Genomic DNA, 288,358 nt, shown 5'->3' with positions numbered 1-288,358 from the left:
TAACAGTCATCACTTTGCATATTCCATTGTCTTACTTCCAAGGTATTTAAACAAAAAGCTTTCTTTTTTGTCATTCAGAAAACAGTCAAGCCTTCAACATTTTTACTTTCCTTATGACTAACGCTGATTAGAGCCTGAGCCTTAAAAACACTATTCTAGGGCAACCAGGTAGTACAGTGAGCAGAGCACTGGCCCTGGAGTCAGAAGAACCTGAGTTCAAATCTGGCCTCAGACACTTGACAAACTTACTGGCTGGGTGACCTTGGGCAAGTCACTCAATCCCAATTGCTCTGACTTGCCCCCCTCAAAAAAAGAAACACTATTCTTCAGTCATACATCTAAACATCCTTGTACTTATTGTGAATTTATTCCTTATATGCTAGTGAGTGTACATACTGTCTTCTCCTAGAATGAAGCTTTTCAGTATCAAGGGCTTTTCATCCTTTGTATCAGTGACACATTGCATAGTGTCTTGTGTATATTATTTCTTCATAACTGTATGTTAATTGATTGATTGATAGAAAGCATTTGGAAGTCTCTGAGGATTATCGAGTATTTAACTAAGAAAGAAAATAAAACAATTATCATATGAGATAAGAAAACAACTTTATTTGACAATTTTGAAAGGAACATGAAAAACGTTACATTGAGGTATGGGTGAAAACTCCAGCTCTGTAATTCTGTCAGTGTAGCAAATTTCCTCCATAACTGTAGACAAGCAACTCATCTGTCCTTAATCTTTATAGAGAGCTACATGAAGCACTGAGAATTTAACGAATTTATTTTTTTCCTGGTCATATAACTTGGATGTTTCAGAGGTAGGACTTGAATCCAGATCTTTTCGACTTGAAAGCCAATAATCCCCCTAATAACATACCACTTGATTCTCACAAAAGTATTAGAGACACTTTTAAAATCTATAGAGATGGCAGCATGGAAGAGTGTAGTAGACAGAGAGCTTGTCAGTGTCAGGGATACCTAGATTCAAGACCTTGGGCGCATACTGGTCAACACTTTATCCAAGTCATTTAACTTCTCAGTGCCCAAAATAGCTCTCCAAGACTCAGAGTTGAACAATAGCAGCTGATCTGCACCTGTAGAAGAGTTTTTATGGGGTATTCCATACACAAAGGAAATCAGAAGTCTAGACCTCCTTAAAAGAAATCTATCAACAGAAAGATGGTACAGTTTTAAAAATATATAATGGATAAATTTTAAAAAGTTAAAGAGGATCACTTTATGGTTTAAAAACAGACTTTCATCTTTAATATTTAAACAAAGTTTAAATGCTGAATTTTCTCTTCTCACTAATAAAGCAATATTGAAAAAAAGGTAGAAACTGTTTCATGGTCTTTGACACTGTGTTGCTATTCTGTATGCTTGATGCTCAACAATATGCTTCCTGCTGTTAGGAGGCTCAGAATTGCACTTCTCATCATTGACTTCAACTTTCATTTTGTCTTTTTCTTACTGTGAAATCCGCTTAAGGAGACCACCTAAGGTTCCCAAGAAAAATAGTCTTTGTTGTGGTTTAATACTGTCAAGATATGAGGTGACACCCTGTTTTCCAGAACTATGGCCCAGCAAACAAACTGTGCCATGAGCTTAGCATAACAACAATCCTTTGCACTCATCCTCTAGATGATCTCACCCTCTAGCAAAATCATATACTTTGACCAATGCCAGGTATTCTCTGAACTTGGAGAAGCACTGGACAAGTACCCATGCTTGGGTCATGAAGCCCTCCTATGAATCAAACTTGCCTCATTGTTGCTATTAACCCTCATTGTCAGGGCTACAGCTCACTATGTACGCAATGATATAAGTATTGAGATCTCTCTACACTGCCTCCGGTCCTCCATCACTACTAGGGGTGGTGCTCCAGCAAATGTGTCCTTGCTTGCAGGTCATTTCCCTCACGTTGAAATTAAAATTCTGTTTGATTCCTGATTCTCCTGTCTCTAGCCTGCTCTGTTCAGCTCTGGCCATCCTCAGGTTAGAGGCCAGTTTTGTCTGGTTGACAACGCACATGCATGTGGATTGTGTTTACATGAGAAGAAAGTACCTGTATGCTCAGTAAAAAGCTTAGTCAGCTATCCATGTGCATTTGGTTTGGTTCTGTTTGGTTTTATTTTCCTATGATTGAATTGCAGAGTTTTCATCTGGATATGTGGCAGCCTATACTCACAGCCACAGAAAACAAAGTATTCCATTTATAAGTGTGAAATTATAGACATTTAGAGCTTTTCTAGCCATAGCTGAAAAAAAGGCGAAGACTATAGTAAGACGTTTAGAGGTAACAGTGTCCTGAGCCCCCTGGGCTTAGCTTTGCCTATGTGCCTTTTCCTAGACCACTCATCTGCATGAAAGAATGGAAATTGGAAGACTGGAGTACCCCTAGACCCAGAAATACTTGGCAGTTTAGGGGGAAATAGTAATAAAATAGATAATGACCACAAGTAGGCTACACTTCAGATATTAAAATCAGGAGGTGGAGAGAATGGAACCATGAAATTCCTCTGAGAGAGATTTAAGATCTAGACCAGCAAGTTTAATCCAAAGAAAAGATTAAGTATTGGCTAGCTAGGAGGACTCTAGGTATTAAAGGGATTGGCACTTAAAGCGAAGAACCTCCTCTTGCAATGAGTTGCCTTCTGGCAAGGAATCTATGGAAAAGAAAGGCAAATGATTCAATAACCAGGAAAATACTGAGGTTTTGTTTACCCCTTTTCTCCTCCAGTTACATGGTTTCTGTTGCTTTAATAGCTAAGGCCAGGGAGCTTTTCTAAAGAGCTATCACAAAATCTTGGTCTTTTAAACTGAACAAGCAAGATAGGGCCCACTTTTAATTAGGAAAAGATAGTACTATAGTACTTGTTTCAGAAGAAATCAAAATCTAGAAGGAAAGAGATGGTCCCCTGACATTTGTTCAGTGCCAGCATCCAGAAGGGACCACATATCTACAGGATCAGTATCCAAGGGAGCAATAGCCCTGGACAAGGCTTCTTGTCCAATGAATGAATGGACAAATACTTACTAAATACTTATTCTGTTGCAGACACTTAAGGTAGGGATATGAATACAAAAGTGAGACAGCCTCTTCCCTCAAGGAGCTTATGCTTTAATCAGTGAATACATCACCAATTAGAGGATTAGTAGCCAAGGAAAGGATTTCCTTTCTAGGAAGTCACAGTTGTAGATTGTCAGGCCATGTTCAAAGGAAATAGTAGTATTTGTTTGATTATTGATCTCCAGGGAAAATAAGAGGTAGAATGAGGTCTCCTGTGCATGTCCATGGAATTAAGGCAGATGGCAAGATATGCATGCTGGATAGGACTCAGTACCTTGGTAGACAGTTGGACAGGAGTCAGCATTCATTGTGTTTGTTAGAGGGCTGGGTCAATAAAAATCTTACGGCTTTAAAGGAACTTGCTATTGCTCCTGCTAGCTACAGGGGCTATGAAGGGAGGGGTCATCTTTTTGTTTCTCTAAAATATATACTGCTCAGGAAATCCCCTTAACTCTCTGGAATGTCTGATCACAAAACTTTCACACTTGAAGTTATAGCCAGGCTGATGCTGTTATGTCTGTACTCCAGATAGACAAAAAAAAGATGAAAGGGTGATAAAAGCATTCTGCTGCCAACTTTTATAGGCAAAGGGATTTTTTTAAAGAACAATTTATTTGTTTTTAGTTTTCAACATTCATTTCCACAAGATTTGTAGTTATAAAGCTTCTCCCCATCTCTCCCCTCAACCAAGACAGCATGTATTTTGATCACCCCTTTCCCCAGTTTGCCCTACCTTCAATTACCACCACCCCCAACCTCCTTTATCCCTTTTCCCCTTACTTTCTTGTAGGGCAAGATAGATTTCTATACCTCATTGGCTGTGTATCTTATTTCCCAGTTGCATGCAAAAACAGTTTTTAAACATTTGTTTTTAGAGTTTCAAATTCTCTCTCTTCTTCCCTCCCCACAAGGCAAGCAATTAAATATAGGTTATACATGTATTGTTATGCAAAACACTTCCATAATAGTCATGTTGTGAAAGAATAACTATATTTCCCTCCATCCTGTCCTATCCAACATTTATTCAATTTTCCCCTTTGACCCGGTCCCTTTTCTTTTTTTTTTCTTTTTTCTTTCTTTTTACTTTTACTTTACAACCCTCGGTTCTACATAATTTTGAGTTCCAGATTTTCTTCCCCCCCTTCTCCCTCCCTCCCCAAGATGGCATGGAATCTGATATATCTTCTGTGTATAACTTCATGTTGAACTTATTTACACACTAGTCAAGTTGTGAAGAAGAATTGTGACCAATGGAATAAATCATGAGAAAGAAACAGAACCAAAAAATAACCCCAAAAAAACAAAAAAAAAGAAAAAAAGGGAAAAAAGGTCAGCATAAAGTGTGCCTCAATCTGCATTCATACTTCATAGTTCTTTCTCTGCATGTAGATAGCATTCTCCATCGTGAGTCCTTTGGAGTTGTCTTGCGCATTGTATTGCTGAGAAGAGCAAAGTCTACCAGGGTTAGTCCTCACAGAATCTGTGAGTTGTGTATAATGTTCTCCTGGTTCTGCTCTGCTCATTCAGCATCATATAGTGTAGGGTTTTCCAGGCTGTTATGAAGTCCATATCATCCCCATTTCTTATAGCACAATAGTATTCCATTACCTTCATATACCACAACCTGTTCAGCAATTCCCCAAGTGATGGGTATCCCTTTGATTTCCAATTCTGTGAGGGATTAGAACCTTTACCTGGCCATTATGTCTCCTGGAAGTTCAAGAAGACACGTTTCTTACCTTTGGACTGCAAGCCTCAGGAGTTGATGTGTCATGGCCAGTGGTGTTGCACTGCTGCCTCTCCTTGCTTCCACAGACTGCCATCCTGTGTTGGGAGGCTTGGGGACCTCCGCCAGTTTTGGGTGCCCAGCTTTCTCCCAGCCTGTCTCGCAGGTTGATTTCTGCAGCTGCTTCCACTTTGGTGCTGTCTGGAGCAGCTCCTTATGCCAAGTGCTCTCCCAGCCTACAGATTCGTCCCCTCAGCCTTTCAGACTCTGCTGGCTTGGAAATTTGTCCCACTCAGACTGCTCATGGTTTCTAATTTTCTTGAATCTGCTCAGATTCACTTTTTTATAGAAATCTGACAGAGCTTGTGAGAGAGCTCTGGTAAGACACTGTTTTCAAGCGACCATCTTGGCTCTGCCCTAGACCTCCTCCCTTTTCAAAAGTGTTTGCTTCTGATTAGCCTCTCCCCCAATCTGTCTTCCTTTCTATCATCCCCCCTCTTATCCCCTTCCCCCCCTACTTTCCTGTAGAGTAAGATGCCTAATTGAGTGTGTATGTTATTCCCTCCTTAGCCAAATCCTATGAGAGCAAAGTTCAATCATTCCTTTTCACTTACCCCACTTCCCTTCCATTTTAACAGCTTTTTCTTGCCACTTTTAGGTGAGATAATTTACCCCATTCTATCTCTCCCTTTCTCCCTCTCACAATATATTCCTCTCTCACCTCTTAATTTTATTTTTTCTATATCATCACTGCATATTCAACTCACCCTGTGCCTTCTGTATGTATATATATACACATCTATGTATGTATCGATGTATGTATCTATGTATGTATATGTATATTCCCTTCAACTACCCTAATACTGAGAAAGGTCTCATGAGTTACAAATATCATCTTTCCATGTAGGAATGTAAACAGTTCAACTTTAGTAAGTCCTTTATGATTTCTCTTTCTTGTTTACTTTTTCATGCTTCTCTTGATTCTTGTGCTTGAAAGTCAAATTTTCTATTAGCTCTGGTCTTTTCATCAAGAATGCTTGAAAGTCCTCTATTTTATTGAAAATCTATATCTTGCCTTGGAGCATCATGCTCAGTTTTGCTGGGTAGGTGATTCTTGGTTCTAATCCTAGCTCTTTGACTTCCAGAATATCATATTCCAAGTCCTTCAGTCCCTTAATGTAGAAGCTGCTAGATCTTGTGTTATCCTGATTGTGTTTCCACAATACTTGAATTGTTTCTTTCCAGCTGCTTACAATATTTTCTCCTTGACTCGGGAACTCTGGAATTTGGCTACAATATTCCTAGGAGTTTTCCTTTTGGGACCTTTTTCAAGAGGTGATCAGTGGATTCTTTCTTTTAATTTCTGTTTTACCCTCTGGTTCTAGAATATCGGGGCAGTTTTCTTTGATAATTTCTTGACAGATGATGTCTAGGCTCTTTTCTTGCTCATGGCTTTCCTGTAGTCCAATAATTTTAAAATTATTCCTCCTGGATCTATTTTCCAGGTTAGTGGTTTTCCCAGGGAGATATTTCACATCATCTTCTATTTTTCATTCTTTCAGTTGTTTTATACTTTCTTGATTTCTCATAAAGTCATTAGCTTCCATTTGTTCCATTCTAATTTATAAGGAATTATTTTCTTCAGTGGGCTTTTCAACCTGCTTTTACATTTGACCAATCCTGTTTTTAAGGCATTCTTCTCCTCATTGGCTTTTTTGACCTCTTTTGCCATTTGGGTTAGTCTACTTTTTAAGGTGTTATTTTCTTCCTTACTTTTTTGGGTCTCCTTTAGCAAGCTGTTGACTTCTTTTACATGATTTTCTTGCATCTCTCTCATTTCTTTTCTCATTTTTTCCTCTACTTCTCTTACTTGATTTTCCAAGTCCTTTTTGAACTCTTCCATGGTCTGAGACCAAGTCATATTTTTCTTGTAAGCTTTTAATGTAAGATCTTTGACTGTGTTGTCTTCTTCTGACTGTATGTTTTGATCTTCTTTGACATCAAAGTAAGATTCTATGGTTTAAGTTTTTTATGCTGGCTGCTCATTTTACCAGCCAATTACTTGACTTTTGAGCTCTTTGTCAAAGCATGACTCTGTTTCCAGAGTGAAGAGTGCTATATCCTAGGCTTCAGGGGTTTTGCACTGCTATTTCCTGAGCTACTTCTAGGCATCTGTAAATTTTCAGTTTCTTGGAGCTGGTCTGATCCAAGGGGAGGTGTTTAACTCTTCTATTGGCCTATACTCTGGTCTGTGAGTGACCTTAAGCACACTTTTCTGTCTTGGAATTGCTGTGAGGACTCCCTTTCCATAGCCACCACAAGCTCTGTCACACCAGTCACCACCAACCAGGACTGTGACCCAGATGCAAGCAGGACAAAGCAAGAGAATCTTGCCTCAGAACCAGCAAAGAGATCCCTGCACTCCTGCTCTGATCAGTCACTTGATTACTCCCACCATGTGTGGGCCTGGAGCTCTGCTGCTGCAGCCACCTCCACTAACCAGGGGCCGAAGCTGGACCACACCCTTCTCTCACCCGGGTCCAAGAGAGTTTTCCCACTGACCTGCTAAGTTGTCTTTAGCACTTGTGGGTTGAGTGGTCTGGAAATTGCCACAGCTCAGTGATAGAGTGCCCTGAGGCCTGCTCCACCAGGTCTACTCCAGCCTCATCTGTGCATGCACAGCTCATGATGGGCTGTGCTTTGCTCCCAGTATGGTATGATAGACTCTTCCCAGGGACCATCCAGGCTATCTTGGGCTGGAGACTTGCTTCACTCTGTCATTTCATGGGTTCTGTAGCTCTAGAATTTGTTTAGAGTCATTTTTACAGGTGTTTGGAGGGATTTGGAGGGAGAGCTCAAGCAGGTCCCTGCTTTTGCCCCACCATCTTGGTTCCTCCTTCGGGAATTTTTTTTATAAACATCCATATTTCTCAGAATTTTGGTTATCCAATTATATTGGGAACAAATAAGGTCACTGGAAACCAACCAGTAGTTATCTTTGTTCTCTTAGGAAGATGCCCCTTACTCTTGATTTCTTCCTTGTTACATTTTCTCAGTTCTTTGGAAAGCAGGCAAGTGCTAAGTAGGGCTTTTTTCTTTTTTTACTCTTTGGTTCATTCCTTTTCTAGACAATGTTGAACAGTATTGCCATGGTGAAGAATTTTATTATTTCTGTGCCATTACTAATGGGATATATATATATATATATATATATATATATATACATATATATATATGCCTATTTTCTATGAGTGCAATAAACTGAAAACATTAGTTCAAGAAAAGAAAAATGTTCTTCACTTTTAGTAGTGAGATACATAAAAATATTTGCATAATTTTGGTTTTCTAAGAAATATCTCTCAAAAGACTTTTTTTAAATGTAGCAAAGCTGATAGAGTGGTGAATTTGGCATCAGGAACACTTGGGTTAAAATCCCACCTCCAGCACAGCAGCTGTGTGACCATAGACATATATGGTTGTCTATATATAAAGATAATAATATCAATAGAATACACTTAAGAGGACAGCAATGAGGCTCAAATGAGAATATATGCAAAGGTCTGTGCAAGTTATTATTAATTACCTTTTCATATTCTATGGGGTCTAGTTAGAAATGCTTCTAGGGCAAGTCAGTATTCTACTATCATTAATTTATATTGAATGATCTATAGAATGCTACACAGATACATAAAATGACTGCCTTTAGTAGATGAAGAAAATTATTAGGATTTAAGCTCATCCTCTGTAAGATCACTGAAAGTATCCTTGATACGAATCCAATAGCAGAAAAGATAATAAGGACAATAAGTAGTTTTTTTTTATACTCCTACCTGACTTTTTTATCCCCCTGGCCAGATCTTTGAACTTTGAAAACTGTTTATTCATATACATTGGAAGATGTGAGTATTTGGAATCATCCATTAAAAATGTTCAAGGTTTTTGTTTTGTTTTGTTTTTTAAATCAGCGTTGTGCCTGGTTAATTGTGGGCTACTAGTTACGTTGTGATAATGATCTAGTAGTTCTGGTACAGTTTATTAGCTGAATTCTTTAAGATATTTTAAAATCTGTATTTGTAGTTTTGAGATTTATTGTCTATCACTGCATGAAAGGTATCTTCTCATGTATAATTCTAGCTACCAAATAATGTCTTCCTATATATTGAGTGATATTTTTCTCTTATGAGATTAGATCTCCCTATCTTGCCCAAGCTAGAATTGTAGCAGTTACTCATAGGGCCAGACACACCATTAATCAGTATGAAAGCTTTGATTTGCTCTCTTCTCAACCCAAGCTGGTTTATACTAACTTGGGACAGCCAGTTTCCTAAACCCTAATCTAGGGACTCACCATAATGGTGCTGGACTTCATGTCAACACTTGATTGGCTTTAGCCCTCCTGAAACTCAGAACCCCCAAGCTAAAGCAATCCGCTAACTTCAGACTCTCCCAGTGGCAGGGATGACAGGCCTGTGCCAATATGCCTAGCCAGTGATAAATATTTACAGCCTGCACGGTATTGTGTTATGCTTTTTCCACAGCTTCCTTGAATAATCTATTCTGATCACTAAGCCTGAGTTCCATATGGATAGTCCTGTAGTTTCTGAGGTCAATGCTACTGCCTTGGGCTGACTTTAAAATCTTCTCCATTTTCACAAACAATATCTGTCACATGAATTTGTTTATGGAAATGGAGGATTTTATGATAGTAACACAAGATCATCAAAATTTCTACCAGAAAGTATAGTCATACAGATATTGGCTTTTATTCTGCTCTTAGATCTTGGTCTTACCATAGTTTCCAATCAGAGGGGTAAGCTACATTCAATTATATCCAATATATTCAATGAAGTGTTTCTATTACCTTTACTATTACTCAGTGAAGAGATGTCTGCTTATTCCCAAAGTATTTTTGTTACTAAGTCTCTCTATCATTCCTCTTCCTCCTTTATTTTGTGCTCAATTGCTAATTTTTCTATAACTATATGAGGTGATAGGTTTTTGTTTTTTCTTAATATTGCACAAGATTTCTTTATCATATTACCTGCCAAATTTATGAAGAGTCATTTTATAATTTTGAAAGTATACTTCAAAATGGCATTGCATAGCTTTTTAACTGTGTCCTTGTTAAAAAAGTTTGATTTCTGAATGCCATTAAACTCTCAATGTATTCAGAAACAGCCTTGTCCTTGAAATCTTTATGATTAATGTGTCTTCCCAGAAGGAGACCAAAGTATTTGTAGTTACTACTTTAATCTATTGACTCAATGTGCCCTGTGGATATAAGCTCAAAGCTTTAAGTTTCTACCTTTCTTTGATGTATGTTAAGAATATTTTATTTATCAAATCTGAACGACAGTTTGAGATCATTGGAGAAAAATTCCAGGACATGAAGGAAACTGTTGATTTTGTTTCTAGGTAGAGTGATATACTATCCATATACATCAAAAAGTTTAATAAAAATTTTAGCTTGACATCTTTAATTAAAAGCAATATTTAGTTCTATTTAGAAGAAATGATGATGGATTTATGATAGAAGCATAATGGACTTAAACTTTTACTCTGAAAATATCATGCTTCATATGAATTGTTCTTTACAAAATTGTGTTGAGGGCACATTTTAAGCAGAAAATTGTGCTCCATGAGAATATCGAATATCTTGGCATCTTCTATATACTTAGGTCAATTTTATATCTTTGTAGCAAATGAATAAGCCATTAGTGCAGAACTGACTCCAAAGTTTTGTAATAACCAACAAAAGCAGTATATATGTTATGATGCTTTCTTGCAACCTGTTCAATAATTCTAAATTGATAGAAAATTGCTCTTTACACTCCCTGGTATTTTTAGCTCACTGTTAATGTATTGTTTACTTGTTAGTGTTTATATATTTTATTTGGGGAATGTAATACAAGTTCTGAATATATTCTATAAAATTTTAAAAAACATTAAGTTGGTCTATATTTGGAAAGGCCACTGGTGTTCTCATCTTTTAATAATAGATGTGTTGTCGTCTATTAATAAAGATGCAATCAGTCTTACCTCTGAGAGGGACTGAGTAAAGTTTCTTTTTGGTAACTCATCAACCACTGTGATGCATTTGAGCCAATAATTATGGATATTATCTAACACCACCTTTCAGTTTTTCAGAAAAGATATAGTTTTAGTTATTTTCCTTGATGTAATTATTTGATTACTTATAATATTAATTGTCTTCATTCACTATAGTGTAGTTTTCATGTTTTTAATTCATGTAATTAATTCATGTAATTAATTCAACTTATATTTTCACTGTACCTGACCTCTTATGGTCATACTGATGAAAAAAATATTAATATCCTCCCTCAGGGAATCTGTCTTGTCCTAGATTTCTTTAATTCTTAAGCCTCTATAGTAAAGTGGCTTTTTTTAAAATTGTGGTTGAATGTTTTAATTTTGTTCTGTGTTAACTTCTTATGTCAACTTAACCTTTTAACTTTTGCTTTAAGTTGATCAGTAAGAAGATCTAGGATTTTTATATGCTTTTCTTTTGTGGGTTCTTTTCCACATGCTTCTATTCTGTTGCCTTTTATTTATCAATTTAACATTCAAGTTTTCTAACTCTTGTACCATTTAGGTATTAATGTAATATTCTAATGCCTTCCTGCAGTTCTCTAATAACTCTCTCAAGAAACTTTTGCCATATAAGTGGTTTATAACCTTCCTTATTCCTTGATTATTAAACCTTTTTCTTCTATAGCTCTGTCAACAAATGCTATCCATACCACTGTGTACCTGTGTAGTCATGAAATATTTTTATGCTTTCTGTTAAGTATTGTGAGAATATGTTCATTCATCATAATTATAGTAGATACAAGCTTTTTAAAATAAGCCTGTTTTGATATAATTTGTCTGTTACTTAGATTCAGAGGCTTTTGGAATTATCTTCTAAATGTGTCCATTCCTTTTATCAAAACCATTTGAGAGTTTAGTGCTGTTTTGTCATTTTTTAATTAGGTATAAACTTTGTAATTTACATTAAATGGAGATATTTAGTGATCTAAGTGTCTTGATCTTTTCCCTCTTTGGATTTTAGTAATTCTTTGGTTTTATCTCTTATTTCATCATCTAATAGAGGTTTAGGGATGACTGTTTAATTATTGCTTTGCACTGATTAATGATAGTTGTTTTATGACTTGAAACTGAAAGTGCTGATAACAAAAAGCAACATGAAGCCCTTATCTATAACTGATGATATACTTCCAATTTGGTAATATTATGTGCAGCATTGGTATACAATGAATATATTCATATTGTCAGTCTGTTTCAAAATCCTGATGTTACTGGGGTCTTGTCTGCCTTTAGTGGTCAGCACCATCTGTACTGAAGCATTGTAAGCAGGTGGGATATTGCAATTTCTGATATATTCCAGCATATCTTACCTTCTTACAATAACAAAACATGAAGGAGCACCATTTACTCTACTCTCTTCTATGTCAATCTGATCAACCTGAAGGTTTCAGGTAGGGATAACATACAACCCTCCATCACTCTGTCTATTTATTAGATTCATAGAAGCATTTTCATTACATTTTTCTGGAGTGCTAAGTCTGATGATTAGTATCTCTAGAATCCAAATGGACAAGCATTTCAGGGTTCTAGCTAGGACTTCACAGCTATCATAGTGGTCTGAGGTCATACAATGACACTTCCTTATATCACTATGGCAGACATTCTTTTTTATTTTGACATTTCCCATTTCCCCCCCAAAACCCTCCAGAACTTAAATTATAGACAACAGTTGGGGCTTTAAGGGGATTACTGTTGTTATTTTTATTACCCATCTCTTCAGCATACTTTTCTTTTAAAATATTTTTCCAATTACATGTAAAAACAATTTTAATGTTAATTTAAAATTTTTTTGAGTTCCAAATTCTCTCCTTTTCATCCAGATCTCCCCCCTCATTGAGAAGGCAAGCAATTGGATACAGACCATATGTGTGTAGTCATGTAAAATATATTTACATATTAATCATGTTGTGAAAGAATATGCAGACCAAAATTTAAAAAAAAAACAAGAAAAATAAAGGAAGTTTTAAAAAGTATACTTTGATCTACATTCAGACTCCATCTTTCTCTGGGGATGAATAGCATTTTTAATCATAAGTCCTTCAGGAAATACTTTTGTTTAAGTCTAAAGACTTCAGCTGAATTTTTGCTTAGAAAGCTTTTCAATTTTAAAAAATGGAACTTGTTATTTCTAATTATTAAAATATAAAATTTGTTTATTTCATTGTCAGTGTTAGCATACAAAGGTTTTGTTGCCTAAATGCCTTCTCTCCTCTTGCCCCCTCTTGTCGGCGGCCGGACGGGTGTGCCCCACAATAGCACCCCGTTCTCCCCGACTACCGCCTCACACTCACCCTGCCCACGGGTCTTCGGACGTCTCCGGTTCCTCCCCCCGGGGGACGCGAGAGGAGAATCACCAGGCAGCTACCGGAAGCGACAAGCAGCTTTATTGCAATGGCGTACCAGAAATCTTACAAAAGTCCCACTGACCCTCTCTGGGGTGCTCCTTATATTGGGTGTTTCGGGTTAGCTCCTCCCCAGTGCCTCCCCGAAGGTGGAGCCCTTCCAGTTGGAGCCGCCCCGGTACTGACATACGTCAGCAGGTCCAGACTCCCTGGTGTCTCACTACCCTTTCAGGAGGCCCAGGTCCAAAGCGCCCCTAACAACTCCCCCTTTTTGTTTAATGACATCGGCTTTTACAGCTTCTAAGGAGCGGCGCAAAACCCCAATCATACAAGAAATCAAGCAGGGCAGGAACAAACAGATGAGAAAGGCTAGCATGAGAACAAGTCCTCCAATGGAGGCCCATTGGAGCAACTGGTGGACACTGAGAGTGTCCCACCAGGCCTTAGCGTTGTTATAGTTCTCTTCCCAGTCGCCATTGAATTGTATAGTGGCAGTCTGTATGGCCGCAATGGCCTCATCTAACATGTGCAGTTCAGAGGTGAAAGTAGTGGCAGTGCTAGAAGTCTTTGTAATGGTGCATACTGGGAAACATGGTAGGGAATAGGGGTTACACAGACAGGATGGGCTGCAGGTCACCAACTGGAACATCGGGAGATTTGGGGTAAGGGCCCAATGCGTGGGAGTCACTGCCAGGGGTGGCAAGACGGCAGGAGCAGCTGTGGATGGGGTCGCCAACTGGATCATGGCAAGCAGGCAGCTAAGGGCGTTGTTCAAGGCAGCCCTCTTTCTCTGGACGGTCCTGTTCTTCCCTGGGCGTCGACGGGGGCGCAACCTCACGGACCCGGCGGAGGGGCACCCAGATTTGTTCTCCTGTGGCATCATCTGTGGAGACACAAAGATACCCTCCCCCTCTAACTACAACCCTCCCTGGCCCGTGCCACACTCCTTTCTCATCTTTCCACCAGACCGTGCTGCCTTGAAGGCACGCAGTTGGCGGCGGTGCCTCTTGTGGGCCCGGTTCCTGTTTGTGACACCGGTCCCCAGCATAGTACTTTAATGCAGGCGTAAGGCCATCATCACGAAATTGCAAAAAATTGGCAGTAAAGGCGGCTGTAGCAAGCTGCGCATGGGTCAGCCTCCCCGCTATTCCCCCTTTTTGTTTTATGACAATAGGACTCACATACATAAGGGATTTAATTAAACATCTTTCATTCTCTACGTGAAACTTGTCCCGGTGTAAAGGCTAAATATTAGAATCCTTTCTATCTATTGTACATAAACTTTCAGTTCCTCAGCAAGCCAAGTGCATTGTTTAGGACCCACATAACTCAAACAAGTTCTTTTTCTGGGCTGATGACCTTGCCCGTGCAGAGAGTTTCCAAGGGTCTTGGCAATGTTACAAAATAAGGAGAAGCAACATGGTCTCTAGGAAGGGGTTACATAGAGAACTCTGTGTGCTATCTGTTGCTGTTCCCCTGAGCAAACTTATTCAAGGTCGAGTCTTACCAAAAATTATGCAAAGGAGTGCACAAAACTTTCCTTCATAAAAAATCTCTCTTTCTCAGACAGCTTATAATTTATCCTGATATTATTAATTTCCACCTTCTCCACATAATTAAAAAAAAGGAAAACTAAACTTAACAAGGTAGGGTTAGCAAGGCTGAGAAAGTAACTTAACCAGTTTTACACAATTGTTTTCATTTTGTAGTTTCACCAAAATTCAAATTAAAGATCACTTTGTCTAACCTCATATCTGGTCACTTAAATTTTACAATGTAGGAGAATTTTACTACAATTCAGAAGTACAATAAGAGTACAAACAGAAAAATTTCAGATGACATTAACTGCATTCCCAAATCATTACATACATTAGGCTTACCAAGCATAGAGGCTTTTCTTCTCATAGTTGCAGAGCCTGGCTGTGGACTGAAAGGGGGAAAGGTGCTGGGAAGCTGCAGAGTCCAGCACCTGAATCAAAGGTCTAAGGAATCATTGAGGGGTCCCTGAGAGATCTTTACCTTCTTATAGGGGTTGTCAGGTTTGGAAGGCTAGGAGCAAAAATCGTAAGTTCTGGTGGTGTGGGAGCAAGGACTTGGGGGACAGGGAGGAGAGGTTCCTCTGTTTACCTATTGCCTAGAAGTGTGGGCTTCAGGGGTCCAGGGCTGTAGTCAGCGGGGTACGAGAGGGCAACAAAGTAGCAAAGTCAAGAACAGGGAATAGAGCCTTTGTTGCGACATGTATTTTAATTTCTACAGTTTCTATGTATTATGATTTAATTTATTTGAGGACTTTTAGGGGAAAGGCACATCAGAATAAAAGGGCCTAAATAAGAAAAAGCAGCTAGTACACAGGGCAATTATTTTGAAAAGAAGCCAACTCTCTATTGTATATTTGCAAATCACTTTCTAAACTTTCCAAGTAGCAAACGTAGGAAAATCACAGCGAGCTAGAAATGTTTTCACCCAGGCGGACTGGGTTATATCTATGGAGATAATTCCTATCCGAAGAAGTATTTTTGTTTCTCAGGACTACAGTAACAGTCTTTTGGGTACACTATGTTCAGATTTGCTTTCACGTTTAGCTTTCATTTCTCTGTTTTGGAAGCTTTAAACCACTTGTTTCAAATTCAAACAGGAATGAGGATCACTAAATTGCACATAAGGATCTCTGTAGTTGTATATTGAAAAGTACTTATTAACTCTATAGATTTAATACCGTTATGTCATTAAATATTTTCCAACGTTTTTATCTATACTAGTCTCATGGTGATTCTCATTCACCACACAGGAATTAAAACATCTTTGTATATACTTCTGACATAGAGCTGGAATTCTTAACCCCCCAAGGAGTCTACGGATTGGAGGGGGATACAGAATATCTTTTGTCATATAAACTGATTTTTCTTCACATTCATACGTGCATTATTATTTTGAAAAAGGTTTTATATACTTCACCAGATTATCTATGGTTAACAGAATCTGCTAAATCAAAATCTTAATGGTTCTAATTTTCTCAAGTAAATTTTACTTCTGTGTTCACTCCTTAAAAACTTTTTTGGAAGTGAGAGCTTTGAATTTGCCAGTCTAAGGTGAGTGGGACTCTGGAAAAGATCCAGTGGTACCATGTCCCTTTCTCCTCATACTGGGAGACTCAGAGTGTCTCTTCCTTATGCATTTTCCAAATTTGCCTTAGTGCCAAATGGTATGAGAAATTCTGACTTTATCTTAAGCATCAAATCAGGAGTAACACATTTCTTTAAATTTCAGGGAAAAGGTCCCCGCCTCCTCTCTTATCTCTCCTCACATCCCAAATTGGCCAGATTTGGGATGAAGAGAGAAAGAAAGAGCATTATTTTCAACAACTATAAACCGTTAAACAAGAAGACATTTTCCTCTCTCCTGCTCTCCCCCCCTGCCCTCCCGCTCCTCTGAAGAGACTGGAGTCAGGGAGGGAGAGAAAGAGACAGTGGACATTACAGGGTGTCAGGTTACACACACACAGAAACACAGATACAGCACACAGACACAGAGACAAAAAACACAGAGAGGATTTTTGAATCCTATGCACAAATTGCTTGGCCCTCTGATGTAACGGAGGCCAGGTGCCGTGCTTTATTGGGGTCTTGGAGACCCTGCTTTTAAGATGATCAGAGGCAGATCGCTGGCTGGTCTCTTCCAGTTGTTTAGGAGACAGCTTTCCCTTACTAACTTCTTCAAAACTTTCATATAATGTGAGGAGTTGGGGGAGGGGCTAAAGGAGACTTCATTCTTTCCTCCGGATCATATTCTAAGTTGCCTTTTTCTGGTATCTTGTCCTTGGAGTCTACCGAGTGTGCAAATTCCTCCTCTTGCTCTGTTCCGGGAGCCACATCTGTAATTCGGGGAGTGATTGTACACCCCTGATCTTGGCCATCTTGTATATGATTCTTATGAATGTGGCCTGATCCGTAGCTTAAGTTTCTCAGTTTCCATTTCTCTTTCTTTATACTTTTGTGTCACATTCATTGGCTTTGTGTTCAGCATCTCAATCTCTAAGTTCTGCAACTGTTGGTTTAGTAGCTTATTATCTGAACCAACCTTCTCAAGTTCTTTCTGTAATGTCTGATTCCTCAAAGTTAACTCAGTGATCTTCTTTCCAAATTCACCTGACTTTTGTTCAAATTTGTCTTTAAGTTGTTCATGTTCTTCTGGCCTAACATGTTGAGAAAGCTTAGCTTCATAGTTCTCAAGTTTTCTCTTTAACTGCCTAAGTTCAGCCTGTGATTTTTCATATTCCCTTTCCATCTCTACGAACTTTTTTGCTTTCTCATTCACTTCATTTGATAGTAAGCTCTTCATGTTTTCAAATTTTTCCGTAGGGATGGAGAGGGCCAACTTTGTTGCTAACTCCTTTAATTGGCCTTCCATCTCCAAGGCTTTTCTTCCTCTCTTCTCTCGCTCTATTTCAGACATGCTAAATTCTTTCTGTAGTCGCTTATTTTCTTCTCCTAGTCTCCCTTTATCCCTTTTAAATTCCTCTACTAACTTTTCATTTCTTTTGATTTGGTTCTTTAGCCTTCCTGCTTCAGCAGAAGCTCCCTCATATTTTGCTTTCATTTCTTTCAATTGCTCCCTTAGTTCTTCTGTTAATCTGTTATTTCCTGAAGCTGCTTCATTCGTCAAGTGCTCCTTTAGAGCAAGAAAATGAGTCTGCATTTGCTTTATTTTACCTTCTGAATCATACATTCTCTTTTGCACATCTTTTAAAGCATCCTCCAACTGCTTTATCTGGTCATCAGAATCCTCCTTGACTCTTTCACATTCTAATGCCAAAGCTTTGCATACTGCCACCTTATGGGCCAGTTCATTTTGGAGCTTAATCTTATCTTGCTTAACTGAATCACAAAAGGCTCTCAAGGCATCTAACTCTTTCTTTAAAATCTCATTTTCAGAAATGGCAGTTTGACTGGGTAAGGATAGTTCCAATGGTCTTAGCATGGAACGACAGTTTTTGGCTACATGCCCTAACTTGCCACATGAGAAGCATTTAATGCCGTTAAATGGCGCACGGCAAGTGTTCTTCATATGCCCCTCTTTCCCACAGTTGAAGCAAGTAAGCCTCCTTCCATTCCCGCCCCACTGTGCCATCAACTGAGTTTGTTTTTCCAGGCATGAAGCCATCATGGTCATAGGGTCTCGGTGTGGCAAATCCATCATTTTTTCAATAATTTGATCAAGGGAGGGATTATGTGGCAGCGATGCAAGCGCTGCACGATATTGCGGTAACAGCCCTCCCTTCACCAACTGCACTATCAGAGGTGGTGCTGCGCCCGTCTTGCCAAAGGTGGCATGGACTACTGTTTTCACCCTGCTAATAAAGTCCAGAGGTGATTCATTATTCCTCTGCTTGAGGGAAGTTAAGGAGACCTTGCTCCCAGGAGTGCCTAATTTTTGGAGGGCCTTAATGTGGCAGGTATTCACTGCCCTCCTCACCAGGTCGTCATAATTTAACTGGTGTTGTAAAGACACATAAGGTCCTTGTCCCAAAATCATGTCTAAGGCATCCTGCTCATCTGCAATATTATGCTCTGCAATAAACTTCTGCGCTTCCCTACGGACGTAAGCCTTGAAGGCTACTGCCGTGGCGGGCTCAAAAATCGCCTCTGCAACTTCCTGAAAATCGAATGGGGTCCAGGGGAGCGTAAGGCAGGATGATTCTAAAGCCTTTTGTACATAGGCTGAGCCTGGGCCATATTTCTGGACTGCCTCCTTCAAATCTTTAATAAACTTAAAGGGAACAGGTCGGTGATATCTGTCCTCGTCTATATCGCCTGGATTTTCTATCAGCACCGGTAGTGCCATCGGGGAGTCCCACTCTGCCCAATCTACATCCTCCCCGTCCTTCACAGCCTGGCGTAGGCTGAAGGACAGCAGGCTCTGTGGGGGCCGGGCTGCAGCTGCACCCTTTGTACTGAACGAAAAGCCTTTCCGCGGCCCCAGTGTCATCTCTGCCAGCAGGGTGGTGGCCCCTTCCTCCTTCTCCCTGAACTCATGAGTTCCCTCCCACTTACGCCAGCCTGTCTGTTCCTCTTTTCCCTCTTTGAAGAGGTGCCGAGGCGGTAAAGAAGCACCTCCTTTGCCTAGGGAGTTCTGCTCTTCCTTCCTTTTGGGGGCTGCTAACAACCCCTCCCTCGGAGGGGGACATGGGAAGTCCTCTTTGCCTTGCTGTAAAGCCTCCCAAGGGTAGATGGATTTTGGCTCGGGAGTTTTCTCTTCCTCATCGTCATCATCCGAGCCTGCCAGGGATGCCCCTACTTGGGCCCCCCTTTCGTCCCATATAGGGGGTGGCTGGGGCGATAGGGCAGCCCCAATCGCCGAGTAAATCATAAAGTCCTTGGGGTCTAAGAATGTGGGGTCCGTTTTATGGTAAGAGGCCATTTGCTGGCCCACCAAACCCCATCTCTGCGGATCCACCCCCGTGTGTTCTAACCACGGGCTAACTACCCAAACTTTCTCCACCCACTCTCTACATGCTCTTATATGAATTCTAACGCCTTGCTCCTTACAGACCTTGTAGATCTGGCAGGCGAGTACGCCTTTGTCCTCCGGCTCAACACGGGCTTTACAGACCTTCGGTCCCATCCCAAGGGCTCAACCTGTCTCCTTGGGTTCTGCCTGGTCTTCCGCTCCCCTTATCTATTGGGAGCAGGAGCGGCCTCACTGGTCAAGCCCCACGTTTGGGCGCCAGCTGTCGGCGGCCGGACGGGTGTGCCCCACAATAGCACCCCGTTCTCCCCGACTACCGCCTCACACTCACCCTGCCCACGGGTCTTCGGACGTCTCCGGTTCCTCCCCCCGGGGGACGCGAGAGGAGAATCACCAGGCAGCTACCGGAAGCGACAAGCAGCTTTATTGCAATGGCGTACCAGAAATCTTACAAAAGTCCCACTGACCCTCTCTGGGGTGCTCCTTATATTGGGTGTTTCGGGTTAGCTCCTCCCCAGTGCCTCCCCGAAGGTGGAGCCCTTCCAGTTGGAGCCGCCCCGGTACTGACATACGTCAGCAGGTCCAGACTCCCTGGTGTCTCACTACCCTTTCAGGAGGCCCAGGTCCAAAGCGCCCCTAACACCCTCTAGTTATTTTTGTGACTTCCCAAAGAGTTCTATCAACACCAATTAAAGGAAAACTAATCTCAGACAATCAAGTTCAGGAATTAAGAGTATTAAATAGGTAAGGTTAGGACATAAAATGGTTAAGTGGTTAGAGTAGTGCATAGATTATAGATCTTGGCTGGGGGATTTTTCTTTATAGACAGAGATCATATATTCATCATGAATCTTGCAAAAAGTACAAGACCATGTTATGAGAATTCAGGCCAAACTGGAGGACACAAGGTTTCTCTGTTGGTGCCAATAGTTCTTAGCCAGTTTAAAGCAACACAGGTAAAAATGTGACACAAAATATTTTAACTAGATTTCTTTCTAGAAATCCAAGTTGGACAAGAGACCATTGGCAGACTCACAGTAGAGAATATAGATATGGATTAGGTTCAGGAGTGTGCTGGTAAATGTTTAATAACCATCCTTCCAGGAAAAAATGTGTATATTAGACATTTTTAAGTTTAACCTGCATTATTAACTCTTAAAAATATAATCAATAAAATAATAAATCAAGTCCTAACTTGTGCCATTTCCAATTTTCTAGATGTAAATACTCACAAAAAGATTTTAACAATAGGCTCCCCTGAGTCTGTTTGAAGTGGCTCCAGCAAACCCCTGATTGGTTCCAAGGTTTGAATTCACTGTTAGGAAAGAGGTAGCAAAGAGATTTTGACTTTTGAGATTTAAAACAGAGTAACTGAGTTCCAAGCAAGTATCCAGGTCCACACAATGATTTCTGTTTATTTACTCATGTAATTATCTGTTTATTTGCTTAAAACTTTAAGCATTGTGTTTTTTTTATCACAGTAATTTTTGAATGACTAGCCCTTCCCCTCACACTTAACAAATGTTCTAATCTAACAAAGAAGAAAAAAAACATCCTAAAGTAATATCATCCAAGTGTGACCATGTATTGAAATATTCCAGATCCCTAGATCATTTCCCCATATCTTCATCTTATAATTCTTTTATTTACATTGTTGTAGATATTGTGTATGTTACTTTCCTGGTTCTGTTAACCTTGCTATGATTAATTCATGGAAGTCTTCCAATGTTTCCCTGAGATCCTTACATTTATCCTTTCTTGTTTGAGATTTTTCTTACAGGAGATTTTTTTTTTGCTTTTGTGTTTTGCACCATTTTATAAAAAACATAAAATTGTAAGTATATGGTACTTTTAACCTAAACAAGGATTTCTTAGAATACTAAACAACAGACTTTTTAAAAGTTTATATTATATAGTAAAATCAATAAATTGAAAGTCACAGCATCTGGGGATAGTGAAAAAAATTGTAAGGGAGTTCATAGAACTTCATATTTACATAAACTCTATTTAGTTTTTAAAAGATACCATTGATTCTTGTAGTTTTGTATGCATGTACAATATTTTGATTTGCATTTTATTTATTTGAATACATATTATCCTCTATGCTAGATTAAAACCTACATGATAAGACAAAGAAAATGTCTTACTTATCTCTATAGCTACCTTAGCGGTTAACAGTGGATATCAGCACCAAGGCTAGGGAAAACAACAAAGATGAAATCAACTGTTAAAAACTGAGTCAGCACTATAGTAAAGAACAGTTCCAAGCCACTCAGAGCAGACCGAAGGGGTACAGCCATTACGGGCATAATGGAAATACATTTATTCAGAAGTTTAAAAAGAAATAATGGAGCTAAATGCAGTTAGAAATAGACTGCTCACTTATGAAACCTCATGCAGATTCAGCTGATTTGGAGGCTAACTCAGGTCTAGGCATTGTTCCATGGTTGAGTAACACCATGGCTGCATTGTAAGGATTCCAGGGAAGCTTTCCAAAGATGGGATAGTCACTCCTAGGATACTAATTCTTGAGAAGTGGCCTTGGGAAGCACATGTGTCTGATTTTCCTTAACTCTGGGTATCTGATTATCATAACTATGGTTGATTATGTTTATGTGTTGTATACTGCCTCAAATGGCTTTCCCAATAGTAAGCTTTCTGTTATTAGGCCACTTTATGATGCTAAGTCATGGTTTGAGACACCCTAGGTGCACATTTCTGAGACTCTTCCCCATTAATCTTTAAACATGATTGAGAGCCCCAATGTAACAATGTGATGCTAATTGGAGGCACTAACATGTTCACTGAGTAAATAAAGGAATCTCCATCTCCTATTTCCTATTTCCATGTCATTCTCAAATAAACTGATTTCCATTTTATACATTTTTCCCTTTTGAATATTTCTCTATACAGTAATTTCCTAGTTTTCCTCTTAAGGGATTTGGCTCCTGTTCTTCACACTTCACATTATCATAGCTATGTCCCTTTTTTATCTTCTATTGATTTTCTCTACAAAGGTCTATTATGGTATAGAGGTGACTTGAAGTTCTTAAAAGCCATTCAAATAAGTTCTGGTAGATCTAGAAAGGCTTTGAACAAAGGCCTTTTTCAAACACACAAGCATAATCAGCCATAGCCATGAGATACAAGTCACCCAGAGAGAATGAAAAAACACATGTACTTCCCCTAGTTCCTCACCAAGGATCAGAATCCTAGGAAAGACATTCTCAAATTAAGAAAGATTCCATGGAATCACTACAATGTAGCCACAACATTCCTGAATCATGGAATAATGCCTCAATCTGAGTTGCCCTCCAAAAGCAACTGAATGTGTACTAATTTCATATGACCAGTCTATTGCTATTAGCATTTTGCTCCATTCTTTCTCCTTAAATTTCCCAAATAAATTTTAAAAGATACTCTATATTAATAGAGTAAAGAAGTGTGTGTGTGTGTGTGTGTGTGTGTGTGTGTCATCTGAAGATTAGCCTGGTTAATTATAGAGAGTCATCCCCCAAAGGTTTACCAATAGGTGAAAAAAAACACAGTTATGTTTTACACCCAAAAGAATGATTTACCCTATACATGTTTTTGCAACTTGCTCTGCTGCTAAAACCTCTGGAATGTCAGAGTCCTACAACCATGCCTGGAAAAAAATAATGTTTTCTATACTGGAACTACTGTCCTGGGGTTACTGCTGACATTTAGTGAGATAATCAGAAGAAGAATAAAACACACATGGTCCAGCAAACAAAATGTCCCTAGACCTGAGACCACACTCCATAACTCATATGCCCATCCACACTGGCCATCTTGTTACTCTATGCCTAGATACATTTTACAATTCTTGCTCAGGGAGCAGTAATAAAATCAATAGGATTATGGCTTGGGGATCAATTCAACAAACATTTATTAAGCACCTACCATAGACTAATTGCTAGGGATTCAAAATAAAAAGTGAAACAGTCCCTGAGCTCAAAGGAGCTAATATTCTGCTGAGGGGATACACCATGTACACAAATAAGTAAATACAAAGTAAAATAGTTTGAGAGGGAGACGGTATAAATACCTGGAGGAATGGGGTGGGACAGGAGAACAGGAAAGACTTCTAATAAGAAGTAGCGAAGAGTAGGAATAAAGTGTTGGATTCAAAGGCAGAATAGGTATGTCTGAGCTTTAAAACTGAGTATCCGTCCATCATCATAAGCAATCCAGACTCTTGCAAACTAGGAAACCTGATGCTGTCTCTTTCCGTGTGAGCCTTTATCATCAGGTAGTGGGATCTACCTAGCCCTGTCAGATGAAGCACTCTCAATGTCACCCCCATTTTGAAATCCATGGAACAGTGAAGAGGCTCTTATTCCCTCTTCATCACTTTGATCACACAACTCCCATCTTACTTAAGCTGCGATATCTGTAGCAGTCATTTGTTTTGTCATCCATTTGGCTGCCTGTCATTAATTCATATCACAGACCATCTTATTCTACCTTTTCTGGATCCTTAAAGTTTGATAAGGTTTTATCTTACATGTTTTCTCCTTCCATACCTCTAATCTCTTCTGGTTAATCACTAAATAACAAGTATTAATTAAGCATTTCCCATGTGCCAGGAACTGTGTAAGGTACTGAGAATACATATATAATAAATAAAAGAATCTCTTTCCTCTTGTGTATTCTAAGTCACTTAAAGTGAATTTTATTCTTATTTAACCATCACTTTTGTTCATCAACACCTTGGTTCTCTTTACATAAACTTCTATTTTCTGTTTTCTGATTTTTGTCATTTCTATTCAAATTTCTTTGCTTCTTTTTTCCCATTTGTGCTCTCCATCAATTTCTTCTGCAAATGAGAATGATTATTACATTCTTTAAATAATTTCATTTTACTCTTTCCCTTGAGAGATTTCTTCATCGAATTTGCATATTATATATTCCACATTGCTGTCTGGAATCTTTCAGATGGAACAGACCTTTCTTTCTCTTTATGTTTTAAATTTTTCCTCATCTAACAGGAATTTTTTATCCTCTATGTCACCCAGCTTTTAAGGAATTACTTTTGGGATTTACCATATCACTATCAGGAAAAGTACCTTTCATTTTACAAGATGCAATTTTCTTTTCCTTTTAGCACTGAAATCTTATCAATCCTACTGGTCTACTGTCCTCCTTTCTGTAAGTAGTTTTCTAATAGTTAATATGTTTATCTAAGCAAGTAACCTTTTAGTACTGTATTCATAAAAAACACTTTCTAAATTGGGTTTTCTTGTCTCTTTTCCATTACTTCTAGCACTGTTATATTTCCTAAATTGCAAATAAAATGTCCTTCTTATGTTCCATTTGTATTGAGGAAAGGAGTCCTTTTCTTAAGCAACTCCTTCCTATCATATTTCTTTTCTAATTGTTAGACATTCATAAATTTTATCTTTCTCTTTTACAATTGACGTTTGTGATATACATCTCTCAGCTAAAATCATATAGATATAGATATGTAGATATAACATCTGCACTACATATTGGGATAAGGACTGAATTAGAATTAGATTTTATTTATTTATTTTTTTGGTAGGAGAGCATCAGATAAGGGACTTCCTCTACAAATACAGGTTGATATCTCTGCAACTTACAGCCTTATAGGGTTGCCTAGAGTAGTGAGAGGTTAAGGGACTTGCCCAGGGTCACACAATTAGTATATTTAGAGGTAAGACTGGAACCTAGGTCTTCCAGGTTCAAAGGTTAGCTTTCTACCTTAGCACTATGTAGATCTTTTCTCCTATTTACCAATGTAAGGAATGGATAAATATATGAGTAAGTGGATGCATGAATGAATTAAAAATATTAAAAATTAAAAATATGTGAAAAGCATGGGGCTAAGTTCTGGGAATATGAATAGGACAGTAAGTTAACCCCTGTTTTCAAGGTGTTCACATTCTAACAGAAAGACAACAGGCACAGAAAGTTTCATCTTCAATGTAGATTGAAAGTTCTCATGGCTTTATAGTGCAGAGCTAAAGGAAATGGTAAAACATCATTCTAATGTCATTTCCACTGATAAAGTAATATCATTTTTCATGTTGAACCAATACCATGGACTTATGTAGTAAGAATTATCTTTTGCCAGGTCTTAAGCAACTGTGGTTAGAGCACTTGCAAAGGCAAATGCCAAGCCATATCTCCCATGAGGTTTTCTAGGATGATAGCTGTAAAGCCTGAGTCAGAAGGAGAAACTATGGTCTGGGGGTGCTATTACTCCCAATTTGGAATCTGTCTATCAGTGGCAGTTGGTCAGTGGTTGGCATTTTATTTTGCCCCAAATGTGATCGTTTTGTGTATCAGATTATCTTTCTTTCTAGAGAAAAGTTATAGTTTGGTGTACAAACATTGACATAGTAATAAAGACCTCTTCTCAGTAACTTTTCCCCTAATACTGGCTTTAGGATCTGGGCTGGAAATAGGCTCTCTGCACTAGGGTATGAGCAGAGATGGTAGATAAAGAAATGGAGGTGGTTTGTCTTGCCTGTCACATGCCACATTCTTTCTTTCCCTAAAACTGTCTTGCTACCCCAAGCCTACTCCCTGAATACACATCATTTCCTTATATTAATTCATACTTGTTTTATGCTAAAATTGCATAGTTTATTTTTTAAATCAGAATCCAAGTGATAACTAGTGTTTTATATTTTAATACTATGTACGTACTTTTAAATTGTGTTCTGTTTTTTTATTTTACTTATTCCTTTACAGCATCTTTCTTCTCTTTTATTCCTTTTTTGATTCCTCTTTCTCTCTTCCACATATCTCAGGCTCCATGTTTCTCCCCTTTCTTGTATGTTTTTCCTTTTCTTTAAATCAATCTCTTTCTTTTGCTTTACCTACTATTATAAATATAACCCTTCTTCCCCACATGATGAGCCATCCTTTGTAACAAAAATTTTTAAAAGAAAATTAAATTTCAAGAAAAAGCAATTAAAATATCAATGGAATCTGACAGTATGTGTTATATTCTATACTCAGAGTTCCCCATCTCTTCAAAGAAAATGAAGTTGCACTTTCTGAATTCTTCTTCAGAACCAAGCATGGTCATTTACATATTCAGAGTTCAGCCTAAGAATGTTTTTGTTTTTGTTGTTATTATTTACATTTATATTCTCATAGTAGAAAACATATATACATATGTAACACCAATGTTACTAGCAGCTGCTGTGGAGGTATAAGACCAACAACACCAGCACACAGGAGGGCTGCTAGCACAGATTCTTTGAGCTGCCTTTCTAAGGAAAGCAACTTTAAGGGGTTTACAATTTCACTTTAATTAAATGTACATATATCATTCACTTAGTTCAGGGGAAAAAATCAGCACCCTGAACTTCAGAGAAAACACAAACAGAAATTGCAAGCAGAAATTATAAAAATAGAGTAAATAACACAAATCAGCAGACAGGGCTTCTCTCTGTCCATAGCAATATATACATAGTTACCACAGAGAGAAGCACCTACACCTGGGTTTTCAAAGCCAGGGGGCTCCTTAACAGCTACCCAGAGTGTTGTCTAGCTAAATCACATGAACACTCTTCCAATGAGTGAGCCTCTGAAGCAAATTGCTAACCTCAGAGTATTTATACACTTCTTTAGGGACAGAGGGCATCACACCCATATGACTCAAACTCATGGGACTTAGGCTTTCTTGTGACTGAAGCAAGTCATCAAAGATTTAATCAAAGATTTAATCAAAGACTTTTGATTGAAATAAAGGCAAGACTCAATCAAAAGCACTTGATTGCTTTAGTGCTGAGAAGCATTCCAAAAGAAAGAATAGGAAAAAGTCCCACTTTGCCTGCCATTACAACATATAGAAGATATATATTCTTCAAATTATCCTTCCTTCATATTTGGAAGAATATATACACACATGCATACATAAATATATATCATATATGCATATGTATGTGTGTATAGTTTTCCCTGTTCTGTCTACTTTAGTCTATATAAGTTCATAGAAATCCTCTCGGGCATTACTGAAATCTTAATCATAATTTTTCAGTGAACTAATATTCCAATAAAGAGCCATAATTTGTTTAGATATTACCTCATCAAGGGTATCTATTTTATTTCTACTTTACTAGTACAAAATGTGCTGCTATGAATATGTCATTTTTATAGGACTTTTTGGGGGGGTATTGGTAGAGCTGTGAATCAGATTGACTTCTAGAAAACATTTTAGAGTTGCATTAAGAAAGTAACTAAGGGGGGCAAAGCCAAAATGGTGGTTGGAAAGCAAAGATTTGTGTAAGCTCTCCCCCAGGTCCCTCCAAACATCGGTAAAAAAATGGCTCTAAACAACTTTTAGAGCTGCAGAACCCACAAAACAGCAGAGGGAAGCAGGTCTCCAGCCCAGGACAGCCTGGATGGTTTCTGGGAAGAGTTTATCACACAGTGCTGGGAGTGAAGCACAGCCCATCATGGGCTAGGCCAGGACCAACCAGACCAGGAGTTGGGTGGAGCAGGCCTGAGGGCCATGAATCATTGAGCTGTGGCAGTTACCAGACTTCTCAACCCATGAATACCAAAGACCATGGAGCAGGTTAGTGGGAAAACTGCTAGATCTGGTTAGAGAGCAGTCTGGTCACAGCCCTAGGGGCGGTAGAGTTGGTGAGGCAGTGGTGGTGGCAGCAACAGGAAGCTCCTGAGGCTGCTTCCAGACCTCCAGTGTCAGCTGCTTCCAGAGTCCCTGGCTCACACAGTGAGAAGAATCAAGCAGTGGATCACTGTGGGAGTGCAAGAAGCACTTTGCTGGCACAAAAGCAGGCTCTCTTGCTGTGCCCTGCTTGGATCTGGGTCGTGGTCCTGGTTGGTGGTTCTTGGGGGAGGAAGAATGCTGCTGTGGCAGAGCTTGTGGTGATGGTGGAGGAGAAGTAGCTAACAACAACAGCAGCGCAGCCCTTAAAGCTTGGGACAAAGTACTCTATAATCTACAAGCAGTTATACCCAGACAAAAAACTCAAGGGTCAAGTAGTTGGCTGGGAACATGAACAGGCAGAGAAAATAGACTCAGACTCAGACTCAGACTTTAGAATCTTCTTTTTGGTGACAAAGAAGATCAAAACATACAGCCAGAAGAAGTCAACAAAGTCAAAGAGCCTACATCAAAAGCCTCCAAGAAAAATATGAATTGGGCTCAGCCCATGGAAGAGCTCAGAAAGGAGTTGGAAAAGCAAATAAGAGAAGTAGAGGAAAAATTGGGAAGAGAAATGAGAGAGAGGCAATAAAACCATGAAAAACAAGTCAACGACTTGCTAAAGGAGACCCAAAAAAACACCGAAGAAAGCAAGACCTTAAAAAATAGACTAACTCAAACTTCAAAAGAGCTCCAAAAAGCCAATGAGAAGAAGAATGCCTTGAAAGGCAGAATTAGCCAAGTGGAAAAGGAAACCCAAAAGATCACTGAAGAAAATAACACCTTAAAAATTAGATTGGAGCAAGTGGAAGCTAGTGACTTTATGAGAAATCAAGATATTATGAAACAAAGACAAAAGAATGAAAAAATGGAAGACAATGTGAAATATCTCGTTGGAAAAACCACTGACCTGGAAATAGATCCAAGAGAGATAATTTAAAAATTATTGGACTACCTGAAAGCCATGATCAAAAAAAGAGCCTAGATATCATCTTTCAAGAAATTATCAAGGAGAACTGCCCTGATATTCTAGAGCCACAGGGCAAAATAGAAATTGAAAGAATCCACAGATCGCCTCCTCAAATAGATCCCAAAAATAAAACTCCTAAGAATATTGCTGCCGAATTCCAGAGCTCCCAGATCAAGGAGAAAATACTGCAAGCAGCCAGAAAGAAACAATTTGAGTATTGTGGAAACATAGTCAGGATAACATAAGATCTAGCAGCTTCTACATTAAGGGATTGAAGGGTTTGGAATATGATATTCTAGAGGTCAATGGAGCTAGGATTAAAGCCAAGAATCACTTACCCAGGAAAACTGAGTGTAATGCTTCAAGGCAAAATATGGATTTTCAAGAAAATAGAGGACTTTCAAGCTTTCTCAGTGAAAAGACCAATGCTGAATAGAAAATTTGACTTTCAAATACAAGAATCAAGAGAAGCATGAAAAGGTAAACAAGAAAGAGAAATCGTAAGGGACTTACTAAAGTTGCACTGTTTTGTTTACATTCCTATGTGAAAAGATGATGTGTGTAATTCATGAGACCTTTCTCAGTATTAGTGTAGTCAAAGGGAATATACAAATATATAGTCAGAGGGCATAGGGTGAGTTGAATATAAAGCGATGATATCTAAAAACATAGAATCAAATTAAGGGATGAGAGAGGAATATATTGAGAGAGGGAGAAAGGGAGAGATAGAATGGGGTAAATTATCTCACATAAAAGTGGCAAGAAAAAGCAGTTATTTTGGAAGGGAAGAGGGGGCAGGTGAGGGGGAATGAGTGAATCTTGCTCTCTTTGGATTTGACTTGAGGAAGGAATAACATATACACTCAATTGTGTATCTCACCCCACAGGAAAGTAGGGGGAAGGGGACAAAAAGGGGTGATGATAGAAGGGAGGGCAAATGGGGGAGCAGGTAATCAAACCCAAACACTTTTGAAAAGGGACAGAGTCAAGGGAGAAAACTGAATAAAGGGGGATAGGATAAGATGGAGGGAAAAATAGTTAGTCTTTTACAACATGATTATTGTGGAAGTGTTTTGCATAATGATACCTGTGTGGCCTATGTGGAATTGTTTGCCTTCTTAGGGACAGTGGGTGGGAAGGGAAGAGGGGAGAGAATTTGGAACTCAAAGTTTTAAAAGCAGATGCTCAAAAAAAGTTGTTTTTGTATGCAACTAGGAAATAAGACATATAGGGAATGGGGCATAGAAATCTACCCTGCCCTACAAGAAAGTAAGGGAAAAAAGGGATGGGGGGGAGTGCGGTGACAGAAGGACGGGCTGACTGTGGAACCTGGCAATCAGAATATATGCCATCTTGGAGTGGGTGGAGGGTAGAAATGGGGAGAAAATTTGTAACTCAAAATCTCGTGGAAATCCATGTTGAAAACTAAACTACTAAGTAATAAAATTAGAAAACAAAAACATATTTAAAAAAAAGAAAGTAACTAAAATATCTATACCTTTTGCCGAAGATGGCACTGCTAAGTATATATGTCAGGGAAGACAAGACATTAGAAAAGTTCAGTAGAATCCTTTCTCCCTCCTTTTCTTCTTCCCTCCCTTTCTCCTTTCCTTCTTCCTTTTCTCCCTAGCTTTCTTCCTTCCTCCTTTACTGTTTCCCTTCTTCCCCCTTTCCATATTTCCTTCCTCTTTCTCTTTCTTCCTTCCTCTTTTTCTTTTCTTCCTCCTTTTTTGCTTCCTTCCTTCCTTTCTTCCTTCCTTCTTCCTTTCATTCCTTCCTCCTTTCCTTTCTTCCTTCTTCCCTTCCTCCTTTTCTTCCTTCTTTCTTCCATTCTTTTCTTCCTTTTTTCCTTTCTTATTCAAAATACTTGATTATCACAAAATTTAAATTCATTAATGAGTTTCTTATTGATAATTGTACTTATTTAGCTTTCTTGTATATCTCTTATTTGGGGAGTTTGCAAATTAAGTAATTTGCTCAATTCTGGAGGGTTTTTTTTTGCAAGAATATCTTAAATGCTTTTCTTTGGATGGACAAACATCAGTTTTCATTGACTGAGCTCAAGTTTGCATGATATGTCAGTAAAGGAGCTACAGCTTGAGCTCCTTTACTTTGGGGGATATACGGTGTCAATCTCTACTCCAATTTCTTGAAATAATTTGGGATTACGCTTTTTAATTCATTCATTCATACACTCTTCAAATTATCTTTTCTTCATATTTCAAGTTCTTTTCTAATTCCTCTTTTCCTATTTTTGTTTTTGCTGATGAAATTGTTAAATTTAATGACTGTGCCTTAGCAATAATGCTCTCATAGAATCACAGTACATGAGTTAAAGGCTATCATAGAGACCATCAAGTTCAGTTTCTCATTTTAGAGATGAAGAAACTGTGACCCAGAAAGTGATTTCTCCAAAGTCACACCAGAATTTAGGTCCACTAAACTCCAGGTCAGGCTCACTGACTCCAGAGCTAATTCATTTTCCACTATGTCATAAGACCAATATTATCTCGTTTTGCAGACAAGGTTAATAGACCCAGAGAGACAAAGTGATTTAGTAAAGTTCACACAGCGAATTGATGGTAGACGTTAGAGTAAAGGGCTTCTAATTGACCACAATGTCCATCATTCAATGCTGTCTCCTCTGTTTATGGAGTGTTTCCTATGGAATTACTAGGTGCATCTCATAGTACCCCATCCATAGCACCCCATCTGATAGCCTTTCCTCATACTTTGTCCCCTAAATTGAAACCATTAGCCAAGGGTCAAGGACTCTCTTTTTCCCATCTTCTTCTGACATCACTAAGATATCTTCTCTTACCATCCTCTCTATCCCATCTCACACAAAAAAGCAATCCTTACTAAGGCAAAAACTTCTCTATGTACCTTTGATCCTATTCCATTGTGTCTTCTCTAGCATATTTCCCCCTTTACCATCCTCACTCTCTCTAAACTTCAATTTCTCCCTACCTGCTTCTCAGCTGCCTACAAATATACCCATGTCACCTCCATCCTTTAAAAAAAACCTCAATCAATTCAACTATACTGGCTAACTGTCATCCTACAGCTCTCTTCACTTTCATGTAGAAAGTCCTTAATAATGACATATGCACTCTGCCTTCATTTCTTCTCTTCGTATTCTCTGCTAAATCCTCTTCATTCTGGCTTCTAACTTTATTATTCAGCTGCAACTGCTATTTCCAAAGTTACCAATGATCTAAACTGCAAATTCTAATGGTCTTTTCTAAGTCCTTATCATTGACCTCACTACAGTCTTCAACCCTGTCAATCACCCTCTTCTCCTTGATACTCTCCTTTAGTTTTTTCGTGGCACTGATCTCTTCTGATTCTTCTCTTAAGTCCGACAACTGTTTCTCTGTCTCCTCTGCTGACTCTTCCTCTAGAATATACCCCCTAACCATCTATGTCCCCCAAGGTTTTCCCCTTCAACTTCTTCTTTTCCTCCTCTATAATATCTCACTTGGTGATCTTATTAACTCCTAGAGGCTCAATTATCATGTATATGTAAATGATTCTCATATCTAATTATGTAGTTCTAATCTCTCTCTCAAGCACTAGTCTGTCATTAACAACTATCTGCTGGTCATCTTAAACTGGATGTCCTATAGACAACTTAAACTCAACATGTCTAAAACTGAACTCACTGTCTTTCCCCCAAAACATTCCTCTGTTCCTTACTTTCTTATTAATATGGAGAGCACCACCATCTTCTCAGTAACCAAGACTTGAAACTTTGATGTTATCCTTGACTGCTCCTTTGCACTTACTCCGAATATCCAATGTGTTGCCAAGTCTTGTCTTTTCTACTTTTGCAATGTGCGTGTGTGTGTGTGTGTGTACACACACATATATACACATGTATACATATATACACACATACATATATGTTTATATTTGTACATGATACATATACATCATATACATAATTATATATATATATATATATATATATGTATATATATATATATATATATATATATATATATATATATATATACATGTGTACATACAGATAGAGAGATGTGAATATACCCTTCTCTGCCCTGAAACTGCCTTTACTCTAGCACAGGCCTTCATCACCTCATGCCTGAAATATTCTAATAATAGCTTCCTGAGTGGTCTCCCTACCTCAAATTTCTTCCCACACTAATATTTACTCCATTCAGCTTTCAAAGTGCTTTTCCTAAAACAAATTCTGACTGTATCATATCCAGTGCACTCCAATGGCTATCTATTACCTCCAGTACCAAATATAAAATCTTTTGTTTGGCTTTCAAAGCCCTTCATAACCTGGTCCCTTTTGTACATGTCCAGTCTTCCTATATTTAGCTTCCCTCCCCACGTTCCGTAATCCAGTGACTCTGGCCTTCTTACTGTTCCTTACATAAGACTTCATTTCCTGACCGTGCATTTTTGCTGGTTGTCCCCCATTCCTAGAATGTTCTCCTTCTTCATCTCTACCTCCTGACTTCCTGCAAGTCTCAGTTAAAATTTCATTTTCGGTAAGAAGCCTTTCCTAGTCCCTCATGTCTTGTATTTACATAATTGGTTCTATGTTGTCACACTCAGTAGATTGTGAGCTCTTTGAAAGTAAGGACTGTTTTTAACCTTTCTTTTTATTCCCAGGGCTGAACACTGTTGACTTGATTTGACTTGGCTCTCCTCACTTTAGCCTATCATCCCCTGATCTGCCTAAATAATCTTAAAGTTAAGGTCTAACCATGCCACGCCCCTCTTCAAAAAGCTAGATGGGCTCCCTCTTAGTCCAGGATCAAATATAACACCCTCTTTTTAGGATTTTAAAGCTCTCCTTTACTTAGCCTCTTCCTCCCTCTCTAGTCTTCTTAACACTTTGCTCCCCTCAACACATTTTATGACCCACTGACAGTAGCCTTTTTGTTGTTTTTTGAACGAGGCATTTCATCTCCTGAAAGTGCCTTTTCTCTGACTGGCTCTCAGTCCAGAATACTGTTCCCTTCTCTCCATTTCCTGGCTTCCCTGGATTCCCTCAAGTATTAACTCAAATCCCACTTTATGCAACAGGACTCTCATAGTCTCTACCCTAACCCCCATACAAGTGCTTTGTAACAGCAATGTGGCTAGCAGCTACTGTGGCTGTGTAAGACCAACAACAACCAGCACACAGAAGGGCTGCTAACACAGGTCCTTTGATCTGCTTTTCTAAGGAAAGCAACTTTAAGGGTTTAACAATCTCAGTTTAATCAAACATACATACATCATTCACTTAGTTCAGGGGGAAAAGATCAGCCCCCTGGACTTCAGGGCAAATACAAACAGAAATTACAAACATCAACAGACAGACGCTGATTAAAATCACAATTCATAGTTACCAGAGAAGCATCAATCATCTGTCTAGGTTATCAAAGCCAGGGGTGGGGTGGGGTGGGGGTGTTATTTCAATGGCTTGCCCAGAGTCTTGTCACACACATTCTTTCAATGAGTGTAAACCCAAAATAAAGCGCCAGTCTCAGACCTTGTATACCCATCTCAGGGGCCTGGGGCACTTGATTACCTCAGTGCTCAGAAGCACTCAAAGAACAGTGAAAAGTCCCATTTAGGGTGTGGGAAAATTAGTTAATCCCTAGTACCACTGCATACAAGGTTTCTAATCAATGACTCCCATTTGTCTTAGTGCTGAGAAACATTCCCAAGACAAGAAAGATCCCACTTTAACTGCCCTATTCAAACAAAGGCCAGAATATCATTAAAGGCACTTAAGAGAACAGCAAAAAGCCCTGCCCTGATTACCACTACATGCCTCCTTCTGAGACTGTCTCCATACATACATGCACACATATAATAGTATATTGCATATCTTATATGTAATATTATATACAATACATTGAATATATATGTAGAAAGAAAAAAAGAATAGTTGTTTGCATGTTGTCTCTCCCATTTTAATGTAGGTCCCTTGAGAGCAAAGGACATGTGATTTTATTTGTATTCCTAGCAGCTGGCACAATGTCTGGCACATAGTGAGTATTTATTCAATGCTTGTTGACAGGTTGACTATTAGGCACTAATACTATAGAAAAGCATTTTTTCATCATTTATTTACATAGGCCAGGTTCATTTAATCCTCATAACATTGCAGGAATGCAAGAGAGGGCAGACTCCTCTCCATTTTATAAATGTAAAATGTGACACAGGGGGCTCAGAAATCTTTCTAAGATTGCATAACAGTTTGGATAGTTAATCAGACACATGAAGAATAGGGCATAACCTGCCAGTTCACATCTCATTCTTTTTTTTCTGAGTAGGAAAAGCAAGGCAATTGGGGTTAAGTGACTTACTCAAGGTCACACAGCTAGTAAGTGTCAAGTGTTTGAGGCCGGATTTGAACTCAAGTCTCCTGACGCCAGGGCCAGTGCTCTACTCACTGTGCCACCTAGCTGCCCCTTCATATCTCATTCTTGAAATGAATAGATTTTCCAACTTCAAAATAGACTACTACTGTATATTTTGGGGGGGTACAAGGTGTATTATTTGTACAATACCTGTGTTCCATTCTACTCCAGACTTACATTTAGGAGTTCAGTGAAGGGTAATTTTTGTTTTAAAGTATACTTCAATTGCTTCAAATCCCCATCCCAAAAGGACCCTCTAAAATTGTGTGCACTTTACTAGCACACCAGATAGGGAACAAGTATTTTTAAAAAGAAAACATTTAATCAGGATTAAAATAATTAGAAAAACACATCTCAACACCCTTTCCTGGATGATAGCAAGAGTATCTGCAGTTCCCATCAGAGTAGCCAGAAGAAATTCCACCTTTAAAACTCCTGAGTCTGAAATGTCAAAAAGATTCCCCCAGATCCCCAAAGTATTTGCTGGCTGAGGCAAATTATACAATGATTTGCTTTCTTCTGCTCTTCATCTCCCACTTTCTGCTATCTTTTTTCTTTTCTTTCTCCCTTTGTGAATAGAACTATAATGAAATGGGCACTGCTTTCAATATAAGCATCTTTGAGTTTGAAACCTGCTCTTGCTGCCTCCACAGATCCTCTGGGAAAGACTGGGAAACCCCCTTAAAATACTCATGATCCAGGGTAGAGAAGGTCTTAGGAAATATTATGGCATGACTGGATTTTGGTTGGCAATTTTGCCCATATATCGAATTGATTTTGTCATTTAGCTTCTTCCGGTTTCACCACCTCTCTACAACCCGGATGTTTCTTCTCCTTCCTTCTGGTCCTCTTTTATAGGAAGCTTGCATCATGGTGAGGGCTTCTGTAAGCAATTCCATTCACTTGCGTGTCATGACATCAACCCCCGATGACATGGCCCCTTCAAGAACAAAGGACAAACAACCAAATCTGTGAGTAGTGGTAGGAGCTGCCCCACTGGGGACCCAACTGGAACTGGCCAATTAGGCAACACAGTTTTTCCTTCCTTCCTTCCTTCCTTCCTTCTTTCTCTTCTTCTTTCCTTCCTTTCTTCCCTTCTTTCCCTTCTTTCTTCCTTCCTTTCTTCTTTCCTTCTCTTCTTCCTTCTTTCCTTTCTTTCCTTCCTTCCTTCCCTTACTTCCTTCCTTTCCTTCCTTCCATCCTTCCTTCTTTCCTTCTCTTCTTCCTTCCTTCCTTTTTTCCCTTCCTTCCTTTCCTTCCTTCCTTCTTTCCTTCCTTCCCTTCCTTTCTTCCTTCCATCCTTCCTTCCTTTCCTTAATTCTTTCCTTCTTTCATTTCTTTCTTTTTTTCTTCCTTTCTCCCTTCTTTCCCTTTCTTTACTTCCCTCTGACCATATTGGGTATCATACCCTTATCTGCTGGTACTCTGCCCAAAAGACTATAAATTTTGATTGCTGAAATCTCCTGAGATATCTCGGGATTTATAGGCTACAGTGCTTTTTAAGGACTATACCTTAAACCAAATCACTCTGGTTCTCATTGATTGGCCAGCACTAGGTCCCAGGCCAAGTTCCACTTGGTCATTGTTTGAGCCCTGATTGGCTCAGAGTGAATGTGAATAGCAATTGTTTCTGTTTTGACAAGAAACCCTGAGGGTCTCCCCCACCCCACTATTTTGACTAGGTCAAAGAGGCCATTCTCTGCCTCATTTCTTAACCACTGAGAGGGCATTGCCTCAGTCAAACTGAGACCTATTAAAGACCTTAGCTTAAAAAGACAAAGGTCTCCCACTGCATTCAGGGCCATCTCCAGTCATCCTGATCTCTATCTTGCTGCTGGACCCAGATGGCTCTGGAGAAAAAAAAAGTGAGGCTGGTGACCTTGCACAGCCCTCCCTCACTTAAATCCAATTCACTTGCATGTCATGGCATCATCTCCCTGATGTCATGGTCCTCCTCAAGAATGAAGGATAAACAACAATGATGACTTTCAGGAAGTCTCTCTTTCTTTCCTGATACAAGCAATTCTGTGTGCCCTCTGTGTTGGTCCATCCTAATTTTATAATCATTCAGAACTGAAATGCATAGTCTCCTTTCAAATGGAGAAATGATGAGATATATTTATGCCTATCACAAACACCCTCTGAAGCATATACTTGCCCCCATTCTCTCAAATGGGCTCATCTGGAAGACTGAAATAATGTGATATAATGCTTCACACAATTTTTAATATAATCTATAAATATTATTTTAGCTGTTACTACTACAGATGTGAAGTCTTTGTCTAGTGACCAACAAATAACATAGTACTTGAGAACGGCTTTTTAAAAAAATTGAGCTTAGGGGAAGACAATGAAAAATCAGTAGGTGGGGGGAAGGTTCTGGAGGGGAAAAAGAGAAAAAGAGAGAAATCAAAGGCTCTTAGATAATATAGAAACTTCACATCCCTATAGCATGAATATCTTCTTCAAAAGAATCAGATGGCATTTGACACATCAAACATAAAATAACATCCTAAGAAATGAAACATTGTATTTTTAACAGACAGTGAAGCACTGGCGACCCAAGTGTGAATCATTTACAAATCAGCTTTCATTTGCAGTGAGAAAGTCTTATAAAAGTAAAGATCAAACTCAATATCAAATTAGATGACAAATAAAAAGGAAATAGCATAATTGAGGCAACTAACGGGAATTTTAAAAAAATATATAGTATTTTCCTTGAAACAGAAAAGGACCAAAATGGTAGACTGGCACAATTTTACAGGGAATTTAACTGAGGAACATCAAGTACCACAACAAAGAAAGCAAAAGAGCCTAGAAACTGCTTCAACTAAGAAACATTTGACCTCATTGCCAAGTATAATGATATCTCAATCAAGGGTAACACTATTTAGGATACAAGCTCATACATACATACATACGTACATATATACATACATACACACAGCACTAATAAACCCCTCTGTAATATTGTATATAAGTAATATATAATGTATCAGTTATAATATGAATATAATATGTTACATAAGCAATATAATATATAGTTATATAATATATTTCATATTATATATAACACAATATATAATTAAAAGCAATATAATAATTATATATTATATATAATAAAAGTGATGTTAATATATTAATTATAATATTAACATAATATATAATATAATATTGCAAAGGTGATTATTAGTAGTGCCATCTCTTAAAATACTAAGAAGCAGTAAAGAGAAACACATGTTTATGCAAACCTTGGTCAAGGAATGCACAAACCAAAATTACATGCTGCTAAGGACAACTTTAAGGTAGCTAGGTGGTGCAGAGGATACAGTACCAGGCCTGGAGTCAAGAAAACTCATCTTCCTGAGTTCAAATCAGGCCTCAGACACTTACTAGCTATGTGATCCTGGGTAAGTCACTTAAACCTGTTTGCCTCAGTTTCCTTATCTGTGAAATGAGCTGGAGAAGGAAATGACAAACCACTCCAGCATCCTTGCCAAGAAAACCCCGAAATGGGGTCAATGAGAGTCAGACACAACTGAACAACAACAACACCAAGGATAATTTTAGATGAGACTGAAAGAAAAATGGACTAGTGAAAAATGGAAAAGATCTGCCAATATGGTTCTAGATTATTCTTTTATCCATCAATGACAGAGGAGCCTTATCTTGTATACTCCGTTGTAATTATATCAGTGGCTACCATAGCCCCCACTGCCTTCAGGCCACATAGGTCATATTTTACCTCTCCTCCACCCCACCATTTTCCAGGATACTTAACAATGTGTGGGGGTATCTAGACTCTCTGACATTAGCTCTAACACTTACCAATAGGGTTCTCCCAATTATAATAATTGGGCCCCCTGAACCTCAGTTCTATTTAGCTGTTTTGTGATTGAAATACCTTTACATTAAAGGTAGAGCAAAAATAAAAATACAAAGATACCCTAACCCCTAGAGAGCATAATCCCCCACCACTGCACCACCTCAATCTCTGGAAGGGGAAGGGAATAAGGTTCCTATCTAATAGACTCTCAAATTACCATTCCAAAACTTGCCCTTAAGCTCGTCCCAACCAAAAATTACAGGAAAAAGACAGAATGCCCCCAGATATTATAGTTTTTAAAGATACATCCTATAATGGCTATGAAGCCATTTGAAAAAGCTATTCCCACCCAAATAGCAAGGAAATTCAAAACTTCTTTTCCTAGAAGGAGAGTGCCTCTATGTAAGGTGATCTGGGCATTTCCAACAAAGCCATCATTACATAACAGTCCGCCAATGTGCTCCACAAGTGAGTGGTAATGTCATAATAAAAAAAATACACTGGGAAGATAATTGCACTAGATCAGGTATGTGGAGAGAGGGCCAGCAATGGCACAGGTAACACTATTTTGAAAGCATGTAGAGGTCTAATTTCAATATATTTGAGACAATGAAAAATCAGTAGTATATTTGGAAGATTAAAACATATCAAATCTTTATTTAAAAAGCCCTTTTTGTTACCTCCAAAAGGGACTATCTATGTCAAACTTATGGTAGGAGTCACATGGCATAGGCAGAAGGGGATGGATTGTATCATAGGAGAAAATTTCCAAGTGAATGAAATCACAGATTCATTTGGGTATTTCAGATTAAAGTTCCGGGCTAATCATAAGGAAACTGGAAAAGATAGCGGTGTTGGAGGAAGGAGTTTAGCCCTGCTTTCTCCTCCTACTCCAGCAAAGATCAAGGAAGATCACCAGCCAAGTGGTGATCCTGCAATCTAAGGAGAACACACAGGGGGTCACTTTTCTGGCCAGGGACAGCATAGGAAGAGAGACGAATGGGGAGGAGTTCCAACCGAGAAAGCTCAAGTAAAGCTTTGTAGCATGGAAATTGGACTTAGGGCCCCTTTAGAAGGGCAAAGAGAGGCCAAAGATCAAGGGAGAGAACAAAAGTCTGTTAGCAGCATAGATCCAAACTGGAACTTCCAGCAATGTATCAGGGCAAGCTGTACCTATCTCTACCTTCTAAAGCATAATTCTCCTGTGAGGGGGACAAAAATACATGGTAGAGAAGAAACTTTGAATCAGATTGATCATTGCCTATACCAGGAATCAGCTGGTACTATTATTCCAGGATAGCCCAATTGCTGTTGGAAGTACATAAGGAAGGTTATACCAGGCATGAGTAGTATGATTGTTGCATACATGGTATATTGGTAAAGCAAATGTTGCTAACTCAATGAATGCCTGTATATAGTTCTGTAGAGCAGAAATATCATCTTTAGATATTGTTCCTGTAAAAACATAGACCTGATATATCAGTGAAAAATCCATAATAAGAACCTTTCAATTTAATTTCCCTAAACCACTGAAGTATGCATTCTTGTACATATTCCAGAATCTTTTAAAGAAAACACTGCAGTCTAATTTCACATCCATGGGGGAAGGGAGGAGAAAAAATGCCCCCCACAAAAAAAAGAAAAAATAAGTAAAGTCAAATGACCTAATGAAGTCATAGGCCTAAAAGAAGGTTTTCACTACCCAACAGCAGAAAATATATCTAATAGAGCTTGGTAATGATTTTCCAGTCCATTGACTTAAGTAGAGAAAGGGACCTATTTTCTTTAGACTATTAATGTAATGGATTTCAACAGAAAGTAGTTTCAAGTACTTTATAGTTGCACCTGATTACTTTGTGTACTTTGGCAAATAATAGGATGAAGAAGCTTTGAAGAAAAAATTGATAAGTTTTTTATTAAAAATGAAATAGTATTTCCTTTTAGAAGATTATTTTTTCCTAATTAAGTAATCTGCTATTGGTCTTCTCTATCCTTGAGAAAAATTTAAGTCCATTTTAGTTCATACAAGTTTCTTTATAAAATTAAGACATGAGTAAATGTAAAATTTTAGAACCTAGGCTGCAAATAATTACATATTGCTCCAAATGGAATTCTCAAATTATTTTTAATAGTTGTTTCATCAGTTATGAATTAGGCTTAGCTTTTATTCGGAGACATTTTGTTGCTTTTATCTAAGATGCTTATTTTCACAAGTTTCCCTGCAATTCTCATAGGATATCATGAAATTCATGATAATGAACATTTTCAAAAGTTAAAGCTTAAGGAATCCAAAAGAACATTTATAATGCATTGAACCAAATGCTAAGAGTTTTAGGTCCCATTCTCTACTTATATTAACTAGACTTCATCTTGGCCGCTTTATTGTGGCTATGCCTGTTTCTTTGTTTCTAAAATTGAATAGAACAAAGGATTACATTATGTGAGAGTATATTAAACAAATGAGAAAAGGTTGACTCCTCTAATTTTTTTTTCAGAGAATGGGCAAGTTAGAATTATGCAATTGTAGAATTTCACAGCAAAAAACTTGACCACATAAAACAAGGATTTTTCTCTACAACATCCCCAAAAGATGGTTACTCAACCCCTGTTTGAATACATTCAGGGACAAAGGATTATCTGATTAGATATTTCATTCCATTTTTGCATGACTCTTTGTAAGTTCTTTATGTTGAGCCAAAATATATTTCCCTATAATTTCCACGTATTTACCTTAATTCTAACTTTAAGAGTTACATAAAATGAATCCATTCTCTCTTCCACATAACAGCACTACATATACATAAGATCACATGATCATAGATTTAGAAGGATAAGGGAATTTAAATTTTGTCCAGCAAACAAATCAAACAATATGCATTTATTAATTGCTTATTTTGCAAGATTCTGGGAAGACAAAGACAAAAGTTAAATAGTCTGCCTTCAAGAAGCTTACATTCTATCAGGGAAGACAAAAGGTAATTTGTACTTATTATATCTATGTTTTGTCTTCCCTGGTGGAATGTTAGTTCTTCAAACATAGGGACTATTTCATTTTTATCTTTGTGTCTTCAGTGCCTAGAACAGTGCTGGATATAGTAGGAATTTAATAGATGTTCATTGAGAAAGAAAGACAGACTCAGACTTCCTTGTTTCATTCTGATAAGTATTTTTTAGCATCAGATGTTACTATTATGCTATAGGTTTCAGTGGTAGAAAATAACAGAATAGATTAAAGATGTATACTTTCATTTTTACACTATAATTCTCCTTATCACTAAACATACAAAGAGCTTCAAAGGCAACTCACATATATAAAAGTCATCATAAACATCCTTCTACTTACTACTAAACACATTTTGACTCTAGCATTCTTTGAAATGAGGTGTACGCACCACAAACACGGCTAATGGGAGCTGTGCCACTTGATTTGACAGAAATTCAAGTGCCCACACCCTTACTAGTACATGCCACGCAGAGAGAATTGGAGGTGGATATTTACCAACTTGACAGAATAATTATCGGTGACAAGAGAAAAGATTCAGGTGAATTATTTAATGGCTAATTCAATTCTTTTTGAAGAAAATGTATGTGGGGTATTTTTAGGGAATCTTTTAAAAAATATCATTGTCAAGTAAAAATTAGAGCTTGTCAACGGTAATGAGGATTCAGTCAAAAATGCATTCAAGGTTTTTCAAAGCCTTTATAACTTTGTCAAGGAACCTTATGGGCTATAAGCTAATTAGAAATACGCTTTTTATAAAACCAAAATTCCTCACTAAAAAACAAAGACTTAGTTGTTCAAGAAATAATCAGAAATCAATAAAATGTATTAACTTAAAGTTTTATACATTTTTTGACATGGTCAATGAGGAAATTTGCTACAATAGACTACATATTTGTTATAAAGGTTTTATTTTTCTTTTGTAATAGGGTCTTTGGAGCAAACTCAGATTACCTAAAATGGAGGCACTCCTAAAGGCATCTGCCTGGGCATGTCCAGACATTCTAAGATGAAGGTATTCTTTGTCCTCTACAACATGGATGTAGCCTCCTTTTGATTGTCTGTTTAACTGGAACAACTTATGTCTTTAAAAGATGTGAAAATAAGGCAGTCATTTATACTGGTTTTCACTTTTTCTTGTCCAGACCTTCCTCTGCTTAAGGAAGGTGAAGATCACAGTTTACCCACAGTACTGGCACTATGAACTGAACTGGTAAGAGTGAAAGGGCTTTCTTCCCCTGACCCATCCTTAACCCCACCTCTGAGAAATGAGCCTAGACTATTTGTTTGCTCAGTTCTTCGTGCCTGCAATCATCCCCACCAGACCCAGGAGTTAGAACTATGGTGACCTTGGAGTCAGGATTATAGGCAGTATAGTTTCAGCCAGCCAACCTGGCAGGAAGCCCAGAGAATCCAAGATATGTAGAACTCAAATCCAAGCACGATTTTGGACTTGGAATTGGGACTGTGTCCTCTATAGTAATTGAATTAATCTGTGAACCAAATCCCCTCCCCATTCCCCAGAGACTGTGGTGGTGTAAGAGGGAAGGAATATTATATCTCCTATCTGTTATTGTAAATTTGTATATTTGTTATTATACCTTTGAGTAAATATTTCCTTGTAAAAGCTAATCCAGCTGTTAGTAGCTAAATGAAAATGTGGTGCAGAGGACCCTCTTGCACTTAAAGAAATACCACTGGGAATGTTGGAGATATTTACAGAAAGCCTAGCCACCTAAAAATGCTCTTTACGGGTACTGGAGAACCCTGGGAGAGAAGTAAAATGTAATCTGCCTGACATGGAAGCAGTAAAGGACAAGGTAGTGAGTGTTATGCTCTGGGTTGTTTATTCAATTGAGTATGGTGTCTCGGAGGAGAGGGGAAAATGCTTGTTAGTTGAAAAGAAATAATTTAAAAGAAAGTAAGTGCTGCAATGGATATTTTGAATTATTTGAACAATGATCCTTTTATAAAATGCTTTGAAGAAAGGTCAATTGAGCTTCAAAACATCTATTTATTGCTTCAACTTTGGTATGTGATTGAGTAAAACTCAAAATCTTTCTAAGATGAGACAAATTGTGCCCACTAAAAATGTATTCATTTATTGTCTACTTATCTGTTTCACAACATCTTCCATGTACTATAAAGTCTATTATGTGTTGTCTGCTATCTAGAGAGGCTACATAATATAGTGGATATATAGCTGGGTTTGGAGAAATCTTGGGTTCAAATTCTACCTCAGATACTAACTATGTGACCCAAGAAAGTTACTTAGCCTTCCAGTGTTCTAGGTCATGGGTCAGCAAACTCTAGACTATGGCTGTATTTGGCCTGCTACTTGCTTCTGTGTGATATGGAGCAAAGAATGCTTATTTAGATTTTTAAATGGATAAAGTTTTCTTGGATTTATTGTTTTATTATATCTAAAAACATGAAGAGCATTTTAAGAAACAGGCAGCAGGTTGATATGGCCTCACTGTAGTTCATCAATCCCTGTTCTAGATCATTCTCTAAGAATATTAGTTATAAAGAAGGCAAAGGCTGTACTGATAAGGGAGTTTATTACCCAAGAGTTATTTTTATCAATGAAATCAAAGGCCCAGTCTCAGTCCCTATTCTTATTTTATATGTGTCCTATTTGAGACAGCTGGATGTTATGTGAACAAAAATATTGAAATTAGATTGATCATTTTTCAACCAGGTACAAGTTATAATTTCTTGTTCAGATACCTGAGGAAAAGGTGAGAAAATGGTGAGTAATATAACTTTGTATTCATGTACACCAGTCTCTATTTACTACACCATGGTGCCAACACTCGGACCAGAGACATCAATGGCACCTGAAGACTGTAGTGCTCTGTACAGTAAGGTGAGAGAAAAGGCAGGGAAGAAGATTAGAACGCTCTAATGCTTTGACAGAAAAGCTCTAGTGAGGTTGGAAGTGCATAGTGCTCTATAAAAAATGGATCTGAACTAGAAGGCCTGGAGAGGAGATGGTAGTGAAGACAAAAACATTCTATCCCACAATAATTAAGGGTAGTCTGAAACTTACCAGTCCTTTACTTTCAACCAGACAAGGTAAAGTATAAACTAATGACAGTAGTCCAGTAAATCAACATTAGGACAAGATAGAACCCAATGATGCAAAGATGTGAAAGGAGGCAGAACCTGACCCTAAAGCAAAGTGCCAGATCAAGAATGAGAACTATAGATAGGAGTAAATATATCAGAAGGAGATACTAGCAGGTGGAGCCAAGATGGTAGAGTAAAACCAGGTACTTGCTTGAGCTCTGTTTTAACAACCCATCTAGCAGCTTCTGTGGGGGTATAAGATTCACCCACAGCCAGCACCCAGAAAGCTGCCAACAGCACAGGTTCTTCTGATCTGCTTAATTAAGGAAATCAAGGTGAAGGGGTTGAAGGGCTTACTTTTAATTCAGCATTCAAATATCATTCAGTTAGTTCAGGGGAAAAAACCAGCACCCTGAACTTCAAAACAAAATGCAAACAAATTACAAACATCAACAGACTTTGTCTCATTCAAATCCTAAAATAGTTACCAGAGTTCAACAAAGTTTCAGCATCCAGGTTTACAAGTTGGAGGGCTCCTTAGCTACAGCTGCCTGGAGTCTCCTCATCAACACCATCTCCAGAGCCCCACACAAATGGCTCTGTCCTCCCTTCTTATAGGGCTTCAGACATCATCAAACATCATCTGAATCACCAGAGCTTAGGCTCTGGTGATTGGTTCTTGAGTTGGCCCCTCCCCTTAGGACCCTGGGAGGTTCACATCCACATGGATTGCATTAACACCTAATGAGGTTTGGGCCTGGGGCTTAGCACCTAGTAAGGCTCAGTGAATTACTCAAAGAAAACAAAGGCTATTTTGCTTATCAACACAAATCCCCCAAATCTCTTCTAACACCTGTAAAAAATGACTCTAAACAAATTCTAGAGCTACAGAACCCATGAAATGACAGAGTGAAACAAACCTCCAGCCCAAGATGGCCTGGATGGTCACAAGGAAGGGTCTATCACACCATGTTGGGAGCAGAGTGCAGCCCAGCGTGGGCCACACATACACAGACCAGGGCACTGAATCACTGAGCTGTAGCAGTTTCCACACTTATCAAACAACAAAACCCAAAGACAACTCAGCAGGTCAGTAGGAAAACTCTGTTGGACCTGGGTGAAAGAAGGGCATGGTCCAGCCCCAATCCCCGGTGGCAGAGGTGGCTGCAGCAGTGGTGGCAGCAAAAGCAGCCCCTTATGATTTCTCTTTCTTGTTTACCTTTTCATGTTTCTCTTGATTCTTGTGTTTGAAAGTCAAATTTTCTATTCAGCATTGGTCTTTTCACTGAGAAAGCTTGAAAGTCCTCTATTTTCTTGAAAATCCATATTTTGCCTTGGAGCATGATACTCAGTTTTGCTGGATAGGTGATTCTTGGTTTCAATCCTAGCACCATTGAGCTCCAGAATATCATATTCCAAGCCCTTCAATCCCTTAATGTAGAAGCTGCTAGATCTTGTATTATCCTGATTGTGTTTCCACAATACTCAAATTGTTTCTTTCTGGCTGCTTGCAGTATTTTCTCCTTGATCTGAGAGCTCTGGAATTTGGCAACAATATTCCTAGGAATTTTCTTTTTGAGATCTTTTTCAGGAGATGATTCTTTCAATTTCTATTTTACCCACTTGCTCTAGAATATCAGGGCAGTTCTCCTTGATAATTTCTTGAAAGATGATATCTATACTCTTTCTTTGATCATGGCTTTCAGGTAGTCCAATAATTTTTAAATTCTCTCTCCTGGATCTATTTTCCAGGTCAGTGGTTTTTCCAATGAGATATTTCACATTGTCTTCCATTTTTTCATTTCTTTGGTTCTGTTTTATAATAGCTTGATTTCTCATAAAGTCACTAGCTTCCACTTGCTCCAATCTAATTTTTAAGGTGGTATTTTCTTCAGTGGTCTTTTGCACCTCCTTTTCCATTTGGCTAATTCTGCCTTTCAAGGCATTCTTCTCCTCATTTGCTTTTTGGAGCTCTTTTGCCATTTGAGTTAGTCTTTTTTTAAGGTGTTATTTTCTTCAGTATTTCTTGTGGTCTCCTTTAGCCAGTCATTGGCTTGTTTTTCATGGTTTTCTTGCATCACTCCCATTTTGCTTCCCAATTTTTCCTCTACTTCTCTAACTTGCTTTTCCAAATCCTTTTTGAGCTCTTCAATGCCCTGAGACCAGTTCATGGTTTTTTGGAGGCTTTTGATGTAGGTTCTTTGACTTTGTTGACTTGTTCTGGCTGTATGTTTTGGTCTTCTTTGTCACCAAAGAAAGATTCCAAAGTCTGAGTCTGAGTCTGAGTGCGTTTTCGCTGCCTGGCCATGTTCCCAGCCAACTTACTTGACCCTTGAGTTTTTTGTCTGGGTATGACTGCTTGTGGAGTATAGAGAACTTTGTCCCAACTTTGAGGGGCTGCACTGTTGTTTTCAGAGCTATTTCTACACAGCAAGCTCTACCACACCTGTGCTACTCCTCCCCCAAGAATCGCCAACCCGGACAGCAACTCAGATCTAAGCTGGCTCTGCACTCCTGCTCAGATGCACCACTTAATTCCTCCCACCAGGTGGGCCTGGGGCTGGAAGCAACTGCAGCTGTAGCTCTGTAGGCAGCCTCAGAGCTGCATCACCTCCACTGCCCCCAGGACAGTGCCCGAACCACAAACTCCTTTCACTCTGTCCCCACAGCTTTTCCCACTAACCTTCTCTGTTGTCTTTGGTGTTTGTGGGTTAAGAAGTCTTGTAACTGCCACAGCTCATTGATTCAGGGCACTAGGGCCTGTTCTGCCTGGCTCCTGGTCTGGTTGGTTCAGGCACGCCTCACGCTGGGCTCTGCTCTGCTCTGTTCCCAGCTCTGTGTGACAGACCTGACCCCGCAACCATCCAGGCTGTCCTGGGCTGAAGTCCTGCTTCCTTCAGCTATTTCATGGGTTCTGCAGTTCTAGAATTTGTTCAGAGCCATTTTTATAGGTGTTAGGAGGGACCTGGGTGGGGGGGAGTTCAGGCAATTCCCTGCTTTCCAGGTGCCATCTTGGCTCCGCCCCCTCATGATTTTCTTACATCACTCATTTCTCTTCCCAATTTTTTTCTCTAGTTCTTTTTCTTAATTTTCCAAATCCCTTTTGAGCCATTCCATGGCCTGAGACCAATTCATGTTTTCCTTAGAGGCTTTGGATATAGGTTCTTGACCTTGTTGACTTCTTCTGGCTGTATGTTTTGATCTTCTTTGTCACCAAAATAAGATTCTATAGTCTGAGTCCTTTTTTCTTTTTTTTCTAATTAGATTTTTTTATTTTTAGTTTACAACACTTAGTTCTACATGTTCTTGAGTTTCAAATTTTCTTCCCTGCCCTGCCATCCCTTCTTCCCCCCAAAAATGGCATGCAGTCCAATTTAGATTCTACATAAACCTTCTCATTAATCTTATTTATGCAATAGTCAAGTTCTAAAGAAGAATTATGACCAGTGGAATGAATCATGAGAGACAAGAAACAAAACCAAAAAAGAAGAGAAAAAAGAGAGAGCAAATGGTTTTCCTCAGTCTGCATTCAGTCTCCACAGCTCTTTCTCTGGATCTAGTTATCTTTTTCCATCATGAGTCCTTTGGAGCTATCTTTGAGCCTTGTATTGCTGAGGCAAGCCAAGTCTATCAAAGCTATTCATCACGGAATCAATATGTCTGTGGTTTTGTAAGATGTTCTCCTGGTTATACTTCTCTTACTCAGCATCATATCATGTAGGTCTTTCAAGGTTATTATGAAGTCCATATCTTCTCCATTTCTTATAGTACAATAGTATTCCATTACATTCATATACCACAACTTGTTCAGCCATTCCCCAATTGATGGGAATCCCTTTGATTTCCAATTCTTTGCCACCACAAAAAGAGCTACTATAAATATTTTGGTACATACAAGTCCTTTTCCCACTTGTGTGATCTCTTTGGGATACAACCCTAGAAGTGGTATTGCTGTGTCAAAGGGTATGAACATTTTTATAGCCCTTCGGGCATAGTTCCAAATTGCTCTCCAAAGCAGCTGGATCTGTTCACAACTTCACCAACAATATAACAATGTTCCAATTTTCCCACATCCTCTCCAGCATTTATCATTTTCCTGTTTTGTCATGTTAGCCAATCTGACAGGAGAGATGTGGTACCTAAGAATTGTTTGGATTTGCATTTCTCTAATCAATAGTGATTTAGAGCATTTTTTAAGATGCCTATAGATATCTTCAATTTCTTCCTCTGAAAACTGCCTCTTCATATCCTTTGACCATTTTTCAACTGGAGAATGGCTTTTATTGCTTTTATTCCTACAAATTTGGCTTAGTTCCCTATATATTTTAGAGATGAAGCCTTTATCAGAGACATTGCTTGTAAAGATTTTCTTCCAATTTTCTGCTTCCCTCCTAATCTTTGTTGCATTGGCTTTGTTTATGTAAAAACTTTTCAATTTAACATAATCAAATTATCCATTTTGCATTTTTTAATGCTGTCTATGTCTTGTTGGGTCATGAATTCTTCCCTTCCTCATAGATCTGATGGGTAAACTATTCCCTGCTCTCCCAAATTGCTTATAGTATCAGCCTTTATTCCTAAACCATGAACCCATTTTGACTTTATGTTGGTATATGGTGTAAGATATTAGTCTATGTCTAGTTTCTCCCAATTTTCCCCAGCAGTTTTTGTGGAATAGTGCATTCTTAGCCCAGAAGCTGGATTCTTTGGGTTTATCAAAGAGTAGTAGGCTCTTTGACTCTGTTGACTCCTTCTGGCTGCTGTGTGTTTTGATCTTCTCTGTCACCAAAAAAAGATTCTATTGTCTGTGTCTGAATCTGAGTCCTTTTTCACTGCTTGGTCGTGTTCCCAGCCAACTACTTGACCCTTGAGCTTTTTGTCAGGGTATGACTGCTTATAGAGTAGAGTACTTTGTTCCAAGCTTTAGAGGCCTTGCTCTGCTGTTTTCATAACTACTTCTACACAGTAAGCTCTGCCACCCCAGCACTTCTCCATGCCCCAAGAATTGCCAACCAGGATCGTGACCCAGATCCAAGCAGGGCAAAGTAAGAGAACCTTGCCTCTATGCCAGCAAAGAGCTCCCTGCACTCTCACTCTGACCTATTGCTTGATTCCTCCTACCATGTGGGCCAGGGACTCTTGAAGCAGCTGCAACTGGAGCTCTGGACACAGTTCAGGAGCTTCCTGCTGCTGCTGCTGCACCACCTCCACTGCCTCCAGGGCTGGGGCCAGACTGTGCACTTCTCACACAGATCCAGAAGTTTTCCCACTGACCTGCTCCATGGTCTTTGGCATTTGTGGGTTGAGAAGACTGGTAACTGCCACAGCTCAGTGATTCAAGGCCCTAGGGCCTCCTCCACCCAACTCCCAGTCTGGTTGGTCCTGGGGCAGCCCACGCTCCCAACACAGTGTGATAGACCCTTCCCAGTGACCATCCAGGCTGTCTCGGGCTGAAGACTTGTTTCCCTCTGTTATTTCATGGGTTCTGCAGCTCTAGAATTTGTTCAGAGCCATTTTTACAGGTGTTTGGAGGGATTTGGGGGAGAGCTTAAGCAAGTCCCTGTTTTCCAGCACCATCTTGGCTCCACCCCCCTCCCCCAAATAAAATCTAGATGCCATATATCAGGAAATTATTGATGAAAACCTTCTAGATCTTTTAGAACCAGATAGAAAATTAGTATAAAGAATATACCTATAACTCCCTGAAAGAAACCCCAAATAAAAATGCCTATAAATGTCATCATTAAATCCAGAGCTTCCATGTCAAAGAAAACATATTGCAAGCAGTCAGAAAGACTTCAAGTACCAAACAACAATAGGATTGCACAAGGCTTGGCACAGGTGCAATGAAGGGGGGGAAATGTTGGAATGTTACATTTTAAAAGGCAAAAGATAAAGATTTATAAATAAGAATAATTTACCTCAAAAGACAGTGTAATTCTACTGGGGAAAGAGAGGGGAGAGAGAGAAACATAAGTCTTTAATAGAACAGAAGAGTTTCAGGGAATCCTGATGGGAAGACCAAAGCTGAGAAGAAACTTTGAAATTCAAACACAGTAGTCAAGAGAAACACTAAAAGATAAATATTGGATGGGACTAAATGATAATAACACATTCACATTCTAATAGGCAGAGAGGAGACAAGAATCTTTACGTCTTCAAAAAATACAAACGATGTTAAATAAGATGAGGCAGAAGTGTTTTTGTTCTATTTTTATAGTCCTAAGAGAGGAAATAAGGAGGAGCAGGGAAATGGATACACTAGGAAGAAATAAGGAAGGAGTTTTCTATTTTTCATAATTGGAGAGAGAAGAAAATATAGACATGGAGGGAGGAGAGTGCAGAGTAGGTATTAAATGAACCTTACTTTTACCTAAACAAAAAATACCTAAACAGACATGTACAGAGTTTGGGAGAGAACTGCATCAAACTCAACAGTCAGCAACAGAAGGGATTTTAAGAAACACAGTAATGGTAGGGAAGAAATAATCACATGAGCTTAAAATGGTGAATTTTAATTGCAAGACTGAAAGGAAAGAAAGTGTAACAATCAGTGTAAATATATAATTAACAATCACAACTGTAAACATCAACAGGATGAACTCACCTTAAAACAGATGATAGCAGAGCAGATTAGAAATCAAAATCTCTTGTTTGTTTACAAGAATGTTGCTTATAAGAAATATACTTGAAACATAAAGATTCACACAGAGGGTTCAAGTGAGAGGCTAGAGCAAAACTTTTTAGGCTTCAATTAAACAAAAAAAAACAGAGGTAATGATGATGTCTGACATAAAAACATGAAATAAATAGGGAATAGACATTACACTTAATAACACATAAGCAGAAATAATATGGCTACTTAATATATATGAATTGAATGGTATTATATTTAAATAATTAAAGAGAGAGATAGCAAAACTATAAGCTGAGTACTTTAATATTCCCATTCTAGATCTAGACACAGCTAACAAAAAGGGTAAAAAACAAATTAAAAGACCTAAATTCAACTTTAGAAACCTCAGATATGTTAGATCTGACAATTACTAAATACTTGTAAAAAATATATAGATATTTCATGTCTATAAAAGATACCTCTCAAAATTCATCTTGTTCTGAGACATAGAAACCTCAAAAAATGCAGAAAAGTGGAAATAGTAATCACATTCTTCATCAATCAAGTAGAATAAGAATGATCAACATTAAAGGGAAATTGAAGATAGACTTCAAACTTAACTGGAGAATAAATAATTTAATACTAAAGAATTGATGAATCAAAAAATCATCATAAAATAATATGTAACTTATTTCACTAAAGAAAATTACAATAATGAGAAATAATACCAAAACGTTTGGATTTAGACAAAACAATGCATACAGGAAAAATGACATCTCTAAGCTGTCATATGAAAAGAGTGAAAGAAGAGAATGATCAATTAGATATACATACAATTAAATACTAGAAAAAGAACAAACACCCCCCAAAAAATTGTAATGTTCAAAAAAGAGATTAGCAAAATTAAAAGCAAAAGAAATCTTTACATTGATAAATGAAAGTGGTATTTTATTTTAAAAATACTAATAAAATTAACTATTAGCTAATTTTATTTAAAAGACATACAGGACAGTAGATGAAAATTAATTTGCCAATGTTCAAAAAAGGACAATTTATAACACATGAAAATAATATTAGAAACTATTTTTTTCTAAATTACATGCCAAAACTGACAAATGAAATGGTTGACTATTTTGAAAAACATAAAATATCCAGATTAATAGAATAATTAGAGAATAAGCAATAAATGAATTCTCTAAGAATAAAACCCAAACCCAGATAGATTTGCAGGTGAATCCTATCAAACATTTAAAAAGCATTAATTCCGGTATCACATAAACTTTCAACAAGAAAAGTAGAAAAAAGTATCTTAATAAATTCCTTTTTAAATGCAAATATTTTGTAACTAAATCAGGGTAGGAATGAGACAACATAGAATAAAAAAATATAGAACAAGTTTCTTAATAAATATTGACACAAAATATTAAGTAAAATGTTAGCAAAGAGACTCTAGAAACAGATTAAAAAGATTTTACTTTCTTACCAGAGAAAATTTCTACCAGTAAAGTTTGTAGAATAAGAGGAAAACTTTAAATGTAATAGGTTGTGCTAATAACAAAGTACTAAAATCAAATGCCTACATAAATAGATTCAGAAAAGACCCTCAACAAAATATAATATACTTTTGTTTAAAAAATAAAATAACAAAAGCAGGAAAATAAATGGAATCTTTCATTAACATGTTAAATATTATCTGCCTAAAATCAAGAACCAACATTATCCTGTAATGAAACGGCAAGAGAGGCCTTTCTAATAAGACCAGGGGTTATGTATCACTACTATTATAGTTCAAGGAAATACCCTCCCCACCAAAAAAAAGAAAGAAAGAAAGAATTTTAAAATCGCAATTTGTAAGAAATTGCAAAATTCTGTAATTGCCAAAAATGTCTCCCAGAAACAAAAGCCCATCATTTGTGTTTTATCCTTCTTTAGTTAGTTTATGGAGTATGTAAACAACAGTGACTCAAAATGAGAAAGCATGGATGGATGGGTTGGGGTTTTTACCACTGGAGGGAGGAAGGGAGATTCACATCTCTGAGATCTCAGATCATCATCCATTTTTTACAGTATTGTTGTTATTCCCCTGGACAATCTGCAAGTCTGGAAGCAGATAGAATAATGCTTGAACCCAAGGTTCTGAACAGGTTGTCTACCATAGTTTCTCTCAAGAACCATGGAATAGGAGATAAAATGCTAAGCTTGTAGGGAGGAAGACCTGATTTTTAATCATGCCTCTCACATACTAGCAGTTTGACTATAGACAAATCACACTGCTTTTCTGAGCCCATTTCCTCTTCTATAAAATAAAAGTGATAATATTTGTAGTAGCCACCTCAAGGAGTAATTGTGAGGTTCCAATGAGGTAGAGCAAAACATTTTGTTAATTTTTGAACACTGCGTGAATTTTAATTATTATGCTCCAGAAATAGGCCTTCAGCATACCAGATAGGACAAACTATCTATGTAACTTCTGGGATTTGACACTTCTTCTCTATGAAATTTAATTTCTTCATAGAAAGATGATTTAGTTTTCCTCTGCTCTCCCTCTTTTAAATAAGCTTAATGGTTTATTTTTTTAGTTCTTTTTTAAAATAACATTTCATGATTATTTGATATACATGTAGCCAAGGCATGGGCTTGGGCCTACCTGCAGTTACTGTTGCTTATGAACATAGCACAGATGATATCCCATCATGGCCAACACTCCTCTTCTTTTTCTCTAAGTTGGCTTCTAAATCCCAACTTGCCCTTACCCAAGCACATCTGGTTATTTTTTCCAAAGCTTTTTTTTCTTTTTGTGGGGGGACAGTATTCTATATTGCTACAACTCAAACTTTCTCTCTGATTCCTAGAGGTAATCATGGTATGGTTGGGATATAGCCTTACTATTCATCACTCTAGCACCCGTGCTTCCCATTTAGATAAAATCAATCAGTCTGATAACAATTAAACATAAAACATGTACTTAGTCATAGGACAAAAACAAGGCCAATCATAATATTTTCCCATTAGATCAGAATAGGAAAATCTTAACAGACTGCCCAAAAATTTCAGTCGCATTGTCTCACAAATGCACACAGTGTCATGGGAAGGAGTAGAGACACACCTGCAGAAATCTAGCAGGGAGGCACATAAATAGGAAAATCCATATGCTCAAAACATCTCCTAATTCTAGACTATAGATATCCTTGATTCCATCAGGAAAATCAGCACCACACAAAGCTATTTCTCTATTAATAACTCTCTTTCGGTCCTCACTGTTCTTTTGCTAGGCAAACTAGCTCCTCTTCTCTCAATCCAATGAAACTGGCAAGTTCTCACAGCCACTATTTACAGGGCCCTGAGAAAGTATTAGACTATTGTGGTGACAAGTAGTTTCCTAAAGTTGGAGAACTGCCAAGCTATTCAGATTTGCAAATAGGAGAGATTCTGCTTTGTCCAACTAGAAATAAGCCTCTTCTCAGAGCAAAGCACAGCTCCCAGCAAAACAGATGCAAAGCCTCTCTTTCTTCCTCTATTTCTCAATTTCAGACCAGAAAGGGCAGTAGAGAGAAACACATCACCCCTGAGAGGTTTCCCTTTTCTCAGGCTATAGATGGCATCTGAAAGCAATAAGCCCCAATAGCTGTTCACACTACAGGATTCAGTTCTTTTCCAATGGGCTTCCAGCAGCTGTTCCAGCCTTTCTCCAGCCAGTCACAAAGCAATGACTCTCTTCTAATCAGTAAGTTCCCAGAAAAGCAATTGAGGAGTCAGAGTCATATGTCTCAGCAGGAAGCCCTCTAAGTCTTCTGTTTCTGGCTTTTTTTTTATTCTTCCTCTAGTTAGCTTACTCCCCTGCTTTTTCTTCTATTTCTTCTTATAGATTCTTCCCCTGCTGTCTCCTTGTACATCTTTTAATACCTCAAATTAAAGTCTTCAGGTGACCAGTGAGTCATTTTTACCTTATGAGGTAAAATTCAAGAAATCTACCTTTCTATTAGGTATGAACCAAACAATACTTAAAGCAGTTACTTAATTTATAATTTGTCACTTATAAACTTTAAAATTCCAAAAGATACATATACAAATAACAATAATGATAGCTAATATTTATATAAATTCTAAGGTTTACAAAGCACATTGTCCCATTTAATCCTCACAACAACCCTGTAAAGTACATGCTATTGTTACCCCAACCCCATTTTACACATGAGGAAACTGAGAGAGAGGTTAGGTGACTTACCCATGGTCATGCAGCTGGTAAGGATCTGACTCAAGATTCAAACCCAGAGGCAGCAAGGCAGCAGTACAATAGATAGAGTGAAAAGGTTAGAGTGCCAGGTGCCAAGTGAGGAAGACCTGAGTTCAAATACATCGTGAAACTCTATCTGCATGACCTTAAGCAAGACACTTACCTTTGTTAGCTTCAGTTTACTCAACTGTAGCTAATTTTATATTTTGTTTTGTGCTTCAGCACTGAGATTTTCTCTACCTCAGGATGGATATGAGATAAGCATCTAGAACCAGGGAATTTGGGGCCTTGAGGCCACATGTGGCCTTTTAGGTCCTCAAGTGTGGCCCTTTGACTGACTCCAAACTTCACAGAACAAATCCCCTTAATAAAAGGATTTGTTCTGTAAAACTTGGACTCAGTCAAAAGGCCATGCCCATAATCTATTGCTAGGCTATAGAATAGAGATATCTTTTTTCCTCTTTCTAAGGTATGTCTAGGCAAAGGACTGAGGTGTTAGAGAGAGAATAAGAGATGAAATTAGCTCTGAGGTTCCCACTGTTTTGCAGACATAACTGACTAGCCCCTGGAGCCAATCACTGGGTCACCTCAAGTTATTTGGAAATTTCCAAAGCACAAGTTTGTATAAAACCATTATAACTTTGGAACCAAAGGAATGTTGGGGTATGAAAACAATGAAACTGAGATGAAGTCCTCGTTTTTTGAGTTACTATGTGAAGCAAATAGTGCAATTTCCAAGACCTTGATTTTCTCATCTACAAAATGAAGATGTCTTAGATGAGTTCTGAGGACACTTCATTTCTCAAACTATGAAACTTTCCATCCAACTTTCCTCTCCACCAAGGGATATGGCCTCTTAAATGCCAACTGCTCATATCAAATTTTTTTTTCTATTTGTGCCCTCCCATTTGTTGCTCTTTAACTCTCATTTTCCATTCTAAAGTTACACCTCTGTAAGTCATTTTGCCTCCATTCACACGGTAGGCATTTCAATATTGTTGATGGACTGAATTAAAGGTCACTTATATACTTGTTAATGTGACTATAACTTTAAAAAATGTACATATTTGACCTACAATGACTACTCTCCTGAAGACAGCTTCTGTCTTAGTAATATAGTTCTAATATCCTGCAAACTCTGATGGGTTCTCATTAAGCCTGTTCATTTCATGGATAAACTGCTCAATCTACTACACAGTCTAAGACCACATTCTCCTGTATCAGATTTTGTTCTTGGTACTGGAACTCTTCTTATTATCCATCAATCAACACACCCTTGACCTTTTTACCGGTTTCTTGATAAACTTGTCACTCAACTCCCACAGACCTCTATTGGCAGGAATCCAGCTTTATTTTAATAGCCAGGAGGGAGAGGGAATAAAAGTCCCATTTTAATAAGAAGAATATATTTTTAAGATTTTTTTTTAAAAAACAAGTCTTTGCTTGTAGCATTGCTGAGCCTTAGCCTACCAGTTTCCTCTTAGTGGAAATAGTATAAAACAGTCTTTTCTGATAGGCAAAAAATGATATAGCTTAACAAGGAGATAAAAGCATTTATTGAAAGCACTAGTTTGGCATCCATATGTCAAATATTCTCTACTTTAGATTAGACTTAATAACTTCCCCCAAACTCAGTCTTTTATGGAAATCAAATCAATCATCTTTTGATTCTTTTTCATTGATAAATCTATCATTAGACCATCAATGCTTGGCTCTACCATTAAGCTGTACTATAGCACTTCTATGAATAAAATCAATCACTGCAAGCTTCCACTAGTAGCATCACTCCCTAAAAGTAAAAGTAAGTATATCGCTTGTGATCCTTTTATTTTACATTGAATAAAAGTGTCTAAATCTATGCTATATAGGAAAATGAGGGTTGGTATCAATTTTCAGTCTAGAAAAAACAGGTTGACAGAAATTAAAGGGTTATTTCTTTGCCCACAGTACAGTGAATCATAGACCTAGACATGGAAGGATCCTCAGAAGTTATCCAGTCCAACCCTTTCATTTAGTAGAAGATGAAACTGGCACAGAGAGATTGACTTACCCACAATCCAACAATCAGTAGATAGAAGATCATTATCTATAGTCAAGCTCTATGTTCTCGGTGTGATACATTTTCCCCTGCAACACACTCCCTGTATGATGAGTTCCTAGTCAGATCCACCACAGTTTGTCCCAGAGTGCCAATCAAAAACAGTATAACTTTGGGAACAAAGCTACAACCAAAGAGAGATAACTGCCCCACCCCCAAGGACACCAGAATTTAGAGGATAAAAACATAACTTATACTCCTTTAGCAGCTTGAAACAACTTGTCTTAGAATTTAGGAAGAATAACTAGTTAAAACAGGAAGTTGCCAGATATTTCCTCTCATAGTGGTGAAGCCTGCTCTTTCCCTTTCCTCAGCATCCAGAAATCTCTGCCCACATAGGCTAGTGCCCCAGGATCTCTTCATTGAAGTCAACTAAATTTGTTTTTAAAAAGTTAATTCAAGGGTGAGTTTCAAGATGTTTTCCCCAGGCATACTATGAGAGATTAAGAAGTTTTCCCCAAGTGCCAAAAATGCTCTGCTCTGCTTGAGACTCCCACACAATGATACAGAGTCACTATAGGAAATCTCTAGAACTGGCCTGGTTCTTGGTCTATCAGATTCCCAGAGGAATGGGTTTTGATTTACTTACAGGGTTTAGCTTATATTCAATAAAACTTTATCTGGACACATTGTAGCCTACTCAGTCACAGACAGAATAGTGGAACTGTTCTAAGGCATTTTTCTAGACTTTTTAATTGGGTGGTTTTAGAAACTGTTAAGGACTTGTAGGCAGATAAAGGAAGCATCTGTGGTCTCTGTACATCTAAAGAAATTAACAAAAAAAAAATACCCTCATCTAGATGTACTATTTTCATGTACAGCATTAGTGTTTTAATAGGATAACCTTGTATCCCCTCCCTAAAATAGTGTTTATTGCTATAGACTGTCACAGATAGACAGACATGAAATAAGAGATATTATAAGTATGGATGTAGATTATAGAAATAAATATAGATAATGTAGATACATGGATATATTTAAATCATAAAATTCAGAATTTTGAAAAGGTAATTTTAACAGTAATTATCAGTAAAATAAAGGTAGAAGATGTGGACCTGTAATTTCATTGATCTATGAATTTCCCAGTGAAGACTCTTTGTCTCTCTGTCTCACTTTCAGTCTTTTTCTGATCCTCTCTCTGCTTCTATTCTATCATAAATGTCCAGTTCTCTGCTACCATTTAAAAATCTCCTGCTTTGAAGAGCATAGCCAAAATGTAGGAGTAAAGGCAGAGACTCACCTGGGCTTCCCAAAATTCCCCTCCAAACAACTTTAAAATAATGTCTCAAGTCAAGTGCTGGAGCAGCAAAACCAATGAAAGGTCAGAGCAAAACAATTTTCAGGTCCAATATTACTTAGGAAGTCAGCAGAAAAGATCCGTCTCCCTGGGGTGGTGGTCAGGCCTGAAGCACAACAATGTGCAGGTAAGTCTGCAGAAGGCCTAGGAAGCAGCTGCAACTACAGGAGCTCTCAGCCCAAAGACAGTGAGGAGGTCAGACAGCTGGTCAGAAGATTACAGGGGACCCTTTGCTGGCACTGAGTGTGTACCCATACATAGTTCCACATCATAGTCCCAGGGTGAAGTGGAGCACTAGAATTCTAGCCCTTGTACCTCAGGGGAGCAGTGACTCTGGTCATGGTTTCAGGGCAACAAAATCACTCACAGGGAAGCAGGGACATTAGTCTCAGGTCAAAGGCAGAAAGGGACACTAATGCTTGCAACCCCAAGATGGGAGGAGTCCAAATCACAATGCTAGGGTCATAAGAAGCAAAAGCAGTTGCAGCTGCAGGGCAGCAGGGGCAGGTGTCATAGTCCCAGGGCAGAGAAGAGTGTTTACTGTCTCTCACCAATCAGAGTACAGGACAGGGGAGCACACCGCTCCCCAGATCACAGAACCTTGGAAGAACCAAAAACTTTACAGATCCCCAAAGTAGCTCTGAAAACAGCAGCAAGAAAAACCTGAAGCCTGGGACAGTGTCCCTTCCACCCTGGGAGCAGAACCCAACTTTAAGATAAAGTTAAAAGTAAGAAATAGGCTGGAAAATTAGCAAAAAAAAAAAGAACCTGACGATAGAAAATGACTATGGTGATAGGGAAAACCAAGACACAAACTAAGAAGAAAAATAACAAAGTTAAATCAGCTAACTGCAAATGTTTTTTTTCAATTAAATAAGCATTTATTACATGACAATTATAAGTAAAGCACTGTTATATATGTATGTTTATATCGAAATAAAGCATATGTATGAATATACTGGAAAGTCCTCCCTTGTGCTTTTCTTGATATGGGTTGTTGCTCAGTCTTTTTTTAAAATTTATTTTAGTTTTCAACATTCATTTCCACAAGAGTTAGGTTCACTCATTCTCTTTCACCTACCCCCTCTTCTCTTCCATTATAACAGCTTTATCTTGCCACTTTTATGTGAGATAATTTACCCCACTTGATCTTTCCCTTCCTCCTTCTCCCAATATATTCCTCTCTCACCCCTTATCTTATTTTTTTAGATATCATCCCTTCATATTCAACTAACTCTCTCTCTCTCTCTCTCTCTCTCCCTCTCTCTCCCTCTCTCTCTCTCTTTCCATATATATATATATATATATATATATATGAATATTCCCTTTAACTACTCTAATACTGAGAAAGGTCTCATGAGTTACAAATAGCACCTTTCCATGTAAGAATGTAAAAGTTCAACTTCAGTAAGTCCCTTATGATTTCTCTTTCCTGTTTACCTTTTCATGCTTCTCTTGATTCTTGTATTTGAAAGGCAAGTTTTCTATTCAGCTCTGGTCTTTTCATCAAGAATGTTTGAAAGTCTTCTATTTCATTGAAAATCCTTTTTTTGCCCTGAAGAATTATACTCATTTTTTCTGGATAAGTGATTCTTGATTTTAATCCCAGCTCCCTTGACCTGTGGACTATCATATTCCAAGACCTTTGATCCCTTAAGGTAGAAACTGCTAGATCTTGTGTTATCCTGGTTGTGTTTCCACAATACACAAATTGTCCTTTCTATTTGCTTGCAATATTTTCTCCTTGACCTGGGAACTCTGTAATTTGGCCACAATATTCCTAGGAGTTTTCCCTTTGGGATCTTTTTCAAGAGGTGATCAGTGGATTCTTTCAAATTCTAGTTTATCCTCTGGTTCTAGACTATCAGGGCAGTTTTCCTTGATAATTTCTTGACAGATGATGTCTAGGCTCTTTTTCTGATCATGGCTTTCAGGTAGTCTAATAATTCTTAAAGTATCACTCCTGGATCTATTTTCCAGGTCAATAGTTTTTCCGATGAGACATTTCACATTGTCTTCCATTTTTTTCAATCTTTTGGTCCTGTTTTATAATTTCTTGATTTCTCATAAAGTCACTAGCTTCAACTTGCTCCATTCTGATTTTTAAGGTGGTATTTTCTTCAGTGATCTTTTGGACCTTCTTTTCCATTTGGCTAATTCTGTTTTTTAAGGCATTCTTCTCTTCATTGGTCTTTTGCCATTTGGGTTAGTCTATTTTTAAGGTGTCATTTTCTTCAGTATTTTTTTAGTCTCCTTTAGCAAGCTGTTGACTCATTTTTCATGATTTTCTTGCATCACTCTCATTTCTCTTCCCAATTTTTCCTCTACTTCTCTTATTTGATTTTCCAAATCCTTTTTGAGTTCTTCCATTTCCTGAGACCAATTCATATTTTTCTTGGAGGCTTTTGATGTAGGATCTTTGACTTTGTTGACTTCTTCTGGCTGTATGTTTTGATCTTCTTTGTCACCAAAGTAAGATTCTATGGGCTGAGTCCTTTTTATGCTGTCTGCTCATTTTCCCAGCCAATTACTTGACTTTTGAGCTCTTTCTTAGGGTATGACTGCTTCCAGAGTGGAAAGTGCTCTGTCCCAAGCTTCAGGAGTTTTGTGCTACCGTTTTCAGATCTACTTCTAGGGTGAATCAAGGTAAATTTTCAGTTCTTCTGAGGTGCTATGATTCAATGAGAGGTGTTTACTCCTCTCCCGGCCTGTGCTCTGGTCTGTGAGTGATCTCAAGCACTCCTTTTTGCATGTACTTACAAGGAAGACTCCCTCTCCACAGCCACCACATACTCTGCCTTGTCAGACCCCCTCCTCCCCCAATGACTGCCAACCAGGATTGGGACTCAGATCCAAGCAGGGCAAAGCAAGAGAATCCTGCCTTAGTGCCAGCAAAGAGATCCCTGCACTCCTGCTCTGATCAGCTGTTTGCTTCCTCCCAACATCTGTGGGCCTGGACCTCCAGAAGCATCTGCCGCCACTGCTGCTGCTGCTGCTGCCTCTGCAGCTCCAGCCACTTCCACTCCTTGAAGCTGGGGCCAGACCACACCCTTCTCTCACCCAGGTCCAACAGTTTTCCCATTGACCTACTATTTTGTCTTTGGAGTTTGTGAGTTGAGAAGTCTTGAATCCTCCACAGCTCAGTGATTCAAGGCCCTGAGGTCAGCTCTACCTGGTCTGCTCTGGTCTGGTCTGTCTTGGTGCGGCCCACACTGGGCTATGTTCTGCTCCCAGCACAGTGTGATAGACCCTTCCCAGTGGCCATCCAGATTGTCTTGGGCTGGAGACTTGTTTCACTCTGTCATTTCATGGGTTCTGTAGCTCTACAATTTGTTTAGAGCCATTTTTACAGGTGTTTGGAGGGATTTGGGGGAGAGTTCAATCAAGTCCCTGTTTTCCCTCTGACATCTTGGCTCTGCCCCTAACTGCAAAATTTCTAAGAAAAATATGAATTGGTCACAAACCCAAAAAGAGTACCTAAAAGACCTCAGAAATAACTTTAAAAATCAAATAAGACAGAGGAAGGAAAAATTGGGGAAGGAAATGAGAATGATGCAAGAAAGTTATAAAAAGAGAGTCAACAGCTCATTAAAGGTGACATAAAATGCTGAAGAAAATAATACCTAAAAAAAACAGAGTTGGCCACATGCTAAAAGAGGCACAAAAATCCACTAAAAAGAAGAATTCTTTAAAAAGCAGAATTAGCCAAATGGAAAAGAAGAAACAAAAGTTCATTAAAAATAATTCTTTAAAAATTAGAATTGGGCAAATGGAGGCTAATGACTTTATGAGATATAAAGAAACATAAAACAAAATCTAAGGAATGAAAAATAAAAGAAAATTTGAAATATTTAATTGAAAAAACAACTGACCTGGAAAATAGTTCCAAGAGAGAAAATTTAAGAATTATTTTTCTTCTCGATGGCTCATAGAACTTACACAAAAATTGACTGTGTGTTAAGGCATAAAACCTGACAAACAAATGCAGAAAAGCAGAAATATTAAATGCATCCTTTTCATATCATAGGGCAATTTAAAAATACGTTCAATAAAGGGCTATGGAAAGATAAGATCAGATCTATGGTTTAGAAAAATCACATTGACAGCTGAATGAAAGATGGAATGGAGTAGGGAGAAACTTGATACACAGATATTGTTTAGAAGGCAATTGTGATAACATTGTCAAGAAGTGATGGGTCCTTCCACATCCAGAGAAAGAACTATGGAATCTGAATACAGAGAAAAGCAGACTATTTTCCTTTTTGTTCTGTTTTGTTTTTCTTTTTCATGGTTTCTCCCATTCATTATAATTCTTCTATACAACATGATTAATGTGAAAATACGCTTAATAGGAATGTATATGTAGAGCCTTTATCAGATTTCAGGCTATCTTGTGGAGGAAGGGAGTAGGGAGGGGGAGAAAATTTAAAACTTATGGAAGTGAATGTTGAAAATTAAAAATAAATAAATTAGCTAATAAAAAAAGTGATGGGGCCTGAACTAGGGTAGTAGCTCTGTGAGTGGAGGGAAGAGGTTATGTAAAAAATGTATATAGAAGAGGTAGAAATGACAGGATTCTCAAAGTTGTTTGGATATAGTAACCGAGAATGAAATGCTGAGGAGGACATTGAGGTTGTGAGCATGACAGCCTGGAAGCATGGTGGTATCCTCAACAGTGTTAAGAAGTTCAAAAGAGTGGTAAGGTTTGATTTCTAAGACAATGTATTTCTACTTGCATGTTGTTATCTCTCACAATAGAATGTAAGCTTCTTGTGGCAAGAAATGTTTCATTGCTATTTCTACATCATAGTCTTACACAATTTCTCATACAGAATAGATACTTTTCTGCTCACTGATTAAGACAATTGTCTTCTAGTTACTCATTACTTTTTTTCTTAGGGCTTTTTCTGACACACTGCCAACTGTCTTGCTTCAAATCATTGTTACAAATGCCTGTTCGGCTGAATGTGGTAAATGCTCTTTGGGTGTGGTTATTCTGAGAATTTTGGCTTGAAGCCCCTTGGCTTCCTACTTATTCTTTTGGATCACAATTTGGATAATACTCTTTTTGCCATAAATGGGTTCATTCCCCTTGGGGCCCAACTAACTGGCTTCTAATCACTGTCATCTTTTACTTCTATCTCTCCTCTAGTAAATTAGAGTAACACATAGTAAGCAAGCCTCAGTTTCCTCAACTGTAAAATGGGGATAATAAAAGCACCTACTTCACAGTGTTGTTATAAGGATCAAAGGAGATAGTATTAGAAATTGTACAATGCTTGGCACATAGTAAGCACTTAATAAATGATTATTCACTTCTTCCTTCTAAATAAATATGCATTTGATTTGAAAATTGAAAATAATACAAAATATTAAATTACATTAGAACTACATTAAAATATTTTATAGGAAGTTAAATCTTGAGTATCCATTATGGCCATACACGTATGTTATCAGGAAAACAGGGTTTTTTTTAGCTACATTAAAAACATTACAAAAGTTCTTTCTATATCTATGCTTAGGATCCCTGTCAAAGGAAAATAAATTTAAGTACAACCTCACCTACTTGCCTTGTCAGAAAGTGATGGTAAAATCTTCATGAACACAGAAATTCTTTTTCCTCATAAAGTCTGTGCTTGGAACTGAATAAAATACTTCAATAATTAAATATGAAATGTGAGGCCAGATTTCTCTGAAATGCATAGCAGAAAGCTCAAGGAACTTGTAGCATGTTCCCTGAATTCCATCTCTACCTCTTAGTAGCTTTATGACCTGGGACAAATGACTTAATTTCTTTGATCCTCTGTTTCTTCATCTAAAAATGGGAATATTATTCTGGAACTACTCATTCATGAGATTAGCATGAGAATCAAATAGGATCAGTTATCAAGAGTCCATTGTAACAATTAAATGTGGCATAATTATACATTGCTACTATTAGCATTGGTCAGATAGGTGAGTTGTTTGTTTGTTTTTTTAACCTTATAGGATGGTAGTTACCAATGTCAAAGTATTGGCCAATGAGCTGTAAATCATTTTCCGTGTTGATGTGGACATCTAGGTAACACAGAGTATATAATGCTAGACTTGGAGTAAAGAAGACCTGAGTTTGAATCCTGCCTCCAACCTTTACTAACTAGGTGAATCTGAGCAAGTCATTTAATCTTGCTTAGGTTTAGTTTGCCCAACTGTAAAACAGGGACAAAAAGAGGCTTGTTGTGAAGATCAAATGAGAAAATATATGTAAAGATTTTTGCAAACTTTAAAGTGCTATGTAAGTGTTAGTTATCACTATTAGCTATTATCAGCACAAATAGACAGTGATTAGACAACGATATACAGGTCTGCATGTAGATAGGATATGCCCAACTTTTGCAATTTCTGTTCCATTGCAGTATTAATTCATCTAAATTGGCAACTAGTAGACAAAGAAATGTAAAAATAAGTCACCGAAGGCCAAATGTGTTCATTATTTAGGGGGGAAAAGTTCTTTTTCATACCGGAAAGGAAAAGAGCTGATATGATAAAAACAGGTTGAAGGTCTTCTTATGTCAGCAAGAAAAGGAGCCAAACTAATTAAAAGTAATGCCTTGAGCCAATTAGTTTGTAAGTGTATTTGTAAGATATATCAATTTACTTTTAAGTGCTTCAAAACTGGGTAATCATCATTTACTAATTGATTGGTATTAACATTATAAAAAAATTAGGCTAGTTAAATGTCTCATCACATCCATAGAAACCACCAAATAGTTTCAATTAGCAGTCTAGAAATATGCACAAACTCAGTTTTTTAATTCAAATGTATTATCACTCAGCTTAAGACTTCAAAGAGAGACAAATAAGTAATACTTGTGCTCAAACAATTTCAACAGTCGATAAGGAATATAGTCTTCTTGTTATTTAATATAGATATTTTCTTCTCTGTAATAAATTTGTTTACACAAAATTAGTGTAAATGATTTTTTAAAATCAAATAGGATGAAATGATGTAAAATTCTTTATTCAAAAGAATTCTACAGTAAATACTTTTGTAAAGGAGATAATTATTGGCTGGGCATGGTGGCACATGGAAGGCTAAGGCTGGTAGATCGCTTGAGCTCAGGAATTCTGAATTGCAGTAGGCTAAAGCTGATCAGGTGTCCGTACTGTCTGGCACCAAAATAGTGAGCCTCTGTGAGCAGCAGTCCACCAGCCTGCCTAAAGCCAGGTCAGAAATGCAACATCCTGTGGCATCAGAAATAGGATTGGCCAGTGCATGGCAGCTGCACTTACAGCCTGGGTGAGATAAGGGCTGAGATAAGGAGCAAGAGAGACAGACACAGAGAGACAGAAACAAAGAAAGAGACTGAGACAGATGTAGAGAGACAGAGAGGCAGAGAGAGACAGAGAAACACAAAGATAGAGACAGACAGAAATGGAGATAGAGACAGAGAAAGAGAGAAATCATTACCATAATTTAACTGCTTTGTGTTTTGAATTTTCCTGTCATTTGCTTAAATTAAGGTACACCTGAAAAGTCAGTCAGTTTCACCATTCTCTTTTTTTTTTCTTTTTGCAGGTGGGAAGGCAGGGCAATTAGGGTAAGTGATTTGCCCAAGGTCACACAACTAGTAAGCGTGTCAAGTATCTGAGGCCTGATTTGAACTCAGGTCCTCCTGAGTTGAGGGCCAGTGCTCTACTCACTGCGTCACCTAGCTGCCCCAGTTTCACCATTCTCATGTAGCTTCAGTATTAACTTTTAAAGAGTTTGGATTACAAATGATGCAACTTTTTAAATGGGAGAAGTAGACATAGGCCTTCTTCACTGCTTTCTTAACATTTCAAATACATCAAAAGGGAAACTGTATGATTTAGTGATTAGAGCAATAATAGCTCTGGAGTCCTTGGTTTGCAATTTTATTTCTCACTTGGCCAATGGCTTACATGACCTTCACCAGTCTCTGTACCAGAGTTTCCTCATTTCTCAAATGAAGATTATAGTGTAATAGCCCGCTCCCTCATAGGGATGCTGCCAGAACTATTGGGGAAATCTCTTTAAAGCCCATGCTAGATGAAAAATATTATTGTTATTAAATATGTGATGAATTGTTCGCAATCATATTAGGCCACATTGTAAGTGTCAGTAGTATTTGAAAACAAAGACTCTCTGGGGTCAAAGCCAGTGGAATCTATGCAGAGGAGATTGAATTACCCACTAAATTGAAAATATCATTGAGAAAACCCAGCAGTATTCCTGATGGAGACAGAGAAGCTATTACATCTCAGCAGAATGTATTGTGTGCCTGGTGAAGTTGGAAAGGAATAGGATATTACAACATTGCTTGAGGCCATGGAGGCCAGCCGTTTTGTACTACAGATAGCCATTCGTAAGGTTTTTGACCAGGTTACTTTGCACAGAAGAATGAAAAGTTTTTAAGGAAATCTTCTGAAGAAATATTTTATACAAAAAAAACCTTTCCTACATGAAGAAATGAAGTCATACAGGTGAATTCTTTTCCCAAATATTCATACAGAGTTTCTATTTTGGCAGTCTTGCCTTATCAGTAAGTATAAACTTTTAAATATGTAAATGCTAGCACACTTAAACCTCATTTAGAGCCATTAATTTGTGATATGTGATAATTCAGTGGAGGGCTAAAATTTATCCTTGAGATAAGGATACATTAAACAAATACCTGCTTTCTTTGGCATGGGTAATTTTCTCTGCGAAGGCAGATCACAACTTCTCCATACTTTGGAAATGGTCTTCATGCTGGATGTGGTGGTGCATTCCTGTAATCTCTGCTACTGGTGTTGGTAAATTGATTACTTGAATTTTGGAGTCCTGAGCTGCTAAAGGACTAAAGACAATGAGATTTACACATGAAGTCCAGTATCAATATGGTAAGCCTATGGAAGAGGGGGAATACCAGGTTACCTAAAAAGGAGTTAATCAGTTTAGGTTAGAAACAAGGGTAGAGCAAAGCTCCTGTAACAATCATTAGTTGTGTTGGGCCAGTGAATGGCTATTGCATCTCTAGCTTTAGTGAGGTAGGGAGATCCAGTATCAAAAAGAAAAAAGAAAGAAGAAAAGAGAAGGGAAGGCAAGGCAGTGATCTTCATCAGTGGTGGCAGCCAAAAATATTATCAGCTATGGGCTTCAGGTAATAAGACCTTCCCACACTTAGCAAGGATATTACATCTTAATAAGAAATACAAGGATTAGTGCTCTGAACTAGAAATCAAGAAATCTGAGCCAGAAAAAAGGTATCTGAACATCAGCCAAGCTTTAACTGGTAATATTCTACCAAAACATGGTGATATAACTGCTTAATGTTAAGATACTCCTAAGTTTCTTGGCAGACTATTTAACTAAACCAGATCAGAGCCCAGTGTACAAGAATTTTAATATAAGAGAAGACAAAGTACTACAAGTCTCTATAAAAACATCAATCAATATGAGGTTCTCACTTCTGTGCCAGTGACAGGAGTCATAAGGGAGGAAAAAGAAACAGTTGTAAGTAATAAAAAATATAAACTTCGTGTCAAAGGGCCCAGCGATGTTTGGAGACTTTTAAACCATCTCTTGTTTCATTATTCCCCATGATATCAACAATCCCGCCTACAAGAGGAGTCAAACAGGAAACCAAGTTTGCAGTGCAGTAAGGACTACACCTGAGCCCAAAGAGGATCAGGAGAGCCCCTCACCCCCTTTTACGGGGTTCTCCCACTTCAGAGACTTATGCTTTCCCCATGACTCACAATGCCACTCACCCACTCTGGGCATGGCCCAAGTAAAAGACTAAGGTTCCCACATGTGCAAAAATATTTATAGAAGCAATTTTTGTGGTGGCCAAGATTTGGGGATTGAGGGGATGCCCATCATTTGGGGAATAACTGAACAAGTCATGGTTTATGAATCTAATGGAACACTATTATTCCACAAGAAATAATGAGCAGGGGCAGTTAGATGGCGCAGTGAGTAGAGCACCGGTCCTGGAGTAAGGACAACCTGAATTCAAATCCAGCCTCAGATACTTGACACACTAGCTGTGTGACCTTGGGCAAGTCACTTAACCCCAATTGCCCTGCCTTGGCCCCCCCCCCCCAAAAAAAGAAAAAACGAGCAGGAAGACTTCAGAAAAACCTGGAAAGACTTAGATGAACTGATGCTGAGTGAAGTGAGCAGAACCAGGAGAACATTTTACACAGTAACGACAACATTGTGTGATGGCTAACTTTGATAGACTTATCTCTGCTTAGCAATGCAAGGATCTAAGACAACTTCAAATGATGGAAAATGCTATCCATATCCAGAAAAAGAACTATGGAGTCTAAATGCAGATTGAAGCATATTATTTTCTCTCTTTTTGTTTTTTTGGTTTCTTCTTTCGCGTGGTTTCTCCCATTGGTTCTAATTCTTCTTTACAACATAACCAACGTGAAAATATGTTAATATGAATGTATATGTAGAACTCATATCAGATTGCATGTCATCTTGTGGTGGGGAAGGGGAGAGGGGGGGAGAAAATTTAGAACTCAAAATCTTATGGAAGTGAATGTTGAAAACATAAAAAATAAATAATTTTTTTAAAGAAGAAGACTAATGTTCCATTGTACTATGATATCTCTTTTCCCATTGCTCAATAAGAGATCTGCCTCTGATATCTTGTCATGTTTTTTGGCCACACGTCTATTCCAGCATAATAGTTCTCTCTATTGTTGCTGTCTTTGGTTCAGCTTCATTGATTCCTTCTATTCAGCTCTCAGTTTATCTGAAGATGCTTCAGTACTCTACTCATCGGTGTCTGTGCTAGCAATCTTGTATCTGTGTTAAGAACTGGAGGGTTTAGGCTGGATAAGAGAAGAATTAGATGAGATGTGATAGTTGTCTTCAAGTATCTGAAGAGCTATAATGTGATGAGGCAGCTGGGAGGTGTAGTAGATAGTGCATTGGACATGGAGATAAGGAGACCTGAGTTTAATTCTGGCCTCATGCACTTAGCACACGGGCAAGTCACTTAAGCACTGTCTGCCTCAGTTTCTCCATCTGTGAAATGTGAATAATAATTGTACCACCACCCAGGGTAGCTGTGAGGAAGAAACGAATTAATATTGATCACACACTTTGCAAACTTTAAAGTGCTATATAAGTGCTGCTGGCTGTTGTTGTTTGACATGAGAAAACAAAACCAACAACAATGGGTGGGAGTGCAAAGAGGCAAATTTAGGTTTGATTGGAGGGGAAAATTCCTAATAATATAGCTGTCCAAAAGTGGAAAGGGCTGTTTTGAGAAGTGGTGGTGTTCAGAGGAGGTCTTCAATCAGAGGATGAACAACCACTTATCAAGTGTGTTGTAATGGGCATTCTCTGCTTGCACTAGATGACCACTGAGATCTCTTCCAACTAAATTTTATGATTTTATGATTTTTCTCCAGTCTTGCACAATCAATCAATAAAAATTTATTAAGTGCCTACTAGGTGCCAGGCTATATACACATATATGCATATGTATGTATATATGCATGTGTATATACATATGTGTGTATATCCTTCTCCTCTTTCTTTTATCCATTCAGGGCATGTTTCACTGTCTTTTCAAAGCTGTATTCTGCCATTGCTCCTCCCTAGGAACTGGTAATAACTCTTTCATCTGAACAAAACATGGAGGGAATATTTGGAATCCTAGCTGACAGTGCTGCAAGTCTTTCACAGCCCTTCCTGTTCCTTTCTGCTATGTCCCATAGTACTGTTTTTCTGAGGGAAGATGGGCTAGTCTATGAACATTGACCCAGAGGTACAGTGATAAAAGTACTGTTCCTGCCATGTTATAGTAATATTAACTGATACTTATTTAGTGCTTTAAATACATAAAATATTAATTTTATTATTTATTTGAAAATGTCACATTTAGTTCTTATAACAACATAATGAGGTATGCTACAGGTATTATTATCCCATATTTTGCATGAGGGAACTAATAGGGTGGGTGGGAAGGGAAGAGGGGAGACAATTTGGAACTCAAAGTTTTAAAATCAGATGCTCAAAAACAAAAAAAGTTTTTGTATGCAACTAAAAAATAAGATACACAGGCAATGGGGAGTAGAAATTTATCTTGCCCTACAAGAAAGGATGGGAAAAGGGGATGAGAGGGCAGGGGGGTGATAGAGGGGAGGGCTGACTGGGGAACAGGGCAACCAGAATATAAGTCATCTTGGAGTGGGGGGGAGGGTAGAAATGGGGAGAAAATTTGTAATTCAAACTGTTGTGAAAATCAATGCTGAAAACCAAATATGTTAAATAAATAAATTTGAATTAAAAAAAAAAGTTAATGATTTGTCTATAGTCACAAAGCTAGTGTCTGTAGCAAAATACAAACACTGCACATATTTTCAGAATTTTTTACGTATTGATCAGTTATGCTGGTTTTCCTTCTTTTTTTCCCTTGCTTTGTTTTTAAAAAGAGATTCTTTGTTATATGGTGTAATGGTAATCAGGGAAGGACTTTTTCCTCTGTTCTTCTCTTTTGAGATGCTCAGGCCATGAAGTGCCTTTAATGAGTCTCACCTTTGTTTGAATAGGGCAAGTAAAGTAGACCCCTTTTTGTTTTGGAGTGTTTCTCAGCACTAAGGTAATTGGGAGTCATTGATTGGAAACAATATATATATAATGTGGTACTAGTGATTGAAGAACTTTTCCACGCCCTAAATGGTAAGCCCCCCAACCCTCAGGGTCCTGAACAGTGTATGTGTACTAGAAAGTTAGTGTTTGACTTTTAGGGGTACACTCATTGAAAGAGTGTTGGTGACAAGACCCTGGGCAAGCCATTGAAGCGTTTCCCCAGCTTTGAAAAACCCAGATGTTGGTGCTTTTCTGGTAGCTATTGTGATTTCATCAGATGGAAATCTGTTGATCTGTTTATAATGTATGCTTGTAATTTCTGTTTGCATTTGCTCTGAAGTTCAGGGTGCTGGGTTCTCCCCCCTGAACTAAGTGAATGATATATGTATGTTTAATTAAAGTAAGATTGTTAACCCCTTAACGTTGCTTTCCTTAAGAAAGCAGATCGAAGAACCTATGCTAGTAGTCTTCTTGTATGTTTTTGTTGGTCTTTCACCCCGCCACAACAGCTTCTAGCAACATTGTCGTTACATATGGGATGGCTTTCTGGGAGGGAAGGGGAAGGATATTTAGGGAAATTATGGTAATGTTAAAAAATGAAAGACATCAGTAAGAACATTAAAATAAAGTAAAATACATAATCAAAAACCCAATCATCAAAATAGAGTTCTATTTTTTTTTAAGTTCACAGACACCAGGTTAAAAATTGTCATTAATCCAAGCCCTACTCTCATCAGCAGTTACCACTCAAACCAATGTCTTTCTGCTGCCTTCAGAGGAACTCAGACTATTAGAACTCCTAGGTCTCTTATTCTCTGAGAAATACGAGTACAAGACATATGTTCTTTGCTCCAGTTCCTGAAATTCTGACTCCAAAAGAATGGATGAAGACATCAAGCAATTGAGGGAGAAATTCCAGAAACTATGAGGGCAGGACTGCTTGTGAATATGCTCCAGCTACAATCCTGGGGCTTAGAGCCCAGTATATCTGTTAAGGAGTTCGCTTTGCTGACAGTTGTATATAAAGTTGTCTTGGTCCTGCACACTTTATTCTGCATTAGTTCATGTAGGTTTTCATTGCTTCTTTGTATTTCAGCTCTCTCATTTTTTTTATCACATAGCAACATTCCATTACATTCATATAATGCAATTTGTTTAGCCATTCCCCAAACAATGGGCACTTACTTCGTTTCCAATTCTTAGCGATAACAAAATGTATACCAAAAATATTTTGGTGAATATGAGGACTTTCTTATCAGTGGCTCCTTAGAAATATAAATCTAGCAATGAAATCTCTGGGTCAATATGTATGGACATTTTAGTCACTTTATTTGCACAATTCCAAATAGCTTTCCAAAATGGTTGCACTGAGTCTCATCTTCACCTACAATGCATTAGGGTCCTTATATTCCCTCAGACCTTCTATTGTTGACTATTGCCACCTTAGCCACCTTTGCCAATTTTCAGAGAATGAGTAGAAACCACAGGGTTTTTTAAAATTTGCATTTCTCTTATTATTTATGATTGAGAGATTCTTTTAAATGGTTGTTTATAGTTTGCACTTCTTTAAGAACTGGTTTTTTTATCAGTCAATCACTTATCTATTGGAGAATGGTTTATGGTTACACACACACACATCCTCACTCTCTAACTCACATAGATTTTTTTCCCCCATTCCAGGGCAACCTCCCCTATGCATTAATTTTGTTTAGACACAGACTTTTCAGTTTCATGTAATCAAAGTTATCTATTTTATCTTCTGCCTCTATCTCTGGTTAAGAATATAGCTCCTACTTAAACCCTGATTATTTAAAACTATATGATCTTATAATATTAAGGTTACATATGCCATTTAGAATGCATTGTGGAATATGGTGTAAGGTATTGGTCTAAGCCTAATTGCTGCCAGACTACCTTTCAGCTTTCCCAGAACTATTTTATCAAAAAGGAAGTTTTGGAACCAAGATGACAGAGTAGAGGAAGCAGCCAAATTCTCCCAACACCCCTTCCAAGCAACTTTAAAATAAGGCCTTGAATAAAATTCTAGAGTGGCATAACCAACAAAAAGTTAAGGTGAGGCATTTTTTCAAGTCCCAGATAACTTAGGAAGTAGGCAAGAGAGAGAGGTCTGTGACACTGGGGTGTGGGCTGGCCTGGAGTCTACATGGTGACAACACCAATAGTGGGCCTGGCAGGCAGCAACAAGAGCAGCAGCAGCTTCAGAAGTTCTCAAGCCAGAAATGGTAAGGGGATCTGACAACTGGTCAGAAAGAGACTGCAGGGGAGTCCTGTGCTAGCACTAGGTCAAGAACAGAGCACTCTATACCCACTTCTAGGTCACAGTTTCAGGGCAGAAAGAAGCATGTGCTGTTTCAAGGAAACAGGCAGGGGCCCTGAGGAACAGAATCTCTAAAACTATTCAAACTTTTTCATCCAGCAATACCAACATGAGGTCTGTGTCCCAATATTTATAGCAGCTCTTTTTGTAGTGGAAAAGAACTGGAAAATGAGGGGATGCCCATTAACTAGAGAATGACTAAGTAAGTTATGGTATAAAAATGTTATGGAATACTATTGTGCTATAAGAAATGATGAGCAGGATGGTTGCAAAAAAAGCCCAGGAAGATTTATATGAACTGACACAAAGAAAAGCGAGCAGAACCAGAAGAACATTATACACTGCAATAACACTATAGTAAACTGTGAAAGACTTAGCTACTCTGATTAAGATAATGATCCAAGATGATTCCAAAGGACCCATGATTAAAAATGCTATCCATCTCCAGAGAGAGAACTAATGAGTTTTCTCTGAGAACTGAGTGAAGATTGAAACATACTTTTTTCACTTTATGTTTCTTGTTTTTCATTGTTGTCCCTTTTTTTGCAACATGGCTATTAAGGATATATTTTTTACATGACCTCACATGTATAATGGATATCACATTATTTGCCTTCTCAATGGGTAGGGAGGAATAGGAAGGAGGAAGGGAATCTGGAACTCAATTTTTTTAAAGTGGATATTAAAAATAAATTTTTATTAAAAATTATTTCAAAAAAGAGAAGTTCTTTCCCAAATAATTAAGTTTTCTGGTTTATCAAGTTCCATTGTTTCCGATTCTCCCTTTTCTAGTCTGTTCCACTGATTTACCATTTGATTTTTTAATCAATACCAGATGGTTTTGATGATTGCTGCTTTATGCTATATTTTAAGCCTAAAAGTGCTATTTTCCCTTCATTCCTACCTCTTTTTTGTTATTTCCCTTGATATTCTAGATCTTTTATTGTCCAAGTGAATTTCATAATTATTTTTATCAAGTTCCATAAAGTATCCCTTTAATAATTTGATTGGTATATCATTAAAAGTAGAAAATAATTTTGGTACTATTATCATTTTTGTTATATTGGAATGATCCAACCATGAGCACTGAATATTTCTCCAGCTACTGAAGTAGTTCTTTATTTCTTGGTGGAGCACTATGTAATTAAATTATTACAAAAACTTTTTGTACTTTGTTAGATTGAGCCCTAGATGTTATACACATTTTGCAATTATTTGGAATAAGATTTCCCTTTCTACTATTGCCTCATTTTGAAAATTAATATTTTGAACTGCTGTTCTAAGGGTTTATTTTGAAGCTTGCAACTTTGCTGAAGCTACTGATTATCTAAATTAGCATTTTTGCTGATTCCCCAGTGTTTTCTTAGTAGACCATATCATCATCATCATTTCGTTGTTATTGATAGCGTTTCCAGAGATATATCAAGCAATAATGGAAAAGTAGGCATCCTTACTTACTCCTGTTTTCATGCAAAAGGTTCTAGTGAATAACCCACTGCATATTTTGCTTGCTCTCAGTTTTAGAAAGACACTTTTTTATGAAAGGTCCTTCTATTTTTTTTTTACTTTATTGAAATTTTTGCATAAATGAATAAATTTTGTGCTTTGTCAAAATGTTTTTTTTGCATCTGTTGAAATCATCATGTGGTTGGACAGTTTTTGTTTTTATATGCATATGTTGATTATTTTCCTAATGGAAAGCTGCTTGAATTCTGGTATAAATCCAATTTAGTCACGGTAAATAATTTCTTTGATGAATCACTTCAATCTGTATTTTAGGATTTTATTTAAAATATTTGAATTCATATTCATTGATGATCCTGATTGATAGTTTCACCTCTTGTACTTTATTGTTTTATGTTATAGGTACTAGGATTATGTTTGTCTCCTAAAAAGAATTTCATAGGGTACTTTCTAAATTTTTGAGAATGATTTTTATTGTATTGATACTAATATTTGTTTAAGTTTTGTAGAATTCTCCTATGATTCTATAAGGACAAGGAGTTTTTTCCCACCTTTGGTAGTTCTTTGATAGTTACTAATTTTTTTCTACTCGATCGTCTGTTAGTTTGAGTATTTAATATTTTTGAAGATATTGCTCTGCTTCTTTTTTGTTCTAAGTTTTCTAGTCATATAACTGTGCATGGTATGTTCTGAAATTTTATTTCTGGTTTTGTTGTGGTTTCACCTTGCTCAGATGAGCTACTTCATTTGAATTTTTGCCCTCTTCATTTTAATCATATTTGCTAAAGTTTTATTGATTTTATTAATCTTTCTTTTAAAAATCAGCTTTTACTTTATCATTTCTGTAATTTTGGTTTCTAATTTATCTATTCTAACTTTAAATATTTCTTCTTTTGTGCTAATTTTATGTTTGTTTATTTGTTGGCTTTCTAATTTTTAAAATGTATAGTCAGTTCATCAATCTTCCCTTTTTCTATTTTGTTCATGTATGTTTGAAGGTATATAATTTTTCCCCTGAGGATTGCTTTAGGTATATCCCCAAAATTTTAGTATATTGTTTCATCATCATCATATTCTTCCACATAATTATCAATTGTATCTATAATGTGCCCTTTGACCTTGTTATTGCTCAGTATTTCATTGTTATATTTCCATTTGTATCTGTGTCATTCATTTATAATCCCTGAACTGATTACTATTTTCATTGTATTATAGTCTGTAAAGGATGTGTTTATCCTTAGTCATTTTTTTGGGCAATGTCCTAGTACATGGTTGATTTTTGGAAAAGTTCCATAAGATTCTGAGAAATATTTTTTACCCAAACCCATTTAGAAAATACCATGAGTCTTTTACTCTAGGTTGTTGGGTTTTTTTTTTGGTTTTGTTTTTCCAATTCATTCAATTATGTATTTTGTCTTTTGTTTATCTTTGAATCAGGATTATCCAAAATGGAGAAGGGTACATTGAACCCTCTTTCCACTACTGTGTTATTTTCTATGTCTTCTGGTAGTTCAGTTAATTTTCCCTTGATAAATTTAGGTGCAAAGACATTTGGTACATGTAAGTTTAATTTTGATATTGGTTTGTTGTCTCAGGTTCCTGTCAGCATAATATAGTTTTTCTTGTTTATCACTTTTTATGTTGTAAATATTTGTTTTTGCTTTGTCTGATGGCATGATAGTGACTGCTTTTTCAAAACAAAATCACTTAATACATTGTAAAAAAAAGTGTTTCTAGTCCCTCATTTTGTTTGTTTATTTTTTTTGGTATTACTTTTTTTTTCAATGTGTTTCTCTTGTGGATTTTTATTTTCTTATCCAATCTGTCACTCTTTCTACATTTTATTGGATTGTGCTTAATCTAGTAGTAGGAATTTTGCTATGTCCCTTATTAGGCAAGTCATTATTAACTTTTGCCTTCCTACTGGTTATTTTTCCCCATTTGCTATGCAATCTCTTCCCTGAATCCATGCCTGCTGCTTCTCTGGGTGTCAACTATCCTCAAGGTTTTTATTCTCCTTATCCTCCAGGCACAGGCTGAGAGGTCTCTCAAATCACCATATCACTACATATTATATCTGTTATAAGGTCTCTATACTTTTTAATAGACTATATCTCTTCTCCATGGGAGTGTTTATTATTGATATCCCCATCTACTACTGAAACAGTAGTTACTGCCCTCCCTCATTAAAATCTCTTCCTTTGTCCACTTGACCAATTTCTTGGAGGCTCTCCTCTTTCTGATTGACTACAGGAGTTATTTTTTACTTCATTGTTAGCCTTTGACTTGATTAGAGTACATCTCATATTTCCCTCTATCTATTCTATATTCCCTTCTTCCCCTTTTGTCTCACCAAAAAAAATCATTAATTTACTTGTAAGCAGAGTGTTTTGAGGATTTATCCTTGATGTTTCAGGCCCATTTCTCTACACTTACTTCTTTTGCCTTCTGCTTTCATCCTGGTCTTTTTGTGTATTTTTAGAAAGAAATTTCTTCAGGGTCTCTCTTTTGTTATTTTGTTTGCCCTTGGTGGCCGTATTTGTTTGCCTTTCTTTTATTTCTGCTGTCTAAGATGTTCGCAAAACAAATCAGTTGTTGGAGTCTGGCTTTCTTTCTAAAAATATTTTGAACTACTCTTTACTGAATGTCTATCTTTTTTCATTAATGGTTAGGTTCAGGTTTACAGGATATATTACCTTGAATTGCATATCAATCTCTTTTACTCTTCTTAATACATTATTCCTTTCCTTTCTACAGTTTCTTGTATCTATAGAATAGTCTTATGTTATTTGAATTTCCTCTCGTTATGTTTAAAGGTCTTTTTCCAAGTTGCTTGCAGAATTTGTTGTCCTTAGGATCGTTAAATTTAACTATTATGTGTCCTTGAATTTGCAGGACAAGTTTTTTGTTAGTTTTTCTAGAGTGGATTTGTGGATTCATTCAAAGAATATTCTGTTTTCTATATTCAGAAGGTCTGACCAGTTTTCTTGTATAATTTCTGGCATTATGTTATCTCTCCATATCCTGTCTTCAAGATCAATGTGTTTTGTTTATAAGGAGATAGTGTTTTAACATCATTGCTTTTCTTTTCTTCCAAATTGTTCTTCACTTGTGTATAAACCAGTTATTGCCTCTTTGGATCCTTTAATGAGACTTAGCACCATGAATTGAAATTTTTCCTATTCTGCCAATTATTTTGTCTGTAGAGGCCATAAATTTTGCTTTTACTGATTTTTATTTCTTTTTTAAACACTTGGGAACATCCTGCTCTGGTTGATGATCTCATGGCATCCAGATTCCTCTACCTCATGAGGTGTTGATTCATTTTCCTCTTCCTTTCAATATTTATTCATAGATGTCTCAGCAATTTTTGGCTGATCTGGATGTCTTATTCCTTTCTATGAGTAATATCTTACTTGTTTGTTTATCTGCTTTCACTCAAGGTGTTTGAGTTTTATTCCACCTGAGATCTTTGGTAATTTTAATGTTTTTCTTTTATTCCTCATTTTCTGACTCCTTCTCCTTTGATGGTGGTTTCTCTGGGATCTGGACCTTGAAACTATCTCAGCTTCCTCCCACGCTAGGAAATTCACAATCCATTGTTCCAGTCTCTGCCCCAAATCTCTCCTGGTGGCATGATAGGGAGCAGGAAATAGAACTGGTCTGGCTGCATGCTGGTCTTTTTCCCTCAGGCTTAGTGCAGTGCCCCCACAGCCACACAAAACCTGTCCTGCCCCACTTCCCTCTGCTCCTCAGCTGTCTTGCTGAATTCTGCTGTAGTATAGTGCCACCACATTGCTATCTCAGCCAGGGAAAGGTTCTTCTTTTTGGTTTTCTGAGGCAATGGAAGGAGAGAAAATACAGAGTTGAGTTCTGTGGCAAGTACTTGGGCAAGCTTTTGCATCCTTACCCATGTGACAGGTAGTATGGGAGACAAGTGCGAAATGCATTAGGAGTTAGAGTTTAGCCTTCTTTACTGTTAGTTCATTAGACTTTCATCTTGTTTGGATTCTTGGTACCCTAAACCACAGAGACAGATAGAATTGCTGTATCTCTTCCACATATTTGGAGAAGTTTGAGAGACTGTGAGGAGAGCAAAAAATGTCTATCCCTTTATCTTGTCGGCCATATGATGTAGAAATGTCTATGTATTTTATTACATGCATTTGTTAACATTATTCTGATAAGGAGTCCCTAGTTCTGTAAATGCTTTGTTAGGATATATTACATTGTTGCCATAAGTGCTATATAGAGAAAAGAGAACTAGAATTTTACTTAACTGTTACCTCGGACAGGTCACTTAATGATTTTGAACCTAAGCTTCTCATATGTACAAATTACAGATGAGAGACTCTGTGGTATGTATAGTGGATAAATATTTGATATCATAGATTTAGAGCTAAAAGGGATCTTACAGATTATCTAATTCAACCCCCTTCATTTTACAGGTTAGAAAACTGAGATCAGGCTTCACCAGATTGCCAAAAGTGTACTTGATATGAAAAAGGTTAAGATCCCTTTAACTAGGCTTTTATCTAAAAGCATACCTTGGAGGTGCCCATGTATCTTTCTACTACTACAAAAAAATTAGTAGTAGTCATAAAACTCACATTTATATAATACTTTAAATATTGGTCAACTGTTTCCATTACAATAAGGCTATAAGGTAAGAATTATTAATATTATTGCTTCCATTTTACAGATGAGGAAACTGAGGACCCAAGAAGTGTAATGTATTACCTCAAGTCACCAGGTAGTAAGAATTAGCTGCAGAACTAAAATTTGGGACTCAGGTCCAAAGTGCTTTTACATTGATATTATTCAAGAAAAGACATGTTAGGGAAAAGATAGTAGCTATTTAGTCACATTGTATTTAGCCTATTCATAATAGAGAAGTATTCAGAGTTTGGGAAAGTATTTTCATTAACAACACATACTACATTAATGGAATAACCAGCAATCTCACCTGTTTTAACATATGAAAAGTTCTTGGGGAAAATAAAATGTTACAACCCAAGGGTAATAGAATATACTATCAAAAGAAGCAGCTCAATCACTTATTCAGTTCCCAAATGCTCTGCTAAAACTTCCTCTTGCATTGACCAGATAAAAACTAGTGATTTCTATGGCACTCTACATCTAAGATTCTCACTCAGTTTATTTTTTTTTTTTTAGTTTTTCACTGAGTCAGAATAAAATACTTTATCTATGTCAGTCATATTTTCTATTCCTGTACATTCTTCTCACTCCCTGCTTTTTCATTTTCACCACCTTCATTTTTCTCATTTACAATTTAATGCATACTATATTAGTTCATCTTGCTTATAGTTTTCTCTGCCACTGAAATTATTTTCCAAGCAATCACCAAACAAATAATCACCACTATTGATATGAGAGACTTTATGACCCCTTGGGATGTGTTGATACTTGAAACCCAAGGTAGCTAGGCAGTTTTCCATTAATATTCACAGAGCAAGAGAAGTGATTTGGGGAATGACATTTCATCTAAGCAATATTCCGTAACAGCAGGGAGGATTTTGATTGCTGACTTTCAACTTGGTTCTGTAAATGCTTTGTCAGGATATATTACATTGTTGCCATAAGTGCTGTATAGAGAAAAGAGCACTAGAATCTCACTTAACTGTTACCTCGGACAGGTCACTTAATGATTTTGAACCTAAGCTTCTCATACGTACAAATTACAGATGAGAGACTCTGTGGTATGTATAGTGGATAAATATTTGATATCATAGATTTAGAGCTAAAAAGGATCTTACAGATTATATAATTCACCCCCCTTCATTTTACTGGTAGGAAAACTGAGATCAGAGACATTAAGTAATTGCTAAAAGTTACATAGGTAGTAAGAGGTAGAGGTTGCATTTGAAACTCTGTCCTTTGGCTCACATTCTATTGTTGTTGGCACTGTGCCACACTGTCCCTCCCTTGGGGGGAAGAGAGAGAGAGAGAGAGAGAGAGAGAGAGAGAGAGAGAGAGAGAGAGAGAGAGAAAGAGAAAGAGGAGAGAGGGAGACAGAGAGAGGGAGAGACAGACAGACAGAGACAGAGAGAGAGAGACAGAGATTGTCTCAGAATTCAAACTTCACATACTGACCTTTTCACTTGCCTTCTTTATGTCTTCACTGTTACTAATCTAAAAATGTTCTTTCACCTCAATAAATAGAATGTTAGAACTTAAAGGTACTTTATTGATCCTCTAGTCCATCAGGTTCATTTTACACTGGAGAAAACTGAGTCCCAGAGAAGTGAAGTTAAAACTTTGGTTTGAACTGAAGCTAAAATTCAAGTTAAAACAGTGAGTTAGGTACAGAAACAGCTATATATCTCAACTCTCAGGCCAACGTTCTTTCAATAAGACTGTTTCAATAACCTGTTTGTTGAATGGACAAATGAATGGTTCCTTTTTAAAGCTGGAAATGCAAATTACAGTATAATAACGCAAAATGGAAATGCTGGGAGAAGATTGCACCAGATAAGAAAGATGTTTCTTAATTATGGGGAAGTTATGTATTCTCTACTCAAAAGACTGGTTTTGAGCAGGAGGACTTCCAGGAGCCAAGATGGCAGAGTAAGCAGTAAAACACTGTAAGTTTGCTGTATTCACCTCCAAACAACCATAAAATAGCACACACACCCCTCCTCCCAAAACAGCAGAACCAGAAAAAAGATGGGGTGAAATAATCTTTTAGTCCAAGAAATTAGGAGGAATCACAAAAAAAGTCTTTCTCACTTGAGTAAAAGGGGAGCACAGCCCAGGACAAGAAGCATCACAGCAAACCAGCAGCAAGCCCCATCTCAGCAAGCCAGCAGGAGATCCTGAGCCCCAGTGCAGTGGAGCAGGCAAATGCCAATACCAGCATCTCCCTCCCCCACATGCCTCAGCATAGCCAAGAGAATGGGCAAACTCCAGCTCCAAGAACTGCCAAGAGTTTCAGCAAATCCCTAAGCAAACAGGCAACCTCCAGCAGCCAGATAGCCATATGCTTCAGTGTACCCCAGGAAAATGCAGAAATACCACAAGCCTTAGCACACACTAGACACCAGCAGTAGGACCCTGGCTCAGCACAAGGTAAGCTGCCAGACCCCTATGACCTTGAGCAGCACCACCCATCCCACTCCCTCAGTGCAACACCGGATATCAGGGTCCCCCGTGGGCCTCAGAACAACATCAGTGCATCACCAGGTAAATAGCCAGGGCCTGCAACCACTAGCACAAGACACTCGAGACAATGCCCCTTCCAGCAGAGCTCAAATTTAAAAGAAAGGAAAAAAGCCAAAAAAGATGAGCAAAAAAAGAGAGAACAACAAAAAAAGAACCTGACCATAGAAAGTTGTCACGGTGACAAGGAAGATTGACAGACTCAGAAGAGGACAACAATGTCAAAACACCTCTGGGCAAAACCCCAAAGAAAATGGGAAATGGTCTCAAGCCTAGAAAGAACTCACAGAAAAATTCAAGAAGGAGTTTAAAATCACATAAGAGAGGGTAGAAGGAAAATTGGGAATAGAAATGTGAGTGATGCAAGAGACCTGAAAAAAAACTCAACAACTTGGAAAAAGAAAACAACTGCTTAAAGCATAGAATTGTCCAAATAGAAAAGGAGATACAAAAATCCACTGAAGAAAACAAGTACTTAAAGGTACAATTGGCAAATAGAAAAGGAAGTACAAAAGCTAACTGAGGAAAATAACTCTTTATAAGTTAGAATTGGGCAAGTGGAAGCTAATGACTCTATGAGACATCAAGAATCAATCCAATTCCAAAGAATGAAAAAAAGAAGAAAATGTAAAATATCTTATGGTGAAAACAACTGGCCTGGAAAATAGCTTCAGGAGAGACAAAGTTAGAATCATTGGACTACCTGAAAGCCATAATCAAAAGGAGGACCTGGACAGCGTCTTTCAAGAAATTATCAAGGAAAACTGCCCTGATATCCTGGGACCAGAGGGCCTGTTTTAGGCATTGAAATAAATCCACTGATCACCTCAAGAAAGAGATCCTAAAATAAAAACTCCAAGGAACAGGACTATCAGGTAAAGGAAAAAATACTGCAGGTGGGCAGAAAGAAACAATTCAAACATTGGGGAGCCACAATCAGAATCACACGGGACTTAGCAGCTATAGCATTAAAGGACCGAGGTCACAGAATATGATATTCCAGGAAGCAAAGGAGTTAGGACCACAGCCAAGAATCACCTAACTGGTGAAATTAAGCATAATATTTCAAGAGAAGAAAGGCTATTCAATGAAATAAGATTTCATGCCTTCATAAAGAGAAGAGCAGAACTGAACAAAAAATTGGATCTCCAAGATCAAGACCCAAGAGAAGCCTAAAAAGACAAAAAGCAAAAAGAAAACATAAGGAATTCAATGGAGCTGAACTGTTTACATCCATGTATTGGAAGATGATACTTGTAATTCTTAAAAATTGTACCACTAAAAGTAAAGCTACAAGGAATATACATAGACAGAGGGTAAGGGTATAAGAGGGAATGACATAAAGAGGGACAGAGGGAATGACATAAAAAATAAGCAAAGAATGAGAAAGAGGAGTACACTAGGTACAGAAAGAAGGAAGATGGAGAATACTGTAAATTATTTCACATGAAGAGGTGCAAAGGACCCATTACAGCGGAGGGGAAGATGGGAGAGTGAGCAATGGGCATCACTTAAACTTGCTTTCATTGTTATTGGCTTCAAAAGGTAATAATATAAAAAACCCGTTGAATATAGAAATCTGTCTTACCAGACAGGGAAGTAGGAGGGGAGGAGATTAAGTAAGGGATTTGGGGGAAAGAACTGATAGAAGACAATGCAGATCAGGGGAGGTGATACACAGAAGCAAAACACTGGTAATGAGGGAAAGGGTGAAAGGAGAGAGGACAAACAAGAAGAAAAATAGGATGGAGGGAATTATACAGTTAGTAATCATAACTTTGAATGTGAATGGGATGAACTCTCCCATAAAATGGAAGCAGATAGTAGAGTGGATCAAACCCAAAATCTTACAATGTTTTGTTTTTGTTTTTGTTTTTTTTGTTTGTTTTTTTTTGTTTTTGTTTTTTTACCAGAAACACTCTTGAAGCAGAGAGATACACACAAAGTAAAGGTAAGGGACTGGAGAAGAATCTATTCTACTTAACCTGAATTTAAAAAAAAATCAGGGGTAGCAATCCTGGTCTTTGACAAAGGAAAAGCAACAATAGACTTAATTAAAAGAGAAAGAAAGGAAACTGCATCTTGCTAAAAAAAAAAAAAGTACCATAGGCAATCAATACCAAACACATATGTACCAAGTGTTATAATATCTAAATTCCTAAAGGAGAAGTCAAGTGAATTACAGGTTCAAGACCTAACAACCACCAAAATGTTGTACACAGTATCAGCAACATTGTGTGATGATGAACTATGAAGGACTCAGCCTTTCTCAGCAACAAAATGATCGGAGACAAATATAAAGGATTCACAAAGAAAAATGTTATCCACATCCAGATAAAGAACTGATGGAATCTGAATACAGATCAAAACATACTTTTTGATTTATTTTATTTTTTTTCATTTTTTTCCTTTAATCTGTTTCTTCTTTCACAACTGTGACTACTATGAAAATATGTTCTCCATGATGGTACATGTATAACCTATATCAAATTGTCCACCATTTTAGGAAGAGAGGAGGGGAGGTAGAGAGGGAGAAAAATTTGGAACTCAATATCTTGTAAAAATAAATGCTGAAAATTGCCTTGACATGTAAATGGGAAAAAATAAAATACTATTTAAAAGACTTATTTTATATAATAAAGCAGCAATAGTTGTTAGTCCAATTACTAATTGTACTAATTCAAATTCAACAAATATTTACCGAGCAGCTACTACATAAAAGGTACTTTACTGGAAAAAAAGACACCCACCAAATTACTCATCCTAGAAAAGGACATGTCTATAACCTATTTCTCCTAAGTTTGTGAACTCAATAAGTGGAACTGATACTCTAGACTCAGCTCTAGAGTAACAACAACGGTAACTAATTAGCGAAGTGAAAGCAGGAGAAATCTTGGGAGGAAAAGATTCCAACACCTGGAAATTTGTACTAGCCAAAGAGAGAGATGCTGATAATGGCCAAATGTGTATCCTAGGGTTTAGAGGAACAGATTTCAAAAAGCTCAAAGAAATAATAGGTATGACCCCATGGCTAACAAAAAGAGGTAAAAGCAAAGAGAATTCAAGAAATGATGGTCATCAAAAAATAGAATTCTGAAAATACAAACACAAATTCTTCCTGAGGAAAAAAATTAAAACATTTTTATGTGCCAATAAGTTTTGTGGCTCAATATTGCTGTTTTTATTCCTTTGAGGTTTTTTGTTTTGATTTTTTTTTCTTTGTTCCAACAGTTATAGCCCACAACAACTACTAGAATGGGATTTTACCCAACTTGGTTTTGTAGCCCTCCAGTAAATTATGACTCTGATACCTCATTATGGTGTGAAGGTGATGTTACGTAAGACTATGTTAGGAAGGCTAGTTTAACATAAAGAAAACTATTAACATAATTGATTATATCAGTAATAAAAGTAACAAAAATCATATGATTATATCAGTTGGTACATAAAAACCTTTTTTACAGCAGAAATTTATTATAATCCATTTGTAATGTTTTTCAGAAAAATGTACAGAATACTTAACAATCAGGCAGCAGAATACTTAAAAGTGCTTTGTAAGAAGATTCTACTCTTTGCAAGAGATTTTTCTCCACTCTAAACACTTTTATAACTGGAAATTTTACACTAACATGACAATATTCATCTCAGGTTAATTATCTCCTCTTTCACACCTATGATAGCCCCATCCCCTCTGCAGGGAGTTCAACAGAAATCAGTAGAAAAAAACCCTCTGCAATGGCCTAACAAAAGCCAACAGTATTTCACAGGAGATAGATAAAAAGTTCCTAGTCGGGGTGTCCACCATGTGGACAAACAAAGTCACTTGCTGCTGGCAGGGTGGGCGTACCCACCTAGCTTCGGAGGGTGGCTGCTCGGGACTGCATGGCTTCAAGATCATCCTCCTCCTCTTCCTTCTCTACCTCGGCGGCAGCTGTCGTCCCCAAAGGTTCAGACTCTGGAAGAGCATCTGTAACTTTGCTGGGTGCTTTGCCTAAAGCCCCGGCCGTGATCGCAAAGAAAATTTTGTCAGTCTCCATTTCTGCGGCTTCCTCCGTTTCTTCCCGATCGTCCATGCTTTCAAAAGTATCTTCTAACATGTCTTCTCTGATCCCTGCCTTCATCATCTCTTTGGAAAGGTCCCTCATGGTCGCCTGGATCTTTGGGATCTTCACCAGGCTTTGCATGGCTCTCATCATTTCCGTACTCTTCTGCAAGGAGCCAGCCACTCGAAGGACAGCCAGTTGGTTCTTCATGCCCATGAGGACAGAATTCATGCCTTGGAAGCATACAGCTTGCTCACAGCCTTGCTAGATCTGATCATCTCCTTGGCTAGAATGACACAGACATCCTTCTGGTCCTTCTTGGCAGCATCCTTCACCGATCGCTTCACTTTTTCTTCTTCTCTCTGGATACTTCTTATTCGCTTGTCAACTATTCTCATTTCTTTTCTGATTTTCAACGACCATTCATTGACCAGCTCCTCGGGAGTCTTCTCTTGCGTCTTCCCGAAGAGCCCCATTTGCGAACTCTACTCTCTCGGCCCCTTCTGCCTTCTTGTCACCGGGCGCCGCAGCCGCCTGGGCGGGGCCCCCCGGTATAGGCCGAGGAGCCGGATCCAGAAGAAGCATAAAAACCTTTTGATAAAGTAGAACCCTCATTTCTATTAAAAACGCTTGAAAGTATAAATATAAATGGATTTTTCCTTTAAATTGATAAAAAAAAGCATTTACATAAAACTATCATCAAGCGTTATTTGTAAAGGCACAAACTTGCAAATGCCACAAAGCCATAAAGGCTTTGAGTAGATGATGTATCTGCCATCACGATCCACTCTAGCTAAGTGCACATAAGCTCATAAACAAAAATTTGTTAATCCCTTGTTAATTTCTTTTAGAGGGAAGGGGAGAGACACTGTGGAAATTCATGAAACATATAAACATGATCCTCAGAGCCTGATCCATGATTGACACCTTGGATTAAAGAGAATGAATAGATAAATGAAAGCTACAGTATCATAAGTAAAAGACATGGCCAAAAAAACATACAAGATTTCCTCAAATGAATAAAAAATAGATTAATAAAACTAAGCAAAGAATGGCATTGCTAAAGATAATCAAAATACCAAACCAAATGTGAACTTGATTTATTACTCATAGATGTTAAACAAATGAGAATTTTTAAATGCTTTTTAAAAACTAAACAAACATAAATTAAAAGGACCAATATTTGGAAAACAGTAGAAAAACTAAAAAAAAACAGTCCAAAACAGGCAAATTACAATGTAAAATAGATTTATGTCTAGAAATATTGACTCAAAAAAATCATTGAATCATCCAAGCTATTACAAATCACACAAGTGAAAGGCTGAAAAGACTTGTGGTACAGTGGTCAGGATTACTGATATTTCTGTAATTTAGAAAAAGCTAAAGAATCTGAATACATGGAAATAAATGTTTCATGGAAATAAAATTTTCCAGAATTGTTATAAACTAAAAAATACAAATAGAGAAAATTCACATTACACTACTGAAGAAAAACCCAAGATTTGGATACCTAGTCAATAATAAATTTCAATAATACTGTGTTAAGTGTTAGTACAAACTTCTGGAGTAATACAAAAATCATCTATGATTGAACAAAAATTAATAATGAATAGCATAATTGAGTTTTCAAGGACAAGAGAGAATCACAGGAACTAAAATACAACAGTTATAAAATTCAGAGACATGGTCCACAAGGTAAGAATTGTCTACCCAGGAAAACCCAGAATGAGGACAGGAAAAAAATCTTTAAGCAAAAAGAGTCTGAAAAGTTTGCATAAAGATGTATCCATTTCTAAAAAGTATTCAAATGCCAAATGTCTCCTAGACAAAAAAAATAGTTAAACATTTAAAACAATCAAGTTAAACCATTTTCAAACAAAATGTGAGAATTTTCAGGGTATTATATAATCTAAATAACTAATGGTTTCAAAAGGCTTTTCCAATGAAACAGAAGGGAATAAAAAGAAAAGAGAAATAAGAGAAGATGGAGGCAGTGAGGTAGGAATCAGAGTTATCCCAAAATGAAGTCTGAATAAAAGTAACATATTGGTTATTAATACAAAACAGAGGAAGTTTGTTCTGATTAATTATAGAAATAAAAATAAGAATCCATATGAACCTTTCCAATAGGATGACTGAAAGACAAAGCTAATGAATGTGACACTAAATGCAAATGACGTAAAATCCTCAATAAAATAAAAATGGTCATAAAACAGATTAAAATCAGAATCAAACAATATGTTCCTTGCAGAAAACACATTTTAAAATAGAAAAACTTGATTCAAAATGAAAGAGTAATCTACAATTTACCATGTTACTGACTAAACAGAAAAGCAGGAGAAATAGTTATGATACCAAGTAAAACTGAATTTCAAATAGAACATAAAAAATACAGAAAAGGGCACATTATAGTAAAAGCATTTAAACAAAATCAGAGTGTGTCAATTATATACGTACATACATACACACATATATATGTATGCATGTATATATATATCCACACGTACATGCACATACATACATACAGATGCACATACATATATATGCACACAAATACATACACATGCACACAAATACATACACATGCACACACTTATAAGAACCTAGTGATGTTGCAGTAATTTATAGAGGAAAAGGTTTAGACTTTTAATGAAAAAATAGAATTAAATAGTGGGAGAGTTTAATACTCCACATTTAATATCTGATATAGGCAAAAAAAATAAATTTTAAAAAATTATAGAGCTAAACACACTAGACATAATGGACATCTGGAAAGGACATAGTGGAAGAAGCAAAGAATATGTTAGACTGCGTGATTCATCAGAATGGTACAATAGTCAAAAAAGCTAATGTGATCTTTGGCTGCATTAAGAGAGGCGTGTTATTCAAGGAAACAGAGAAGGAGAAAAGGGAAAGGAAAAAAGGAGGGAAGGAAGGAAGGAAGGCATGGAGGGAGGGAGGGAGAGAAGGAAGGCATGGAGGAAGGAAGGAAGGAAGGAAGGAAGGAAGGAAGGAAGGAAGGAAGGCTAAGATAAAGGAAGCATAAAGTTAAAGGAACATGGTATTAAAACATTTGCTTTGCTTTTTTAAAAATTTATTTGGTATCTTTTCAATGCTAAGGATTTTATGTAATATTATACCTTTTATTTTGTTATTTTTGTTATTTGCTTTTATTGAGCCATTATGTTTATAATAAAAATATCATATTAAAAATGATCCTTTCTGAACCAAATGAAACCAGACTCTACTTACATAGTGAAAGTAGCAGCCTTTCAGAAAGAGACAAAGTATGCTGGGAATCACACAATCATCAAGTATTAATTTAAATGTTGGTACTTAGGGGGAAATCTCTATCTAATTACTAATGCTTTGACACATTCCTGGAGGAACTCTGAAGCCTAGTCCTATTAACATTCTGGTTATAAATCAAATGAAAATACATAAAGAAATTGCAGCTAAGTGTAAAGACATATCACAGATTCTCCTCACAAAGGTGAATAAAGAAACTGGCAGAGTTGGTTTTATTACTTACCCAAGGGTGAGAGAAAAATCATTTCCTTTAAGTACTTGCTCATTTCACCTTGCAGAGCTCATGATGAATGCTAGCAGACAAGATTATAGCTTACATCTCAACTCCGATGCAGAGTATTAATAAGACTAAGTTCAATGGAGAACTTGATAAATATGATCTTCCAAACTATGTCAAAATCCAGTTTAATGCTCAGCATATTTTAACTCTAAAGTAGATATAGGAGATGACAAGGTTCTACTACTTAAAGACAATTCAAGACTGTTCAACCTAGATACCACAGAGACTCTTCAAGAAGAAAGGTGCTAGATATAAGACATGCCCAACACCATCATACACATATGCACACACAAATGAAAGTATCTATAAATAAGCAAAAAGGAACAACCTGGTTACAGATTTCGAGATCAGTATCAAGTGTGCAAGCAGAACATCAGCTGGTAAGAACAAGGGTAAAAGTGAACACCAGGAGAGGAAAATGTATACAAATGAAAAGGCACCGAATTAGATTGCCACAGATCTGACCTGACCAGTTTAAACAAGCTGTCAACACTGAAAAATGAAAATAGATCAAAGGAGGGACATTGACTATTACTCTTTTTGTTGACTGAAACTGTAATTTCATGAGAATAGGGAACTCCCAGTGAGGAAACTGTCCATTAATGCACATTAGTGCCTGTTGCAACTTACAGTCTTAGTGAGTTGACTGGAACACTGAAAATCTGAATTAATTTCCCCAAGATCACACCAGAAGTGTGTGTCACAGGTCTTCTCAATTCAAGGGCTCTCTATCCATTACACCAGTAGTTCTCAAACTTAGTTGTCTCAAAACCTTTTTACACTTTTAAAAATTATTGAAGACTCCTCAAACAGCTTTTGCTTATGAGGGTTATATCTAGATATTTAATATATTAGAAATTAAAATATGTTAGTAGTATTATGAAAACATTTTTGTCCTGCTGGACCCCCTCAAACGATTATACCACACTTTGACAATTGCTGCGTTATACAAAAGGATGTCTTAAGGCTTAGAGAAGTTTAATCAGTGCAAAGCAGGGACAACAATGAGGTCTTTTTTTCCCCAAAGAAAGTCTTATAGGCAACAAACATTTAATCTCCTTGCTAAGTGGAAAGATGTGGAGGCCAAGAAGGCTGTTGGTTGAGGTTACAAATTTGTTAAAGTAAGATAGCCTCACAAAAGAACAAAATGCAGTTGAGGAGAAACAAGCCTATAGGAAATTCAATGTGCATCACTGCAGCTAAGCTATATTATATCAAAATCACTTGTAGGTGAAACCAGAAGGAATGCAGCAAATGCAGAGAAAATGGAATAGAATTTACTAGAATTATCTATGCTCATCAGTAATTACAATGGACTTGCCATATTTGGATTCTACCATTTATATATATAGCCGAGACACTATGGTGAGTAAAGAATTTTTACTGCTATTTAAGGCAAAGCCAGAAAAAGCTGCCAGAGCTAACCAAGAACAAATAGAAGAAATGCTACAACTTTAAAGATATTCAGGGATAAAGATATTAAAGGCATTTCTAATATAATAATATTCTGAAAGAATAGGAAAGATCAGGAATGGTTTGGTTGTTTTTTTTTTTCTCATGCTTAATAGTATTATATTTTTCCAATTGCATATAAAGATAGCTTCAACATTCACTTTGATAAGATTTTGGGTTCAAATTTTTCCTCCCTTCTTACCCTCCCCCTCCTCAAGATGGCATGCAATCTGATATGGGCTATACATGTATAATCATATTTTTTCCAATGGGTTATTTGTTTTCATTTAACTGTTTTTCTTTGAGTTTTTAAAAATTAATTTTTTTAGTTTACCAACACTCAGTTCCACAAGTTTTTGAGCTCCACATTTTCTCCATCTCCCCTCCACCCCCCAAGATGGCATGTAATCTGATATAGGTTCTACATATACCTTCACATTAAACTTATTTTCCCAATAATCAAGTTGTAAAGAAGAATTATTACCAATAAAATGAACCATCACATGTACAATTATATTAAACATATTTCCACATTGGTCATCTTGTGAAAGAAAAATCAGAACAAAAAGGGAAAATCATGATAAAGGAAAAAAAGAGAAAGTAGTATGCCTCGATCTGCATTCAAACTCCACACTTCTTTCTCTGCATGTGGATAGCATTTTCCATCATCAGTCTTTTGGAATTATCTTAGGTCATTGCATTGCTGAGAAGAGCTAAGTCTATCAAAGCTGGTCATCGCACAATATGGCTGTTACTGTGTACAATGGTCTCCTGGTCTTGCTCATTTCACTCAGCATCAGTTCATGTAAGTCTTTCCAAGTTTTTCTGAAATCTGCCTGCTCATCATTTCTTACAGAACAATAGTATTCCATTATATTCATGTACCACAACTTGTTCAGCCATTCCCCAATTGATGGACATCCCCTCAATTTCGAATTCTTGACCAGCATAAAAAGAGCTCCTATAAATATTTTTGTACATGTGGGTCCTTTTCCTTTTTTATGATCTTTTTGGGATAGAGACCTAGTAGTGATATTGCTGGATCAAAGGGCATGCACATTTTTATAGCTCTTTGGGCATAGTTCCAAACTGAATGGTTGGATCAGTTCACAACTCCACCAACAATGCATTAGTATTCCAATTTTCCCACATCTTCTCTAACATTTATCATTTTCCTGTTTTGTTGTATTAACCAATTGGATAGTTGTTATATGGTTTTTCATAGTTGTTTAAATGTGCATTTTCCTAATTAATAGTGATTTAGAGCATTTTTTTCATATGACTAGAGAAATCTTTAATTTCTTCATCTTAAAACTGCCTATTCATATCCTTTGACTATTTATCAATTGGTGAATGACTTGTATTTTTGTAAATTTGACTCAGTCCTCTACATATTTTAGAAATAAGTCTTGGTTTTTTAAAGCAGCCAAGAAGGCATTAATGACTAGCACCTCATAGATTACATTTTAATTTCTATAAACTCTTTATGAGAATCAGACATTGAGTTCATACTCAATGAAAGTTATAATATAAAAATCAGGTTATTGCACCTGATTTTCTCTAGCAAACTAAATCTTTAGGAAATGAAAATATATATACATATGTGTGTATAACACCTTATAAACGGTAAAGCACCGTATGAATATTGGACATTATTTTATAGGCATAAATTAAGAGGCATAAAGGTGAAAGGGGGAAGATTAAACATTTATATAACAACTCTGTGCCAGGCACTGTGCTAAGCACTTTTTACAAATATTGTCTCATTCACCCCTCAAAACAACCCTTCAAAGTAGGTGCTATTATTATCCCCATTTTACAGTCGAGGATACAGAGGCAAATGGAAATTAATACCAGAGTCACACAGCATACACACACACACACACACACACACACACACACACACATATGTTTGGGGTTTTTTTGGAGGAAGGAAGGCAGGGCAATTGGGGTTAAGTGACTTGCCCAAGGTCACACAGCTAGTAAGTGTGCCAAGTGTCTGAGGCTGGATTGGAACTCAGGTCCTCCTGATGGAGCTACAGGGCCGGTGCTCTACTCACTGTACCACCTAGGTGCCCCCCATACACGTATATGTATAATGTATATGTTTATACACACATTTGTATGTATATATACATAACACACATATATACACACGTAGATGCTTATGTTGCTTATGTGTATGTATGAATGCGTGTGTGTGTATTTGTCGGTCAGTTCTGTCTGACTCCTTGTGACCCCACTTGGGAATTTTTTTGTCAAAGATCCTGGAATCATTTTCTATTTCCTTTTCCAAGTCATTTTACAGATGAGGAAATTGAGGCAAACAGGGTCACACCGCTAGTAAGTGTTTGAGGCTAGATTTGAACTCAGAAAGATGAGCCTTCCTGACTCTCCAAGCCCAGCACTGCACCAACTAGCTACAGAGAGATAGATGTGTGAGTGCACATATACACACACACATACACATATATACACACATGCATACACATATATACGCAGATATACATATACAGTAATATACAGAAATAGCAGAATATATGCATATACATGTGTATATATATATATATGTCCTGTTACTTTTTCTTTAATTTTTTAACATAATAGGAGAAAAAATACAGCCTTGAAATCTCTCATCAGAAAAAGTGTCTTACAAAATATTCATTAGAATTGTAAAGACAAATAAAGGCGTATTGTTCATTATCCCTTTCATCTAATAGTCATTGAATATTGACATCAAGCAAGGTGTTAAACATCTTTTTTGACTGTCTCTAGACTACTATATCAGGGAGAATGTAATTATAATTTATATAGATTTTAGCAAATCATTTGGTAAAACTTCATGTGCTCTTTCTATTGACAAGATGAAGAGAGATAGATTAGATCATAGGACAATTAAATGGATTTAGAATTGATTGAGCGACTGAACCCAAAGAAGAGTCATTAATACTTTGATGTCAACTTGAAATCTTCATTGGAGTGCCCTAGGGATTAGTGCTTCATTCTTTTCTATTTCACATTTTCTGATGTTTTAAATAAAGGGATAGATGACATATTTATCAAATTTACAAGATGACACACTAGATGAGAACATCAAGATCCACCCTACCCCCAAATATTAACAGTCTTGAACACTAGGCAATATCTAATGAGATGAAATTCAGCAAAGATAAAATATAAAGTATTATGCTTGGATTAACAGAATCAACCTCACAGGTGATATACTGGGCATTCACAGTTAGATAGCAGTTTATTGAAAAAAGACTTGGAGGTTTGAATCAACTACAATTGGCTCAATATGAGCCAACAATGTAAGGAAAGGTGATTCAAGGGGAAAAAAGGGTAATTCGATCTTGGGCTAGATTAAGAGGAGTATAAATGACAGAAAAAAAATCTATCAAAGCTATCCAGAAGTAGAATGGACTGTCTTGAGATGGTAGATTCCCCTTCATTGCAGATCTTCAAACAAAGGCTGAGTAACCACTTGTCAAGGTTATTGTAGAAAGGATTCTTTTGGGGATATGCATTGGACGAGTCTGAAATTCTGTAGATTAAAATTATTTTATTCTGATTCTGTGATCGCGTGATTCTGAAACTCAATAGTTGAAGGAATCTTAGAGGCTATCTAGTCCAACTCATTAACGAACAGACTTTACCTCGCAAGATCCTTGACAAGCAGTTTAACCAGACACCTCCAGTGGTGGGGAACTCCCTACCTTTGAAGCAAATTGTCCACTTTCTAATAACTTTGTCAGAAATTTTCCTTAATGTCAAGGGAAGAAGAAAAAAACTGACTGTAATGTCTACCTATTGCTATTAGTTCTGTCCTGTGGGGCCAAGAACAATCTAATCCATTCTCTACCTAATAGGCCCTCAAAAACTTGTAATCTATACAATAAACTCTCATCACCCAGAGGACACAGGTGTGCTTTGGACTGGGAGATTGTATCACTCTCTTAGGTTGTAGATCTCACCTCTGAAATTTGGAACAACTTTTATATATAGTACTAGCAGTGTGATGAAGGTGATTCTTCACTTACTGGAATGTAGCTCACTATAATTATAGAAAACTATTAAAAGGAGAAAAACAAAAGAGAAATCCTTGATATAATAGCATTTATTACAAAGATGTATGTAAATCTTCATAGTCACTAACAAGACTCATTTATAAGCTTTTTACTTGAAAATCTTGCCTTGATCTGCAGATAACTGAAGGTGTATAAAAGAAGTAAGCACTGGAGGCAGTGATGTTCATCTTTATTTCTCTCTTACTCTGTCTGTCTTCTGATCTCCCATAGCACACTATGTGTTCGTTACTCAGGTTGGTAAACATCTATAGTTCTCTAATCCTTAAAGACATCCCTGGGGGCAAGATGGAAGCAAAAAATCCTCATTAGTCTCTTTCTTTTCTTCTTGCTGTCTTTGTTCTCTCACTACCAGTGGCTTTTTCCTCCCCCTGTATACCAGTGCACTCATATCCCTGTGGACAGACCTCAAATCCGGTTGTGGCAAAATGAATAGATAGGAATATTCCAGTGCTCACTGTATCCTTGAAGACAGTGGTCAATTCTATTTTGTCTTTTTTTTCCTCCAGGATAAATACTATCAATTTCTTCAACAGATGGTCATGGTTTAAAATCCTCTTACTATTCACATCCTATTCTTCTGCATATGTTCAAGTTTGACGATATATGTCCTGTGATGCAGTACCAAGAAATGGATACAATTCTCAAGATATGTTCTGAACAAGGCAGAGAAGACCTTTCTCAGTTTTAGGGTAGTTGAAGGGAATACATACACAGACACACACACACACACACACACACACACACACACACACACACCTATGCAGAGGGCACAGGATGAGTTGAATGTGAAGGGATAATATCTAAAAAAAATTAAGGGGTGAGAGAGGAATATATTGGGAGAAGGAGAAAGAGATAGCATGAGGTAAATTATCTCATATAAAAGTGGCAAGAAAAAGCTGTTATAACGGAAGGGAAGTGGGGGTAGGTGAAAGTGAATGAGTGAAGCTTGCTCTCATCAGATTTGGCTTAAGGAGGGAATAACATACACACTCAATTGGGTTTCTTACCCTGTAGGAAAGTAGGGGTGAAGGGGATAAGAGGAGGGGATGATAGAAGAGAGGGCAGATTGGTGGAGGAGGTAGTCAAAAGCAAACACTTTTGAAAAGGAACAGGGTCAAAGGAGAAAATTGAATAAAAGGGAACAGGATAGGGTGGAGGTAACTATAGTTAGTCTTTCACAACATGACTATTATGGAAGTGTTTTGCATAACCATACATGTATAACTTATATTGAATTGCTTGCCTTCTCAAGGAGGGCAGGTGGGCAGGGAAGAAGGGAGAGAATGTGGAACTCAAAGTTCTAAAAGTAAATGTTTAAAAAATATTTTTACATGCAACTGGTAAATAAGATATACAGGCAATGGGGTATAGAAATCTATCTTGCCCTACAAAAAAGTAAGGAGAAAAGGGATGGTGGGGGGGGAGGAGTGGGGTGATAGATGAGAGGGCATACTGGAGAAAGGGGCAATCAGAATACATGACATCTTGGGGGTGGGGCAAGGATAGAGATGGGGAGAAAATTTGTAATTCAAAAATCTTGTGGAAATGAATGTTGAAAACTAAAAATAAATTTAAAAAAAAAGAAAAGAACATTTTAAAAAGGAAGGAAGAATAGTAACTCTCTTATTCTTTACACTGTATAACCACCTTTAGGAGGTAGAATACATATGATGACCCAGAAAAGCAGAGGAGTAATATGGATGTCCAATATTGCGTATACCAACAGTTAAAGTTGAGGGGTTGGTTACTTTTGCCAAAGCATTTCTTTTTTCCCTCTTTTTTATTATTTGTTAAAATAAATGTGTGTGCGCGTGTGTGTGTGTGTGTGTGTGTGTGTGTGTGTGCGCGTGCGTGCATGTATAAGGTGGGGAGAGGAGTGGACATATTTGAAAATGAAGGTGAAATAAAAATAAAATGTATCAACAAAATCTAAAAATTTAGTTTATTACTTGATGCAAAGAAAGTCTTCAGAAATATAGCACTTGTTTTATTAACAATAATAATAGTAATAGCTAACATTTATATAGAGTTTACTATGCGCTGGGCACTGTGCTAAATGCTTTATACAATTATTATCTCATTTGATCCTCACAACAACCCTGGGAGGTAGGTGCTATTATTATCCCCATATGGGGAAACTGAGGTCAAGTAAATTGCCCCAGAGTTACAAATCAAAGAAGTGTCTGAGGCCAGACTTGAACCTCAGATCCTCCTAATTCCAGGTACAGCCCTACATACACTGGTCCATCTAATTACAAAACATTAAGTATTAAAGAGAAGAGAGGGAAATTAAAGAAAAGACATCATCAAAAAAGGTACTAAATTGTTACTATTGCAGGTGGCATGATGGTTCACTTAGGAAACCCCAGAAAATCAAGGAAGAAATTAATTGAGAAGATAAATAGCTTTTTTTTTTAAGTCGAGCATATTTATTTGCTAGCTCCTGGGCTTGTTTAATCTTGATTCTGTAATTCTACCTCAGTTTAGGGAGGACTGAAGTTTAGAAGAATAATAGAGAGATAATAGGAGAAGGCCCAAATCATATCACATTGGAGTGAAGAGGTAAAATGATAGTATATTAAAATTCCTGGGCTTTAAATCTGGACCCTTAGGTTGTGGTCCTGGCTCTGTCACTTGCATGCCATATGACTTTCAGTGCGTGACTTAATTTCTCTGAGCCTCTGCTATATTCCCCTATAAAATAAGAAATATCACACCACTCCTATCTCCTTCTCAGGACTGCTTTGAGGCTCCAGTGTGTGACCTTAGTCTTTAAAATCCTCTCCTGCCATCAGGTGTTCGAGAAATGTGTATGATTATTATTGTAAGTAAGCAAGTTTCTGGCATGGGTCTAAAGTCCCTAGACTATCACTACTTTAACTTTCACTTTTTAAAATTATTAACTTTTAAATTATTCAGCATGTATTTTTTTCTCTCACCACACCTCACTGAAAAAAGAAAAAAAAATGTAACAAATAAGAAAATCAAGCAAAACAAATTCCCACATTGGTCATTGCCAAAAATGTGTCTCATTCTGCATATTTTAGTCCCTCACCTCTCTGTCAGAAAATAGGTAGCATTCTTCATCATTCGTCCTCTGGAATTATGATCATTCGTTGTGTTGATCAGAGTTCTTAAATCTTTCAAATTATTGATTTTTGTAATGTTGATGCTATAGCATAAATCATCATCCCGATTTTGTTCACTTTATTCTACATCAGTCCATATAAGTCCTCCCTGAAGCCTCTGAAACTTCCCCCTTCATTTCTTATAGTACAATAGTATTCCATTACATTTATACACATAATTTATTCAGCTATTCCTCAGTTTATGGACATTCTCTTAATTTCTAGGGTTTTCTGCCATCACAAAGAGAGCTCTATAAATATTTTTGTACAGATAGGGCTTTTCCCCCTTTATTAATCTCCTTGGGATACAAGCCCAGTAGTAGTATTTTCTGGGTCAAAGAGTGCACAGCTTTGTGACTTTTGGGATATAGTTGCAAAATGCTTTCCAGAATGGCTATATCAATTCACAGCTCTACAAAGAGTGCATATGTGTATGTGTGTTTGGTTTTTTTTTCCCTACAGTCCTTTCAACATTTATCAATTTGCCCTTTTTTGCCAAGTAACTTTGCCAATCTGATGCGGCCAAAGATGAATGTCAGTGTTGTTTTAGTTTGTATTTCCTAATTATTAGTGATTTGAAACATTTTTTCATGTGGCTATAGATATCTTCAATTTCTTTCCTTGAGAATTGCTTGTTTATAACTTCTGACCATTTATCACTTGGGAAATATCTCTTCTTATGAATTCTGATCAATTTTTAGATAGTTTTAATTATGTGGTATTATTTAAACTAAATTCACAAAAATCATCAGCATACTATATGCTAACAAAAACCATGAAAAATAATCAAAAGAAAAATGTCATTCCAAAAACCAAAAAAAAATGCATCATATATACAAGTTAACTAATTTTTTTAGCACCTCAGGAATTGTAAAAGTACAATTGCAAAACACTTTAAAAAATATAAAGGTAAAACAATTCAAGAAATATTCAATTGTTCAAGTTTTGGTCTGTGCCAATATAATAACAATGCCACTATTTAAATTATTTTACATTTTTAGTGCTATACTAATCAAACTAATAGTTACATTAAAGTTATACAGATAGTAACAAGTTTCACTTAGAAGAACAAAATGTCTAAAGAAATAATATCAAAATAGGAATGGGGGTTATACCCTTTCTAGATGTCAAATTATAAAACAGTAATACAAAAATACCAGGATATAGATGACCGGAAAGGCAAAATAATTAATTTCAATTCTATAAAATTAAAGATATGGCAAAAAATAATAAATGCAACTAGAATAAAAAGAGATAGTGAAAAGATGGAGGAAATCTTTGCAACAACTATTAACAGAAATTTCATATAAAAATGCATAATAAATTGACCCTATTATATAAGACCAACAATTTTTCCTTCTAAGGGAAGGGATTGAAGGATATGATGCGTTTTCAAAAGATTTGTGGAAAGAAACATGCAAAAAGATACTTTAAATCACAATTCATAAGAGAATCTTAAAATAATATGGAAGTTTCAATAAACTGGAAAAGATGAAAATCATTAGAGTTGGTGTGGCTGTGGGAAGATAGGCATACACTATTGACAGAGTTGTGAATTGATCTAACCATTCTGGAAGATTTTGAAATTATGCAAGAGCAATCATTAAGCTGTTTATAAACTTTGCCCCAAAGATTTCACTACTGGGCATATCCCAATGAGGTCAAATACTATGGTATATTAATATAATTTAATATTATAAACTATGAAATGGCAAATATGAAGATTTCAGGGAATTTAGGAAGACATGTGAAATGATTTACTGAAGTAAGCTGAACCAGAAGATAAAGACAATTACTACATTTAATTAAACAAATGAAAATAACAATAACAATATCTTGAATAATTATAATGACCAATTTTAGTCCCAGACAAAAAAATTAAAACATACTATCTTCTTACCTCTGTTCATTATTGTATGTCCTTAAGCCAGCCATTTGACTTCTATAGACCTCAATTTCTTCATCTGTAAATTTATAAAAGAGAAGTAAATGATTGCTAATATCCCTTCAAACTCTTAAGTTTATGATCCTGTGTTCTTTTGATTTTCTTGGCTGAGAGGTGGTTCAAAATGTAAACTAAGTCAGGCCCAGTCACCATATTCATTTGTTTTACTTAACTTTTTCTTTGTTATAGGGTGAGGGAAGGGAATATTTTCTTTTTGTTTGTTTGTTTGTTTGTTTAATTTATTTTTTTTAGTTTACAATACTCAGTTCCAGTTTTGAATTCCAAATTTTCTCCCCCTCCTTCTCCTCCTTCCTCCTTCCCCTCCCCCCCATGGTATGGAATCTGATATAGATTCTACATATATCTTCACATTAAACTGTTTTTTCACAATAGTCAAGTTGTAAAGAAGAATTATAACCAATGAAATAAACCATGAGAAAGAAGAAACAAAACCGAGAGAGAAAGAGAGAGAGAGAGAGAGAGAGAGAGAGAGAGAGAGAGAGAGAGAGAGAGCGAGCAAATAGTTTGCTTCAGTCTGCATTCAGACTTCTTTCTTGGATGTGAATCACTTTTTCCATCATGAGTCTTTTGGCGCTGTCTAAGAACCTTGTATTGCTGAGAAGAGCTAAGTCTATCAAATTCAGTCATCACAGATACCATGTGTCGTGTATAATGTTCTCTTGGTTCTGCTCCATTCACTCAGCATCATATCATATAGGTCTTTCCAGGTTATTATGAAGTCTTTCTGCTCCTCATTCCTTATAGCACAATAGTATTCCATTACCTTCATATACCATAACTTGTTTAGCCATTACCCAGTTGATAGGCATCCCCTTGATTTCCAATTCTTTGCTACCACAAAAAGAGTTGCTATAAATATTTTTGTATGTACAGGTCCATTTCCCACTTGTCTGATCTCTTTCGGACACAGCCCTAGAAGTGGTATTGCAGGGTCAAAAGGTATGCACATTTTTATAGCCCTTTGGGCATAGTTCCAAATTGCTCTCCAGAATAGCTGGATCAGTTCACAACTCCACCAACAATGTAACAGTGTTCCTATTTTCCCACATCCTGTCCAGCATTTATCATTTTCCTCTTTTGTCATGTTAGCCAATCTGACAGGAGAGATGTGGTACCTGAGAGTTGTTTTGATTTGTATTTCTCTAATCAGTAGTGATTTAGAACATTTTTTCATATGACTAGATATCTTTAATTTCTTCCACTGAAAACTGCCTGTTCATATCCTTTGACCATTTACCAATTGGGGAATGATTTGTATTTTTTTATAAATTTGACTCAGTTCCCTGTATATTTTAGAGATGAGGCCTTTATCAGAGACACTGGTTGTAAAAATTCTTTCCCAATTTTCTGCTTCCCTCTTAATCTTGGTTATATTGGCTTTGTTTGTACAAAAACTTCTCAATTTGATGTGATCAAAATCATCCATTTTGCATTTCCCAGTGCTCTCTATCTCTTGTTTGGTTGTAAATTCTTCCCTTCTCCATAAATCTGACAGGTAAACTATTCCTTGCTCTCCCAAATTGCTTATGGTATCAGCCTTTATTCCTAAATTGTGAACCCATTTTGACTTTATTTTGGTGTGAGATATTGGTCTATGCCCAGTTTCTGCCATACTGTTTTCCAGTTTTCCCAGAAGTTTTGTGAAATACTGAGTTCTTATCCCAGAAGCTGACTCCCTGGATTTATCAAAGAGTAGATTACTATAGTCATTAACTACTGCATCTTGGGTACTTAACCTATTCCATATCTACCTCTCTATCTCTTAGCCAGTACCAAGTAGTTTTGATGATAGCTGCTTTATAGTACAGTTTAATGTCTGGTATGGCTAAGCCACCTTCCCTAGCATTTTTTTTCATTAATTCCCTTGATATTCTGGACCTTTTGTTTTGCCAGATAAATTTTGTCATTAGTTTATCTAGGTCCATAAAACATTTTTTGGTAGTTTGATGGGTATGGCGCAAAATAAGTAAATTAATTTAGGTAGGATTGCCATTTTTATTATATTAGCTCACCTTAACCATGAGCAACTGATGTTTTTCCATTTATTTAGATCTGGTTTTATTTGGGTGAAAAGTTGTAACAACAATGTTGCTACCAGCTGCTATAGGGGTGTATGACCAACAAGACCAGCAACAAGAGCTGCCAGCACAGGTTCTTTGATTTGATTTTCTAAGGAAAGCTACTTTAAGGGGTTAACAATCTCATTTTAATTAAACACACATATATCATTCACTTAGTTCAGGGGGAAAAGATCAGCTCCCTGAACTTCAGGGCAAATACAAACTGAAATTGCAAACAGAGACAATATAAACAGAGCAAATAACACAATTCAACAGACAGGCTTTGTCTGATCAAGATATCACATACATAGTGACCAAAAAGAGAAGCATCAACATTTGGGTTTTCTTAACAATGGCTACCCAGAGTCTCCACATCAACACTCTTCCAGTGAGTGAGAGTCCCAAACAAAACACTAACCTCTGAGTGTAAATACCCTTCTTAGGGCCCTGAAAGCTTCACACTTAATCAGCAAAAGGGTATAGGCCTGAGGTTTTGCACCTAGTAAGACTTAGTCAAAGGCACTTGATTACTTTAGCATTCTAAAAGAGAAAACAGTAAAAAAAAAAAGTCCCACCATAATTACCAATGCAAAAGTATTTTGTAATTGTGTTCATATGGTATAGGTCCTGGGTTTGTCTTGGCAGGTAGACTCCCAAATATTTCATAGTGTCTACAGTAATTTTCCATAGAATTTCTCTATCTCTTGCTGTTAGTTTTTTTTTTTAGTAATATATAGGAATGCTGAGGATTTGTGTGGGTTTATTTTATATCCTGCAACTTTGCTGAAGTTATTATTTGAAGTAGTTTTTCACTTGATTGTGTAGGATTCTCTAAGGATATCCTCATATCATCTGCAAAGAATGATAGTTTAGTTTCTTCTTTGCCTATTCTAATTCCTTTAATTTCTTTTTCTTCTCTTATTGCTAAAGCTAACATTTCTGGTACCAAATTGAATGATAGAAGTGATAATGGACATCCCTGTTTCACTCCTGGTCTTACTGGAAATGCATCTAGCTTATCCTCATTACATATCGTGCTTGCAGATGGTTTTAGGTAGATGCTACTTATCATTTTAAGGAAGACACCATTTATTCCTATGCTTTCTAGTGTTTTTAATGGGAATGGGTGTTGTGTTTTGTCAAAAGCTTTTTCTGCATCTACTGAGATAATCATATGGTTTCTGCTAGTTTTGTTGTTGATATAATCAATTATGCTGATAGTTTGCCTAATATTGAACCAGCCTTGCATTCCTGAAATAAATCCTACCTGGTTATAGTGTATTATTCTCGTGATAAGTTGCTATAATCTTTTTGCTAATATTTTATTTAAAATTTTTGCATATATATATTCTTTAGGGAAATTGGCCTATAATTTTCTTTCTCTGTTTTGACTCTTTCTGGTTCAGGTATTAGTACCATATTTGTGTCATAAAAAGAATTTGGTAGACTCCTTTTCCTATTTTCCCAAATAATCTACAAAGTATTGGAATTAATTGTTCTTTAAATGTTTGATAGAATTTGCTTGTAAATCCATCTGTCTATGGAGATTTTTTTCCCTAGGGAGTTCATTGATGGCTTGTTCAATTTCTTTTTCTGAGATGGAGTTATTTAAGTATTTCACTTCCTCTTCTGATAATTGGAAGGAAATGTTTTTGATGCTGGTCTGTGACTGGAATATATCTAAATATGATTGGGATATAAGAACAGAAGGCATAAATAAAATGTATTTAATATAATTGAACTTAAGGAACATAAATACCAATTATTTAATTATGAAAAATACAGCAGACTTGTAACAGCTCAAGTAGTAAGACGAATATGGTAATATTTTTACCTTTGATTTTTTGAATGACAAGAAGTTGCAGATTACTTAGAAGTGTGTTCTCTCTGATCACTATGACAGTAATGTGGTGTTTTACATTAGGCACTTGACAAAAATACCTCTGCACAATCAGATTTTTGAGAATCAAACAACAGGTGGTTCTGATGTTTCAATTTTAAATTTCCACAACCTTCTTTGATTTGACTTCTGATTTAAGAAATGACTTTCTTAAAGTAATTTCAGAAAATACCTTATTGCACACAAGGTGTTTATTGAAGTTAAACTTCAAGAATTAGGTTATGACTTGCAATGCATCTTTTTTAGCTTAATACTGGTTGGCAGATTTCTGAATTTCATTAAAAGCCTAGCTTATGTTTCTTTTAAGTTACAGCTGAATCCTAAATAAAAATTGTTTTTACTGATAGATAATATTTACTTTAAGGCAAAATTGTGTGGTATGGGTAAAAAAAGTGCTATATTTAGAATCAGAAGATTTGTAGGAATTCTGACTTTGCCACCTATGTGTCACATTGATCTAGTAATTTCACCTATTTCTACTTCAGTTTTCACATCTGCAAAATAACTATAATAATACTTGCTTTTCCTAACTCAAAGGGTCATTGGGAGAAGAGCATTTTGTAAACCTTAAAATAATAGTATAAATGTTAGATATTTTAATTTTTTTCAAAATACTACAGTCAGAGAGAAAATTGGATTAGAACACGAATTCTTAACCAGGGTGGGGCATCCATGGATTTATTTTAAAAAACATTTTCATAGCTTTATTTCAATATATTTTCCCCTTATAATGCTATGTTTTTTATTTTATGCAATGAAAAATATTCTGAGATTACTAGACTACCATAAGGGTTCATGGCACAACAAAGGGTAAGAATTGGACTAGAGGATTTCTAAACTTTTTTGGAGTTGAAGATATTTTATTTTGCTTCAAAGACTTCAATGGTTAAAATTCATCAACTAGTGGTCAACTTTCTGGTGATGTCTGTTCTCACATAGTAAGGGTGCTCCTCAGAGTGCAGATACACAGCACAGTCCATTGCTAGAGTAGTATTTGAAGTTTTTCCACCTACACAGTATCTACCAGAGCTTTTTCTCTGCTTGTATAGTCTTTCATGAGCAAGTATCACCTCCATGCCTTGAAAAGCCATTAGAGAAGAGTTTTAGTAGAGGATCACTTGTCTCTAATAAAGAAGTAATCTATCATTGATTAGTATAAAGTATCTAGTTATATTTGAGTAGCTGTCACTGTATAGAAATGAATCAAGTACAATGTCATGAAATACATGGGCGTAATATCTAAACACAGTCATATAATTCAGAAATATGGTCCCTTTATGTTGATTTTTTCCCACATGGAATTCTGTATTTAAATATGAGATTTGGTATAATAGCAATGGGCTGAAATCACTGAGAAGACCAATTAGGTTAGCTCTAAATTGTTGGAAATATTTGTATACAAACTTATAAAATCATTGTTTTGCTCCATTACTCTATAGTTCATATACAATTAATCTAATTACTATGATTTATTCACTGTCTATAATATACCAGCCAATATTCTAGGCTCTAGAGACACAGTGGCAAAAGCAAAAACCAAATATGAAACCAAATAAAACAAAACAACAAAGGGAAAAAACTGCACAAAAAGAATAAATTACCAGATGAGAGAGTAAAAGCCATTCAGATTCTTGTAAAGATGACCCATGTTATGGCCAAGTCATTTGACATAATTCACATACTATACCTTCCAAGTATAGAAATAAGGAAAGAGCCTGACTTTGAAGAAAATGTACCTTTATCAAATTTTCCTCAAAAAGAAGTTGTCAGCAAATATTAGTGCTATAGCACAAGTGGTTCAAGTTCCATATGGTAGAGGTTGATCCTTAAGTTAATGAATTGCTGAATTCTTCTGTGGCTGAAATTAATAGTAACTCTCAGTGGAAAACACTGCAGTAATACAATAAAAGGCTTCCAGAGGCATAGGTTCCAGTGATGCTGTCTACACATTTGAGAGGTTGCTGGTTCCCTGAGAGATGTATGCAAAAGTATTCATTTAGTGATGGTTGTGATTATCAGATCATAATTGCATATTAATTGTCTTTAATCAGGGTTGGCTTAACTCTTGAACTAGATCTATGCTAAACTAATAGCTCCCTTCAGCAAACTTTAATTTAGTACTTATCATTTATTAGAAAGCATGAAAAATGACAAAATAGCATCAGTAGATTGCATTAAGTAAATGTGGATTTTGGGAGGTATTTAATTCAAGGGAACTTGGAGGGAAGTTAATTACTAGTGTTCCTTCTTCAGTTACATATGGCTTGGTCTTAAGACTTTTTCAGTGAGCAGAAATTTATATCAGTCTTTACAGCTGCCTTATACCTGTCACTCAAATGTCTGTCTCCATCTAGGAGTTAGCTGTCACCCAGTTCAGTTTTGCTTTGGATATTTCTCTATTACCTGGGGTTTTAAGAGCAAGCTAAGGTTTATAGACTAACTAAAAATGCAAATGGTGAGTGAATACTCACCATAGATAATTTCTAGAAAAATTGTCAATTAAGAGGCCTATTCACTGAATGGGCATTACCTCACTCAAAGTGAGAAACTGAAAAGGTCTTAGCCTAAAAGGGCCAGGGTCTCCCATTGCATCCTGGGCCATCTCCAGTCATCCTGATGAATATCATGTCACTAGACTCAGATGGCTCTGGAGGAGAAAGTGAGTCTGGTGACCTTGCACAGCCCTCCCTCACTCAACTCAAAGTCAACTGCAAGTCATGTCATCATTTTCCTATGTCATGGTCCTCTTCGAAAACAAAGGACAAACATAATATCTTTCCACTCAAGCTTTGTAAAAACAAAAGCCCCTCAATTCCTTTCCTCTTGATGTTCTTCCATATCATTATTCAACAATAGCTCAGCCTTATTTTGTTTTCTCTACTCCTATTCTTTTTTTTATTACTTTTCTTTTTTTTAGATTCTTTTTTTATTTAATTTATTTAATATATTTAGTTTTCAGCATTGATTTTCACAAGAGTTTGAATTACAAATTTTCTCCCCATTTCTACCCTTCCACCCACTCCAAGATGGAGTATATTCTGATTGCGCCATTCCCTAGTCAGCCCTCCCATCTGACACCCCACTCCCCTCTCATCCCCCTTTCCCTTCTTCTCTTGTAGTGCAAGATAAATTTCTACACCCCATTGCCTCTGTATCTTATTTCCTAGGTGCATGCAAAAACTTTTTTTTGTTGTTTTTGAATGTCTGTTTTTAAAACTTTGAGTTCCAAATTCTCTCCCCTCTTCCCTCCCCACCCACCCTCCCTAAGAAGGCAAGCAATTCAACATAGGCCACATGCACTATCATTATGTAAAACCCTTCCACAATACTCATGTTGTGAAAGATTAACTATGTTTTGCTCATTCCTTCCTAACCTATCCCCTTTTATTGAATTTTCTCCCTTGACCCTGTCCCTTTTCGAAAGTGTTTGCTTTTGATTACTTCCTCCCCGTCTGCCCTCCCTTCTATCATCCCCCCTTTTTTATCTTCTTCCTCCTTCTTTTCTGTGGGGCAAGATACCCAATTGAGTATGTATGGTATTCCCTCCTCAGGTCAAATCCGATGAGAGCAAGATTTACTCATTCCTCCTCACCTGCCCCCTCTTCCCTTCCTAGAGAATTGCTTTTTCTTTCCTCTTTTATGCGAGATAATTTACCCCAATCTATCTCTCCCTTTCTCCCTTTCTCAATATATTCCTCTCTTATCCCTTAATTTGATTTTATTTTTTTAGATATCAGCCCTTCATATTCAACTCACCCTGTGCCCTCTATGTGTGTGTATATATATATATATATATATATATATATACATATATATCTATGTATATATGTACATATATCGATACATAAATATACACATCTACATATATACATACATAGACATACACATATGTATATATATATATGCATACACATATACATATGCATATTCCTTTCTGCTACTATGATACTGAGGTCTCATGAATTATACACATCATCTTTCCATGTAGGAACGTAAACAAAACAGTTCAACTTTAGTAAGTCCCTTATGATTTCTCTTTCTTGTTTACCTTTTCATGCTTCTCTTGATTCTTGTGTTTGAAAGTCAAATTTTCTACCCAGCTCTGGTCTTTTCACTGAGAAAGCTTGAAAGTCCTCTATTTTATTGAAAATCCATATTTTGCCTTGGAGCATGATACTCAGTTTTGCTGGGTAGGTGATTCTTGGTTTTAATCCTAGCTCCATTGACCTCTGGAATATCATATTCCAAGCCCTTCGGTCCCTTGGTGTGGAAGCTGCTAGATCCTGTGTTATCCTGATTGTTTTTCCACAATACTCAAATTGTTTCTTTCTGGCTGCTTGCAGTATTTTCTCCTTGACCTGGGAGCTCTGGAATTTGGCAACAATATTCCTAGGAGTTTTCTTTTTGGGATCTTTTTGAGGAGGCGATCTGTGGATTCTTTCAATTTCTATTTTACCCTCTAGCTCTAGAATATCGGGGCAGTTCTCCTTGATAATTTCTTGAAAGATGATATCTAGGCTCTTTTTCTGATCATGGCTTTCAGATAGTCCAATAATTTTTAAATTATCTCTGCTGGATCTATTCTCCAGGTCAGTGGTTTTTCCGATGAGATATTTCACATCGTCTTCTACTTTTTCATTCATTGGTTCTGTTTCATAATATCTTGGTTTCTCATCAAGTCACTAGCTTCCACTTCCTCCAATCTAATTTTTAAGGTAGTATTTTCTTCAGTGGTCCATTGGACCTCCTTTTCCATTTGGCTAATTCTGCCTTTCAGGGCATTCTTCTCCTCATTGGCTTTTTGGAGCTCTTTTGCCATTTGAGTTAGTCTATTTTTTAAAGTGTTGTTTTCTTCAATATTTTTTTCAGTGTTTTTTGGGTCTCCTTTAGCCAGTCATTGACTTGTTTTTCATGGTTTTCTTGCATCATTCTCATTTCTCTTCCCAGTTTTTCCTCTACTTCTCTAACTTGCTTTTCCAACTCCTTTTTGAGCTCTTCCATGGCCTGAGACCAGTTCATGTTTTTCTTGGAGGCTTTTGGTGTAGGCTCTTGCACTTTGTTGACTTCTTTAGGCTGTATGTTTTGGTCTTCTTTGTCACCAAAGAAAGATTCCAAAGTCTGAGACTGAATCTGAGCACGTTTTTGCTGCCTGGCCATGTTCCCAGCCAACTTACTTTGACCCTTGAGTTTTTCATCAGGGTATGATTGCTTGTAGAGCAAAGAGTACTTTGTTCCAAGCTTGAGGGGATGCGCCGTTGATTTCTGAGTTATTTCTATACAGCTAGCTCTGCCACACCATCATTCCTCCTTTCTCAAGAACCACCAACTTGGACCTGACACAAATCTTAAGTAGGCTGTGCACTCCTGCTCTGATCCACCACTTAATTCCTCCCACCAGGTGGGCCTGGGGCCGGAAGTGACTGCAGCTATAGTTCTGTAGCTGCACCTCCCCCACTGCCCCTGGGGCGGTAGAACCTCGAACTCTGTCCCCCGAAGCTTTTCCCACAAACCTTCTCTGTTGTGTTTGGTGTTTGTCTGTTTCAAAGTCTAGTAACTGCTACAGCTCACTGATTAAGGGTGCTAGGGCCTGTTCCGCCCAGCTCCTGGTCTGGTTGGTCCTGCCGCTGCCCAGGCTGAGCTCTGCTCCCCTCCACACCGTGCACATAGACCTCATCCAGCGATCATCCAGGCTGTCTTGGGCTGGATCCCTGCTTGCCTCTGCTATTTTGTGGGTTCTGCCATTCTAGAATTTGTTCAGAGCCATTTTTTTATAGGTTTTTAGAGGGACCTGGCGGGGAGCTCACGCAAGTCCCTGCTTTCAAGCCGCCATCTTGGCTCTGGCCTCTACTCTTATTCTTGGGATGTTGAAATCACTGGCAAATGCCACAAAGTTATATTTACTGAGTCCATTACAAACATATATGATTTAATGTCTCCTAGAATCTTATGGCCTCTTAGCAAATGCTGGCCTTATTCCTTTTTCACTATCTCTTACATCTGCCACACATTTCAATCCCTACTATCTACCTTTCTCCCTCACAGCAGATAACCTTGATTATTTTATGGAAAAGATTAAGGTCCCACTCTCCAATTCACATTTTTTTCTTAACTTCCACTTTTACCCTTGATACAATTTCCTCATGCCTAATGCCAGGACTTTACTCCATAAATTACTCTTGCTTCTTCAATTTTTCCCTTTTTCCTATCTCTTTTTCCTCAACTTAGAAAGTTCTCTGTTCTCTTCTCTCCTAAAAAATCCCCTGACTCTAATAAACTCAATTTTCTTTCCCCTTTCATTGAAACAATTTTCAAAGCTAGTCTAGAACTCTTGGTTAGACTACTTTTGTATGCCTGGAAATCTTACATTAATAGTTTACATTATCTCACCCAGACTGACACCAATGTCTTCGAGATCACCATGAAGTTCTAATAGATAAAACAAATTCCTTTTTCTTGGCCTAACAATTAGTCCATTTTGTTTTTACTTAAAAGTTTATTCTCCCTTGGCTTTTGCCATATTCTATTATCCTGATCCTCCCCCTAGCTAGAATCATGGGTTCATAGAACCAGCAGGTTGGAAGATTCCTTAGAGATCATTAAGCCAAATTCTTTAATTTTAAAGGCTAGAAAATTTGATGACCCACTGAGAACACCAGACTTTATGAAGAAATAACTTTCCTATGATCACACAGCAAGCCAATCGTAGTTTAGCCACAAACCCTCAAGCTTCAGTGCTACAAAAGATCATAGATCAAGAGCCATAAGGACTCTCAAAGGTCACCTAATATGGCTTCTTCATTTTACAAAAGGGAAGACTGAAGCCTAGGGAGGTTCAAGTATTGTCCAAAGACTCATAGATTGTCAGCATAGGCCAAATTTCAATTCAGATCCTCTGATTCCAGAGTCAGTGCTCCTACAATCCTACTATAATTCTTCCTTACAATTAGGTCATAGTAATTAGAGCTGGAATGTATTTTCAAGTGTCATCATTTCAAGAAAAGGAAAAAGACTCTCAGAGAAACTGACTTTTTCAATGTCATGTGGACAATAGATAGAACAGACAAGATTTAAATCCAAGTTCTTGGACTATAAATCCAGAACCTTTCTACTCTACCACTGCTGGAAACTGCATATTTCTATTTCACTAGCATCTCAAACTCAAGGTGTATCAACCTGAACTTATTATCTGCCACCTCCTTGATAATCAAAGCTTGTTCTATAATAGAGTAGTTCAACATCTAGGCATTAGGTAGGTAAACTTACAGAGAAAGGGCAAGGAATTAAGGGAGGTCCAAGAAGCAAGAGATAGAAGTCCAAAATAGGTAAAGAAGTCCATTATCATGAGAGGTTAAGCAATACAGATGTGTTGGCTGGTAAGTGGAACAGAATGTTGGGGATTCTGGCTGTAGGTGATGAGAAGAAAGTCTAGGCAGGCAGGCAACTATCATTAAGTGAGTTAGCTCTAGAAGTGGCGAGAAAGGATTCAGTTTTGGGACTGACACTCAAGGGCATGAGTTTGTCAATCAATAAACATTTATTAAGAACCTACTATGTGCTAAGCACTATGTTGAGTGCTGGGGATACAAAGAAGGACAAAAGACAGTCTGTATTTTCAAGGAGCTCACAGTCTAATGATAGGCAATACTCAAAAATCCATGTGAAAACAAGATATATACAAGATAAGTGGGAAATAAGCAATAAAGGGAAGGCACTAGCATCAAGGGAAAATGGGAAAGGCTTCCTGTAGAAGATTTTAGCTGGGAACTGAAGGAAACCATGAAAGTCAGGAGGTAGAGATAAGAGGAGAGAGCATTCCAGGAATGGAGGACAGCCAGTGAAAATGCCTAGTCAGGAGATGGAATATGTTGTTCAAGGAATAGCATGGAGGCCAGTGTCACTGGATTGCAGAGTATATAAAATTTACTGAGAACAACAACATAAACAGTAACAGAAGAAATCACAGATCCATCAAAGTACTAATATATTATATCCTTAGTTGAAATCCAGCTTCATTTTTTTCTTCTTGACCTTTTTAATGGCATCAATAATAGTAATGTTCACTTAAAGGAAATGACAGTAAAATTTTTCATTTTATGTGTAATGGTTTGGTTTCATTTGTTATTCTTGTTTTTACTTGATCCAAAGTAAACAGTTCATAAAGATCAATATAGCAGGTCAAAGATAAAAATTCATATATTGGGCAACTGATTCCATTCTTTTTTTTTTAAATTAATGTCCAAACTCATTTGAAAGTTATCTATAGTAAGATACTAAATTAGAGGAATTCTGAGGGAAGGTGGTCCCTATCCCCATTCCTTTTGGTTCTTATCCTTAAGCCAACTATTGCCACCCCTGCCCTACCCCAAGCCCAACATTGGTGACCAGCTATAATCTCAGGGGAGATTGACTGATAAACCTGATAATTTGATGAGCCGGGATTTCATACCACTTGTCTTCTCAGGTATCCAAGCATCCCCTACTCCTAACCAGTTCCTGTTCTGCTCTGTCATCACGCTGAACCTCTAATTTTAAGATTTCATAATTACAACTTTGGTTGTCTAGGAACATATCTTCCACATATACTATTGTTGTAATGGTTGACCAAGAATGTCCCCTAAAATCAAGTTCTCATAGGATTGATTTACGTTAGGTGAGGTATCCTCACAGAAGAAATGTTTTGTATGTACCTAGTACAGACCATCTCAAAACTCATTAGCATTAATTCCAGTTTATAGGTTAACTGTGGACATTCTTGTAGATCATTTGTTGAAAACCAATGCTAATTAAATCCCTTCTAGTTCTGAAGTGTTATGGTTCTGTTATCTTCACAATACCTGAAGGATCTATGATTTCTTCAGCATAATGATATCTAGGAATAAGAATTCCCCTGGTATGAGACTTCTCCCTCAATCAACACAGATAATCTCTGAATGAAACAAAGAAAAAGCATTTATTAAATGCTTACTATGTGACAATCACTTCCTAAGCCCTAGGATACTAGAAAAAGCTAAACTCCAAAAGAGCTTATACTCTAATAGGGGAAGATAATATATAAAAGCAGTTTCAGCAGCAGGGCAGATGGAAAAAACACAGAAATCCTAATTGTTTAAGAGGGCAACTATTGGCAAGACCCAGGCATGCTTAGGTTACATCAAGTAGGTCAGATGTGACAGTAAGTTGGGTATGCAAGACACAAGAGAAAGAGTAGACGTTATGGCATAGACAGCTGGAGGCAGTGGCATGGCAGATGGTAAGGCCTGCTGGTCCTCCATTTCAGCTGAAGAAATAAGAATTTGTGTCTTCTATCTCATCCAAGCCATGTGAGTAGTCAAGCAGACAGGGGAAGGGAGAAAAGAGAGTGAAGGGGGTGGGAGTACCCTGTGGTTTCAGACCTTCTTGCTTTGCTATGTAGCTCTCTCGGTTGGGGTCCACATAGGGAGATATGAAAGAGTGCTGGATTTAGTTAGAGGACCAGAGTCCAAATTCCAGCTCTGCTAATTGCTACCCTGGTGACCTTGGCAATTCACTTGTCTGCAAAGTTGACTTGACATTCACTATGCCAGTCTCGTATAAACTAGATGAGCCATTACTCCTACAAAGCCTTCGTTAAACACACTACAATAATTTGTTCAAATAGAAATCTCTAAATAATATAGTTATTAGAAGGTATTTATGAAATGCCATTGAAATTCAATTCCCATTTCCTTAAAATATCTTATTATAAAATTAGTTTTGGCTAGATTGCCTTTGGAAAGTAGTACAGTTCTTTTAATCATCCCAAGCTTCTACCTGAAATAATAGCCTATATTTCTTTAACACCAATATTCTTCTGGTATTGCTCTATGTCTGCAAATCAAGAAATAACTCAATCTCCAAATAAATGAAATTAAGATTTTCATTCCTATTTCCCCTTAATGCTAGTGCCTTCCCTTTATTGCTTATCTACTGAAAGAAGCAAAGATAGTGTAAGTAGGTTCCAATACACTGAAATGAAAAATTACACGGAAGTAGCAGGATAAAAAATGTAATTAAAATGTGTAAGAAAAAAATGAGCCAATTTCATAGGAAGAGTAAGATTAACTGATGGACATCCTTCATGATCCTCTGGTCCTCCCACAACATCCCCTGATACATAGGGTAGCACCTGGTGGTAGATTTATGGGAGAGCCACATTAGAGTTGTACATATTATATTAGAGCTGTGTAGGATGGGCAGGCATGTTTGGATTGCAGTCCTGTACTGTTGCATACCTACATCAGTGAGATGTGATCTATGGAGGCAATACAATAGAGAGCAATTCATTAGGAGTCAGAAAAAAAAACAACCTAGTTTTAAGTTCTACTTCCTACATTTGTTAGCTGTGTGGACTTGGGCAAGTCAGTTACCATCTTGGTCTTCTCATTTATAAAATGGTGATAAAAAGGGCCTACCTCATCGGCTTGTGTCAAATGAGATAATGTATATAGAAGTACTTGGTGAAGCTTGGAACTCTTCATTAATGCTAACTATATATGGTAAAGCAAGTATATTGGAGTACATAGTACATGTAACTTATCTTAATAAAGAGAATAAATATTAATATTTTTATTTATAATTATTTTTGTTGATGATTCCTTTTAAAAGATGCCTTAAGCAATATAATACATTTTCAAGTGATTAAACATCTTCATGAAATTGATGAAATTGATGCATTTGCCAATATTGGAAGGTAGCTATTATTATAAGGAAAATTCCTTATATAGTATACATATGCAGGTAAAAGAGAAACAAAAACTCCCCCCCCCATTTTGAATCAGGTTTATTTCAACCACCAAAACTTAAAAATAATCATGTTAATGCATAAGTAATTACACAGGATAAAAAAAATCTCGATAATGTTTTCTTATAAATGAATTTCAGGTTATTTTGTTTATTGGGTTATTTTAGGGGAAAAAAATACTGTGCACTTGGCTGCGAAACAGAGAAACCTCACAGCAAAAAGTCCTTTTGTTCCATCTCTGGGAATCAGCCACCCTTGTTCGAGGTTATCACTCCAGTCCCTATGACATCATATTTTAAATTGAAATGGAAAAGAGCAGATCACATATTTACATCACTTGTATCCTTCTAGAGAACCCAAAATGTAGAGATGAAGCTGATTTTATATTCATTAGGCAAGTCCCTCAATGTCCCTGCAAAATAAGGAGCATAAAGGCAATAAAGGGAGACCTGAAGCAGGAGGTGGAGAAGTAAACACTGTAGTGCTACAGGACCAAACACATAGCAGATAGGTTCTAGGCCCAGAGGAGCTGAGTCTCAGCTGTGGCTGATCTGGATCCTAAGAGTTTAGGTTTTGTTACAAGTTTCCTCTCTCTGTCTCTCTGTCTCTGTCTCTCTCTCTCTCTGTCTCTGTCTCTCTCTCTCTCTCTCTCTCTCTCTCTCTCTCTCTCTCTCGGCACTCTTATGTTTAATTAACAGAACATAAGTAGCCTGCCCTCTGAAACAGTAATCATCTTGTTTCTATACCATGGGTAGTGATAAAACTAGTTGCTACAATACTAACAAAGCCGAATTGTACAGCTTCAAAAGAAAGAGAGAACACGAATAATAGAGCCTTTAACTTTTTCAGTCATAAAGATAAGATATAGAACACACAAATATTCTAAATTACAACAGTGGCAAAAAACAAGGTTTTCATACTGTATTGAAAGAAAGTCACTAAAGTACTAACAAAGCTGAATGATACAATGAATTTCAAAAGATAAATAGAATATAGTTAACAGCTTTTTTTTACTTTCTTTTACCTTTGTACAGGCAAAACATACATATATATTCTACAAACCACAACGATGTGTTTAGAAACACTAAAGAAGTTAAACTGGGGTCCCACAGTCTTATGGACTGTATACAGGAACCAATAGGTGGAAAACTCCATCCCTTAGATATTGCTCAGGGCAGTCACGCCAGGGAGGTCTTTGCCTTCCAGAAGCTCTAGACTGGCACCGCCTCCAGTGCTCACATGGCTGACCTTATCTTCAGTGTTCCATTTGGCACAGCAAGTGGCAGTATCCCCACCACCTATGATTGTGATGCAGCCCTTAGTGGTAGCCTCAACCACGTTGTTCATTAACTCTTTTGTTCCCTTCGCAAAGGTTTCCCACTCAAACACTCCAACAGGACCATTCCACACAATTAGCTTGGCCCGGGCCACAACTTCAGCAAATTTCTTGCTGCTTTGGGGACCACAGTCCAAACCCATCCATCCAGCAGGTATGCCAGACTCCACCGTGGCTTCGCCTGCATTGGCATGCTCGTCAAATTTTTCTGCAGTGACAAAGTCAACTGGTAGGGTTATCTTCACACCCTTCTTCTCGGCCTTTGTCATCAGGTCTTTAACAATCTTGGCCCCTTCTTCATCAAATAAAGAATTGCCAATCTCCATGTTGGAGACAACCTTAAGGAAGGTGAAAGCCATCCCCCCAGCGATGATCATCTCACAGACTTTGTCTAGCATGTTGTTAATCAGCTGGATCTTGTCTGCAACTTTAGCTCCACCCAAGATGGCCAGGAAAGGTCGCACTGGGTTCTCCAGGGCTTTAGCAAAGTACTCTAGCTCCTTCTTCATGAGGAAACCACAAGCTTTCTGGGGCAGGTTCACTCCCACCATGGAGCTGTGGGCCCGGTGAGCAGTACCAAAAGCATCATTGACATAGACATCCCCCAGCTTGGAAAGGGAAGCCCGGAAAGCCTCTACTTTGGCTGGATCGGCGGTGATCTTTGCCCCGGATGCATCTTTGCCTTTTCCTTCTTCTTCCACATGGAAGCGGAGATTCTCCAGCAGGAAGATGGAACCAGCAGGCGGGTCAGCACAGGCTTTCTCCACATCGGGTCCCACACAGTCCTTGAGGAACTCAACATTTTTGCCAAGTAAGGATTTGAGCTCAGCAGCCACAGGCTCCAAAGAGAATTTGTCTGGCATGGGAATGCCATCTGGTCGGCCTAGGTGGCTCAAGAGCACAATCGACTTGCAGCCGTGATCCAGGCAGTATTGGATGCTAGGGATGGCAGCCTTGATCCTCTGGTTGTTGGTGATCTGGTTGTTCTTCATGGGCACATTGAAGTCCACCCTCATGACAACCCGCTTTCCCTTCACATCTATCTTGTCCAGGGTGAGCTTTTGGGAAAGGGACATCTTCTCGGGGGCGCTGGGGGCAGGAAGGCCGGCGGGGCTGCTTCTGCTGGTCCTGCTGCAACCTACTTCCAGGGAAAAATAAAACATGGTCAACAGCCTTTGCGACTTTCTATTAACTTTGTTTCTAAGGTCAAGATACGCATATATATTCTATGAGTTGCAACAATTTGTTTAGAAACGCGAAAGGAGTTGTTAAAATGGGGTCCTGCGCTCTTAAGACTCGGGCTCTTCCGCAGATCTTCCTCGGGAGGCCAGTGGCTGGGAGGGAAACCGGGGAGGCACGGACCGACTCTTACCGGAGCCAACCCAACCGTAACCCGGCGGCCGTTTCTAGCACCCAGTCGGGGCTCGCGCAGGGTCAAGCCGGGCAGGCATGGCTCTAACATCGTCAGTCTCGCGGAGGGAACTCGCATCTTTAGTACAGCTCTACCTTTATTCCCCTTCATTGCCCCTCCACACAAACACACAAACTCACCCTTGCAACCACTCCGTCAGCCGCCCTCACAGCTGCATGCTCTTTGCACCGACGCTGACCCAGCAAAGCGCGTTCCCGCGGACGCCCACGAGGAGGCGGGGCCAGGGTTGGAGGTGGGGCCAGGGCCCGGTCGTGCGCGTGCCCTGGAAAGCAGTGGGGGAGGGGCCGCGGCTTAGTTCCGCGCGTAGGGTTTCGCGTTGCGGCTACTGCCTCCCGCGCTCCGTAGTTCTCTCTGTCTGGCGTAGGCGATTTCTCTACCTCCAGAACCGGTGAGTAGTGGAGCCTTGAGGCGCCGAAGGTTGGGGCGCAGTGACCTCCGGTGCTCCACAGTCCGTACGCTATCCCGAGCGCCTTGCCCAGTCTCTTAAGTGCTCCCGAGCTCCTAGGCCCCCCACCGCGGCCCCCGTTAAGGCGGCCGGGGGAGCCTGGGCCGAACCCCGCAAAGCCCGCGCCCTCCTGCCGGCTCGGACGTCTTCCCTGCTCTCTGCAACTGTCATCCTTCCCTCCTTCTCTCATCCTTCCTATCCTTTGCTCCGTTCCTTCCTACTTCTTTCCTTCATTACCTCTTTTGTTTCTTTCATCTTTCTAGCCTTTCCTCCCTTTTATTCTTTCCTCTTCTCCCTTCTCTTCTTCCTTGTCACTTTCATTTTCTCCCTTTCCTCTAATTCTTCCCTCATTTCTTCACTTTCTAATCCTTCCCCCCCTCCTCCCTTGATTCCCTTCCTTTAATTCTTTTCTCTCCCCTTCTTTATTCCCTTCCTTCTTTCCTCTCTTTTGTTTTTCCTTCCTTCTTGTTTTCCCTCCCTTCATTCCAGTTTGAAAAACGTTAGTGATAGACAACTAAATATCTCCTTCTACCTTTGGAATTAAGAGAGCTTTTCCTTATCTTAAACGGAAACCTTCCTCCGTTTCTCCCCTCCCTTTCTCTTTGCTCTCTCTTAGCTCCCTCCCTCCCCTCCTCTTATCTCTGACAACCTTTCACCTCCCTGAGGTACACCTCTCCTCTTCCTCCTCCTTTCCGAAACTCAGTTTTCAGTTGTTACTGCCTTCCCCTCCTCCCCCTTCCTCATAATGGACCATTGTTCGTAGTATTGAGAACTGTCTCTGTATTATCGCAGTTATTTATCATTTGTGCTAATTGGGGATTTGAGATGGCATCCCAGTAGTGTTCAGTTTTGAAATCGTTAGGTGACCAACTCTGGGGATCTTGTTCCTAGTTGAGAATTCCCCAGTGAAGAGAGGATAAGGTTATGACCCACAGCCTGGTCCTTGTGCTAGCATGATCGTGTTTTCCTCCCTCAAAATTCGTAGCAACAAATCTCCCATCCTAGATATGTATTTCTCTCGAAATAGTATGTTGGTGGTTTGAGGAATCCAAGGGGTGACCGTTTTCCTGTCACCCCTTGAAAGAGACTTGAAGGTCCCTCAATTATCACTGTTTGCTAAGAGTACTAAATTGCAGTTGTGCAGGACAAACCACTAATTTATCAAGTAGCAAGAATGTGCAAGGTGTTGTGGATGGACCATGGTTAAGGTCCTTGTTCTCTAGGAGCTTATAGCTAATGGCACGATAGTCATCTACACAAATATAATATCTTTTGGAATGAGAAAAATGCATAGGAAGGAACAAACCAGAAGCTTGAGAAGAGAGAAAATCAAGTGCAAATCACAGCCATTTACATTTAGAAACAAGGGAGTTAATAAAGGGGCGTTAAAAATATGAAACAAACTCCATTAAGTGATGACTTAACCAGTTTGTTCAGGTTTTAATCAAAAAAGATGATAATGATTTAGATGAGTGATTTTAGATAATGAACTTAATATTTAACCTAGTATTAGAACTTGAAAATTAGGCAAGATTTAGAACTTGGAAAGGAAAGAGTGATAGGTTTAGAGTCAGAGAACCTTGGTTCTAGTCCCAGTCAAGGCACTTTACACATAGCTTGATTTTTGGCAAGTCGTTCCTGGGCTTCAGTTTTCTATTTGTAAAATATAAGGTTGAGAAAAGTTCTGAAGCCCCTTCCTACTCTAAATTTGTGGTCCTAAGAGCTAATTCAAATCTTTTAACATGGGGGGAATAGGAGGCTTCTTCAAATATCTGAAGCCAGAGAGTCATTTGGAAAAGCGATTGGATACGTCCTTTTGGCCCCATAGTACTAGGAGTAATCACTAAAAGTTATGTAGAGATAGATTACAATTCAAAATGAGGAAAAATTCTCTAAGTTCCAAAAGTAGAGAGAGACTGCTTCTGGAGATATTTAGTGATTTTTTTTTTCAAAATGGCTAGGTGACCACTTGTTGATTATGAAGAGCAGAGTCCTGTTCAGGAATAGGTTGGACTAGATTATGTCTGAGGTACCTTCCAACTCTGAGAGTGTTGGTCTATAACTTGGCCAGGGTTCTAGTTTCTGTTTTATAAATAAATTGAAAACCAGCTGGGATAAGATATTAAATATGTTGTATGCAAAACCTGGCATCCAGGTTTATTTTAGTATTGAAAAAAAAAACCCCAACCCTCATTTTTAAAAATTGTGGTTCTCTTGTGTAAAAATTCAAAACGTAAGAACATAATGGGGGTGATTAAGATTTAAATACTCAGTGTTTGAAACAAGACTAGAAAATATCAGCTTTACTATCATAACATGGATGATAGGGATTTTCCTATTACATAAAAATAAGACAGTTACGTTGATGTTGACCTTATTTAAGTTCATATTGTGTTGCCAGGCTATAAGGGGAAGGATCATCCAATGCCTTTAGTTTTTGGCTAAACAACAGTCTCTGTGTAATAATTTTTCACAAAATTCTAATGTAAGCATGACTATATGTTCTGTGTCATTAAGACCTCAGTAGTGTGTTATAGAAAGTCAGGCTTTCCTAAGGACTGTGATCACTGTCCTGGACTTAAGTAGGGGAAACATCCATTTCTCAAATGAAAATAAACTTTAAAGCTTTATTCTCCACAAGCCCTCCACCAGTGCCAGTTGTCATCAGTTAGGCAATGGTTGGTTACCTTGCTCTCATCCCTTCCAGTGTTTGTCAGAGTAATAAAATGCATGCCGCTGAATGAAAAAATAAAAGTTTGAAACCATTGCGTAAAAAAGTTCTCTTTAAACATCTAATTCTGTTTGGAAGCATTTATTTTGTCTCAAAAATGAATTTAAATTACTTTTGTTACAGCTTTTTAAAACTAGTCTTTCAGTTCCTGTAGTTATATATTTTCTAGGATCTAAAATGACAGTAGTACAAAAAAACCAAAACTTAATAATATTGTGTATTTTAGAAATAATTATTCTCCTCAGTTTGTTTAAGTTGCAAAATTTATCAAAGCTTCAAACTTAGTAATATCTGTTGAAAAAATTTTGGATTTGCTATGGGCAAGAAGAATGAGGTTTTAGAAAAGACCATTGGATTTAACAGGTAAGAGATCATTACTAACTTTGGCAATAGCAGTTTTAGTGGACTGAAGGTCAAAATCCAGATTGTAAGGAATTAAGAGAGCGAGAGATGATGAAGTGGTGGTGCCCACTTGTAGATGTTTGGCTACAAAGGTGAGGAGAGTAGTTGTCAGGTGAGATCAAATGATCAAATGAGGATTTTTTTAGGATAGGAGGAGACATGAGCATGTTTGTAGTCAGTAGGAAATAAACCAGTAGAGAGGGAAATATTGAAAGTAAGTGAAAGAGTGAGGATGACAGAAGAGGTAGTCTGTTGGAGGAGATAGTATCAAATAGCATCCTTGAATAAGTAGAGGGTGTTATAGCCTTGGTAAGGAGTAAGGCCACTTTATAATGTGAAGCAGAATTGAAGGAGGGAAAAATAGCAGAAGGCACCAGAGTGATGGGAGATGAAGAAGAGAGAAGAAGGAGTTGATAATGAGAATGGGCTTAATTTTTTTTTTTCTGTAAAATATGAAGCATGATTCTCAGCTGAGAAAATGGAGGGAGGTGGAGCCATGGGAGGTTTGAGGAAGGATGAAAAGATTTGCAAGAGCCTTTATGGAGAATGGGATGTGAGTTGATATGGGAGCTATAGCAGGATTATCTAGCAGCAGTGAGAATCCATTTGAGGTTATATATTTTTAATGGACCCAGTGGAAAGGTGGTAGGATTTTCTCCACCTTTCCTCAGTAGCGCATATATATATAGGAGTGGATGGTGAAAGTGATTCAAGGCTGGGGCTTGGCCAGGCTGAATCCAAGGTGATTAGGGATTCAACAGGGGAGGCTGATGCAGATTTGAGGCAAGATGGGGACAAGAGGACTGGCTAGTACAGGGAAGAAGACCTTGGAGAGAATTGAGGGGTCAAGAGATTGGAGGTCACAGTGTAGATGAAGAGTAGGGAAGGCAGAAGGAGATGTGAAAAACTAATAGATTATGGTTAGATTAGGGGATTTCAGAATTCTTAAACATGAAGGTGGTACATTTGTGGGTGATGGCAAGAGCAAGGCTTTGACCTCTGTGTGTGGCTAAGGTGGAGTGAAGGAGTAGTTCATGGGAGCTAAATAGGGTGAAGAACTGAGTGGTTAGGGTATTTGAGGGAGAATCAATATGTACATGAGGGCAGGAGTTGGAGAGGAGAGAAAATTTGTAAGTCAGGTACATTGAAGAAGGAAGGCAAGTCATCTGGAGTCTGTAGACAACAGCTACTTGGATTTTGATTGGTTGGTAGATATGAATAGCATGGACCTCAAAGGAAGAGAGGTTACTGAGTGGTGAAGGAAGGGGGGAGAATAAGGAATTGGCAATGAGGAGCAAGGAGTACTCCAACTCCTGAACTGAGGAGAGGAAGTGAAGGTGCTTCCAGCACTGGAAAGTGGGGCCAGGGAGGCTGTGTCATCATGGGGAAGCCAAATTTCAATAAGAACTAGTGGATGGAAGGAGTGGGTGAGGAAAAGATTTAAAATAAAGGAAAGTTTGTTACCTACAGGTGTTTTTCAGTTTCCTTTTTGTAAAATGGGATTCTCTGTACAGGTTGTACCCCACATCATTTTCTTTTCTCTCATCTATTGAAATTCTGTCTATCCAGCTTAAGTGCCAAATCTTTAGTGAAACTTCTCTTTATCCCTTTGGACACTTGCACTCTTTCAGCATATTTTTGTACCTGTGTTATATACTTATTGCATTCTAACTTAAATTCTATATTTATTTGAATATACCTTATCTTCCTTACTAATTTTTAAGTTCCTTTTAGCTCCCTCAGAACCTAGGCCTTGGCCTTCTCTGGAGTTGTGTGCGCAAGATGTGTTTGTCAGCTGAATGTCGTTGAATTAATTATATTATAAAACCAGTTAAAGTTTCTAGGGGGAAAAATGAAGTATGAAAACAAAATACTGGTGTACCAACCTTAATGTTTGGCTTAGCAGAGGTGGGGAACCTGTGGCCTTCTAGGTCCTTGGATGCGGCCTTTTGACTGAGTCCAAGTTTTACAGAACAAATCCTTTTATTAAGGGGATTTGTTTTGTGAAGTTTGAATTCAGTCAAAGGGCCACACTTGGGGACCTAGAGGGCCACATCTTGTCCTTGAGGCCACACTTGGGGACCTAGAGGGCCACATCCTGTCCTTGAGGCCACAGGTTCCCCACCTTAGGGTGGGGCTTAGGCTCTTAATGATTTGAGCCTAACTGAATGAATTATAGGATCAGAATTTTAGAGTGACTCTATTGTTAATGATAAAAAAAAAAAATTAGAGTTTCCTAGTTCAGTCCCCTTATCTTATAGGTGAAAAATTGAATCCCTGAGAGGACCCAGGACTCTATTCTATATCTCTTATCCTCAGTTATAGATATGCCATTTTACCAAAGTTTTTTGTGCAACAGTTTTGTTTTATTAGATGCTAACCATTATTGTATAAGAATAGCTTATAAAAAAGTGCCTCTTTTTTTAAAAGGCTGTGTTTGAAATTAGCTATTTACAGCTTATTATATTAAAATGTATATGAATGCTTGTTTTCCTCCTCATTAGTATCTTGAAAAACCTAAATAGATTTCCATTTCTAGCTAATGTGTTTTCTAACCAATGGTTAATTGAGAGTTACCACATATAAGAATTATTTATATTAAAGTAATAACCGGATTCCAAAGACATTTCAGGCTATTGTAGCATCCCAGTGTCATCATTATGAAGAAAGCGTTTTGGTACAAGATTCTTAAAATGCAGTTGTATGTGGTCTTATTCAGCTTCATATCCCCCAACTCCCCTTCCCCTTGCCTAGTACAGTACCTTGGATATAGTAGGTGTTTAATAAATGTTTGACAAATTGAATTATTTTTAAAAAATATTTCAAATACTTGAGCCTTCTGCTTGTTTGTATTCATGTAGCCATCTTCATGGGCTCTGTTTAATTCTCTTTTCTCTAAATAATGTTTTTACTTTTACATAGTATTCCATTATAACCAAGATCATACTGATATGAATATTCTGTTCAACAACTAAGATTGTACCCTATATATGTGTGCCCATCTTTGTGATTCCTCTACGTGCTGGCCTGTAATTCCAGGGGGTGGGGGGGTTTATCTAGAAAGCTGAAAGCCTTCCTCAAATTCTCTTGGTATAATGAGATGCTAATGGAGCATATGGGCTGACTCTTGTTTTTAGAATTTTATAGAATCATAGAGCTGTGAGTGACCTAACAGATACTTTGGTTCAAACTTTTTCTACAGATGAGAAAATCCAGTTTCAGAGAAATTAAGTGACTTGACCAAGGTCACAAAGGTAGTAAATGGTAGAGCTAGGTTTGAACCCTGGCCATCTGACTCTCAAATCCTCTTCTCTTTCCACTGTACAATTTGTTCAACCCATCTAATTTTTTTTTTATCATACATTTCGTTAATTCTCTCCTTTAAAAAAATTTCTCCTGTATAATTGCTTTTTTTGTAGAGTACTCATATTTATGAATTTCTCCATTTCCTGTTGATTTATATTCACCTTTAGTTCTTCTGAGACAGTGTTTTATGACTGTATTAAAAACCTAAAAATAATTATTTGTACTGAAAATTGTAAACCAATGATAATTTTTTTTTAAATACCATCTTTAGCTTCTCTTATGATTTCTTTTAAGGTATTTTTTCCCACCCTACTTGTAAACGATCACTGAAGTTATAAGTATTAGGATACCAATTCTGTTGAGAATTTTAGAAACTGTACCCCATTCCTTTGGTTGTGCTTTTTGGGAGAAGTTTAGACAAAAATAATATTTAATACATAGTCTATTCACTTTAAAATTATCGACCTCATCCTTTGTGTAAGGCATTTTTTTGTTGCTATGTGGGATACAGAGATCAATTTGGCATGGCCTATGCTAGTAAGCGGTTTATAACTTATGCTAGATGGTAATGTGCAAGAACTTCCTAGTGTTAGAGAGGCAATATGGTGGCATAATAAATTCCTGTATTTGAATTTTGGAGAGACCTGAATTAGAACATCGACTCTGACACTACCTGGTTCTCTGACCTTGAGCAAGTCATCATTTCTCTGAAACTCTGTTTCTTCTAGTGGGGGAGTACTTGCAAAGTATATAGGGCAGGAAAGGTTTGGCATGGAAATGCTTTGTAAACTTGAAAGTGACGTATAAAATGATCTATTATTTTAAGGAAGATAACAAAGAATAGATAAAGGAGCACTGTATATACACAGTTGTGGAAATAACCTTGGACTTGGAATTCCTTGGGCTCCAAACAGCCTGGCTGTGTGATATGAGACAAGTTGTTTTCCTTTTCTGTAAAATGAGCATAATAATCATCGTATTACTTGCCTTGCAGGGTTTCTGTGTAGAAAACCTTTGGAAAACCATAAGATACTTTATAAATCAGCTATCATTTTCATTCCTTCATTAAAGTTCTCTTCACAGTTCTCCACAGTGCAGAGGTCACCCTGAATTCCCAAAGGTCATACTAAGGAAATGTGAATTTTGATAGGTCCTACCAAGCTAGAAAAAATATAAAAAGGGTGTAAGCACCAGAAGGTTCACCACCAAATGTTGAAGGGTTTTTGGCCGTAGACTCACTGGAGGAAAAAACCTAAGGTGATGAAATATTTTGAAGTTTTAGAATAATTCTTATTAATAGTAATAGCATGTAGTAGATAACCAGTCTTTCCCATTTTTAGAAATGAAAATTAAAATGTACAAGTTTTTTTTAACATTAATTTGCACATTTTTGCCCTACTTTTTTATGGTCCTGATTTTAAAATGATGTCACCAAAATATTTACAGTAGCAATTTTTCTAGTAGAAAGTAAGTAGGAAACAAAATAAATGGCCATCTATTGTTTGAGTGATGGCTAAACAAACTGTAGACTTGACTATAATGGGATATTACTGTGTTTTAAGAAATGATCAACAAGAAGAATACAGAAAGTGTCCAAAAATTTGGTGGACTGATGCAAAATGAATTATTTAAGCAGAGCCAGGAAAACAGTATATGGTCTCTTAGAGGCATCGAACTCAGGCTTAGGAAAACCAGGTTTAAATGTGATTGGGAAATCTTTAACAAAATAAAATAGAAATACAATACAGCATAGATAATGTTAATTTGTCCTTTTCTGAGTCAATATGGCTCATAGGGGTCTGGTTCTGTTGTGATTACAATAGTGAAAATAGAAAGAACAACAGCTAATTGAAGATGAATGTTGTTAAGGTAAAAAAAAAAAATAGTTTGGTCCCAAAGAAGAAATCTGATTAGAGACTCTCTCCTTCCCTTTACCACCTTTGCAGAGGTTGGGATCCACTAGTGTGTAACATTGCATCTCATGTTAGATTTTTTTCAATGTCTTATTTGGTTGATTTTTCTTAAAACTTTGTTATAAGCAATGGCCTTTGGGGAGGGGGCGGGGAGGAATATGGGGAAATCTAAATTATGTAAAAATCAAATCCACAAAAGTTGGTATTTATTTCTCTTTAAAGAGTCAAATGAACCGGGGTTAGGTTTAGTTTTAACAAGTTTAGCCTAGGTTCAGGGGTGGAGAACCTGTGACCTCAAGGCTACTTAAGCAGGTTCCCCACCTTGCCTAGCTTAAGCAGCTGTTTGACAGGTAATCTGTCTTAGGACTTCCCAGTCATGGAAAAGGGTTGGATAGGAATAAATGAAAGGCAATCTTGATAGCCTTTCTATCTTGCCTCCTATCTTGATAATCTTATGCCTTTGTATATTATTTTTGTTTTATTTCCGTAGTAAAGTTTTTTTTAATCCTGACCACATCTCATTTGAATTTAAGAAAGGAAAGGGTTTGTTGAAACCCAGGTGTTCCAGAGGTTCAGAAAGTCAAACCTACTCCTGAGACTTAACAGCAGCGAAAGAGCAAGAACCAAAGTATAACTCTGAGATGGGGATTTGGGTGTTTAGCAGCAGAAACTTCTCCCAGCCTCTGAGGGACATGCTTATTATATAACATAACAGCTTATATAACATGATACATGTGAAGGGCTTTCTTTGTTGTCTCAGTTTGCTGACTTATATTTAGGTGTCTGAAATGGAAAGATTTGAGTGATTCTATCTTTGAATTTCCAAAGCTAGTTATTAGGGACTCAGAGATATATGACCTATTTATGACTCATGGTTGTTGCTTTTTGTCCTTCATTCTTGAAGAGGACCATGACTTCCGGAAGGTGGCTGCAATGACATACAGGTGAATTGGATTTAAGTGAGAGAGGGCTGTGCAAAGTCACCATCCTCACTTGCTCTTCCGAAGCCATCCGGGTCCAGGGGCATGATATATATCAGGAAGACTGGTGATGGCCCCATCATTCCTGGTATTGGAAAGATAACTACAAAAAAAAAGGTTTGAGCTTGTAATGTTTTCATTATCTGGGCCTAGCTTCTTGGATAGTTCAGAGCTGGGGTTTTTGCAGAGCCATCTCAGACTTTAGTTCCTCTCTCTCAGGAACTGCTGTTAGTTTCAGATTATAGGATTTATTTCTTTATAAAGGTCATGCACTACAGAGACTGATAGTAGCAGCTAGCTGAAGGGCTTCAGTGAACAGTTGTATAGTTCAGTTCTAATGGTCCTCCGGGGGCCATACTGACACACAGTTGGTCCCTTCAAATGTGTGCTTTATCCACTTTGCTAAGATTTCATTTATTTATTCATTCATTCGTTTATTTGTTGCATTAACATTAGCAAAATTAGTCCATAGTTCTCTTTCCCTTTTTTGTCTTCTCTTGTCTTGAATAATAGAACCACATTTGTCCCTTAAAAGGAGTTTATTAGAATGCCTACTATAAATTATTGAGAATTTTAGTAATATAGGTTTTAATTGCTCTTAAACATTTGATAAAATTCACTTTTAAATCTGTTTGGGACAGGGTTTTTTTACTTTGGTAGCTCTGTTTGTGGCTTGCTCAATTTCTGTTTCTGAGACTGTTTCATTTATTTTCTAGATTAGGATGTTTTATAAACCATCTATTTCCTATTAATTCTGTTTTGTGGGCCTTTAATTGTATTTAGTACTCTGATTTTTAAAAGCTAAATAAAAACATGCATTCACTGTTTTCTTTGAATTTACCTTGTTCTCTTTTTAAAATTTTGGTAATTTGTTTTACTTGCTTTTTTAATCAAGCTAGCTTATGGCTTATCAGATTTGTTAGTCTTTAAAACAATTTTGTTTCCTAGTTCTCTAGTTTTCATTTTGCATTTTTTCTAATTCTAAAGATGTCTATTGTGTTTTTAATTTTCCATTTGAACAATTTATTTTTCTGTTTCATTAATATGTAACAGCTAGCATTTGTATACCACCTCTTTTAGATTTACAAAATACTTTACGTATATTAACTTATTTAATCCCCACAACACTGTGAGGTAAGGTGCTGTTATTATCCCCATTTTACAGATGAGAAAATTCATCTGCTCAGTCATACAGCTAGTAAGTATCCGAGGTAGGATTTGAACTTAGGTTTTCTAGACACTAATTTCAGTACTATATGCACCAAGTCTCCTAGCTGACTCACTAAACGTTTTCAGAGAGAGAAAATTTTCTCCAGCATGCTACTTTAGCTGCGTCCCATAAATTTTGGTATACTTGTTGTTGTCATAATCTTTTACACTATATAGCTATTTATTGTTTCTGATTTGTTCAGTAATCCACTTATTCAGGAAGTCATCAAATAATCTCCACTCTTTAAAAAAAAAAAACAAGCAAAGGCATTTATTGAAATGGTGCAAGAAGCAGCAATTATTAGGTGTACTCTTCCATAAAGACATACTTTATTGGGAAAATGGACATAATATAGTATATAGGGAACATAGGTAGAAGAGCATACAATATAGGGAGTGCTCGTGGTCAGGGTAAATAGTGGCATAGATTCTCATGTGTCTGATACAGGGATTTTAAGGTTTTCTGAAGATGTTATCATACTGTTCCTATAAGCCCTGCTCCCCACTATACTGGCATCATAACTACTGACTGATATCACTCAAGTGTGTGTATGTTGTTGGACTGAACCCTGCTTTCCCACATAGTCTGCCAGACTGTCTTACACTTCTGACTCATATGAAATGCTTGGCATTCTCTAGGGAAAGAGTAGGCCTTGCCATTTTCTTTTAGCTAAAAGGCTTTCCTACTCTGCCCCTCACAGCTCTTCTTTTAAAATTAAGGTTGTTTTATGGGGGATCATGGATGAGGGAACCCCCTTGTAACAAATAAGCACATTCACACAAAATAAAGTCCTATGTTACCCATTTTCAAAAATATATGTCTCATTCTCTACCTTGAATCTATCACTTTTCCATCAGGAGGTAGGTAGCTGCTTTATATTGATTTTGGAGAATGGTGGCTGGTCTCTGCATTGATCAGAGTTAAGTCTTTTAAAGTTTTTTGGTTTTGCAGTTTGTTATTATTTAAATTTTTTTCCTGGTTCCGGTAATTTCATTCTGCAAAAGTTCATAGAGAGAGATGGAAGATAAACAAGGAATGGAGATGATAGAGGGGGTAATTTGCGAGAAAAGATGGGATAGAATGGATTCACTTGTACAGGCAGAGAGGAGTTTGCCTTACCAAGAAAAAGGACCAGTTCATTATGTGGGACCATGCTGATGGAGACAAAAGACTCAGAAAGCATCTAGGGAAAATGTATTGAGGAGGGAGGAGAGAAGAGGAAGCTATTAGCAAATAGTCTCAATTTTTTTAAATGAAATATGAAGCAGACTTCTCAGTTGAGATTGTGGGGAGTAAAGGAATTATGATAAGTTTGAGGAGAGATGAAAAAAGCCACTTTGGTGAAGGAGATAGTGAGTTAATTAGGGAGGTATAAAAGGATTACCTTGCTGCAGTGAGGGCCCAGGTGAGATTATGCAACATAAATGTTTAGTAAAACCAGTCAGGAGTTTTGTAATTTTTCTATAGCTTTATTTAGCATAAATGAAGTCAGTAGATGGTGCGTATTAATTGGGGGCTAACTAAGGCTTTGCAGGGTAAGATCAGCATTAGGATTAAAGGGACTAGAGATTCAAGAGAAGAGGACCATGTATAGTTGAACTGGCTAACTAAGGAATAAAGGAGGAGAATGTAGCCAATGGTTTGATGATGGCCTGGGAAAGAACTACGGGGTCAAGGCAAAGGGAGAAGTGTAATGACAACAGATTAGTTCATAAAAATGGAAGTGGAACATGTGTTAGTGATGGTGAGGTTATGAGTATAACTGTATTTGTGTATAGTTGAGGTGGGGAGGAGTAGGTTGTGGGAAAAGTACAGTTTGAGGAACTTGAAGGAAGGGTGTTTGAGGGAGTATCATTATATATATGTTGAAGTCCCCTAATATAAGGGCAGGAGTTGGAGAGAGAGATAGACTGTAAAATACTTCCAGAACTAGTTGAAGAAAGAAGGGGGAGTGTCCTCGAGGTCCATAGACAATAGTTACCAGAATTTTGATTGAGTGGTCATGTGGGTTGAGTGAACTTCAGAAGAAGTCACTGAGTGATTAACATAGAGAGAGAGAGCTTGGAAATGGTAATGGGGAGCAAGTAGTATTCCAACTTCCCATCTCTTACTGTGGGTTAGGGGAGTCAATGAAAGTACAGTCATTACTGGGAAGGGTGGTTGGCTAGTATGTGTCCTCAGGAGGGAGCCAGAAAAATCAAAGTTTTTTATCTACTAATATGTGTGTATATATATATATATATATTTCAGAGATCTCAGTGGAAGAGGTGGGATTATTTTAGAGTACATTATTGGAGAAATTGGATTGAAGGAAATTGGAATAAGAGAGTTGGCTGTGGGAATAGAGAATGAAGTTTAAATAATGACAGAGCTAGGTTAAGTATCATTGGCATGGGAAGGAAAGGATGGAGTGGGTAAGGGAGGAAGGAATTTATTTAATACCTACTATGTACTAGACACCATGCTAAATGCCTTACAAAGATTATCTTATTTGATCCTCACAATAACCCTGGGAGGTAGGTACTAACTAAAGGTTACTAGCATCATTAGAGGGTCTGCCTCAGGGTGGTAGGCAGCTCAGTTAACAGGGACATGTGGGGGGAACTTCTTTTTTTGTTCTTCTGTCCCCACAGGCCAGGCTAGGAGATAGGTGGAGGGAGTAAGAAGGAAGTTGTCTCTGTCATATGCAGGCAGGAAGGATTCCCTGTGAGTGAGCATGTACAGACTAAATTACACTGCCATCTAGCATGCCTCAACATACACCATTTCACATGCCATCCAGCTATTTTTCTTCTCTCTTGTAAGGTCACGGGGGAATAAGATCATCCCCGCCCATAAATAGGCCTCATATGGAGCCCATGAAGGGAAACTTGCTTGCTTGTAGGAATGCTTACATGCCTTTTTGTTAATTTCTAATTTGGCACTGAGCCTAAAGAGTATATATTCTGAGAGGTGAGATTTTGCTTTGGGGGCTTGCTTATGAGAAAGACCTGATTCCCTGGTCAAGACTGAGTGGCCATATGTCCAGAGCTCCTGACTCCTCAGAGGTAAAGCCTCCCTCATTTCGGTGGTGGATGTAAAGCTTTCACTCAGGGTATAGAGCCGTGTCTGTTGGTCATTGTTTCTCTTTTCTGTACTTTTTCTGTTTAATTGAAAAAGATTATTGACCCCTGAAACAGCTATCTTTCCTTAGTAAAGCAGATAAAAGAACCTGCACTAGCAACAATCCTGGGTATGCCGGTGTGGTTGCCATTACATCTCTCTCTCTCTTCCCTCTCTTTCCCTCAGGCAGCTTCCCATTAGTTTGTTTTTGTTGTTTTTATTTTTACCTCTTGCTCAGGGCTTTGTAATCAAATCAATGCTATTCTTGGAAAGGATGTATCAATTAATTATCCTATGGACCAATTCACTGTTGCTTGTGATTTCTTAAATCATTCTCTTTTCTGGTCACTACTCCCATTTATGGGTGTTCTCTCTCATTACATTTTAGGCTGCTTCATGGTTGGAACTGTCTCACTTCTGTATTTGTGTCTGCAACAGGTCATACAGATGGTGGCACATTTTAAGTGCCTACTGAATGGTTTTTTACATTCATTTACTGAATTTACTTATTCATTGATTGTTTTCCATGTATTCTTTTATTGAAATGTGAACCAGAGCCAAGCCACCATGATTCCTAGATACCATTACATTCTTATAGTATCCCAGTGCCATGGCTGTCATCCACCCTAATTCTTCTCAATTTGTGTAAATATCTTTTTTTTCTTATTCCATAGTATCCATTGAGCGTATGCTCTGTGCATGTGCCCTTCTAAGGGCTTAGGATACAGATGCAAAAATTAAATCACTCCTATTCTCAAGGAGCTTATATTCTGCTGGGAATATGAAACATTTATTAGGGATATTGAGAGCTGTTGATGAAACGAAGTTCCCGGGCCCAGATGAGCTACATGTTTGGATACTAACAGAAATAGCAGGAATTTTGATAGTGGATTACTGAATCGCTGTTAAGTTCTATTTGATCATTGAGAAGAGAGATACCACAGGACAGGAGAAGGGCAAAAGTTCCAATTTTTTTTTTTTAAAGAGAGACAATAGAATATACAAACATGTAGGCTAGTGAGCTTATCTTCAATTTCTGGTGAAATTTTAAGTATGTATTTAGGGTGTATTGTTTAAAAAAATCTTGAAAATAGAACAGTGATCACAGCTACTGTGGCTTCTTCAGGAACAACTAATGTTAAACTAACCTTGTTTTTTTTTTTTTAAAGCATTGGTAAATTGGTAAATTGTAGAATGCTGCCGGTATCATTTACCTAGATAGCAAAGGATTTATTTGATTAAGATGTCATACTCTAGTGGAAAAGAAATGGGCTAGATCATAGTAAAATTAGATGGATCCAGAGTTGATTGAATGGTCAAACTTGAAAATAATTATTAATGTTTCAATATTAGTTTGGAAAGAAGTTTCAAATAGAGTGCCTCAGGTATCTGTGCTCAGACTTGTACCATATGACATTTTTCTCAGTGATTTGGATAAAGACCTAAATGACATGCTTATCAAATTTACATATGGCAGAAAGCCAAGAAGGCTAGCTAATCATTTATTGGGTGGCAGAGTCAGGATACAGAAAGATTTTTAACAGGTTAAAACATTGAGCTGACTCTAACAAGATGAAGTTTAATGAGTATGAATGTAAAGTGTCAACATGGGGAATACATGAAAGATTGAAAAAGATGCTGGAATTTTAGTGGACTATGTCATAAAATATAATATAGCAGTCAGAAAGGCCAATATCTTCTTAGATACAGTGTTCAAATTTTGGAAGGATATAATATGAAAAGATTTGATAGAACCTTTTATATTCTTCATATTGAAAAGATATAAAAATGTGGTCTAGATGATATTAAAATAGGATAAATTTGCGGCTAATTGAATGGCTGTACTCAAAGAATCGTCATTGCCAACTTGGAAAGTGTCTAGTGGAACGTCACAGGGAACTATACCGGGTTGGACATTTTTTTCAGTGGCTTAGATAATAACATATACTGCATCCTTAGCAAATCTACAGATGTTATGAAGCTGTTGGGTACTTGTCTTACAGGATGACAATCAGGATGCAAAAAAGATTTTAAACCCAATTTAGATGAAATTAATAGGGATTAACATGAAGTCATACTTGGGTTTAAAGTGTTGACTTCATGAGAAGATGGAAGAGGAATAGATAGCAGCTTAATGGGGAAAGAAAGGAATTTTTTTGTAGACTGAAAAATTTGTTAGTCACTAGGATGAGAGAGCAACCAAAAACAGCTAATAGAATTTGGGCTGCATTAAGAGTCATGGTTTCGAACCAGGAGAACATTGTACCCAACCACAGATATATTGATTCTGTGATGACTAACCATGGTAGACTTGGCTCTTCTCAGCAATACAAGGCTCAAAGACAGCTCCAAAGGACTCATGATGGAAAGAGATACCTACCTAGAGAAAGAACTATGGAGTCTGAATGCAGATTGAGGCAAACTACTTGCTCTCCTTGTTTTTAAAATTTTTTTTCTTCTCTCTTTTTTTTTTTTTTTGGTTTGTTTCTTCTTTCTCATAATTCATTCCATTGGTCATAATTCTTTACAATTTGACTATCATGTAAATAAGTTTAATGTAAAGGTACATGTAGAATATATGTCGGATTCCATGCCATCTTGGGGAGGGGTGAGGGGAGGGAGGGGAAGAAAATCTGGAATTCAAAAACATACGGAAGTGAGTGTTGTAAACTAAAAATAAAAAATCTTAATTAAAAAAAAATTGGGAAAAAAAAGAGTCGTGGTTTCTAGAAACCAGAAGGTGATAGTTCCCTTTATTATGTTTTTACTGTATTTGTAGTGCTGTGTTTAGTTTGGTAATCACACTTTAGGAAGGACGCTGATAAGCTAAGCTAGAGAATGTCTAGAGAAGGGCAACTAAAATGGTGAAGGACTTTGAATTTCATGCCATATGAGGATTGGTTGAAACCCCTGGGTTTGTTTTGCACTCAAGATAGAAGACTAGGTTGGGTCCAGGATTGGAGGAGGAGGGGAACAAAAGATAGTTCTCAAGTATTGGAAAGGCTCCCCCCACTTAGAAGCCTCTTAAACCTGTTCTGTTTGGCCGCAGAAGGTAGGACTACTATGATGGGTAAAGAGTTAAACCTAGCCTTAATATAAAGAAAAACCTTAACAATTAAAGAGTATTTGAAAGTGGAATGGTCAGCCTCTGTTTGTAAAACAAAGCATTGCTCACTTTTTGGGTTTGTTGTAAGGGGGAATTCTTTTTTGGGAATACATTGCACTAAATAGTCAATGTGGTCCCTTCCAACTCTGAAATTCTCTGTTTTCATTAGGCTGGCATGGCAAGAGGAATACTTTCTAGGCATAGCAGACAATGCAAATAAAATTTTACTGGACAACATCAGGGAACTGTTTAAAATAATCCAGTCTGGCAGGATTGTAAAAGGGAGAGTATTATAAGATAAGGCAATTATTGAATTTTGAAACTGGTAGTGAAGACTCCTAAATGACGATTTAAGGAATTTGAGTTTTCTTTCACGTTGAATGAAAGTTTTTTTGTTTCATTTAAGCAGGGAGGTAAGGTGATCAGCCTGAGCAATAAGAAAATTCTCTACCATATACCAAAATAAAGTCAAAATGGGTTCACAATATAAAGGCTGATACTATAAGCAATCTGGGAGAACAAGGTTACCTGTCAGATTTATTGAGAAGGGAAGAATTTATGACCAAACAAGAGATTGAGAGAGCTATGAAATGCAGAATGGATAATTTTGACTGTGTTAAATTGAAAAGGTTTTGTACAAACAAAGCCAATATAACCAAGATTAGGAGGGAAGCAGGAAATTGGGAAACAATTTTTACAACCAGTGTCTCTGATAAAGGCCTCATCTCTAAAATATGCAGGGAACTGAGTCAAATTTATAGGAATACAAGTCATTCCCCAGTTGGTAAATGGTCAAATGATATGAACAGGTAGTTTTTAGAGGAAGAAATTAAAGATATCTATAGGCATGTGAAAAAATGCTCCAAATCACTATTGTTTAGAGAAATGCAAATCAAAACAACTCTTAGGTGCCACATCTCTCTTCTCAGATTGGCTAACATGACAAATCAGGAAAATGATAAATTCTGGAGAAGATGTGGAAAAATAGGAACACTGTTACAGTGTTGTTGGAGTTGTGAACTAATCCAGCCATTCTGGAGAGCAATTTGGAACTATGCCCAAAGGGCTATAAAAGTGTGCATACCCTTTCACCCACCAATACCACCTCTAGGGCTGTATCCCAAAGAGATCAGACAAGTGGGAAATGGACCTGTATGTACAAAAATATTTATAGAAGCTCTTTTTGTGGTGGCAAAGAATTGGAAATCAAGGGGATGCCCATCAATTGGGGAATGGCTAAACAAGTTATGGTATATGAATGTAATGGAATACTATTGTGCTATAAGAAATGAGGAGCAGACCAACTTCATAATAACCTGGAAAGACTTAAGTGTTCTGAGCTGAGTGAGGGGAGCAGAACCAGGGGAACATTATACACAATTACAGACACACAGTGTCTATGATGACTAACTTTGATAGACTTGGCTCTTCTCAGAAAACAAGGTTCAAAGACAGCTCCAGAAGACTCATGAGGGAAAAGCTATCCACATGCAGAGAAAGAATTCTGGAGTTTGAATGCAGAATGAAGCAAAATATTTGCTCTCTTCTTTTTTTTCTTCTTTTTTGGTTTTGTTTCTTCTTTCTCATGATTCCTTCCATTGTTCATAATTCTTCTTTACAACTTGACTATTCTGTAAATAAGTTTAATGTGAAGGTGTATGTAGAACCTATATCGGATTGCATGCTGTCTTGGGGGGTAGGTGGGAGGAGAGGTAGGGGGAGAAAATTTGGAACTTAAAAACTTGTGGAACTGAGTGTTGTAATCTAAAAATAAAAAACAAATTAAAAAAAAGAACTGATGGACTCTGGGAAAAAAAATAAAATTCTCTGGCAATTGTACATAAAATAAATTTTAAAAAGGGAGAGATTGAAAACAGACCATTTGGACGAGAACTGTAGTAATCATGATAGAAATTATAGCCAGGAGAGTTGGACAAAATTTTTAGGACTTAAAATGGGCATGTCTTGGACAATGATTGGATGAATATAGGTAGTAAAGAAATAGAACTAATCAAATTTTGAAGCGTGGAAGAATGTTGGCATCATTAACAGAAATAGGGAAGATGCAAGTAGCAGATATTAGGGGAAAGATAATGCTTTTGTTTTTAAAATATTAAGTTATAGATACCAGTGTAATATACTGCTGGTAATGTATAGCAGGCAGTTAGAGATGGTAGCCTGTAGCTCATTGGAGAAGATGGGGTTAGATTTGGGACACATACATATTGGAAATCATAAATATGTGCATACCCTATAAATGTGAAAGAAGAGCATGATGGGAAAACAGAGAGGAAAGGAAAGAGAACTAAGGACAGAGCTTGTCTGAATAATGCCTACACTTAAGGGAGAGAAGGCAGAAACTGAGCCCACAAAGGGTGTAGGGAAGGAATAGTGAGGGAGAAAGGAGGTGTGGCATTTAAAAAGTTCAAGAGCCATAGTTTCTGGGTAATTTAGTCATTTTGTTAATTAACCACCATGTTTATTAATAAAAGGATGGTCATTTGTCAGTTTCTCTTAGACCAAAGACCCCTCATGGTGGTTGGCTCATAGTTTATATACTCCTGAAAGAGCCGATGTTCTTGAGGCTGGCAATCAGCTCTGATTGGTTAATAATTAATGAGAAAGTGAATATTACAGGGAGAGGGTGGATTCTATTACAATGAGGGTCTTAGGGTACATGATTTGGATTACCTAAATCTTGGTCAAAGAGACTTATCAATTTCCACATCACCCATCTGACAAAAGGGAGAATTAACTCTTTCCATATCTGCCTGAGCAAACACAGTGAGCAGGAATGCACCCAATAGCCTAAACTTAGAATTTCTTTTACTGTCTTTGATTAGCTCTCAGCCATCCTGGCTGGGTAAGTCTTTTAGAAAGGTTTCCCACACTGGTTGGCTTCTGGATGAGGAAGCAGAAAAAGGGAAGACCCTTGGTCCTAGTATAATAATTAGGGTTTTTTTTGGGAGGGGGTTATTTTTATTTTTTCCCCAATTTATTATTTATTTTCAGTTTTCAACATTCACTTCCATAAGTTTTACATTTTCTCCCACTCCCTTTCCCCTCCCTCCCCAAGATCACATGCGATCTGATATGGGCTCTACACACACATTCCTATTGAACACATTTTCACGAAAGAATTATAACGAATGGGAGAAACCTTGAGAAACGAAACAACAGAGAAAATAGTCTGCTTGCCTCTGCATTCAGACTCCATAGTTCTTTCTCTAGATGTGGATGGCATTTTCCATCATGAGTCCTTTGGAAAAGTTTTAGGTCCTTGCATTGCTGAGAAGGGCTAAGTCTATCAAAATCAGTCTTCACACACTGTGGCTGTTCCTGTGTACAGTGGTCTCCTGGTTCTGCTCACTTCACTCAACATCAGTTCATATAAGTCTTTCCAGGTTTTTGTGAAGTCTGCCTGTTCACCATTTCTTATAGCACAATAATACTCTATTACATTCATGTACCACAACTTGTTCAGCCATTCCCCAATTGATGGGCATCCCCTCGATTTCCAGTTCTTGGCCACCACAAAAAGAGCTGCTATAAATATTTTTGTACATGTGGGTCTTTTTCCCATTTTTATGATCTCTTTTGGATACAGCCCTAGAAGTAATATTGCTGGGTCAAAGGGTATGCACATTTTTATAGCCCTTTGGGCATAGTTCCAAATTGCTCTCCAGAATGGTTGGATCAGCTTACAGCTCCACCAGCAATGAATTAGTGTTCCAACTTTCCCACATCTTCTCCAACATTTATCGTTTTCCTGTTTTGTCATGTTAGCCAATCTGATGGGTGTGATGTGGTAGCTCAGAGTTGTTTTGATTTGCATCAATAATTAGTTATGAATACCAGATAGAAAAATCAATTCTCACAGAGGAGAATGAGTGTTGTATTTTAGAAGTCAAGGGAGGGGAAATTGTCTAGAAGAAAGTAGTGATCTTTAGTGTTAGTAGAGGATGATCCTGGCAAGTCAGAAAGTATGAAGGGCAGTAAATATTTGATAATGGTGATCATTTGAGAGGTTGTCACATTAGAATGAGAGGTGTGGGGATTTTTCCTGCCAAACAAGAAAAAAGTCACATTATTTGATTTTATATGCATCTTGAATATGGTCCCACATCAATAAGGACACTGAAATGTCAACTGCAAGTAGACAGTAAACCATGTCAGCTGCACTTACTACAGGCTTTTCATGTAATATCAGTTGAAAGCTCATGAGAATGGTTATAACATTGCTTTAGTTAGTTTAAAAAATTAAAAGACCACTTTCTATACATTTATAACTATTGTACTAAAAAAAAACCTTCTTTAGAAGTAAAAACATTCATTATCCACTGACTTCACTGTGATATACTAAATGCAAGAGATAAGTAAGAGTGAACATTAGAGATGGGAAAACTTGTGGTAGTGTGTCATGTCCTTTATCTAAATAAAAGATGGTCTGGATTGGGCAAAATTAATATTTTTCTATCTGCATATCTTATGGCATAATTGAGGGAGAGTTTTGAATGAAACTAATTCATATTAATAAATGAATAAGCATAATAAATATCATGAATAATATTTATGATACTAAATACTCTTAAATTGGCTGCTGCAAGTAAGATCCTATCTCAGTTTCTGGGTAAAGTGCCTACCTTCTGTGGGTAGGTAAATAAATATAATAAGCAACTTCTTCACTTCCATGGCAATTTTTATAGCTTGCACCTCTCTTTTATAGCTTGCCTCTCTTTCAATGTGGAATTAACATTTATAGGCCCTGGTTAGGCATATAAAAATAAATTAGAAAAATTATCCTAAGGATATAGTGATCATAGTTCTAGCTTTATTGGAAAAGTTTTGGACTTCTTTGAACATTTCTTTTTTTAGTTCAAAGAGGAAGTAAAGAGACCAGATGTTCCCATTTAATCCTTGCAGTAAAGCTTGAGGAGATAGAAATTCAACTGGTATCCTCTTATTCTAGATTTTGGAAAACAACCTGTGGTATACATGGGTGAGTAAGAAATATATTTACAGAGAAGTACCTCTGTTCTAAAACTCATTAAAAGTTTTGAGAGAAGTTAGTTAGGTGCCGATAAGGATTCTCTTTCTAGAGCCATGCTGGGAAAATGAAACCAGCAGGAATTTAGAATACATTGCTGTAGTGGTTATGAAGGCTTTTCAAGCTACTTCTTGAAGACAGTGAATTTAGAAAGGAAAGGCTGGTTTGAGAAGTAAACAGCTGGTTGAGAAAATATCTGAGAAAAGGATTTTGATTTCTGGGCCATGGATTTTTATATAGGGTTTTTATGGACTCTTCACTAGGGATGGATTGTGTCTAATGAAGACTGGAAAAAAAAATCACTTAGAGAATCACAGATCCGATCAAGAAGGCTTTTGATTGAGATAAGGGGAAAAAAAAACTGCAAATAAATTTGCCAAATCAGATTTCACAACATTATTAGAAACAATATCACAGGAACCAGTATTTGGGAATAGGAGCAACAATAAAATGGCTTCCATAAACAAAGGTGCAAAGTTTGAGTAATAAGATGCACAAAAGATTAACACAAGAAGATAAATTCTAACTCACAAGCATCACTAGGGCTTTAGTTGAATTTTTTTTTATAATTAGAACATGGCTAAAAAGAGTATATAAGGACCAGATTTGATAAAATGAGTGAGTGAGTAACGTTGCTTGTTAAGAAGTAGTATAGTATACTCATGTAGAAATTCATGACCAGGTGTGGGGGTGGTGAGCATGCTGGGGAAAGATTGATGAGGATTGACAGACAGAAGAAAATTGAAGTAATTATTATTTTAGTAGCATACTACTGATCACTGGGCCAGAAAGAGGAAATAGTTGATAAGTTCAGCAAACAAAGGGCAAGTAAATGGAGTAGTTTAGCTACCATGTACTGGATTCCTTTCTGTACTTTAAAGTAGAGCAGCTACTTAAATTCTCAGATTGTCTTGATGGTGATTTTATTTTCTTAAAGGCAGAGGAAATAAGAATATTCTACTGTTTTGAACCTAGTACTGACCAATAAGGAGGAACTCATGGCTGAAGTATTATGAGACCATGGAATGAAATGTAAACATTTCATTTTAACTTGATGGTTAAAGAGAAGAAAGTTGGTCATAGTCTGAAACATAATTTAAGTTTAGATTTTAGAAATTTTAGAATTTGTGAGAGCATATTCATCAGACATTTGTCTAAATCATCATAATTGTCATCATTGTCATCATCATCATCATCATCCTCATTGTAATATACATTATCACCTTTAGGGGTTACTGAGTTTTTTCCTCACAACAGCTTTGTGAAGTAAAGAATACAGGCATTATTCAGATTTTTATGGGGAAGTAAATTACTTAATTCTGAAGGGGATACAAAGAAGAAGAAGAAGATGGAATCCTGGCCCTCAAAACCTTTCAGTCTAATAAAAGGTATGACACAGAGGCAGGTAAATATTTAAATACAGTTACTTCATAAAAATGAACATATAAAATGCTGCATCAGATGAAGAAGCACTAGCTTCCCCTCATGTCTGCGTTCATGTCCTTGACTTATGCTTGGAGCCTTCAGTACTCTGTGTCACTTGTATTCTCTGACACACCAAGCTGTTACTGAAAAAGAGTAGATGATATCCCATGACATGATGATGATGGTGTTGGTGATATATAGGAGCTGATCTAAGAGAGATGGTGAACCTCAAAAATGGAATTCTGATGACAAATGCAAATTCCTGTGATGAAGAAAAGAAAGTGCTACATAAAGAGACCCATTTGTACTCCTGGTGATCTCAATAACACATCTTATGTTTTTAAACGATGTATAGAAAAAATGGGGAAAAAAATTAAAGGTAATTGAACATGAATACAAAATATGGTCAAAATCTCATAAGAATATTGTCTGGAGTGCTAAAGCTCAGAATATTAGGCTGGTGATGAAACCCTAGGACAATAAAAATGACTCCTAAATCCATGTTGGAAGTAAGAGAAGGGGTAGGACTATGATTTGCGGTGAATAAGTTGAGGATAGTAGGTGACAGAACAATGAACTGTTTAACTCCAAATTTAATTATTTATTTTTTCTATAATGGGGAATGACCTTTAGAATAGAACAAAAATAGTTACCAGGATGTTAGAAATGATGATAAGCGAAACAAATATAAGAGAACCCCTTAGCTGCCCTTAGTCAGCTTTAGCTGCCCTCATATGATATGGACAGCCTATATTCATGATGCTGAAAGAACAGGGTGAGTAATTTCTGAGCCATTCTCAATGATTTTTGAAAAATCATGGACCATAAGAGAGGTGTTGCTGCCGGATTTGAGATGCACAAATGTTCCAGTTCAAAACAAAAATACACCACCACCACCAGAGAGTAGAACCAGCAAATCAAAGCATGGCTTTGATTCCTGGAAAAATACTAAAATGTATGGATGGTGTGGGATCATTTAGGACAGGAAGTAAAAATTTTTAAGAGCCAGCATAACAGAATAATTGGGCTGTTAAATCATAGAACTCTAGAATAATTGGGCTGTTAAATCATAGAACTCTGGTAAACATAGTATTTGGTAAAATCCTATATTTATACAAATATAGCCTGTGTTTGTACATAATATGAAAAGAAATGGACTAATGATAATAGGTGCATTTAGATCTGGTTGAGTGGCTGTATCAGTAAGACAAGATTCATGACCTCGAGGATGACCATGAACATGCCTGTATGGCTTGGAATCGCGAAGTATGAAAAACTCTCTGTAGAAGGCAGTGGGTATAACATTTATTTAGATATCGGAGTATCAAATCCCAAGACTGATGACTCTAATTCAATATAGCAGTAATTATATTCCAGAACCAGTAAGCCAACCTCAATATAGCTACAAGGAAATTATAATACAGTGTTATAGCAAGGAACCAAGTCATCCTATAAGCTTCCTCCCTGTTAGGGCCTTCCCGTAAACAATCACTCACAAATCCTAACTTTTTGCTTGCCTTCATCCTCTCTTGCAGTTCTGAAAGCCCTTGCCTCCTGGATTCTCTGGATTCTCAGTTCTCCAAATCTCTTGATGCTGTAGATTCTCAGCTCTTTGATCTCCACAACTCTCTTTGTCTGCACTCTCCACTCTGCAGTCTCTTTTGACACTGGCTCTCTCTCAGTGTCTGCTCTCTCAATATCTGCTCTTCAGTGCCCTCTTGATGTCTGCTGCCTCAATGTCTTCTTGATGTCTGCTTCTCAATTCTGCTTCTCTCACACTCTGGGCTCCCCTTATATACATTCTAGCCAGCATCTGATTGGCTGAATTCATGCATATCTGATTGGCTAGAGCTCAGTGCACATACAATTGGCTCTGGTCTTAACAGGGCTCCTTAGGGCCCTGAGGGCTTCACACTTTCACACCTAATTAGCAAAAGGGTATGGGCTTAGGGCCTTACACATAGTAAGTAAAGGGGGTAAATAAAGGCCTTATTGAATGGGCTGGGAAGATCTTTAATCCCATTAACACCACAGTGGCCAAACCCAAAGATTATTCAATGTCAGCTTGGAGGAATAGGGTTTCTAGTGAAATACCTGTCTTCTGGGAATCACTGAGACTGGCTTCCTCCTTATGACACCAGTTCTTTCAACACTTTCTTCAGTACCAGTTACATTTTCTCTCATACTCCTCAACTTACTGGTTATGGTGAGGGAATGGGAATGCTCTTTGCTCCTCATTGCCATTTTCAAACTCTCCTTCTACTGTAGAGGGGGAGAAGAAACCCAGGGATGCAGGAATCCCAAACCAAAGTTCCCAGGGTGAGGCTGCCTGGAATGAATTCAGAGACCCAAGCATTCAAGTTAAGGAGGCAAAGATTTATTACGCTTTTTCAGCGGGCAAGAGTTCTTAGGGAACCTGCAACCCTAGAGGGGTGCAGGGGGAATTTTTATAAAGGGTTAAAAGGCAAAACATGTCAGTTTGGTGTTTGGGGGTGGGATTAGGGAATGGGTTAGGGCATGTTCAAGGAGTGGTTAGTTCTTAAAGGAACATGCACATTTAAGATCTGCTGCGCAGGCATATTATCTAGAGTTCTCTAGGAAATAGCCCACAGTGGGGTCACTGGGGGTGTGGTTTTTACTGTGAAACATCACTAAGTTCACTCTCTGTAGGGGCTAGAGGGGAATCTTTATATAGTTTCTTATCTAGGGTCTTGTTAGCCAAAATACTACATCTAGGATACATGTTAGAAAGGTCAGTAAATAGTAAATATGGTTATGACTCAACATACTAAAGAAGCAGAGATAAGCTGGGGCACGCTGCCCTTTAGCTAGAGAGAGACAGCCTGGGACAGAATATGTTTTGAGAACTAGATGTGTTTATGACAACTGGATGTGTTTTGGAATTGGAGTTCAGGCACAGGCACCCAAGCAGAGGTTCTTAGAATTTAGGGTCCAAGCACAAGCACCTCATCACTGCTACTACCACTAAATGGCTTCTTGTTTGGACTTCATGCCATCTAAATTAATGACCCAATGGAGATGTTAGTGTCTCTTCTCTATCATCTTCCAGGACATTATCCTTTCTTCCTCAGTCATTTCGGTGTCTGGCTTATAGTTTAATGTCTTCTCTTTATTTAGGAGACTTCAACATACATGTTAATGATCCTTAAAATATCCTAAATTGCTGGTTCTTTAATCTACTTTCTTCCCATAAGCTACTCCTTCAATTCAGCTCAGCTACACACATACATATGTGTTGGAATTCCTTGTTCACACACTATCTCATCATAATCTTTTATGATTGTATTGTTCCCTATTCCATAAACTCTCTTACCATGTTCTTTATCCCCACCATGACCTCCATTCCTTTTATTCCTAAGTTCTTTACCAGGCCATCACACCTATACTAGTTGCATATACTTCCCTTCCCTACCTTGACTCCCGGATGAAGCAACTCACTTTTACCCACTGATCTTCTTACGCTGTGAAATGGAGCTAGAGGATATGCTCATTGAACCCACTACAAATTTTTTTGATATTTCAACCGGGCCTTCAGTGCATCAAGGAAAACAGTCTTTTCCTCCTGAATCAGTTCACTATCAGAGAGTACGTAACAGCTTTTTCAAAACTCCTTATCTCTCTTCAATCAAGATGTCAGGGTGTTGTTGTTTTTTTTTTTTTCCCTAAAGCATTTTTTATTTGACTTTGACACCTTGCCCACTCAAAGACTTCTGGTGGCTTCTGGGATCAAATACAAATTCTTCTATTTGACATTTAAAGCTCTTTATAATTTGCTCCCTTCTTACTTTTCTAGTCTTCCACATACTGTTTAACCCACAAACCTTTCTACTTATTCCAGTGATCCCATTCTATTCCATCTTTTCCAGTTTATTACCCCTCTATCATCCCTACTCTCTTATTTTCAATCTTTCCCTGTCTACTGGATACTTCTCTACTGTCCATACACATACTCATGTCTCCCTATCCCCAAAAAACCCTCACTTGTTCCTTCCATCTCCACTAGCTATCATCCCATCTCTCCTCTCTTTTGTGGTTAAACTCCTTGAGAGGGTATAATATCAATTAAGTTGGGACTTCCTTACTGTTTTAAAATGATTAATTAAGTGTCTTTGATTGAGTCTTAACTAGGTGCTAAGCCCCAGGCCCAAACCCCTGTTAAGGTGCTAAGCCTATGTGGGTGTGAATTGGTGGGGCCAATGAAGGGAGGTACTGACACCAGAGCCAATCATAGGAGCCTAAGTTCTGGTTGCTCAGATGACGTTTGATGACATCTGAAATCGTATGAAAAGGGAGAACAGAGCTATTTGCTTAAGGCTTTCACTCCTGGAGGCTGGGGACTCTGGGCAGCCACTGTAAGGGCCTTCTGGCTGAACTCAGATGTTGATGGTTTTCTTGGTAACTATGAATTGTACTTGGTCTGTTGATGTTTGTAATTTGTAATTTGTATTTGCTCTGAGGTTCAGGGTACTGACTTTTTCCCCTGAACTAAGTGAATGGTGTTTATATGCTGGATTAAAGTAAGATTGTTAACCCCTTAATGTTGCTTTCCTTAGTAAAGCAGATCAAAAGAACCTGGGCTTGCAGTGTTCTGTGAACTGGTTGTTGTTGGTTTTACACCCCCACAGCAGCTGCTAGCTGGATTGTTGAAACAGAGGGCCATCTACAATCTCCTTCCTTCCTGCTCACCCTTTTAACTCTCAACACTTTGGCCTTTCACTTCATCATTCAACCCAAGCTACTCTCTCCAAAGTTACCAGTGATCTTTTTATTGCCAAATTTAATTACCTTTTCTCAATATTCATGTTTCCTGACCTTTCTGCAGCCTTTGACTTTGTCAGTCAACCCCTTCTGCTTTGATACTCTCTTCTCTCTATGGTTTTTGGTTCCCCTCCTACTTATCTGATTGCTCTTTCTCAGCCTCCCTTGCTGCCTCTTCCTCCAGGTCCTATCTTCTAATTGCCCCACAGGGCTCTATTCTGGGTCATCATCTCTTCTCCCTCTATACTCTTTGATTTGCTGGTCTCATCAGCCCTTGTGGATTAAAATATCCTCTCCAAGATGATGACTTCCAAATATACTTACCCAGCCCTGATCTCTCTTATGACCTCCAGTCTCCCATTTCCAACTGTCTGTTAGAAATCTTGAACTGAATGTCCCATAGATATTCAACTCATGTCCAAAAGTAAGCTCTTCTTTGCCGCTAAATCCTCCCCCCTTTTTAACTTTCGTATTGCTGTTGAGGGTACCACCATCTTCCCAGTCACCCAGGCTTGCTACGTCGCTCTCACCTCCTATATCCAATGTGTACATAACATCTCTCACAGACACCCTCTTCTCTCTTCTGATACTTCACTGCCCTACTAGAGGACCTCATTACCTCATGCCTTGACTATTGCAATAGCCTACTGTTTGCTCACCCTCTCCACTCTGGTCTGTCTTTCATTCAGCTGTCAAACTGAGCTTCCTAAAGTGAATGTTAACCCTGTTCTTCTCCCTGCCCTTCTCCCCTCTTTCCCTCTCCCTTGGCCCAACAAACTCCAATGGCTCCTTAGCATCTCCAGAACAAATATGAAATTGTGTTGGTCATTCGCAGCCCTTCATAACCTTCCTCCCCCCACCATACATACACACCTTTTCAATATTCTTACACTGCCTCACATATCCTGGGATGAAGTGACACTGTCCTTCTTGCTTATACCAGAAACTGCATCTTCCAGCGCAAGGCATTTTTACTAACTGTGTGCCAGGACTTTGCTCTCACCTCATCTCTGTCCCCAGGCTTCCCTGGTTTCTTTCAGATCCCAATAAAAATCCCACAGGAAGCTTTTCCTCATCCCCCTTAATTCTAATGCCTTCCATCTGTTGATTATCTCAAATTATCTTATATAGAATTCATTTATAGATAGTTCTTTGCATTAGACTGAACTCCTTGACAGTAGGTCCTGCCCTGCTTTTCTTTGTATACCCAGAATTTAGTATATTGCCTGGCACATACCAGGTGCTTAATGACTCAGTGGATAGAGTGCTGGGCCTGGAGTCAGCAAGTTGTTTTTGTTCGGTGGTTTTCAGTCATGTCCAACTATTCATAAACCCATTTTTTTTTTGGGCAAAGATACTGGAGCAGTTTGCCATTTACTTCTCCAGCTTATTTTTACAAATGAGGAAACTGAGGCAAACAGAGTTAAGCGACTTGCCCTGGGTCACACAGCTAGTAAATGTCTGAGGCCAGATTTAAATTCAGGAGGTTGAGTCTTCTGGCCTCTAGGCCTGGTGCTTTATCTGCCGTGCCACCTAGCTGCCCTGGAGTCAGGAAGACCTAAGTTTAAACCCTAATGGGATCAGGGGCCATAGAGAGAATTTAGTAAGATAGTGGGCTTGGGAAAGGTTTTGCTATGTTTTCATCAACTTAAAAGCAGAAAGGGAAGGGAAGGAAAAAATGAATATACAATGGAAAATGGAAGAGAGGGGGCTTACTATTTCATATAATCAGAGTATATAAATAGAAGCTATACAAACAAGGAGGAAATATTTGTGGAAAGTGGGCTCTGACCTCAAAACACACACACACACATACACACACACACACAATTTGGTGTAATATACTTATTCTATAGTAACCTGGGAGAAGAAGGAGGAGAAGAAGGAATAAGAAAGAATATAGATTGAGGGGAGAATTGGTCATAAGGAGAACAAACTCCACCTTCAGAGAATGAATGATGAAGTTTAAAAGAAATGGTAAGAACTTGTAATTGAGTTCATGGTAAGGCGAAGAGAAGAGAAAACAGGGATGTGGAAGCAGATTGTTTCAAATGGATCACTCGTATTGATAGATTCCACTCTCATCATTCTTTTCTTCTTTGTAAAGGGACAAAGAGAGGAAATAATATGAGAAAAAGATTGAGGGAAATACAGAATTAACAGTTAAGAACTGCTTGTAATTGACATGAACTTGCCCATAAAATGGATCAGGATAGATTTGACTGAGATAAACTTGGAAACTGCATTATCATTAAAGGTATGCCAGGAAGTGAATTAATATCATTACTTCATATATAAGCATCAAAGAGCATAGTATCTAACGATTTAAAACAAAAGATAAATTACAGAAATAAATAATAAAACCATAATAGCTGGGGCTCTCATTATACCTCTTTAAGATGTAGACAGATTTAATTAAAAAATAAAGAACCTGAATAAAATTTTAGAAAAGTTAGATATGATAGATCTATAGTGACTACTAAATAGGAATAGAAAGGACTATACCTAATTTTAAGCATTTAATGGTACATTTACAAAAAATATTAGTTTGTATTAAGGCATACAAAACCCACAAATTGAGAAAAGCATATTAAATATATCCTTTATTGACTAATGCAGTAAGCATTATGATCAATAAAGGGCCATTGAAAAAAGGGTTACAAATTAATTGGGTTCTGTATAACCTAAAGAATAGGTGGGTCAAAAATATCATAGAAACAGATAATTTGATCAAAGAAAATGCAACAGTAAGACAACATTTCAAAATTGTTTGCGATCCAACTGTCAGTCATCCTTCATTTTTGAAGAGAACCAGTGACATCCTAGGTGATGTCTTGACTCTCACGTGAATTGGATTTAAGTGAGGTAGAGTTGAACAAAGTTGTCAGCGTTACTCTCTCAGCCATCAAAGTGCAGTGGCAAGAGAAGATCAATTTCAGTAGAATAATAAGGTCAGAAGCAGGATCTTAAGGGGTTCAGAAGAGAGTGAAAGGAGAGAAAGTGGAGGATGCCTATTGTAGACAATCTTTTCAAGGAGTTTAGCCATGAAGGGCAGAAGAGATGAAGAAAAATAGTGGATATGGAAGGATCAGATGAAACTTTTTTGAGGATGGGAGATGTGTGGGCATGTTTATAAGCAGTAGGGAAAGAGCAAGTAGACAAGGAGAGATTGAAAATAAGAATTAAGAGTGGGGGGGCAATCTCTTGGAAAAGGGGATGGAATGAAACCCCTTGAGCAAGTAGTAAGGCTGCCTCATCATTTGAAATGGATGAAGGTGGCAGAAAGCATGAGTGAAATGAGATGAGGAAGGTGAGAGAAGAGGGAGCTCAGAATTAAAAAAAACTCAATTTTTCTGTAAAATATGAGGCATATAAAATATGAGAGGGTGAGGAGAGAGGGAACAATGGGTCGTTTGAGGAGGGATTGCAAAGGTTTCAAAGAACTGTTACGAAAAGCGGAATAGTGAATTGATAAGGCAGGTATAGAAGGATTGCTTATCAGCAATGAGGGCCTAATTGAGGTTGTATAACAAATTTTTAGTACACCAGTCAGAATGGTCATGTGATTTTTTTCCTTCTTCATTCAGTAGTATATGTATAGGAACAAAAGTGGCAAATGGTGGGAGTGATCCAAGGTTGAGGCTTGGCAGGGCATAAATCGTAAAATATTAAGGGAACTGGGATTCAAGGGAAGAGGACAATATAGAGTTTGATTGTTTCACCAAGAGTTCCAGATGGGGAAAAGAGGAAAGAATGGCCAGTGTAGCGTAGATGGCCTGGGAGAGAATTGAGGGGTCAAGGAATTGGATCCAGATCATGGTATGGATAAAAAGTAGGAGGGACAAGTGAAAAGTCAAATAGTTTATGGTGGGATAAGATAATTTCAAATAACATTTATAGCTAGGAAAAGGTCACAGGATGAGACAATATAGTTTGGGGTTAGCATTGTACCGAAATCAACATTCTAACAGAAAATAGTCATTTCATCTCCTAAAACTACTCAATTTTTCCTTTGACTGTCCTCCCAGGTAATCACAGGTGACCTGAAACAATCATAAAGACCTTTGCCCTCTGATCGATACCATAAAACCTTCAGAATGAAGAACTATAGTACTACCATTAGATGAGTCACAACCTTTCTTTTGGAAATGGAAAATGCAATGATTTTAACTATGCCAGAGAAATTTTCTTGTAAAGACTGATGATGAAGTATGCTCCCAACTTCTTAGCTGAAGGATGTTCTACAAATGAAGAATGAGACATTTATTTCATGAAGTAGCCATTGTTTTCTTGACTAAATTATTTGTTGTATATAGAAAGCATCTGGGGTGGCAGAGTATAGAGATGGGGCAATATAGAAATGCAAACTAGGTGGCACAGTGGGTAGCACCTTGGACCTGGAGTCGGGAAGACCTGAGTTCAGATCTGGCCTCAGACTTACTCGCTGTGTGATCCTGAGCAGATCACGTAGTCTCTGCCTCAGTTTCTTCATAAAATAAGAATAATAATAGCGCCTATTCCCCAAGCCTGTTGTGAGGATCAAATCAAACAATATTGTAAAGTGCTTAGCACAGTGCCTGGCACATAGCAAGTGCTTGATGACTGTTTGTGCCCTTCCCACCACCCCCCTCCTTACATGTTGCCTCCCCAAATAGAATGAAAACTCCTTGATAATAGTGATTTTCATTTTTTTCCAACTGAATCTCTGATTTTGTTAGCATAGGGAACTCCTGATGAAGAAATCTTCTTTTCCTATGAATATTTGTACCTTTCCTGAAACTGAAAAGTCTTAGAGGTTAAGTGACTTATAGCTAGTCTGTGGCTGTGTTAGATAAGACTTGAATCTGACTTCAGGGAGAAGAGAAGAAGGGAAGGGAAAGGAAGGTGATCTTTTGAAATAGATGTTGTTATAATTATGCCCATTTTACAGTTGAAAAAAGTTGAGTCAAACAGCTTAATTGATGGGGGTACACAGGAGCTAGTTAAACTCAGGTCTTCCGGACTGAGTCAAGAACTGCCACGAACTCAAGTTCATTGCAAAGCATTGGAAAGTTAACTTTCTATCTTCTCTGCCATGATGTCTCACATTGAATGTCATAGCAAGTAAAAATTTATCCAGCTGCCTTTCAAGGTTCTCCATACTTCCACCTTTCCTCCTAAGTTATCCAACCCTAGTTCCTCTTCTGTAATGTTGTTCTTCCATTTCTGTTAGCATTTTCTCCTCCGTACCTCATGAACATTATTCCACTTATGCCTTTGTTTATGTTACTTTCTGCTTCCTACCTGGGATGCCCTCTTTAATCTCTAATGCCTGCCCATCCTTCAAGGATCATCTCAACTTCAACTACACTATCCTTGGTTCATCTCTTCCTTCTCTCTACTTCTATATAAATTATAGCATCCTTTATTTTGTGATGTTTTTAATTATCAAATTATTTTGTGTGTATATAAATCTTATAAGCTCTTAGTTTCCTCATCTGTAAAATGAACTGGAGAAGGAAATGGCAAACCACTCAAGTACCTTTGCCAAGAAAACCCCAAATGGGGTCATGGAGAGTTGGACACGACTGAGACAACTGAAGAACAACAAGCTCTTAGAGGAAAGGGGCCATGTCTTGCGTGGTTTTTAGTATCCCTCTCACAGCACTTGTATAGTTTTGGGCACCTAGTATATACTCAATAAATGATTGATAAACTAAATACCATAAATGTTAATACTTTTAATACTTAGTATTTCTGGACAAAGAGGAGACTATGGACATTAAGGAAACATTTAATACTAATGCTGTGTGTTATGTTTTTTAGAAGCCTCTGGATGATAAACAAGCACAGGAGGTAGTAGAAAATACTGATTGATTCTGAGAAGATAAGTAGTGCTTCAGCTGTCCGACTTCAGAGGCAAGTACGTTCATTTCTCAAGTGATTATTGGCATGTGCCTTATTGTTGATGAATTATTAACATTTTACCTGCACAGAATAGGGTAACCTTTCAGTTGTATTTATAATTTTTTCATTTATATAATAATTATATCGGTGATAACAGTAAGGGGACCCCAAACATGGTCATGCATTTTAGAGAGTTTGAAAATATGCCTGTATAGGGAGGAAGGGAAGGGAAGAAGTATTTCTGCTATGTGCCAGACACTGTGGTAAACATTTTTAAAATGTTATCTCATTTGATCTTCATAACAGTCCTGTGAAGTAGGTTCTATTATTATCCCCATTTTACAGTTGAGGAAACTGAGGCAAGCAGGTTAAGTGACTTATCCAAGTGACTTGATCAAGGTCACAGAGCTAGTGTTTACAGACAGATTTGAACTCAAGTTCTCCTGACTCTAGGTCCAGCACTCTATCTACTGTTCTACCTAACTGCCTCATATATACAGAGTCCTTCAAAAGTCTTTGTGAAGTTTTAAGGAATTAAAGCATAAAGTCCTAAAAATGCTACAATCTATAAACACAGACATTGGAAAGAAAAAGGAAAGATGAGGGTATAGGCCAAGGGAAAAACTATCTGTAATCTGGAACAGCTGAGGAACCAATAGCTGAAGATGGGGCCCTCCTTCTAGCTGCATAGAAGGAGGAGCAGACCAAGACCTAGGCAAGCTCCTTCTGTAATACCTCTTGGAGACTGAGTTTCCCTGCCTTTTTCCTTTTTTCTCCCTGTTCCTTTTCTAGACTTATAATTAGTCATTTAAGAGAAAACTATCCCTAACTTCCTCTCAGGAGGATTTCTATCTCCCTTAACCATAACCCTGCCCTTTTCCAACCCTGCCCACCCCTTCTAATAGTTTTAAGCTAATAAAGCTTAAAGCTCCACTAAGACTTTTGGAATACTCTGCATAGTAAGATCCTTAAAATTTAGGCAAGAGAATTAAATAAACTTTATTAACAGTAGTAATAAACCTTTTCTACTAGTAGTAGTAGTAATAAAACTTTTCTCTAAACCACTGAACTACTACAGTGATATAATGAACTCAACTTACCTACAAACTACATATCTAATTACTCTTAGGATGAACTTAAGAAAATTAGACTGAGAGTAAGATAGGGATAGAAAATCTGGGAGAGAATGTAAGTTAATCATAAAATGAAGAATAATGCCTTCCAAGTGCTTCAAAATTTTTCATTCTCTATAGTTATGGGCTTCTTATGGATTTACTATGATATCATTGTCCCATCTGTCTTTCTGGTTGTGGTGGTGGTGGTGGTGGTGATGGTGATTGTTGTCCTTTAAATTTTTATTGCTCTTTTTGTAGTAATGTATTTCTTTTAGGATACCTCCCACCCTGAAATGCCTCTTCAAAAAAAAATATAATCAAGTAAAATGAATGTCTAAAAATGCATGCATTGTTTTGTACCATCATTATTTATTACTTATCGGCTGAAAAGCGAGAGGCATCTTTTATCATCTAGTCTTTCAAGGTCACAATTAGTCACTGCATCACCAGAGTTTGAAATTTTACTAGGTTAACTTTAACATTTTTTAAAAATTTTTTTTAATTTTATTATTTATTTAATATTTTAGTTTTCAACATTGATTTCCACAAGATTTTGAGTTACAAATTTTCTCCCCATTTCTACCCTCCCCCCCACTCCAAGATGGCATATATTCTGATTGCCCTGTTCCGAGTCAGCCCTCCTTTCTGTCACCCCACTCCCCCCACCATCCCCTTTCCCCTTACTTTCTTGTAGGGCAGGATAGATTTCTCTGCCCCATTCCCTATATAGCTTATTTCTCAGTTGGATGCAGAAACAACTTTTTCTTTTGAGCATCTGATTTTAAAACTTCGAGTTCCAAATTCTCTTTCCTCTTCCCTTCCCACTCACCCTCCCTAAGAGGCAAGCAATTCAACATAGACCACACATGTATCATTATGTAAAATACTTCCACAATTCTCATGTTATGAAAGACTAACTATATTTCCATCCATTCTGTCCTGTCCCTTTTATACAATTTTCTCCCTTTGCCCTGTCCCTTTCCAAAAGTGTTTCCTTTTGATTACTTCCTCCCCCTATCTGCCCTCCCTTCTGTCATTCCCCCCTTTTTATCACAATTGAGTGTGTATGTTATTCCCTCCTCAAGTCAAATCCGATGAGAGCAAGATTCACTAATTCCCCCCACCTGCTCCCTCTTCCCTTCCAACAGAACTTCTTTTTCTTGCCACTTTTATGTGAGATAGTTTACCCCATTCTCTCTCTCCTTTTCTCCCTCTCTCAATATATTCCTCTCTCATCCCTTTATTTGATTTTATTTTTTTAGATATCATCCTTTCATACTCAGCTTCCCCTGTACCGTCTCTGTGTGTGTATATACATATACATATACATATATATATATATATATATATATATATATACACACACATATATAAGTGTGTGTGTGTGTATATATATATATATATATTCCCTTCACCTACCCTAATACTGAGGTCTCATGAATTATACACATCATCTTTCCATGTAGGAATGTAAACAAAACAGTTCAACTTTAGTAAGTCCCTTATGAGTTCTCTTTCTTGTTTACCTTTTCATGCTTCTCTTGATTCTTGTGTTTGAAAGTCAGATTTTCTGTTCAGTTCTGGCCTTTTCACTGAGAAAGATTCAAAGTCCTCTATTTTATGGAAAATCCATATTTTGCCTTGGAGTATTATACTCAGTTTTGCTGGGTAGGTGATTCTTGGTTTTAATCCCAGCTCCTTTGACCTCCAGAATATCATATTCCAAGCCCTTCAATCCCTTAACGTAGAGGCTGTTAGATCTTGTGTTATCCCGATTGTGTTTCCACAATACTCAAAATGTTTCTTTCTGGATCCTTGCAGTATTTTCTCCTTGACCTGGGAACTCTGGACTTTGGTGACAATATTCCTAGGAGTTTTCTTTTTGGAGTCTTTTTCAGGAGGTGATTCTTTCAATTTCTATTTTACCCTCTGGTTCTAGAATATCAGGGCAGTTGTCCTTGATAATTCCTTGAAAGATGATGTCTAGGTTCTTTTTTTGATCGTGGCTTTCAGGTAGTCCAATAATTTTTAAATTCTCTCTCCTGGATCTATTTTCCAGGTCAGTGGTTTTTCCAATGAGATATTTCACATTGTCTTCCATTTTTTCAATCCTTTTGTTCTGTTTTATAACATCTTGTTTTCTCATAAAGTCACTAGCTTCCACTTGATCCAATCTAATTTTTAAGGTAGTATTTTCTTCAGTGGTCTTTTGGACCTCCTTTTCCATTTGGCTAACTCTGCCTTTTAAGGCATTCTTCTCCTCTTTGGCTTTTTGGAGCTCTTTTGCCATTTGAGTTAGTCTATTTTTTAAGGTGTTACTTTCTTCAGTGTTTTTTTCAATCTTCTTTAGCAAGTTGTTGACTTGTTTTTCATGGTTTTCTTGCATCTCTCTCATTTCTCTTCCCAATTTTTTCTCTATTTCTCTTACTTGCTTTTCCAAATCCTTTTTGAGCTCTTCCATGGCCTGAGACCAATTCATATTTTTCTTGGAGGCTTTTGATGTAGGCTCTTTGACTTTGTTGACTTCTTCTAGCTGTTTTGATCTTTTTTTGTCACGAAAAAAGATTCTAGAGTCTGAGTCTGCATCCTTTTTCTCTGTCTGGACATGTTCCCAGCCAACTACTTTACCCTTGAGCTTTTTGTCAGGGTATGACTGCTGGTAGAGTAGAGAGTGCTTTGTCCCAAGCTTTAGGGTCTGCGCTGCTGTTTTCAGAGCTACTCCTACTACCCTGTCACCACAAGCTCTGCCACCACAGTGCTCCTGCTCCCCCCAGAACCACCAACCAGGATTGCGACCCATATCCAAGCAGGGCAAAGCAAGCCTGCACTCCCAGTTTCGTCTGCCGCTTGATCCCTCTCTCTGTGTAAGCCGGGGAGTCCAGAACCAGTTGACGTTGGGGCTCTGGAAGCAGCCACAGGAGCTTCCTGCTACTGCTGCTGCCACCACCACTGCACCACCTCCACCATCCCCAGGGCTGGGGCCGGACTGCTTTCTAACCCAATCTAGCAGTTTTCCCACTAACCTGCTCTGTGGTCTTTTGCGTTTGTGGGTTGAGAAGTCTGGTAACTGCCATAAGTCAATGATTCATGGCCCTGAGGGCTGCTCTGCCTGACTCCTGGTCTGGTCTGTCCGGTGCAGCCAACACTGCGCTGTGCTCCATTCCCAGCACCATGTGATAGATCCTTCCCAGCGATCATCCGGGCCGTACTGGGCTGGAGACCTGCTTCTCTCTGCTGTTACGTGGGTTCCACAGCTCTGGAATTTGTTCAGAGCCATTTTTTTTACAGGTGTTTGTAGGGATTTGGGGGAGAGCTTAAGCAAGTCCCTGCTTTCCAGCTGCCATCTTGGCTCCGCTCCCACCCAACTTTAATAGTATTATTGTCATCATTTAGTTGTTCTGTTTGTTCTGCTTATGTGTCCCAGTATCATTTCATAGCATTCTTCCCAAATTTATCTGAATTCTTCGTATTTATATTTCTTATGGTAAAGTAATAGTCCACTACATTCATATATTGCAGTTTGTTCTATCATTCTCTAATCAGTGAGTCCCCATTTGTATTTTCCTGTCCTTTGCTACTAAAACTGTTCTACTGTAAATATTTTTTACATCAGAATATTCCTAGGAGTCCTTTTTTGTTTTTGGTAGCTAAGAAGTAGAAGCAAACTTGGTACTTATCAATTAGGGAAAAGCTAAACAAATTTGGTACTCTTGCATAAAGGACTTCCTGTGATAGAAAAAACAAATTGGAAAAGCGTAGGAAGAAGACATATGTTGAAGCAGAATGGAGTGGGTAGAACCAGGAAAATAAGATACAAGGGCTACAGTGTTAAAAAAAATAATGGAACTCACCTCTGTGTAATTGCAAGAATCAAGCTTAGTCCTGAAGAAGAGATAACAAAATGTACCTCCCTTCCTTCTTTGCAGAGGTGTGATATAATGAACTGCAGAGCATCGTATACACGGTCAGACACAGTTGACATGTAGATTAGTTTTGCAGAATTTCTTTTGTTCTTTCAATAACATGAAAAGTACATCAGAGAAGTACATCCCTTTTACTTTGTGTGGTCTGAGGGGAAAGGTTGTTTTAATTAACTGGAGAATCATAGAAGGCTTCCTAACGGAAGTGCTACTTGTATAGGTCCCTAAAAGAACTTAGCAGAAATAATTATCACCAGGAAATACTTGGGCTTGAATTCTGATTTTGAGCCTTCCCAGCCATGTGATCATAGGAAATAACCTCTTTGAATCTGTTTCTACTTCTTGGTATGGTACCTACCTCATAGGAATATTGCGAACTTCAGATAAGGTGATATCCTTTTCAAACCACCTGTCACTGTATAAATTGTAGCATTCTCTTTGAGTGGGGAGTGCCACCCTTCCCCTTAGCCTTGCCCCACTTCCCATCACCCTACCTTTTCCTATCAGTTGCACAAAGGGAGGAGCAGACCCAGGCCTGTCCAAGTGCCTTCTGTAACACCCCTTGGAAACTATGAGCATCACTGTACATCTGCTACCCATTCTTACTTCTGTGCATTCTCCCCTTTCTCCCCCTATTCTAGTACTAAACCCATTATTAGCTATTTAAGAGAAAACTATCCCTAGCCTCTTCATCACTATCTCAGCTTCATCTCACCTGTGTCCTCCTTTAACTCTAGCCACCCATTCCACTGTACTCTCTGTAATTCTCGTTCCATGGTAACCACTTCTTCTTCCTTCATCTTAGACCTCTTTCTCTCTTACTCCTCTCATCTATTAGCCCTTCCTGACAAATGGCTACCTTCTGATGACACCACATCCTCAACTGTCTTCTCCAGCTCTGGATATGCCTTGTCTCACAGTCCTCAATACTGCTCCTACAAGAATAATGAGGATACTCTTTGCTCCCTCTTATGAATTCCAGGCTCTTTCATTACCTATTTTACTCAACAGCCTTCTCTCTTTCATGTCCACTCAATCAAAATTTTCCACCCACTCCATATTATGTGTTAATGATTCCCCAAACTTTTTTATGGAATTCAGCATCTGGCTTACCATCTTCTCCTTTCCTATTCTTGTCCTTATACTGAGGGACTTGAATATCCATATAGATTCTTCCTTAAATTTCTTACCCTCCCAATTATTCAGACTCCTTAAATCCCTTGACCTACTCCTTCAAACTACTATAGCCACAGGTAGGGATGGTTACACAAAGATTTCACCATTACCAATAAGTGTTCCACTTCATTTAGAAAATCTAACTTTCTCCTATCTAACCATAAACATTTATCATTCTACCTTTCTCTATGCCTCACCTTTCCTAATTCTTCACCTTCACTGAGACCTTGAATCTCTCCACCATGCAGTGCTTTCTGAGGCCCTAACTTCACTTTTCTCAACCTATTCAGCCAGTTCAACTCTTCACTGTCTTCTGTCATCAAATCTTTTGCCTCTGTCCTATGGCTACTCATCTCTTCTCAAAACTGAACTCTGAATTGTTCCTACCATGCACCACAAAAAGAAGGTAGAAGAAACCTCATTACTGTACTGACTTGTAACTTCAAAAATCGTGTTGCCCAACTTGCCTAAGTGATTCCGTATCTCACTCCCCATAGAAACTATTCCAAAACGTTGTTTCCCTCCTCAAACTTTTCCTGCTTTCCTTTCTGCCTCTGTCTCTGTTGATTGCCTTGCCTCTTACTGTACTGAGGCCCTTCCATCTGAGATCTCTCTTTCCTTTCTCTTTATCTCCAGACCCCTTAATCTCAGCTCTCTCTCCTTTTTCCCCCAATCTCAGACAAAGAAGTGAAGGCCAGGTGGTGCTTAATAAATGTTGGCTCATCGACTGCTTATTAAATTTAACAACAAGACTTCAATTGGGAACCAAACAGGGAACATCATCAACATCCAGGGAAAAATAGGGCATGTGTAGGGAACTGTGAGTAGTGCAGATTTCCTAGATCAGGGAGTCAGTCCATGGAAAATACGATACAAGAATTCTAAGTAAAAGAGTTTAAACTTGTAAGCAAAATTGAAGAGTTTTGAGCAGAATGAGCCATGTGACCAGCTATATAGCTAAGGAGTATATGTCTTAACACATTATTAGGAATAGACGAGAGAGAATGAAGATATGAAGACCTCTTAAGAAGCTATTGTAATTAAAATAATAAATTTTTAAAAAAGAAGCTATTGTAATTGTTCAGGCAGGTAATAATGAGACCTTATATTGAGGTGGTGTCAGTATAAAGGTAGAACCAGCAGGACTTATTATTTAACTTAACATGGGAGATGAGAGAAGAGGAAGGAGTTATAGATAACACCAAAATTCCAAACATGGGAACCTGGGTGAATGGTGGTTCTACTAACATAAATAGTGAGCTTATAACAAGGATATATTTTTCTTGAAAAAATAATAAGCTTTCTTTTGGACATATTACTTTTGAGGTACTTAGAGAATTGATAGAACAGTAGTAGCAAGTAAGATTGCTAAGCAACAGCAAAAGAAAGGGTAAGGATAGCAACTTAATAGGCTGAAAAAAGGCTGAAGAGAAAATGAACATTTAGAGAAGTGGGAAGAAAATCAAGAGAGTATAGTGTTGCAGAATTGAAAGGAGGCAGGAAAGATGGTGGTGATTAATATATGCTTGCAAAAGATCAAGAGGGTAAGGACTGGGGGAAAAAATTTATTTGGCTATAAGGAAGTATAACTAGTGGTCTTGGTAAGAGTGATGGGTTGGAAACCAATCACAAGGACAGAAATTGGGGAAAAAAGTCATAGCATTGGATATGTATAGCTTTTTCCAGAGAAGAGAAAGATGGAATAGTACTTAGATTGTATAGACCAGTCAGTTAAAGCCTTTTTTTTTTTAACTGAGAAAATGCTACATAGTTGCTGGCAACTGGGAAGAGTTAAGTGGATAGAGTCTGAATGTTCTTTTAGAAGAGTGAGGTTTAACAAGGTCATGGAGGTGGTGGAATAAGATGTAATAAGTTTTTCTTTGAGATTACTAGGAGAGAGGGAAGGAAGGAGAGAGAGAGAAGAGAGAGATAATGCTGAGAAATTTTGTGGAAAATTTATTAATTGAAGAATCTATACTCTCCATTAGTTCATCTATTTAAATTTTCCAAGCAAAGAAGGCTTAAAGGCATCTGATCAAATGATTAACTTTTTTCTTAGTTTAGAACATATATACTAAGATAGTAAGTCCTAGAGAGCCAGTGAATAAATATACAGTTTGTAAACCTCTACAGTAAAAACGAAGTTACAATTTCCAAAATGGCTTGCTATCAGCTAACTTTTTTTCTCCCTTGAATTAACACTTGAAACTTTAAAAGCTTCATGCTGAAAAATTATTTGTAAAAACTTTAAAATTGTGAACTTTTAATTATTACCCATTTCTTAGGAATGCTTTTCATTAAGACTTCAAAACTTGATAGTAAGAAGTCAGGAACTAATTCTTTCACCTTTTTTTGCTTTTTATTAAAGGCTATTTTTTCCCTTGGTCATATTCATTTATAGAGTGTGAAGACTCCTCTTCTTTTAGAAGAAAGATACAGAGTAATCCCTTTTGATGTGGGTTTTGAATACAAACTTAATTAACCTATAGGTAGTTTCTGTAAATTAATTATTAGATCTTCCTGTTAAAAGTAATACTTGGAAAATTTTAGCAGACATAGATAATAGGATTTCTCCTATCTTAGTAGTAGTTTATATTTAAAAAGTTAGATAGACTTGACTTTATCCTTACTAAATTTAATTAGCATTTAAATGAAACTGACAACTCCAGACTACTTTTACAATTCATGTTAAAGTACAAGTCTCAGACTTTCATCAAAATTGGTAATTAAAATTAGTATTTACACATTTTTTCCTGAATTTCTTAGTGCTGTGAATATTAAAGAATATATTTTAAATATATATTTTTAAAATATATATATTAAATTTTATGTAAAGAATATATTTTAAAATTTGGATTATATATTATATCTATGTTATATATGTAGTATTGTTAATACTATTTGCTAATTTTTTTTTAATAAATTGCAGCTGGACATTTGTCACTTTGGATTTTAAAATAATGTCATCATGGCAAGATTTCGAAGAAGAACATGCATCATTTTGTCACTTTTTATTTTGTTTATTTGCTCCCTGATGATGGCTTTGAAAACTCTGAGACCTGATAGAGCTGTTTTTGGGGATCCATTTGGACTTGACCTTCTACCAGAACTTCGCCAACACAAAGTCCACTTGGAAACTAAACCTGATATGCCAAATGGTGCCGGGGATGATAGTATAACAAACAACAAGAATATAAAGAGTGTTGCTGCCAATAGCCTAAAAATTCCTGTGTTGCCTGAGATAAACATGGAAGAGCTTCCATCTCCTAATTATAATTTTCATGTATTTTACTATAGTTGGTATGGAAATCCACAATTTGATGGTAAATATTTACATTGGAACCACGCCATCTTACCACACTGGGATCCCAAAGTTGCTAAAAATTATCCAGAGGGCAACCACATTCCTCCAGATGACATTGGGTCCAACTTTTATCCTGAGTTGGGAACTTACAGCTCCAGAGACCCTTACATCATAGAGACTCATATGAGGCAAATGCGTTCAGCTTCAATTGGTAATGACTTTTTTGTTATTTTGATTTGGTTGCGTCAGTACATTGATAATTAGACCTTAGATCTTGGTAATCATATTCTAGTTTATAAGGCATCTTTGTGCCTAAAGGCAGCTATGGGATAGTAGAAAGATTTCTAGACCTAGATATAGGGAACCTGGGTTTTAATCACAGTTTTGACATTAACATTGGGCAAATCATTTTACGTTTCTTAAGTTTCTCATGGTATGGTGGAAAAAAACACTAGATTTGGAATTATAGGAAGGAACCAGGTCAAAATCCAATGCTTTCTGCTGTTTCACCTTAGGCAGATCACTTTATCTACCTGGCTCTGAGTCTTTTTATTTGTAATATTAAGAGGTTAGACTAGATCATTTCTAGTCTAGTCTAAATTACCTCTCAACCCTAAATTCCTGATCCTGTGATATGTAGGGATAATACTTCCCTTCCCCATCTCTCAGGGCTTTTGTGATTAAAGCCCTGTATAAAGCCTTTAAAGTGTGAGTTGCTGTTGTTTGTTGTAACTATAACCCAAATTGATTTTCTCAAAACCCAGGGAAAATCACCTTTAGCAGTGCTGTTAATTATATATCTAGCTCTTCTGTTTCTTTTCCATTTTTTTTCTTCTACTCTTTTCATTTTGGCTATTTCAAAAATTATTTAATAGTACCTAGAAAAGGTAGTAGTAATAAATTTCAGATTAGCTAATGCTTCTCCTTTTCACTTGATCTAGTAAAAGGTTTTGTATAGAAAGTTGACAGTGACCAGAAAAAAAAGTTTTACAATGTGAATTTAAATTGTTCCAATTCAGGTTGTTTCAAGTATTCCTTTTGAATGCATTAGATGTTTTTCAAAGGAATTCTATTGAAAACCTTTTTTGCAAAGTAAAAAATTATTCTTTCATTTGTCTGCTATGGAAATCTCAATTTTTACTTTTCTAATATGAAATCTATAAAACTTAGGGATTTGCTTAAGTGGAGGGAAAAAAAAAACTTGGGATTCTTAGAGAATCTGGGGGTTCCAAAGTAAAGGTAGGAATTAATTATGAGAATCATTAAACACGTTCCAAGCATACCCAGCCTACTTAAGTGTTGACCTATCTATCCCAAAATTCTTGTTGTAATATTGTAATATTACCAGTTAGATATTTTGAGATTATAAACATCTGTTAAAAACACTTCTTAAAAGGAGCATTATGAACTCAATATGGGATCCTCGGGATAAAGTTAGGGAGGCCCTGAGAACTTTATACACTCTTTGTGATTTTTTTTTATTAACATTTATTTTTTTTTTTAATTTATTTATTTATTTATTTTTTAAATGCAATTTATTTATTTAACATATTTGGTTTTCAGCATTGATTTTCACAACAGTTTGAATTACAAATTTTCTCCCCATTTCTACCCTCCCCCCACTCCAAGATGGCATATATTCTGCTTGTCCTGTTCCCCAGTCAGCCCTCCCCTCTATCACCCCCCTCCCCTCTCATCCCCTTTTCCCTTCCTTTCTTGTAGGGCAAGATAAATTTCTACGCCCCATTGCCTGTGTATCTTATTTTTTAGTTGCATGCAAAAACTTTTTTTTTTTGTTTTTGAACATCTGTTTTTAAAACTTTTAGTTCCAAATTCTCTCCCTTCTCCCTTCCCACCCACCCTCCCTAAGAAGTCCAGCACTTCAACCTAGGCCACACATGTATCATTATGTATAACCCTTCCACAATACTCATGTTGTGAAAGACTAACTACATTTTGCTCCTTCCCAACCCATCCTGCTTTATTGAATTTTCTCCCTTGACCCTGTCCCCTTTCCAAAATGTTTGTTTTGATTACCTCCACCCCCATCTGCCCTCCCCTCCATCATCCCCCCCCTTTTATTTTTTTTTTATCTTCCTCCCTCTTCTTTCCTGTGGGGTAAGATACCCAACTGAGTAAGTATGGTATTCCCTCCTCAGGCCAAGTCTGATGAGAGCAAGGTTCACTCATTCCCCCCTCACCTGCCCTCTCCCCTCCTCCCACAGCACTGCTTCCTCTTGCCACCTTTATGTGAGATAATCCACCCCATTCTATCTCTCCCTATCTCCCTCTCTCAGTATGTTGCTCTCTCATCCCTTAATTTCATTTTATTTCTTTTAGATATCTTCCCTTCATCTTCAACTCACCCTGTGTCTGCTCTCTCTCTTTTACATATATATATGTGTGTATATGTATATATATATATATATATACATATATATATATATACACACACACACATATATATACATACGTACACATGCATACATATACACATAGATACATACATACATACACATTCACTTATATATATACATAAACATATATATATGCATATTCCCTTCAACTACCCTAATACTGAGGTCTCATGAATCATACACATCATCTTTCCATGTAGGAATGTAAAAAAAACAGTTCAACTTTAGTAAGTCCCTTGCAATTTCCGTTTCTTGATTACCTTTTCATGCTTCTCTTGATTCTTGTGTTTGAAAGTCAGATTTTCTATTCAGTTCTGGTCTTTTCACTGAGAAAGCTTGAAAGTCCTCTATTTTATTGAAAATCCATAGTTTGCCTTGGAGCATGATACTCAGTTTTGCTGGGTAGGTGATTCTAGGTTTTAATCCTAGCTCCATTGACCTCCGGAATATCGCATTCCAAGCCCATCGATCTCTTAATGTAGAAGCTGCCAGATCTTGGGTTATTCTGATTGGGTTTCCACAAAAACTCAAATTGTTTCTTTCTGGCTGCTTGCAGTATTTTCTCCTTGATCTGGGAGCTCTGGAATTTGGCGACAATATTCCTAGGAGATTTCTTTTTGGGATCTATTTGAGGAGGCGATCGATGGATTCTTTCAATTTCTATTTTGCCCTGTGGCTCTAGAATATCAGGGCAGTTCTCCTTGATAAGTTCTTGAAAGATGGTATCTAGGCTCTTTTTTTGATCATGGCTTTCAGGTAGTCCAATAATTTTTAAATTATCTCTCCTGGATCTATTTTCCAGGTCAGTGGTTTTTCCAAGGAGATATTTCACATTGTCTTCCATTTTTTCATTCCTTTGGTTCTGTTTTATAATATCCTGATTTCTCATAAAGTCACTAGCTTCCACTTGCTCCAATCTAATTTTTAAAGTAGTATTTTCTTCAGTGGTCTTTTGGACCTCCTTTTCCATTTGGCTAATTCTGCCTTTCAAGGCATTCTCTCCTCATTGGCTTTTTGGAGCTCTTTTGCCATTTGAGTTAGTCTGTTTTTTAAGGTGTTGTTTTCTTCAGTGTATTTTTCAGTATTTTTTTGGGTCTCCTTTAGCAAGTCATTGACTCGTTTTTCATGGTTTTCTCGCATCCTTCTCATTTCTCTTCCTAATTTTTCCTCTACTTCTCTAACTTGCTTTTCCTACTCCTTTTTGAGCTCTTCCATGGCCTGGGACCAGTTCATGTTTTTCTTGGAGGTTTCTGTTGTAGGCTCTTCGACTTTATTAATTTCTTCTGTCTGTATGTTTTGGTCTTCTTTGTCAGCAAAGAAAGAATGCAAAGTCTGAGACTGAATCTGGGTGCGTTTTCGCTGCCTGGCCATATTCCCAGCCAACTAACTTGACCCTTGAGTTTTTCAGTGGGGTACGACTGCTTGTAGATTACAGAGTTCTATGTTCCACGTTTGGGGAGGAGGTGCCGGCTCCGCCACACCAGCACTGCTCCTTCCCCAAGAACCCCCAACCGAGACTGGGCTTAGATCTTCAGCAGGCTGTGCACCCCTGTTCTGATCTGCCACTTAATTCCTCCCACCAGGTGGGCCTGGAGCAGGAAGTAACAACAGCTGTAGCTGCCCCACCTCCGCTGCCCGCAGGGCTGGAAGCCGAACCGCAAACTCCTTCCCCTCCCGCAGCTTTTCCCACTAACCTCCTCCGCAGTCTTTGGTGTTTGTGGGTTGAGAAGTCTCGTAACTGCCGCAGCTCACTGAATCAGGGCACTAGGGCATGCTCTGCCCGGTTGCTGGTCTTGTTAGTCCACGCTGCTCAGGCTGGGCTCTGCTCCACTCCGTTCCCAGCTCCCAGCTCCTTGTGGGATAGACCTCACCCAGAGACCATCCAGGCTGTCCTGGGCTGGAGCCCTGCTTCCCTCTGCTGTTTTGTGGTTTCTGCCGTTCTAGAATTGGTTCAGAGCCATTTTTTATAAGTTTTTGGAGGGTCTCGGTATGGAGCTCACACTATTCCCTGCTTACCAGCCGCCATCTTGGCTCACTCTTTGTGATTTACTGTCTTGGGGGAGCATGAGTAGCAATGGTAGAATCCTCACGAAATGGTATTGGGACAGCAGGACAGCTGGGATGATCAATTGAGTTTTTATTTTGGGTTTTTTTTTGTTGTTGGGGGGGGCGCAGCAGGTGGTGGTGAAAAAATAAACTTGAGTTCTCAGCAGTGTGAATTACGGTTTTTAACAGGCTTGCCAAGATTTGTGATTTCTCCTACTTTTGTTCACCATTACCACTATGCCTCATGCCTTGGCTTGACCATTTCAATACCCGGGACATAGTACTAACTCCATCTCATATCTACAAGCAACAGCAGCCCCAGGAGGTGAAAGCATTAGATCTAGGTGACTCCTGTTTTGTCCCTTTTGAGAGGATCTCATGCTGTTAGAATATTTTGAATACCCTAATGCATGTGGCTTAATATTAGAACTTGCATCTGTCTATTCACATTTTACTATCATATAATTATTACTGTCAAAAATACAGAATCTCAGGATAAGATTTCTCCTCACTATGATAATCTGGAGCCTGAACTTTGAGCCCTGGATTAGAATATAAGCAGTAAAAGTCTTTTAAATTGTCATAACCTGACATGAAAATAGCAATGTTATGTAGAAACAGAAACACATCTCGTAGGCCCTCAGTATACGGATATTATGGTCTAATAACGTAATTCCATCTAGATCTTGTTATTAGACTAAACTTTGGGGAAGTAATGGCTAGGTTGCTCTGTTTGTCATAAAGGTTTTTAGCATTTTACCTCTCAAGCTTTTATTTATTCATCATTCTAAAATGAAAAAAAAGGAACTTTTACCCTTTATTTTCTGGGCTTTTATATCATTCCTTGTTGCTTCTAACCAAGTAGGTAGGAACAAGAGAGAAAATTTTTCCATTTCAAACCTTTAGGTACCAACAGCTGATAGGAGGGGAGATAGGTCAACAGGAACTTAGATATACCTAAACCTGATGGTTTTCAGAGGTAGTAGATTTAATATAGTGTAGCCTCCTAGCCCTAGAAGAGTTATGCTAATGTCTACAAGACACAACATACTTTTTTTTTTAATTTGGCGCTCTTCTTTTCTTAAACTGGCTGTTTTCAATGACTACTGTGTTATAATTTTCCTAATATATAAATTTAATTCCTTTTAACTTTTTTTTAATTTCCCCACTTCCTTAATATCTTAAGGAAGTTCTTAAGTGATGATGTTTAAATAGCCCTCTACTGAGGGCTATTTAAATTGGTCATCTTCTGTCTCCTGCAAGAACATATTAATTTATATCAGGTTTCTTTTTCTTTTGGAGGGGAGGGGAAGAAGAAGAGGTGATTGTTTTAGAATAATTTATAGAGGAGAACATTTTATAAAAATAAACCAACCTTTTTATAAGATGTGTTTTTTTCTAACATTTTTATCCCTAAAAAGCACAGGGTTTCTTAGCGTGAGATTTGGCAACTTACAGTTTTTAATATTTGGATAACTAATTCAATATAATTGGTATCCTTTGTAATCCTATGTACATTATATTATGCATTTTCAAACATGTCTTGAGATGGGGGCCATAGACCTTGCCATACTGCCAAAGGGATCCATGACAACAACAACAAAAAATATTGAAAACTCCTAGGCTAGACACTCATTCTGAAAAGAAGATAGTCTTTAACAAAAAAATCCCTGTAGAGTTAAGGCCAGAGGGTAATGAATGAAGGACTTTGTTTTGTATGTGTTGACATTGCAAAGAACCAAAAATTGGATCAGATGTGGAAAGATTGCTGAGTCTCAGTCTGTGGACAAATTAATTAAAACATAAAAAAAAATCGCTCTTTCCTAGAATGTAAGTGATATAATTTTGAAGTATTGTACATGCTATGTTATGAAACAGTTAATCTTACCAATTTTAGATAACACAAGTACTTTAGGAAAAAAAATTATTTTCCATGTTACAAAGAATAGCACTTACAGAGAACTCTTCATTATAGGACACTTTGGCTCTGGTTCTTTGTGGCTGTGATCACGAAGTTGAATTGAGAAAATGCTTAGTCTTAACTTGATTTTTATACGCGCTAAACTATGCTTTTTTCTAGGAGGATTATTTTCTGGTTTCGTTTTTTGATGAGGAAAGTTTGGGCCAGTCTGTTGCTTTTAGATAAATTTTTATTGACTGATAGGGGGTGTTTTTTGTTGTTATTGTTGTTTTTCCAAAGCATATGAGCATAACTTACTCAAATACTTTGTCTGCAGTGCAGTTATTTTTGTCTTAACTATTTCCTAATCCGTCTTGATTTATCACCAATATAACTCTTATGCTGATTAGGATATGATTTGATTGATACATCTTATTCTCATTTATTTGCTTTGATGTGATATGCTGATATGCTTTTTTTTTTGTAAATCATTTAGATATACTGTCAAAATGTAAACATACCTCGCCTAATATTAATTGGTTCCATGAAAAAGAAACATTACAGATGGTTCGTTAGTTTGTGAGTTATGAGTGAGAGATTCCTGACAGATCAAATTTGAGACTCTAAAAGCTTAAATTAGGTCTTTATGGATACCTTAGATTATAAAATCTTTGTAATGGTAATGTTGGTCTCCCCCTATCCTAGAGGCCCAAGGATTTTTACCAGCTTGTCTGCTGCTGCTGCTTTCCATGGTTATATTTATTTTAATGGAGACCCTGCTTCTTATTCACATGATTATGGGCAGCAATAGCAATGGCAGTGGAATGTAACTAATAGAGTTGAATGTAGAGAAGGTTCAGGGGTGGGGCTGGCTACTCGGGGACACACATAGTATAGTATTTTAATGATTAACTGCCAAATTGATCCATGTTGGCCACCTGGATATTGAACCTTTAAGCTTGACCCTAGACCCTTGACCCTTCTTACTTAGCCTCCTGTCTTTTGATCCGGGCATTGACCCTATTTTCAGTCCAAGTACCACTCCTTTTAGCTCTATGACTCATCTTTTTTAAATGCCCTGATTTTTTTTTTGGCCAGATATTTCTAGTCCCTCTCTACTGCTGCTACACCCCCTTACATCATTCTGAACCATGAAACCTGCCTTACTATAGCAGCACAGGAAAATGGAGTGATGTGCGGTCACTAAGATCCCAGCGGTTGTTGTCATTCAGTCGTGTCCAGTTCTTTGTGATCCTGTGGAATATAGCATGCCAGGCCCTGCTGTCCTCTCAGAGTCTGGCCAGGTTCATGTTCATTGTTTCCGTGAAATTATCTATCTATCTCATCTTCTGCCGCTCCTTTATCCATTTGCCTTCAGTCTTTCCCAACTGTCTTTTCCAGTGAGTCCCATCTTCTCATTATGTGGCCAAAAGTATTTAAGCTTCAGCTTCAGTATGGATCTTCTAAATGAATACTCTGAATTAATTTAAGTATTGATTGATCTGACCTCCTTGCACTCCAAGGGACTCTCAAAGCACCACAATTTAAAAGCATTAATTCTGCAGCACTCAGCTTTTCTTATAGTCCAACTCTCACAGCCATACATTGCTACTGGAAAAGCCAAAACGTTGATTATACAGACCTTTGTCAGTAAGGTGATGTCTCTGCTTTTTAGTATGCTGTCTAGATTTGCTATAGCTTTCATTTAATTTTTATTTCATTTCAGGGAGCATCTTTTAATTTCATAGCTGCAGTTGCCATCTACAGCAATCTTTAAGCCCAAGAATATAAAATTTGACACTGCTTCCATTACTTCTCCATCTTTTTGCCAGAAAGTGATAGGACCAGTTGCCAAGATCTTTTTTATTTTTTATGTTAAGCTTCAGGCCAGATTTTAGACTCTCCTCTTTCACCCTTATCAAGAGGCTTCTTAATTCCTCTTTGCTTTCAGCCATCACAGTGGTATTGTCAGCATTAGCTGTTGACATTTTTCCTAGCAACCTTAATTCCAACTTTTGATTCATTTCACATGATGTACTCTGTACCTAAGTTAAATAAACAAGGTGACGATATACAGCTTTGCTGTATTCCTTTTCCAATCTTAAAACAATAAGTTTTTCCTTATTCAGTTCTAACTGTTGCTTCTTGGTGCAAATATAAGTCCCTCAGGAGACTTGTAAGATGATCTGGTACTCCCATCTATGAGGACTTGCCACGTTTTGTTGTGATTCACACAGTCAAAGGCTTTAGTGTAGTGATAAAGCAGAAGCAGATGCTTTTTCTGGAAGTCCCTTGCTTTCTCCATAATCTAGTAAATGTTGGCAATTTGATCTCTAGTTCCTCTGCCTCTGAAAACCAGCCTTGTCTTCTGGTAATTCTTGTTATTCCTGAAGCCTAGCTTACAGAATCTTAAGCATAGTCTTGCTGGCGTGTGAAGTGAGCACAGTTGTTCATTAATTTGAATATTCCTTGTATTGCCATTCTTTAGGATTGGGAAGTAAACTAATCTTTTCCAACCCAATGGCCACTGTTGTATTTTCCAAATTTGCTGCCATATTGAGTGCAGCACTTTAACAGCATTATCTTTTAGGGTTTCAGCTCACCTGAAGTTGTCACCACCACTAGCCTTATTGTTAGTAAATGCTTCCTAAGGACCACTTGACATCATTCTCTAGGATGTCTGGCTCTAGATCCAGATGGTCAGATGGTACCTGATTGCAATAGACGTGGGGGTTGAACCAGTTTTGACTCTAGTTTTTAAAGTGCAGTTTTCTTGGATAGAAATATACTTCATTTGATCCTTACATTGAATGGTAATATGAATGAATCATTCTGTACTATCACAGAGTTCCTATCAGCATAAATATAACAAAGGTTAGCTTGATATTTTGCTTTCAAACTTGGGAAATCTGTGTTTTAGCTAAATTTCACAATGTTGTGTATTTCTAGCCAAAGTGTGGTAGGTGAAATATAAGCATAAATGTTACATTGAACTAGTTTAAAATAAATCATTTAAAATTACAGTGGTTTTAGATAAAATAATTTTCTTACCAAAATAGTAGTTCTTTCCTAGAGTATTCTATCACTTACTATGACCTTGAATAAGCCCTTTAACCTCTCTGGGTCTCAGTTACCTCATCTTTAAAATGGAGATAATATTTTACCTAATTGACTGTAGGGGGCTAAAATAATCTCTGGAGCTTCTTTCCAGTCCCAGTGTCTTTGAATTTTTTCCTTGTCATAGAATCATAGACTTGGAAAGGGTTTTCGAGGCCATTGATTCCAACTTCCTTTTTTTACACATTAGGAAACTGAGGCTTAGTTGAAAGGGCTTGCTCATGGTCATACAGATAGTGTTAGAGGTGGAATTATAACCCCACTTTTGCTAGCTTCAAGTTTAATGTGCTATCCGTTCCGTTGTTTTGTAGCCCTGCTATTAGACAGTAATGGCTGTTTTGAAACCCTTTAATTCCCAGATAAAGAGGGTTAGACACATATGTTGCATCATCTTTTGTACTGTTGTGTTATTATTCTGGTGTTATCAGTAAGGTGCTATTTTTTATTTAATCAGAAAAACCTCAGTATTTCTACTTTACAATTTAAAAAATTCTTTTAACTTTTCCTCTTCATTTCTTGTGTTCATCATAGTTACCACTTTGAAAAACTGCAACTAGAAATCAGCATTGGATTACTTGCTAAAATCATCATATCCCGTCTTTCAAAAGGTCAGAATTCTAATTTCTGGACCTAGTGACTTTGAAAACCATGAAATGAAGTGGTAGAAATGGAAAATATAATTAGATGAACTACATTTTCAAGATTAAATGTCACTTATTAAATGTCACCTAATTCGATGCTGTCCTTAAAGTTCTCTTGTGGAATAATTGCATTTGTAATAAGCTTATATTTATTTATGTATTCGTTGGGTGAGATATACCTCTGCCTCTCAGGTAAGTTTAAAACCCTCTCCACATTATTGCCTGTGCTATCAGAGCTCGTAGTCTTTCTGTTCTAAATTTCTTGAAGTACATGACCTTGAACAAGCCCTTTAACCTCTCTGGGTCTCAGTTACCTCATTTTTAAAATGGAGATAATATTTTACCTAATTGACTGTAGGGGGCTAAAATAATCTCAGGAGCTTCTTTCCAGCCCCTCTTTGAATTTTTTCCTTGTCATAGAGTCATAGACTTGGAAGGGGTTTTCAAGGTCATTGATTCCAAATTCCTTTTTTTACAATGCAATGGAGCATTAAATAGGGCTTCTCAAGGAGTTGGCAGTGAAGAGCCCCATGCCTTTTTATCCATCCTTTGGATGCTGATACTCCTTTCAGCATCAAGAGAATGCATTTAAAGATATCCCTTCTAGGAGCTTTCCTCCAAACTTTTATGTGCTAGGAGTTCACAGGACTTAGCTATCCAGTGTTTCAGATTTAATTTCTGAGAGAAATGTTAACTCGATAAATAAGGGGAATTTTTGCTGTTTATGGCTAAATGTCTCCATGCTGCTTTGCTTACAACTTTTCAGATAAAGGAGATAAAATCCACTATCTCCCAGTCCACTGCATTTAGTCAATCAGTTGCTCAATCAATAAGTATTTATTAAGTGCCTCCTATGTGCCTGACACTCTGGGAATGCAAGGAAAGCAACATTTTTCCTCCCCTTGAGCTTATACCTAATGGGAGATATATTTGTATATATTGGTACTAGCGAGTGTGTAGATCAAGTTCATGTTGGGGGTGGCATTTGAGCTGAGCTTTGAAGGAAGTAATGTATTTCAAGAGATGTGGTAGGAAGTACATTCCAGGCATGATGGGCCATAGCAGTACAACAACACAGAAATGGAAGGAAAAAAAAAAGAGTACTGTTTATGAGAAATAGTAAAAAGACTAAACTGACCGGATTATAGAGTACATAAAGTACTCAGTGAGACTGAAGAACCGTTTCTAAATCCTGGTTTTTTCCAACATTCACATCTCTAGAATCTCCTTCCTCCCTACTCATACAGCTGCCACCATGATTCAGGCCTTTATAACCTCTCCCCTAGATTATTGCAACAGCCCCTTAATTGGACTCCCTGAGGGTTCTGTCCACTCCAGCTCATCCTATATGCTGCTACAACATTAATTTTCCTTAAGCACAGATCTGACTATGTAATTTTCCTACTCACTCAGCTGTACTGGTTCCCTGTTGCCTCTAGGATAAAATACGTGCTCTTCATTTTACACTCCTTTTTTAAAGGTCTACATAACTTGTTCCCAGCTTATTTTTTCAGTCTTGTTGGGCATTGCTCAGTTACCCTTGCTCTCCAACATCTAGACAAACTGGCCTTTTTTCTCCCTTCACTGATACTCTATTTCCTATCTCTGTACTTCAGACACAGGCTGTTCTATATTCCTAGAATGTCTTCCTTCCTTACCTCTGCCTCATAGAATGAGTCTCTCTCTTCATTTTGAGGTGCAAGCTGGTACTATCATCTGCATCAGACCTTTCCTGCTATTGCCCTCCCTCTCCAACTACTTTATATTTAATAATTTTATATTTATACTGTCTGTGTGTATGTATAATGTATACTTGCTGTCTACCTTCATTAGAATGTAAACTTATGAAGAGGGATTATTTCATTCTTTGTACTTAAGTCTCCAGTGCCTAGCATGATCCCTGGCACATGCAGGTACTTAATAAATACTTCTTGATTGTGACTAGGGTGTGAAGGGTTTTAAATGCCATACGGAGGGGTTTCTTTTGCATTCAGTAGAAATATTTTTCCCCTGAAAAGTTGGTTGAGAAATACTTTTTTTTGGTTAATTTTCTCCATTTATTCATGCAACAGATACTTATTGAGTAACTATCTGTAAGAGCAATGTGTGGAAGGCGATAAAAAGATAAATAACATATGGTCTTTAAGTAGATTACAATCTAATGAAAGATATAAACTTATAGGAAACTACAGTTCTAGGCAGAATGTGGGAATTACTTGTAGAAGTATAGAATCTCCGAGTTGAAAGAGATACCAGTGGTCTGTAGTCCAAGCTATGTCTGAGCAGTGATCTCTATGTAAAACCTAGAAGTTGTCATCTTTCTCTCACTTACAGGCTTCCAGTGCTGAGAAACTCACAGTCTCCCAATACATCCCATTCCAGTCCTGGAGAGCTCTTGTAGATATGAAGATTTTCTTAATATCCCCCAAATCTTTCTCTACGCAATGTATGCATTGTTGTGAAGCAAATATAACATGTTCTGTTTTTCTTCCATATGACAACCCTTCAAGTACTTGACAACAGTGATCATGCTACCCCCTGTCATATTCTTCAAGATAAATATCTCTAGTCCCTTCAACTAATATTCCACTGATAATGGATTCAGATTTTCCATTTCAGAAGTGGTTTTACCCAGATAGAGTACAGTGGGACTGACATCACCTGGGCCCTCTTTTCTGGAAAGATAGTCTTTATCTTGGACTGTAACATTGCTCACAATGGCTTTCTTCTCATCAGACTTCCAACACCTTTCTCTCTACCATGCCTTACAGTAGATGACCTCATTTGCTTTTACTGAGAAAACTGAGGCCACATCTCAAAAGGTTCTTCATTTTTTGTACTCTATCTTAAAACTTCTCCACATTTTTAGCCATATCATGCTTCCTTTGTGACTCTTCCCTTTACTATGTTTGACCCTTATTACTTGAGCCTTTGTCCCATAGAGTCTTTTCTGTAAGCTTATCCAATCATTCATATTCTTTCTCTCACAAACTGCTGGTTTCTTTACCTCTGCCTACATATATTATACTCAGGGCTTCTCTAGCATTAAAAAAGGATAACACCAATTTTCATTTGTCCCTGATAACCTCTCAATGTATATCTCTTCTGCTTTTACTGCTAAACTCATTTACACTTACTGCCCCAACTTCCTCACTATACACTCATTTCTCATTTCTCTGTCCTTGGGAATCTAGTCTTCTTATCTTGGGTCTTAATTCCCTGTTAACCATCTTTTATTACATGCATTATTATCTGGGTATTATCTTCTTGACAGAGAAAATCTTTCATTTGTACTGTTGTGTACACTTGTTCTCTCTTTCATTAAATTGCAAATTCTTTGAAAATAGGGCCAGTGTCATCTATTTTTATATCCTCTGTACTTGACAGCTTAGCATAGTGCTTTGTATGGAGTAGATTCTCACTGTTTGTTAAATTGAATTACAGCTACAGAGTTGAATAATTGTATTTTCTCTCTGTCCTTGATTAACATTATCTCCTTCAGTTCCAAGTAGTTATTTTCTGCCTGTGATCTTTCTCTTGAACCTAATATAGCTCAAAAAAGACTTTTTTCATTCTTATCATTCTTTTGTATTCATGTTATACCTTCTCTTGCTTACTTCTTTTTGGTATACATTTTTTAATAATTAATTTGTTTACTTTTAGTTTTCAACATTCACTTCCATAAGATTTTGAATTTTGAATTTTCTCCCCCCGCCCTTCTCCCCTTCCCTCCCCAAGACAGCATGCAGTCTGATATAGGCTCGACTTACACATTCATATTAAACATAGTTTCACATTAGTCATGACGTAAAGAAGAATTAGAACTAATGGGAGGAATCATGAGAAAGAAGTTGCTACACATTTTTTAAAAATCTGAGTTGGCTGATGGGTTCTCTCCATCTACGTCATTTTCTTTATGTAGCTCGCCTTTTTTCCTTGTCATAATCTTCTCCATTCACATCATCAGGATATCATTCTAGAAGGGATCTCATTCCCCTTGAGCTGTTATTCCCCAAGGGCCATTTGAGGGCCTATCCTTTGAACGCTGACATCTGCTTTCTCAAAATATAAGGTGTCTATACTACTATTCCTGCTTCTCCCCATTTTATCCATTATAAACTCTTAAGAAAGTGAGATTTTTTTCTTCCCAAGGTTTTTGTCATTTCTGTTTTGGCAGCCAGTTCCTCATTGGTCAGAATTGGGTCTAAATTAGCAGTTTCTCTGGTCACTTATTCCACCTTTTGAAGCATAAAAGTATATAGATTTACTTTGATGTTTTGATCTAGTATGTGAGTTAGGTATGTATATTCAGGTACTGCACAAGATTATTATCTTGGAGAGGCAGATCCTGCTTATTCTAAATCTGTGGGTCTCTTACTATCTTTGTTGATAATCATATCAAGCCTAATTATCATTCATACTCAAACATTTTACTTTGGAGTAATAAAAGAGGACTGTCATATTCTTTGTCTCATCTTTACTATTACTCATTAAGAGAACCATAGAAGTATAAGGATGTTATATCAATATATGTGTATATATATATCACTACTGTTATTTTATTGGTAATAAACATTTATTGAACATTAGCTAAACATTGTGTAGAATATAAAGGTAGATACAGCCCTTACTCAGTGAACCAGCAAGTCATAAAAATGTAAGAATGTGAATGATTTCATGGATGTCAGATGCTTAGTATATGATTTCATTAGCCTTGCATAAGCCATTAGCTATAATTCTACTACTGTTAATGACAAATTTCCCCAGGCTTGAACAAGATGAGGACAGTAATGAGTCTACAGCATATGGGGGTGGGTGCATAAAGACCATAACATTAATAAGAAAATAAATTAGTCAGAGAGGTAGAGAAAGAGACTATAACGCCTAGAGAAGGAGATGGACTAGTAAGGGGAGGGAACAATTGGAGAAAAAAGAAAATAACCAAAGATATTATTTTCAAAGGGAATCAATGACTTTGGCAGCTAAGATAGTATTTCTGAGTGTCTGATTGGTAGCTTCGGTTGAACCTCAGAGATTCTTTTCCTTGGTGGGGTCATCACAAGTCCAAGGTCTAGTCTTCAGCTTTGCAAATTCAGAAAATATTTACCCATGTGAGCAGACTCTGAGAAACTAATTCATGTCAATCAAACTCACAGGAGGCTGATTTATAAATTAAAATGTCATTAATTTGTATTATATCCATTTGTGTATGTTTTTGTTCCCCTACTGCTGCTACCAATAGTAATTCACATTTGTATGGTGCTTGGAGGTTTATAAAGTGCTTTCATCATACAACAACCCTGTGAGGTGGTAGTGTGATACAGGACTGGAAAGGTAGTTGGATTGTGTAGTAAATAGAGCACTCAGCCTGAAGTCAGGAAGACCTGAGTTCAAATGTGATCTCTGACATGTACTATCTTTGTGACCCTGGGTAAATCACTTAACCTCTGTTTACCTCAGTTTCCTCATCTGTAAAGTATGGATTTTAATAGCACCTACCTTGCAGAGTTGTGAAGATTGGATGAGATAATTATAAAGCACTTATCACTGTGCCTGGCACAAAGTAAGTGCTATATAGGTATTATTTTGGGGGGGGGATGTTTATTTATTTTAGTTTATTTAATATCTTAGTTTTCAGCATTCATTTTCACAAGAGTTTGAATTACAAATTTTCTCCCCATTTCTACCCTCCTCCCCACTCCAAGATGGCATATATTCTGTTTGCCCTGTTCCCCAGTCAGCCCTCCCTTCTTTCACCCCACTCCCCTCCCATCCCCTTTTCCCTTCCTTTCTTGTAGGACAAGATAAATTTCTACGCCCCATTGCCTGTGTATCTTATTTTCTAGTTGCATGCAAAAACTTTTTTTTTTTGTTTTTGAACAACTGTTTTTAAAACTTTGAGTTCCAAATTCTCTCCCCTCTTCCCTTCCCACCCACCCTCCCTAAGAAGTCAAGCAATTCAACATAGGCCACATGTGTATCATTTTGTATAACCCTTCCACAATACTCATGTTGTGAAAAACTAACTATATTTTACTCCTTCCTAACCTATCCCCCTTTATTGAATTTTCTCCCTTGACCCTGTCCCTTTTCAAAAATGTTTGCTTTTGATTACTTCCTCCCCCTGTCTGGCCTCCCTTCTATCGTCACCCCTTTTTTACCTCCTTCCTCCTTCTTTCCTGTGGGGTAAGATACCCAGTTGAGTGTGTATGTTATTCCCTCCTCAGGTCAAATCCAATGAGAGCAAGATTTACTCATTCCCCCTCATCTGCCCCCTCTTCCCTTCCTACAGAAGTGCTTTTTCTTGCCACTTTTATGTGAGATAATTTACCCCATTCTATCTCTCCCTTTCTCTCTCTCTCAATATATTCCTTTCTCATGCCTTAATTTGATTTTTTTTAGATATCTTTCCTTCATATTCAACTCACCCTGTGCCTTCTCTCTCTCTATATATATATACACACACACATATATGTACATACACATATGTGTATGTATGTGTATATATATGTATATTTATATATGTACATACACATATATATGTGTATGTATGTGTATATATGTGTATATGCATATTTGTGTGTGTGTGTGTGTGTGTGTATGTATTTTCCCTTTGGCCACCCTAATACTGAGGTGTCATGAATTATATACATTATTATTCCATGTAGGAATGTAAACAAAACAGTTCAACTTTAGTAAGTCCCTTATGATTTATCTTTCTTGTTTACCTTTTCAGGCTTCTCTTGATTCTTATGTTTGAAAGTCAAATTTTCTACTCACCTCTGGTCTTTTCACTGAGAAAGCTTCAAAGTCCTCTATTTTATTGAAAATCCATATTTTGCCTTGGAGCATGATACTCAGTTTGGCTGGGTAGGTGATTCTTGGTTTTAATCCTAGCTCCTTTGACCTCCGGAATATCATATTCCAAGCCCTTCGGTCCCTTAATGTAGAAGCTGCTAGATCTTGTGTTATCCTGATTGTGTTTCCACAATACTCAAATTGTTTCTTTCTGGCTGCTTGCAGTATTTTCTTCTTAATCTGGGAGCTCTGGAATTTGACAACAATATTCCTAGGAGTTTTCTTTTTGGGATCTTTTTCAGGAGGTGATTCTTTCAATTTCTATTTTACCCTCTGGCTGTAGAATATCAGGGCAATTGTCCTTGATAATTTTTTGAAAGATGATATCTAGGCTCCTTTTTTGATCATGGCTTTCAGGTAGTCCAATAATTTTTAAATTATCTCTCTTGAATTTATTTTTCAGGTCAGTGATTTTTCCAATGAGATATTTCACATTGTTTTCCACTTTTTCATTCCTTTGGTTCTGTTTTATAATATCTTGTTTTCTCATAAAGTCACTAACTTCCACTTGCTCCAATTGAATTTTGAAGGTAGTATTTTCTTCAGTGGTCTTTTGGACCTCCTTTTCCATTTAGCTAATTCTGCCTTTCAAGGCATTCTTCTCCTCATTGGCTTTTTGGAGCTCTTTTGCCATTTGACTTAGTCTATTTTTTAAGGTGTTATTTTCTTCAGTATTTTGAGGGGGTCTCATTTAGCAAGTCATTGACTTGTTTTTCATGATTTACTTGCATCACTCTCATTTCTCCTCCCAGTTTTTCCTCTACTTCTCTAACTTGCTTTTCCAAATCCTTTCTGAGGTCTTCCATGACCTGAGACCAGTTCCTGTTTTTCTTGGAGGCTTTTGATGTAGGTTCTTTGACTTTGTTGACTTCTTCTTGCTATATGTTTTGGTCTTCTTTGTCACCAAAGAAAGATTCCAAAGTCTGAGTCTGAACCTGAGTCCATTTTTGCTGCCTGGCCATGTTCCCAGCCCAACTACTTGACCCTTGAGTTTTTTGTCAGGGTATGACTGCTTGTAGAGTAGCAAGTACTTTGTCCCAAGCTTGATGGGCTGCGCCGTTGTTTTCAGAACTATTTCTACACAGCAAGCTCTGCCACCCCAGCAGTCCTCCTCCCCCAAGAACCACCAGCCCGGACCATGACTCAGATCTTCAGCAGGCTCTGTACTCCTGCTCTTATCTGCCACTTAATTCCTCCCACCAGGTGGGCCTGGGGCTAGAAACAACTGCAGCTGTAGCTGTTTCACCTCCGCTGCCCCCAGGGTGGTGGCTGAACCGGGAGCTCCTTCTACTTTGTCCCCACAGTTTTTCCCACTAGCCTTCTATGTTGTCTTTGGTGTTTGCGGATTGAGAAGTCTGGTAACTGCCACAGCTCACTGATTCAGGGCGCCAGGGCCTGTTCCGCCTGCTCCTGGTCTGTTTGGTCCGGGCACAGCCCACACTGGGCTCTGCTCCACTCCGTTCCCAGCTCAGTGCAATAGACCTTACCCAGGGACCATCTAGGCTGGCCTGGGCTAGAACCCTTCTTTCTGCTATTTTTTGGGTTCTGCAGTTCTAGAATTTGTTCAGAGCCATTTTTATAGGTTTTTGGAGGGTCCTGAGGGAGAGCTTTAGGCAAGTCCCTGCTTTCCAGTCACCATCTTGGCTCTGCCCCCCTCGTTAGTTTTTTTTTTAATTAGGAAGCTGACCCAGAGAAGTTCTGTGATTTGCTGAAGGCTATATAATAACTATGTTTCTAAGCTAAGACTTAAGCTTGAATCTTCTCATTCCAGAATCTGTGTTCTTTCTCTTTAACAACCTGCTTCTACTACAATATCAGAGTAGAAGCATTATTTCCACATGCCTTTTCTCTTTCTCTTCATTATCTTCGCCATCTCCAAGGCCCAGCTCATCCCTCCTCTGTGAACGTCTTCTCAACTCACAATGATAGACCCTTTCTCTCCATTCACATCCCTTATTTTCTGTACTTGACAGCCATAATACTACATTGTGAAATTTCTTGTACAATTTCTGTATCAAAGAAAGTATGGTATAGAAGAAATTCAAAACCATTTGAAATAATCATCAGTTGAAGGAACAAGATACTTAACCTGGAACAGATGTGTCTTGAGGGGATGGTTGGGTGGAGTTAAGAGCATGGTAGCTATATTCAGCTCAGTGACTCGATGAACTATATCAGAATAGAATACTGAGGGGGGAATTTTTGAAATTAATTTTTAATATTGACTTTAATAGTTTGATGCAGGGCTTCAGATATTTTAATAGCAGCTTGGTTTGTGGTACTGCAGAGCTTATGCCTTCATTTATTTGAGGAGGTGCCATATTGGAAAGGAATTACTTATTTTACTTTGTGGCAGAAGGTGGAACTGGAGACAATGGATAAATATTCCAAAAAGGTATTTGTTTTGAGGAAATACTTCCTAACTATTAGAAGTAACTACAAATGGAATTCATATGAGGTAAGGAATTTACTCACTGTCTTTGGAGGTCTTCAAGCTGAGGCTGTGACCATTTTTTGAAGATAGGGAGTGGGGCAGTCACTACTAGACTAGATAAACTCTTAGATTACTGTTTATTCCATTATTCTGTGATCTTTCTAGTAAAGTGAATGTATGGACAGAGACAGAGTCAGAGAGAAGTGAATATTATTGATTCATTCTTTTTGGCCATCTTTATTTTATTCTTGAACTATTAACTATTGCCCTTTTTGCATTTATCATTAACCTTACATTTTCAAAGATTATAATTTTTTTTCTATTCTTTCTATTAAGATTTGCATCTCCCAAGTGGAATTGGGGAGATCATTGAGTCCTTTAATGTTGGGGAACTCCCTAGTCTCATTAACAACACACTTAAAAACTCTAAATTTGTGGATTATTAGAACTTGAAAGGGCTTTTGATATTATCTATTACAGTGTTTTCGTTTTGCAGATAATAAAATTAAGGTCCTAAAAATTAAAATTCAAGGACATAGATTTAGTTCTTTGCAAAGATCAGATTGATTGATCAATCAACATTTTTAAAGTGCCTACTATATACCAGGTCCTCTGCAAAGCCTTGACTCAATCCTAGCTTTCCTCTCTCACATTATCTCCAGAAGTGATCTTCTTTAGATGGCAAATTTCATTCATTTTTTGTTATTGTTGCAGTTTATTCTCTTGATTCAGTTTTATGGGGTAACATTTATTGATTTTCCTAAATTTGGAGAGGAGGGTTGGGCCCTATCTGAATCCTGCAGACCCCTTGAATTACTGTTCCTTTATGAATTCTCATTGATAACTCATTTCAAAGATGTGAGTTCATCTATTACTCTGATGACATATTTTATGACAAATTGCTTCCCAGGAATATTCTCAAGGCAAGTTTATAGTAGAAGCCATTTTTACTGCTACCTCAACACTTAAGCGACTTACGATTTTTGTCAGTGTGTGTTTTTCTTCTATAATACATATTCCAACAACTTCTGTCTCATAGCAGATTCCGTTAGACACATCTATCCCATTGCATTTAACCAAGTGATAAGCTTCTCCAAACTGAGCTGATCCTTAGCTAACAACTAGAGCAGGTTTGTATGCAAAGCCTTTCTGGCTTGATAAGACCTACTAGAGTTTGTGCTCAGTTATCTTAGCCTTTGAGAAACTAGGGTTAGCCACCTCCTTGGCTCAATGAACTATACTGAGGGAGTAAATTTTGAAATTAATTTTTAATATTTACTTTAATAGTTTGATGGAAGGGTTAAAATATTATAATAGCAGCTAGGTTTGTGGTACTGAAGAGTTTAGGTGGCCTTATAGTTGCAACAACAGTGTTACTTGCAGCTGCTGTGGGGGCGTAAGACCAATAACACCAGCACACAGGAGGGCTGCTAGCACAGGATCTGTGATCTGCTTTTCTAGAGGAAAGCAACTTAAAGGGGTCAACAATCTGACTTTAATCAAATATATATACATACATATATGTATATATAAGTATATACATACATATACATACATACACATACATATATACATACACACATATGTGTGTGTATGTGTGTGTATGTATGTATATATATATATATATGTATGTATAATCATTCACTTAGTTCAGGAGAAAAGTCAGCACCTTGAACTTAAGAGAAAATACAAACAGAAATTACAAGCGGAAATTATATAAACAGAGCAAATACAAATAGCAAAGACCAACCCGACAGGGCTTCCAACTGTCTAATAGCAATACATCCATAATTACCAGAGAGAAAAGCACCAACATCTGGGTTTTTTAAAACCTGGGGGCTCCTTAACAGCTACTCAGAGTCTCATCTGGCTACATCACAGGAACATTCTTCCCATGAGTAAGCCCCAAAGTAAAATGCTAAACGCAGAGTATATATACACTTCTTCAGGGTCAGAGGTCATTGTGACCCAGACTCATGTGACTTAGGCTTCCATGTCACATGGGCCTATCAATGGATGGGAAAGATCTTCCCATTGAGCAAAAATACATTAACAATACAATAGTCCATGAAACATACTCCCCATTGATAATATAAAAAAATTAGATAATAGAACTTTTGAAATTGAAGTTTAGATAGAATTATTATCCAAAGTTTATTACTTTGTTATCATTTTTGCTTTATTTGAGAAGATAAAAATGCTAGAGATAAAATGCAAATATTACTATCATTTTTTTTCTCTGAGAAAAGTATTAGGTTTATAAGACCTGTGAAGTGAGAATTAATGAGATTTTATTCATGTTAATAAAATCCTAGTTTATGAGTGGCCAGCCCTCAGGTGACTGAGTATGTGTACCACATAGGGATTCACTCGATTCTAGGAGAGAAAGTAAGGTAATATTTGGGAGAGAAATAGCTTTCAGAAAAATGCCCTCCCCAAAATCCTAACCTAGAATCCTTTTTCTAGGACAGACTTTTTACTCTTTTTTTTTTTAATTTATTTATTTAACATATTTAGTTTTCAGCATTGATTTTCACAAGAGTTTGAATTACAAATTTTCTCCCCATTTCTACCCTCGCCCCCACTCCAAGATGGTGTATATTCTGGTTGCCCTGTTCCCCAGTCAGCCCTCCCCTCTGTCACCCCAGTCCCCTCCCATCCCCTTTTCCCTTCCTTTCTTGTAGGGCAAGATAAATTTCTACGCCCCATTGCCTGTGTATCTTATTTTCTAGTTGCATGCAAAAATTTTTTTTGTTTGTTTTTGAACATCTGTTTTTAAAACTTTGAGTTCCAAATTCTCTCCCCTCTTCCCTTCCCACCCACCCTCCCTAAGAAGTCAAGCAATTCAACATAGGCCACATGTGTATCATTATGTATAACCCTTCCACAATACTCATGTTGTGAAAGACTAACTACATTTTGCTCCTTCCCAACCCATCCCCCTTTATTGAATTTTCTCCCTTGACCCTATCCCCTTTCGAAAGTGTTTGTTATTGATTACCTCCACCCCCATCTGCCCTCCCCTCCATCATCCCCCCCCTTTTTTTTATCTTCTTCCCTCTTCTTTCCTGTGGAGTAAGATACCCAGTTGAGTATGTATGGTATTCCCTGCTCAGACCAAATTTGATGAGAGCAAGATTCACTCATTCCTTCCTCACCTGCCCTCTCCCCTCCTCCCACAGAACTGCTTCCTCTTGCCACCTTTATGTGAGATAATCCACCCTATTCTATCTCTCCCTATCTACCGCTCTAAATATATTCCTCTCTCATCCCTTAATTTGATTTCATTTCTTTTAGATATCTTCCCTTCATCTTCAACTCACCCTGTGTCCTCTCTCTCTCTCTCTCTCTCTCTCTCTCTCTCTATATATATATATATATATATATATATATATATATATATAATCTGTATATATGGACTCTGATCACTGAAATGATGAGTGAAAACTTCATCAAATAAATGAAGAAACATGGTACCTATCCTACCTTACAGAGAGGTGATGCAGAATAAAATCTGTATTTCTGGACATGGCTAGTGTGGGGTTTTGTTCTGCATTGACTATACATATTTTTTTGCAACAGTTCTTGTTTTCTCAGCCCCCCATGGGGGGGAATGTAAAGAATAAGGTGGGAAGAAAAAAGAGAGAGGACACAATAGATGGTCAATCATAGACTAGTAGGCCTATTTTGAAAATTATGTATTTTTTTAAATGGATTCTTTTCTTGAAAGACCAATAAAAGCTTTTCTTAATCATTGAAAAATTATATATATATATATATATATATATATATATATATATATGTGTGTGTATATATACCTATGCATATACATACATACAGAGCCATATATAGTGTATATGTATGTGCATGAGTGACTATGATATAAAGCTTCCTATACAAAGGCACATCTTTTTAACATTAATATTCTTCCAGTGAAGCTGTTCCTGCCATCAAGTTATGTAATACTGCAACATACTAAGAATCTGAGTTGTAAGTTATGGAAGGGTAAATGGAGATATATATATATATATATATATATATATATATATATATATATATATATATATATATATATATATAATATATAAATAGATATAGATATAGATATATATATACACACACACACATACATATATAAATACATGCACATTCACTTATATATATATATGAACATATATATATATACGTATTTATGTATGTATGTGTGTATATTCCTTTCAACTACTATGACTGAGGTCTCATGAATCATACACATCATCTTTCTAGGTAGGAATGTAAACAAAACAGTTCAGCTTTAGTAAGTCCCTTATGATTTCTCTTTCTTATTTACCTGTTCATGCTTCTCTTGATTCTTGTGTTTGAAAGTCAAATTTTCTATTCAGCTCTGGTCTTTTCACTGAGAAAGCTTGAAAGTCCTCTATTTTATTGAAAATCCATATTTTGCCTTGGAGCATGATACTCAGTTTTGCTGGGTAGGTGATTCTAGGTTTTAATCCTAGCTCCATTGACCTCCAGAATGTCATATTCCAAGCCCTTCGATCTCTTGATGTAGAAGCTGCCAGGTCTTGGGTTATTCTGATTGTGTTTCCACAATACTCAAATTGTTTCTTTCTGGCTGCTTGCAGTATTTTCTCCTTGATCTGGGAGCTCTGGAATTTGGTGACAATATTCTTTTTGGGATCTATTTGAGGAGGCGATCGGTGGATTCTTTTAATTTCTATTTTACCCTCTAGCTCTAGAATATCAGGGCAGTTCTCCTTGATAATTTCTTGAAAGATGATATCTAGGCTCTTTTTTTGATCATGGCTTTCAGGTAGTCCAATGATTTTTAAATTCTCTCGCCTGGATCTATTTTTCAGGTCAGTGGTTTTTCCAATGAGATATTTCACATTGTCTTCCATTTTTTCATTCCTTTGGTTCTGTTTTATGATATCTTGATTTCTCATAAAGTCACTAGCTTCTACTTGCTCCAATCTAATTTTTAAGGTAGTATTTTCTTCAGTGGTCCGTTGGACCTCCTTTTGCATTTGGCTAATTCTGCCTTTCAAGGCATTCTTCTCCTCATTGGCTTTTTGGAGCTCTTTTGCCATTTGAGTTAGTCTATTTTTAAGGTGTTGTTTTCTTCAGTGTATTTTTCAGTGTTTTTTGGGTCTCCTTTGGCAAGTCATTGGCTTGTTTTTCATGGTTTTCTCACATCCTTCTCATTTCTCTTCCCAATTTTTCCTCTACTTCTCTAACTTGCTTTTACAAATCCTTTTAGAGCTCTTCCCTGGCCTGGGACCAGTTCATGTTTTTCTTGGAGGCTTTTGGTGTAGGCTCTTGCACTTTGTTGACTTTTTTAGGCTGTATGTTTTGGTCTTCTTTGTCACCAAAGAAAGAATGCAAAGTCTGAGACTGAATCTGGGCGTGTTTTCACTGCCTGGTGATATTCCCAGCCAACTAACTTGACCCTTGAGTTTTTCAGCAGGGTATGACTGCTTGTAGACTAACGAGTTCTATGTTCCACGTTTGGGGGGGGAGGTGCCAGCTCTGCCACACCAGCATTCCTCCTTCCCCAAGAACCCCCAACCTGGACTAGGCTTAGATCTTCCACAGATGTGCACTCCTGCTCTGATCAGCCAGTTAATTCCTCGAACTAGGTGGGCTTGGTGTGGGAAGCAACAGCAGCTGTAGCTGCCCCGGGGGCAGTGGCCCAACCTCAAACTCCTTCCACTCCCTCACCTTTTCCCACTAACCTTCTCTGCTGTCTTTGGTGTTTGTGGGTTGAGAAGTCTGGTGACTGCCGCAGCTCACTGATTCAGGGCGCTAGGGCCCGCTCCGCCCAGCTCCTGGTCTGGTTGGTCCGAGCCGCTCACGCTGGGCTCTGCTCTGCTCCGCTCCCAGCTCCCAGCTCCGTGTGGGATAGACCTCACCCAGAGACCATCCAGGCTGTCCTGGGCTGGAGCCCTGCTTCCCTCTGCTGTTTTGTGGATTCTGCAGTTCTAGAATTGGTTCAGAGCCATTTTTTATAGGTTTTTGGAGGGACTTGGCTGGGAGCTCACGCTAGTCCCTGCTTTCCAGCCGCCATCCCAGACTTTCTACTCTTAACAAAATCAACACGTAAAGAAATTGAGAATGAGTGGCAAGAAAGGGCATGGAACTTCAGATGTTGAGCTGGGAGTAAGAGATCTGAGTTTAGTTCAGCTCAGCCATTTAATCCCAGAGTAACCTTGGGCAAGTCAACCTCTCTGGGCCTAAATTAACTCATCTGTATGATAAAGGAGTGGGACTACATAACCTCTAAGGGTCCTTTTCAACTTAAAATCTATAGACCTGTAATGTTTTCTCACCCATAAAATGGAAGTAAAAATACTTCTCCCTATATTTTATATTATAGAGTTGTTATGAGCTTCATATGTGAACATATTCTATGAAGCACTTTATAAATTTTAATGTGCTACATACATGTTAGATATTATTACTCATTGATAACTCTTCAACTCTTGCCAGTTACCAAATTCTTGCCTTGGGGAAGGAAAATACATATTTTTATTTATATATTTAAATTTTAATGCCAAAAAAGGACTAATTGGTTTAGTGGAAATCACAGGAAGGCAGATTAAGAGATCATAGATACCATCTAACTCATCTGAGAAATGATATTGGAACACAAAATGATTTTTATGAGGTCACATAAGTGTCAAAGATAGAACTGCACCTCAGGTCTGTTTATTCAACCTGAGCCTGAATGACCATTTATCAGCATGTTGTAGAGAAAGTTTCTGCTTTGAATTGGTCTTGGAACAGGATTGTCTCTGAGATCACTTACAAGTCTGGTTCTGTGACTCCATTGCTGGACATTTTATATCTCCTTTATAGGTCATATACTCACATATACTCTGAAGTTGAACTTTTGCTCCTTTGTACCTTTTACATATACTAGACTCTAAGCAGAACATTGCTCAAAGTAGTGGTTTATTACATTTTCAAGCATTTTTTTTTACCTAAAAAAGGGGGAAAATATAGTAAGGGGAGCAGTCTTTAGATAGTGATCACAAATTATAGTATTAACTTTTTTATCCCCAGTGTGCTTTTTATTTCTTTTTTTTTAATTCCAAACTCAACATCAAATAAAGTAAACATTTCCATATATGTCATAACAAAAGGAGGGGATTATATATGAAGCTGTGGTCTTTATTATGTAGAGCCTGCTTTTCTGTTTAAGTATGTAGTAAATTCAACAGTTAAATTCCAATGCGTCCTACTTATCTTTGGTTCCTCCTGGCCTTATTTCTCTTTGTTTCTCTCTCTCTCTCTCTCTCTCTCTCCCTCTCTCTCTCCTTCTCTCTCTCTCTCCTTCTCTCTCTCTCTCTCTCTCTCTCTCTCTCTCTCTCTCTGCCTCTCCCTCAACCTCTCCCTCTCCCTCTCCCTCTCTCTGTCTCTCCCTTTTGAGGAAGGAAGGGATCCTATTCCTGTTCCTCTCCACTCCTTACCACTTATGAATTATCAAGAATTAATGCTATTCCCTCAAGTTATATTATTTGGGGGTCTTTCTTCCTTTTCACTGCCAAGGAAGAATATACTAATTCAGTCATATTCTCCCCATTTCCATTTCCTTTCTCCTCACTCATTTCTTAGTCCCTTGCACAATGAAACCATGGAAATGGAGTTTTCTTCCTGTCTCTCACATCACCTAGCATGGTTAATTGCACTCAGTAAATATTTGACTGATTTGTTGGTTAAGAGGTAGTAAAAACATAGTCAACATTGCTTCTCATTAGTGAAGTATAACCTTGTTGGGAAGACAGGTAAAATGACCTTTAGGGCGAAAATTGATTCCTAAGTGTGATAGCCTATAGCACTATAGGGTATTGTTATATATCACCCGTCTCTAATTATGTTAAACTTAGAGAAGCTAGAGATATATTACCTTAACCCCAAGACTTCATCTCTGTTTTTCCCGTAGAAATTTTATGCCAGGGAATTTTTCTAACTTTTAGGACCTAAGAAAATTTTACAGCACTTGAGTACAATAGCAAATCAGTAAATTTCACTAGAATTGTAAAGTAGCCAAGGGAGCTAATTAACAAGTGAATACAATTAAAATAGATTGCATAAGGTCTAGAAAAAGCCCTTTCTCAGTCTCAGACCAAATAAAAGTTTTATAAGAATGTAGACAGTATATTCCCAGATTTCATTGGAATTTGTTCATTTTTAGCAAAAAGTGTTGAATCTTTGAAAAACATTAAATATGCTATTATAAAAAAGGAACAGATGAAATGTTTATTTTTTTCCCATTATTGATAAATGCGAGCATGTCCAAAGGAGAACAATGAGGGAAGGGAAGGGACTTGTCAACTATGCTATATCAGGATTTGTTAAAGGGTCTATCCTAATTTTTAAGGAAGTCTGTTGCTTGGATAAGGTTTTCTATCTTTTGTGCTAAGCTGTTAATGCTCTCCAAATCTCTCCTCCATTGTTCTCATTTCCTTTCCACTTCTTTCCTCAAGCACTTTCATTTCATTTATATTACTTTTTTAAAAAGAAATATGTGTATAGTCTTTAATGTCCCCATTCTGAAAATCTCTTAAGTCTTTCAGCTCTAACATCTCCAACAGGTGGTTCAGTTCAATATTTTCTTTTTTGTTTATCTATCTTATTTGTCCTGATTTGAAATTATAAGGTTGCTATGTCTTTCCCAATTCAGTTTTTTCCTTTGTGAATTTACATGTATGACATTAGATAGATTAGATAGATAGATTTAGAATTGATACTGGCCATCTATCTCTCTGAGAGCATTCTTTAACCTACTCCTTCTATGTTAACTACTTATTAATAATGTTGTAACCCATTCATTTTTACACAGGCATCTCTCCATTTACCCTTCCATAACTTACAACTCAGATTCTTAGTATGTTGCAGTATTACATAACTTGATGGCAGGAACAGCTTCACTGGAAGAATATTAATGTTAAAAAGATGTGCCTTTGTATAGGAAGCTTTATATCATAGTCACTCATGCACATACATATACACTATATATGGCTCTGTATGTATGTATATGCATAGGTATATATACACATATATATATATATATATATATAATTTTTCAATGATTAAGAAAAGCTTTTATTGGTCTTTCAAGAAAAGAATCCATTTAAAAAAATACATAATTTTCAAAATAGGCCTACTAGTCTATGATTGACCATCTATTGTGTCCTCTCTCTTTTTTCTTCCCACCTTATTCTTTACATTCCCCCCCATGGGGGGCTGAGAAAACAAGAACTGTTGCAAAAAAATATGTATAGTCAATGCAGAACAAAACCCCACACTAGCCATGTCCAGAAATACAGATTTTATTCTGCATCACCTCTCTGTAAGGTAGGATAGGTACCATGTTTCTTCATTTATTTGATGTAGTTTTCACTCATCATTTCAGTGATCAGAGTCCTTAAATCTTTTTAAAAATAATTTTTGATTGATACAATTTTTATTATGAAGCTAATAGAATCAACAAACACTAATGGTTTAATATACAAGTAAAAACAGAAGATATATACATATGAAACTGCCACAATACTGTATAGCATGTCTTTGTCCCATTCTGAACTTCTGTGTATATTTAAATGTTTCATTGATGTTAATTTCTTTCATTTCTTCTCTTTTTGGAGACCATTTTATCACTATCTACCAATCTCCATCTCTACTATAAGCCCTCACTATTTTTTCTTTTATTAATTTGCCCCTCTTACCATCTCCCTCCTGCAACTAAAGAGGGAAGAGGAGTGAAAAATAAAAACCTCAATATCTATACTCATAGATTGGCAAAAAAAAAATTCCTGCATTGCCCACGTCCAGAAATGTATGTTTCTGCATTTTTTCTTCATCATCTCTCTGATTGGGACAGTGGTGTGTTTCAACATCATTCTTTTATACTCACTTATCGTTGCATTGACCAGAGTTCTAAAGCCTTTCAGTATTTTTTATAATGTTATTTTATGAAATGATCTCCTAGTTCTGCTTATTTTCATATGTATCAGTTCATTGGTCTTTCCATTCTTCTCTGAAATTATTCATGTCATCATTCCTTATGGCACAATAATATCCCATTAGATTCTTGTATAGCAATTTGTTTAGCCATTCTCCAGTTAATGTGCACTCCCTTTGTTACTAAATTTTTGACTACGACAAAAAGCTATTATGTGTTTGAACAAATAGATAGATCCTTTTCCTCTTTCTCTGATTTCTTTGGAATATGAATCAATAGGAAGATGCTGTAGTGGGTCAAAGACTAACATTATTTGGAGTACTGTTTAGTAACTTTTGAGGCACAGTTTCAAATTGATTTCCAGAATAACAACCAATTTACAGCTCCACCAGCAGTACACTAGTGTGCCTGATTTAGTACAACTACTCCAACATTTGTCCTTCGTCCTTCTCCTCTTGTCATCTTAGTATGATTTATGTGAGATGGAATCTCAGAGTTGCTTTAATTTTCATTTCTGTAATTATTAGTGATTTAGAACATCTTTCATAGGTTTGTAGATAGCTTGTAATTTTTTTTCTTTTGAAATCTACCTGTTCATATCCTTTGACATTCTTGTCTTTCAAAGTTCCATTTCTTTACAAATGTTATTACTGTATAAATTTTTCTCCAGGTTCTGCTTATTTTACCCTTCATAAGTTCACACAGATCTTCCCAAGTTTCTTTGAAACTGTCCCTTTCATCACTTCTTACCACATAATTAACTATTATCTTCTCTAAACATAATACTTTACTGGGTTCTCATAAAAAAAGTCTAGAAAGCTGTTTCTTCCTTAATTGAAGAATGTACCTTATTCTACTATCATTGGGCTGTATCAAAAAGCAATGTTTAGAAACTTTAAACTATTTCAAATGGAAGATTCCAACTCTTAGTTCTCAATCTCAGTTTCTTAACATGTTATCACAGTTAACTTGTATACTATGATATCTTAGCAACACCAGTAAACCTTGACAACATTGCTGCCAGAATAGATTCCCATTTTCCTTGATTGCCTTGACATTTGGAAAGAATAGTTTATTCAGAGTATGCAGCTAGGAAGAAACTTGATAAGATCAACTGTAGGTGGAGAAAGTAATTTATTCTTGTCAATTTTTCTTGAAGGATTTTTGTTTCCTTGTTTCTCCTTGTGTATTGTCCCAAGAAAGCCAAGCTACAATAAAATAATTTTATTTAAAATAATCATAATATTTAGAGTAATTAAATCAATACCAATTACAAGTTTTTGTAATCATGGACTTTGGGGTACCAAATAAAACTAATCATTTATCAGTTTTTTACAAAAGTGCATTTATTGACAAATTTCCAATCTTAAGTCTTTAACTAAATGAAGATAAGTTTATATTTCTAAATAGCTTTTCAGTATCAAAGGAACTTTTCCACTAGGCATATTTCTAGATACCCCTTAGGTTCCAGAGTAAATTTATAACACCTAAGCCATTGTTTTACATTCGTGCCTCTTCCTCTCAAAATATAATGGAAAGTGATTTTTTTGTCCTTTCAAAATTAAGCCTCAAAACTCAAAAAGAAAAATAAAGATGCTTTCCTGAAATTAATGCTAAATTAAAAAACATAAATTGGCATTAAAACAGAAAAATGTTTAATACCTTTAAATTATAGGAGGTCTGAATTCGGGGCATTGGGAACATCATGGCAACAGAAAGCACAACATAGTAGCAAAAATAATTTTGAAGCAACAGAAAAAACTGTATGTAGTTGAGTTTGTGCTCCTGTCAGCAAGGGCAGACCCCAGTAACATCGCTGTGGAGGAGCTGACTGTATGATGGACTCCCAGCATTATGTGTTTGATCTGAGGAGAAACCTCACTTAGCTAGCGCAGAGTAGTATTTGTTATATGAATGACATTAAGTTCCTTAGGAACCAACTCAGTAATGGGATCTTACACAATTAATGTCACCTAGTGGATTTGGATGTTATATAGAAAATATTATATAATTGTGAAATTATATAATAAATATTATGTAGCGAAAATTAGAGGACAGCATGTTCTGTTGGCTATCTTCAGGAAGAGGTCACTGACTTGTGAAACCAAGATCTTTTGTTCATTCTGTTTTTACTTAAATTCTTTAGAGAATTCCCTCTCTAATCAAAACTTATTTTTTTTTTAACTTCTCTGCAGCCTTAACCATGGTGATAACCATCTTCTGGATTCTTTCCATGTCTTTTTTAAAAGTGTTTGTGTACCTAAAGTACATTCACTAAATGCTGTTAATAAGACAGTGAAACATCATCATATGAAAATATTTCTTTTTATAAGTAAATTATTGCAAACAACTTTAAATAGTATCAGTTAATTCAACCTGCATTTATAACTAATTAAACTTTAATAAAAGATCTTTAATATGTAAATCCATACAACATCTTCTATCAGTGGCTGTTTTCCTTTTATACAGTCATATTCTATGTGATGACTGATCTAGTACTGCTTTCAAAACAGCATTTCCTCTTGAATGTTGATTATTAAACTATTAAAAGAAATGGCTCCTTTCAATTTATGTAATACCTACTGTCATCGCTTTCTCTTTCTAATTTTTTTTCCCCTTTGTCTCTTAGGTGTGATAGCCCTATCATGGTACCCACGTGGTTCAGCTGATAATAATGGGGACTCTACAGATGAGTTGGTGCCTGCTATTTTGGATAATGCTCATAAATATAATCTGAAGGTATTTTCACCAAGATTTAGATAAGTAATTATTTTGAATAAGCAAGGGAATAATTGTAGTCCAGGAAGTAGATAAATTATGTAGTCATTTTAATTAGGATCTTGATTTATATAGCAAAATGTGACTATATCTTTTTGGTGCAAATGAATTCTGTTCATAGGGAAATATAAATTTTAATTCTCTTGGGTTTTTTTAAACATGTATTTAAGATTATTAATATTTTTCAAATAATTTTTACATGTATTTATGTCCTTAACATTTTAGTTCAAAGTGGATGAAAATGAATGAATAATGAAAATTTGGCTTTGTTATGGGGATTGAAGGGCAGCTAGGTAGCACAGTGGCTAGAGTGCCAGGCCTGAAGTCAGGAAAAGTCATCTTCCTGAGTTCAAATCTGGCCTCAGATACTTACTAGCAGTGTGACCCTGGACAAGTCACTTCACCCTGCTTGTCTTAGTTCTTCATCTGTAAAGTGAGCTGGAGAAGGAGATGACAAACGACTCCAGTATCTTTGCCAAGAAAAGCTCAAATGTGGTCACAAAGAGTTGGAACAGGACTGAAACTACTGAATTTATGGGGATCAGAATGCTCTTATCTTTCTCTTTGAACTGTAAAAAAAATTTTATGTAAGTTCCTTAAGATTTTTTGACACTTCTTTAATGTCAAAAGAAAATTAACTCCCATAAAAATAGGAAAATTATATTTCCAGTTAGCATCATTTTTTACTGAAATGATATAGACATACCTAACTTGATGAGTTATACCCATTAATAGTGTTTGTAAGCCTAGAAGTAGCTGTAGAACAGAGATTATTGGCTTACAGTGAGTGTGTGTGTGTAGATATAGAGATATAGATATAAATAGATATATACATATATGTCTATATATACACATACATATAAGCACACACTCATATACACATGTGTATATATGTGTGAATGTATATATGAATATATAGTGCATGTATATATACAAATATATAGCTACCTGTCATTAGTTATTTTTCTTTGTAATCTTATGTATTTTATATTATGCATTTAAAACATTCTGAGAAGTCCATGGGATTCCCGAAAGGAAATGACACAAAGGAGAATGACACAAAAAAGCTGAAGAACTCTTGCCCCTAGGACAAAGAATTCTGTGCCAGGTATTGACTATGTTAGTCCTGCAGCCAGGTGAAAAAAAATCTGGATCCACTAAAATTATTATTTCTGCCTATAAATGCTCCTTAACCATGTCTACAAATATGGATTCGTACATAGTACGACCTTTTTCTCTAATAGCAAGAATATAAATGGATGTTTGGGACCAGATATGCTTGAAGTTTACTCCAAAACCCATTTTTTAAAAATTTAACTTACAAGATACATATAAAATATGTTAGTTCTGATTTGACATGTGGTATGGAAAAATGACATCTGGATTTTTAAATATTTTCTCTTTTCTTTTTTGTAAAATGCCATTAGTGAGTTAAAATCGCAACGTATTTTAATCATACTAGTCCTATTGTATAATTTTGAGAAAGTTTATTAAATAGTAATTAGCATAAATGGACCAGTTTTGTGCTTGCATTACATTATTATATGATATTTACGTAAACCCTACAACCTTGCTATAATATCTGTCGCTATATCTGTCCCTATTTATGTGCATCTGCCTTGTCTGCAGCCTTTATGCCTATATGGCTACCTGGGAAGGCTGGTGGAACTCTCCTTGTTGCTGATCCTTCCCAAACACTTAAACATCACTTCTCCTTTCTTTCTGAGGCTAATTTACAATTGCAGTGCTGGGAATGGTAAAGCAGAAGGAGGAAAGGATGGTAATATTCTTAGACACTTCTCTCCTGGTACATTTGGCAGCTTTCTGGGGCCCTCTTCCATTTATTTAGCCCATTCCCACCTGAAGGCCCTATATGTACTTCATTATGAGCTACTTACCCACTTTCTCAATTTGAATGCCTCTGATAGCTTAAGTATAATTTTTCTTAGAAATGTAAATGGATTTTACTTTACTTTTGTGCACAAATTCATATTCAATAAATAACAAGCACTTTCCATATGAAAGATCAAATATATAAACATAGATATGACACAAGTCTTGCTCTCATTGAATTTACAGTTGAGTTGGAAGGGGAGAATAGATACTTAATTATGGTACATAGGAAAATGAGAAGTGCAAAAAAGAGACTTGGACAAAGTGTTATGAGAACTTTGAAGAGGGAGAAAGCACATTTGTGATGAAAGGATGCTTCATGGAGGAAGGTAATGTCATGAATTTGACCTTGAAAGAAAGGGCTTTCTGCTGGAGATGGAGGGAAGGTTAAGGAAGGAAAAGACAAATCAAAGAGAAGGAACTTCTGTCAAAGGTAGTGATCAAGTCAGCATCCCAATCTAGTACTATGGCAGAGGGCAAGGCATGACCTTGCACAGTATTCACAGACTGAAATGATGATTGTGTTTGATGTGGTGTTGCTTCTCATTTTTTCAGGGAATGACCTTGTGAGAGTAAGAGATTCCAGCTTAGCTATCCCAAATAGGATTTTGGAACATTAGATAAGGATACAGAAGAGTAGGACCCTAGATTTATTCATCCCATCCAAGATCATAATCTATGCCTTAGGGCCTACACACCAATATCTCTAAATGGGACAGAGGCAAAAATCTGCTATTATCCAGCCTTCACAGCTGCCCTATTCCAGAATTGACCGCAGTGCCCCGCCCCCCCCCCCAAATTGGGAGAAATGAAGGAAGAATTTCAGCAAGTAATAAAGAATGAAATTTGTTTTCTTGGAGGGACATGAAAAAGTTAAAAATAGAAGGTTAAAAAGTTACTTAAATTAGGGCAGCTAGATGGCATAGTAGAGCACCTGCCCTGAAGTCAGGAGGACCTGAGTTCAAATCCAGCCTCAGACACTTGACACACTTGCTAGCTGTGTGACCTTGGACAAGTCACTTAACCCCAATTGCCTTGCCTTCTCTCTCCTCCAAAAAAAATGAAAAAAAAAGTTAAAGCATGCCATGAAAACTAGAATGGAACAAACGTCACTATAAAATTAGTACAAGACATATATAGAACAAAATCAAGTGCTTGGAGAATTTTGAAAATACATGAGATATGTAATGTTGAAAATAATAGAACTAAAATACAGAATCAGAAGAGATTATTTATGAAAAATTGATAAAACAGGAAGCTTCTGCCATATTTTAAGAAATAATAACATTCATATAGACCCTGTTATTTGCAAGGCACTGTGCTGAGTGCTTTACAAATATTGCCTCGTTTGATCCTAACAACAACCCTAGGAAGTAGGTGCTATTATTTCCATTCCATAGTTGAAGAAACTGAGGCAAACAGGTTTAATGACTTGTCCAAGGCCACAAAAAAATACTTTACAGAAGTAGTAAAACCAATCACTCAGTCAGCAAGAATTTATTAAGCACCTATTATATGTCAGGCACTATACTATGTGTTGTGGTTGCAAATCATAAATAAGATCATTCGTATCCTCAAGAACTTAGATTCTCAAGGTGAGAACAGCATGTACACATTAAAGTACATACAAAATGAACATATGTAAAGTAAATATGTGTGTGTATGTGTATAAAAATGCATGTGTGTAAGAACCAGTTGGGAATGCTAGTAAGTAGAAAAAGCATGAGAAAAAGAGGTATAATGTGAAGCTTGTTAGTGATAGAAAAGATTTCAGAGGACACTGTAAGGGGCAGAGAAAGCTGGATTGGAACATAGTTAGAGGGATACAGCTGAGGTGGATGGGGAAGAGAAATGAGATTTGGTGGCAGGGGAGGAGGCGTAGACAGTGTGTAGCCATAGTGAATGCAGTACCTTTGGACTAAGCCTCAACCCGAAGAATCCTGTAGATGGCAGAAGGTAAGTCAGTTCATTTTTACGTGTTAGGATAAGGTGCTGTTAAGTCATAAAGGTTAGACATTAGTACCCGTCAGTCATTAACAAATGTTTATTAAGTGCCTGCTATGTGCCAGGCAGTGTACTAAGTACTAAGGAGACAAAGACCAAAAGAGTCTCCACCTTCAAGGAGGACTTTATTCTAATGGTGGAGACAAAATGTAAATAATTTGGTACATACAAGATATATACAGAGTAAAAAGAAAATAATTTGAGAGAAGGGACTAATAGCAGGTAAAGAGGTGGGGGCGGGGGGATGCGGAAGGAATAGAAAAGTCTCCTGTAGAAGATGAGATTTGAGCTGAGGATTAAAGGTAAAGCATTCCAAGCATGTAATACATCTACTATAAAGGTACAGAGACAGAAGATTGAGTACTGTATGTGAGGAATGGCAAGTAGTAAATTGCATTTAGAATACATTGAGCAGAACAAAATGTTAATAAAAAAGGTCTTGAAAAACTTTAAACCCCAACCAAAGGAGGTTTTATTTAATCAAGAACGTAATAGGAAGCCACCAGAGCTTATTGCTTAGGGGGATAATGTGGTCATATCTATACTTTAGAAAAATCTCCCTGGCAGCCAAGTGAAAGATGGATTAGAGTAAGGTTTTGAGGCAAGAACAGCAATTATAAGGCTATTGCAGGAGATTAGGTGAGAGGTGATGAGGGTCTGACCTAGAATTATGACTGTCTATAAAGAAAGAGATAGAGGATTTGACTACAGATTGGATGTGTGGGGTAAATGAGAGTGAGGAGTCAAGCATAAAACCTAGGTTCAAATTTTGGGTGACTGAGAGGACGCCCATGCCCTTAACAGCTCCAACAAGGTGATAGTTTTGGGGAAAAGATAATGAGGTTAGTTTTGGACATTTGGAATTTGATATCCAATTCAAGATGTCCAAGAGTCTGTTGATGATTGGGCTGAATGTATAAATTTGGGAATCATCTTCAGATAATTGAACCCATGGATGCTGATGAGACCATGAAATGAGATGGTATAGTGTAAAAAGAGAAGAGAGCTAAGAAGAGAGCTTTTAGGGGACCTCCATGGTTAGTGGATGTTTCACAAAAGATGAGCCAGCAAAGGATACAAAGGAGTGGGAGAAAAGAGATAAGAGGAGAATCAGGAGAGAACGGTATCAATATTGTGAACATCCAGAGGGGAGAGTATCGATAAGGAGTCAGTGATCCGCAATGGCAAATGATCCAGAGAAGGGTAAGGATTGAGAAAAGACCATTCGATTTGATCTTGAGGTCTGAGGCTCCATAAAATTTTTACAGTATAGTAGTACAGCTAGCAACTTCAGTGAAGATTTCATATTTGAATGGGATACTTTAGTCCCTAGCTGAACCTTGAAGAACTGATATATTAGCTACACGCTGGGCTGTCGGGCAAAATATACATCAGAAGGATAAAGTGATAATAAACAGAATTCCCAGGTTACCCTTTGTAAGAATTCAAAATGTAATACCCCAAGAAACTTGATTCCAAAATTCCAGACCTTCCACAACAGATTCCAAAGTATTGGAAGCAGCCGGTAAGAAAAAGAGCCTGAAGTACCTAGTCATTATGAAACAGGATTATGCAGCACATAAAAGAAAGGAAAGAAAAGATTGTAATACCAAAGGCTAAAGAAAAAGAACTATAACCTAAAATAATTTAATCAGCAAAAAATAAGCTCAATCCAAGAGAGAGGTAAAGGAACTTTTATTCAAATCATTTACTCCCATGTATTCCTCTTGGGAAAACACAGCTGAGGAGAATCTTAAAAACAGAAACACAGGATGTAAGGAAAATCTAGGAAAGCAAATATGTTTGAGCAACTTTAAAGGACTAAATGATAATCAAGTGCTTAAATCTCTTAAGTCAGAAGAGAATATCATCCCTTCTAAGCTCTTCCATCTTCAAGGAAGCAATAGCAGAACAAAGAAAGAAAAATCTTGGGTTTGTGTGTGTTTTTAAAACAGAAGATAGGAGGGTGTGGAAGAAAATACTGGGAAAGAGGAATGAAGAAGAATACTCAGGAACTTACTGTTTTTGAGAAGAGTGGTACAATAAAAAAGTTATAGTTAAGGAGGGGGAGTAGAGGAAGCAGACATTTCATGAACATGAAAGATTGCAAAAGAAAAAAAGCAAAATAAATAGTTTAGAAATATAATAAACAGCAGAGTGGATGTAGGATGAGAGGGGTTTAAGAGAAATCATAAAAGTGAACAAACAGTCACAAGGGAAAAGAAAAACAGTTCCCAAGGCAGTACTAATTATAAAAATCAGTTAAAAGGAGGGAGAGGAAAATAATCATGATCTATTCTTGGTCTGTGTGAAGAAGGGAAGATTTTAGAATTGAGATCAGACAGTTTAATTTGGCATTGAATTATTAGAATAAATCACTGGTTGAGTTGCTAGTGTTGAGTTCATTCCCTTTCTCTGTCCCAGTTCTTTTTCCTTCTAGAGAATAGAGTGGAGGTGCCGGGAAACAAAGAGAATAAATAATATGATAGGATTTGATGGAAAGAAAAATAAACCTAACAGTGTATTTACCCATAAAATTGAGGAATATAGCAGGATGAATAAGAAAGTAAAACCCTATAGTGTGTTACAGAGATTAACATAATAATTTGAAGTTTGAACAGAATCTAATATGTCTTAGCAGAATCCGAAACAGCATGAATGACAATCATAAATTCAAGACAAAAGAACAGAAAAAATAGGCATTGACAAATGAGATAGACAAGGAAACTAGAATATACTAAAAGGTATCATAGATAATATATATGCACCAAATAATATAGCATCTATGTAGTGAAAAGAAAAAGCTAATTAAGTTACCATGGGAAGTAAAGAGTAGAATAATGGTTGTTTAGAACTTCAGTGTGTCCACTTCAGACCTGAACAAATCTAACAAAGATATATAGGAAAGAAGTTAAAAGACTTGAGTAGACCTTTAGAAAATGAGATAATAATTTTAAATCTACAAAGCTATAAACTTAAATGAAAAGGATAATTACAGAATTACAAAACATCCAGCTTAAGATTAGGAGTGTGGGGCAGAACCAAGGTGATGGCGGGAGAGCAGGAACTTGCCTAAAGCTCTCCGTCAGGACCCTCCAAACACCTATAAAAATGGCTCTGAACAAATTCTAGAACTGCAGAACCCATGAAATAGCAGAAAGAAGAAGGGCTTCAGCCCAAGACAGCCTACATGGTCCCTGGGTAAGGTCTATCTCATGGAGCTGGGAGTGGAGGGAGCAGAGCCCAGCATGAACCGCGCCCAGACTAGCCAGACAGGGAGCCAGGTGGAACAGGCCCTAGCACCCTGAATCAGTGAGCTGTGGCAGTCACCAGACTTCTCAACTCACAAACAACAAAGACAATATAGAAGGTTAGTGGGAAAAGCTGCAGGGACAGAGTGAAAGGAGTTCACCGTTGGGCCACCGCCCCAGGGGCAGTGGAGGTAGTGAAGCTCTGAGGACAGAACTACAGCTGCAGTTGCTTCCAGCCCCAGGCCCACCTGGTGGGAGGAATTAAGTGGCGGATCAGAGCAGGAGTGCAGAGCCTGCTGAAGATCTGAGTCATGGTCCGGGTTGGTGGTTCATGGGGGAGGAGGAGTGCTGGTGTGGCAGAACTTGCTGTGTAGAAATAGCTCCGAAAACAACAGCGCAGTCCCTCAAGCTTGGGACAAAGTACTCTCTACAAGCAGTCATACCTCAACGAAAAACTCAAGAGAGTCAAGTAGTTGTCTGGGAACATAGCCAGGCAGCAAAAATGGACTCAGATTCAGACTCAGACTTTGGAATCTTTCTTTGGTGACATAGAAGACCAAAACATACAGCCAGAAGAAGTCAACAAAGTCAAAGAGCCTACATCAAAAGCCCCCAAGAAAAACATGAACTGATCTCAGCCCATGGAAGAGCTCAAAAAGGATTTGGAAAAGCAAGTTAGAGAAGTAGAGGAAAAATTGGGAAGAAAAATGAGAGTGATGCAAGAAAACAATGAAAAACAAGTCAATGACTTGCTAAAGGAGACCCAAAAAAATACTGAAGTAAACAACACCTTAAAAAATAGACTAACTCAAATGACAAAAAGAGCTCCCAAAAGCCAATGAAGAGAAGAATGCCTTGAAAGGCAGATTTAGCCAAATGGAAAAGGAGTTCCAAAAGACCTCAGAAGAAAGTACTACCTTCAAAATTCGATTAGAGCAAATGGAAGCAAATTAGAGAAATCAAGATATTATAAAACAGAACCAAAGTAATGAAAAAGTAGTAAACAATGTGAAATATCTCATTGGAAAAACCACTGACCTGAAAAATAAATTCAAGAGAGATAATTTTAAAATTGTTGGACTACCTGAAAGCCATGATCAAAAAAGGAGCCTAGCTATCATCTTTCAAGAAATTATCAAGGAGAACTGCCCTGATGTTCTAGAGCCAGAGGGTAAAATAGAAATTGAAAGAATCACCTCTGAAAAAGATCCCACAAAGAAAACTCCTAGGAATATTGTCGCCAAATTCCAGAGCTCCCAGATCAAGTTGAAAATACTGCAAGCAGCCAGAAAGAAACAATTTGAGTATTGTGGAAACACAATCAGGATAACACAAGATCTAGCAGCTTCTACATTAAGGTATTGAAGGGCTTGGGATATGATATTCCAGAGGTCAGTGGAGCTAGGATTAAAACCAAGAATCACCTACCCAACAAAACTGAGTATAATGCTCCAAGGCAAAATATGGCTTTTCAATAAAATAGAGGACTTTCAAACTTTCTCAGTGAAAAGACCAGAGCTGAATAGAAAATTTGACTTTCAAACACAAGAATCAAGAGAAGCATAAAAGGTAAACAAGAAAGAGAAATCACAAGGGACTTACTAAAGTTGAACTGTTTTGTTTACATTCCTACATGGAATGATGATGTGTATTAGGGTAGCTGAAGGGAATATACATACATACATATATATATATATATATATATATATATACACACACACACACACACACACACACATATACACACACACATACATACATATATACATACATACATACAGGTATATATATGTATATCTATAGACATAGATATATGTATATAGACAGAGGGCTCAGGGTGAGTTTAATATGAAGGTATGATATCCACAAAAATAAAATCAAATTAAGGGATGAGAGAGGAATATATTGAGAGAGGGAGAAAGGGAGAGATAGAATGGGGTAAATTATCTCACGTAAAGGTGGCAAGAAAAAGAAGTTCTGTTGGGAGGGAAGAGGGGGCAGGTGAGGGGGAATGAGTAAATCTTGCTCTCATCGGATTTGACCTGAGGAGGGAATAACATACACACTCCATTGGGTATCTTACCCCACAAGAAAGAAGGAGGAAGGAAATAAAAAGGAGGGACGATAGAAAGGAGGGCAGATAGGGGGAGGAGGTAATCAAAAGCAAACACTTTTGAAGAAGGACAGGGTCAAGGGAGAAAACTGAATAAAGGGGGATATGATAGGAAGGAGCAAAATATATTTAGTCTTTCACAATATGAGTATTGGGGAACGGTTTTGCATAATGATACATGTGTGGCCTATGTTGAATTTCTTGCCTTCTTAGGGATGGTGGGTAGGGAGGGAAGAGGAGAGAGAATTTGGAACTCAAAGTTTTTTTTTTTTAAATTAATTTAAATTTATTTATTTGACATATTTAGTTTGCAGCATTGATTTTCACAATAGTTTGAATTACAAATTTTCTCCCCATTTTTACCCCCCCCACTCCAAGATGGCGTATATTCTGGTTGCCCTGTTCCCCAGTCAGCCCTCCCCTCTATCACCCCCCTCCCCTCTCATCCCCTTTTCCCTTCCTTTCTTGTAGGGCAAGATAAATTTCTACGCCCCATTGCTTGTGTATCTTATTTTTTAATTGCATGCAAAAAACTTTTTTTTGTTGTTTTTGAACATCTGATTTTAAACCTTTGAGTTCCAAATTCTCACCCCTCTTCCCTTCCCACCCACCCTCCCTAAGAAGTCGAGCAATTCAACCTAGGCCACATGTGTATCATTATGTATAACCCTTCCACAATACTCATGTTGTGAAAGACTAACTACATTTTGCTCCTTCCCAACCCATCCCGCTTTATTGAATTTTCTCCCTTGACCCTGGCCCCTTTCCAAAATGTTTGTTTTTGATTACCTCCACCCCCATCTGCCCTCCCCTCCATCATCCCCCCCCCCTTTTTTTTTTTTTTTTATCTTCCTCCCTCTTCTTTCCTGTGGGGTAAGATAGACAACTGAGTATGTATGGTATTCCCTCCTCAGGCCAAATCTGATGAGCGCAAGGTTCACTCATTCCCCCCTCACCTGCCCTCTCCCCTCCTCCCACAGAACTGCTTCCTCTTGCCACCTTTATGTGAGATAATCCACCCCATTCTATCTCTCCCTATCTCCCTCTCTCAGTATGATGCTCTCTCATCCCTTAATTTCATTTTATTTCTTTTAGATATCTTCCCTTCATCTTCAACTCACCCTGTGTCACACATATATATACACATAGATATATACATACATACACATTCACTTATGTATATACATAAACATATATATATATATATATATGCATATTCCCTTCAGCTACCCTAATACTGAAGTCTCATGAATCATACATGTCCTCTTTCCATGTAGGAATGTAAACAAAACAGTTCAACTTTAGTAAGTCCCTTGCAATTTCTGTTTCTTGACTACCTTTTCATGCTTCTCTTGATTCTTATGTTTGAAAGTCAAATTTTCTATTCAGTTCTGGTCTTTTCACTGAGAAAGCTTGAAAGTCCTCTATTTTATTGAAAATCCGTATTTTGCCTTGGAGCATGATACTCAGTTTTGCTGGGTAGGTGATTCTAGGTTTTAATCCTAGCTCCATTGACCTCCGGAATATCGCATTCCAAGCCCTTCGATCTTTTAATGTAGAAGCTGCCAGGTCCTGGGTTATTCTGATTGGGTTTCCACAATACTCAAATTGTTTCTTTCTGGCTGCTTGCAGTATTTTCTCCTTGATCTGAGAGCTCTGGAATTTGGCGACAATATTCCTAGGAGATTTCTTTTTCGGATCTATTTGAGGAGGTGATCGATGGATTCTTTCAATTTCTATTTTGCCCCGTGGCTCCAGAATATCAGGGCAGTTCTCCTTGATAATTTCTTGAAAGATGATATCTAGGCTCTTTTTTTGATCATGGCTTTCAGGTAGTCCAATAATTTTTAAATTATCTCTCCTGGATCTATTTTCCAGGTCAGTGGTTTTTCCAAGGAGATATTTCACATTGTCTTCCATTTTTTCATTCCTTTGGTTCTGTTTTATAATATCCTGATTTCTCATAAAGTCACTAGCTTCCACTTGCTCCAATCTAATTTTTAAAGTAGTATTTTCTTCAGTGGTCCTTTGGACCTCCTTTTCCATTTGGCTAATTCTGCCTTTCAAGGCATTCTTCTCCTCATTGGCTTTTTGGAGCTCTTTTGCCATTTGAGTTAATCTATTTTTTAAGGTGTTGTTTTCTTCAGTGTATTTTTCAGTATTTTTTTGGGTCTCCTTTAGCAAGTCATTGACTTGTTTTTCATGGTTTTCTTGCATCCTTCTCATTTCTCTTCCCAATTTTTCCTCTACTTCTCTAACTTGCTTTTCCAAATCCTTTTTGAGCTCTTCCATGGCCTGGGACCAGTTCATGTTTTTCTTGGAGGTTTCTGTTGTAGGCTCTTTGACTTTATTAATTTCTTCTGTCTGTATGTTTTGGTCTTCTTTGTCAGCAAAGAAAGAATGCAGAGTCTGAGACTGAATCTTGGTGCGTTTTCGCTGCCTGGCCATAATCCCAGCCAACTAACTTGACCTTTGAGTTTTTCAGTGGGGTATGACTGCTTGTAGACTACAGAGTTCTATGTTCCACGTTTGGGGGGGAGGTGCCAGCTCTGCCGCACCAGCACTGCTCCTTCCCCAAGGACCCCCAACCCGAACTGGGCTCAGATCTTCGGCAGGCTGTGCACCCCTGCTCTGATCTGCCACTTAAATCCTCCCACCAGGTGGGCCTGGAGCCGGAAGCAGCAGCAGCCGTAGCTGCCCCACCTCCGCTGCCCCCCGGGGCTGGAAGCCGAACCGCGAACTCCTTCCACTCCTGCAGCTTTTCCCACTAACCTTCTCAGCAGTCTTTGGTGTTTGTGGGTTGAGAAGTCTCGTACCTGCTGCAGCTCACTGAATCAGGGCGCTAGGGCATGCTCTGCCCAGTTGCTGGTCTTGTTGGTCCACGCCACTCAGGCTGGGCTCTGCTCCACTCCGTTCCCAGCTCCCAGCTCCGTGCGGGATAGAACTCACCCAGAGACCATCCAGGCTGTCCTGGGCTGGAGCCCTGCTTCCCTCTGCTGTTCTGTGGGTTCTGCCGTTCTAGAATTGGTTCAGAGCCATTTTTTATAGGTTTTTGGAGGGGCTCAGCAGGGAGCTCAGGCTGGTCCCTGCTTTCCAGCCGCCATCTTGGAACTCAAAGTTTTAAAAGCAGATGTTCAAAAAAAAAAGTTTTTGCATGCAACTAGGAAATAAGATATACAGACAATGGGGCATAAAAATCTATCTTGTCCTACAGGAAAGGAAGGGAAAAGTGGGTTGGGGGGGAGTGAGGTGACAGAAGGGAGGGCTGACTGGGGAATAGGGCAATCAGAATATATGCCATCTTTGCCATCTTGGAGTTGGGGAAGGGTGGAAATGGGGAGAAAATTTGTAATTCAAACTCATGTGAAAATGCTGAAAACTAAAAATATTAAATAAATAATGATTTTAAAAAAATAGGAGTGGATGAAATGAATGGTAAGGTTGAGGGTTATCAGGAGAGATGAGCCATTTTATACCTCTGTTTCTATATAATGTCTGAGTGGAGGAGAAAAAAAAGAAAACGGAAGGGAGCATCATTGGAAACCTATTTTTTTTAAATTGTACACAGACACACACATAGAGACACAGACACACACACACCCTTAAAAGAAGAGTACATGATGCTACATTTAGTTTTACAGGTAGTCAGGAATGAAGTCAAGAAACATTTATTAAGTACCTACTATGTGGTAGGCATTGGCCTAAGCACTAGGGATTCAAAGAAGCAAAAAACAGTTCCTGCTTTCCAGGAGCTGATAGTCTAATGGGGAGATGACTTGCAAACTAAATGCAGGATAAATTGGAATCAACAGAGGGAAGGTACTAGAAGTAATTTTAGGAATTGGAGATGACATTGTGTTTGAAAACCTAGATGACAGTATTAGGAAAGATATAAAGGGGGTGGGGGGGAGGTTTTTGGGTTTAGTTTTGGACATGTTGATTTTAAGATGTCCTTGTTAGAAGCCACAGTTGCTAAGAGAGGGAAGGGAAACAAATTAGTCAATCCTCATCACTGAATTACCGGCCTTATGGAACTGAGAAGAATGATTTGGTGAGTCAGTAAGCATTTATTAAATACATACTGTCTTCTAGGCATCATACTAAGCTCTGGGGATGCAAAAGGCAAAAAATAGTCCCTGCTCCGAAGTGTTCCTGGATCATTGAATTTTCACATTTATTTTTCCTCCATTCTATTTTTCAGGGTGTCTAATACTTGGGTAATTGTGTTCTGAGATTTTTCATTTCTTGCTTCAATTCTTCTTTATTTTTATCCATCTGTTCTTGGTATCCTTGTGACCAGTACTTTCTTGTTTCTGGGTTCTACAGGTAATTATCATAGATTAGTTTTCTTCTGGCATTTTATCTCAAAAGTTCCCCATAGCATTTCTTTCTTGTATTAAAATTTTTCTTCTGTTTGCCTTTGTCTTCAGTCCCCACATTAGGGATATCTAGTGAAGGCTACCCTCCTTGTTTATTCTTTTTAATTCTTCCTACCTCTGCAATTATTGGAATCATTGTCACCCCAGTTCTGCAATGCAGAACTGGGCTGGGAATGGAGAACTCAAAGCAGCCAGACTTAACTCTCAGTCCTAGGCCTGGTGGAGTATGGTAGCCAACAAGCCTGGCTTTTTATCTCTAGCCTCTTCAGCAGTCCTATTCTTAGATACCAATGAAATTTTGGTTCAGAGTAGAAGGTTTGAGTTTGGGTTCTTAGTGTTTGTGCTATGCACCCTCCATAAGCCCTAGGTAGGGTGGGCCTCTGCCTCCTTGCAGAAGTTCTGTGCTTCTCAAGCCCAGTCTCCTTCAGCTGTTTTATAAAGGATTGCCCAGCCCATTTTCCACCTCTTCCCATAATCCTAGATTAGATTATAGAAGTGAGTTTCACTGCCCGCTCTCACAATCCAAGCTGGTCTGGAGAAGTCCAGGTTGTACGTTACCTATCACCCATGACCCTAGATTCACAGCTTGTAAGATGGTGCTTTGTTGTGCATTTTCTTTTTTCATTCTCTTTTTTCCCATCAGAATTACCTTTTCTCACATCTCTTCTCTTTTTGGAGAATATCCAGTACTTTTGGCGCTTTTCCCCATTATTCCAGGAGTAGCTTCACAGGGAGCTAGACTGGGCCAGAAACTTTCACATTGCTATCTTTGCCAGAAGTCCCATAGAAACACGTGAGGTGGTTAGTTTCTATAGTATCATATACTACTATACCTAACCCACTTATTTAGAAAATATTTTTTGTGGATCTTCCTGAGACTCTTAACAAGAAAAGTCAACATTTTTCCTTGGAGGAATTCTATGACAAGATCTAAACAACTGACTTAGAAGTAAGCCTTTTATAAATACAGTGAAATACTGCATAAGGTAAGTAGAAAAGGACCTAAATAATAAAGTACAGAATTTTGTAGACCTCTACATAAAGTGATTTTTACATAATGCGAATCTGATTGGCCATTAGATATGGGGAAGGGAGGGGGTTAAGAAGGGTATCTATCTCCCCCTTTCTCCAAGCAAGGACAGATGGGAGCGGGACTGGACAGGTGGGAGGAACTGGGTGAAAGTCTGCTGTCTCTGAGCCAGAGGTCTCAAGTCAAGCACCTGATCTGGCTGCTTTTGTGGTCTCTCTGCTCCTCAGTTGTTTTGTTTTCACTTGGAGGGCTTTTCTGATGGGTTTGAGGCCCATTGGGCACCCTCAACCTGGTGTAGCCCATCTGCCAAAATGTTTTTACCTGGGTATGGATGCTGTACCTGCTACAGCTTCTTGGAGCCACAGGAGGGAATTGGATGAAATGTTGACACCAAAGGTAGATAAGCAGACATGGAGAGGGTTCAGCAAGCCATCACACCAGAAATGCTAGTTCTCCCTGCACACCTGTAACCAGAATGGCCTTTGTTTTCTTTGAGTGACTCAATTTATCTCAGTGAGCTTTACTAGGTCCTAAGCCCCAGGCCCAAACCCCATTAGGTGTTAATGTAATCCATGTGGATGTGAACCTCTCAGGGTCCTAAGGGGAGAGGCCAACTCAAGAACCAATCACCAGAGCCTGAGCTCTGGTGATTCAGATGGTGTTTGATGTCTGAAGCCCTATAAGAAGGGAGGACAGAGCCATTTGTGCGGGGCTGTGGAGATGGTGTTGATGAGGAGACTCTGGGCAGCTGTAGTTAAGGAGCCCTCCAGCTTGTAAACCCGGATGTTGAAACTTTGTTGAGCTCTGGTAACTATCTGTTGGGACTTGAATCAGACAAAGTCTGTTGATGTCTGTAATTTGTTTGCATTTTGTTTTGAAGTTCAGGGTGCTGGTTCCCCCCCCCCAACTAACTGAATGATATTTGAATTAAAAGTAAGCTTGTCAACCCCTTCACCTTGCTTTCCTTAATTAAGCAGATTGAAAGAACCTGTGCTGTTGGCAGCTTTCTGGGTGCTGGCTGTGGGTGAATCTTATACCCCCACAGAAGCTGCTAGCCAGGTTGTTGAAACAACACCCCATACACCCCTAAGGTCAACAAATAGCAGAGCTGGTAGGTCCTCCAAATTTAGCATTTATTCTCTACTATAACTCCTGCTAGGTTGGGACAAGAGAAACCTATATGTGGTAGATGCTTAACATGTCTTAGAATTGCTCTGTACTTCAAAACTGAAGATCCTATGGGTTCAGCTGACATTCTCGAAAGTCAAGCAGGTCTGTAGACAGAGGGTTGTTGGTCTTTCAGTTCAGTGTAGAATTTCATTTAAAATGAGGGCTTATCTAAGTCAAAGAAGCATTTTGCTTACTTACAATTACTTCTTGTTCAAATGCTTAAAGACTTGGAACTTGGAGTTTCAGCTTTACATGTCAACAAATAACAAATAACAATTAGGATCCCCAACCAGTACGACCTCAATTTCAGAAGAGGAAAAGCCAAACAAAATTTTTCTCAGACATTAGGCATCTTAACAACTCTAAGTCACAGAATAGGCATTTAGTTTTTAGTCTCTAAATAGCAATTTTGATCTATCTAAGTGAGAAGAATTTAAGATTCCATTGTTATCAACGAGTCAACATGTAGAACTTTTCAATTTATAACATGTAGCTTTTGTAGTACAAAAACTGCAGCGTAGAAACACTAAACCCAGACATGAAGAGAGTTTTAGGTATGTATACTTCATTTAACTGGCCTCCTCAAAGAATGAATTATTTTGTGTAAGTAAATTTTCTAAATAGTTTCTACATAACCTTGTTAAGTACCAGCATTATGACGAGAATCTTAGATTGAAAAAGCTGCCTGCACTTGTTGCCTCTCTTGTAGCATGATGACTTTACTAGCTGATGCTGTGTAGGGAGGAAGCTGGAGGACGGAGCCCTGAGTCTGGAGTCGGACAGACCCAAGTTCACATCCTGCCTCAAATGCTTACTGGCTGTTTGATTCTGGGCAAGTTATTTAACCTCTATCTGCCTCTGTTTCCTCAGTTGTAAAATTGGGGGTATCAGCACCTACTCCACAGCGTTGTTGTGAGGATCAAAGGTGGAAATGTTTGTAAAGTGCTCAGCGCAGTGCCTGGCACTTAGTAGACACTTAATACATGCGTATTCCTCCGCTTCCCCATCCCCACAGACCCTGCCAGTGATCTCTTTATTACTGAGTCCAGTGGCTTGTCCTGAATCCTAATCCTGCTTTTCCTCTCTGTAGTCTTGGGTGCTGTTGACTGCCCCATCCTTATGAATATTTTCTCCTTGAATTTTCCTGGCATTTTTCTCTCATGATGCTCTTGCTACAGTTTGACCTGTTTGCAGTCTCTTTTGCATGATCATCACACATGGCTATACACCGTCTGTTTTGGAACAGAGCCCTTCTCTGTGTGCCTGTCTCTCCTTCCCTCCTGCCTTTCCCTCTCTCCCCCATTCTCCCCTCCTTCTTTCCCTCTCCTTCCTTATTCCCTCCCCTGCTCCCTTAGTTGTTTCCACATACTGTGCACACACAAAGTCAAGGTACTTTGTAATGGTTCAGGGACCTCCTCTTGCCCAAGTGCACAAACTCTTTTTCTATGCTGGAGTGCTCCAAGTAGGGTATGCTCCTGGCCAGACCCTGACCACATAGACCTTTCTGTATCTCTCCTAGGCTGAAAAATGACTCACGGTATTCTTGGGTTTCACTGTTAAGATTCATCTGGTCAAATTTTAAAAATCTGTTTGGAAGTTTTTTGTTTCTTTTGGGTTTTTTGGTGGGAGCAAGAGGAGAAGGGGTGACTCACTATAATTCTTGCTATTCTGCCATGTTGGTTTTATGGATACCAATAAAAGCATGATAGATAGTTCCTACCCTCAAGGAGCTTACAGTTAAATGGGAAGAGAAAATGGGAACTGGAAAGCCATGTGAAGCCAGGCAGTGGTATACAAAAGGTGGCATGGCTAGAGATGTCCAGAAAGTTCTGTGAAGCCTTAGAATGCAGTAAAAGAAGACCAAAACTGACCTTTGAAAGACAGGGAGGTTCAAGGGGCAGAGTCCAAGTATTTGGTGGGGAAGGAGTGGAGGTGATGGCATAGCTGGAGATTGTGGAAAACACAATAGTACGACTATTATTCCCATTTCCCAGATGAATATTGATAAATCATGAAAGCCTGGATTAGATAGACCAGATAATCTAAAGGAACTAAGTAGGTTTGATCCTACTGTTCTGATTCAGAAGCCAAAGTCATTTTATACTATACCACAAGGCAAGACAAGGCAAAACAACAGGCATTTATTAAGTGCTTATTGTGTGCCGAGAACTATGCTGAACGCTTGGGATATAAACTGCTGTTTGTCCTTTGTTTTCAAAGAGGACCAGTAACATCACTGGTGATGTTTTGACTTGTGTGTGAATTGTATGGCCTGGGATGCAGTGGATGACCTTACTGGCTTTGATACCTGACCAAGCTCTAAGCACTCCACAGCACCTGTTTCAGCCACCTTTGTGGCTGTTGGAACAAATTGTTCTCATCTGTCTATTCCACTGAGAAAAGTCTTCACATGCTTGGGGTAGACATCCCCCTATCTCACTGATAGGTTAGAGGCCTTTTGATTACGCTCAACCCTGGTTTAGTCCATCTGCCAAGACCAGGCCATGGCCACTATACGTGTTACAGCTTCTTAGAGCCACAGGTGGGAGTTGGACGAATCAGGTAGACACCAAAAGTGGATGAGCAGGCACAAGAAGGGCTCGGCAAGCCCTTACACCAGAGATGCTAATGCTTCTGAACACCCATTACACTCCTGGGATGCTAATACAGACAAAAAGATAGCTCCCTCAAGGAGTTTACAATTCAGTGGGAGAAGACAACCAACAAAAGGGACCTGGAAAGAGGAGAAAGGGGAATAGGGGAAGTACCGAAGGATATATGGTGTTGAAGTCTGAAAAGTCAGAAGCATAGCCAACAAGGGAATGAAAGTTGGTGGGCCAGTGCCCCTCCACAAAATGGAGGCCCCAAGAGGCACTCACCAATGGGAAAGGAGGACCAGCATAGGTGAAGGGTGTTCCAGGGTGAGATAGCAAATGATATATGGTGTTGAAGTCCAGAAAGTCAGAACTACTTTTGTAGGGGAATGCTGTTACATTTTCTGTTATTATCTCTGTGTATGTGATAGCAGAAACAATCAAAAGGTATTATAAAAGATGTGCTTATTTCTTTCTCTATATTATACATAGTAAATATGGGCCTTAGATAACAGTGAATTAATATAATGCAGAAATATAACCACAATTTGGGAAAATCAATAGAGAAGTTATAATATAGTATTTCTAGAACAATTCTGTTTTCAAAATTTGTTTTTCGTTCTCAGAATCATGAAAGTGTTAAGGCTGCAAAAGCCCATAGAGATCAGTTAGTTCTGTACCCTCACTGTGGAGCCTGAGCCCCAGGAGAGTTAAAGGAATATGCCAGAAGTCACAGAGTGAGTCAGCAGAGCTAGAATTAGAGTCCGTGTCTCTTGATTTCCAAGTTCATTGCTGTTTCCACTACCTGATTTATTAATCTACAATTTCTTAAGGTATTTGGAATCTTATCAGAGATCTGTAGGTCTCTAAAGAAAGATTCTCCTGTTCTGTATGCCACAGTTAAAACTCCACTATCTCACAGGAACCTGTGAAGTAGGTAGAGCTGATTTTATCAATGCCATGTTACTGATGAGGAAATAGAATCTCTGATTTAGTGACTTAAGTCACTAAAGTGATCTAGTTTGGCAGTACCAGAACCTGGGGGCTAGAACACTGGGTACCTAATGCCAAATCTGCTATTCTTCCCACTGTATCTAGCCCCTTCTTACCTTTCCAGTTTTCTTACACCTTCAGTGATGCTAGACTTTTTGCTCTTAAACACAGTACTTCATGTCCTGATTCCATGCATTTTCAGTGGCTGTCTCCCATGCCTGGAATTCTCTCCTTCTTTATCTCTGCCTGCTAGTTTCCCTGGTTTCCTTCAAGTTTCCGATGAAATTCCACGTTTAGGAAGCCTTTCCTAATTCCCCCTTAATGCTAATGCCTTTCTTCTGTTGATTAGCTCCAACTCTGTATGTCTGGCTTATACACAATTGTTTGCCTATTGTCTCCTTAGTTGGATTGTGATCTTCTTGAGAGTCAGGACCATTTAATCGTTCTTTGTTTTCTCAGTGCGTACATGTTGTCTGACACATGATAGTCACTTAATAAATGGTTGTTGACGTACTATCCATGCTACCTTTCTGCTTGTTCTTCTCATGGTTTTCTCCAAAACATGGAGAATTTTGAGGCCCTATATATTAAAAACCAAGCCGTTTCAACAGTTTGACTCTTGCTGGCCTCTTCAGGGATATTGTAAGAGACTCCTTCTTTAGGTTGAGTTTGGACTAGATTACTTCTGAGTTCCCTTGCAAATTATAGATTCTCTGAAATAAAGCACAATGTAAATGAAATCGATTTTGCTTTTGGGGCTATAATGAACATCATCATATGTAGAAAATATTGAATTAATTCTAATGGAAAAATTCAAGGTTTTTAGCTGTGCCCTTGTCAAATATAATCTGTCTTTCTATTAAAGTTAAAAAATGTATCAACTGGGGGAGTTAACAATTCTAGCTAGAACTGCCTGACCTTGGTTCATGATGGACAGAAAAGAATTCTTTCCTTTATAATTTAACTGTGTTTCATTTATAAACTGTAGCATAATATTATTTTCATGAAATGCTGTTTAACTTTAAAATTGCTTCTGTGAAAACTAGTAGCACTGACTAATGTAAAATACTGTTTACTTTAATTGGGCAATTGAAAACAAAAGAGTTTTACAATAGAGTGATCCAAAGTTTATGAGAGACATTTTTTCACAGAGCCAGAGGCCTAAAATTCAGAACAGTGAAACACAGTATATTAGGTTGTCTTAAGTGTTTTTATTGCTAGTGATGTGTCCATAAAATATTAAATGAAAGTGAACATCTTTACATTCTGTCTTAAAAATCTGTTTTCATGACTTGATTTCTCTTCAGAGAAATATCACATAAAGCGTTTACTCTGCATTGTTAGACAGAAATGGAATCAGTTTTTATTAGCAGGTAAATGGATGAGCTTTGTTTAGTCAAATGATCTAGAATCCTCTGTATGGAGCAATTCTGTTATTTTCAGTTTCTTTTTCCTACTGTATTATTTACAACAGCCTCAGGACACTGAAAACTACCCTGCACATTTTTCCCCTAAGACAATTTAGACATTTAAGATGCATGTGATATCAGTGACTGTGGTACTAGGAGGATACCTCTACAATACTGGTATACCTCCCCTTACACAATTGATAGTCTAGCCATGGGATTTTAGCATAAGTCGGAGGCGTGCATACTATTTACATTGGTCCTGTTTCTTGTTTTCAGCATAGCTAACAAGCTTTCTGTTGAAGCGTTCTCTGGTTGAAACATTTTCAAAGTTGAGCAAATTTCCCCCATAAAGATCCAGGTTTTATATATCAGCATAACATATAAAGCAAGTTAGACTACTGCTAATTTAATGCTGTAATTAATTTATGCAGTTAATGCTGTATTTGACACTCATGTTCAATACCATTCATTGAAAGCTATGACTAAAAAAACCAGTTAATTTATACCTGATATGAAATAGACTTTGAGTTATTCAGGACTTTACCCCCTGTAATATTCTAATTATTTCTTTTTTCAGGTCACTTTCCACATTGAACCATATAAGAATCGAGATGATCACAGTATGCACAAAAGTATCAAGTACATTATAGACAAGTGAGTTTCTTTAGTGACTATTACTATTTGCTCTTTTTATAACAATCTTATATTTACTTAATATTATTTGAAGTTGTTTCATGGTTCTGTAACAAAATTATTTGCTATTTAATTGACTCCCATTATAATTTGTGAACTATCTCACAGATCACAAAGTGAAATAAGTACAAGGAATAAGGTAGCTTAGGTGTTACAGTGGATAGAGGGCTGGGCCTGAAGTCAAATCTGGTCTCACATGCAAGCAGTGTGACCCTGGGCAAGTCACTTAACCCTATTTGTCTCAATCTGTAAAATGAACTGGAGAAGGAAGTGGAAAACCACTCCAGTATCTGTCAAGAAAACCCCAAATGGGTTTACAAAGAGTTAAACTTGCAAGAAAGCCACAACTATCTTTATCATTTAATTTTTTTAGTAGGCTCTTTAGACTTCTTTTAGATAAACATGTTTAACTGTTTTTGTCTTCAGACTATTGTACTATTAACAATTCTACCTTTTTAAAAAATGCATCACAATGTGGTATGTTGAGTGCTATGGTACCAATTGAAGGATTTATGATGCACTCATTTAAAATCACTCCACATAGGGGGGAAAGGAGATGTTTCTTTCTCCTCAAAGGATAGGAGGATATAAACAGATATATCATGCTCATCAGCCCTAGTAGAGTATTTAACAATATTACCAATTTTAGTTTGCTTGTTTGCTTAAGGACTGTTTATGTATATAGTTTGCTGTTTATTGATATATCTGAGATCTAATTTTCACTCTGTGAAAAATTCAAAATACAGTGATATAGCAGCTTTTGGCTGAAAGATATGACCATTGTCTTTAAAATGCCCTGATGCTCTTCGAGTTGATAGGAAAAAAAAATACTTTTCTCTCATTAGTTATTTCTGACTATTTACATTAGTATTGTATATGTTTGTTTTATAGATATGGAAGCCATCCAGCTTTTTACAGGCATAAGACCAGCACTGGCAGAGTCCTTCCCATGTTCTATGTGTATGATTCTTATTTCACAAAGCCAGAAACCTGGGCCAATCTTTTAACTGCCTCAGGGCCCCTGAGTATTCGTAACACTCCCTATGACGGATTGTTCATTGCTCTTCTTGTAGAAGAAAGACACAAACAGGAAATCCAGAGAAGTGGTTTTGATGGAATTTACACATACTTTGCCACAAATGGCTTTTCTTTTGGCTCATCACATCACAACTGGGCAGGCTTAAAAGCCTTTTGTGACAGCAACAGCTTACTGTTTATCCCAAGTGTGGGGCCAGGATACATAGATACCAACGTCCGACCCTGGAACAACCGCAACACTCGGAACCGAGTCAATGGGAAGTACTTTGAAACTGCTTTCAGTGCTGCTCTTCAGGTGCGACCTGATGCTATTTCCATCACCTCCTTTAATGAGTGGCACGAAGGGACTCAGATTGAAAAAGCAGTTCCCAAGAGAACTGAACACATGGTATACCTTGATTACCAGCCTCACAAGCCAGGTATTTATCTGGAACTCACTCGTAAGTGGTCTGAAAAATACAATAAGGAAAAGGAACAGTGGCTTGCGTGAAGTGAATCCAATGGCCATTTTAATATACTTAGCCCAAAGTGTACTCATAATCAAAACAGTCCAATGTATCACAGTATGCACAATATTTTGTCAGGTGTACAGAAGAAATCTTTAAGTCAATATGCATTTCTCTTTATTAGAAAGAATATACATTATATCTTTATTAGAAAGAATATAGACTTTTGTATATTGTCATTGTCAACCTCTTGCAAGTTGTATTTTGAAAGTATTTGAAAAGGAAGCTGTGCAAATTTTTATATTCTGTAAATTAGATTTAACTAACCTCTCTTAAGATAATTTGTGAAACACTCGTGTACAGTATTAGCATAGTTTATATCATTTAGGGCTAGAATTGAAATTCAGCTTTTATGACAGTTTAATTTTTATTTTGTAGCCTGTGGTGCAGAAAGTAATTAGCATCTAATTAGAGGCTACTTGCTTCCTGGACACAGAAACCTGTTTGGGTTTGTCTGTGGTAGAAATCACTGTGGTAGAAAAGCAAGGTACTATAAAAGAATTGCTAATGTATGTGTTTCCTTCTTCAGTTTTGAAATCCATTTCCCTCCAGTGACTCAGTTAGCTAACTTCATGCCTTCTTAAGAATTGAGGCTATTGGTTACTGGAACCAGAAACAGCAAAATAATTCTCCATAACACACAGCATACACACAATCTGTGCCTTAAGTTAGCATTACTAAGGCATTGTTAAAGGGGAAGGGCCCTTTCTGCATAGCTTGATGTATATTGTTACTTTGCTATTTTCTAAGTACTTACGCTGTGCTGTATGCTATGCAAGTCATAAAAGCCATCTCTCTGTCAGAAATGGTTTTGTTTGGGTTCTTTAAGATCCTAAAATTTAGAGTTAAAATAATTAGTAAAATACCACACAAGTTCATGTCTGTCATATATACATTTGTGTATATATGTGCATGCATATGTATATGTTTTTAAAGCTATTCAAATAGTACAAAAATTCATTTTTCCTAGACTATTTGTGGTATCTGTCATGTTTTATTATTTCTGTTCTTTAGGCTTGTTAAAGAAGTGATTATCATTGATTTGAATTCAGCAATGAGATTTTAAGTGAGTCCAAATGTAAGACTTCTTTTTTTTTCACGTATCTAGTTCATGTAAAACGAGTACAGCCTATAGTTAGTGTTTATGTATATATTATTTTATTTTCAATTCTAATTTTAAAGGCACAGTCCATTTTAGGAAATGATCTATATACAGATTGATGTGATACTATATAAAATTATTTAAATGTACATAGGGAAAATTGAGTGAAGAATTTGGGTTAATTTTGCTTTTACCCAAATTTGTTTTTATTATGGTGAGAACAAGAATAGTGTTAATTCTTTCAATATGTAGAAATATATCTATAATTTAGTACTTGGCACTTTCATAGGACCTTTAATCTGAGAATTAAAACACTTAAATATGGAGATCAATGGTCCTTAACAGTAGATGTTTGCCATTTAAGAATAACCTATTTTCAGATATTAGTCACTCATAGTATTGAAATTCATCTACCAACTTACCACCAAAACCAGGATGTTGAAATGGAACCTTAAGTAGTACAATAAATTATATAGTTGTAACCCAGTCAGCAAAATGTACCGAATCCGCTGTTGGAACAATAGAGTTAAAGTTAAGTATAGAATCTCATGTAGGGGTGAAGAGTTGGGAATAAAATAAAACAGTAAACGTTAGGTCATCCAGAGTATCAATATTTGTCTTTGAAAAGGAGTCAGAAATAGACGTTCAGATATACAGGCAAACACATAAGGACCCTCAGTGTAGCTTGTCCTTGATTTATCTGGGCATGTATAGCGAGCGGTAATGACAGGGAGGCTATCACAGATAACTGAAAAATCACCAACAGTGCAGCCTAGCTTAATCACTTTTCTATGTTCCTTTGATATGTAGGGATGAATCTAGTGCCTTCACCATAACGGAAAGAAAAGACTTTTGTATAAATTACGAGACCGTAGTAATTATAGCAATAATAATGATGATAACTGATACTATTCCAGCGCTTTACAGTTTGCAGAGTGCTTTACATACCTTATTCATTTTCTCCTCACAAAGACCTATGAAGTCAGTAATACAAATGTTATTATCCCCATTTTATAGCTTAAAAACAGAGATTCAGAGAAATTTAGTGGCTTGGTCTTACATTTTCTCACTCCAAATCTAACAATCTTTTCATTTACCACTGTGCCTCCCAATTAAGCAGAACATTCAATTAAATGAAATCACTTTTTCCATCTTTACGAGAAAGAAATGACTCCAGCCTCCCCCAACATACCCCCTCACAAAAGCTACCCCAAATTCAAATTATGTATTAATTTTTAAAAGTTACTTGCAGGTTATTAATACAGGTTTAATTTATCCTATAATCTTTCTACAACTACAAGACCATGTACTAAATTTTTGCATTCAGAATGAAAGTTCCTAGAAAATGACGTAAAAGTCAAAAATACAAATGTTGACCCATTGAACCTATGGCAAATAGGGGGTTAGGTTCCCACAACCACCAAAAACTGTAATATTTCACTAGAGATAGCCGAAAATATACTTTTCTGCATACAGTTATGTTAAAACATTAATTCTTATAATATGCATTTTTCCTAACACAGTAACCATGAAATAACCCATAAAATGAAATACACAAAATAAAATTGGTAACGTGCAAAACTTTTTTCTCACTAGTAATTTCCCTAGAATTCTGTGACCTTTTGCACCATCTCAATTAAAAAAAAATGATTTCAGACAATATTCACTTCTCATAACAATATAACATCTACAGTACTATAAATACTGCACTGCGTTTGCTACACAATTCTTAAAACTAAAACATTTTTTAATCTGAACCTTACCTTTTATTATGTCAGATGGTAGTGTGAGGGTATTGTATGGTATACTTTCCTTCTTTTTGTGGATATAATGAATCGTTGATTCATTAACACCAAACTTGCAGTCAAAATTCAGGGAAAAAGTTTACGTAACACCTTTATTTTTTCACTAAGAAAACTACAGGTTCAGGCTTTCTAACCCATTGGACTTGCTCTATGCTTTGGGGGCAAAATTGCAACACAAAACTTGAATTTTAAAGGCAAGGAATGAAAATAAGCAGCAAATTCACATGGAGCTCTTTTCAACAGTAGCATGAACAGGACCAGTGAAGCTCCTAATAGGATACCAGCAACTCCACAAACTTGAATGCATTGTGCCTCTCATTTTTTTCTCTACTACACATTAGCTGTGAATGTGTGTGGTTGCCAATGCAAAAATGAAATTAAGGTTACTAATAAAATCATGCAAATGTTTGAAGTCTTGAAGGTTAAACCCACAAATGTCGAGGATTGACTGTATAACCTTGAGGCAGGGCAGGTTTCTCAGTCAACAAAGGTTTCAGAGTATTTGCTTTATTTTGCTTACTAAGGCAGAGTTAGGGAATTAATTTTTTTTAAGTTTTTAATATTCAGGGTTGAAACAAAAAGGGGTTTCAAAAGAAGCCAGTTAAATAGAACATCCCATTCCACCCAGCCCTTCCACTAAGAGATTTTATCATAAACTATTATCATATTGAAATAATTATGTATTAAATAAACCTATTTATTTAATCTTTTCTTTTAAAAAAAAAGCTATTTCAATGATATTTTAAAAATTCAGTGCAGCCAATATGGCACACTTAAAAATTAGGAAACAGAGTATAGGCTCAAGAGCGTCAGTGACTATGTCCCACTTAATTTTTCTGATCTCTGCTTATCTACAAAAAGAAGAAATTCAACTATATGATCTAGTTTCAAATCTAAAATTCTGTGTTTTTAATCCTACTATTTGTTTGCCCTTTCTAGAAAAAGAAATATTTGCTATTGCCTGTGTGTATAATACGAATATATATTTCATATTTGGAAGAACCCTTAATGCTTTCATATTGCAGCTTCTACTCTGCAATACTTTGTGTCATTTCAGTTAGGTATCTAAATTATTGTAGTAGCTAGCATAGGGGTTTTCACACTTTTTAAAATGATGGAACATTTATGTTTACTCCAATATTTCCATAGACATATAATTTCATCATTGTTGGTGTGTCCCATTCCCATATAAATCACAACCCCATGCTAAGACTCAGAAGTTAAATGGTCTAAAAGAGATGAGATGATTGAAATCCCATTACCCTATAGCCAACCTAGTGATACCTTCTATACTAGAAGTTTGGAAAGACCCCCCACATTTTGTGCTTCACTGGTAAAACATCATACCATGACAAGACATGGGAGTGAATAGGGCTTTATATTCACATAAAAAGAAATTATAAACCTTGAGAGGTAGTTTTTGGATTTCTTTGGAGGGGGGAAGGCAGGGCAGTTGGGATTAAGTGACTTGCCCAAGGTCACACAGCCAGTAAGTGTGTCAAGTATCTGAGGCCAAATTTGAACTCAGGTCCTCCTGACTTCAGGGCAGGTGCTCTACTCACTGTGCCACCTAGCTGCCCCGAGAGGTAGTTTTAATGGCAAAAATAGTGCAAAATTTATGATAAATAACACTCAATAATCCACAGAAGGATCATTCAAAAATAATAAATATATATTCATAAAGTAGGATTGAAGGCAAAGGTTGTAGGGATTGTACATTTTCTCTCTTTTTATGCCCCTTATTTGGGTCACAGTAACACAAATGTAATAAGTTATTTTGATTATATGCAGTAACAAGTATCCTTTTTACTTTCTGATGTAGTTCTTGGTTGTACCTGTAAACAAGGGTACTACTGTTATTTAAAGCTGAGGAAGTAACTGGGAGATAGAAGCCTTAAAGTGAGGAGAAGGGCAGAAGAGGGGAGTACCAGTAATTTCTCAACCAAAAAAAAAACAACATAGTTTCACTTTGCACAATAGAGTCCCATGCTAACTTGTGCCAAGCACTGAGTAAAGCAGGGTTTTTCAAATTCTTTCGCCACAGATGCTTTGTTTCAGTGGGATAAATCCTGGTTTTTTTTGTTTGTTTTTAACACAGTTTGAAAAAGGATGAGCTACAGCCATGTCCTGGCTGTATGAGAGCTATGCTAACGTGAAGAGTCATAGAATTTCAGTTGTGAAAGGGACCTTGGACACCACCTAGTTCATTCCTCTCATTTTATAGATGATGAAACATTTTCTTCTTCAAGGTCATATAGGTAATTAATAGCAAAGCCTATACTAGACCCAAGTTTTCCTAATTCTCAATTCAGTGCTTTTTCCACAATGCTACTTCAATCTTTTAAATTCTTATTGAGAATCCATACTATTTATTTTAACTAACATATCTTCATCCATGATGTTCTTCAAAGTATCTCTGAAGCACGTTTCATTTTTACTGGAGTATAGTCTTCAAAGCATATAACACTTTAGATTAAGGCTACCTCTATCTCTTTTCTTAGTCTTCTTTAAGATTTTTAGTGATAAGCTAGTAAGAAATGAAAAAGAATATTTTCTGGTAAGCCATTTACCTGAAATAATTCTAAATACATATTTTTGTTTGTTTTCTACAAATAATTAGAACTGTTCAGAAAATAAGCCAAAGCAATATTTTATTTTGAAATCACAAATTATTTCTTCTGATGAGGGTTTGGGCTCAAAAGCAGGAATAGGTAAATACCAAAATATATTAATCGAAAAAGTGGTTGGAGAGTAATTTTTCTAGAGGTGACCAGAATTTTAGGTCTCTCCTTAAAAAGAAATTAAGTTGACATAGGGGTTTCTCTGAGAAAATAGTACCTTTTCACGGAAAAGATTCCCTTTCATTAAATAACAAAACAAAACAAAAATTCATTTTTAAACAACACATTAAAATAAAATAGTGCTGTAGAGTTTCATAACCTTGAAAGTCTGCCAGATTATTTTTAATATAAGCTTGTTTGTAGTTTGAGAATTTGCCATTTGCCTAAAGATAATTAGGCCCCACAAAATCATTACTGATCACAGTCCTATTGTGACCCAGTTATCACCATGTTGATGACTTGGTGTGGCCAAATACCCTTAAGAGAATCAAGTAAACAAGTATTTCATTGTTTTGTTCCCCCTCCAAAAAAAATTCTTAAATCTTAAGATGATGAATATAGAGCTATATACTTATATGTGTACACACACACACACACACACACAAACATATATAACCCCTCATTTTATAAATGGGGTAACTGAGGCCAGGAGAGAATAAATGATTTACCCAAGGTCACACAGCAGGTAATAAGTGACAGAAATATGAATCAAATCCAGATCCTATATCTAGTGCTTTTTCTATTGTACTGCATACTGCCTGTCAAATCAACAGATTAACCCTCACGTACAGTTGAAGGGATAAATCTAGCTATTACTTTATTCCTTCAATCAGCAAATATTTTTCCAGCTCTAACTGTGTGAGAGGCCCTGTGCTAGATGCTGTGTGAGGCACATAGAATAAATCGTAACTGTAATACCAAGTAGAATATAAGAGAATTACAAAGTGCTGTGGGAGCTGAAGAGAAAGAGATAAGTTCCATTTGCAAAATATAGTATGGTCACATCTGTTCATCTTTGGTTGGATTATTAAAATAGCTACTACCGATATTGATCATTGCTAAAATAACCATTGGAACTCTGACAGATAATAACTGTTTTACAAAATGCTCTGAGCTTTAATGAAAGCTATTCTTCAAGGGAACTAATGATTGGACTCTGAATTAGTTCCAGTTTAATAGTTTATATTTCCCTTGAAGTCAGTATGTACTTCCTTCTTTGAGTTTTTAGAGAATATTTTCTCCCAAGCCATGTTTCTTTGATTCTTATAAAATTAAGTTTATAAACTATTTCTCAGGTATTCTCTGCAGCATGCTTTTCAAACAACGTGGTTTTAAGATTCCTTGTAGGATACATGAATAGGATAATGAAATTTACTTCATTTATTTAAATTCATTAGATTAGCTTTTAATACAAAATAGTAGAGTAACATAATAATTAGTCTAGCACATGGGCTATGATAGCACCTGTAGTAACTGTTTGTGTTTTTAACACGTGGGGTTTTCTACTGTAGATCATTTGCTGGTATACCAGACAATGTTTACTAGTCCCTTTAAGATAACTTTGGAATCTACTGTAACCACTTATATCTTAGAGCCTTTAAAATAGAGCTTTAAAAAAGATTTGATGCGTATGTGTAATATGAATTTCAACGTATGAATTAACTAGTTTATTATATTTTTTTAATCTTATTAACAATGCAGGGCATAAGTAGTGTACTTATGAGATATGGGATGCTATTTTAATACATAAGTTTCTTTTTGATGGGTGATTAATGGCTAACAAGTAATAGCAGGTACCTTTTAATATACTCTCCTTACCTAAAGATGCAAATATTGACAGGCATAACAAGTTTCACTGTGCACAATTATTTTATCATATTGTTTAGAAAAAAAACTTTTTTTTAACTTCTGTTGATAAGCTTTATCAGTCCATTAGACCTGAAGTTTTTTCAGGATTTCACATTCCACAGCAAGCTGACTTATAATAAACCATCTTAAATGTCAGGCAGATCCTTTACCATGCATTTTCTCAACAAGTCGGGTCAATTCTACTAAGCATACATGCTGGTGGTCCTCATTCCTTTAGAACCCATAAAACACATTCCTGCACGGGTGATTCTACTTCCAAAATTTCAATTCAGATTAAAGGGCAACCCCATGTTAGAAGAATAATGTATCAATTTAAACCAGCACATTTCTATCATTGTCCCCAGTAGTTATAATACTAAATTGAAAAATTTACCTTCTTTCAAACCTAAGATCTTGTAATTATTAACAACTCTGAATTATTAAAAATGTGATCAAAAGAAAATAAGGTAATACACACCTTATTGTATATTATTGTTGTACATCAGTGATCTTCCCTAAATGTTATGGAGTTTAAAATTAAGCTATTGTTCTTGCAATTTTAGGTGTGACTTTGCCTTAATTGCTTTGGTGAGTTATCCTTCCATAAGGACAAAGGAACCTTATAGTACTGTTGATTGTTTTATACTGTAGCTGGCAAGGAAGAATGCTTGCTAGAGCACAAGTTTTTATTTAGTCTCATTTTTCAATAGTGTTACCTGAAACTAGAGCATTGATGACTAATATACATTTTAAGGGCTAACAAATCAGGTAGTCTTTGCAGCCAAAGCTTACTGAAATCAAATAAAATTCGTGTATTTTCAGCTCGTATGATCCAACTTTATTTTTTAAAGTACGTTAGATACTTAATTCTTGTCTGAGTGAACTGGAAGTCAGGGCCCATGGAGAAATGGTCATACTGAAATATTTATATCATTACACTGCATAAAATGTACCATTGTCAAAAAAGGGGATAGGTATCCACTTAGCATTTTGATATATAATGTTTGTTACTACATGTGTTAATTTTTTCTTTCTTTAAGGAAGAGTAGGCTAGAATACTGTTGCGTTAAGTCAAAGGCCACTTCATAACTTCCAGAAGATAGAAAACATGAAAAAAATGTAATCTTCAAAATTAGTAGGAATCATAGATTTAGAACTAGAAAGCACCTCAGAATTCATCTGGGAATGAGGATGATGAAGAAACTGAGGTAAATAGAAGCACCAGAATTGAACCCAAGTTCCCCTGACTCCATTTATAGTACTCTTTACATTAAACTGCCTATAAAATTCAGAAAGCAACAGTTTAAATCAATCCCAATACATGACCATGTAACATTTCAGAGTTAAATTTCTGGGCATAATCAGACCATACGTTATGATGTTGAGTGAACTGTCATGTCTAATAAAATTTTCATATTTTTAAGGCAATCAGTACAAAAAGAGAGAGTCTAAAATTTAGATGGAATAAGATTATCATTAATGCAATTACATTCCAGAAAGCATGTATCTTTGAGTTTCACTCTACCATTAAAATAAGTGACACTGATAATGTGGAATATTCCTATGTTTATTTATTATAAGGTAATTTTATATTATGCATGTCTCAGAAAATGAAAAAAGAAAAAAGAAACACAAACCCTGGGGTTTGAAACTGCAAGATTAAGAATATTTTCCAATATATTTTATTTGTTATGTAATTACTGAGCAAATGAAATTCTGTTCTTTATTTATGCCTGCCCTTGCTAAATAAAAGAGATCTCTTCATTAAATTCTTGCTTGTGGCTTGGGTTTTATGAAATCAGATTTCTCTGAAAACATTCACTTGAAATTTCCTTTTTCCCCAGGGAAATTGTACTGTAAAGAATGACAAGGAAAATATTTCATTTCCTTTAGGGTTTCAAACCGAGGGAAGCATAGTTTTTTGTCATCTTGAGATATAATAAGTAGCAGTATAGTATATTTTCTTTGATATGATTGGAATTGTCAGTTGACTATGAGAGAATAATTAATCTAGGTGACTTAATCACTATTTTAGAAATCGTTTATTTATTCATCATCTTGATGTGTGTTGTACATTCTGTAAAATACAAGCAAAAGAAGGGATCATTTAGAAGGAAAAAACAATCCTGGGTGCCGAATTCTGACAGCAGCAAGTAAGAACATGAGGCACTTAGGCCCTCTTAGTGCCAGGCAAGGATGGTAACTCTGCATAGGTGCTGGCTCTGGGATGAAGCATCTGGGCATCCCGCTCCTATATGGGTAATACTGAGCTGTCTCAGATCAGCTGCCTTCCACTTGTCTGAAATTTAAAGTCAAGACTTGGCCCTTCATTCCAGGCACGCCTGTATGCCAGAAGACTTGGCCTGGTAAAAAATGTTAAAACAATAAAGCAAAAATTTTAATAATGTTCATTTAAAAATGAATTTCTTTTTTGGTCATAAATTAAGCTTACTTCACTTCAGTACTTTTAAATATATCCACCATTTTATGTCAGTCTGAGAATGTGATTTCATGTTAAAATGCAAAATGTAGGTTGAGGGTAATTGAACTAACAGCAGAAGAGAGTACTTCCTTTATGAAGCTAGAAAATAAAGAGGCATCCTTTGGTCAAACAGGATTAATCGTGCTGCTATTCCATAAATGCTTTCTCATTAAACAGAACAAGACTCAGGCACACAGTAGAGCAGCAAAACACTAAAAAAAAGAGACATTGTAATATTAGACTTCAAGTCTCAAGTCAATAGTAAATACCATTATTATCTAAAATTGTATTTATAAAGTTTGCTTTGAAAATTATACCTTCGAGTTGTTTGGGCTTTTTTTGTTCTTAGAAAGGGAACATTGAACTGAAAACTTGCTGTATATGAACAAGAAATAGCTGGACTCACAACCTGCTGTATTGTACACATCCTAGTGTTATATGTTTATAATCAATATTCTAATTTTATCACAAAGTGTAATATGTGTTTACATGAATCATTCTTCTGCCTCCTTTTCTCCTAAGGTTTTTCAGTCTAAAACAAAAAATTGGAAATGATTTAACATCTGGGTTCAGTTCTGCTGCCACCAGGAAGAACCTTCATTAATCTTTCATATTTTTACCCACGTTATTATTATTAAGGAATTAGAATGCCATCTTACATTTGTGTAGTTCTTTATAATTTCCAAGATTATTTCATATATATTACCTTATTTTAGTCTCATAACAAAGTTGAGCATGGCCAGTTTTATCTTATTTTATAAAACAAAACTGGGGCTCAGGAGACCTTCTAATCACAGAAGTACTAAATGACAGAGCCAATGCTTGAACTTAGCTCTCCTAACTCCTAGGTCCCCTTCTCACCACATTCTGCAGCCTCTCCTGTTACAAAGAAACCAACGACAAAGTTAATTGAAACCTAGATCAAATGTTCCTTCTCTCTTCCTTTTTCCAGGCAAATCTCTAAGAACTGTCCTTTGTGGACCAAAAGAAAAAAAAACTTTAAGCAATGAATTAAAATGGAGATTTAGCATACATTATCATTAGGCAATGTTTTTGTGAGAGCATATAATAGAAGTTTAGCTAAGTGATTGAATGGTCCAGGCAACTTGCCAAGTGATGCCAAATAAATTACAAGGAAATACCCACAGTAATGAAGCAAAAGGTCCTACCTTTTTTGGTAGGTAGATAAATAGATGATATATGTACACACACACACACACATATATATATACACACACACGTATATATATACATATATACACATATGTGTGTATATATATATATGCTATATATGATACTATCCATCTCTGTCCATATACACACACACACACACACACACACAGATAAATATATCCCCTTTTTTTCCAGCACTAGTTGCACTTTCACTAATACCTTGCCCCTCAACTTACTAGTCGTTGTGGTGGAGTTGAATACTCCTTATTTTGCCACTTTCAGATTCTTTCTGCCATTATCAGTCAATAATTTCTCCTTTTTTTGAAGGTCATTCAATACATATTTATCTCCTAATCAATATTCTGGTAGCTTTTATCTACAGACTTCCAGGACATTCTCCTTCCTTTTTCACTGAGTTCAGCCTCTGGTTCACAGTCTTTCCTCCCCAGTTCCTGCCCTTAAACTAAGGACTTTAATATACTGTATTTCCCCATGTGTAAGATGCACCTTAGTTTTGGGGCCCAAAATTTGAAGAAATAAATATTACATAAAGTTATTGAACTCTAGTTTTATTCATGTACTCATAGACTTCAGGCATCTTTTGGGCAAGTCTGGTGCATGTACGCATACTTAGTCCATTCCGTTTCATGAACCTGAAGCACCAATTGTGACCTCCTTTGAAATCAGTAACTTCTTTTTCATCAGCAATTCTTCTTCCAATTGCCCTTTGCTCTTCAATCCATATCTTCAATTCCCTCTCTAAATGAGGCCATTTTGCTGACTTGCCTCTCATGGCCTTCTTCTGCCTTGGCGTTTTCAGTAGGGTTTCTTCTTCCTGTAGCCAGTCTTGGATTGTTTTCTCAGTTGGAGGAAGACCAAACTTAGGTTCGGCAGCACAATTTCCATTCACTTTTGCAAAATGGATCACTTTTAACTTGAATTCAGCACTGTACAGAAATCTTTTCTGAGCCATTTCTGGGCAGAACGTAGCAAAACGTAACCTAATATACTGGTAACATGCGAAACAATGAGCACAAAGACAAGTGCGAAAAAGCAGGAAATGCAAGTAAAAAAAAATCTATAACCACTGTATGAGACGCACCCAGTTTTCAGACCCCAGATTTTTCGGAAAAGGGTGTGTCTTATACATGGGGAAATATGGTACATGATACTCTCTCAAACACCTAACTTCCCCAATTCCTCAATTTACTCATTCCTCAGGAACTACTCCTCCACTTCATATCAGCTACACACAGAGGCCATACCCTTGATCTTGCCATTCCTCACAAATACACCACCACTTCCATGTTCATGAACTCCAAAATTCCTGTATCTGATCACAGTCTATCATCATTCCTATTCTCCCTTTATCTTGCAGCTCTGCACACTGTTCTTTGTCCTCACTATGATCCCCGATCTTGATGCCTCAGTTCTTTCTCAAGCCCTCACCCCTATGCTGACTACACTCTCATCCTCGGTGCATCGAATCAAGTCTATCCTGTCTTCTGAGTTCCTTGCTCCTTATTCCAATTACCTATCTTGTCCTGCCAAGCCCCAGCCTCAGATTATTCACACCATCTGCTGCCTTCATTGCTATTCATGGGCTGCCAAATAACACTGGAGAAAATCATAAAACCCTGCTGACTGGGTCCACTACAAAACTATGTTGTGCAATGTTAATTGTGCCCTCACTGTGGCAAGTCAATCATTTTTAGATTTCCATAGTTGATTCACTATACCACTCACCACAGTGGCTTTCCTCAAACCTTTTCATCCCTCTTCAAACCTCCTATGTCTCCTTTTTCCCTCCCCCTCTCAGATGAGAATATTGCCGGATACTTTACTGAAAGGAAAAAAAAAAAACCAGACCAATTGCCAAGAGTTCTCTCTTCTCCCCTCATATCACTCAGGTGCTTTCATCCACTATCTCCACCCCATCTCACAAGAAAAAAATGCCCTGTTTTCCAAAGCAAACATACATGCACAAGTGATCCCACCACCAACAACAAAAATAACTGATGTACCATTATGTGTTTTTTTTTTTTCTAAAAACCTCCAAGGAAATAGGGATGAAAGCAAAACTTAAATGGAAGTTGAGGTAGAGGAACAGGCCTGAGATACCATAGACTCTAAAATTCACAACAGTCCACCTTGTAGGTAAATCTTTTTTTTGTCATTTTTTTTGTGGGACTAAGGAATAGGAAGACACATAAAAGGGGAAAGGAGGAGAAAGGAGATAGAGAAGAATGTGTGATCTACCCTAATCAATGACAAACAAAGGGGAAAATAACTCGGTAATCCCTCAGCAAGAAGAAAGGCTACAAAAGAATGGAAGAGATGGCAAAGGAAATGCTTCAAACTGGAAAAAGGGGAACAATCAATACTCATTGGTGGGAGGGGGTCTCACTGAAGAACATTCCAATTGGGGTGGGAGGGAGTGGGGGGAGGATACTGTGTAATGTGAGATGGAGACCTCACAATGAGTCTGGTTCACACATTTGGTCCTCAGGAATACTAATTCTTATGAGAGTATTGTACCTCCACCAACACCATTCTGCCTCAGGAGAAGGCAAGTCAGAGGTCCTCTGGCAACTGGCATCCAGAAGGGTGAGAGGGCATGGGGCCAGTAAAGTGATTTAATGACAAATGGAACAGAAAACTATTGTGGAAAAGGACACAAGATAGAATTATGTATAGACAAGGACACATGGATTTTTTTTTTTTTTTTTACCAAGTGACAGTACTACCAAGGGATAGTCCGCACTATGTGCTACATACAGTAATTGATGCTTTAAAGAGTGAAAAACAAGAAAAAAGGAGGGAAGTAGCGAAATTTAGAAGGCAACAAGATAGAAATTGTTTAGAAGAGGAAACTCCAAATTGTTATTTTTGAAGCCTTAATTCCATGAAGAACACAAAGAAACTGAAAATTACATAAGTGTAAAGACTATAAATGAAAGAAAATATTTAAACAGAAAGGGAAGAGAATGACAAGAATAAGGCAAATATACATATTTAGGGAAAAAATGAAAAAAAAAGCTAACAAGTAGAAAAGGGAAAGGATTGGGGAACTTCATTAATAGAGATAAGGGAGGGGGAGATTGGATAATTAAATAAAAGGAAGAAAGAAACGCTTTAAGTTATGTATAACTCCAAGCTAGGCCCAGAGGAGACAAAGGTGGGGGCAGATGGTTGACAGCTAGGGGGAAAAGAAGCTATAAGAATAGAATTTCCTTTAGGTAGATTATAATTATAGCGACAGAGAAAAGGAACAACAACAAAAAAAATGTTTGAAGAAAAATATAATACAATAAGCACACCAGAAGGAAAATATAAACCTTACTCATAAATTTAAATGTGAATAGATTAGACAATCCAATAAAATGAAAGGGAATGACAGATTGGATAAGAAAATATCCCACAATCTGTTACTAACAAGCAACACCAAAACCATGCCAGTAATACAAACAATAAAAAAATACATTTACAACAATAGATACCAAAAGAACTTAACAACCCCCACATTCATTTCTCTTAAAAACTCCAAAAATCATGGATATAACATATTAATATAGAGATAGATATACATCTGTATGTATAAATAATCTAAATCCATAAGCAAACATATAATGGAAAAAAGAGGCATGTCCAGTAAGATCAGTGGTAAAGTTCACCACTATCATAGCAACTTAATAACTATAACAAGACCAAAAAAAAGAGCAAAAAGAAGGAAATCACCAAAATAAGCATTGGCAAAGAGAAAAGAATCACTTTTTGCAAATAGATGATAGTGTACTTAGAGAATCAACACAAAATTAATTGAAATAATTCAAAAAGTTGCCAAATATAAGATAAATCCCCATAAATTCCACAGTGTTCCTATATATAACCAACAAAATTGAAAAGTGAAGAGCCAGAAAGAGAAATTTCTTTCAAGATAACTGCAGAAGTGTGAGAGGGTATCTACAATGTTTAACCTAGGGACTATATGAATCTAATTATAAAAGTGGTAAGAAAAAGCAGTTCTGTTGGAAGGGAAGAGGGGGGCAGGTGAGGGGGAATGAGTGAATCTTGCTCTCATTGGATTTGACCTGAGGAGGGAATAACATACATACTCAATCAGGTATCTTACCCCACAGGAAAGCAAGGGGAAGGGGATAAAAAGGGGGGATGAAAGAAGGGAGGGCAGGTAGGGGGAGGAGATAATCAAAAGCAAACACTTTTGAAAAGGGACAGGGTCAAGGGAGAAAATTGAATAAAGGGGGACGGGATAGGGTGGAAGGAAATATATTTAGCCTTTCACAACATGAGCATTGTGGAAGTGTTTTGCATAATGATACATGATTGATCTATGTTGAATTGCTTGCCTTCCTAGAGAGGATGGGTGGAAAGGGAAGAGGGGAGAGAATTTGGAACTTAAAGTTTTAAAAGCAGATGCTTAAAAAATTTTAAAAAAAATTTGCATGCAGCTGGGAAACGATATATAGGGAATGGGGCATAGAAATCTATCCTGCCATACAAGAAAGTAAGGGGAAAGTGGATGGGTGGGAGTGGGGTGAAAGAGGGGAGGGATGACTGGGGAACTAGGCAATCAGAATACATGCCATCTTGGAATAGGGGAAGGCTAAAAATGGGGAGAAAATTTGTAACTCAAAATCTTGTGGAAATCAATGTTGAAAACTAAAATAGTAAATAAAATATATACAGAAAAAAATAAAATAAAATACTTTACAGAAAAAAAAACATGTCTAAGTAATTGGAATAACATTAGCTGTCCATAGGTAGGTCAAGCCAACATAATAGAAATGGTGATGCTCCCTAAATTAGTTATTCAATGCTATATCAAGCTGCCAAAAGAAATTTTTATAAAGCTTGAAAAAATAAAAAATTCACACAAAGTAACAAAAGTTCAAGGATAGGGGTAATAATTAAAAAAAAAAGTCGGAAGGCTACAAGTCTATCACAGTCTATCAGTGCCATATCTCAAAGTGTATTACAAAACCAGTAATTATTAAAACTACTTAGAACTAGTTTAAAGGGGGGAGGGGAGATATTGATCAGTAGAACACATTAGGTACAGAAGACAGAAAAGCAAACTAATGCAGTAAAATAGTGTTTGATAAATTCAAAGACCTCAGTTATTGGGGAAAGGACCTGTTATTTGCCTATCCCCTAAAAAACAAAAAAACAAAAACAAAATCTTGGGACAACTAGATGGCAGTCTGAGAGAAATTAGTTTTAGACCAAAAAATTCACATTATATACTAAGATGACCAAATCATACACAAATTAAAAGAGCAAGGAAGAAATCCCCTTTTTGATCTATGGATGGGGAAGCATTTACAACTAAACAAGTGGTAGAATCAATTATCAATTTTGACTTGAATCAATAATCATGTGAAAAAATGCTCTCAAGCACTAATAATGAGAGAAATGCAAATTAAAACAACTTTGATGTTCTACTTGGTACTTATCAGACTGGCAAAGATCACACAATGGACCATGACAAATATGGAGGACATGTAAGAAAACACATATAGCATTGAACTGTTGGTGAAGTTGTTAGGTTGGTCCAGCCATTCTGAAAAGGAGTTTGGAGCCCTGCCTAGAAATTCATGAAACTAAGCATGCCCTTCGACCCAGCTATGCCTAAACATCATCTATATCTTCAAAAAATCCAAGAAAGAAGAAAAAGGATTGAGAGACTCCACTATTAAACACATGTTGCATTGAAGGTATTGATAAAAAAAAAGGTCCTCTTATATATACTAGGATATTGTAGAGCTGCATTTTTGTGGTAACAAAGAACTAGAAAAAAAGGAGATGTCTATCAATCAGAGGATGGCTTAACCAATTATGGTACATGAACGAAATAGAATATTACTGTGCTTTAAGAAAAAACAATATGAATACAGAAGAATATGGACTTACATGAACTAATAGAGAGTGAAGTAAGCAGAATCGATAGAATGATATACACAGTGACTTAAAGTAAGTGGAAAGAATTACAATGACAAAGCAATCAAAAGTGAATGTTGCAAAAGAATAAGCATGGCCTTAATGAAGAAAGATGAGATCCCTCCCCCTGAAACAGTTGCAGAGGTGGGAGGTCCATGTAAAACTGCATAGATCTTAATTATTTTCATGTATGGATTAGTTTTGCTGATTGCTTTTTTCTTCTTCCTCTTTTTCTTTTTAATTTTGGTGTATTGGATTTCTCTCTGGGAAGGGTAAGGAAAGGAGGAAAAATACATGGGCACATTTAAGTGATGTGAAAACAAATTATATCAATAGGAACGTGTTAAAATATTTTACCCTAAATAATAGGTGTGTCACAAAATAAATCATAGAAGCAATAATTATTTGAAAAACTGATAATGCTAAAAACCATACATAAAAATTTCTGGGATTCAGCTAAAGTCAACCTCAAGGATATATTCCTTAAGAACATATAAACACACCAAAAAATAGACAAGGAAAGGATTAATAAGTGAAGTATTCATTCAGGTATCTGCTCTCATTTCAATTAATTTTAGTCATTCAATACTATATCACCTGGGCAGCTAGATAGCACAGTGGACAGAGTGCTGGGACTGGAGTCAGGAAGACTCATCTTTCTGGGTTCAAATCTGGCCTCAGACACTTATTAGCTATGTGACTCCGGGCAAGTCACTTAACCTTGTTTATCTCAGTTTTCTCATCTGTAAAATGGATTGCAGAAAGAAATGGCAAACCACTCCAGTATCTTTGCCAAGCAAGCCGCAAACGGGATTGTGAAGAGTTAGACAAGGCTGAAAAGTGACTGAACAGCAAAAATTATATCACCCAAATTCAATTACGCAATAAGCCGCTCTCTCTTCTTTCAAGAGGCAAGAGACTATAACATCACAGAGGGACATGAAACATTGCATTTACTAACAGGCTTTTTGATTGTTAGCTTATTTTGATAAGCTGGTGTTAACTTTTTATTATACTGTGATAGAAGTGTATTAAGAGGGCAGAGTTTATAATCTCAAAGAGGATCATATATATGTCTGAAAGGTTCGGAACCGCTGGATATAAGAAATTCTCAAGATAAGAGGCAGAAGAATCAAAGCATATATTTCGGCTCCACAGTAACCAACCCATGAACCAGCATCCCCATTTTGACATATTGATCAAAAGCTTCCAGGCCCAATAAGTACGCCGCACAAGAGTAACCAGGAGGCTACAGAGAAGCATGATGGTGTAAAGCAAAATCATGCTTCCCCCTCTATGGTAAAAAGATTACCCACTGGCCTCAAGTCCTTGTTCAGCTTCCCCTCCGTAGATCAGCTCTGCTACTGGCAGCTCCTGCTTCAGCTTTGGCTGTGGCTGTAGCTGTAGCAGCCTCTGGCTCCAACGGAAGCTGTTTTTAACCATCTGGCTTCTGCGGGGGTGTAAGGTACGCCGGGGAAAGCACAGGTTCTTTCGATTTGCTTAAGCAAGGTGAAGGAGTTGACCAGGAAAGCACAGGTTCTTTCGATCAGCTTAAGCAAGGGAAGCAAGGTGAAGGGGCCGACAAGCTTACTCCAATCTAACATACAAACAGCATTCAGTTCAGGGGAAAAAGTCAAACTAGTCAAGGGCACTTGTTGACTAAGTGCTAAGGAGCCCATTTTTGGTTACCAACACAAGAAGTGATAATTCACTTGATAAGGGAGGATAAAGTTATGTTTTTAGAAATAAAGGCAATACAAAGCAAAAATATTGTTGGGTTTTTTGTGTTTGTTTTGTTTTTGATTTTTTTTTTTTTACAAAGAAGTAAGGTTAGGGGCAGCTAGGTGGCACAGTGAGTAGAGCACGGGCCCTGGAGTCAGGAAGACCTGAGTTCAAATCTGGTCTTAGACACTTGACACATGTACTAGCTGTGTGATCTTGAGCAAGTCACTTAACCCTAATTGCCCCACCCCCCTCCAAAAAAAAACCAAAGAAGTAAGGTTAAATAAAGCTGGAGAATATTGAAAGACCAACAGCTTAAGAGCCAAGAGACTTGAATTATAGTCCTGACCATTAACCAGCCACATGGCCATAGGTGAATTATTTTACCAATCCAGGCCTCAGTTTCCTCATCTGTAAAATGAGAATCTTGAGCTAGATCATGTCTTTTCACCTTTTTGTGTGTCATGGACAACTCTGGTAGTCTGGTGAAGTCTATGAATGTTTTTCAATGTACAAGATAAAATACACAGGATTTCAAAGAAAACTATTTTTTTGTTTGAAATAAAGTAATTATATATGTATATATACAATATAATTATATATTTATATGTATTTATATTTATGTGTATATTTAACATATATTCACATTTATATGTATATTTCACACATATACATGTGTATATTACCATTTGAACAAAGGTTCACTTAGAAGCAGGCAGAGGTGGAACCAATTCAAAGAATCGGAGAACAATCTATATCCGTGTATATAAAAAAAAAAAAATTCACAGACCCCTGGACAAGATGATCCCTAAAGTCTCTTCCAGCTATACCAATCCATTATTCTGTTTGGTGACATAATGACAGTATAAATTTTCACTGTAAGCTTTCTTGAGTTAGGAGGCACATGATATTTCGAGGTTAGATCAAAATTTACAGCTTCTAAGAGTACTCAAATTCACTCATTCCCCTGAGCAGCAAAGGTTACCTCTACAATGTAGGACTGTCAAATTCCTTCACTGCAACATCCTGAGAGGAAGGCCACTGCTTGGAGAAAGGTGCATTAACATTTCCAGCCCACCAGGGTACCCTTTGTTAAATGATTAATGCAGCATGTTAGTGACCTGAAAGATTCAATGATGTTTCCAAAAAAGCTTGCTTTACTCACTTCCAAAAGTTTATACACTGGGGGAAAAGTACTTTATCTTAAAAAATCAAACAGCTTTGCAAACTTACTTGAAGAGTGTTCAGCTTATAATTCCCTTACTGTTAGTGGGAAGAAAATTGGACTTGGAGTCAGAATATGTGGACTTAAAAGCTGATTGTGCCACTTACTAGTCAGGGGACTTGAATTTAATCATTTGATCTCTTTGAATCTCAGCTTCCCCAGCTATTAAATGGGAATATGCACGCTTCGGTCATAGTTGACAAGGACCTTAGAGATCGTCTAATCTAACCCCTTTATTTTATAGATAAGGGAACTAAGGTCTAAAGAGATTAAATTATTTCCAAAGTCACACAGCTTATAAGTAAAAGAACTAGGATTCAAGTCCATGCCTACTCGAATGAATTAATGAAAAAAATTATTAAGCTATGTGCCAAATTTGGGGGATATGAATTGAAAAGTAAGGTTGTCCCTACTCTTTAAGAGCTCATGGAGGCAACACGTATTGTTCCAAATCTGTTGCTTTTGTCACTATTCAAGCAATTAATCAAAAAACCTTTTATTAAGTACCTATTATGTACCACACTCTAGGCTAGATGCTAGGGATATGGAAACAAAAGTGAAGTAGCCCCTTCCCTCACTAAGCTCATATTCCATTTTGCCTGCTTTTCATACTACCTAGGGAAAAGAATGATTGGGAGACTCAAAACCTTTATACAAAGTGCTTTGCAAACATCAAAGTATTGCATAAATGCATAAATGAAGTGGCCCCTTCCCTCACTAAGCTCATATCCCATTATGCCTGCTTTTCATACTACCTAGGGAAAAGAATGATTGGGAGACTCAAAACCTTTATACAAAGTGCTTTGCAAACATCAAAGTATCGCATAAATGCATTATTTTTTTTTAGATCTTTCTCAAACTCCATCAGTGGCCTTCTTTCACTCCCTCTCTTTTTTTGTTTCCCCATTCTCCCAGATTCCATGGCCATCTCCATCATCCTTTCTGAATGATGGTTAGAGAAGTGTCCCATGGAGTAGTAACTTCACAGTCCCTGGATGTTCAAGTGATGTTACAGAGATTGTCAAGGATGTTACAGAAGAAATCGCCATTCAGCTACTGGCAGGACTGTATAATTTTTAAGGTTCCTTCTGACTCTAGAATGTTATAAAACAACATTAACAAAGTTCAGGTTTTATTTTATAAGATTAAGAACAAAAGCTCATTGTTTGTTTTAACACAGCAAATGCTAGATTCAGGGAAGTTTCAGTACATAAACTTTTTTACAGAATAATAAGAGTTTAGTTGCTGATTTCAATAAAATTAAAGCAGCTTCTCAGTTATTTGCATAATCCCTAGGCTTTTTCTACAAAGTATTTTATTAAATTTAGCACAGCTATTAAAAAAGAACAAAGAAGTAAATACTGACATTTTAAAATCATTTCTAAGAATTAATGAGTCACATGTTAAATATCAACCTTATTTCACCAGTATTCAATGTGCCTTGTGGATCAATATATCTTAAGATGAACGTAATTGGAATCGGTACTGGTTTACCTCAACAACACCTTCTATCTATTCTCTTCTCTCCTCTCACAAAACCACCACCACAGTTTAGGCCCTCATTACCTCTTTCCTGGGTAATCCAACTGGTCCCTGTGCCTCAAGTATACTGCCACTCCAACCCACCCTCCACGCAGCTACCAAAGTGATATTCCTAAGGTATCGATCTGATCACATCACTCCCCTGTTCAATAAAATAGAGTGGCTCCTTATTGTGTACTGTACTCTGTGTTACTTGTGGCTCACCATTGTGTAATGTTGAACCAACCACTGCTACTGTGAGAAAAGAAGCCATAGAGTCGACCTGGGGGGGCAGTTCAGGTTAACTTTGTTCCTCCCCACCCCCACTCCCCTGTACGTTTATTTTGGGACTCAGCTGTAAGCACTTTGGGCAAGAAGAATATACACAGGTTGAGGACTTTGGCGGAAGAATTCCTGAGACCCCAGAGAACTTTCTTGCCGGTTACTTTTTCATTTCATTGCTAGTAGCTTTTACCAACTTTTGCTATCCTAAAGGTTAATTTTAAACATCTTGTAGGTAGTTACTTATTACTTGAGTGTTGTTGGATGCCATTATTAAAGGGATCATTTATTTGAATCCTTGGACTTTTAGTGATCCATGGCAGCAAATGTAAAACCACAACCTAGGAATACTATGGTGAAATTGCCTTTCTTTGGGTAAAAAAAAAAAACAAAGAGAATGAAAGAGTAGTGGTGCCCTGGTCCTCAATTTGAAGAGGGCAGTGGCATTTTATCCAGGAGAAAGTAGTTTGGATAGCACCGGCAATAGCAGGATAATGGGGGAAGCAGCTCCACCAGCAGACAGTCACATTGCTAAAGACACCCTTACTGTAGGCAGCATCTCATCTTATCTTAGCAGTGAGACCATGGAAGGGTCAGTAGCACCCCACTATATAGGGCTTAGCCATATGGCTGGATAGAAGTATAGGTGACACCCAGCTCTGGGCAGACCTAAAAGTAGCCGAGGAGCATTTGGGCCTACGGACTAAAAGTTACCCTGGGTAAGCCATAACCAGTTGTGTACAGAGCCTACCTATTTGGGTTGACCGGGAAGAGGGGGGTAGGTACTGTTTTATGCCCCTCGTAGGTGAGATTGTGCTGTGAAGTTGGTGATTATGACCTTGGCTGTCAAAGAAACAACATGGAGCTCAGAGTCTTGCTGAGTTTCTTGATGTAGCTTCTTGTCAGTACAGCTTAAATGTTACTGGAAGCCAAAAGTAATAAGGTTGAGTCTTGTGGGCCAGACTACTGGTGGAATTGGGGAGCTCCCAATACTGGGAGCAAAAAAAAAAACCCAAAAACAAAAAACTGGAGGAAAGCCTTGCCCCCAGGTGATTGATTTGGGATACAGCAATAGACCCTTTGGGCAAGAATATATGAAAAGGCTAGTTTGAGGATTTTTATGGAGGAGTTCTGAACAAGGACTTTACCAAATGTTTTTGGCAGTTTTTAATTTATCTGAGGGTGATTTTTATCTTCTTACATTTTCCCAAGCTATTTTTTTAAATCACCTAGTGGATTTCCTATTATTTTTACCCTGGGGTTATCAGATGTTTTTATTAAAAATATTGTTTACTCAAACCCTCCAGATCTGAGTGGTCAATTTTGCTCGAAGTTGTAGGACCTTGACCAAGATAAAGGAAACACCTAAGTTCTGTTGTTAAACAAACCTAGATTCCTTATTGCTTATTAAGTGTGGGATCTGCCTTCCTGGAGTCAGTTTTCTTATCCAAACCACAGGCTGATGTTTTGGAGAATGTATCCCTGGGAAAGAATAAGGACTGCCTGTCACTGCTTAGGCTTGCTGCAAAAATGAATCACTACAGCAGTTTGGTATTTGCTGCCAGCTGTCAGACGCTGTTTGTGGTGCTGAACTGCCAGGGTGCAGAAAGCATGCTGTCCAGGGACTGAAAGCAGACATGTTTCAGATAAGCAAACAATCCCCTCATTAACACATCTGTGCCCCATAGGGTTAAACCTTAGCTTCAACCTTTCAGCGCTAGCATGCACAGCTACAGATATAAAGAAATAGCATGGAGCTCAGAGCCTTACTTGCTTGTCTTATTGTAACTCCCTGTCAGTACAGCTTGAATATCTCTCTCAGAGAGCTTTAGCCAAGCTTCCTGGAAATCCCTACCATTGAATTTAGAAACTAGGCCCCTCCTTTCTTGTGTATCCTATGTCTCTTGCACCCAATTCAATTCTATTCAACTTATGTTTATTAAGTACTGACTATATGTGTGGCAAGTAGGTGATACATTGGATAGAGTGCCAGGCCTGGAGTCAGAAAGACTCATCTTCATGAGTTCAAATCTGTCCTCAGACATTTACTACCTGTGTGACCCTGTGACAAGTCACAGAACCCTGTTTGCTTCAGTTTCCTCCTCTGTAAAAATGATCTGGAAAAAGAAATGGCAAATCACTCCAGTATCTTTGTGAAAAAAATTCAAATGGGGTCACAAAAAGTCATACACAATTGAAAAATGACTGAACAAAGTTTACTACAGTATCTTTTTCAACAAAACCCCAAATGAGGTTACAGAGAATCTGAAATGACTAGACAACGCAATCACAACAATATACGTATTGCGCTGTGCAAGGTGCTGGGGATAGAAAGACTGAAAAGAAACAGTCTGCATCCTCAGGAAGCTTAAATTCTCTTGTTTCCATTATAATGGATTTCCCTTTAGAGATCTACTTTACTGTGTTATTTTGAATTTAGCTGGGAAAATCAAATGTGGCTCTTGAACCTCTCTCCTTACTGAAACAAAAGCCAGTGACCATTTCCTGGTGAAATATGGCCTTTATAGTCACATGGTCTTTGTGGATTCATGAGTCATTTTCATAGTCTGGAAACCCTACCTATACTCACCACTAGAGGCATCTCAAATTTGCCAAAGAAAGACATGTTTGATTCTGTGAAGGATTATGGTGGCTTTTCCTGAGGTTTATAAAAATATTCCCAACAGCTGGTCCTTCTCCATTTAGATGCCAAGGTTCTTGCTGAGGAAAAATAAGTGGTTAGATAATTTCACAAGATTCTCTACCCTATCGAAAGTGCTGCCAGTCAGCTTGGTTATCCTCCAGACTGGAAGCGTTACAAAAGGCTTTTTATGCAAAATATTTTTCTTGGTGGCAGTGCCCTTCGAATTTCCTCAGTATGTATAAATTTGTTCATAAATGTTCTTGAGAAATACTTCATAAATCTCCCTTTTTTCCAACTCTGTTGCTACCCTCCTCATAATGAAATGGATGCCTTTGCTGGAGGTTTGGAATGAAATACGTTGGCTTTCTTAGGCTGTGGTATTAGGAGTGCATGTTGTTAATATATTTCCTCGGTATTTCCATGTTTTTTTCTAGTTAAGCTGTGGTACTTTCAGTACAATGAACTCTCATCTAGGGGTGATGTGATTTGTGAATATTCAATTCAATATGATTTTATTAAGTACCTCACATGTGCCGGGCACTATAATGGGTATTAGGGCTACAAAGACATAAGCAAAATAGTCACTATCCTTCAGAAGTTTGCATTCTATTGGGGCATAGAAAATCTAAGGATAAATGGGTATTTTCCACTGAGATAGGGTGAATAAGCCAAAGACAGTATCTGTTTTCTGCCGCATTTATGACTGGTCTCTATTAAGGTAAACAAACTAATAAATATTTGAAAATAGGAATACACTATTCCCAGTTCACAGAATCATAAATCAGGGATTAGGAAAGGACCTCAGCAGCCATCTAATCCAACTAATACTCCAAAGGAATCCCAGCTATAACACACATGACAAATGGTCATCCAGTCTCTTCTTGGTGACCTACAATGAGAGAGATCCTCCCCTCTCTTTCTATTTATTCATTCATTCATTTGTTTATTTATTTATTTAATATTTTTACTTTTCAGCATTGATTTTCACAAGAGTTTGAATTACAAATTATCTCCCCATTTCTACCCTACCCCCCACTCCAAGACAGCATATATTTTGATTGCCTCATTCCCCAGTCAGCCCTCCCTTCTGTCACCCCACTCCCCGCCCATCCCCTTTTCCCTTACTTTCTTGTAGGGCAAGATAGATTTCTACACCCCATTGCCTGTGTATCTTATTTCCTAGCTGCATGCAAAAACTTTTTTTGAACATCTGCTTTTAAAACTTTGAGTTCCAAATTCTCTCCCCTCTTCCCTCCCCACCCACCCTCCCTAAAAAGGCAAGCAATTCAACATATGCCACACGTGTGTCATTATGTAAAACCCTTCCACAATACTCATGTTGTAAAAGATTAACTATATTTTGCTCCTTCCTATCCTATGCCCCTTTATTCAATTTTCTCCCTTGACCTGTCCCTTTTCAAAAGTGTTTGCTTTTGATTTCCTCCTCCCCCATCTGCCTTCCCTTCTATCATCCCCCCTTTTTATCTTCTTCCTCCTTCTTTCCTGTGGGGTAAGATACCCATTCCCTCCTCAGATCAAATCCGATGAAAGAAAGATTCACTCATTCCCCCTCACCTGCCCCCTCTTCCCTTCCTACAGAACTGCTTTTTCTTGCCACTTTTATGCAAGATAATTTACCCTATTCTATCTCTCCCTTTCTCCCTCTCTCAATATATTCCTCTCTCATCCCTTAATTTGATTTTTTTAGATAGCATCCCTTCATATTCAACTCACCCTGTGCCCTCTGTCTATATATATACATACATATATGCATCCATATATATATACATATATATGTATATATATGTATATATATACATATATATATATGTGTGTATATATATATACATATGTATATTCCCTTCAGGTACCCTAATACTGAGGTCTTATGAATTATACACATCATCTTTCCATGTAGGAATGTAAACAAGACAATTCAACTTTAGTAAGTCCCTTATGATTTCTCTTTCTTGTTTACCTTTTCATGCTTCTCTTGATTCTTGTGTTTGAAAGTCAAATTTTCTATTCAGCTCTGGTCTTTTCACTGAGAAAGCTTGAAAGTCCTCTATTTTATTGAAAATTCATATTTTGCCTTGGAGCATGATACTCAGTTTTGCTGGGTAGGTGATTCTTGGTTTTAATCCTAGCTCCATTGACCTCCAGAATATTGATCCTCCCCTCTCTCAAAGAGACCATTGCACAACTGAACAAGCTCCAAATGTCAGAAAGCTTTTCTTGATGTCAAGCCTAAATTTTCCTCTTTGCAATGTCCACCTATCACTCATGGTTCTGTTCTCTGGGACCAAATAGAACAAATCTAATTCTTCTTCCATGTGACAGCTCTTCAAATGCTTGATTCATGAATCCTCTCTGAATCTTTTCATCTTCAGATTAAACATGTCCGGTTTCTTCAACTAACTGTCATATGGTATGGACTCAAGGACCTTCACCATACTGGTCTCCTTCCAATGAATGCCTTTCATCTTATTAAATTATGACACCTAGAACTGAACATAATACTCCATAAGAAGTCTGATCAGTGACAAGTGCAGAGGGAACATCACCTATTTACTCCTAGAAATTATGCCTCTCCCAATGATACTCAAGTTGGTATTTTTTTGGCTTCCATATCACATTGTTCATAATAAATGTGCAGCACACCAAAATCCCTTGCTCCTTTTTCAGAAAAAAAAACCCTGTCTAATTATGCTTCCCTCATCCTGTATTCGTGAAGTTGCTTATTTTGCATTTAATTTTAAGACTTTTTATTTATCCCTTTTGAATTTATTCTTGTTAAATTCAACCCAAAGCTCCAATTTATTAAGACCTTTTTGGATTCTGATACCATCTTCCAGAGTATTAGACATTCTTTACAGTTTAGTGCCATCTTCAAATTAGATGAGTATGTCATCTGTGTCTTTACTCAAATCATTGATATAAATGTTAATTATCACAAGACCAATAATAGGTCTCTGAGATTGCTCCACTGGAGAAGTATTGCCACAATGGCATTGAACCATTGGACAACTGCTATTTTTATTCTGCCCACTCAGTCAATTTCAAATCCATCTAAATATACTATTGTGTAATCCATGCCTGTCTATCTTCTCTGTAGGGGGGTGAGGATGTTCAGGGAGGACTAGCACCTCTGGAGTGAGGGCTTGCTCATCAATCTTTGATGAGCACCTTTCACCCAACTTTCACTTGTGACTCCAAGAAACTGTAGCAGGCACAGTGGCCACAAACCTTCTCAGCAGACAGGCTAAACAAGGTTGAGGGTAACCAACAGAAACCCATCAGTGAGTTAAGGAGGACATCTACCCCAAGCATGTGAAGACTTCCTCTGGTGGAATGGACAGATGATAACAATGTGTTCCAATGGCCATGAAGGCAGCTGAAGCAGGTTCTATGGAACACTTAGAGCGTGGTCAGACATCAAAGATGTCAAGGTCATCCACTGCATCCTGGACCATCGCCAGTAGTCTTGACTTTTGTCCTGCAACACTGGACTCTGAAAACTCTGGAAGGGAGAGTGAGTCTGATGATTTTGTGCAACTCTGCCTCACATAAATCCAACTCGCACAAGTCATCACTCTCATGGTATCATTGGTCCTCTTTGAAAATGAAAAATGAACAACAATCTTCTCTGTAAGATTCATGAGATATTTTATCAAATGTTTTATTAAAATATAAGTACAATCTATCTGTCACATTCCCCTAACCTATCAATTTAGTATCTGACAAAAAAGGAAATAAGGTTAGTCTGGTATGGCCTGTTCTTGATAAAGTTGTGCTAGCTCCTTGTAATCACTGTTTATTTTTTAGATGCATACTATCCATTCCTTTAATGATCTGTTCTTAAATTTTTCCAAGAATTGAAGTCAAATTTATTGTTTGCTGACTCTGTTCTCTTCCCTTTTACAAAAGAAATTATGCCATTTGCCATTTTCCAATCTTGTGGTACCTCTCCCATCATCCATTATTTTTCAATAAATATGCTGATGATCAGTAATCACATCCTCAAGTTCTTTCAGAATCCTAGGAAAGAGCCAATCTGTTTCAGGGGCAGTGACTTCATCAAGAGCCACCAAGTGTTCCCTTTTTCTCCCCTTACTTACCTTGAGCATCAATTCCCTGTTATTTATGGATTTTCTCATTAGCAATGCTAAAGTTATTTTCCTTGGCAGAGGGGAAAAAAGCAAAATAAGGATTAAACATTTATGCTCAACCTTTATTTTTGTTATATTACCAATTATTTTGCTATACTAACAATTACTATATGGCTTTTGCTAATTATCAATTATTATCCACATCAAATAGAAGTACCATCCCTCCTTTGACCTTCCTTTTTCTCCAATTATATTTAAAGATAATGATGGTGTTGCCTCCCCTCATCAGCCTCAATTCATTCTAGTTTTAGTACTACTGCCATAATTTTGCAAGAATGTGCCACATTCTTATTCATCTTTATCGCCTACCCCTTTTTAAATCTTCTGCATGTTTCCTTTTGAAAACGTGGGTTGATTTGTGAGTTCCCTGTGTATATGTAAAGGTCTCCCCAGGTTCCCCTCATTTTCCTTCTTCTTTGGGGTTGTTTCCATTTGTGTCTTTAGAAGTTTATTCTTAAATCTCACCTATCACTTTTGGGCTGACTTCCTTGGTAGAATTTTAGTCTAGTGGATCCAACTTGTTCTTCATCTTCATTGCCATCCTCAAGGGTACACATCAGACCATCTCAGGATTTCCTCCCCTTTTCTGGAACACTTCCTCACAAACTTTGGGATGTACCAGTCACTTTCCCACCTCTAAGCTAGTGACAGTCAGATCCAAAGTAGAATTTCCCCTTTTTGGTTCCTCTACATATTTGAAGATTTAACCATAAAGGAAGGTCAAATAGATCTTTACTACTCTGCTTTAGACAGAGACTCCTCTATCAATACTGTATCATGCTTCTTTATCAGACTTGTAATGTTTTTCCTAATCTTTTCATGTATTTCCTCTTTTTCTCTAGATGGTCTGTAGTATGCTCCAGTGATGAAATATTTTTTTTCCTCCTTCTGTTGACCGTTATCCAAAAGCTCTCTTCCATGCTTTACTCTTCTGGTTCCTGGATTTCCTCAGAAGAATATACTTTATTAATTCATAATGCTGTCCCAACTCTTGCTCCTTTTTACCTAGTCTATTTTAGAAACAACTTATGCCCATCAAGAATCATATTCCACGTGTCACTCCACCAAGTCTCAGTGACAACTATGAGGTCAAATTTGCCTCCTTGCTTTAAGATTTCTAATTCCTCTTGCTTGGTACATAGATTTGAGTTATTGAGATATAGATAATTGAGCTCAGAGATTTTACTGCTGGCTCTTTTCTTGGCTTTTGTCTCTCATGAACCTGTGGTTATCTTAACTTCTGTCTCCTGTGAACTTATATAAATGTATAGAAGTCTCGACTGCTATTTCTTAACCTAAAGCGGAGCCCTATTTTAGTTGTTATGAACACTGGTGGTGCTGAACATAGTAGAGAGCTTCCATAATCTCAGCTATTGGGCTGAGTATGGCTTGCAAATTTCTTGAGTTTAGAAGTACTGAGTTTCACTATACTGACTGAGTAACTACGCTAAGTTCAATATTAATATGGAACAAAGGTCCACTAGGTTTTGCCTAAAGAAGGATAAATCAACTTAGGTCAGACATGGAGTGAGTCAAAATTCTTATGCTGATTAGCAATGAGATTGGGCATGTGAGTAGTCATTCACTTCCTGTCTGATGAGATAGACTCGATTAAAAAAAACCAGAAACAAATGAAACACTTCTTGCATGCCTGCGTAGAGCGTCCTTATACTATTGTTGCTCGTGTTAACCCATAGTACACATTTGTCATCTAAGAATGAACATTATACCAGCTTCTAACACCAATTTTCTTTACCAAACTGTTCATAACTTGTGTATAATTTGAATATTGAATATCTCTTTGGGCTGACCTTCCATCAAAACTCCTTCCAACTCGTTGACTTTAAAATAGAGGTAAATCATTATAATCAAAAGATATTTCACTTTCAACATACTTGTCCCTCTGAATAAATTAAGAGGTATTTCATACCTTTAAAGAAGCAAGAATTGCTTGAAGTTGTAGAAGCAGATTCTTACCAGATCTGCAATGGACACTCACCCTGTGTCTTTGGTTTCTCCCAATGACCCTTCTAGGGGAAAATGCATTAACATTGGTTGCCTGGTATCCTCCCTTTCTCTTCTCTCTTTAAATAGTGTGATGGTGTGTACTCTGAATTTGAGATTAAAATCCAGCCAGAAAACTTCTTAAAACCTCAGGTTGTTACCATGGAAACCCAGCATGGCATCCCAAATGTCAGATTTCTCAAACATCCTTTTGCAGATCATGGAGCCTTCATTCACTGAAGTCTGACAGTCTCCCTCTCTTAGTGTTTCTCTGTCTGTGTTGTCTATCTGTTTCTCTCTCTTCATTTCTCTTGCCTTCCCTCCCTCCCCCAGCTTAGAGAATTAAAACATGGAATGTAGAGCAAATGAGACAGTGAAACACTATGCCTGAATTATGCATTAAAATCATATTTTTACCACTGAGACAAAAAATCATCAGCCAAGCTAAACATTCTCTATTTACAGGGACTAAGTTCGGATTTAACTTAAAAGAACAAAAATAATGGTTGTGCTTCATCATCACAAATGGAGAAAGTATAAGAACTTATTTTGTTGCCATAGATATCCCTAATTCAGTTATCTTTGCCTTATCTACACCCTGCATTGGCCCTCAGCCACCACACAAAGCTGGACATCTATGTAGCAGCTCTCTTTACATTAGACCTTCACGGGACTTTCAGGTTGGGACAAGTCGGTGCACAGAGGAGTGGGAAATAGGCAGTGAAAGGCCACTTTGGGGCACCATGATCATCCAACCCACATACCAACAACAATTGATCAAGAGTAGGACCAAACCAACCCCATCTACTGAAGCCAGGATAATGTGAACAAAAGCAAAGTGGAGAACTAAAGGCAGACCAAAAGAGATCTTGTAATAAAAGGTACCATTTCACTACAAAGTTTATTTTTAAGAGTTTCACAGCATGACAGCAAATATGGATATTTAATGAAATAGAGGACTTCCAAGCATTCTTCATGAAAAGACCAGAGCTGAATAGGAAATTTGACATTCAAACACAAGACTCAAAAGAAACATAAAAAGGTAAAATGAAAAAGCAGTCATAAGGGACTCAGTAAAGTTAAATTGTTTATATTCCTGTATACAAAGATGATGCATGTAAGTCTTAAGAACTTCATCATTTTTAGGGAATGAGTGAGTCAATTATGTTGGAATGATCTCTAAAAATGAAAAAAGAAAGGAACGAGAAATAGAGGTGCACTGAGAGAAGAAGGAAGGGAGAGGCAGAATAGCAAAAGTTTTCTAGCATAAAAGAAGCATTCAAGGAAGACTTCAGTAGAGGGAGAAATGGGGGTAGTGGTGGCAGGCAATGCTTTAACCTCACTCTCATCTTAATTGGTTCAAATACACACACACACAAACACACACACACACACACACACACACTCAGGTAGGTATAGAAATCTATCTTACCCAAAAGGGAAATAGGAGGGGAAGGGGATAAGAGAAGGGAGAGGGTGATAGAAATGAGGATGGATTGAGGGAGGCAGTGCTCAGAAGCAAATCAGAGTTTGGAGGACAGGATAAAAAGAGAGAGAGAAAAGGAAACAGAAAAAATGAGATGGAGGGAAATTCACAGTTAGTAATCATTTGTAAATGTGAATGGGATGAGCTCATCCATAAGACAGAAGCAGATAGTAGAATAGATTAGAAACCAGAATCTAACAATTTGTTGTTTACAAGAGACGCACTTGAAAAAGACACACACAGAGAGTTAAAATAGGGGGCTGGAGCAGAATCTAATTGCTTCAGCTAAAGTAAAAAAAAGTCAGGGAGAGCAATCATGATCTCAGACAAAGCAAAAGCAAAAATAGACTTAATTAAAAGTGATAAGCAGGGAAACTACATTTTACTAAAATGTACCATAGACAATGAAGTAATATAAAAAAATGTACAGCAAGTTTCTCTAAGAAAGGCCTCATTTCTCAAATATACAGAGAACTGAGTCAAATTTATAAAAATAAGAACCTTTTCCCAATTGATAAATGGTCAAAAGATATGAACAGACAATTTTTAGAAGAGGACATCAAAGTTATCTGTAGTCATATGAAAAAAATGCTATAAATCACAACTGATTAGAGAAGTGCAAATTAAAACAACTTTGAGGTACCACATCACACCTATAAGAAATGACAAATGCTGGAGGGGATGCAATAGAATAGGTACACTAATGCACTACTAATGAACATAATCGTGTACCCTAATGTACACTAATTGGCATAGTAAACCAATCCAACCATTCTGGAGAACAATTTGGAACTATGCCTAAAGAGCTATAAAACTGAGCATACCATTTGATTGAGCAACACCACTACCAGAACTGTACCCCAAAAAAGATAAAAGCAAAAGGACCTAAATGTACAAAGATGTTTATAGCAGCTTTTTGAGATGACAAAAGATTGGAAATTGAGGGGATGCTTATCAATTGGAGAGCAGCTGAACAAGTTGTAGCATATGATTGTGATGAAGCACTGTTATGCTATAAGAAATGACCGGGGAGTGGTTTCAGAAAAAAAAAAAAAACATGGCAAGACCTAAAGGAACTGAAGCAAAGTGAAATGAGTACTGGCAAATCATTACATGCAGTAGTAGCAATGTGGTTATGCTGATCAACTGTGAAAGATTTGGCTACTCTAGTCAATACAATGATCCAAGACAATTCCAAAAGACTCAAGATGAAAAAAAATGCTTCCAGAAAGAGATATGAGGAACTCTGACTACAAATTGAAGTGTACTTTTCTCACTTTCTTTAGTTTTCATGATTTTTTGCAATATGGGTAATATGGGAATATGTTTTGCATGATTTCATGTGTATAATTGATATCCTATTGCTTGCCTTCTCAGTTGATTGTGAAAGGTTAAGAGGAAGGGGGAGAATTTGGAACTCAAAAATTTGAAAAGAAAAGAATGTTTTAAATAAATAAATTTTAAATGAATTAATAAAAACTATGGTAATGAAATCACTGATCTAGACCAGAAAAACAAATGGAAAAATCAAATAGTGAGATGAGCACTAGTAATTGATCCAACCAGATTTACAACAAGGTGGTGAGTTTTGTATGGATGAGAGTGCTGCCAGGGGCCAGGTTTGACGGGGTAACATACATCTAATAATTATGCCATTGATACGTTTCGTTCTTGTGATGTTATATTTGTGCCACTGTTTCCCAGAACTCTGAGAATTTTACAGAGACGTTGTAGAATCTGTACCCAGGAGTATATATATATATATATATATACATATATATATATATATATATATATATATATATATATATACATATATATATATATACATACATGTTTCTAGTGATATTGCCCACTATTCTGGAGCAGATCTGCTGCACTGGGGGGAAGACTGTGATGTAAAATGTAGGGTCAAGTTTGCCCAAGCCAGATCCCCTTCTTCTTAGTCCAGCGATCTTTCCATATCATTCTGACTTTCTTACTTAGATCGTGATCCAGGCTTCCTCAAGTGCAATGAAATCCTCACAAAAGTGGTACCGAAGGCTGGGCAAAGGGTGAAATTGCTTCAGGATTCTGAAATCTAAGGGGCATCCTTTCTCTGTGCAGCGATTTCTCTTCCCACTCCTCATAGTCTGAGATGGAAGTCTGGAGAACAACCATCCCTAAAGAATTCCCCTAGGAATTGGATAGGACCACCTTCCCCCTGCACTGTGGAAATGTATTCTAAGCCACTGTTCTTGTCTCCATCAGTTTATAACTTTACTCTAGTTATAACTTTGGGTCCACTGCCTCAAAAGGCATTGATCTCACCAGAAAAATACAAGTCTCTTTGGAAAGCAGGTTTGTATTTTTTAAATCACATATGACTTACTGTTGAATGTTGTTTCAATAAGCTATACTCATTTCCTATACGATGGATGTATCCAACCAAGCAAATTTATCAGACCTTTCTATATAAACCTCTGATTAGACTGAGGTTTCCCAGAAGCTGCAGTGACTTCATCATATATCTTTTTTATTTGTTTTTACTAAGCATGCAGATTTTTAGCTCTGAACCTCAGCTTGATTTTTACATAATAATTGTCTATTTGCATATGCTTTACATGTTAATTATAATGCTGCTATTCTCTCTACTATAATTAAAGTTAGCACTTCATGATAAAGCCTTATTTTCTGAATTTCATACCATGACAGTAAATATTCCCTAAGGCTAAAAGTTACCTACCAAGTTATTAGCTTTTTTTTAATATTAAAAAATGGGGGGGGCGGGGTAGTGATAGATTAGTCTGGGGACCTGTCAGAAGATGGCAATTTTTTTGTTTCTGATTTCCCAGTTGAAATCTGCCCTAGTTTGAGAATGACTGAAAATCATCATTTAAAGCTGGTGTGCATGCGTCCTCAAGTGCATTTGTCCTGGACAGCCAACATTATATGTTTTTTTTTGTTTCTCTTTTGGAGGGGGGAAGGCAGGGCAATTGGGGTTAAGCGACTTGCCCAAGGTCACACAGCTAGTAAGTGCGTCAAGTGTCTGAGGCCAGATTTGAACTCAGGTCCTCTTGACTCCAGGACCAGTGCTCTACTCACTGCACCACCTAGCTGCCCCGAGCCAACGTTAGATGACAGGACCCTGCACCAGTTGTCAGGAGACCTTGACTTGAGCCTTAGTGCTAATATTTCTCATCTGTGTTAACTTTCACAAGCTGTAGGACCTCTTAGCTTTATTTTCTTCCTCTGTAAAGTAGCCATCAGAAAAGCTAGGTGGCACAATGGCTGGGCCTGAAGTCAGGAAGACTCATTTTCCTGAGTTCAAATCTGGTCTCAGACACTATCTGTGTGGAGAGGTATCAGAAGTTTGCAAACAGTCGGGCTTATTGGCTGCTAGTAAGCCAAAGATTATGAAAACAGAAAATAAGCTTCATCACACAGAGGTCAGGAGCATTTCCAATGAGGGCAGCGAGGTAGTGCAGTAGAGAGAGCACTGAGCTTACAATCAGGAAGACACATCTTTTTGAGTTCAAACTCTGCCTCAGACACTCACTAGCTGTGTGAACCTGGGCAAATCACTTAACCCTGTTTGCCTCAGTTCCTCATTTATAAAATGATCTGGAAAAGGAAATGGCAAAACACTCCATTACCTTTGCAAAAGAAACACCAAATGGGGTGATGACGAGTTGTAGCATAATATTTTCCACTGTGTACTCCACTCACAGTCGTGGGGTGAAAAGCACTTTGTAAAACCCTATTGATTTTTTTTCTATTAGCTCCCCTCTTTCCACATGTATAGGATTAGACTACAGGTTTTCCAGCTGGAAGGAACCTTAATCTAACTCCTTCATTTTAAATATGTGGAAATTGAGGTCTAGAAATGTAAAAGGACTTGCTGAAAATAACACCAGTAAGTAAATGGCAGAGCTTGTATTGGAAGTCAGGTGTTCTGACTCCAAGAGCAGTGTGCTCTCCACTATAGCAAACTGTTTCTGTGTTGAGAGATGAAACTTTCTGAATCGTTATTTCCGATCTCACTAAGAAGGAGAGACCTTGTGGCTGGTGACCAAGGACCAACTTTATTTGCAAAACCAGACTTTCAAACAAATCTGGGGTGTTTTGCATGATTCTGGGTTTGCAGAGGGGAGAGGGGAGGAGGGCATGGCTTCTACATGGCATTAAAGAATGATTTCACAATGCTCTGGGCACATGTGATGGGAAGAATGGATGCCAGAGCTTCTTAGGAGAAAGAGACACATGTAGATTGGATTGACACACTCTTCAGGAGAGGCAACTCCAGGGAAGGAAAAAAAGACTCTGGAAGCAAGCAGAAACGTAGGGGGGAGCCAGCTTCTCAACATGCTCCTGATATTTAGTTTGCCTCCTAGAATCTTTGGAGAGAGAATTTTCCTTTGAGTAAGATTGGGTCCTATCTCTTGGCTAAGCTGAGATCTTATTTGATTCCAATTTAAACATTATACCTATTTGCATATTTTCTTGTATATTCTAATATTTTTCTGACTTCTGTGGATAAGTAGATTTATTTGCTAACCATTGCTTGTAATAGTGTTTTGCGTAACTAGTGTTTACTGTTGAGTGTAAGCAAAGCACTAGCAAACCAGGAAGCTTTTGTGCTAAAATAGATTTGTACTCCTAGACCAGATATATTTAAAGGGTATATATTTGTAGTATGAGAGTTATCTTGGAGTCAGGTGAGAGAAGACACATGTGCCTAGCTACTGATTCTCCTCACACTTCTCTTTGTCTTCTCTAGGCAGAAATCACTGTCTCCTTTGCAGAGGGGTTGGCCAGATTCCAGAGATATCTATGTATACCATTAACAAGCCTCACTAAGACAACCAGTGTGGACATATATAACTTACACCAGTATACATATATCTTGCGAATGGTCTACAAGTGAAATTAAACTCCAATATATTACCCACTATCAGGCCCCATATATTGTCCATTGTTACAAGCATTATTTCTTTCCTATCTCTAATTTACACCCAAGTAAAAAAAAATTGTGATAACTTAATGTGATTACTTCTAGGACAATCATTTACCAAAATCATTGTTTGACTCTAAAAAGATATTTTCTTCCAGGCAAAAAAGGTGATACATAGCTTGTGTGGTAGAATAGGTTTCAACTGACCTGCACACAAAGATCCCAAAGATGGATCTCATCTGACTCCTATTTGCTCACACAGCTACCATTTTAGTTCAGGACCTCATCACCTCTCATCTAGATTGTTGTAACAGCCTCACAATTGGTCTCCCTGTCTCTTCTCACTCCATCCCACCCTATACACTGTTGCCAAAGTAAGTTTCCTTAATCAGAGACCTAACCATATGACTTTCCTCTCCATAAACCTCCAGTGACTTCTTCTTGTGTCTAGAATCAAATATAACTCCCTATATTGAGCTCTGAAAGTTTTATACAACTTGACCTCAACCTGTCTTTCTAGCCTCATTGGAAATTACTCCCCATATTCTGTAACCGAGCTAAATTGGTCTTTGCTATATTTCTCATGCATATGTTGTATCTTCTGTCTTTATGTCTTGGCACTCAACTATCCTACATACCTAGAATTCAGTCTCTTCTCACTTCCTCCTTAGGGTCCCTCTTTTTAAAAGATGCAACTTCAGCAACATCTTCCACATGAAGCCTTTTCTGATCCTCCTCTACCACCTACTCCCAACCCTCCCAAATTAGAGTCAGTTTTGCTGTAACATTTGTTTTGAATATGTGAATTTGTTCCAATGTGATTGATATGTTAGGAAAGAATTTGAGCATAATGCAATTTTATGTTTTGTCTACAACAAAGAGCCAGAGAACATATCAAACTGTACTGTTTCACAATAATTCACATAGTGTAACCCTTCCAATGCCCACTTCAGCAAGCAAACTTCAAGACTTTTTCAATTTAAAGTGACACATTTATTGTAGTATAAGCATATAATAATTATATAACATAATATTAATTGTATTAATAATTACATAATAATTGTATTACATTTGTGTAATTATAATTTATATTACTATTTTATATATAATTGTAATATAATTGCATAATATATAATGATAATATATATAATTGTATAATAATATATAATTATATTATAATTATATCTACTTATAATATAATTGTATATTAATACATAATTATATTATAATTGTATAATAATAACATACTTGTATTAATATGATATTGTTTGTATTATTTGCATAATATTATTATACAGTTGTAATGTAGTAATTATATTTTATATCATATTATTTTGATGCTGTATGAACTGTGGGCTGAGAAGGATGGATCTGCCTCTTGCTTAACCCAACCTTCCACCATAATTGAGACCCTGGCCCAGAGCTGAGGCCCATTGAGTCCCCCTTCTCACCTAAAGTAACTTGACTACCAATCTGGGTCCTATGGGAACCTGGGCATAGGCCAAACCTATGGATACCACCACTATTTATTGCATTAAATTTGTATTTATTAACTATTTAACATGTATAAAACTGGGCTACCATTTTCATTAGGTTACTTTTTTATGTGTCACTAATGAAGTTTTTGGGAGCTATGACCCCTGCTCCTTTTCCTTCCAAAGTCCCATGGTTTTTATTGCTTGATTTTGCAACTCATGATGCTTTTGAGGAATACATACTATATCAGAACTGACTGTAGCTTGTATTTAATTATTTTCTATTTACATATTAGTGTTTATTCATTTTATATTTATACTATATACATTCATGTATATATTTGTTATTTCTCCAATTAGGATGTAAATTCCTTAAAAGGGGGGATTGTTCCATTCTTTGTCTTTTTATCTCCAGAACTTAGTATAGTGCTTGGCACATAGTAGTCACTTAATTGATTAATTTCCTCAGTATCTTGTCCAGGTTTTAAAATGCTACCCTTTCTTGCTTGCCGGAGTCTCCATGCACCAAATATCCTGTGGAAAGAAGACCGTAGGGTTTTCTTTGCTCCACTTCTTCCTCTGATTCTTCATCAGTAAAAGCTAGGTATGTAAAGGGGATTTAATCTGAGACATTATAGGAGAACAACCAAGAAGTTGGCCTTTTAGTAGCATGGTATGATGGAAAGTAAATATACCTGGTGTCATGACTTGTCTTTATGTCTTGGCACTCACTATCCTACATACCTGGAATTCAGTCTCAAACTTCGGTTCTAGTATTTACTTTACTAGCTGAGTAAAACTGTGCAAGTCGCTTATTTATCCTGAGTATAAGTTCCCACATTTATAAAATAATGGCAATAACACTTGTATTCTTTTTACTTCACAGTCTTCTTCTGGGAAAAGTGTTCTATAAACCCTAAGCTACTATATAAGTCTTAACAATGCTAAAATTTACTTAACAATGATAAAAATTACTATTATTATTATTTTTCTATTAAAAGGCTAATGGTCTACAATGTGCAAAAGTGCTTACATTCTAATTCCGGCCCTTCGCCAAAAAGGCCAGGATTTTTGCTGTTCTCCTTAACTCCCTTATGTTCCAAAAAGCTTCTTTACATGGGCCTTAATTTGTCCCAGATAACAATAATAAGAATATATGACATGGTATTACTGGTTGGTCAGGGCCACCCTTTGTAGCCTTCCAGCATTTGCTTCACAAGTCGTCAATATGGTGTACTGGGATCCAGGTGAGGAATTTTCTCTAGAGCAGCTAACGCACAGGAACTTCAACTTTGATCCAGTGGCCAAAGCCTGGTAGAGCCTACCCTCGAATCCTAAATGCCCAGAGAAAAACAACTCTGGGGTGAAAGCTATCTATCTTTTGGTCTTCAGACTGGTGCCACTTTGTCCTTTGCTAGAAGCTTTCCTATTATGAGCCTTTCAAAAAAGTTCTTACCATCATTCCTCCTTTCTTTTTGTTCTGGACCCTTCAATACACACACACACACACACAACACAATATACATACACACTTATGCACATATATCTATATATGTACACACATATACACAATACAATATAACATATATAATATGTATGCGCACAGAGAGCCTTCCACTTACACCAGATCGACTCTGAACCATGATAAAGTGCAGAATTTTGGATTTATCTTTCCAAGAATTTTTAGCTTCTTCTCCTAGACTTACTGTCACCCAGAAGCTGTACTCTCAGGTGGACCCATCCCTGATTCACCGCTATTTGCTAAATTTAGGTAAAAAAAAAAACACAGCCAACATCAATGCAGATGTCAGTATAGCCACTTTTATTTTAACTGTCTTTTTCCTGTTTGTCTTGTTTCCTGTTTGCAAGCGCTTATCTTATGGCTCTTGCTTTCTATACTTTCCCCCCCCCCACAAATTATTTACTAGTTTGCCAGGAAAGATGTTATCCAGCTATTAAAGTCAGCCTATTCTAAATGCCTTTAGGTAACCCTTAAGTTCTTCTCTTTTCCCTAGTACGTGCTGTGTTTTACAGCCAAATGCCTAGACCTTGTGGTAAAGATGGACTCTAGCAGATAACCTAATACCTCTTATACATAATTATTTTCTCTTTCTGTTCCCAAATGTGTATAAGATGCCTTGATTCATTGAGAGGGTAGAAAACTATCTCATAAATAAAATGGTTTCCCCAATTGGTCAACCTTTTATTAAACATTTGGAGTGAATTTTACCTGTTAAAATAAATAAGTAGGTTTTTATTCCACAACACAAGAAGAGACTAAATAGCTATTCTGAGTCCTCAGCTAGGGATGCAATCACTTTCCCATAACAAGTTCCTAAGTTACTATCCTCAGTCAATCCCCTTAACCCTCGGAATGGATAATGAAAACTACATTTTACTAGATTTTTAGTTTATTAGATTTTACTAAATTTACTAGATTTTATTTTAATTGAGTTAATTTAATTTAATTGAGTTCATAGACTCAATAGACTTCAATATATTTTCACATCCTTCCCAACCTCTACCCTTAGAATAGGCAGAACCATTTTGCCATCATATATTTCTATCTTTTATTTCTGTTTCTTTTTTAAAATGTGCCTTTATCTCTCAAGCTTGTTCTATTAACTTTAGAAGGAAAATGAAAAGGAGAAAACTGGAAGACATGGCTCAGATCCAATGGGATTCCTACACCTGCATATCTTGGCATCATTCAGGAATCATTATGCCCAGAATGTGCAGCAGTTACTATTTATCCAAGGGAAATTTTCCCAGTTGAAAAAAATTTTTGACCAATTTCAAATAGAGATGTATATGATCTATCTTCCTGTGCCTGCTTATATAGAGCAATTTTTTGGCATTTGCCAAAATCATACATAGAGATCCACAAATAGTGTTGCCATGTATCTGAGGCAGAGTTAACTCGTGATAGATTTCAAAAAACATTTTATCGAGCACCTAGGATGTACTAAGTAGTGAAAAGATAAAACGCTTGGATGAGGACACCACTTCCCAAACTGGGTAGAATGGAAACAGTGTTGGACTGGGACCCAGGGTTTAGATCTTGGCTCCCTCCCACTTACTAGTTGTGAGTAAACCGTTTAACTTTTCTGACTGTTTCTCACCTATAATGCAAGAATAAAAATACCTACATTACTCAGCCTATTCTTAGACTTATCTGGGACTCTCCATCATTCTTTCCTTCCCCCCGAAACTCATAATTGGGATATCTCATTTTGATGCAAAATTGAATTTGACTGGTACATCTCATCAGTATCCTTGGTCCCTCTAATTGGACGCTGTGACTAGAGAGCACTCCAGGGCCTCTATTTAAGAAAGGGTGTTAGCACAGTTCTCCCAGTTTCCTACCATCTATACTGCTTTTGGACTTCTCTGTAACTTTCGATCATGCCTTTGCATCAGGTACTGTCTCCCCTGCCCCTTCCACTTTTCAGCTTCCTTTTGTGTGTTATCTTCCCCCATTAGATTGTAATCTCCTTGAGGGCAAGGACTTTTGCTTTTATTTTGTATTTGTATCCTCAGTGCTTAGCACAGTGCCTGACCCCTAGTAATTAGGCACTAAATAAAAGTTTATTGATTGATTGACTATTAACACACTTATTAAATGTGATAAAGTATAATATAAATGGGAATAATCGTTAAAAATTTGTTATTCAAAAGGCAAGGTACAAGCTAATATCCAAGATTTCAGAAAATAGCATTTGGCTGTCATGTTCTTTCTCCTTTAGTCTATTCTTCAAATCCATATAGAAGGTTTCCTAGTTTGGTTCATTTCACCAATATTCCTATTTCAAATCTCACCTCTACAACCAGCTTGTAAAACCCTTCCCCTATCCTGTTCATTTCAGAACAACTGAGTATAAAGAGATAAAAACAAACAAGCAGCAAACAAGGAGTTTGGTGGAGTCTGAGTCCAAGGCATTAGGTCTGAACTCCAGCTATACTACTTTCCCATTGCGTGACCTTGGCAGAAGCACCTCATCTCCCTAGGCTTTAGTTTTCTCACCTAAAAATGTGGAGTAGGATTAGGTGATTTTTAATGTCCCTTCCAAGCCTAAATCCTATGCTTATATTACCTTCTCAAAGAGACATCATGATATGATGGGGAAAAAATTATAATCTTAGAGTCAGAAAACCTGGATTGAAATTCCAGGTGAGATCTTATCAGCTGTTACCCTCTCTGCACCTCAATTTTCTTATATTTCAAATGATGAGATCAGACTAAATGATCCTTCAAGTCCCTACCAGTTCCAAATCCTATGGGCCTATATTCAGTTTGGGGGAAACAGTGCCCCTACCTCAACCTCAAACTACCTATCATTCTCTTGGCTGTGACTGGTTATTTCTTTGCTTGATATTGGCTAGTTGGCTTCTGTCAGCATTCTGCCTACTTCCTTTCAATGAGCGAAGCGGTGCCCACCGATGGTTGGCATTCAATTAGAAAAGTCGTATTCATCCCCAAGCTGCATGAGCTCTAGAAGTTCAGCACTTGTTTGCAGGTGCTCAGACTTTTGATTTGTTTGAAGCATAATCCAATTTATACAAATGACTTTTTAATTATAGGAAGCCAGATTCCACACAAAGGGAGGGTGTTTGAACCTCAGTACTGGTTGGAACAACAAAAAAGTCCGTTTTAAATGTCAGAGATGCCCACCTGCCTACATTTGTGCTAAATGTTCTGTGGTTTCCTAGGAAATTTATAGCAGTCTAGCTTGCCAATGTCATCGACTAGAGTTCAGGTTGTACAGGAATGAAACCACATTCTAGCTCCTAGATCTAAGTTTTACATATACATATATATGTATGTATGTGTGTGCGTACATGTATATTTACATATACATACATATGTATGTATGTATATGTAATTATATATATTTTTTCTTTTTAACATTTTGTGCTATCAAAGGGGTATGTTTATGGTATTGAGTCTTGAAATTTCATTCTGTCAAAATCGCCTATGAACTAAAATTGTGATTGAGCCAAAAAGCAATGGAGAGGCTCAAGGAAGGAGTGTTCGTATATGTCTTTAAAGTTTAGAAAGTATTTTACTAACTCTATGTCTTGGTTTCTTCATCTGTAAAACTGGGAAATAATAGGACCTATTTCATAGAGCAGTTGTGAGGATCGAATGGAATTAGCATATTTAAAGTGCTCTGCAAACCTTAGTTCTATATAACTGCCATTGTTATTATTATTAATTATTATTACTATTATTTAGCAGTAGTAGTAGTAGTCATCGTAGTAGTAGTAGTAGAAGGTAAGGACAGTATTTAATATTATTATCCCCATTTTACAGATGAGAAAACTGAGACAGAGCAGAATTAAGAAGTGGCTTACTCGATTAAGTGCCAGAGTTGGGATTTGAATCTGAGTCTCTTCTATTTATATCCCTTCCCCAGGGGAATCTCAACAGTCCAATGTGATTTCAACTATACTATGCTGCCTCTTTGTTTCCTCTCTATGTACCTACCTTTTTCATCTGAACCTATGATTTCATCCATGTAGGCAATTCTCAGTGTGAAAACTGCCTATGACAAGTATAGAGAAGGCTCCTCATTCCTGTAGCTAGTATGTGGAAGACAGGAATTGGGCTCCAGGTTTTCCAGAATCCAAGGTCCACTTTCTATCTATGTCACACCATTTCTCCATTGCTCCTCAAACCAAAAAACCCGGGCGTCCCAGAAAGTCAACTTAAGAAATCACCAATTCTCCTATCTACTGTAGAACCAAGAATATTTCAAAAACATTTCCTCTTGTTTCTATCACAAAGATCCAAGTACATCACTGATTGAGTGTAGCAAACTGTAAGAGGAGGGAGTTCAGGGTAGCATATGTGGACTCTTAACAGCCTGTAACCTTGCTTTATGTGACATATCACAAACAGAAAGATGGTAGGTCTGAGGGTTTCTCACCATTAGCTGTATTTCTGCAAAGCTCAGGAAAATGTCTGTCCAGAATCTCCATTTAGCCTTTCTTCAACAAGTCTTTTGGCAGGCTAGCAAAAGGAAGCTCAGAAAAAAGGCTTATTTTTAAATAACCACATGTTTTTGTTCTTCATGCAACACAAGGGGCTTCCCACTTAAATGATTTTTCTTCTTCATCTATGCTGCACACAAGAAATTCCAATATTCTTTAAAAGTCTGTGTGTTCTTTATTTTGGGCTTCAGTTATACTCTCAGCCATGAAGTGGTCACAATATTTTTCAAAGTAATTGAGAAAAGGAGGTCCTTATTTCTGATATCTTTTGAAGTAGCTTTCTCCTCTCCTTTTGCATTATATGGATTTGGCATTCTAAAATTGTCACAACCTTTTTTCGGGTTAATAGAAAATATGTCTTTAGCAAACTTTATTGACTAGCTTTCTAGTTCATGAGCAGATGGCACCTGTATTTTTAGCTGCTTCTAATTCTCCTCCTTCCCCAGACTCTGAAATCTGGGCTCATTGCCTGCCACCTATCATGCCCCTGTGAAACCACTTAACTCCTTCTTGCTTTGTAGCAACTGCCACTGTTGACATCTCCTTGGTGCAAAACATGGTGCTTATGACATATTTTATGGAATTCCATTGTAAGAATTTTCAACGGTCCAAGTGTCTTAAATGGTATGCAGAAGGCATATTTTAGTAGAATCACAGAAGCATGGCATGTTAATGCTTCAGAAGACCAGAGGTCCAGAGAAATTCTTTGCAAAGAAATAAATATTTATGGGGGTCAGGGGTGAGGGGAATCTCAAAAAACAATTAAATGTTACCCTTACAGTGAATGTCTTCAATAACATGATGACTTTATTTGGCAAAATTGGATTTCCTATGGAAATCATTTTTTTCTCTAATTTTGTATTCATTTTAATATATGCTTCATTTAGGGTTGGGATTGTTTTCATTTTTGTCTAGTATTTTCAGTGCCTGGCCTAGTAGGAATAAATGCTTTTTTAACTGAATTGATTGCTAAACAACAGGGTTGTTGATTTTGGGTTATTTTTGACATTAACCCTTCCTAAATAATTCAAAATCAAGGATTCAAAACAAACAATGAATAAAAAGATGGAACTGGTTTTCAGTGTATGTATATTCATCATTTGTTTCCCGTAAAGGATGGCTATGAACAAGCTCAGATCTTCACCTAGCACTGAGCCCAACACATCCTAGGTGTTTAATAAATGTTTATTGAGTTGAATGTATGTTTCTTAAGAAAAAATCATTTGGGAAAGCATAGGTTTTCTTGTTTTCATTCATTCATTTAACAAATACTGGGTATCCCAAAAGACTTGGTGCAGTTTTAAGTTTTAATGACATAAAACTGCACTAAAACTTTTGGGAAATACTGTATGTCTTGAGTTCCTTCTAAGTTTAAAGTCTTCTGCTGAGTTCTATGGAGAGTACAAATAAATAGTTGTTCTCATGGAACTTACAGTCGAATAGGACAGATATTGTTGAAGGGGACGAGAGATGTTGGGAAGGGTGGAGAGGAAGAAACTCCAAGAAAGAATAATTCAATCAGAAGTTAAGCTATGGAGGGTGAACACACAGGGTATGTTTGCATAAGAGTGAATAGATTGACTTAATTGGAGAATACATAAGGGAGTCTTAGATGTGGCTGGGCCATAGAACAGGAAAAGAATAAAAGGGAGCAAGTATCTACACAGCACATCATATATGCCAGGCACAAATTATCTCATTTGATTCTCACAACAACCTTGTGAGGTAAATGCTATTATTATCCCCAATTTATTGTTGAGAAAACTGAGGCAGACAAAAGGGAAGTTATTTGCCCAGGATTAAACAGCTAGTAAGTTTCTGAGGCCAGATATGAACTGAGGTCTTTCTGATTCCAGGCCCCAGCACTCTGTTCACTGAACCACTAGAACTGCCTCTAAATGGATGGTGGTAAATCCCGGGATGAGGATTTTGGACTTTCTTTGGCTATCAGTGAGAAATAAGTGGAAGTGATACTGCCAGACCTATATGAGGGAGGTTAAGCTGACAGTAGGATGGATAGGTGGAGCTGGTGGTGGTAGGAGCATTGAGAAGGTTACTATAATAATCAAGGTGAGCAGTAGTGAGGGATAGAACTAGGATTGTGGCAGTAGGAATGGAAAGGAATAGATAGGCATAAAAATTACTAGGCCTTAAACACTAATTTGGATGGGGAAGACAAAGAGTAGGAGTCACTAGTGACTCTAGGACTTTAAAGCCTGGTTGATTAGAAGGATGGTTAGTGCCATTAATAAAAATAAAGAAATCAAGAAGATGCTGTTATAAAATGGTCCACTATAAATAATAACCTTTGGTATTAAACCTCCATTAAAACTCTATTCTGATGCCCCAGCACAGTATGGTGGTAACCCCAGGCTCTTCAGAGCTTTAGAGGCTGAGATGAAGTAGGAAAAGAAATGTATTTTGAGTCAAAAGATCTAAGTTTGAATCCCATCTTTGCCATAGTTCTGTGAATTTAGCGAAGTCACCTACCTTTTATCTTTACCTCAATTTCTTTGTGGGGATAATAATAACCTGTATAAATTACCACACAGGGTTATCATAAGGATCAAATGAGATTATACCTGAAGAATCACCAAGTGGCAATACAGAGCTAGGCAATCTAAGCTCTCAATCATTCCTGAAGTTGGTTGGGGCCCTCTCTCTGCATGTCTAGGAATCTCACTCTTTTCTTTCTTCACATTGTCAAAGCTTCTATTCTGGAATATATCTTTCCTTTTAAAAATTCAGTGTATATTGCCACCTGGGGAGGGGAGATAAAAATCATCATCCACCTCAAGTCATCTGTCTTCTTCTGGGGTTGTACCATCCTAGTTTGGGTCTAAGAGGAGTAGCTAGTTTTCTGTGGATTATCGTCTTTCTCAAATAAATGCTCACCTCTATTAAATATCTGGGTAGAACAAGCACAGATTCAATAGTTGGTTTTAATACAACTTCAGACACAAGTCAAGACCCCCTCTTTCCAAACAGTGCTTACAATTCTAAACACTAGCTTCTCAGGCTGTAACTGGAGGGGCCTTTCTCTTCTCTCCAATTCCACCACTCTACCATATTTTCTAGTAAAAAGGGTAAATGTGGGAAATAGATGGAGATGTGCAAAAATGAAGTAGGTCTGTGTTGCCAAAAAAGGCCCACTGGGTATGTGTGTATATGTAAGGGATGGAGACAACTAGTCTTAGCAACAAATATCCATTGCTTTTTGTTCAATTAGCACTAGCAATCTCTATGTTGTCCCTTCTCTACATTGTGTATCCCTTGTGCTTAGGGTTCCTCTCACTATAGTCAGGGGAGCAGATGCTATTCAACAATTTCCAGCTTGGAAGTCAAATTTTCCTGACAAAGTCGAGTTTTAGGACCTAAGCTAGGGCTCTGCTCTGACACTTCATCTAATCACTATTCTTCCCTGTTTTCAAGGTCAAAGTCTGTCTTCTCTCCAAGAGGAGATTCCATTACTCTCTCTAAAACCAGTGAGAGCCAGAAGACACTTCACAGGAAAGAGCCGCTTGTCTCCCTCTCAGACCTCCAATTCTCATTAGGCTCTAGAAAAAGCACTATTCTTTTAAAATTATAAAACATTTTAATAAATCCTAGGTATTATCTTGATAAAATAAGGTTATCTACCTTGCTTTCCACTTTCATGGAGAATTCCTGCACAGGGTTCAGATGGAGAAAAGATCCCTCTTAAATGTTGAAGTCTTCCAGCTGCTCCCATTTGCTGATGATTTAGCCAATCTCCTGAGATGGTTTTATGCTGGGGCAGCCGCTGAACATAATATAGTTTCTTGGAGCCACAAGTGAGAATTAGGTGAAAGGTAGACATCAAAGGTTGTAATGGCAAATAGGGTGAGACTTTTTGCTTTTTTTGTCTTGGAGTGCTTCTCAGCACTAAGGCAATCAATCACCTTTGAGTCTTGCCTCTGTTTCAATCAAGAGTCTTTGATTGAATCAGGAGTCTTTGATGACCTGCTTAAATCATGGGAAGGCCTAGGTCACATGGATTTAAGTCACATGGTTGTAACAACTTCTGACTCTGAAGAAGTGTATATATACTCTGAGGTTGACATTTTTCTTAGGAGCTCATTCGTTGGAAGAGAGTCATGTGGGCACTCTGGGTAGCTGTTAAGGAGCCCCCTGGCTTTGGAAACCCAGATGTTGGTGCTTCTCTCTCTGGTAACTATGTATGTATAGCTTTGGTCAAACAGCTAGAAGACTGTCTGTTGATTTGTGTTATTTGCTCTGTTTATATGCTCTCTGTAATTTCTGTTTGTATTTACTCTGAAGTTTAGGGTGCTGACTTGTTCCCCTGAATTAAGTGAATGATATGTGTGTGTTTAATTAAAGTGAGATTGTAAACCCCTTAAAGTTGCTTTCCTTAGAAAATCAGATCAAATAGTTTGTGCTAGCAGCCCTCCTGTGTGCTGGTGTTATTGGCCTTACACAGCTGCAGTAGCTGCAAGTAAAATTGTTGTTACAAAGGTGGATGAGTAGCCCTGAAAAGAGCTCAGCAAGCCCTTGTAGCAGATGTGCTAGTCCTCCCTGAATATCTTTCAGTCCATTGGTGAGTTAGGGGGATGTTTACCCCAAAGATATGAAGACTTCCCCCAGCAGAAGGAGCAGATAAAAACAATTTATTCCAGCAGCCATGAAGACAACTGAAACAGACACTATGGAGCATTTAGAGTTGGTCAAACATCAAAAACTCCAAAATCATCCACTGCATCCCAGGCCATTGCCAGTCACCTTGAGTTTTGTCTTGACACTGGACTTAGATGACTTTGAAAGAGAGAGTGAGGCTGACAACTTTTCCCAACTCTGCTTCACTTAAATACAGTTCATGAGCAAATCAAGACATCTGTAGCAGCAACTACACTGGCACACTCAAGATGGCTGCTAGCACAGGTTCTTAGATCTGCTTTTCTAAGAAAGACTGCTCAAAAAAGGGTCAACAATCTTACTAGTTCAGGGGAAAAGTCAGCCCCCTGAATGTTAGAGAAAATACAAGCAGAGACATTAGCATAAAGACCATAGACAGGGTTCTGTCTGCCTGAATCAAAGCAATATTGTTATACACTTTACATACACCACTGGACCGAGAGAGCCTTTACATCTGAGCAGTCAGGGTGTCTGAACATACAGCTGCTTAGGGTCTGGACCAGGGAATCACAAAGTCCTTCTCATAAGTGAACCCCTAAAGCAAAACCTTACCTCAGAATATATATATATGTGTGTATGTGTGTGTATATGTATACATATATAAACACACATACATATACATATACACATACATATATACATACATATATATGTATGCTTATATACACATATACATATACATACACATACACATACACATACACATATACACATATATATATGTGTGTGTGTGTGTGTGTGTATATATATATATATATATATATATATATATATATATATATATATATACTTTTGGCTAATAGGCTCAGAGCCAGAAGGCATCACAACTCTTGTGACTCAGTGCCTAATTAACTTAGAATGAAAAGGTGTGAAATCCTTCCTACAAGCAAGCCTCCCCTGAGCAAGCTTCCCTTAATGGGTTCCACCTAGGGCCTGTTAATGGGCAGGGAAGATCTTCATATCCTATTAACCTTACAACATCACCTATGATGTCATTGTTCCTCTTCAGAAACAAAGGGTGAACAACAGCAACATTTGCTGATGATATTGCACAGCTTACGTCAAGGCTGAGAACATAAGCCAGACTCCTTGGTAAGGTCCATAATCAACCAAATACAGAAAAAAAGTGACAAAGAATGTCTATATCCCGGACTATGACATACAGTTGGAGGGGGACCTCATTGAATTAGTCCTCATTACACAGATATTGGAGAGGTAGGCACTGCAGATGGACGATAAATTGGGCCCAGAATTAAATAGGAGGAAAAGAACAGTCAATTGAATGTGGGAAATTGCCCAGTTCTTTCAACCATCCCTCTGGGGGAAATGATGAACAATGACGGCAACAACAAAACGTCTTCTTTAAAACCAAGCTTTCCCTCATGATGCTATATGGCTGCAAGTCATTAGATGTCAAAATCTCCTATAAACTAAAATTGAGAGTGAACCAAAAGGCAATGGAGAAACGCATGGTAGGAGTAAATAGATTTTGATATATTACCAACAATGCAAGAAATACTTTAAAAATATCATATGGGAAATACATTATCTGAATAGGAGGGGGATTGATCCCATGATGACAGTAAAAGATTAAAGATAGTGTTGAATTCATACCCACAGAATACCTAAAGATCCAGAAGAGGGTATATAGGACTTTGGGTAGCTTTTCTATGGTGTCTCATCAAGAATCCCACAAAATAAGAAATCATGATTGGTAGCAATCTGCCACATTTGTGGGAGTGCCCACATTAATGAGATCATAGTGTTTAGATCTACAGGATTCTTTTCCTGTAATAATCCACTCACTTCCTTTTGTTTGACTATGTTTATTTCTTACATTTTTTTCTTTTACATTTTCTTAAATTGGGAATAGAACTGAGTAGGAAGGGGGTTAAAAATAATGATGATGTATTTCTACAAACTGTGTACATGACCACGCATGAGGGCAAAGCTCCTTTGGACATGCCAGGAATAGAGAAGACTAGACTCTAGATGCCTCCGACAGCCTGTTTCCAGTGTACCCAAGAGGGGGCTTGTTTGGCTGTTGCTAGCTTTGCTAGCAGCTATATTTCCTATTTCCTGTGGGTTTCTGGCTGATTTTTTTGTGCATGTCTGTGGTGGAAGAATTCACTTGTTATGAATTATCATTGAATTCCTTGATCATTATTCAGGCTGCTATGAATTTCAGGTTTTTGCTGGAGCTGGGTGGTCTGATTCCATTGAGTCAGCCATCTTGGCCAGAAGTCATCATTTGCATTTCCTAACCCCTTGAAACATAGGCTAGGGAATTCCTCCTGGGTGGGCTCTGAATACTGTCCAAGCTTTGGATATTGTAAGCACTTCTTCCCTTTCCAGTGATCACTTTATTAAAATAGACTTAACAAAAAAAGATGGCAAAGAACTTGACAATTTCTTGCCTTTATATACTTCTGCCTTGCTGCCTCTGAAACCAAAACGTGCCCAACTGGCAGATTGTCTCAGTGTACCCAACCATTGAATTCTGTATGTCTAGGATCCAAAATTGCACAATAGTAAAGAGTGCTGTTGCTGGAGTTAGAGGACCTGGGTGTTCAAATCCTGTCTATGACACTCGACAGCTGTGTGACCCTGGATGATCTAATTGTCTCCTGAGGTCTCTTTGGATCCGTGTCATGCCTGCTTGAATACTCCATGGGAATGCCTGGAAAGAATGATTCTTTTACTTCCAGCTAAGTTTGTTGTCTCCACATAAACATGTGGCTTCAGCAAGTTATCACAGTTATTGATGTCCTATTTTTTTTTATACCATCTAAATATTTCTCTATTTCTGCCCCTAAGAGGCTATCTTTTGTTTATGTGAGCTGAGTATACTTCTTTCTGGTTTTCAGTGTGTTTATGAGTAAATAACATTATTTACCACTTTCTGAAAGCATATTCACTAGGATAATTGATTTTTATGATGCAGCAATTTCCACGCATTTTGTATTTTCAGTTAGGTTTGCATTTGGGGCATTTTATGACTTATCAATTTATATCCTGTTATTTCATACTTCAAATCTTTGTAGGCCTCAAGTAAAAGAATGGTTAGAAACAAATTAGCTTTCCTAGGGCTATATCTATTCAGCCTATTACAAATTGTAGCAATTTTATATAATGAAAATCGCCTGGATCACACAAAGGCAAGTCATTGTTACAAAAGTAAACAGCCTTATATTTTTCTTGGTTTAGTCAGAGGGCAGAAATAGCTTTCACTTGCATGATCTTTGGACACAAAGCAAAACCGTAGATCAATCAGTCAACAAGCATTTTAAGTGCCTACTATGTGCTGGGCTCAGGGCTAAATGTTTAACTTTTGTAATTGCCAGGAATGAGCCAACTCCCAGCTCCCTCTTGTCTGGATGTTGTTGTTCTTGTCTGAATGTCTCATAGGTATCTCAAACTTAACATTTTAAAAACAACTTGTTATCTTTCCCCAAAAAACCTATCCTTATTGTATGATCTCTATGTCTGTAAAAGGAATCACGATCTTTCCCATCATCCTCAGTAACAATCTTAGAGTCAGCATTGACTTGTAATATTTCTCTCACCCTTCGGTCCAGTCAGTGGCTAAGACTTGCAAATCTAGCTTCCACAATATCTCTCCATCCATATGGCTCTCACCCAAGTTCAGTACCTCATTACTTCTCACCTGAATTCATTTCTCTGTTTCAGGTTTTTCCTCTTTTCAAACAGTACTCCACATAGCTGTCAAAGTAATGTTCCTAAAGTACCAATATGACCGTCATCCTCTGCAACTGGAATACATTTCTTCCAAACCTCCATGTATTAGAGTCACTACCTTTCTTCAATGCGTAGATCGATTGTTACCACCTATATCAGGCCTTTGCCGATCCCTCCAGCACATGCCATTGTTAGTTTAGTTTTCCTCAAATCCCATTTTATTTACTTAGCATGTATTTTGTACGTACTTTTATGTATACGTACTTCATTCCCTGACAGAATGAAAGCTCCATGATATCCTCAAGTGTCAAAATCCTGTTCCCACTCACCCTGAGTCACTAGCACCTGGTCCAGCCATGTATCCTGAATTACCAGGGATGCCATTTCTCTTCCTCTTATTTTCTAAAGTACACAGAGTTGTCTCTGTTTCTCCTGAGCTACAGAAGCCATCTGCTGTTGTCTGTTGTTTCACCAGATCTCATCAAATCTCTAATCTAATAGTATCATCAATCTAGAAGTGGAAAGGACCTTAGAGGCCATCTAGTCCAACTGCCTCATTTTATGGATGGGGAACCAGAGGCCCAGAAAGATTAAGTTACTTTGCCCAGTCCACACAGCCAGTAATTAGCAGAGCCAGGAATCCAAAGGAGCTCCTATCACCCTAACTTCTGCCCATTTATTTTTCTTCCCTCCAATTCCTCACTCCTATTGATTCTTATCATCTTCAAAACCTCAATTTCTCTGAATGTATCCTCTCTATCCTCCTAGTATATCGTTACTTTTCTGACTTCACTTGCAAACTTCTTCAGGTTGCAGATAGGTTAGACTAAAGACACACTGACAATGGTTGGTTCCTGTGGGTCATATGATGAACAGGAGAGTGCACAGTGGCAACTTTACCTTTTTGCTGGGCCATATGTTGTGCAGGCCTGACATAGAGCATGGTCAATTAGTTCAGAGATGATCTTGCTGGCACTCCAGAATCACTGAATACTATGACCTTCTTCTATTCCTATTGTGTCACCCACTTTCTTAGTTCCTACTCCTGGGATAAAAAAAATAATTATGAAGCCATGTTGGATGGGTCCATTACAAATACATTTTGCCTAATCTCAAATGCGCCTCCACTGCTTTTTAGCAATCCTTTTGTAGTCCCACTGAATTCCCTACAATAACTATTCTGAAACTTTTTCTGCCTCCAATTCAATTAACTAAATCACAGATTTCTGAGTTGGAAGTGAGCCCAGAGGCCATCAAATCCATCATATACCTGGACCAGTATTTTCTTTAAAGGATACCTTGCAAATGGTCACAAAGTCTTTTAATTGAAATACCCTAGTGTAGAAGTACCCACTATTTACTTAGGCTACCCTTTCTACTACCCAATGGCTCTTCTTATTAAAATGTTCTTTTCTCCAATAAATCAAATCTAAATTTGTACTATTTTTTGGAACTTCTACGCATCTCTCAGAGTTCTGTTTTTAGGGCACCTAGGTGGTACAGTGGGTACAGTGTAGGGTCTGGAATCAGGAAGACTCAGCTTCCTGAATTCTAATCTGTCCCCAGACCCTTACTACCTGGGTAACCCTGGGCAGATCACTTTAACCTTGTTTGCCTTAGTTTCCTCACCCGTAAAATGAGCAGGAGAAGGAAATGGCAAACCACCCTAGCAGCTCCCAAGAAAACCCCAAATGAAGTCACAAAGTCACAACAGAAAAATAACTGAACAACAAACATGTAACCTCTTAGAATTTCTTCAGAATAACAAGCTTATTTCCTTCAGCTGATCTTCATAGGCCACGGATTGGTTGCTTTCCTCTCAATATCCTCAAAGTCAGACTGTGCTACCTAGCTGGGGGACCTAGTCAGATGTATGCATTAGGAAGATTATTCTGGTAACACTGTGGAGAATAAATGAGGAAAAGGAGAAGTTTGAGACCAAGAGAATAGATAAGTTATTACAATAATCCATGTGCAAGGTAATAGAAACCTGAAACAGGACTGAAGAAAATCCTCTTGGATTTGGTGATACAAAGTCATTACAATTTTGGAAAGAGCAGTTTCAATAGCATTGTGAGATCAAAAACCAAATTGTAAGGGATCAAGGACTGAATGGGTGATGAGGACTACATATAGATTACTCTTCCTAGATGATTGAAAAGGAAAGAAAGTAGAGGTAGAGAATAGCTTAAAGGGAAGAATTGAGGACTTGGAGGAGATGGAAAGAGACTGGATGAAGGGCACAAGTGGAGGGCTTAGTCTTTACAAATAGGAGGGCCACTTCATGTCCTTCAGTTTAGTTCAGAAGTTCAGATCTAGGTCACAGTGCACATCAGTAAAGCAGGAGGCAAGGGAGTATGTATGAGAGAGAAAGAGTGGAATGGTTTTGAGAGTTTAAGAAGACCAAAGACAGTTTGGAATGCTATGCAACCATGAGAGCTCAATGGAGGTTAAAAGTATAAATCTGTAGTCATGCTAATTGAAAGTCAAGAACTGGATGTTGTTGGGGGTTGGAGGCGGGGTTCTGTTCTTAACCTGTACTAAATTCCTCTAAATTCCCTGTCGATTTTAATCAGAGTAGAACATCTGCAAGTGGAGAGGAAGAAGAGAGAGATGGATTGTCACTGCTACTTAGAGTTGACTTCTGCCATGGAGAACAATAGTGTGGTGGTATAAGCAGCACCTAATCGAGAGAGAATTTGGAGGAATCTGGAGGGCAGAGCTGGCTAGTTAAAGCTTGGACTAAAAACGTGCTTGTACTTCTGGAACAGGGTTTCTTAACCTGGAGTATGTGAACTTTGTAAAAAAGAACTGAGTTATTTCAATGTAATTGCTTTCCTTTGTAATACTAGGTGTTCTATTTTCTGCATTTAAAAATAAGCATTTGGAGAAGGGAAGTCCACAGGTTTCATGACTATTACATATAAAAGAACTACTGAATGTATCAAATTTCATTAATTCTCTGTCAGCATCACACTTGGTTTTCCTTAATTTTGATTGACTACAGCTGCCTGTGAAACCTACTTCTTCTTACGATTTTGGTGTGATATTTGTTTATCCCTGTTTTATTGCATTGAACATCTTGACACATCTGCTTCATCATGGTTCTACCTCCTATCTGTTCAGGAACTTCCTGGCTGCAAATACCTGCAGTTGCTCCTCACCCCTAGTAGGCAGGATGGAAATATGCATGAATCAATACCATAGATCCCGGTCTGCCACAGACACAGGACTGGGTAGAGGAATAATACATTACCTTTAACCTCCTGAATGTCATCACATCTGATAGAAAGGTCTCTTGATGAGGACACTTGAGAAAGTACTATCAGGACATCGACCCAAACCTTGCAGACGTGATATAGAGCCATAGACAGGATCACTAGTCAAAGAGAGAACATTATAAGAGATTCTTCCCCATGGAATCCAATATTTATAGATCCAAAGCATCAATGCTGAGTCACAGATTAGATCAACAAAGTGGAGCATAGAAATATAAATCTAAAACTGAAATGGGCTTCAGAGGCCATTGAGTCCAAGCCTTTCATTTCACAGATGAGGAAACTGAGACTTAAACGAGATCTTCTCAGAGGTAGTAAGTAGAATTTGAACCAAGGTCATCTGATTTCAGAACCATTGCTCTTTTTATCTCCTTTATTGGTAATTAAGGAAAGAATAGATCAACATCTGTTAAGGGGAGAGACACATTACAAAATGATTGGCCCCTTGCTATTACTTGATTTGCCTATTTATTCTACTTCCAGGAGATGGCAGATTAAGCAGCAAATCGTTGTAGTTCTCCCATATTTACCTCCAAGCAACCATAAATTAACACCCCAGGATAAATCCTGGAACAGTGGAACAGCCAGAGGAAAGATGGGGTAGAGAGGTCTTCTGGCCTGGGAGACATGGAAGATTGACAAGAAAAATCCGTCTCACTCGATTAAAGGGAGAACACTTCTAGGACAGGAAACATCTAAGCAATCCAGCAGGAAGCCCCATTTCAGCAAGCTAGTGGGAGATCCTGAGCCCCAGTGTGGTGGAGCCAGCAAATGCCAACACCAGGACCCCCTATCCTTAGCATAGCCAGCAGAACCAGCAGACTCCAGTTCCGAGAACCACCATATGCTTTAGCATAGCCCAGGGCAAACAAGCACTCTCTAGTGGCCAGACCTCCTCTTGCTTCAGTGTAGTCCTGGAGAAATGCAGAAAAACTCCACCAGGCCTCAGCCCACACCAGATGGCACAACTAAGACCCCAGCTCAGCACGAGGTAAGCTGCCAGAATGCAGTGACCTCAAGCAGCACCAGACACCCCTCACCCCACCCCCTCATTGCAGCACTAGACAAGAGGGTCCCCCGTGGGCCTCAGGGTAACATCAAGTGTAGCACCAGGTAAACAGCCACTGGTATAAGAAACCCTGAGACAGAGCCCCTTCCATCCTTGGAGCAGAGATCAAATTTTAGAAAAGGGAAAAGGTAAAAAAAAAATAGATGAGCAATAATCAACAAAAAAAGAATCTGACCCCAGAAAGGAATTATGGTGACAGGGAAGACCAAGACACAAATACCTATGGGCAAAACCCCAAAGAAAAATAAGTAGTCTCAAGCCCAGAAAGTACTCACAGAAGAGCTCAAAGAGAAGCTTAAAAATCATACAAGAGAGGTAGAAGAAAAATTGGGAAAGAATTACAGTAATGCAAGAGAATTATGAAAAAAAGTCAACAGCTTGGAAAACTGCTCAAAAAGTAGAACTGGCCAGGTGGAAAAGGAGATACAAAAATCCACTGAAGAAAATAACTCCTTAAAGAATACAGCTGGCCAAATGGAAAAGAGAGTTTAAAAGCTAATTGAGGAAAACAACCCCTTAAAATTTAGAATTGGGCAAGTGGAAGATAATGACTCCATGAGACATCAAGAATCAATCAAACAAAATCAAAAGAATGAAAAATGGAAGAAAATATAAAATATCTCATGGGAAAAACAACTGACCCGGAAAATAGATATAGAAGAGACTATCTCAGAATCATCAGACTACCTGAAAGCCATAATCAAAAGGAGGACATGGATAGCATCTTTCAAGAATTACCAAGGAAAATTACCTTCATGTCCTGGAACCAGAGGGCAAAATAGACATTGAAACAACCCACCAATTACCTCCAGAAAGAAATCACAAAATAAAAACTACAAGGAACATTATAGCCAAATTTCAGAACTTTCAGGTCAAGGTAAAAAATGCAAGTGGCCAGAAAGAAACAATTCAAATATTGTGGAGTCACAATCAGGATTACACAAGACTTTGGCAGCTGCACCATTAAAGGATTATCACTCTTTGCAGATGATATAAAAATTACTTGAAATTATTAACAACTTTGGAAAATTTGTAGAATATAAGATAAATACCCATAAATCATTAGCATTTCTTCATATGATCAATAAAGCCCAGGAGTGAGATAGAAAAAATAATTCCATTTAAAATTCCTGTAAACAATATAAAACACTTAGGAGTCTTAGGAGTTTGTGAAGACAAACCCAGGAACTATGTGAACACAATTACAAAACACTTTTCACACAAATGAAGTCAGATCTAAACAACTGGAGTAATATCAATTGCTCATGGGTAGGCTGAGCCAACATAATAAAAATGACAAATCTACTGAAACTAATTTACTTATTCAGTGTCATACCAATAAAACTATGAAAAATTATTTTATAGAGCTAGAAAAAATAATAAAATTCATCTGGAAGAACAAAAAGTCAAGAATATCAAGGTAATTAATGAGAAAAATATATAGACCAACATTTTGGCAATATAAGATCAAAATGGGTGCTTGATTTATATATAAAAAGTGACACCATAAGCAAATTAAAGAACAAGGAATAGCCTGCCTGTCTGGGGAGGGGAAGCTTTCATGACCAAAGAAGAGATAGAGAGCTACAAAATATAAAACAGATAATTTTGATTATATTAAATTAAACAGCTTTTGTACAAACAATCATGCAACCAAGATTAGAAGGAAAGCAGAAAGCTAGGGAACAATCTTTACAGAAAGTGTCGCTGAAAAAGACCTCATTTCTCAAATATCTAGAGAGCTGAGTCAAATTTACAAGGACACAAGCCATTCTCCAATTGATAAATGGTCAAATGATATGAACAGACAGTTTTCAAATGAAGTACTCAATTTGCCTGTTTATGACGTCTATTTGTGAGTCCAGGACAATTTATGCTTTGATACCACCTTCAACATAATATTTTGGAAAGAGCAAGGTGTTTGAAGTCAGAATACCTGGATTCAAGTCCCAGATCCTCCATTTACTTACTAGCTTACTGACCTTGCAAAATTCAGTCATCTTGCAGGTATTCTGTTTATACAATGAAGGGATGGGACAGATGATCTTGTAGTTCCCTATCAGTCGTAGAGTCTATGAACTTCCCTAAGTAGAAAGGATGCAAGAAAAATTAACAGTAACAAGCTTTATCTCTGCCAATGATGTTATACAATTGTGGTCAGGATGTCTACATACACGCTGACCTATTATCAGACTCTTTGGTGTAGATTCCTAGGTCTTTTTCTGGTTATCTAAACCTTTTCTTCACAGTCTCTTACCTAATATAAGGATGGAGTTCACTTAAATTTCTCCATTGAATAAATAAATCAGAGTTATAAACTGGGTGTGAACAAAGCCCAAACATCTTTATTATATCATTCAATCAACAACCAAAGATATTTCAACTATGTACAAAAAGATATATTTGGGGATGCACTGAAGATGCTCAGTCATATCCTGAAGTTTTGTTTTGTTTTGTTTTGTTTTTTAATAACACAGCAACCCAATTTAGATTCTAGCATTTGAGTATCTGGCAGACTGGAGAATGACTATCCAGTTAAGCTTCTGAGATGGAATTGCTTGGATAGGTAATATTCCTAAATTTTAGGATTGATGGTATTCACACATACCCCACCCCACCCCACAACCCAGGCATAAAAAAATGACAAAAATTTCAGTGGCTCCCTATTATTTCCAGAGTAAAATATAAATTCCTCTGTTTGTTTTTCAAAACCCTTCAAAATCTGGCCCCTTTCTACTTTTCCGGTCTTCACACATCTTACTCCCCCCTTACACGTCTCTATGTACTCTGTGATTTAGTAATATCGACCTCTTCCTTACTCTTCAAACACCACAATCCAAATCCTGACTATGAATTTTCATTTGGAGTTCCTCTTGCCTGGAACACTCTCCCTCTCCATCTCTGCTCCCTGGTTTCCTTTGAGGCCTAGTTAAAATTCTACCTTTTTAAAGAAGTCTGTCCCATTCCTCCTTAATCTTAAGACTTTCCTTTTGAGATACTTATCGTCTCACTCCCTTATCACTATCTTAGCTCTTCTATCTGGACACCATGCTTTTCTTGACCTATGGTACCTGTCTGCTACTTTCGGCCTTGATTGATCTCCCTTGTCTGCCTGCCTTATAATTGCTTTTATTCCCCTCACGTTTAACTGAACTCACAAGCCTGGTCTACCTTAGCCTGTTCTGTCAGCATGCTTTCCAAGTCCAGTCAGTCAGGGGATCAACAAACATTTCTAAAAGCTTACTATGTGTCAGGCAGGCACAATAGTATTTTTTTTAGTTTAAAAGAGCTGTCACATGATTCCACATAAACTTTCTTCAATATTTGAACATGTCTTCTTTCATTCATGGTTATTAATAAGAGAGATACAAGCATAATATGGTCTGTTACCAGTGAAGTCACACTTAATGACAGATTGTGCAGAAAGAGGCAAATGATTTAATAAATTCCCAGAATCCCTGGATTTCAACTGTCTGAAGGAATCTTAGTGGCTGCCTAGTTCAAATGCAACATGAAAAAAATACCCACTACAACATCCCCAACAAGTGGTCATCTAGCTTGGCTTAAAAATCTTCAAGAAGAGGGAACCCCTTGCCCCTTTACTTGTCCATTCCACTTGTAGCAGACATTATTAGGAAATATATGATTTTTTTAACTTAAATTGGCCTCTTTGTATCTTGTCCTCTGGGGCCAACAAGAGCAGATTTGACCCCCTTTCCACATGACAGCCCTTTATGTTCTTGAAAACCACTCCCATGTTTACTCTTCCTACAAATCTCTTTTCCAGGTTGAACATCCCTGGATCCTTCTCGCTGTTCCTCTCATACAACTCTCCATCTCCTACCTTTGTTACTTTATACTACCTGTCCCCTGTGCCTAAAATGCAATCTCATCTAAAACTGTCTCATAGGTTTCTTTATTTCCTTCTAGTCTTGAATCAAGTACGATGTTCTATGTACTGCCTTGCCTAAAACTCCCAACTGCCACTGTGTTCCTTCCCTAGGCTACCTCGTATCTATGTTTGGGTTTATTTTGGATATATTGTCAAGATACTAGGAGACACCCTGTTTTCCAGAGCTGAGGCCCAGCAAGCAAGTTGTGCCCTGAGGTTGACACAACAATATTCCTTTGTGCTTACCCTCTGGATGATCTCAACCCCATCAAAATCCCAGAATTGTTGCACACCAGCATCAGCGGGTCTCTGAGCTTTGACAAGCACCTGTAGCACCCATCTTCTAGTCATGAAGTCCTGCTACGAATCAAACTTGTCACGTAGTGCATCCATTGGTATAAGTGTTGAGATCTCCCCACACTGCCACTTCCCCGCCCCGCAAGGGGCAGGGCTCCAGCACATGTGTCTTTGTTTGCAAGCCACTTTCCTCACTCTGTAATTAATTAAACTTCTGTTTGGTTCCTGACTTTCCTGTCTCTAGCTTGCTTTGTTCGCCTCCTGCCATTAGTTAGAGACCAGTTCCAGTCCAGTTGACAATGCTCATATGTACATTCCATTTCCCCTCATAGAATGTAAGCACCTTGAGAGTAGTGACTGTTTGAACTTGGTCTTTGTTTTCCCAGTGCCTGGTACATTGCAGGTACATAAAAAAAATGCTTGTTAATTGATTACTTCATTTATTCAACAAGTGACATGGAACCATGCACTTCGCCATCCTGGGTACCCTTCTTTGGATGGTCTCTAGTTTGCCAGTGTCCTTCCTAAAATAGGGTGGCCAGAACTGAAGAGAAATACTCTAGATGAAGGGCGTGACTGATCAGAGTATAGCAGTACTATCCCTCCCTAGTCCTGGATACCGTGTACCTCTTGTTACCCTACAAGATTGCATGAGCTCCTTTTTTGTTTCTTTTTTCACTGCAATAAGAGATTGCTGATTTATATTGAACTTGAAGTCCATGAAAATTACTGAATCTTATTGAGACCAGCTGCTGTCTAGTCAAACCTCTCTAATCTTGAAAAGTTAATTTAAAAAAAAAGTCATGTAAGAGTTTACATTCATTATTAAACCTTACCTTATTTTCAGCCCAAGATTATACCCTATAAACATCTTTTTGGATTCTTACTCTGTCTTCTAGCATGTCAACTATTCTTCCCAAATTTATGTCCTTTTTAAATATGATAAATACATGATAATTGCTTTTATTCAAGTCACTTGTTAAAAAAAATGTTAAACAGCATGGGGCCAAGTGCAGATACCTGGAACATGCAATAGAAGACCTCCTTCCATGATGACATTGAATGTTTAATGACTACTTTTGCAATTCAGCCATTCAATCTGTAACAAATATACCTAAATATTATCATTCACTCCACATCTCTCCATATTTTCAGTAAGACTAATGTAATGGGGGGAGGGGCAGTATTGCTGATTACTGTTTACCAGCCTCATTATACTAGCAAAAACTTAGGTAAACTAGATCTATAGCAATAACCCGATCTAACAGTCTTACCTTTAATAGTCCAATATTTCAGTAGATCTATGATCTCTTCAATGTAGGTATTTCCTCAAGTCAGTCAGTTAATAAGCATTTATTAAGCACCCACCACATACCAGGCACTGTGCTAAATGCCAAAGATACAGAGAGAGGCAAAAGACTGACTATTCCTGCTCTTGAGCAGCTCAATGCATATCTTAACTCATCCATGCCTATGTAGCTTGTGTGACTCTTACCTATATCCTTCCACAAATTTGAGAGATGTGTGTTATCCAACATCATGGGCACCTTTATCACCTTCCTTGACATTTTGTAAATGTCAGTGTAGCACACACTTTCACTATGGGATAAGTCCATCTTTTATTACAGTCATACATCTCTTATAAAATATAAAATAATATATTTTATCCTGTTTGGCTTGCATGTTTTCTCATTTGTACTATGTTACCACCTGCTGATGCATACCATGCATCTCTCCCTTACCATTTAGGAGATATTCAACTCTCATTAAGTCTAGCAACCTCATCAAAGAAAAAAATGAAGTTAACATGGTTAAAAAAAAACAAAACCTGTTCTTGGTGAAATCATGCTTGTCCTTGGTGGTCATTACTTCCTTTCCTAGGTGTTCACTAACAATTCCTTCAATAACAGATTCTAGGGGGTAGCTAGGTGGCGCAGTGAGTAGAGCACCGGCCCTGGAGTCAGGAGGACCTCAAAATCCGGCCTCAGACACTTGACACATGTACTAGCTATGTGACCTTAGGCAAGTCCCTTAACCCCAATTGCCCTGCCAAAAAAATAAACAAATCAATAACATATTCTAGTATCCTATTGTTTGTGGACTCCATTCTCTTCCCATTTTTGCAAATCAGCACAACCTTTGCCCTTCTCCAATTTTGCAATACCATCTCACATTGATCCAATCTTTCAAACAGTATTGACAAGGCTAATCCATCATATTTGTCAAATCCTTCAGTATCTTAGGATAGAATTAATCTGAGTTAGGTGACTTTGAATAATGCTTCTTTTTTTGCTTCTGCCAGTCACTAAAGTTTAGTGGAAAGAGTTTCTTTTCTTTTTAACTGGGATAAGAAAGATAGTTACTAAATCAAAGATAAAAATTATATAATAAGTGATCTCACATTGTTTGTCTTGGAATTATAGTGTTTTAAATATTTCAGAAATTCTTTTGTCACACTGTCTAAATACATAGACACTTCAACATTTCATATTCTAGTTTGACTTCCCTAATAAGATATGGAAAAAACAAAAATGTCACTACCCAAAAGGAAAACATGGTGATCTAAAATTGTACTTCTGCTGATCTTGGAAGGTAGTAGGTACATTATATTTAATCATTATTTCCTAGTGCCGGGGGAGTCTTGAATATGTTTCACTTATTTTCATATTGCTGATAACCTTAAACTGGAAAAGCTTCTCAGTATGTTAAAATCAGCATTCTCAGCTCCTTCCTTCTCAATGCAAGTCTGGTAAGTATGCAACTTTCTGCATGAAAAGGAAGCTGGGACTGTGTTTGGTTCTTTTCCAAAGTGTTCTCCACTCCTTAAGGGGCTGTGTTAGACCATGATAGATTCTTAATTAATAAATGTGCACTGAATTGAACTTCCTATTTCTCTATTCTTATCAATAACACTCTCAGTCTTCCCAGCTTGTTACAACCATGAAATTGTATTTGGACCTTTTCCTCTTCCTTTCTTCATGCATCTAGTCCTCTGCCAAGTCCTACACAATCTACTAGTACCATATTTCTTATACCAAGTCCCTTTCCTGCAATCTTACTGTGGTTTTTTTTTTACTTAAGGTGCACATCTTTACTCATCTTAACTATCATAACAGTCTCTTAATTGCTATTTCTGCCCCCAGGTTCTATATTCATCAGTCCTTTCTCTATAGTACCACCTGAGCAATCTTCCTTACTGCTCTACTTAAAATATTCTGGTGGCTTTCCATTGCTTAAATATAAACTCCTAACCTTGGCATTAAAAATTATGAAGAATAGAGTTCTTATTCACCTGCCAACACTTATGCTATCCCCTTCATATATTCTTTTTTTGAGATTTTTTATTTTTAGTTTACAACACTCGGTTCTACATAATTTTGAGTTCCAGATTTTCTTCCCCCTCCTCCCCCTCCTCCTTCCCCAAGACAGCATGGAATCCAATATATCTTCTATATATAACTTCACATTGAACTTATGTACACACTAGTCAAGTTGTGAAGAAGAATTATGACCAATGGAATTAATCATGAGAAAGAAGAAACAGAACCAAAAAAACCCCAGAAACAAAAACAAAGGAGAAAAAAAAAAGGGAAAAAAAAGGCAAGCATAAAGTGTGCCTCAATTTGCATTCAGATTCCATAGTTCTTTCTCTGGATATAGACAGCATTCTCCATCGGGAGTCCTTTGGACTTGACTTTGCACCTTGTATTGCCGAAAGGAGGAAAGTCTATCAGGGTTAGTCATCACAGAATCCATATATCTGTGGTTGTGTACAATGTTCTCCTAGTTCTGCTCCGCTCACTCAGCATTATATCATGTAGGGTTTTCCAGGTTATTGTGAAGTCCATATCATCCCCATTTCTTGTAGCGTAATAGTATTCTATTAACTTCATATACCACAACTTGTTCAGCAATTCCGCAGTTGATGAGCATCCTCTTGATTTCCAATTCTTTGCTACTACAAAAAGAGCCACTATTAATATTTTTGTACATATGGGTCCTTTTTCCCACTTTTGTGATCTCTTTGGGATACAACCCTAGAAGTGGTATTGCTGGATCAAAGGGTATGAGCATTTTTATAGCCCTTTGGGCATAGTTCCAAATTGCTCTCCAGAATGGCTGGATCAGTTCACAACTCCACCAGCAATGTAACAATGTTCCAATTTTCCCACATCCTCTCCAGCATTTATCATTTTCCTGTTTTGTCATTTTAGCCAATATGACAGGAGAGATGTGATACCTAAGAGTTGTTTGATTTGCATTTCTCTAATCAGTAGTGATTTCGAGCAGTTTTTCATATGCCTATAGATATCTTTAATTTCTTCCTCTGAAAACTGCCTGTTCATATCCTTTGACCATTTCTCAATTGGGGAATGACTTGTATTCCTATATATTTGGCTCAGTTCCCTGTTTATTTTAGAGATGAGGCCTTTATCAGAGACACAAGTTGTAAAGATTTTCTCCCAATTTTCTGCTTCCCTCCTAATCTTTGTTGCATTGGCTTTTTTATACAAAAACATTTCAATTTAACATAATCAAAATTATCCATTTTCCATTTTGTAATGCTCTCTATCTCTTGTTTTGTCATGAATTCTTTGCTTTTCCATAAATCTGATAGGTAAACTGTTCCTTGCTCTCCCAAATTGTTTATAGTATCAGCCTTTATTCCTAAATCATTAACCCATTTTGACTTTATTTTGGTATGTGTTGTAAGATATTGGTCTATGCCCAGTGTTTGCCCTACCATTTTCCAATTTTCCCAGCAGTTTTTGTGAAATAGTGAATTCTTAGCCCAGAAGTTGGATTCTTTGGGTTTATCAAAGAGTAGATTGCTATAGTCGTTGACTTCTCCCTCTTGTATACCTATCCTATTCCACTGATCCACACCCCTGTTTCTTAGCCAGTACCAGGTAATTTTGATGACCACTGCTTTATAGTACAGTTTAATATCTGGTATGGCTAGGCCACCTTCCCTAGCATTTCTTTTCATTAATACCCTAGATGTTCTAGACCTCTTGGTCTTCCAGATGAATTTTGTTATTATTTTATCCAGCTCTGTAAAATAATTTTTGGTAGTTCGATTGGTATGGCACAAAATAAGTAAATTAACTTAGGTAAAATTGTCATTTTTATTATATTAGCTTGGCCTAACCATGAGCAACTGATATTTTTCCATTTATTTAGATCTGACTTTATTCGCGTGGAAAGTGTTTCATAATTATGTTCATATAGGCCCCCTGGGTTTGTCTTGGCAGATAGACTCCCAAATATTTTATAGTGTCTACAATAACTTTAAATGGAATTTCTCTTTCCATCTCTTGCCGTTGGGCTTTGTTAGTAATGTACAGGAATGCCGAGGATTTATGTGGGTTTATTTTATATCCTGCAACTTTGTTAAAGTTTTTATTATTTCAAGTAGTTTTTTACTTGATTCTCTAGGATTCTAGTTTCTTCTTTGCCTATTCTACTTCCTTCAATTTCTTTCTCTTTTCTTATTGGTAAAGCTAACATTTCTAGTACCAAATTGAATAATAGGGGTGATAATGGACATTCTTGTTTCACCTCCAGTCTTATTGGGAATGGATCTAGCTTATCCCCATTACATATAATGCTTGTTGCTGGTTTTAGGTAGATGCTATTTATAATTTTAACGAAGGCTCCATTTATTCCTATGCTTTTTAGTGTTTTTAATAGGAATGGGTGTTATATTTTGTCAAAGGCTTTTTCAGCATCTATTGAGATGATCATATGGTTTCTGCTAGTTTTGTTGCTGATATGATCAATTATGTTGATAATTAATATTGAACCAGCCTTGCATTCCTGGAATAAATCCTAACTTGTCATAGTGTATTATTCTTGTGATAAGTTGCTACAATCTTTTTGCAAATATTTCAGTTAAAATTTTTGCATCAATATTCATTAGGGAAATTGGCTTATAATTTTCTTTCTTTGTTTTGACTCTCCCTGCTTTGGGTATTAGTAACATATTTGTGTCATAAAAAAGAATTTGGTAGAACTCCTTCTTCACCTATTTTCCCAAATTGTCTATAAAGTATAGGAATTAATTGTTCTTTAAATGTTTGATAAAATTCACATGTAAAACCATCTGGCCCTGGAGATTTTTTTCTAGGGAGTTCATTAATGGCTTGCTCAATTTATATTTCTGAGATGGGGTTATATGGAATTTTACTTCCTCTTCTGTTAACCTGGGCAATTTATATTTTTGTAGATATCCATCCATATCCCTAAGGTTGTCAAATGTATGGGTATTCAATTGGGCAAAATAATTCCTAATTATTGTTTTGATTTCCTCTTCATTAGAAGTGAATTCACCCTTTTCATTTTTGATACTGGTAATTTGATTTTCTTCTTTCTTTTTTTAAATCAAATTGACCAAAGGTTTATCAATTTTATTGTTTTTTTTTTTCATAAAACAAGCTATTTGTTTTATTTATTAATTCAATAGTTCTCTTGCTTTCAATTTTATTAATCTCTCCTTTGATTTTCAGTATTTCTAATTTGGCATTTAATTCGGGATTTTCAATTTGTTCTTTTTCTAGCTTTTTTAGTTGCATGCCCCATTCATTGATCTCCTTTTTTCTCTATTTTATTCATGTAAGCATTTAGAGATATAAAACTTCCCCTACAAACTGCTTTTGCTGCATCCCGTAAGTTTTGGTATGTTGTCACATTATTGTCATTGTCTTGAATGAAGTTATTAATTGTTTCTCTGATTTGTTCTTTGGCCCACTCATTCTTTAGAATTAGATTATTTAGTTTCCAATTAATTTTTAGTTTATTTTTTCCATGGTTCTTTACTGCAAATAATTTTTATTGCACCGTGATCTGAAAAGGATACTTTGACTACTCCTGCCTTTCTGCACTGGATTATGAGGTTTTTATGCCCTAGTACACGGTCAATTTTTGAGTATGTGCCATGTACCACTGCGAAGAAAGTATATTCCTTTTTATCCCCATTCAGTTTCCTTCAGAGGTCTATCGTATCTGCCTTTTCTAAAATTCTGTTCACCTCCTTAACTTCTTTCTTATTCATTTTGAGGTTAGATTTATCAAGTTCAGAGATGGGGAAGTTGAGGTCTCCCATTATTACAGTTTCACTGCCCATTTCTTCCTGTAACTCCCTTAACCTCTCCTCTAAGAATTTGCATGCCATACCGCTTGGTGCATATATGTTAAACAATGATATTGCTTCATTGTTTATGGTGCCTTTTAGCAGGATGTAGTGTCCTTCCTTATCTCTTTTAATTAAATCTATCTTTACTTTTGCTTTGTCTGAGATTAGGATTGCAACACCTGCTTTTTTTACTTTAGCTGAAGCGCAATATATTTTACTCCAGCCTTTTACCTTTACCCTGTGTGTATCCCCCGGTTTCAAATGTATTTCTTGTAAACAGCATATGGTAGGATTATGGTTTTTAATCCATTCTGCTATCTGCTTCTGTTTTATGGGAGGGTTCATCCTATTCACAGTCACACTTATCATTACTATCTGTATCTTTTTCTCTATCTTATTCCCCCCCTATTTATGCTTTTATTTCTCCCTTTCCCCTTCCACTCCTCAACAAAGTTTTGTTTTGACCACCACCTTCCTCAGTTTACCCTCCCTCTTGATTCCCCTCCCTTATCTTACCATTTTCTACTTGCTACTTCTTCCCTCCCTTCTGACCACCTCCCTCTCTTTTTTTACCCCTTTCCCCTCCTACTGCCTGTAGGACAAGTTAGATTTCTACACTTATCAGGATATGTTATTCCCTTCTTGAACCAGATCCAATGAGAGTAAAGTTCAAATACTACTCTTCTCCCTCCCTTCTTTCCCTCTACCATAATGTGTTTTTGTGCCTCTTCATTTGATGTAATTTACCCTTTTCTACTACCTCCTTATCTCTTTTCCCAGAACCCTCCCTTTACATCTCTTAATTATGTTTTTTATCCTTATATCAGTTATTTTATACAGATATCCACAGTCTTTGTGTATCCCTTTCAATTGTCATAATAACTGTACTATTCTCAAGATTGACATATACATACACACACACACACACACACATATATATATATATATATATATATATATATATATATATATATAACATACATAAGATGATATAATCTGATATAAAGATGTAAATAATTTGCCCTTATTGATTAATAAGGCTTGTGGGAGGGGGTTTCCCCTGTTTACCCTTTTATGTCTCTCTTGAGTTTTGTATTTGAAGATCAAATTTTCCATTCAGTTCTGGACTTTTCATCAGGAAGGTCTGGAATTCCCTTATTTCGTTGAATGTCCATCTCCTTGCCTGAAAAATTATGCTCAATTTTGAGGGTAGTTGATCCTTGGTTGTAGTCCCAGCTCCTTTGCTCTTCAGAACATCATATTCCAATTTCTCCTGTCATTTAATGTAGAAGCTGAAAGATCCTACTTGATCCTAACTATAGTTCCATGACATTTGAATTGTTTCTTTTTGGCTGCTTGCAGTATTTTCTCCTTGACTGTGTAATTCTGAAATTTGGCTATAATATTTCTTGGTTTTTTTCAATTTGGGATCTCTTTCAGGGGGTGATTGGTGGATTCTTTCAATGACTATTCCACCATCTGGTTCTAGGACCTCTGGGTAGTTATCTTTGATAATTTCTTCGAAGATACTGTCAAAGCTCTTTTTTTCATCGTGGATTTCCAGTAGACCAA

At 37.4% G+C, this 288,358-nt stretch overlaps 2 protein-coding genes and 1 pseudogene across 3 annotated transcripts; 1 reads left to right on the top strand and 2 right to left on the bottom strand.

Annotated features, from left to right (window-relative positions):
- Window positions 1-87,321: 87,321 nt before the first annotated feature.
- Window positions 87,322-87,989, bottom strand: LOC118858662 (annotated as a pseudogene).
- Window positions 87,990-116,477: 28,488 nt separating this feature from the next.
- On the bottom strand, window positions 116,478-119,445 carry LOC118856586 (phosphoglycerate kinase 1-like). 2 transcript variants are annotated; one of them, XM_036766965.1, is made up of 2 exons: window positions 119,343-119,445; window positions 116,478-118,929 (listed from the first exon to the last, which is right to left on the bottom strand). In XM_036766965.1, the coding sequence occupies exon 2, from the start codon at window positions 118,865-118,867 to the stop codon at window positions 117,614-117,616; it is 1,254 nt and encodes a 417-aa protein (XP_036622860.1). In that variant the 5' UTR covers window positions 118,868-118,929; window positions 119,343-119,445; the 3' UTR covers window positions 116,478-117,613. The 2 variants fall into 2 exon arrangements, with proteins under 2 accessions (XP_036622860.1, XP_036622861.1); XM_036766966.1 differs by having other exon boundaries at window positions 116,478-118,932; window positions 119,343-119,365.
- Window positions 119,446-119,522: 77 nt separating this feature from the next.
- MANEA (mannosidase endo-alpha) lies at window positions 119,523-220,974 on the top strand. The gene is made up of 6 exons (XM_036766964.1): window positions 119,523-119,611; window positions 153,475-153,567; window positions 162,696-163,281; window positions 195,080-195,189; window positions 216,642-216,718; window positions 217,649-220,974. The coding sequence occupies exons 3-6, from the start codon at window positions 162,735-162,737 to the stop codon at window positions 218,283-218,285; spliced, it is 1,371 nt and encodes a 456-aa protein (XP_036622859.1). The 5' UTR covers window positions 119,523-119,611; window positions 153,475-153,567; window positions 162,696-162,734; the 3' UTR covers window positions 218,286-220,974.
- Window positions 220,975-288,358: the final 67,384 nt, after the last annotated feature.

The sequence above is a fragment of the Trichosurus vulpecula genome, chromosome 7 (assembly GCF_011100635.1).
Source record: "Trichosurus vulpecula isolate mTriVul1 chromosome 7, mTriVul1.pri, whole genome shotgun sequence".
NCBI classification, from domain to species: Eukaryota; Metazoa; Chordata; class Mammalia; order Diprotodontia; family Phalangeridae; genus Trichosurus; species Trichosurus vulpecula.
Note: the sequence above shows the minus strand (reverse complement) of the source record. Positions and strands in the feature narration are given on the sequence as shown.

Coding starts and splice junctions, on each gene's coding strand:
- LOC118856586 (XM_036766965.1), bottom strand. CDS start 118,867: ATGTCCCTTTCCCAAAAGCTCACCCTGGACAAGATAGATGTGAAGGGA.
- MANEA (XM_036766964.1), top strand. CDS start 162,735: ATGGCAAGATTTCGAAGAAGAACATGCATCATTTTGTCACTTTTTATT. Junction 163,282..195,079: donor AATGCGTTCAGCTTCAATTG/GTAATGACTTTT, acceptor TTTGTCTCTTAG/GTGTGATAGCCCTATCATGG. Junction 195,190..216,641: donor CTCATAAATATAATCTGAAG/GTATTTTCACCA, acceptor TTCTTTTTTCAG/GTCACTTTCCACATTGAACC.